Below are 270,516 nucleotides of genomic sequence, written 5' to 3' on the forward strand. Positions count from 1 at the left end.
ACCTCTCCAACCCTTCCCCCCCAAAAAAGATCTCAGTTTATATCATGGGCACATGTGTAAAATCTATCTACCAATATCCTTCCCTAGTATGTACCCCTGTTCTGGAGGGACTTCAGGAGAGGGAGTGGTTTAACAGCCCCTTCAGTATTTCCTTGGGCAGACACCAGACAGGTCTGTCAGATCTGCCTAATTGTTTCTCCCAGCTTGTGACCAGTTCGATTTCACAAGATATTGGAGGGTATTCTTTTCCCAAATGAGTAGCTTGGTGTAGGCAATAATCCCAAAATTAGGTATCCAGATTCTACAAAATCCAACTACGCTCAGGAAAGTACAAAGTTGTTTCTTAAAGGCAGGTCCAAGGAGTTAATTGAGGGCCCAAATACTTTTTTTTCCGGTGCCAAAAGGAAGTTTTTTTTTTTTTTTTAATTGTAACTTTTTATTGACAAAACATATGCCTGGATATTTTTTTACATTATCCCTTGCACTCATTTCTGTTCCAACTTTTCCCTTCCCTCCCTCCACCCCCTCCCCTAGATGGCAGGCAGTCTTATACATGTTAAATATGTTATGGTATATGCTAGATACAATATATGTGTGCAGAACCGAACAGTTCTCTTGTTGCTCAGGAAGAATTGGATTCAGAAGGTAAAAATAGCCCGGGAAGAAAAACAAAAATGCAAACAATTTAAATTCATTTCCCCATGTTCTTTCTTTGGGTGTAGCTGCTTCTGTCCATCATTGGTTAATTGGAACTGAGTTAGATCTTCTCTTTGCTGAAGAAATCCACTTATCAGAATATATCCTCATACGGTATCGTTGTTGAAGTATATAATGATCTCCTGGTTCTGCTCATTTCACTCAGCATCAATTCATGTCAGTCTCTCCAAGCCTCTCTGTATTCATCCTGCTGGTCATTTCTTACAGAACAATAATATTCCATAACATTCCTCTACCACAATTTATCCAACCATTCTCCAAATTGATGGGCATCCATTCATTCTCCAGTTTCTAGCCACTACAAACAGGATGGCCCAAATACTTAACAGACTGCCAGTATGTTGATGGCATCTTGATCTGTAGCCCAACTCAGGAGGCTTCTCTGGCTGCTGTCATAACAACCCTTAACTTTCTGGGTTCTTCTCCAGGCTATAGAGATAGCCTGGCAGTCTGTTAAGTATTTGGGCCATATCAATAATCTTTAGTCAGTGTTTATCCAAATAAGTGTGGGCTGTCTTGGAAGCCCTGAAGTAGGACTTTCCATGTTAATTGGTGGGGGGTAGGTTTCTCCAGATTTGCCCATTGAAAGGCAAAAAAGAAATCATAAGTCTTTATGCAGTGGTATAAAAAGAAGGCATCTTTAAGGTATAAAGTAGAAAGCCATTGTGGGTACCCTGGGATCTTTCAGGGAGACTGTCAGGGAACCAAAAGTTTGTGGTTAAGAAATATTTCAATGGGGTGGGGTAGGGGTTGCAATCTCTCTCTGGCCTCTGGCTTCATGGGTAGTTGCACCTATTAGGGAACACAGTGGGATCCCAGAGGCACACTAAAGCTGGGGTGGCAAGAGTAGCCTGTCCAGAGATACTTGGTCCCAGACAGAGGAATCTACTTCCTCCCATATTTCAGATGAAATATGGAAAGGCTTTGAGAGAAGCACAAAACATACACCTGGAAGTCTGAGAATTGGGTCCCCAATTTCACTATCAAGTCACACCCCAAAAAGGGGGTGGGACAGGAGGAGATGATAAGAAAAGAGTATTTGAATAACAAGTCACTAAACCAACAAGACAGAAGGAAGGTCTCAAAACAGTTCCTAAATTTTCCTTCAATTCCCATCACCCTATGGGGGTGGGGAAGAGCAGATGGTGCCAAAAAACTGGACAGGATGGAATACAAGGCTTCTATAAAGTCAGAGAGAAATTCACTGGACATATCTGCCACATTCAAAGTTAGACTGGGTTTAGCCATCAGGATGGAGTGAGGGGAAGCCTGGCCAAATCCCAGGCCCATCACTCCTGGTCCTGAGGAGCCCAAAGGACTTTGCATTGGGAAGAAGACACTGGAGCCCACTACAGGCAGTCTCTTCCATCGCCCCTCCTGTTTGCACTTTGGGCACAGGCCTGAAGGTTTCTCTCAGATTCTGGAATTGGCTAAAATTTGAGCCTATTCTCTAATGCCCTGGCTCTGCATTCTCTCTCCCCTGCTGCAGCTTGTTCCCTATTATTGAAAACCCCAAAGGTTTTTTCCAGCAGTTGTGTCTGGGAGTTTGAAGACCCAGGGCTAACTTCTGGAGCTTCCTCCTAATGTCTGGGGCAGACTGACTAAAAAAATACATTTTGACGACAGTGGTTCCCTCTGGAGAAGTGGGGCCAGATTATCATGTTTTCTTAGAGCCTCTAGAAGACACTCTGGAAAGAGAGCAGAATTTTCCTTTGCCCTCAAGTAACTTCCTTAAATTTTTCATAATTAAAGTGCTTTGTAATTTCCTTCTTCATACCTTTAATGAAGCTGATTAGAAAATGATCCCTTCTCTCTGTGCCTCTGCTTTCCTCCTGATAATCCCATCCAGAGTCTGTGACTGGGATAGCAAAAGTCCCTGGGGAATATCTACCAGAGGAGGAAGAGGACTCAGCTTTATCATCCCCAAACTCTGGGCTAGGTCCCAGATTCTTTTTCTCTCTTCTATGGTGTAGCAAGAGGGAGATAATGATGTTAACATTTCCTCAGGTAAGATCAAATTGGAGAAAGAAGCCTTTAAAGCTCTTAATATATTTAGGTGGGTCTTCAGAGTAACAGCTAAATTTTTTCTGAATCTGGGAATGGTCTGATATTGAAAAAGGCACATGTACTGCTGTTGTGCCACAGTTCCCTTTATTGTCCTGTCTCAGTTTCCCCAATTGTTCTGCCTCAGTTCCTTGAATTGTTCTGCCTTAATCCCCCAGGTTGCAACCCCCTTTTCTGCTCATTAGAACTGACATAATTAGAGCTGTGGAGATCTGGCATTCCCAAAGATAAGACTCCAGATGTCCTATCTCAGATACCTAATTGGCATTGTCTATATCTCTAAATTTTAGACTTCCTGGTTCTAGTTGGACACTTCCTAAGTCCTCCCAATTTGTAAGAATTTATGGTCTCTTCCCTCAACCTATCAGAACCTGATTGATGGTCCCTGTCTGGAGATTCCCACTCACCAGAGTTTGGACTCTACTCCCCCCTGCCTTTGTCTATCTACCATTAATCGATTGCCAGGTGCCAGGCAGGATGCTAAACATTGGGAATACAAAATACCAATGCAAAGGCCACTCCTGGCCATAGGCAGCTTGTATACTGATTGGGGAATACTCCGTTTCTTTGAGAAGGGGAGCCAAGGAGCTTTGTTTCATCCAAGAAATCACAGGAATGATCAATGGAGCTGTACTGGGATTGACTGACAATGTTGGTGTTGATTTGGTGATTGTTCCTAGAACCATAACTGAAAATTAGAATTAGGGTGAAGAATCTGGGAGCCTTGGAGCCAAGAGAGCTGAAAAAAGCAGGAAGAGCTTTGTACTAGATGAGGTGAGATCTCTCAGGACAGGTGTGAAAATCGAGTAAGGCTTCATCTACTTCAGAGTTGGAGTAGGCCTGAAGGTCTTTGGGCATTGATTCAAGGGCATACTTAAGTCTCTTTCCTGCTATACTCCCATGATATCATTTTCTCCCTATTTCAATCAAATATGGTCAACTACGTACTTGTTGGTCAAGTTCAATTTCTTGGGTAGTTCCTGCTTTTAGAATGTAAGACCCTCAGCCAATGAGGATAAGGGTCAATGGTGGGAGGAGTATTTGTGTTAGGGATTAAGTGTCAAACCTGTCCTGAAAGGTACCTCCTCCCTTCCATTGCCTGCTCCATTGGTGGGATGCCCAATTCTCTTGAGAACATACAATAAACTTTTGTTTTGCTCCTAGAGATCTCTCCAGTTTTTTGTTTTTTTTTAATGTCTTACAATCAAGGAATAATCAGAGGTGGAATTTATCTTCCCCAAAAGAAAATGAGCTCCTTGGGAGCAGAGACTGACTTTTGAAATAAGGAGTTGAAGAAGGGACCCTGAAACTCTAAAACTCCTTAAAGGAGAAAATCTCCTTCAACTCTGCCTCAGTGAGGGACCCTGCTGAGGGAAACAAGACAAAGTTTCATTCTGTTATCTAGGTGGAGTTGGTTCAGTCCTGAGCAAAAGAATTCCAATCCTATTGAATTAAAGAAACTCATTCAATTCTGTGATGACCGAGTTAGCACCCTGGATACCTTAGAATCAGGCAGAGTTAGGATAAGCAAAAGTTCTTGGTCTTAAGGGTAGGATTGAATTGGATGGACACAGAATCTCCACGACCTCTCCTCTTCATCTCCCGCTCAGAAGTGACCTTGGCTTGTCTTACTCCACCCCTTAGTCCCTCCTACAATTCTCTGCACACACCAATTATCTTTTTATTTTTAAAATTTTTTTATTATAATAACTTTTTTATTGACAGAACCCATGCCAGGGTAATTTTTTTTACAACATTATCCCTTGCACTCACTTCTGTTCCGATTTTTCCCTCCCTCCCTCCACCCCCTCCCCCAGATGGCAAGCAGTCCTATATATGTTGAATATGTTGCAGTATATCCTAGATACAGTATATGTGTGCAGAACCGAACAGTTTTCTTGTTGCACAGGGAGAATTGGATTCAGAAGGTAGAAGTAACCCGGGAAGAAAAACAAAAATGCAAACAGTTTACATTCATTTCCCAGTGTTCCTTCTCTGGGTGTAGCTGCTTCTGTCCATCATTGAGCAATTGAAACTGAGTTAGATCTTCTCTTTGTCAAAGAAATCCACTTGCATCAGAATACATCCTCATACAGTATCCTTGTTGAAGTATAGAATGATCTCCTGGTCCTGCTCATTTCTCAGCATCAGTTCCTGTAAGTCTCTCCAGGTCTTTCTGAAATCATCCTCCATGCATATCTTGTAAATAAAAAGCTATTTCAAAAAAAAAGAAAAAGAAATAAAAGTCTGAGACTTGAAGAAAATCTCTTGTCCTTTACCCTTAACCCTCCGGTTATCGATTCCCTTTTTAGAAACGTAAGCTCATCGGGAGCAGGCACTGCCTGTGTAATGAGGCGTGGAGATTCATGACGTATAACTTCCTAACATCCAATTAATGGGGAATCAGGGCGGGGACTTGGGACTTCGGGATAGGAAATAAAATGTTGCCTTTGGAGTCCCCGAGAATCGTCTATTCATCAAGGGCGGGCGCCTTCTTGCAATAATGTAAACTGAATCTTTCCCACATTCACCAGGGAGTTCTTGGGAAGATATTTTGTTTCTGAAATCAAGTCAGATCAAGAAGTGTTTTATGAAGCGCTCGGATACACTCTGCTAAGATGAGGAATCTGAGATTTATGGAATTCAAACCTTCTTCTTTTTTTATCTGAGGTTAAGTGACTTTGCCCAGGGTCACACAGTTAGGAAGTGTTCAGTGTCTGAGGCCAGATTTGAACTCGGGTCCTCCTGACTTCAGGGCTGATGCTCTACCCACTGCGCCACCCAGCTGCCCCAGCTTCTTGTTCCTCGGGCCAGTAGGATAAAACCGTAAGGTATTTCAAGGGCGCGATGTGGACAACAGCGAAGGTTCTAGGTGTGACAGGCGTGGGGCCGCTGGTCCCAGAGATTACATCACTTGTCTGCGCGGTGGGCAAGAACTACAACTCCCAGGAGCGCCACGGCATCGCGCGCCCTGACAGCAGCCAATCACCAAGCGGCGTGAGGAGGCATGACGGGGCGAGACCAATAGGTATATAAAGGGTTTCCCGAGAGGTGGTAGTTCTTTCTCTACCCCAAGCTGCGGGCTGCATCCGTGGCCATCCTCCGCTTCCCGCATCCCAGCAGAGGAGCTCCACGGCTTAATGGATCCTCGAGGGTTCTCCGGGGTGCCTGATGGAGAATTGGTGGCGAGAGGAGCGGCCTCCTTTGTTGCGGAAAGGGAGCCTGAGGCTTGTCCGAGAGGGGCGAAGCACACTGGGCATGCGCGATGAGAGCAGCCGAGCGCCCTTCGAAACGCCCTCCACAGACGCACCACGTGGCCTGAACTCTGCTGCCGGGGAGTAACGACGCCTTCGGGATCGGAAAGGTGAATGGGCCGCGGCGCCTTCCGTCCGGGCTTTGGAGGTGGGAGGGGGCTCTTGGGAGGCGGAGTGGAAAAAACCCTGATTTTGAAGTCGGGGTTTGGGTTCGAATTCTCATCGAGAGTGTGGAGAGTTTTACTAAACTGTGTGGGGGGAGGGGGCTCGGCTTCTCCGCAAAATAACCGTTGGGTCGGTTAACGGGTGGACCTTTCCAACTCTGAATCCTCGGAAAAAGGGGTTTGGGAGGGTTTTGCCCTTTTAACACATTTGTTTCTGACCGACTTAAGGCAGGTCGCTTAACTCCTGGGCCGGGGGACTCATTGTAAAAGGAGTAGAGCTCCCAGGGACTTAAGTTCAGTAGACGTTTATGAAGCGCTTACTCTGAGCCATGACGCCAGAGCTCAGGAATGGGAGCCGGAAGTAGTCCCGAGGCAGAACTCTGGGGATCTTTTCTCCAACCCCCAAATTTCCGCACTAAGGAAGTCTCTGGGCTCCACGTGCCTGGGTCGGGACGCTTCCTCTTTGCCTCCCTTAGGCTAAGTGGGGTGAGGGGAGCTCCGCAGGGGGCCGGATCCAGCCCTCCTAACAAGATGGGGGGAGGTTCGGGAGCATTTGGAAGAGATGCCAGTCGTGGCTTATTAGCACTGCGTTTTAACATCCCGGGGAGAACTGGGCTGCGGAAAGTAGCTAGTGAAAATCTGAAACCCAGATCTTGGTTGGGGTCTCCCTAGGGAATGGCCGGTGGATGGCATGGGGGTGGCCTGCCATCATGCTGTAGGATCTGTGCTTTTGAGGGGACCAGCCCGCCGACCTATTATCATCAAGGAGCTTTTGCAGCGGAGTCGGCCTTGCTACCTGGCCCTTATCGAAGCTGCCACAGTTCTTGCTATAGCTGTTGCAGTCAAAAAGGAGCCCAGAGTGACAGTTTCCCGACGGTCGTTGTTCTATTTAACACTGTAATAGGACAGCAACATTGTGGGAAAAGACACAAGCTGCTTCTGTTAGCTGAATTCTGCCGGTCCGGAGGCAATGGCCCTCAATAACAGCTTTGAGAAATTAGGTTTAACAAGGTTTTAAGGGTTGGAGGGTGTAAAACATTATATATTCTGTGAAGACAATGGCGATGAACAGCAAGGCCTATTAGCCCCATTTTCCAAACCAAGAGACCTCAGGCTGAGGGGAAGGAAGTCACGGGACTGCTGGTACTAATACAGAAGACCCTGTTTTCACTCACTTAACTTGTATTTTCACCTCTTGTCCAGGAACATTTGGTACTCGCCATGAGTTGAAAAGAGGACGATCTGATTGGCCTTTGATTATCAGGTGAGTGGATTTGGTCAGTCTGATTACTGTCTGGCATCTGATTACCAGAGCTGTCCTTAAGATGGATTTCTTGAAGCTTGAGTGGTGGGTAGGTTCAAAAACCTGACTTAGCAGGTTGTCCAGCTTCTAGGGCCTGAGTGGTAATGATCCAACTCTACTTCTTGCAAATGTCTAAGTGCCATACCACTGTACTCATAGAGCACACCGCTGAGGGGGCCACCCAAGCCAAAATGAACTTGGGTTTCCATTCTGAATAGTGCAAAACAGCAGCATGTCTCATCAAGGGCTGTGGCTTGAAGTAGCCACAGGGTCTCCAACTACATGCGAGAACATACTGGAAAGACTTTGACAGCTTAGGTCTGTATATCTGTAGCTGCCACTCAACTTTCCTATATTATAAAAACACACCCAGGATAAGTGGGGGAATGGGGGGGGAGAAGAACTTATCAGTTAGGTGCCTCCTGCAAAGTCTCCATTCACTACATGAAAGATGAGGCTTTGGGGTTTTTTCTGTCTAGCTGCTTACCTACTATTTATTGGGGCTTGAAGGACCAAGTCTGGTGTTGCATGATTAGATTTGCCAGTTGGATTTCAAGTCAGCTTTATTTTTTACTCTTAGTGCCCAAAAGCAAGTCTTGAAGCACATGCCTGACAAAGATACCTGCTTAGTTTCTATTGGATCGGGTTTTAACAGGTAAGTTTCTGGGGAAGCCAGATCTCCCCTCATCTGTGCTGAGGTCCTAAAATGGGATCCTATGGTGCATATACACGATGAGGCAGTCTTAGTGTCCTTTGTTCAGACCCCTGCCACGTAGTGCTTGAAGAGGCCTTCCACTCAGAATGGGTAGGCACTACTAGACTTTGGAGAGTTGGGAACAGCTTACTTAATAGGCCTGTTTGATTCTGCCCAACTCAGGGAGGGATCTCAATTGGATTATAAACTGACTGGTCAAGGATGAATCTCAATCTGGTGGACATAACTTGGATGACACTTGCGGATATGGGACTGAGACCAGACACCAATATAATTAACCCATGAAGTTGGGTCCATTTATAAGCTTACTGATTTGTGTTTGTGCTTTCCCTCCCCCCCACAGAAGCCATCTGCTGGACCTGTACAAGATATTTGCCGAGTTCTTTTCAGAAAAGGCTGAAGCAAATCACTGGTTTTGAATTATCTGGGTTAAGGGCGTTGCATAAGCATGGTACAGGGCAACATGTATCACTAATCTATGTATTACTAGTTTTTTGTTACATGAAGGAAAATCAATAAAAATATGTATAAATACAAATTGAATTGTTTGTGATTAACCTTTTTTCTGTGTGAAAACTCAGGTAATTTTAGGCCTGTCTTTACCCCAATACTGGAAACTTTGTTACTGGACAAGAATCCAAACTTTCATACCTAACAATGTTGCGGGGCTCCTTGGAATCTGTTGTAAAACCCTTCCCAAATAATCCCTGAACTAAATGTTACCACACAGATTATTACTTCAAAGTTAACTTGCAATTACTCAAAAAGAGCTGGATCCAGCTGGATGTTACAACATATGCTTATCCCAGAGGAAAGCTCAAGAACAAGCTTTTGAGATTAGTCCTTTTCCCACTAAGTGGCTGAGCCTTTACTGAGATGGGGTTGCAGGACACAAATCCTGTTTTGAAAGGGAGTCTCTTTCATGGAGGAAAGGCCTCATTTGCTCTCCAAACAATTGGAATAGATGCTATTTGAGGAAATATTTAATTATTAAAAACTATATAAATTACATTTCAAAAAGGTTAAAAGTTTTCAATGTTCCTCATGGCCCTCCTCTTCCCATAGTCCTTGCAGAAGGGCTGAGCTGTGGGCTCAGCCAGGTTACATCACAGGAGGGATCTCTGATGACACAGTGTCCAAAGGCTGCCAGTGACAGTTCATCATGGCATCATAGAGCTCTTCACTCTGTTCCATGAATTCCCTGTTGGCTTCATTCACGTCCAGCTGGGGTGTTGGGTCTAAACAGGCAAGAGGAAGAGCATGTGAATGGGACATTGTCTTCATGTGTAAGTGATAATTGCAAATAAAGGCAAGACCCAACATTTCCTAATCTAGTAGACAGGTTCTAGGCTTGACATGGGGGAAAGTATCAGGTACTTTGTGAGAAGCACTTGTGCTTTGGGAATGTCTCACTTGATATTTACACCATCTTGTACAATAGGAACTGTTATCATCCTCTATACAACTGAGGAAACTGAATCCAGATAAGTGTCCTGCCCTCAGAGTAACCAAGTGACTATAGTGAGGCTAGAATTGAATTCTAGTCTTCCTGGCTCCAAGACCCATGCTCTGTCCACTGCATTAACCTGTTACCTAGGTTGGGACATCATTTTTAAGTGAATAATGAAGCACATACAATAAGCAACCTTTAAAGTTTAAAAAAGAAAAAACTGCACATGAAAAAAATGAATAGGAATGATGGGATGCTGAGGGAAGGGACTGAAAATGCATCAGGACCACTACACAGAATTCCCAATACCTTTTTGTCTGCATTTTTTATTTCCTTCACAGGCTAATTGTACACTATTTCAAAGTCTTGATTCTTTTTGTACAGCAAAATAACTATGGACATGTATACATATGTTGTATTTAACTTATACTCTAACATATTTAACATGTATTGGTCAACCTGCCATCTGGGGGAGAGGTGGAGGAAGGCGGGGAAAATTGGAACAAGGTTTTGCAATTATCAATGCTGAAAAATTACCCATGCATATATCTTGTAAATAAAAAGCTATGATAAAAAAAAAAAGAAAGAAAATGCATCAGGAGTATTACAGAGAGCCAATTGGACCGGACCCATGATTTCACTGGAAGAGGGCATCCCCAAGTGACTGACTGCCAATTCAGGTCCACATCTTTATAAGACAGGAGGTGGTAGACCCTGAGCCTAACCTTCCTATGAAACCACACTAACCCCTACAGTCTTTTACCTGTTGTCACCAAGCAAGTATACTTGGGAGCTGGGCGAAACATGCAGTGATCCATCTTTTAAGTGCTAGTAGTGTAACAGAAGTTAAATGTTACCAGTGCCTGGAGTCCACTAACTCCTTACACCTCTGGGCTCCAGACCTCCCTGTCCGGCCCTGCCCTGCTCTAAACTTGCCTTGTAGATTTGGCACGTTTTGTGTGCACTTAGATGTAGACAAGCAGGCAGTTTCCCTAACAGAGTCTCTGTATCCTCACTGTCCAGTATACAGTAGGCACTTTAAACTTGATGCCAGGGAGTCAAAGGCCTCAAGTTACTGTCCAGCTCATCTCCTAAGTCATTCAGTATCACTGCAAATGACTTAAGTTCCCCAGGGACCTTCAACCTTCAAATGAGGGCCTGGGTTGGATGATTCCCAGTAGTCCCAGTAGCTATCCCAGTCTATTCACAGCAACAAAAATTCATCTACACCATGAGCATCCCGAAAGCAGGACATCTTCATGTCCCCCAAGTCTCTGCACAAAGCTGGTACTCAATACATTTCTCGGTCAATTGGGTGGTTAAACTGCCAGCTCTGGTCACTCTCAAAGCTGTGAGCTTTGCCCTACAAGCATTCACTTTTCCTCATAGCTCTTCAAGAGGGCATTACTCTGGAGTGGGAGTACATAGGGTTGTAGAGGAATTAACATAAAAAAAAATTTTTTTTCATAGACAATGGATACAATATGTACATTTTTTCTCCCCCTGAGGCAATTGGGGTTAAGTGACTTGCCCAGCATCATACAGCTAGGAAGTGTTAAGTATCTGAAGCTAGATTTGAACTCGGGGCCTCCTGACCTCAGGGCTAATGCTCTATCCACTGTGCCACCTAGCTGCCCCAATATGTACTTTCTTAATGTTCTCCTATGTAGCAGGATAGCTAGAATTCTGGGAAGTAGTGTGAGAATGAGGAAGTAAGCAAAGCAAGCTCTCACAGCTAGAAGAAACAAACTGCAGCAGAGAGAAGTGTCTTATCCAAAGGTCACTGAGCAGCCAAAGGACAGGGCCTAACCCAGAAGCCACCTCTGCTTCCAGCCAGGCTCCACATTTAGGAGACTGGACATCCAAGGACAGGCTTTACATTCCCCAAAGTACCCAAAGCCAGGGCAGCCCCTATGCAGAAGGGATGAAAGCCATTTGATGAGTGGGGAGGAAGAATAACTAGCTCCAAAGCACACAAAGTGCTTTACAAGTATTGTCTCAGGAGCAGAAGGTAATGGCGGGCAAGTCCTTGCGATTGGGAATACTTCCTGCCTCAGTCACATTCTTAAATCCCTAGATTCCTTGGGCTGCCACTTTCAGGAGGTTTCAAGAGGAAGCACTCTCGCTCCCTCTTGAAATTACTTTAAATTTACTTCTCTTTGAGGGAAAGGCCAATAATATACCTGGCACATTGTATACATTTTTGGTTTTTTGAGTGAGGTAACTGGGATTATGTAACTTGCCCAGGATCACATAGCTACTAAGTATCATGTTTGAGGATTTGAATTCAGGTCCTCCTGACTCAAAGGCCAGAGCTCTAAATCACTGTATTACTCAGTTAACCCCACACTTGCCTTCTTAAGAAAACATGTTACTGTGTGTATGTCACTCTTAAGAACTCTCAATCAACATAACTGGAGAGGACCAATGGTGAGGACAATGCCAGCCTTCTTAGGGAGAGGAGAGAAGATGCATAATGGGATCCACATTTGTAGACATGGCCAATACGAGAATTCATTTTGTCAAATTGTGCTTACTTGTAACAAAGGTTTTTGAAAAAAAAAACAAAAAAAACAAAAAAAAACAAAGGTTTTTGGTACTTTTTCCCTTTGTGTGTGTGGATGGTGGGGGTGGGAAAGTTTGATAATTGAATGAAATAAAATCTGAGACTTGTTCATGAAACTTTAAAGAAAGAACAACCAGGAGAATGACATACACACATAACCAAAATAATATTAAGTAAAAAACACTAAAAGGAAGTTCAAAACTAAATAACTATAAAGACCAATCTCACGCTTCCCCTGCTGTGATGGGTAGAAGTGGGGGGGGGGCACTTCAGAAGAATGCTGCAGACACTGTCAGACCCTGTCACTGTGTTGTTGGTCTTTGATCATGTTTGGCAGGAGCTGTCTGGGGCCCATACCTTTAGCAGGCAAGTGGGGAGAGGCCTTGAGAAGCCTGCAGAGTTTGTGAGTTTGGCTTTCTTGGGCCTCAGCTAGGAGCAGCTGTGTTAGGAGTGTGGGCCTTCTCAGCTCTCCAGCTTTATGGCCATCACCAAGAAAGGACAAACTTAAGGTTTGGGGTCCCCAGCTGTTTCATTCCTTCAGCCGAACACCAATGAAGTAAGCACAAGGAGTGGGTAGCACAGTGTAGGGTCCTGGAGTCAGGAAACCTGAGTTCAAATTCTGACTCCACTAGATGTTTAACTTGACTTCAGAGAAGAGAAAAGAAGAACAGAGTTGAGGCTGCAGAAGAGCCTCAGTCAGAAAGGAGCAAGCATCTCAGGGAAAGAAGTACCTTACCTTCTAATGCATCGTCACCGACTTCTTCGTATGTCTGTCAAAGGGAGAGGGGAGAGGCAGGTGAGGGCCCCCAGGAATCCACAACCACAGCTAATGAAATGGGACCCTTCAAGACTGGACCTCATCATCAACACTATTGTCAATTCTAACTTTATTAAAGAAACTTTGGACCACATTTATGTTGCCAGTGAAAAGTAAATTAAGACAACCACTTAAGATGCAGGAGTCACATGTGGTCACCCGGAAGAGAACAAGATGGCCTGTTCTGTCCTGAAACAGGTTTTCTTACCCCCTGCTATGTAGTCATCTGCTTCTCTGCAGAGACCTCCCCGTCCTCCCACCAGTTCCCCGCCCAGGGCTGGCTGATGGGCTCCTTCCTCCCCCCCACCCCAGCCAGAGGTACCTGCATGGTGCTCTGGGTGTAGCCGTACTGGGGATAGCTGTAGCTGTAGCTGCCTGTGTTCTGGTCATAGCCCCACTGTGCGTAGTAGTTCTGGTACTGCTGGTAATACTGGTTGAGGCTGTAGCTGTACATCTGGCTGTACTCCAGAGGCTTCACTCTGTTCCTTAGGGCACAGGGATGGACAAAGCTGACAAGCCTCTGTCATTGCGGGGCCCGGCTCTGGACCTCTTCCAGGCCAGGATGCCCCAGGGGACATTCCTTAAGAAGACCACCAGGCCAGTGTCTGAGAAAGGACCTCCGAGGTCATGGAGGCTAGCCCTTTCAATCTGAGAATGAAGCATCTAAGACCTTGAGGATGGACACCTGTGCAAGGTCATACAGTGGTCAAGGATGAATCCTGGCTAACTGCTCTTTCCTTTCCTTCAAATGTTTCAAGCCATTCCTCCAGCTGGGTCAGCTCTGGAAGTCCTTGTTTACCAAAAAGCCCTTCCTCTACCAGGCTGGAAGTCTGTTGCCCAGGCAGGTCAGAAACAAATGCCCAGGAAGGAAGGCAGCACCCCACCCCCAGCCCTATCCACCACCTGAGATGGAGAAGAATCAGCACCCTTGTGCTCTGCTGCCTAATAAGCCTGGTGAGGAGGAAAGGGAAAGGAGGGCACTGGGATCCAGGAAGGTGAGTGTCCCTCAGGCTGACCAGGCAGCCAGGACCCCTTCTCCTTCCAAAACCCAGGCTTAGGCTTCCACCACCAAATCTCGGGCTGGTTCTGAATAGTAAGAGTTTAGAGCTTCTAGTATTCCCACAGCCTTGAGTGCAGGAAGGCACTCCTCAGAGCAATGAAGACCCTTGCAGCCAGTCAGTGGGGTATAGGGTACAGCACGAGGGTCCGCTTTGGCTTTGCAGGGCCCAGGTTCAAATCTGGCCTCTGCCACTTACTTGCCTACCTGTGTGATCTCATTTTGAAAGGAGGGGGCTGTGGATCTAAATGACTTTGGAGGTCCCTCCCTAGCTGAGAGGAATGCCAGGACCCCTCCCTCAGGCTCTGGACTTACGCTTTGGGAATAGCCACGCTCAGGCGCACTGGCTTCGAGCCCAGCCCCACTGCCCCTTGGCACTCAGTCAGGGCCCGTTTCTGTTCCAGCTCATCTGTGAATTTCACGAAACCATAACCCCTGGAGAAAGAAGTGTCAGCTCAGTCCCGGGGTCACACTGGGCCATGCTGATCCTCCCAGGGAAATAAGCAGGACTGTCAAAACCACGGAGGATTCCTGAGCTGGGACCTGGAAGAACTCAGAATCTCTTTTCAGTCTTCCCTCATGCTTTGCCTCCTAGCCTGGCCTTCCCCCGTCATCTAGCCACCCTCCCTGGAAGGGCCTCTGCCCACCTATTTAGCCACATGTTTCTCAACCTTCATATCCGAGTTCAAAGCCCAGCCCCCCCAAGGAGCCCTTCTGGCTTCTGGGTACAGAACTCTGCTTCTCTGACATCACAGCACTAGCTCCCTGCCCCTCTCCCTGGGCACTGTGTCTCACACTGCCTTGTGACCTTCTTGCCCCTGATCAAGCACTTTTTAACCATTTCAAATGTCTTCTACTTTTCTGTATTCCCATAAGGCCTAACACAGAGTGAGGGGCACAAATTCTCACTGAATAAATGAATGAGGGGACACAAGATACACTTCTAAAAATGCTCACTATGGCCATCATACTAAATGTAGCCTTGGACCTGAACCTGTGGGGAACCTCTAACACACCAGAACCAACCAACCAAGAGCTGTGCTCCCAAGGAAAATGGGTTCAAGCCAGGTACAGATATCTGTATGATAGCCCAGAGTGTGGATAGACATTAAGCAGGACTCAGCTAGCTCTCAAGCTCATGCAACCCCTTCAGGGTATGGGAGCCGACCAAAAAAGGAGGACTCCGAGGATGCACAGCAAGAATGACTCTACAAAGGGAGGGCTAGGACTGCAGCTCATCTCTTTGAAGATTTCTGTCCTGAGGCTTTAGTGCATTCCTCTTGCTCTAGAGCCAGTGGCCTGCAATCCCCACTTTAATTGTGGCAAGCCAGGATAGAGATTTTCAGAATGAAGGGATGTTTCAAGTGCCCCAAAATTCCACAGCCCAACACATGTCATAAGAACAGGTTGACCTTCTCTCTCTCCAGGACTTTCTTAACATGAGTTTTTATCAGAAGGGGAAACTGAGGCCCAGAAGGGGTAAATAATAGGTTGAGGAAAAACTGAGGTGCAGAGTCCCAGGATATTGGACGTGGAAGGAAACTTAAAGAGATCACTTTTCTCATATTAAAGACAAGAGGAATGACATCTAGAGGAAGACATCATCAGCACAATCTTAGAGCAGCCTCACAATTTAGTGGGGTTAACTTTGGGATATGAAGGGAACCAGGGAAGCAATGAAAAAGGCCAACCACCATGTACTGCAAGCTAAGAAACCAAGACTCGGTTCTGCTGGCTCACTGTGTGACTTTGAGGAACTTTGATTTCCCTATTTCCCCTGTAAAATGAAGGCTCAGAATATACCACCTGGAGCCTTCCAGGTGGAGCTCCTCCCAGCTCTGACATTCTGTGAAATCCATTTGATTAAACTCAGCAAATCAAGGAGGTTACATCTATAAAAGCCCTATGGAGTCTGGTGCTTCACACGGAGCCCTGTGTATCCTTGTTACCCCTTCCTGGCTCAGAGGCTGAAAGCCCTTACTGCAGGAACCTGTGTTCAGCCCCCTGAGCCCCCTTCTGACTCTCCTATTAACTCTCTCCAAAATTCTGACAGCTCTCCCAAAGGGGAAGGACACAGGGCTGGAAGGAGGTGGGCAGCCTTACTTAGAGATTCCTGCCTGGTCCAGGACCACCTTGCCTCCTCGACACGAGGGGTAAACTTTAACAAAGAATTCGTAGAGCATGCCATCATCCACGTCTGGGCTGAGGTCCCTCACAAAGAGTGAGTACTCGGGGCTGAGGGAGAGAGAACAACACAACTCAGAGACCAAGAGCAGGAGAATTGCTCAGAAGAACCTTGTTTAGCTAATCCATTCCAGTGTTCCCTTTCTTCTGGGCCTAGAGGGAAGACTCCCCTGGTCATTGAGGACACCCATCCTCTGCTCAGAATCAGTCACAGCTGTCACTGATGTCATGGTCATCCCTGGGACGCACAGGACTGGTAACCCCACGTGGACTAGTGTGGTTATGGATAACTTGGCAGGGTTCCAAAGGGGAATGACTCAGGGATCCTGAGCCCAAAAGGAGTTCTAAAAGCTATGGCCTCTTTTAAAATTTATATTAAGAAAGAGACCATGTTATGCCCTCCTCCCATTTGCTCGGTATCTCTGTGTGTGTGTGTGTCTTTGCATGAAGGGATACAAAAAGAAAATATGGACCATGACTGGACATGGCCCAGCTGGAGATCACCTAGGGCTCAGTCACCCTGTGGCCACCAGAACAGGGGGTGTTCTGGGGTCTCTCCCAACTCACCTGTTATCGGGTTGTTTCCCATAAGTGGCGTAGTTCAGTTTAAAGCGTTTTGCCTGAAACAATAGGGCAGGGTCAGGAATGGGTCACTCTAGAGCCAAACAACATTCAGAAGAGGCATGAAATAACCATGATGTACTCACTGGTGTGCCAACTCGGTACAGCGTGGGGTGGTGCAGTGGAAAGAACCCGGGACTGGGGAGTCAGGAGACCTGGGTTCAAGTTCCAGCTCCACCACTTACAAGCTAGGTGACCTTAGGCAAGTCAGTAAACCTCTCTGAGCCTCAGTTTCATCATCTGAAAAATGGGAATAATGACACTTGCACTCCCTACCCTAGAGGGTTGCTGTGAGGAACAAAGGAGATCACAGAGAGAAAGCCCTTCCTCAGCATCCTTGCTGTCGCCACCTATGGTCAACAGCTGCCAGCAGGAGTGGGCGCCCAAGTGTGGGGTCCAGGGTTGGGATCCCTCCTCCAGCACTTACTTACTGTGTGGCCCCAGAGAAGTTGGCTAACCTCTCTGAGCCTCAGGCCCCTCTAAAGCTTATCCACTTCCTGGTGGGCCAGGTGGGTCTTCTGGAGCACCCTCACAGGGCAGTGCTAAGATGCCCGAGATGCCCTTGGGGGCACCACACATCCTGGCCTATGGGTCATGTCTATCCTGGGACCTTGAGTCTCACTCAGGCTCCTGGGACAAACTCATGGTCCTTACTGGTGTGGCTCCGGGGAGGGGTTTTCCATTTATTTTATGCAAACACTTCTCAGCAGTGGCCAGATCGGCAAACTCCACAAAGCAGTAGCCAGCAGGGATCCTGGAGAGAAAGGGAGGTGAGATCAGGGTTAGGGCAGGGTTAGTTCCTCAGCTAATGACCTTCAGGCCCTAATTGGAAGTGTCCAAGAAAAGCCTGGATGGAGGTAGCCAGATGACATATGGTCAGCTCCCAGCCTGGCAACCTGGAACCCAGTAGACCTGGAGCTTCTGGTCTGCTTCTTCACATATAACCTTTCAGCTCTGAATCTACAATTCTGTGGAAGGGAGCAGGACAGTCCAGTGAAGCTCCCGCTGGTTACCCACTGGATTTCTGCTCTTACATAATTTGATCGGTACATCAATCAATGCACCTCCCAGATGGGGGGCTGCTTCTACCAAAGGGAACCCACTAAGGGTTCAATAATTAAAAAGTGTTTGTTGGAGGGCTGCTTGGGGAGGGGGGGGGCCCTCTGGGAGGGAGAATGACTTGCCCAGAGTCACACAGTCAGGTCTGACTTGGGACTTCCTGACATTGACTAGAGTGATGTGTACATGGGAAAGATAGGAATTAGATGTGTGATTATATTGATCTCAGATGAGAAAACTCCATCTAACCAATGGAGCACAGTTTTCTAGGGACTTCCAGGCTTGGGAAGCTGTCTAGAACAATGAAACATAAGCAGATTGGCTCACAAATCAGTGTTCATCTGATATCCCTCCACTATGACATACTGTTTCTCATCTATACATAAGAATATCAGTGTTACTGTTGATGGTCATAGCAAGGGAAAGGATGGCAAAATGAAATCACAGAAATTTTCCACACAAGAATCTCCTCAATAGTCTCCCCAGTAGAGACTCTTGTTTCAATATCCAATTGATGGAATGCTCTTTATCTCCCAAGGCATCTCTAACCTATAAATCTTAATTTAAGCAATAAGCTTGGGTGAAATCATGTTTGGCAGCAGAGGATTAGAGTTAGGAAGACCTTCAAAGCTCATTTCACCCATTCCCCTACAATCACAACTTTGCTACAACGAATCCAGTCACAAGATCACGAATCTAACTTGCACCAAATATTTGCAGGGAGGAAGAATCCACTCCTTCCCAAACCAGGCTGTTCTGCTTTGGGACAGCTCTGCATTTAATATGCTGGGACCCTGTTAAGCTAAAACCTGTCTCTCTGCAACAACCCCCAATTGCCCCTTGTTCTGTCTTCTGAGTCCAAGTAGAAGTCTCATTCTTTTTTGCTGTCACTAGCCTGCTCCCCTCAGTCTTCAAGTGATCCCTATGTAGTCCTTGTGTGTGATCTCTAGTTTCTGGTCATTTCTTTGCATAAACTCTAACTGGCAAAGGTACTTTCTTCAAAAATTGAAACTATTTCTAGTCATGTGAAAAGGTGCTCCAAATCACTATTGATCAGAGAAATGCAAATTAAGACAACTCAGAGATACCACTACACACCTCTCAGATTAGCTATGATGACAGGAAAAGATAATGAAAAATGCTGGAAGGGATGTGGGAAATTAGGACACTGATACATTGTTGGTGGAACTGTGAACAGATTCTGCAATTCTGAAGAGCAATTTGAAACTATGCTCAAAAGTGTACCCTTTGACCCAGCAGTGTCTCTACTGGGGTTATATATCAAAGAAATCTTAAAGGAGGGAAAGGGACCTAAATGTGCAAAAAAGCACTTTTTTATAGTGGCAAGAAATTGGAAACTGGATGCCCATCAATGGGGGAATGGCTGAATAAATTGTGGTATATGAATATCATTGAATATTATTGTTCTGTAAGAAATGACCAGCAGGATGATTTCAGAGAGGCCTTATATGAACTGATGCTGAGTGAAATGAGCAGAACCTGGAGATCATTATACAAAGCAACAAGACTCTATGATGACCAATTCTGATGGACATGACTCTTCAACAATGAGATGATTCAAATCAGTTCAAGTTGTTCAGTAACGAAGAGAGTCAGCTACCCAGAGAGAGAACTATGAAAAATGAGTGTAGACCATAACACAGCATTTCCACTCTTTCTGTTATTGTTTGCTTGTATTTTTGTTTTCCTTCTCAGGTTTTTTTTTTTTTTTTCTTTCTAGATCTGATTTTTCTTGTACAGCAAGATAACTGTATAAATATATGTATACATATATTAGATTTAACATATATTTTAACATATTTAACATGTATTGGACTACTTGCCATCTAGAGAAGGGGGAGAAGGGGAAGAAGGGGAAAATTTGGAACAGAAGTTTTGCAAGGGTCAATGTTGAAAAATTACCCAAGCATATGTTTTGTAAATAAAAAGCTATTAAAAAAATAAATAAAATAAAATAAAAAGGTACCTTTTTCAAACAAGGCACTAAGAAAGAAAGGCTTCCAGGTATGTATCTGGCCAGCACAGATTAAAGTAGGACTATCATTTCCTTCCTCCTGAATATGAACTCTAAACAATGCAGCCTAAGATCAATGAGCATTTTTTTCTGCTTGCCACATTCGTGGTTAAGTCACATTGTACTTGCAGTCCTCTAAGAGCCTCAAATCTTTTTTACATGAATTATTGATTAGTTATACCTTCCCCACCCAACTTTGTACAGATCATTTTTTTTCCAGCTGTCATTGCACTTAAAGTTTAGGAAAACACTTTACAAATATCATCTCATCTGAACCTCAAAATAATTCTGGGAGGTAGATGCTGTTATCTACTTTTCACAGATAAGGCAACTAAGGTAATCAGTGATTAAATGATTTTATCAGGGCCACATAGCCAATAGTTAATAAATAGCAAACATTTAGGTAACACTTATTATGGGCCAGACACCATGCTAAACACTTTACAAAATATTATCTTGATTCTCACAACACTCCCAGGAGGGGTAGGTGTTTTCACTTATTCCCATTTTACATATGAAGAAACTAAGATAAACAGGATTAAGTGACTTGACTAGAGGGTCACAAAGCTATTAAGTGTCTGGGGCTGACTCTGAATTCAGGTCCTCCTGAGCTACAAAGTCTTATGCAAAGCTTTGAAAAGTATAAAGCTCTGAAGAAATTATTCAGCTTAAAATTGGAAGGGAACTCAGAAATCACTCTTGACAGCTGGAGAAACTGAGGTCCAGAAAAGAGTAGTCACTTATTCACTTATGTTTCCCTTCTCTCTGTTCTGGTTCTATCTGAGAATGCTAATGGAAATGAAAATGGCTAAAAGGCTAGAGGGACCACAGGAGGACCTGAGTTCAAATATGATGTATACTACCTTTGTGATCTTGAGGAAATCACTTAACCCACCTGTGCCTCCGTTTCCTCATTTCAAAACTGAGGGGGAAAAAATACAATGAGAGGATTGGCCTAAATATTCTGAGGTCCTATCCATCTTTAGGTCTATGGTTGTGTGAAATTGCAGACAGGCAGATTTCAGTTTAGTCTGAGGAAGAACTTCCTAAATATAGTTATTCAATCCTAATGTACTTATAGGGTAGTGAGCTTCCTGTTACTGGAGATCATAGGAAATAAATAGACAGTTTTCTAAGAAAAAACACAAGCTATCAATAGTCAGATGAAAAAATGCTCTAAATCACTAATACTTTAGAGAAATATAAATGAAAGCAACTCTGAGGGACCACTACACACCCACTAGATTGGCAAAGCTGACAGCAAAAGAGAATGACATACTGGATGAGCTGTGTGAGGAAACAAGTATATTCATAGACTATTGGTGGAGTTATGAACTGGTGGAAACCTTTTGTAGAGCGCTTTGGAACTAGGCCCCAAACAAGCCATTAAACTGCGTATCAATGGGCCTAGTAATACCATTTGAGGTCTATGCCTCAAATAAAAGAGAAAAGGACCCATAGGTCTAACAACATTTATAGTAGTTCTTTCTGTGGTGGCAACAAATTGGAAACTGAGGGGATGGTTATTAACTGGAAAATGGATGAATAAGGTATATGATTGGGATGAAATACTACCATGTTATAAGGAATGATGAAGGGGATGGTGTCAGAAAAACCTGGGAAGACTTGTACAAACTGAAGCAAAATGAAGTGAGCAGAACCAACAGAACAATTTATACAATAACAACAATGTTGCATAGACAAACTACTCTAAAAGGCTTAGAAACCCCAATCAACACAACAGTCCACTACAATTCCAGAGGATTCATGATGAAACATGTTACCCAGCTCCTGACAGAGAAGTGATAGACTCAAGAGTTGGGATTGGAGTATCTTTTTTGGACATGGCCAATTTGAACAGAATGAAAGCAAAGGGAGAACAGAATAAATAGATGGGAAATTCAGTTGGCAATAATAATTGGGAAAAGAATTTTGAAACTAGTTTCTCTGATGAGGGCCTCATTTGTCGAATGTATAGGGAACCAAGTCATATATATATATATATATGCCATTCCCCAATTGACATTAAATGATCAAAAGATATGATCTATGCCTAAAGGGCTATGAAATCATGCATACTCTTTTATCTAATAACATCACTACTAGGCATGTATCTATCCCAAAAGAGATTCTTAAAAAAAAAAAAAAAAAGGCCTAGATGTACAAAAATATAATAGCTCTTTTCTCAGAGCAAAAAATTGGAAATTGAGGGGATGCCCATCAACTGGGAAATAACTGAATAAACAGGTATGTGATTATGCTGGAATATTATTGTGCTATGGGAAATGGTGATGCTCTCAGACATGGACAGTGTGTGAGTTGGTCTCTAAGCAACAGGTCTAGGCTCTTATCTATGCAGAATTAGGCTCAAACAATAAAAGTTTTTCCACAATATGTTTCAGTGGGAGTTTTAATTTCTTTGCTTCTTCATTGGAAGTATACATGGGAGTAGGGTGGTAGTATGTTGATTTGAAAAACAGTTCATAAGAAAATAAGTGAAACAGAGATATAGCTTAGTAAAGATAAAAGGAGAGGCTTGGATTCAAGCCCCACCTCAGCTGCTTGCTGGCTGCTTTAGTGTCCTCTGACCTCTTTGAACAGTAGTGGTGGAGAAAGGAGTAAGAAGAGACACACCTTTTCAGCTTTGACCACACTGATCCATTTTGCTTGAGCCTATTCATTTGTTACAAAGGAGAGTTCTACTAGGGAAAAGGAGTGATTGGAAAGTGATATGGATGTGAGAAGAGAGCACCAAGAAACCATTGCAGAATCCTCATAACAGAAGCAGTTTGGAAAATACAATACCCAGTGAGCCGGTTGCGGATGATTTTCACACTCAGCACGGTCTCTCCCATGGTGGCAAAGGCTCTCGAGATAAAGTTCTCGTCCATGTAAGGTTCCAGCTACAAGAAAAGCAGCACTGTTGGGAAAACCAAAGGGGAAACACCCTCTATTTCTCCTAAGGCCCCTTCCCTCCCATTCTTTCCCTATTCTACTCCCATCCTCTCACCCCTTAGTAGAAGAGAGAGGCCAGGCCTGCCTTATTCAACACTGCCATGGACCCAATTTCTTGGAACATTCCTCATTTGAAACAGAAATAATACCTGAAATATCTACCTTCCAAAGCCAGACTTCAAAACAGGAAACCTGATTCTGAATCTCATTTTTAAACCTTATTAAGTATGTGGTCCCCAGCAATTTCCTCATCTGTAAAATGGGTCTAATTGCTACTTCACAGGCTTGTGCAGAGAATCCAATGAGAAAAAGTAAAGTATTTTGTGTGAGAATTAAAGGAAATAGCTAACCTATAAAATAGTTTATGAACTTTCAAACTCTGCCTCTCTTTGAGGTTCAGTCTAGTACCATCTCCTACAGGAGGTCCTCTGGGTTTCTTCAGTTATTAATGTCTCCTCTCACATTTTATATTTTCTTTGCATCTACAGACTAATAGTCATCCACCTCCCGTAGAATGTGAGCTTCTGAAAGGAGATGTTTCTCTTTCAGCTTCTAATTCAACGCTTAACAAATTCAATTAATCAATTCATCAATCTGTAAGCATTTATTAAGTGGTTAGCATGTACTAAGATAAACTCATCAAAGTAAACAGAAAGACAAACTTATCCTCCTCAGAGAGTTCACATTCCTCAAAAAATAAGTAAAATTTTTTTGGTCTTTTTTTTATCTCACCAAAATCTCTTCCAGTATTCCCTTTGCTCCCCCCTCCCAGAGAACTGGCCTGTATAACCAAAAATGTATTTAAAGACAAAAAAAAAAAATCAGCCTTCACAAGGGTAAAGGATCTAAAAATATATTCAGTGCCTGCAAAGGAGCGGGCTAAGGGTGTGTTTTCATCTCCTCTTTGGAGCCCTGTTTGTGCTTGTAATGCAACAATATTTTAACATTTTTGGTAGCGATTCTTTCCATTTCCATCGCTGTGACTCTGCGGGTTCTGCTCCATTTCTCTTGGATTTTAGCAGAGCCAGACCCGCAAGTGTTTGCTCATTGGCTAATTGCCATCAGCGTGCAGTGACTGGGCCCGGGGGGTCCGGACTCGGGCACTCTCGCACGCAGGTGCTCCTCGCCTCTTAGGGCTCTGTAATATCTCACGCTAACATCCTGATCCCAATCACAGGCCACCGTGTGCTTAGATTCTTCTCCCATCGATGAGCAACTACCTCCCCCCACAATTCTTTGCAGCGACAAAAACAGCTGCACAAATACCTGGGTGTTTGTCGGGACCTTCCTTGGGATGTAAACCTTTCAATGGAACCTCTGGGTCACACGGCCCGGACATTTTAGCCCCTTTGCATCAAATTCCAGATGGAGAAAGTAAGCCAGGAAGCTCTCCTTCCAGCAGGGGGGACCGGATGCAAATAACTAGGCACGAGCATGAAGTGACCGGGGGAGGGGCTGAGGAAGCCGAGACTCAAATCAAAGCTAAGACTCTCTCCGAGAAGGGAGACTGGGCAATGCCCGGGGGAAAAGGGCTGGAGTGTGGACGCGCAGAGAGGGTCCTCTGCGGCTGAAGGATACTCACGGATAAACGCCACAAAAGATAGGAAGGGGGCCGGGCCTTGAGAGCCATGAGGGTCCCCCAAGGAGAGAAGGCACTATTCGGTTTTCCGGTGCAAACACCAGCCCGCCCCATCTCTCAGGACATTGCCTGGTATACTGTGGGTGTTTAATAAATGCTCCATCCCGTATACAGCAAGCACTTAATAGATTCTCTGTGGACTGCTGTAACTGTCAGAATGCCCCCTCCCTCTCCTTGGGAGCGCCCTTCTCTCAGGCGCCAGGACCGGAACTCATGCCTGCTGATCCGAAAATCGTTAATGGACAAGGGCAGTACGGAAGGGCGACGTTTGCACTCAATGCCACAAGAGCCCATTTTACAGAGGAGGAAGCTGAGGCACGGAGAAGACTTAAGAAGGAAGAGCCAAGGCGGAGATTCGAACCCAAGTCGCTCCCATCCCCCAGGCGACTCTCGGCTCAAAACACCACCTACGGAGGGGGGGGCCCTGACACCCTATGCCCCCGCACCCAGCCCGCCCCCGGCTCCGCCCGCACACTCTCTGCCTGCTCATGCGTGCTCACTTACGTCCCCCATCCACAGAGAGGCCGCCATGCCCGCGCGACCCCGCGCGGCCCAGGGCTCTCGGAGGCCGCGGCGCCGCCCGCGCACGTACAGACCCGGTCTCTGCCACTGAGCATGCGCTGCCGCCGAAAGCGCATGCTCGGCCCTGACGCCCGCCGTAGCGGCCTCGAGCGGGGAGGGGGCGGGGCGAAGCCAGACTGCACCGAAGAGGAGGGGCCTGGACGTTCCAGAGGCTGACCTTTAGGGGCGGGGTCGAGTTTCCATTTCCGGGAGGGAGAGTTAGAATGTCCTAACGGGTTGCACGCATTTTGGGGGCGGGGCTTAGGGAGGATTCACTGAAGGGAGTGGCCCGTATAGGCCCCTGCAGATCGAGGATAGCCCCCGGAATGATGGATAAATTTTTTTTTTTTAATTTTGGATCTATGACAAACGCCGAATAACACGGACCTTTCCAAATACTTAGTAGAATAGAAAAAGATGATAGGAGGGTGTTCATGAAATTGCAAGTCTATTAATTTCCTCTTATAATCTACAGCTGGCTTTTTCTTCTGTCCGCCAGGGAGCGGCATAGTGCACAGTGCTAACTCCGCATCAGAAACACTCTTATTCCTGAGTTCAAATCCAGCCTCAGATACTTAGCAAGTCACTTCACCCTGTTTGCCTCAGTTTCCTCATCTGTAAATTGAGATGCAGAAGAAAATGGCAAACCACTCCTCATCTACTCTCTTTGCCTAGAAACACCCCCCCCCCCTCCATGAAGAGTCAGAGAAGACTGAAAAAAAACACTGACCTGACATTTTCTTAAGTTCCTAATAAAATCCTGCTTTTCTGTGATTCTGTTATTGGGGCTTTAGAAAAATGCTTCATTGTTAAGCGTTATCTACATGTAACAGAAAAAATAAAATATTATGAAATTGTTAAATATCTTGACCTCTTCACAAATCAGTTCAACTCTACCACATCTTCTATGCTTGAATGCTTTGTTCTCTTGTCCTGTCATTGATCACCGCTTGTCAAATCTCAGCTTTGGATTACACCCTTTTTGATCTTTGCAGCATTTGACCTTGCTCTCCCGTATACGCTTCTGTTTTTGTGATTCTACCTGACTGATTCTTTTCATTCTCTTTTGTTGGATCTTCAATAATGTCAATGTCTATTAACTTTGGGGAAATGCAAGTTTTTCCCCCAAAACTGTTCTTGTTTTGTTCTTTTAACTTAATCTCATAAGCATCTATATGTTCAATTATTCTCTCTAAACAATGATTCCCAGAGTTATGTCCATCTCTCATCTCTTCTGAGTTTGTCCCACTTCACCAAATACTTTTTGAAATATCAAATTGGATCCCTTATAGGTATCCAAAACTTGTTATATTCAAAACAATTCATTCTCTTTCCCTGCAAATCCTCTCCTATTCTTTGATATTGTTATATTAGCTATTAGTAATTATATTGTTAAGATCCTTATGACTTGAGGGCATCATCATGCTCTCAGGCACTTAAGTTCACAAACTAAGTGTGATCTTCTACTCCTTATTACTCCACATATACAATATCTTGGGAGAGTGGGGGAAACTTTCTCATCACTTCTCCTGCTCCACCATAAGAACCTTCTAACTAATCCCTTGGCATAATTTCTTCCCATTCCAATCTTCACACAAATACCAAAATAATTTTCCTAAAATACATTTGACCCTCAAGACCTACACACATCCCTTTCCCTTAGTGCTAAATAAATTTCGATGGCTCCCTATTACTATAAGTTCAAAGCCCTACTTGGCATTTAGTCTGTCATTTATTGCCCTTTACACATCATAATCTAGCTAAAATGATTGACTTGTTCTTCATATTCCATGAATTTTGCATTATCATTCCCCAAAACATGAATACCCTCACTATTGCCCTCTGCTCCTGGATGCTGTGGCTTTGAGATTCAGCTCAAACTATTCCCAGCCTGCTCAGACTTCCCCCAGTCTCCCCTGATATTTCTTTCCATCTATTATTCATATATATATATATATATATATATATATATATATATATCCATCCTCTATGTGCAGTTTGAAGTGATTCCACCCACTAAAATGTGAGCTTCTTGAGAGTAGGGAAGACCCTTTTTCCCCCCTTTCTTTGTATCCTCAGTACTTATCACAGCACCTGAGACTTAAAGTGCTTAATAAATGCCTACTGACTAGTGCACAAGTACTTGTATATGTTGTCTCCATATCTCAGGTAGACACTATCCCTATTTTGGAGATGAGAAACCTGAGCTTGCCATGGGTGATCGTGGCTCCAAATCAAACCCAACTTTTCTAAGTTGCCTCCAATGGAATAAGAATACACAAAAATAAGAACATGTGAAAAACTTTTTTTTTTTTTTTTTTAAGGAGACGCAAAAGGAATGAGACACACCAAACACAAGGTTTGTTATCATTTTATCATGTATATATTTTTTGAAAAAATAATTTGGATTCCATGGTTTTGTTGGGGATTTCATTCCTCGATGTTTGACTAGCTGTATTTTGTTAGCCACTTTATAATGGAAAATTATCTTAAGCAAAGAACACTTTCACAGCCATGGCAATCTCCCAGCCCTTCAAGAGAAGCCAGGAAGATATTGCCTGGGTTTCACAGATGAATAAACAAGAATCTGTAAATGTATAGTTATCGGTTATCAACTCTTAGAAAGCTGCTAGGTTAACCTTTTCAATAACTTACCCCAAATCAAGAAGTTATTCAAAGACAAATCCCCAGCTTCTAAGGCTCTCCACTTATCCTGCCCCACCAGCAGGCTTGGAGCTCAGCCCAAGTCTGGCCTTCGCAGCCACTTCAGACACCCCCACAGACTGCCAAGTCCAGACATCCTAGATAACTAGGAAGCCCAGAAAAGACCAGAAATTTAAAGCCAGATACTCCATGGCCTATCAGGCCAGACCAAAATGGGAGCAGAAGTTAAGTGTTTGGCATCCCAAACATGGTGGAGAGCTTTCCCTGGAGTCTTCATATGGTGGGTTCCCTAGGTTACTGATCTCACTCATCCCAGCAGGGATAGAACTAGAATTTATAATTTTCTTCCAATCGGCCAAGCTGCTTCCCAAGGAGAACTGAACAGGACCATTAGACCAGCAATTGTGCATATCCCCCTAACTTAATGAAGGATTTAAGTGGCTTAGACTAGAGATAGACTATAAGACTTGAGATCCACTAAAAATGGACTTTGGTTCTCTTGGGGAGTTTAGCATTTCTCCTGGGGTGGATTTAGCAGGAAGGCCCTTATCTCTTCTGGACACACACAGGAATGCTTATTCCTCAGCTGAGAAGTCCTCCTGGGCTTTGGACCCAGTCTGCCAGAACAGCTTGTTCCTATGGAGTATGAGAGAGGTCGGACTAGAGCTAAAATCTCTTCCAGCTATGTTGTTCATCCATGACTTGTGACATCTACCTTATTCCTGCTTAGTATTTTAAAATGAAAATTGTAACAAATGTCTCTATAGCAACACAGTATTCTATGGTCTCTAAACCATCCTCTTTTAACGTCCCCAGCAGGTGGATGGGATAATTGTGATTATCCTCATGTTGAAAGCAAGGAAAGCATAGGAAAAGAGAAAAAATAGTTCAGAATTTTAATTCAATGGACTCTGTATTAGAATCCCAGCTCTACCAATGACTAGCTGTGTCATCTTGAATGAGGCGGCAGATTTTCAAAAGCCTCAGTTCTCACCCCTATGAAATGAGGGGTTTAGAAGACACCATCCAGTTCTAAATAATAAGATTTCACAAAAATTGAGGCCCAGAAAGTAAAATTATTTGTCTAAAAACAGAAAGCCAAGTGTTAGTACCAAAACTTCTGATCTATGTTAATGTTTCCACAATAGTAGCCAGGCCCCACCTAAGCAACAAATGGGGACGGGCAAGCACAGCCACGAGGCCCGTGACACCAGTCTAGCGTGCCCCTAGATGGATTGACTTCAAGTAATATTAATTTTTAATGACTGTCAATCCAGGACTATCTGTAAAGCTCATCTGAGGCCAAGAGACTTGGAGAATTCGTCATCTTAGATGCTAAGATTCAGAAGGACAGAGACCCCTCACTTCCCCTGCCCTCACTGCAAACTTTACCCCTTTATGGAGCAAAGATAAGAACAGACCCATTCCTTAAAATTAAAAAAAAAAAAAAAAAAAAAAAAACCCTCAAAATTTATTTACTGTTAAAAGATCTTAACTCTCCCTGACCAAAATACTTTTAACCACTCTTTAAAAAAAAAAAAAAAAAGCAAAACTTTTCTGAGCTACTGTACAAATTGATGTTCCCCTCTCCTCCAAGAACCAGTCTTCTGAACCCTCTCCCCCTTATCTCTGTGCCCCTTCCCTTTTCATACTGATAAAAATTAATTTATAAAAAGATAGTTCTCTTTCCCAGGAAAACACAACTGCCATTGTGGTGTTTGGAATCTGCCTTCAAGAATCACTGGGCCGCATGGCATCAGACTGGTTTCAGGGGGATGATGAATAAAATCCGTTTAAACCGGGCTGCATTGTGGGAATCAATTCCTTTTCCTGGGTCTGCCTTGCCCTATCTCTGTGGCCTGGACACTCATCATCCTGGAGCAAACCGTAAGCCAAGGGAAGTAGCTAGGTCTGTACCCCAAGCTCTGCAGCCACCCATCAAGTGTCTCCTTTGCCCGGCCAGGTGCCTTCCTAGGGAACCTGGGCTGAGATACCTGGTTAAGGTTTTGGGAGTAAACCTTGTCCCAGTTCCCCTTCTGGTAAGTGGGCAAGCCTTGTCCTTAACTGAGAGCCCCAGATGGATGGGGAAGGGGGAGTGACAACAGTTGTAGATACAGAGACTGAGGGAGGGAAGACAAAGCCAGTTGTTCGGTGAATGTTCTGATGACTTTAAATCATAGGAACTAGACATCCCAAGAGAGAAAGCCTCAGCTTCTTGGTGGTGTGGGGAGGAGATAGGGAGACAGGAACTGTAGGGGCTCCCATCACATTCTTCCAGGGAACACTAACCCAAAGTCAGCCGGGGAGGAGGGGTCTGAAGGGGGAGGAGGATCAGACAGACAAGAGGGCAGCAGCTCTGAGGTGGGACGTGTCCATTCATTCCTTGCTTGCGTATTTTAATGCAATCCCTTCATCCTGATGTTCCCAGATAATTCCCTAAAGGAGCCAAGATTCACTTTTTGCTGCTAGAGGGGCAGGTAAAGGTTTGTAGAGGGAGGCTTTCTGGCAACAGCTGAAGGAGTCGTGTCTGTCCCATGGAGGAGGGGGCAGGGAGAGCAGACAGTTTCATTAAGGGTTTCATCAACTCTGCTCCTTGTTTCTGACCAGTAAGACCGTGTGTTGCCCCCCGCTGGACACTGACAAAACGACCCGGTTCTCCAGCTGCTTGCCCGACATCACTACTGGGCTCCAGACATCTTCATCCTCTCCTGTGCCCAGCTGGAAGTTGGTGCCCATGCCCCAAGCAAAGGCTCGGCCTGTGGGAAGGAAAAGTGAGTACCCTGTGCCCGGTCCCAAATGCCCACGCACCCCATCCTTCCCCCCTCATCAATAGTTCCGGAGCTCCAAGACCAGGGCTCACCCCGGCACAAATGCCCTTAGCGCAAGACTTCCCCAAGACACGAGCTCCCACCACTTTAAGGCTTTACTAGTCTGAATGACCTTGTGGGTCTACTTCTGACTCTGCCCCCAAGCCTTCCCCCAGCCCCCTGCTCCTGGGACACTTTCACCCCACAATCCCCACCTGGACAATCACAGACTGGCCTAAATGCATGGTTTCCCCTCTGTCTGGAAGTCCCTGAAGGTAGAGACTGGATCAGAGACCACCTCCCAGCCCGCCAAGCTCATAAGGAATCCAGGAGGGCCGGCCGAGGCACTGACTCACCATCCTTGGTGACGGCATAGCCCACAGAGGCCCCGCAGGCCACCGACGAAACGGGGGGCAGTTTGGGAATGAGGGTGGGACAGCTCTTCTCCTCGGCGCCTACCCCGAGGCCCAGTCGTCCATACTCAGCCCGGCCCAGGCTGTACACTTTACCTGGGGTCAGGAGGAATGATGGAGGGTGAGACCCTGACCCTGCTCCCCCTAACCCTTAGTGTGCCCCTTCCCGGGATCAGGGCTTGCCATCCTGTGATCCTGAGAAACGGCAGGAAGAGAGAAAGGCTGGGTCACATGCAAGAAACGATGATTCAGCACCTTTGGTGAATTCAACTGTTCCATAAGGAAATGAGCAGTACTCCCAGAGGGAGAGAGCCCAAGGAATTACTTCATAAACCTCAGGCTTGTCACTTGAGGGACTCTGGAGAAGCTGTTGGGGTAGGGGTGGGGAGCCAGGTCAGACAGAGAGGGCCCAACCTTGTACTTGTATACCCAGCAGCCAGGACAGTGTCTGCCATATAGGAAGTAGTTAATAAATATTTGGGGAGCTGGCTGGTTGGCCTTTCAAACTCCCAAACTAACAGCCTGAGGTGTGGGGAGCTCACCTTCTGAGTCCAAGCAGACTGTGTGATGCTGCCCTCCAGAGAAGCCCACCCAGGACTTGGTGGAGTTCTTGAATGATGTCAGGCTCTGGGGAGCAAAGCAAGGCTCTGTGCTGGGAGTACCTAAGGGGAGACACCAAGTCAGGTAATCGGGCAGGAGTCCTGTGGCCCCTGCCTACCTTCCCTAGGGACTTCCCTAAGGTTATGGCCCTTCCTTCCTGGTGGGCCTGTATGTGGACTGCTGGGCAGGACTCCACCTGCTGACAGAGCTCCCAGCTAAGAGAGGCAGCCCAGCACCTGACTTCGGTAGCAGGCATTCTGGACTTTTGATGCATCACAGATTCCACTGGCAATGTCTCATGAACCCCACCACCCCTTCTCAGAATAACATGCACAAGGATAAAATGCAGAGGAAACCAACCATATTGCAATGCAGTTACCAAAATAAAAGAAACCCAAGTTGATGGGCCTCAGGTTAAGAAATGCTCTGTGTAGGGACACCAGGAGAGAAGGATGGAGGCCATTTCCTACCCCTACTGGATCTCTATGACCTGACTCCTGCCAGGCTTTCTTTCCCTTAGAGCTTCTACATTTTAGAGCAACCTGAGACTTCAACCCTGCTTCCAGAAGGGACAGAAGCTCTAAAGACATCCTGACTGACATCATTAACGGAGCCCACAAAAATACAGCACTGGGTGAAGCAAGATTACCAGAATCAGTGAGCCCTCTGAAAACCATGATGGAAAAGGGAACATTCTTGGGTAGTTAAAATTCATGCTACCAAGCCTAAAACAAAGAGCCTTACTAAGACCTAAGACTATGTCTTAGGGAACCAAAAGGCAAAGATTGAATAAAGAGGGGCTGGTGAAAACAGAGGGAGATCTAAAACAGTTTCAAGGAATTTTTACAGTGAGATAGTTTTTCAATGAGGGAGACCCTAGACTTTCCAATGTAATTGCAATTTCCTTGCAACATCATGGAGTTTATCAGTTTTTCAGCAGTTCTTAAGCTGGGGTCTGTGATATGGGTCAAAAAATATTACTTTATTTTCACTAACCTTTAATTGAAATAAACAATTTTCCTTCTATAATGAACAAAGGTGACAAACCAAGGGAAGTTTAATCAACACTACAATTTTTGCCAACTGAAATCAAAAACAAAAATCTTCACATTGATATATCTTTAAAATATTGCCCATATTTGAAATGCTTTTTTTTTTTTTAAACTTAATGTACTGTTGCATATATATTTTTTTAATTGGATAAATGTATTTCATATTTATTTTCCTTATCAACCAATTTATTTTACATATTAAAATAATACATTATTCTGAGATAGGGTTGACTGGTTTCTCCAGTCTGCCAAATTAAGAGGAGGTTCCTAACATGAAATAGGCTGAAAAGCTGAAGAATCAGCTTCTTATATCCCTGGCTAATGGAAATCCCCACCCTGGCTTCCTTCCCTGGCTGGCTCAGCCCCAGCTTCGTCCCACTAATATCTAGCCCCAGAGAGCTCAGAGATAGACTATGCTGGATGCTTGCATAAGGAGCCCAACAGGCTGAGGAAGATGGACTGGCTGCATTCCCAGTGGGAGCCTGTCTCCCAAAGTCAATCCACTACAATGTCAGACAGTATAGCAGGGGTCCTCAAACTTTTTAAATAGGGGGCCAGTTCACTGTCCCTTAGACTGTTGGACGGCCAGACTATAGTAAAAACAAAACCTTTGTTTTGTGGGCCTTTAAATAAAGAAACTTTATAGCCCTGGGTGAAGGGGGATAAACGTCCTCAGCTGCCACATCTGGCCCACGGGCCGTAGTTTGAGGACCCCTAAAGTATAAAGAACTCTGAGCTGAGAAGGAAAGCTACATCCCACTATGATGGCACTAGCTATATAACACTGGGCAAGTCACATAACCTTATCAGGACGAGGCTATGACTCTACCCTTTCAACTCCCGCAGAGGGTCCCTGAGAGCCAATGGGGCTAAGTAGGACTGGAAGTAAGGAAGGAGGAGGAAAAGCTGGACTGAAAAAGAAGTCTTAGACAAGCTATCAGCAGATCAGGGCCCATAGCCCTGTCTCAGGCACCAGGGCCACAGACCCATTCCCAGGAAGGGCCCATAGACTCACCAAGCTGGTGATAGTTGGAGAGACCAAAGCCATAAACATGGCCCTCACGGCTGACGGCGAAGGTGAAATAGGCACCACAGAAGGCGTCCTGGAAGAGGACGGAGCCCCGATGGCCCCTGGACTTCAGGAGCACACACTGAGGGATCAGCAATCGATCTGGATGGGGGCAGGGAGGAAGCAAAGAATGGGGAACAGGGAGAGTACAGGGGAAAGGGAAGTTCTGGGGCAAGAGGACAATCATCCTCTTTCTTGGCCATCTCTGGGGTGACCCTGCTGGACACTCTACTCACTCTTGGATGGTAAGAGAATATAGGGACCAGAACCTTCTCTCATCCCCCTCAGTTTCAACTCTGTGAACCATAGTTTGGTCATTTCAGCCCAGAAACTTAATTATATCCCAACACATCTGGCCAGACACAACCCTCCCAAAGGCCCAATGAATGAGCCAAATGATTTTTGACTGTTAGGATTTCTACTTATTCAACCCTGTGGCTCATCCCAAAGAAGATAGAAGGGTATTGAAGGGAGGTAAGGGAATAGAGAGTTAGGAGATGTTTTCCAGAACCTAAGAGGTCCATGAAAAAAAGGTCTCAGTTGTGTCCTTAGAGCCAACTCTGCCCAAGTCACTTACCAAGTCCTTTTCGGCCCCCACGATTGGCAAAGAACTCGGGCACCCGGCCCAGCTGGCCCTGCTCCCCACAGCCAGATGTGTACAGATTGCCATCTATTGTCAGCATCACCAGGTGGTCATTGCCTGAAGGAGAGAAAGACAACTTGGGGATACCAGGTATCCTAGAATCTGGACGGAGCAATCCTCAGGTGATGGCCAAACTTTCATCTGGGGAGGCTCCTTTTCCTGGCCTGAGACATGCATTTTAGCTCAACATGTGCTGCCACTGATCTCTTATGTGACCCCTGCCAAGCCCTCTTCCATCTGTGGGTCACTTTCACCTGCAAAAGGAGCACGTTGGGCTAAATGTGAGCTCCTTCATGTCCCTCCCAGCTTTGACATCCTGGGCTCCAAGGCCCTACAAACATTCTAAGACCCTAAAAATTCTTGGTCCCAGGCCATTCTATACTTCTACAAATCTCAATCCTGCTTGGTGGGGGGAATGCGAAAGGCAGGGTTCATCCAGAGTTTTGTATTTACCTGATGCCACTTTGATCACAGGAACATCAAGCTGGACCTGTACAGGAACCATGCTTTTCTTCATGGGCTCCAAGAGGCCAATGACTCCATTATTATCCTGTGAGCAGGGTTGGGAAGATAATGTGTCCATTGCTGCTTCTTCCTCCTTCACCAGGCTCTCTCCCTGGATTTAACTTCATTCTTGCTAGCCTCCTGGTCCAGCGCCCACAATAGCCCACATAACTGGAGTACGAACCACCCTCCTCCTTTCTACTTGCCCCACGCCTCTTCCCTCCCTGGTTAAATCCCAGCTCTGGTCACCAACTACAGGAAGCCTTCTCAGACCGATTGTTCTAAAGAACAGTTTGAACAACCCTGGAAAGATCTACACTAGAAACTGTAACAAATCTTAGGTGCAGCTGCAGCACACTCCCATGGATGGGTGGAGAGTAGCTCGCTTTACCCAACACCTTCAGGTTTACAGCCCCCATCTCCTCTGATCCTTATGTCAATCTCAGGAGGTCTGAAGCAAAAGTTAATCCCACGACTTCCAGGCCAGCACACTGTACACTCTACCTCACACCCCTCAATATATCCCAAGGAGTCAAATTCAGAGGCCCACCTCCTAGGTGCAAATACTGACAGCACCAATATTTGTAGTAGCAAAAAGCCAAGCAGAAATGGGAAGTGAGAGGCTGGAGAAAGGTTACTCCCACAGTAACATATAAGTACGTGAGGATAATAGCCTGTTATTGTGCCGCTGGAAATAACTAAGAAGAATTCAGCGAGATTAAGGAAAACTTGTGATTCAAGGGGTAGAAATGTCAAACAAGAAACAGAGCAGTAAGAGCCAGATGAATACATAATTAAGAAATGTTTAACAAAATAAAAATACAATCTAGATGATATTAACTTTGGATTTTCTAAGTCCCCGTGACACTTAGAGATATCTCCTATGGCAGCTTTGATTTACAGAATGACACCTTAATTGGAATCAAAGCAGTGATCTAGCTGTTTCTTTGTTATGAGAAAGGGCACCATGGGAAGGCGATATCATTTGGAAGTGACAGCATTGTAATAAAAAAAGCATCAAAAAACTGTCTTAATATACCAAATGAAAACGATTAGAGGAAGTTTTCCTGAACTGTCCCTTCCAGCATTGCCCTTTTGGATGATGATCATTTGCCACTCATGAAGTTTCCAGCTGGTCACCCACCTGCCCGCCAGACTGTACATCGTTAAGGCCAAAGACAGCATTTCAATTACAATCTAAATCCCCATTACTGTCCTGCCTAGGTGGTCCCCTGTCCTGAGAAACAAGTACAAACAAGAGAACAGCAGCCTATACAGTCAGGAAAGCTGGCACAGGCTGTCTCAAGATGGGCACCCATCACTGTCTTCCTCTTGGGGTTCAGACTCTCACATAAACATTGTGCCTGGCGCCTTCCCTCCCCCAGACCTCGGGGTGATGGTCTTACCCGGAAGGAGCCCCAGAGGAAAACTCGGCCATCCTCAGTGAGTGCCGCGGTGTGGCTGTCTCCTGCTGAAACCTGGACCACCTTCTCCGACAGATTCACTACCCCTGGGACCGTTTCCGAGCCCTCTACGCTCGTGTCTCTTCCCAAGGCACCTTCATCATTGCAGCCGAAGGTGTAGACCTGTCCCCGGAACATAAGCCCACTTGTCAGCCCCAAGAGGAGTTTATGCCATGGGCTCAGCATCTGCTGCTCTGTGTGATGGTCAAGAAGGTCTGCGCCAGTCACCCCTCCCCCCCCCTCGAGTAGTTGGCTAAATCACAGCAGCTGTCTGTGAGCTCCCCCACTATCAGCCATCACGTGGGCCACAAAGGGCCCTCACGAGTGGCTGTGGATGCATCACTGCTAGAGACCCATCAATGCTCAATGGTGGGGAAAGGTGGAGGCTCATCTCCACCAATGTATGGGAAGTTTCCCTCAATCCCCTGCATACTCACTTGACCGCTCTTGCCTAGACACACGGTGTGCATTCCTCCGGCCTCGGCCTGCACGATGCTTTCAGGCATGGGGACCAGGGCTGGCCGCTTCCTCTCTATCACATGCTCCCCAAGGCCTAGCTGGCCCACGTCCCCCTGGCCCAGGGTCAGCACCAAGCCTGCTTCTGTTCGGTGAGACCTGTGGCCAACTGCAGCCCAGAAGAAAGGGAGGAAAGAAAAAAGGGAGGAAACGTTCAGAAGATGGGAGAGGAACAGACCTGCTTTTCTGCACCAGATAAAGAGGCCAAGCTCCTGAATGGAGTTTTTACAGAAAAGCAGTTCTCAATAGCAGGCAGCCCAATGAGTCCAAAGCTGCTTCTATTTCTGCTTGGAAGAGACAAAGCTGTAGGCAGCCAGCTCTAGATGTGGGAGCCAGCACTAGAATCCCACTTAGTAGTTTTCATTATTTTGGGTGGTTTTATTTTTCTAAGTGGTCCCATTTTAGATTAAAGGGACCAAAGTTCCCTGATAATCCAGAGACTGGGGGCATGAGAAGGGGCCAAAGTCATAAAGCAGAAAACTGATAGTCAGTTACAGTTCAGGGGAATGGAAGACTGGGTCCCACAGTCCAACGTGGTGAGTGTTGTTGGGACTTCAAGGCAGTGAGGAGAGCAGAGGCGTGGAGGTGGGAAATCACTAGGGCAGCCCTAACCCTGTGCTCAACACATGGAGCTCAGAGCTGAAACTGGGGACAGCCACATACACCTAGTGAAATGTGGCTGAAAGCTTCTGTAGGCTGGCTAGACCTGGCTTTTTCTCTCATCACCCCAAAACTATTATAGAGAAAATTCATTCAAAAAAAAAAACAAAACCAACCCCCTCTCTCTCCTTCAATTCATTCCCCATTCTGGGAGCAGATGAAGACAGCTGAAGGGACATGGCCATCTTAGGCGATCAGGGGAAGCAGAAGTGGTGGGAGTCAGGGAGGGAATATCATGAGCACTAGATGTGGGCATGAGGAGACCTCCCACAGACAGTCCTGCCTTTGTCAAGGGTGACTTTCAGCAAGTCACTGTTTCATTCACTCTCAGTCACTTGTAAAATGGGAATAATCATGCTTGTACTGGTGCCTCCTTGTGAGCCCAGAACTCTGCTAATGGTTCCAGAAAGGTCTCAAGTCCAAGTTTTACTGTCACTCCCCAACCCCACCCCTCAGTTATTGGTGATGTCTAGAACCAGGCAGGCCTGGGCATGGGACAGGATGGCAGTGGGAACCTGGGGGGAGGAAGGACAATGGCACAGCAGCAGCTGCCACCTCTCTCCCCCTAAGCCCAAAGGTCGGGATCAGCTAAGCTGTAGTTTGGAAGAACTGAGGTCAGGCGAGGAGCGGGCAAGGAAGGGATGAACATCAGAAGTTACGGCTCATACTTGTGACTGGTGGATTGGCATCTGCCCCAGCATTAGGAAGAAACAGAGTCTGAGTTTACCAGCTGTTGAGAAGCTTTCACCCCAGGGGCACCATTCCTTGTACCTCCCTGCTACCTTCCCCTAAAAACAAAGTGTCCTGTTTACAGAGCCAACCCACCGTGCTGGCCCCAGGATATCTCACTCCCTTCCCCTCATGCACCATCTTCCCTACACACCTGGGGAAAGAGAGGTTTGTATGGTGTGCATGGGAAATAGAGATGGTCCTCTCTATGCATCCTCAGTGGGGCAAAGTGAAAAGAACCTGAAATAGGGAACAAAGAGACCAGCTCTGGCTCTGCCACTGATTATCCGTGCGACACCCCGCTCTGAGGTCTTCAATTTCTTCATCAGTACAATGAGCAAATTAGACTAGGATGGTTTTTAAAGCCCCATCCTGGATTGTAAAGGCCCTCCCAGCTCTGACATCCTGGGTTGTAAGGGCCCTCCCAGCTCTGACATCCTGGGTTGTAAGGGCCCTCCCAGCTCTGACACCCTAAGTTCTAAGGGCCCTCCCAGCTCTGATATCCTGGGTTCTAAGGCATCCCAGCTCTGACTTCTCATGTTCTAAAGATCCTCCTAGCAGATATTCTGAGTTCTGGAAGTCTTCCTAGCTCTGATACTTTCTGTTTTAAGGATCTTTCTAGCTCTCACATTCTGATGCATCCATTCTGATGTATCTGGTCAGAACATATAGTAGGAGTATCAAACATTCCAAAGGGCAGCTATCGCTCTTGGGGGGCAATAAGATGGAATGATAGAGAAGTCTACTTTAAACTACCTCACTGATATCTTATCCTGATGTGTGCAGACATGGCCTCCCCACCCCATTAAAGTGGTAAGCTTCTTGAGGACAGTATCATTTTGGATCCTTGTACAGCACCTGGCATTCAGCAAGCTGTTAATAATGGCTCATTCAAATGAATTAATTACCTTTTACTTTTTTGCTTTCTATAGTGGCATTTTCTGCTGGAGGACTTCTCTTGTTCAAGCGTTTGGCTGGCATCTTGGAGAGCTGATAAAAAAAAAAATCAAAGCCTTATTAATCATCACTACTCCTAATTAATACATCTGGGCCTTGTTATAAGGCAAAAAGGATAGGAAGCACTTTTGGGAGGCAGCAAAATTAGGAATAAATAAGTAGTAGCACACACGTATTACAGAATCCTAAGAAACAAAGATTATGAAGAATCCAGTGGAATTTGTGAAGATTTAGGTGACTGATGCAGGACAAAGTAAACAAAACCAAGAGAATGTTGGACACCACATCTGAGAAAACACCCCAAAAAGAACTGCTACCAGGGCAGTAAACAATTTTGACTCTGTGGAGGGGTTTTCCTTGGAAGGCAGCCTTAGTCTCAGTTGAAATAAATAAATAATTACTCCAAAATCATAGAGCTGGTAAAAATGCAAACGTTTATTTCTCCTTCTGAATTAGCCTGGTTAGTTGAGGCCTATCTCTCTGCCTGGCCCCAAGAGATCTTGAAGCTTTGTCCTTGGCTTCTGCCTCTGCTTTCTTCAGCCTCCAGTCAGCTCCGACTCGTGGCTTCTCAATCTCCAGTCTGTGGCGAGTAGTCTTTTCTTCCAGTGTTCTGTCTCAGAGCCCTGTTGATATTCCAGAGAAATTCTTCTTTCGCTCCAAGAGCTTCCTTCATTTATGTGATCTCCCCAAGGTTAGCTCCGCCTTCTGGAGGGAGAGGGATTCTGGGTTATCTCCCAGAGTACTCTCTGGTCCTGAGAGAGGTGTGAATTCAGACTAAGCCAGCCCTGAATTCTTGTGGGAACTCCATTGAGTACTTAGCTACTTGAGCTCTCTAAAGGTGTGAACACAAGCACTGTTCAATCAGTTCCACTTAGTATCTTGTTTCAAGTTCTGGCCCAAAATAATTCTAAGATTAAATTAACTCCAATGTCTTAACACTTTGTAAAGATTCCAACAGACTCTAAAGGACTGATCCTGGCAGATGGTGGACTACAGGTTTGGTATGTGGCACACGCTGTCAGACATGATATGTCTGACAACATTTTTTTTAACTTCTAAGAAAGAAGGGAGGAGCTACTAAGAAGAAACAGCTGTGTTGAAAACCAGAATCTACTTTTCATATTTTTTAGTATTAAAGTTTGACCAGACTGGCTCTCTATCTACTATGTAGTGCTTCCTCTCTCTATCATGGTCATCATTCCTGTGTCAGTGGTTTACAACACACTTTCCTCACAACCCACACAGTATCAGCAAATATCATTTCTATCTCACAGATGAGAAAACCTTGCTTCTGAGGTGCAAGAATTTGTCCATGGCCCCAGAGCTAAAGAGTATTTGAGTTGGATTATGGTATAAGCAGACTCCAAATAGCACATACTTCCTGTCTCATGCAGCCTTCCCAGCTAGACCCTGGGGTGGTCAAGCCACCCATCTTTGGAACTCCAGCCCTGGGCTTCAGCTGTCTTGACTGGGAAGTGAGAATAAACTCATCTTGTCTATTTTGTCCAACCAATCTTATACAACGATAGCTATCCCAACCAATTCTTTACCTTGGCTACCCACCCAGCAGCTGCCATTTTCAAGCTCTCCACTTCCTGCTCTGGACAGAATCAAATCAATACCATCATCATTAATTTTGAAAAGAACAACTTACTCAGTTGTCCAGAGGAACAACTAATCTTCCAAGAACACTTGTTGCATAGCTTCCCCCATTAGAAAGGAAGGTCCTTGACAGTCTTACTTTTGAATTATTGTTCCAAGCCTTTATTAAAGTATTTTTAGAGCTTAATAAATGCTCCCCCCCCCTTTTTTCTTCTTTCCTTTCTCTTCTAGACTGCCTGTCAACCTCCTCTACTTCTTAGAAGACACTTAACCAAGGAACTATTTTCTCTTTACCTCCTAAGTCTAAAAAAGAGAGGAAGGCCAATTACATTCTGTCTCTGAATTCATCTGTTATGCATAATTAATAATGGCTAATTTTACATGGCATTTACTATGTGCCAAACATTGTGCTAAGTGCTTTACAAATATCTCCTCTGGTCCTGACAAAACCGAACAACACATTTTTCATATTGAGGAAACTGAGGCAAAGGGGGTTAAGTGATTTGTCCAGTATTGCACAGCAGACAAATATCTGAAACACAATTTAAACTCAGGTCTTCCTTATTTTAAGCCTGGGACCTTAGCCACTGCTCCACCTGTCTGCCAGTTAATGAAAATTTTGTCACAGATAGATCTGGTTCTTGTGGTTCTATGTGTTCATCAACAGCTAAGCACTATTAAGTATCAAGGATACAAAAAAAGCCAAAAGATGGCACCTGCCCTCAAGGAGCTTACATTCTAAAGGAAAAGACAACACAAGGACAAACATATAAGCATATACCCAAATATGGTAATCTCAGAAAGGTCATAGGAGTGTCTAAAGGGGAAGAAGGGGACTGAGAAAAGCCTCCTGCAGAAGGAACCAGGGACATCAGGAGTAGGGGGAAGAACATTACGGGCACGATGGACAGCCAGGGCAAAGGCAAGGCCTGGGAAATGAAGTGCTGTATTTGAGGAACACCAAGAAAGCCAGTATCTCCGGCCTGCATAAAAATACCAGAAGAGTAGAGGTTGTAAAAAGATTTAAATGGACAAACAAAATATTTTCTACTTGATTCTAGAAATAATGGGGCCACTGTAATTTCTGGACTGAGTGGGGAAAGTAACAGGAAAATCATTTTGACAGAGTGGCCAGAGAATTGGGGCAGGGAGTCTCCTTAGAAGGTTCCTGCAGTAGGAGAAAGGTGACGGGGCCTAGACCGGTTTAGCAGCAGTGTGAGTGAAGAAAATAGGACCTACAAGCCAGACCTGAAAATGACAAGATGTGGCAAGGGACTGAATACTTGAGGAGTCAAGAATGAAACTGAGGTTTCCATTCTGGGCAACTGGGAGATTGGTGCCCTTCATGGTAACATACAAGTTTGGGAGAGGGGAGGGTTTGGGGCAAAGAGACATGAGACAATGAGTCTGAAGTGTCCAAGAGGCAGCTGATGATCTAGCCTGGGGCTCAGGAGAGAGTCTGGGCTGGACACATAGAGCTGGGAATCATTCTGCATTCCCAATTCTCTTTCTCAATCTTACATTCCAGGCTCTAAGGTCTTTTTTTAATGGGCTGCAGGCAGGGTGTAAAGTACAGAGAAAATCCAAACTTTCCCTTACCCCAGGGAGTTAACCCGAAGTTCAGATAATACCAGTTCTTTTGCAAAGCAAATTTTAGGTGACCTCTGCCTTTCCTCAAACCCTAATTACACTTAAATTTAGACACACACACACAACACCTCTCTCTGGCTGAAGTGTCTCATACTCTACACACAGCTGTGTTGCAAGATTAACAGGCCGTGGCACATTAGCAGCACATCATTGTCGTCTCCTTTTTTCTCTGAACATCTTCCACAGTTTCTTGTGCTCTACTCATCACAGAAGCACACAAATCAGATGAGACTTTGGAAAAGACCCAATTATCACACCAGCACTTCTACTCCTCACGTCTTTCCTGAATATTCTCTATAGGAGCAGCTAGATGGTGCAGTGGGCAGAGGAGCACTGGCCCTTTAGTTAGGAGGACCTGATAGCCTCAGACACTTAACACTGACTAGCTGTGTGAGCCTGGCAAGATACTGTAGTCCAAATGCCTTGCCAAAAAAAAGAAAGAAAAAAGAAAAAAAGAAATAAATGTTCTCCATCACTTTCTACAGATAAGGAAACTGACATCTTGAGAAGCAAACAAGGAAGGACAAGCTTTTATCAAGTCACTAAGACTTATCTTTCAGAGTTCAAATCTGAATTCAGACACTTACTACCTGTGTGACCCCAGCTAGTCACTTCACCCTACTTGCCTCAGTGTTCTCATCTGTAAAATGAGCTGGAGAAGGAAATGGTCCTTGTAAAGAAAACCCAAATGGGGTTACAGAAAGTGGGACATAACTGAACAAGTGCTGCAAAGATCCCCAAAAACTCTTCCTCCTCCCCTAAAGTCCTTTCTAGTTATGACATTTCTCCTTGATGCAAACAAGGGATAAACCGCAGAGGGCTGTCTATGGAGGGCGTCTGGCTTCCAGCTGGACAACAGGTCCTGCTCAATCCGACGATGGTTAGACACATATTTTGGTTTGCTCCATCTGTCTGAAGGCCCTTTCTTTTCATCTGCTACAATCCCATGGGACAGACAGCACAAAACCGACAATGAGTGCCCTTGGAAGTCCCAGTCCAGTCCTGGACCAGATGGTTTCTGAAGCTTGAAAACGAGCAACTGCCAAGCGCCCTACACACTGGCTCTCATTGAGGAAGAAATTACTGTAAGCTCTGGCAGTCTTCAGCTGTTTGGCCTCAGACTGAAAACCCCTCTGGGTGAAAAGTCCTCCTGGGGAGGGTCACAGTAGAGAAAGGCCTGGGAATTCTGGCCGAAGCCCTAGAGAAGAAGAGTTAGGAGGACTCCGAAGCGGCCACCCTTCTTTACTAGCAGGGCTGACTGGAAGATCTGCAAGAAGCTTCAGAGCTGATCCCTTTGCAAGGAAGAAAACTGAGGCCCAGGGCCCAGCTCTGCGGTCTCAGTCCCAAGTGAGAGCTCTCCAACAGCGGGCGCCACGGAGCCCCCCAGCGAGGGCCCAGCGCTCCCTCCGGAGGGGACCCCAGCCGGCCGGAGAGCGCGCAGAAGCGCGGCTGGGGGGCCTCTGCGCCGCGGCGGGGCCCTCCCTCCCCCCGCTTCCCGGGGCCCTCCCTCCGCCCGCTTCCCGGGGCCCAGGCCGAGAGGTCGCAATTTGAAATTTCCCGCCCGGCGCACGCGCTCGGACGGAGGCCCACGGGAGCACGCGGTGGGAGGCACCTACGCCAGACACGGGGAGGGCCCCGGCTGAGGGTCGGCGCCTTCGCGCCCGGGAAGCTCGGCGCGGGGAGGGCAGCGTGCGCGCCCCTTCCCCGGGCACGTTCCGAACCGGGCGCACGCGCCTTCCCCGGGCACGTTCCGAACCGGGCGCACGCGCCTTCCCCGAGGCGTGCGGCGTGGGGCGCAGACCGCGCGCGCACGCGGCTCCCCCAGCTCCGAGAAGCGGCGGCCGGAGGAAGGGGGTGTGCACACGCGGACGCCGCTTCCTCCTCCGGCGGGCTTCACGTGGGGCCGCGCGGCGCTCAAGTCGCCTGCCCGTGTCGGTGCCAGTCCCCCTCCCGCTCACCGCGAAGCCGGGCCTGTAGCGGTACCCTCCCGCCTCCCGTTTCAGGCTCACAGCCTAGATCCCAGGGTGTCTTACCTCAATCCAGGTGGGCTAAACGGAACTCCCCTACTCTCCAGGCCGGGCCGCGAACTGCTCTCACGCATGCGCCCTGCAGTCTCCGCTGTTGGGGGCGGGAGAATGGGGAAAAAAGCCTAGCGACCCCTGCTGGCTACCCCGAGACGTACACCCAGCTGGTTTCGGCTGGGCGAGTTAATCCAGATGATTCAAAGGGAGGGAGTCACCGCCCTCCTCCCGAGACAGGAAGCTCAGACTCGAGACAGTGTAACCCTGGGCTAGTCACTTACCTTCTGGCGGGTTTGCTCAGCTGCAAAATGGAGCTAAGAACAGCGCCTAATGTATCCCAGGGCAACCGGGAGCACCAAACGCAGAGTTTAGCACAGCGCCTCGCACGTAGTAGGGGCTTACTAAATGAGATAGCAATTGCAAAATGTTGAGCGCAGTTCCGGGCATAGTGCAGGAGATGTTAATAAAGGCTTTCCCCTCTTTCCTCCCTCAAGACTCCTAAATCACGAGTTCAGTTGTCAAGAAGAGACAAGATGAACAAGAGTTCATCAGTTAATTTGCTAGGCTTCCTCAGACCTCCCTTCAGATTGAACTCAAGGTTCCTTCCAGGTGTGAATCTTGAGGTCTATCAAAGAGTCATAGCTTTGAAAATCCAGCCTCTATTATAGATTATGGAGTTAGACTGCTTGGCCGCAGAGGATCCTATCTCTGATGATTCCTTTCCTCCTTTCTCATGCAAAATCAGTTTGAACACCTCAAGCTTTCTCATCCCCCCCTCCTACCCCCACTAGTTTACAGAGGACATTTTGTTTTCTTCACATTTGTTTTTAATACACATTTCTTTACGTATCATATTGGGAGAGACAAATCAGAACAAATGGGGAAAACCATGGGGAGAGGGAAAAAAAAGTAAGCCTAGCATGTTGATTTACATTCAATCTCCATAGTTACTTTTCTGGATGCAAATGTTATTTTCTATCCAAAGGGGATTGTCTTGGATAGCTTTCTCATCTTTGTTCTGTACACCTGGGATCTATGTCTGAATACTGAAGACAAATCTTTCCTGAACCTCCACTGTTTAAAAATGGGATGCAAGAAATTCTCATTTTCTAACTACTTTTCTGATCCTTATCTCCAGAATAGATTCATTCTGTAAGATGAGACATTCATACCTCTGGTGGATGCATGTTGGAGAGCTTCAGTATTGAAAAGGATAGCTCTCAGGGAATTCACCCCATTTCTCATACAGCTCCTTTTCTAGGCTTTATCACCTTCAGAAACTCCATTTCTGCGAGATGAATTCAACTTTAAAAATTCCTAACTCGGTAATTTCCCCACCCTTCTTACTGTAAAATTTCAGCACACCACTGGACAAAATTTTCTTGTCCATATCTCTAAGTGCTATTGAATGTTTTGGGAATTCCACCTGTCCAGGGTAAGCTCTAAATCAATCATAGGACCCAGAGAGGTACTCACTGGGGGATAGCGTCTTCACTGTCTCTCAAAGCCCAAGTTTCCTGAACTAATTTATTTTGTGAATCTTAACATGATAGTTGACTACCTAATAGACTTGAAGTCCTTTGAATGAAGGGCTGGTCCTTTCTTTCAAAGTACATGTTAGTTGAATGCATGAAATCTAAGGCAAGGTGCAGTTCCTTTTAAAGTTGCAAGTGCAGGTATTTTGGATTCTTCCTCCCCTAAAGCCGATTGCCTTATCATTCTCACCCTTTCCCAATGGTTTCCAACTTTACATTTAAGGATGCCCAAGTAAGCTGTTCCTCGGGTAGAAAAACCTCTTCTACCTAACCTTTATCTTCCATTTGGTGCCCCGTCTTTTGGCATTGTTTTTAATTATTGTAATCGATAGATCTTTAGTTTAGCTTTCTTTGATCATTACCACTTTATACAAGTTTCCTATGTTTCTATGAATTTCTGTGAACACTTGCTTTTCCACCCAATTTCCTACAGACTACTCCTGCCACCATCAATCCACTGAGATGATCCTCTTGGACCCAACTCTTCATGACCACATGTGATTTTCTTGGCTAAGATACCTAATTTACCACTTCAACTCATTTTACAGATAAGGAAATTGAGGCAAACGGGGCAAAGTGACTTGTCCAGGATCACACTTCTGGTAAGTATCTGGGGTCATAATTGAACTTCCTGAACTTCAGATCCAATCATCTGTGCACTATGTCAGCACCTAACTGCCCAACTCAGGGAGTTAATGGGAAGAGAGCAGAGTAGGAATGAGTCAGACCTAAACACTTTTATATTAGGGAGTGGCTTCACAAAGTAGTTTTGGGTTGAAGAGAAAGAACAAGCAATTGTGAAAATTTGATGGACCAGTTATTTCAAACAGATTAAGGTCCCAATACAAAAAAGTATATTGAAAATATGCAGAAAAGTGAAGTAAACGATTTGCATCTTTTTGCTTTTTCCTTTACATCATACAAAGGTTCACAGCTTTACAGCTTCCAGGTCAGAGTTCTAGTACATAGCCTCGTATGTAGCCAGGAAAGTTGAGCAACTTTTTCCAAGTCTTGCCAAAAAACCATTTCCCACCCTTTTCTGGACATTCATAAGGATTCCTATGGTAGGGCTGTTATGGCCCAGTGGATAGAGAACTGGTCCCAGAGTTCAAATCCTACCTCTTAATACCTCCTGTGTGACCTTGGCCAAGTCACTTAACCCCAATTGACTGGAGGGAGTAGGAAGGATAAAGGCCCCATTGTGTTAAGGCAGCTTCCCCTTAGTGGAGGTTTGAGGAAAGATTTAAAAACCCTAAATCCAAAGGTAGAACAGAGGCGAGTTGGGAATGCAAAGTACCCAAGGGGCCAGTTCTACCTGCCAAGCAGGTTTGTCCCCAAAATAGAGATGCACTATATTATAGTTCCCAGCCTTTGTGAATTATTTTCAGTAGGATTAACATTAGGCTCAATGAGATTGACAAGCAGGAAGGTTTGTTTTATTAAAGATTTGCACTGGTTGGTCAGGTCAGTAACTGATTATTGGCCAACAATTGTTTAAAACATCTAAGATTAATAAAACACACCAACAAAGTCAACAGGGACAAGTAAAATTTATTGAATGTATACAAAAAAGATTTTTAGGGTTAGGGTTAACATTTAACATGCTACGTGTTTTTTTGCTGCAATTGCCTGCTTTACACGATTCAGCATGGACAAAGTTTTATAATAATGAAACCATCTTCAAAGGCACACAGCCAAGGTGAAGAGCAGTCCATTTCTGGACCAAATTCCCATCCCACAGATCTCCATAGGATTTAAATCAGGAGAGTTCCCAAAGCACGTATATCTCCATTTTTTGGATAAATTTTTTTAGGAAGAGAATGATGCAATACAATACTGCAACACTTAACTCTCCAATTGGGATTTTCTGCAATTCTGGAATTGTCCCTTTCAGTCTAGCACTCTCTTTCTAACTTTCTTCAATGGGGACAAGACTTCCAAGCTAACAGAAGTGTAAAACCCCCCAAAACATTTCCATGTGACATTTGGTTTGATTCTTATCAGTAAAAATTATTTGTAATCTTCAGCATTCAGTCTTTGTATTGTCTTGCTCATAATTAGCCATTTCTCTTCAGTTGTGATCAGCTGCTGCCTTCTTACTGGTCTGCACATCCTGCCAATTTCTAGCCTATCGCTCACTATGGAGGAAGCAAGCAACTACAGCTCCTCCAGCAGCCAAGACTTGTTTTTCCTTTTTCTACAATTTACCTTTGTGCTTTGGAGAGATACCGATTCCCTTTTGTTGCGCACTTGGAATGATCCTTGACTTACCCATATTAAGAGCTACAATACCCAACAATTTAAAAATCATCATTAAAAAAGATATCAACTGTGGGGCAACAAAATCATATGCATGACTAACTTCACTAGCCGAATGCTTCAAAATCTTACCTAAAAAAAAAGAAAAAAAATTTGTTTTACTACCCCAACAATACAATCAATTATATCAAACGTTAAACTTAAGAACTGTTTCCTGCATGGTTTGTCTCCTCAGTCATAGTCCAAAGACTCTGAGAAGGTTTAGGAATATGCAGGTGCAGACACAAGGCCCGGCTTGATCTCCAACGTTGTGGAATGGGACTGTACATCACAGGGCAAAGCCCTATGCTCCCTTACGCCACCTGAACAGTGCCTGAGGAGTGACCCTCAGGATATTCACGTTGGAATGGATGGCTTAAGACAAGTGTTTCAACTTCAAAGCTAGCCACCACAGGCTGCTAATAAGATTATCCACTGGGACTCAGGGACTCAGTTATTCACGGGGACTGAGGGGACCCAGCCTGAAAGAGAAACAGGCGGGAAGGAGAAGGGAGACAGCATACAGTCAAAGCAAGTCTCATTTATTGCTGGAAACAGCTCAGGTTATATAGGGTGGAGCTAGGCTTAATATGTGAGGACAAAAGCTGGGAGGGAAAAAGGGGGCAGGGGAGAGTGAAGCTATGTGCATTGCATGTAGTACGTGCGCTACATAAGAGAAAAGGTATGGGAGGGGGCTGACACAATACCATGGATATATGTTCTGAGGTGCGGGGGTCCTTCCGCTTTCCTGGCCATTAGGCCGCCATCTGTTGCTTGTTGCAAGGTCTGCAGTCTGGTAATTTTCCATGACTGGTCCGGTCACCAACAACTCACCTCTATTCTAGGAAAAGAAACTGCGGATGAAGAAGGTCCTAAAAACAAGAAGGATTTATTCCGGCCTTACGTAAAACATGCAAAACACTAAAAAAGTGTTTTTATTCTGGGCAAAATAGTACTATTTCCTGCATGGTTTGTCTCCTCAGTCACAGTGCAGGACTCTGAGAAGGTTTAGGAATATGCAGGTGCAGACACAAGGCCCAGCTTGATCTCCAACGTTGTGGAATGGGACTCTATGTCACAGGGCAGAGCCCTACACTCCCTTCCGCCACAAAGATACAGCCTGAAGAGATTCATCTCTACAGAGCATCTACGTTGGATATTGAAAATACACTAAAAAATGACATCATCTGACATCGGAGATTTAAGTGGGAACCAATTCCAGGACTGTTTCCCAGGACACTTAAGTCTCCAAGGGCTAGTTAACAAATTTTCCACAGGTTAAATGAAAAAACAACATTTTCTACAAGCACTGCATTAAACCACTCCCAAAGGGCAACCAGAGTGCACTGGATTAGTAGCTCCACATGTTTAAGGAACTCACCCCAAGTGTCTTCTAGACTTATTTCTGTGCATGAGAACCCTAAAGAGCAAGAGAAAATGGATTACAACATTTTTCAAAGCAGGAAACAAATTCACACTCCTCAAATGAGTGAAGCAGTAACAATATTGTTTCCTACATGGTTTGTCTCCTCAGTCATAGTCCAAAGACTCTGAGAAGGTTTAGGAATATGCAGGTGCAGACACAAGGCCCGGCTTGATCTCCAACGTTGTGGAATGGGACTGTACGTCATAGGACAAGACCATACGCTCCCTTTCGCCACTTGGACAGAGCCTGGAATTATCTAGCCAGGATATCCACGTTGAATATTCATGGTTCAACTGATGGAAATAAACCTGAAAGAGCATTTCTTGCACATGGCTTTATCAAGTAATCATTTCCTAAAGCTCATTTATCTTTAGCATGGCCATGTTGTTACATCACGCCCCCCAAACCCATGACAGAAGTATTCCAAGAAGTCAAACATTTTCTTTGTAGGCAAGATTGGTTTTCTACAAGGACTACCTATGCACCTTCCAAGAGAAAAAGCAAAAGCAATTTCTTCCAAGAGTACTGCAAATATCAAACAGTATTATGGGAGATTCAGCGGCTCCCTAATGAACTTCCTAATGAACAGCTCAGAACGCTTTGCTATGATCCCACCTCACCCCAACATACTGCATCACAGCCCACCTTGTCCATTTCCTCTAGAGGGCGCCGTACGCCCACGTGGCCGTTTCTCACAGCCGGCGGCTGTTACTTCCCACCGAAGACCTTTCCTAACCCCGTAATCAAGTGCGCCACCAAAAAGGTTCATCATTTCATCGTGGCTCGGCCTCGCCGGCCGCCAATCCCGGAGATAAGAGGTTGTGTTAATCGGGAGCCTATTATCACGCCTCACCCAAGTTGCGGCCCGATCACTGCACCCACAGCGCATCCCAACGCGGGGCGTTATTAACAATCGCTGAAGGAACGGCGCTTAAAGGCTTCCCTGGGGAAGGAGTAAACGGCCATCGAGTACCAGGCGCGCGGACTCCAGGAGTTACCATCTCCCCGCTAGAGCGCAGAGAAGCGAGGCAGAGCGGCCAACAGCCACGGCTGGAGGTCAGGTTTGTGAAAGCAAGCCACCCTCCCCAATCCCAAGCACCGCCAGGCTGAGGCTGAGGCACCGGACCCGAGGGTCACGCGCTGCAAGAAGGGAGCCAGGCTCGCCCCAGGCGTCCCCCTCGGCGCGAGGGGCCCCGTGCACGCGCTCTAGGGCCCGATCCTGCCGCACTAAGCTTCTCCCGTCAAGAAGGAAGGAGAGAAGCAGTCAGGATGTGGAAGACTACGAAGGAGGCGCAAGCATGGCAACTTACCTCTTCTACGGCGGGAGCCGACCGCACCATCACGGCGAAGAGAACTAACTGGCTTCGAGCACACCAATTTATACCCGAAGGGGAAAGCGCGGAGGAAGCGTAAGAGATTTTGCGCAGGCGCACATTTTGACGCTCGCGCTGAAGGCGCACCTTGGAGCGGAAGTGACGAAATACATGGCGACAGTCTTAGGGAATCTCGCGAGATAGCCGGAGACTTTCGGACATTCAGGGCACGGCCCGCATTAAGTACTCGCTTCGCGCCCAGCGCAGAGGAGGAGCATCCTCTTCTCCAGCGCTGGCAGCAGTGACGGCTAAGACAAGAGTGAGCCAGCCTCAAAGCTCCTAGCGAGAATGAAAGAATCGCGCCCCGCTTTTCTAGGAAGAGAAACTGCAGGTGGAGAAGGCCCTGAGCACCGCAGGGAATAGCTTGGTCTGTCTCCCAGTGCGTGGAAAGCGCTCTTCCGGGACGGGACGGTAGATAGCGCTGTTCGCTGCATGATTTGTCTCGAGCGCTGGCGTCGGTGAATGAGTAAAGGAAACGACGGGTAGCGCTGAGCCGGCCCTCGGAAGCTTGCAGAGGGCGTTAGGAGTGGCTTGTTCCATCCTCCCGAACTCTGGGGGTTTGGGGCTCTTAGAGAAAGGGAAACTCGGACATTGATTAGCTTACCCGGGGTCACACAGCTAAGTGACCGAGGCTGAATTTTCACCTACGTCTCCTAGAACTTCACGTCTGGCACTGTTACAGATGAATGTGAAAAAAGCATTTGTTTGCGGTTTCCTGTGTGTAGATGAGTGCCAGCTTCTGGGAAGGTACAGAGAAAATAGTTTCCATCTGAAAGCAGATAAAGTATATAATCAGTAAACATGTATTAAGCACCATCTGTGTGCCAGGCCTAGTGCTAAGTGCAGAAGATACAAGCCCTCACCTTGTAAAAGGGAAGCCAGCTAGCAAATGTATACAGCATAAGTAGCAGATAATTAACAAGCTGCAGACACTTACGGACTGGGGAAGACTTCCAGGAGCAGGTGCTATTTAGGGGAGACTTACAGGAGCTGAGGAAGGGGAGGGTTCCTTACAGTACAGCTAAAGATTATGTTCCTGGATCATTCTATACTTCAACAACAATACTATATGATGACCAGTTCTGATGGACCTGGCCATCCTCAGCAACGAGATCAACCAAATCATTTCCAATGGAGCAGTAATGAACTGAACTAGCTATGCCCAGAAAAAGAACTCTGGGAGATGACTAAAAACCATTACATTGAATTCCCAATCCCTATATTTATGCCCACCTGCATTTTTGATTTCCTTCACAAGCTAATTGTACAATATTTCAGAGTCTGATTCTTTTTCTACAGCAAAATAACGTTTTGGTCAGGTATACTTATTGTGTATCTAATTTATATTTTAATGTATTTAACATCTACTGGTCATCCTGCCATCTGGGGGAGGGGGTGGGGGGTAAGAGGGGAAAAATTGGAACAAGAGGTTTGGCAATTGTTAATGCTGTAAAGTTACCCATGCATATAACTTGTAAATAAAAGGCTATTAAATGAAAATTTATGTTCCTGTCAAGAGATGGAATGTCTTGTTGGAGCAATAACCTGAAAGATAGTGTCACTGGAGGAGAGAATACATGCCAGGGAATAAGGGATAAGAAGGAAAAGATAGGAGAAAGCTAGGTTACGAAAGGTTTCAAATGCCAAAGAGAATTTTTTTTATTTGATACTGGAGGCAGTAGGGGAGCCATTGTAGTTTATAGTAGGGTGTTTGTTGGGGGGGGGGTGAAATAGAGTAGACAAAGACACAAAGGACAACAGACGGGAGTACACCATTGACTGGCAGACTAAATCCATAGTAGACTTTAGAAAACTAATCACAATTAGCTATAGTAAGGAGAAAGACACCATCAAAGGGAAGACACTGAGGGAGAGAGTACCTCCTAGGGTACGTATTGCTACTAATTTCTAGACCACTCAAACCGCATCAATATCAGGATGATTACCCAGTTGGGAGCCTGAAGAACTAAGAGAATCTTGTCTTCTACAATAATAGAAAAGGTAGGAAGAAGGGACTGGGAGAAAGATCATGATCTCTGTTTTGAAGATACTGAATTTTAAGATGTCTAAGGGACATCTAGTTTGAGATTTCTAAAAGACAATTGGAGATACCAGATTGGAAGTCAGCAGAGAGATTAGAGTAGGAAAGGTAATCATCAGCATTACATCCATGGGAGCTGATGAGATCACCAAATGAATATGGTGCACAGAAGGAGAAAAGGATCTGATGTAGTGCTGGATTGCTAGGCGGGCTCAGAGAATCACTATATACAGTCTGGAAGCCTAGCTGGGAGGCAAAGTGGGAGGAGCACTGATTGGATCTTCTTTAGAATTAAGAAGGTAAGTTTCAATAGACATTCTATTACAGTTTCCACCCAGGTAGAGGTCTCTAGAAACCCTCCTTTACTTATCCAATCAGAAAGGTTAGTTTTAATGTCAAATCCCTGAGATTATATCTTCCTTATAAAGGGCCTGCTTGCACAATAGGTCTTACTAAACTATTAGAGTTGTTCCCCTTTTCCCCCCCAGTCAATGACTTGCTCCCATCTCATTGTGTCTTCCCTTTAATGGTGTCTTCTTCCTAGTTTAATTGTAAGTTCCACTAGGGAATTTACCTTTTTAAATTTCTAACTCCTCTTGGAATTTAACCCACTTTTTGCCCCTACAAATTCTTTTGGGACAACTAGAGATATCAGATTTTTTTCCCCCTATAACTGGGACACCCAGAAGCCTCTTGGAAAGCTGGTCAGGTCATCAGTCATCCCTCCAAGACATTTTTCCAAGGGAATGCTATGGGAATAGCATTTTTTCTTTGTTACTCTCTAATAGCAAGGACACCTGGAAGTCTCTATGAAGGCTCGATGAATCATTGATGAACTTCTATGCTCAGTGAACTCTGTGCTCAAGTGTACCCTTTGACTGGGGATGCCTGGTCTTGGGAACATTTGCAGTTTGGGGCATACTTCTCTTTGGGAGTACTTGTCATTTTCACCTTTCAAGCATATTTTTTCCACAACTTATTCAGCTATTCCCTAATTGATGGACATCCACTCCATTTCTAATTCCTTGCCAACATAAAATAAGCTGCTACATGTGGATCCTTTCCCTTCTTTTATGATCTCTTTGAGATATGTACCCCTTAGTGACACTGCTGGATCAAAGGGTATACACAGTCTGAAAGCCCTTTGGGCAAAGTTGCAAATTGCTCTCCACAATGGTTACAACACCAACAAGGCATTAGTGTCCCAGTTTTCCCACATCCCCTCCAATGTTTATCATTATTTTTTTCCTGCCATCTTACCCAATTTAAGTGGTACCTTAAAGTAGCTAATTTGAGGTGCCACTGTAGAGTTGTTTTAATTTGCATTTCTCTAATCCATAGTGATTTTAATTTTTAATTTAACATTTTAATTTTAATTTAATTTTAAAACTTTAATTTTTTCATCTGAAAATTGTTCATATCTTTTGACTATCAACTGGGGAGACTTGTGTTCTTATAAATTTGACTCAGTTCTCTGTACATTTGAGAAATGAGGCCTTTATCAGAAACACTCGCTGTAAAAATTTTTCCTAAGTAAACTATAGTTTTTTGAGCACCAGGTAAGAGTTGAATAAAAGTGGTCAGCAAAAGTGGATGAACAGCCCTGAAAAGACCTTGGTAAGCCCTGACAACAGAGTAGTAGGAACACTCATATACTGCACAATCAACTGTGAATGATTTAAGGATCTCAGCAATATGATGATCCAAGAAAATTCTGAAGGACTTATGATAAAAAAAAATAAATAAATTGCTATCCACCTCCAAAGGGAGAATCAGTGGAATCTGAGGGCAGATATTGAAGCACAATTTTTTCACTTTCTTTTTCTTGCATCTTTTTTCATCATAGCAAATATAGAAATGTTTTGCATTATTTCACGTGTATAAATGATATATATATATATTTCTCATTGAACTCAGAATTTTTTTTTAAAAGGAATTTTAAAAATACTTTGTAAGATAAAATGATGCATTTGAAGATAAGATTATCTTAATTCAAGTATTACTTATCTTTTCTAGCTGTGTGATGATCCTATGACAATCATAGATGGGTGTGATTTGTGACATGCACAAAAATTGTTAATGTCACAAATTTGGGACATTCCACAAATGTGGAAATATGGAAAAAATTCCCACATTGCAGATTCCCTGGGCTAAAGAAATCCCACATCCTTCTTATATTCTGTCTGTAGCATACTGTCCCAGGGTCCTTGGTAAATGGAATATTTAGATAAAACATTGTCTCTTTCCTCTTTGAGTTCACTATATTAGGAATGAGGGATATGATATCTAGACATAATTTTAAAAATAATAGCCTTTTATTTTTCAAAATATAAAGATAGTTTTTCAACATTCACCGTTGCAGAACTTTGTGTTCGAAATTTTTCTCCCTCCCTTTCCTAGACAGCAAGTAATTGAGTACAGGTTAAACGTGTTTAATTTATCATTCTGTGCAAGAAAAATCAGATCAAAAATAGAAAAAATGAGAGAAAAAAAAATCAAACTACAACAACAAAGGTGAAAATATTATGTTGTGATGTACTTTCAGTCTCCATAGTCCTCTCTCTGGATGCAGATAGCTCTACCACAAATCTATTGGAATTGCCTTGAATCACCTCTAGAGATACTGCTACTGTACAAGATTACATAATAAGTGCTATGTGAAAATACCTATGTGGTAGGTCTAAAAGGGTAGGTTATACACCTCGGGGGAAGGCTTCCTAGAATAGGGGCCATTTTAGTAGGTTTTGAAAGACTGGGTAGGAATTCAACAGAAGATAAGGTGAGGACATTGTAGACACAGCAAAAGGAAAGAGGCAAAGGAAGCTCTGGGTGTGTTCTGTTGGGGCCAAAAATGGAGTTTGTTTTGTCTGGAGCATAGCATGGGTGGAGAGGAAGGAAGTGAAATATGGCTGGAGAGAGAGAATGGCATCAGAGTTCAAAGGATCCTGGATGCCAATTTGAAGCAGGCAGGGATTCTGAAAAGATTTGAGGACAAGAGAAACAGTCTAGATAAGGAAAGCAAGGAAGGCAGCAGTCACCTTTTGTTAAGGTGCTTTTTTCCCCACTTTTGCTTTGTTACCTCCCCTCTTGATGACTTTTATCAGATTTGTCCCTACTCCTCATTAGTTTCAGTCTTCTAGGTCCTTTTCTTCCACTTTACCCCTTGGGACTCTTCCTTGGATTGTTATCACTCTAAACTTTTAATTATATTTTTTTTAATTAGCAAGAATTAATATTCTCTCTCACTCCTCCTCCCCCTTCCATTGGAAGAAAAGAAAAACCAAACCTTGTAATAAATATGACTAGTCGAGCAAAACTGCTTTAGCTATATCCAAAAATGCATATCTTATTTTGTACCAGGAGTTCTCCACCTCTCTGTCAAAAATTGGGTTTGCTTGGATTAAAGATAAATTTAAGATATTTTTATTTTAAATAAATTTAAGAATTTAAATGATTTTTCCTGCATCTAGTCTCTCTTTTTTCCCAGCAGTTTTACATAGCTGCCAAAAAAATCCTTCCAGGGCACGAGCTTGGCCAGGTCCACTCCTGGACCTTTCCTGGAAATGGAAGTATTTCTCTGTCACCTCTAGGGGAGCCATCCATTCCTTTACAGTAACTCCTTGGGCAGCCTGATTTCACATTTCTCTGCTCATTGATCCTATGAGCTAACCAAACTCAATTTCTGTTTAATCTTGATTTGCCTTTTACCTCCCTCTCACTATCCTTACCATACTTGAAGGCCCCAGAGATTAGGTACCATCTCCTCTTGGTAGTTTTCCCTAATCCCCAGCTGTTTATTCTTTATCTGGGGGTATTGGGAAGTTCAAACAAGATAATGCATGAAAAGCATTTTGCAAACTTAAAAGTGCTTTATAAAATACCAATTATTAATTGTTCATCATCATCGTTATTGTTGTCTCTAATCTGGTGATTTCATTCTCTGAGGCTTTTTACTGAGCAAACTCCAATGTTTTCAGAGCAAGACTGGGATAAATCCTTAACATTTGGTTTCTTCCTATCCTTTTCCTGTCCAACCTCTTAAGTGTGCACTAGCACTTTTATGTTTGCACTTTCGATAGTATTTTTTCCAATTACATGCAAAGATAGTTTTCAACATTCATTTCTGTAAGATTTTGACTTCCAATTTTTTTCTTCCTCCTTCCCTTTCCTCCCCAAGACAGCAAGTAATTTTGATGAGTTCCTGAATGGTGTTTTAGACAGAAAGAAACTAAAGAACTGATTCCTGAAGCAGAGAGAAGGCACTGACAGATTAGTTTAGCTCCATAGTCCTACCCTCTAGGGAGGTCTTTTTCCAAATTATATCAAACTCCTAAGACCCACATTCTGTAGCAGTCTCTCCTGAGCAGTGTCACTTTGCCATGCCCTGTCAGAAATCCCAGTCATAACCCTGAAGGTAAATTTGGTATAAAATCTACTTATGGGCCATTCCATGGCTACTGTCCTCATTTGGGTCAATCTGTGCTGGCACTCTGCCTTATGCCTCCACCCCCATGCCAACAAGCATCTCCCCTAACTTTACTAGGCTTCCAACCCCACTTTACTCTGCCAGCTAAGGGGATGCCTCAAACTCATAGGTGCTCCCTTTCTAACAGGTAATTGTGAGTCCCACTGAGGAACTTCTTTTGTAATGCTTTCCCAACTCTATTTCAAATTTAGCATTCCTGGTGTCTATTGTATTCTATCACTTTGTCTGTAAGCTATTCTAAATAAATCTGCCTTTGGTCAAAGAGAATGGCCATTGTGAATTCTTCACATGACTAAACCTCAATTTTTGGTGTCTATATGACCCACATCATGTTGGTCCTCAAACCACATCATATATATATATATTTTTTTTTTTTTTTTGCTGAGGCAATTGGGGTTAAGTGACTTACCCAAGGTCACAGCTAGGACGTGTTAAGTCTCTAAGGCCAGATTTGAACTGAGGTCCTCCTGACTTCAAGGGTGGTGCTCTATCCACTGCGCATCATAAATTTGATATAGGTTATACATACATGATAATTCATTTTTTTAAAAAGATTTTGAGTTCCAAATTTTTCTCTCTCCCTCTCTCTTCTCTCTTCTCCAAGAGGCCAAGTAATCTGATATAGCTTATACATATGCAATAATGTAAAACATATTTCCTCGTTAGTCATCACACATTTACAGTAATGATGTTATCATTTTCTTAAGTCCAATCAACATAAAAATAAATCAAGTCCAGATTTCTAGTGATTGACAATTTCCAAGGTACAAATACTCATTCTGAAAACTTGAAAACATAATACTCTTCTCTCATTTTTCAAATTACTTAGTAGTATGCTTAGCAGCCTGTATTTTGTAACTTCATCTCCTGGTCCCATCTGAATATAAAGTCCTAATGCTTAGAATCTCTTTCTATCTGCTGCCTGCTACAGTAGAGTTTACTAATTTTTTTTTTTTAATTTTGTTGAGTTTCCAGGATTACAAACTTTTAGTTGTTATAAAGTTCAACTCAACCACTTTTTTCTTTTTCTTTCTTTTTAATAAAAGAAAAATTAAAGAACAAAAATGAATTTTCTTTTCTCCCTACCTTTACATTGGGAAAAAACTGAAACAAGCAAAGAAACATAACCCAATAGTTCCAAGAAATATACATAGTCAAGCAAATGATTTCCTGCTTTGGTCCTGTCCAAATCTCTGTCTTCATCTCCTGAGTCCATCACCTCTTTATTAGGAGGTGAAGAAGCTCTATACCAAGATGTTCCATTAACCCATCTCTCCAAATAGCAGTACTGCTCTGGTGCCTATTTGCATTTGTTACATCTATAGTTATTCCATGTACACAGTAGTTACCTGCTTCAGGGAGCAGGGCTGCTTGGTTAGTCTTGAACAACTCTAAATTCTGAGAAAATTTAATATGATGTTTTATAATTTGATTTTTACCATTAATCTGTAATATCCCATTTTATATTGAAATCTTATATTTCTGGACTAGATATAAAACAATCTTATTCTAATGGAATAATGTGATCTCTCTTAGCATCCGGGGCACCAATCTAGCCAGAGACCCTTACTTTGATTTATCCAGTAAACAAAAGCCATCCTTAGCTGGTTCTCCTCCAGGGATATATTCTTTCTTTTCCCTTTATCAAGATTTAGGATAACTAGCTCCTTCCCCAAAAAAGAGACCAAGACAGTAAAAACCTGGTTGAGATGGCCAAATTTTTTAAGAGAAAAGCTGGGTTGTATAAACTAGCAAATATTCCATTTCTTGAGTGCCACAAAGCTGCTGGTCTTTCCCATTGGAAGCCATTTTCTTTAACTGTAGACTGAGCTGTCTCCTCTGCCCCACTAATAATTAAGTAATGGGAAGAAACATAGTGCTCTAAGGCCACTTCCTCATTAAAGCATCTACCCTTTGGGACTGCCAAGGGAAATCTGAATGATGTATAGTTGAGATAATTAGAAGTAGACATACCTAATAAAATGCATCTTAGGCACTCTTTTCATGCAAATGGAGAGTAGTCAGTAAAATTCCTTTGTTACCAGATTTTTTCATGCTGTTAATAAAGGATATCTTTCTTGGGATTCTGCCAGCTACAATTCCAAATCCTTCACCCACAGTAAGTGAATGAATAGTGCTCCTGGTAAAAGTAATTAAATCAGAAGGGGAAAGTTTAGGTGTTTTTGATGTATTGAGTTTGAGATGCTGGGGAGAATGTTAAGGTGGCAATGACTTGTGGATAGTCAGAGCTTATGGAGTGAAGATCAGCAGAGAAATCATAGTCAGAGTCATGGAGGTGGTAACTGAATCCATACAGTGAATGAAATTGCTTAAGAGAAGAGCACCTCAGTGAATGGGACTGACTGGATGAAGTTTTCTCAGTTTATGAGACTAGGCCCAAGTCACATGATCTCTATTCCCAGAGGCAGATCAGGTCTTGGACCCTGTGTCCAAGTTACAGGAAGCGACGTGACCCACAGGAAGCAGACAATATTGGTGACCGTTGGTCAGTGGTCAGTACTTCCTTTTAATCTATCCATTGAAAATGCTTGGGTCTTTTGCCTTTTAAATCTCCTCAGATTCCAGCACATAGTGGGAGTTAGGATTATATAAATGCTCTCTTTGTACCTGTAGATATCTCTGTTAATTTGGGAAAGAGGGTCTTGCACCCATCCCACACATCAGGAAAACTCCCCTTCATAGATAGGGAAGAGAACAATAAAAGCTACATCAAAGTCAAAATAAAGACTTAGGGAGAGGGGTGTTTCTGATGCTCATTGGACCCTAATAGCATGGGGACTGAGAAAAAACGATTTAAATAACCAGGCAATCACAGAACATTCATTTCTTATTGGTGGGATTATAATTGTAACTAATAAGATTTAGAATTGTCTTGGATCACCACTGTGCTGAGAATAGCTAAGTCAATCTTAGTTGATTATCACACAGTCTTGCTGTTCCTGTGTACAATGTTCTCCTGATTCTGGCTCACCAACTCAGCATCAGTTCTTAAAATATGCTATTCTCTGGAAATCAGTTGGGTATTTTCCTATTTTCCTTCTTTCTGCAGCTATCAAATCTCAGCCATTTTGCTTTTTCATTTTGGACTTTTTTTTTGTTGCTGCCTCCTATAATATTGCAAACCTCTGCCCATAGTTCATTAGGCACTCTAACAGATGTAATCTCTTAAATCTATTCATCATTACTTCCTATTAAGGTTAGGTTTAATCTTTCCATCTCCTTTCTTGACCACACCCAGCTTACCTTGGTTTATCAATCTTACATTTCAGGTTTCTATGCAATTTCTTCTTCACCGTATAATATTCTTGTTTCTCACCAGATGTTGGTTCATTTAGTTACTGGAGCTACTTGTAATCATCATGCCATAATTTTCCCAGTAGCACACTGGTAGATAGATACTAGAGAAGTGTGCCATTTCCTTCTCAGGCGGATCACTTTTTGTCAACTTTCCACTATGACTTGACCATTTTGAGTAAATAGCTCATAGTTTCAATTGAGCCATGCAAACCCCACTGCCATAACAAGGATGTGACTGGGAATAGGGCACTGAAACTTACCTGTCCTTTATTTCTTTCCCTCTAAACTTCTTGGAAGCAGAACCTTATGGCACAGAGATAATAATCTCAGGGTGCTAGGATTCATTCATCCAATAAATTCACAGGCGACATAGGCATTAAAATGGAAACATTTGGGAAACTAGTGTGAGTAAATGAAGCTTTGCAATCTTCTTCACATAAGAAATTAACATACGTGTGCTAGGGTAGCAAACTGTTGAGAACTCCCAGAAAGCTCAAAAGTTTGTGACTGGGATGTTCTCCTCCTCAGATTAATCAAGGCTGCATTTAAGCTTGAAATCATGAGAAAACTTAAGGTCCTGGCACATTTACTGGGGGGCATTGGGAACTTTACATAAGATTGAGTTCCTAGAAACTAACAACATACTTCAGAGTTAGATCATAAAAAAACAGAAACCAGAGTTGGTCACAGAACAATGCCTTTCAAAATAATATGGTTTTAAGATCTATAAGCAACATGATTTCTCTCAGCAAATGGCTCTGTTGAATAATTATCAGAAACTCTGTCTCCTTATTTTCAACTGCCAATAGCCCATTTGTCTTGTGCTGGTTACAACAGCAAGCCATTTCATAGGAACCTAAGCTCTTGGTGAAGTGATGTGATCCAGTCAGTCATGGTATTCCTAAGGGTCATCAAGTAATGGAATGCTGAATTTTTGCAAAGGACAGAAAAGGTTCAAAGATTCATTTTTCAGGATGAGTTTGACTCAAGGTTTTTATTGGGACAGGTGACAAGTAGTCACTTAGTCATGGCAAAATTGTTGGGAGTCGATGCTAGCTACAGAATAATTCAGGGATTGGGGCTTTTCCAAGAAGGCCTGGAGCTTATAGTCAATGACTGTAATCAATATTATAAATAGTTGTTTGCAGGTTGTCTTCTCCATCAGACTATAAGACAAGGACTGCCTGGCACATAATAAAGACTGACCGAGTGGTTTGTGTGCGTGTCCCAAGTTCCTTACAAACGTTAAGCACCCTATGAGCATTGATCCATTTTTGTATCCCCAGCACATTGTATACAACAGGCACTCAATGTATGTGGAATTCCATTATGTAAAGAGCACTGCAGCATGAAATAAAAGGACACGCTTTCCAGTACTGTTTCCTTCTACTAAGCATGTCTTTGGAAATGATGGCACTGAAGTTTTTCTTGGCTTCTAAATCCATAAATTGGGACAATTATTATCTGCACCCTTTACTACACTAGTTTGGGATGAGAGTCAAATAATATACCATATATCAAAGCACCACGAGTCACTCCTATAATTGGACCCATGTAGTAGCACATTCCAGTTAGCTTTACTCTCCACCAAGCAGCTGAAGGCTGAGAATGAAATTTTATCATTGGTCCCCTGGGATCTTTTTCCTCCATGAGAACGTAAAAACATTAATTTGCAGTAATGGTGCTGTTCTCTCTCAAACCATACAACAACACTGACTACATAAAATAAGCACATGTGTGTATATATATTTTCTCCCCCTCTACTTTATAATGTCACCCATTATGTCTAAATCATGTACACTTCTGGAGCTTATTTTGGCATACTATATGAGATACACATTTTAAAATGGAAATTTGGTTTAATTACAAAATTTCAAAGGTTCTATTTATTTATTGGGCCATATTTGAACCAATAAGTGTTGTTACAATGAAACTTAGTTTTAAATTAAGTCTTAATTTAGATAAACTCCCCATTCAACTGTTCCATAAAAGGTTAACTGCAGAAATTTTCCACACAGGCAAACAAAGGACTCAGCACAGATTTTGTATATAAAATAGGAAATTTTTTAAAAAATCTATAATACTTTAATAATTAATATTTATTGATAGGAAGACTGATATACAATGTAATTATTTCATCTACAAAGAGATTTTGTACATCAAGAAAGCATTCTGAAGTCTAAAATACCAGGTTTTTCTAGGAAGAACTTTACCTCTTCTTTACATTATATGAATTTTTGATAATTATAAGGAAAGGGAAGTCAAAATCCATTTTATAAAAAAACCCTGAAAAAGATTGGGTCCCTCCCACCCCCCAAAAAGGACATGAATGAGATGAAAGGTTAATGAGGCTCCCTGGTGGCACAGAGAAGGCAGACTGGTAACCCAGGACACCAAGCCTGGCACCAGCTTGGCACCTTTGGACCGGAAAGTAAAGGCAGTGAAAGGAAGTTGTCAAACCACAGAAAATGCTGGTGTGGGTTCATTCAGCTAGAGGTATGTTTGAACCATGCCTCTGGCAGGCAGAATGACTAGGAAAAGACAAGTGAGCAGTTAGTCACTTGAGTCCACCTGCCTTCAGCTGACAATTCACAGTCTTCGGTAGCACCATAACTTGCCTTCCTGTTGTCATCCTCAATCTTTCCATGGGCCAAGGACACAGCATCCCTCAAAAACTCCCACTGGCTCCCTGGTCCCCAAAGAAACACCGCCTTTAAAGGTCATTTGAGCCCTTAGCTAAGAATTGAAATTCAATTATTTCACAGTAGGCATCACACTGACATACTGATGTGGAAAGAGAAAAGGAGAACAGAATTGAGCCTAGGGAAGGACAAACTAGGGGGTCAAAGTAGAATATAAGGGGAAGAAATAGGAGAAAACCATCTAGGAAATTGGCACAATGGACAAAACTTAGGGGGAAAAAAACACAAAATCTCCCCCCACCAAACCAACCACAAAACCACATTCAGCAGTGAGAGCAGGACTCCCTCTCCCCCCACTCTCTCCTTCACGAATAGGAATCTAGAACAAAGAAGATTGGACAGTTCTCATCTAAGGGCATCTGAGTCCTTCCTTTGAAGACACATCAAAACTGATGAACAAGGAGGAGAACCCGGGGGGGGGGGGGGGGGGGGGGGGGGGGGCGGCAAGGGCCCAGGCCCAGGCTATGTGTGTGATGGTTTGCTAGGAGACAATGAGCTGAGCCCGAGTGTCAGGGAAGACATGACTGGATCGGCATATGGGAGCTGGAGGAAGGAGGGCAGATGGAGCTGGGAACGGCCAACCGCTCTGGGGTGAGACTGCCAAGGGAACAAAACAGGAAATGGTGCCAGATCCTGCTTTTGATGCTCCCCAAACATTTTCATGGGGGAACCCAAGGCCTCTGGGTGTGACTGCTTCTGGCTGCTGGTAGAAGAGGGCCCCTCCCCAATGCTCCAGCTCCATCCTGCAGAAGGCAGCTCTTGGTCAGCAGTGATTCAGCTGGTATGATAAAGTACAAAAGCCAATCAGACAGAGGTGATATTTGTGTCTGCTTCCTGCCCACCTGTGGGTAGTTTTTCCATTTTGTTTTTGCATCAAGAAAATATATATACACATTTCTTACTTCACCAATGGAGAATCTGGTGTTGCAGCTCAGACTAAAGAAATAAACAAAAGGCCAACAGGAAAGAGAGATGTTCCCACCACTCCCTGGAGACTATTTACAATCAAGACCCTGGCTGACTGGTGTCAAAGGGGAAGTCAGTGGATCGTGGGCGTATTTTGGGCCCAGTTGTCCGATGAAGAGTATTGCTGTGCTACGCGAGGTATAAGACAGTGACTGGCCTGAATAGTGACCTGCCCTTGGAGAAGGCCACAAGGCCTTCCCTGTCTCTCCCAGCAGCTGCCAGGCTGGGTGGAAGGCCACAGCGAGGGGGGTGGCATGTCTTGTTCCCAGGAGGCTGGTGATGGCAGCTTCCGTCTCCGCCGGCTGGGTTGGGGCTCGGGGACTCTGCCATGTTGCTGAGTGGGGTGTTACGCCTGTAGGGCAACAATTTCTTAGGGGCAGCAAAATGTACAACCTGAAAATCCTCCCAAGAACTTTGAGCTTCCCTTGAAGTGTGAGATTCAGTCCATAAAGGTGGAAAAGCACTGGTATACAGTGTTCAGTTTGGCTGCAAGGGTCCTTGCGATAATTTGTTCCAGTGAAATGCTACATTCAGAGAGATGCCATCCACCTTTGAACTATGGCGAGTCCACTTTTGGACATGCTGTGGAGAACTAAAGGATCTTCCATGTATTTAGAGATGGAAGCAGAAAAGCAGCCCTGTTTGCAGGCTTGTAAGCTTCTCCCCCAGAGTCAGCATCATGGTCGATGGAAACTAAAAACCAGACAGACAAGAGAGAGGTTATAATGAGCATGCATAATCAATACTCTGCTCTTCTCCCAGCAGGTGTATTATGTAAAGCTGAGGTGGGCAGGCTAAAACTTAGTGGGTTCTCCAGGGCCACAGAATCACATTCTTCAGAAATCTCGAAAATTCACCCAGGTAAATCTGTGAGATCCAAGCATGAGCCCTCAATCCTCTCCACACCAAGGAGTTCCCAGGGTTGTCTGGGTTATGGGTCTGGGTCTGAGTATTGAGAGAGAGAACCCCCACCATAGTATGATAGGGTATTTTTAATTCAACCAAACAACTCTCTCTATATATATAGTCTCCTATATACAATGAACTTGTTCCCAGGAAGCTGGTGATGGCAGCTTCTGTCTCTCCGTCGGCTGGGTTGGGGTTCAGGGACTCTGCCATGTTGCTGAGTAGGGTTTTACGCTAAGCATAGGGACAGAAAAGATAAAAATCCCATAGGCTCTGTTTTTTGGGAACAATTAGGTGAGGAAGTAAGAGAAAATGCACGCAAAATTCAGTTATGTGAAGAAAGAGGAAAGAAGGATAAAGAGATAAAGTAATATTGTGAATGTGAATATCAGGGGCATGATTTTGGTTTTTAGTAGCCCTAGGAAGCAGCTAAAGATTTTTAAAAAGGAGTGTGACACGGTCTGAGTTTAGGAATTCAATTTGGCAAATGGATGGAGGATGAACTGGAGAGAAGAGATGAAAAGCAGGAAGAACAATCAGAAATAAGGATAATGAAATGGGCTAGGTGAAAGATGAGGAACTAGGATAGTAGATTTATAGGTGGAAAGATGGGAATGAAAATAAAGATTGTTGTGGTAGTACAATCAGCAAGACTCAGAAAATGACTGCAAACATGGGTAATGGGGAAGAGGGATTTGTTGTGGTTTTTGAGGATCACTGGGAGAAGGCAGACTGCAAAACAAAGTGATCAGAAAGAGATAGTATCTAGGCCCATAGACAATGTAAGTCCAGATGAATTTTGGAAAATGAATTCCATTTTGGACATGTTGAGTATACGATGATTTTGGGAAACTGAGAGTGCAATATGCATCTCAAGGGGGAAAAATGTGGAAAGAGGAGATGAAAGCCCCAAGGTAAAGCCTTTGGGGATCCTGATAGTGGGCAAGTTAAAAACAGGCAGTCCAAATGAGATATTACAATGAGCACGCTCTTCTCATAACAGAATAGTAAAATGGGTCAGCATTACCTTAGAGGGGGGACAAGCAGAATGAAACCTCGTTTGAAATGTTATAGAGGCAATGAACAGCAGGGTCAAGTCTGATGAGGTCTCAGAAAGTGGCTAATTTGGCAGGTCACAGAACATTTGTAGCCTTGGAAAGAACAGTTTCAGGAGAGTTTGAAGGGACAAAAGAGGGTGAGAGCCAAGGAAATGGAACCAACACTCAGCAACCCTTCCTCCAAGGTGAAAAAGACAGGAGACAGCCCAGAACATTGGCTGGACGCAATGACAACACCAAGCAAAGTTTTTTGTAAAGAAAAACAAAGGAAGAGACTTTGTTATGCTCCCAGGAAAGGGCATGGTGAACAAGGAGTGATGAGAAGCTAAAAAGATGGGATGAGAGGGGAGGGGTCTAGAATACTAGGGAAGAGCAGTCCTGGGAAGGACCTGGAGTAAAAGGAGGCTGAGAGCGCATTATAGATGACCCCTAATTTCAGAGTGAAGCAGGAGATAAAGTCTTCTGCTTGGGGGCAGTGGAGAAAGGAAAAAGGGGTCAGTGGATATCTGAAAAGAAGAGGCACAGAATAATCAGCTAAAATCATTTGTAAGTGAATTCTGAGAAATATCGTAGAGGTCTGCCAAGATGCACAATGGCACAAGAGAGAAAAGGGTAGCTGATTAGGGTAAGGCTCAACTGATCAAAATAATAAGATGATAGGAGCTTGTCGAGGGGGAAGGGGAGAGAAATGAATTTGCGCATTCTTTCTGACTCATAGAACATTTAGGCGAAGATCCGAGCAAGGACAGGACTGCTCTTATGTGTAGTAGAGATCAACTGAAGATGGAGGTCATGAAAATTTTAAGGTGCAAGGTTGAGGGTGTAGAGGAGGATGCCAATAGATATATTGAAATCTTAGGTACATATAAGGTGTAGGGAAGACTGTGAGCCAGGTACAGAAAAAAAGGACACTGACATGGAGGGTGGGCAATGATGGCAATAAGGATCTGGAATAATAACAGAGATGGATGGATGATGGGAAAGGACTGAATGAAGAGCAAGTATAATTATTGCTCTTTCACCTGCTCAGGTACACTGGGACACAGGAGAAAAAGAACAACTATGAGCAGACAGCTGGAAAGCTGGATGTGAGAGAGCATGTACTGAAGAGAGGGAGGCTTTTGAATTTTTAAAATTAAAAAAAAATGCTTAAATTTATTTTTAATTCTTAAAATAATTTTTAAGTAATATATAATATAATAATGTGAATATCCATTAATATATCAACATTATATTTAATATCACTAATTTTTATAATTAATATTAACATAATAAATAAAAATTTGAAATTATTGTATCCTGCCTTATTATTATTTTTTTTTGCATTGTTTAAAGGGTATCTCTTACCGTGTAAAATGTTTGCTGTCTTCATGAACTTCCATCTCTGAACTTTTAAATTCATTGAGTTCCTTTCGAATGGCAGCCTGCAGAGAAGACATAAAGAGGTTTTTAGCTACTTTATTTCTAGCTACAATCCTTGTTTTAGCCAGTCACAAAAACACGCCTGTCCACTAGAAAAACAGCTATGCACTTTTGTTATTTAACAGGGCTGATAAAAGAACTGACTGGTTTTTCTTACGGTATTTCATGTTCAATTTTACAACCATCAGGTTGTAGACGTGGCATCGGGAACTCACTATCACTTGAAATACATGCTGGTGTGAAACCCTGTGCAAGTCAATCTTTCTGAGCTTCAGCTTCATTATTTATAAAATAGGGATAACAAGTGGACCCACTACACAGAGTTCAGAAACAAATGAGAAAGTGTGTCTAAAGCATTCTGTCAGTGAGGTCACTATAATCACTCATTAAGGGACTGTACTAGGTGTTGGCTGTAAAGAGATAAAAAATGAAGCCATCCCTGAACTTAGGGAGCTTGGGATATAGGAGACATAAAATCACGTGGTACACACAAATTAAATGTAATTGGGTAAAGAAGTGCCTCAGACAAAGTGCTCAAGGAAAATGTGAGGGAAGACAGAGATGGTTTCTTTGGAGTAATCAGGAATGTTTCATGAAGGTGGTGATATATGGGCTAATCCTGGAAGAGAAGATTTTCATGAAACAAAACTAAACTACACGGGGAGGAATGAATTCTGGAGTTTAGGATCTGGGAACATTGGCTACCAAGTCATCCATACTCAGTCTCTAATTTTATAAAAGAAAAAAATATCAGATTTTGTCCATAGTTAACACAGAAAAGTAAGCGCCAAATCAAATAATAAATAATTCTAAGGTGAGTACACAGCTTCTGTTCTATGGACTATTTTTTATTTCAATATCTGCCTTTCTCTAATCCCATTTGGCATTTTTGTGGCAAAGGTACCGGAGAAGCTGGCCATTTCCTTCTTCAGCTCATTTGACAGATGGGGAAACTGAGGTGGGCAAGGGAAGTAACTGTCCCACAGCCACAGGAAGTGTTTGAGTCTAGATTTCAATTCAGGGAGATGACTTCACTCCAGTCTAGGCACTATATTTACTGAGCCAGTTGGCTGCCTTAAAACAAAATAGGTTTTCCAAGCACCTTGTCAGCAGGGGTTAGCTTTGTCCATGGCTTGTCAGCTCGCCGGTCATAATCCTGAGCATCGGTTACCTCTACATATTCATTAAATCTCAGGATTTTCCTGGCTAGAAGTTCAGCAACTGTAGGTCTTTGACTAAGCTATAAGAAGAAAAGGCTGTATTAGTTTCACGAAAGCAAGAGTTATTAGGTACCAATCATGGATTAAAAGATAATTATGTATTTATGCATTTAAAAAGACTACCACAGTATACATGCTATATAAAAAGGATAGATCATCGAGAAATTGCTGTTTTCAGTGTTCATAAAGAGTAAATTTTTTACAAGCCATTTCACAACTGATAAATGAGCAATTTTCAGACAAAGGAAGCCATTTCTAGTCATATGAAAAAAATGCCCTCAATCACTATTAGAGAAATGCAAATTAAGACAACTGAGTTACCACTGCCCACCTCTCAGATTAGTTAAGATGAGAGGAAAAGATAATGATAAATGTTGGAGGGGATGGTGGAAAACTAGAACACAATACATTGTTGGTGGAGTTGTGAACTAATCCAACCACTCTGGAGAGTAATTTAGCTTTAAAACTGTGCATATCCTTTGATCCAGCAGTGTCTCTACTGCATCTGTAATCCAAAGAGATCATAAAAGTGGGAAAAGGAGCCACATGTGCAAAAATGTTTGCAACAGCCCTCTTTGTTGTGGCAAAGACCTGAAAAATGAATGGATGCTCATCAGTTGGAGAACGGTTGAAAAAGTTATGATATATGAATATAATGCAATATTATTGTTCTATAAGAAATGTTGAGCAGTTGATTTCAGAAACGCTAGGAAAGATTTACATTAACTGATGCTAAGTGAAAGGAGTACAACCAAGACAACACTGTATCAGTGACAAGAAGATTATGTGATGATAAAATTCTGAGGGATGTTGTTCTTTTTCAACAATGAGGGGATTCACGGCAATTCCAATAGACTTGGGATGGAAAACTATGGAAGACTGTTTTGTCATGTTTTTTCCCTCCCCTTTTTGATCTGACTTATCTCATGAAGCATTAAAAAATGTGGAAACATGTTTAGAAGAATTGCATATAATTAACCTATATTGGATTGCTTACTGTCTAGGGGAAAGGGTAGGGAAAAAGGGAGGAAGAAAAATTTGGAACATGAGGTTTTGCAAGGGTAAATGTTAAAAACTAACTTTGCATGTATTTTGGAAAATAAAAAGCTGTATTATTAAAAAAAAAAGAAGTACATTTTAAATAAAAGGTGATCATGTATATGAAAGCCACAAATACTGACTGAAGACCTCTACAACAGAACAACAGGTCACCAGGCCAGAAAATTAGGTGTGTCCGTTCTTTCTTCTTCTATCTAGGTTGGTTCATCTATTTCACAATTCCCTGGGGAATGAGGACAAGAGAAGGCTTTCTTTCTGCCTTCATACACAAGTACAGGAGAAGGCTCTTTCTCCCCTATGTTTCCTGGAGTATCTAGGGTCACCTAGTACAATTTCTAGCTGACTAGGACTCTGCTAACATCAGCTGAGTCCATTTGCAGCCTGGAGAATATCTATCTATGTACAAGTGGACCACAGTGTCATTCTCCAAATACTTGCTATATTCTCAGTTGCTTTAAAACTACAGCATTTTAAGATATAGAGTAGACAGTTGCTTGGCATAAGAGTCCCCCCAAAAAAGTTTCATACTTTTTCTTCTAAATTTTTGTGAATAATAAAAACAATATGGGCAAGAAACATCTATGTTATTCAGTATAAACTCTATCTAAACAGGATTCTATTCTACCACAAACCCACTTATGGAGCAATTTAGCTTTCCACTGATGGTGAACAAATGACCTCATGAAGTATTCCACTCCTTTTTTGGATTGTCCTAATCACAAAAAAATTTATTCCTTCTATTCAACCAAAATCTACGATTTTCTAATTTATAGGATGACAGATCCAGAGCTGGAAGAGCTTTTGGAGGATATGAATATTAACTAAACCCCTACATATGAGGAAGTTGGGGAAAAGAGCAGTTTAAGTGCCTTGAATGGCAGATCTAGGAAGTATCCAAAGAAGGTTTTGAAGCCAAGTCTTCCTGACTATCTAATAGACCATGCTGCCTCTCTGACCCATGATTCTTAAATTAGGCAGCCGAGCAAAATAGTTCTGACCCTTCTTATACATGACAACCCTGTAAAAACTTGAATGTGGCCCCAAATCTTGGCCAACACGGATCCTCACAGGATGTAGTTTTACATTTCCTTGACATTCTAGGATTCTAGCTATCAAAATTCTCCTTGAGACAGGTGCCCAGGAGTGATCCCAATGCTTATGCAGATGTCCAGGCATGGTATGATCTAGATGTAATCTTAGTAATTGAGCTATGCTAGTAAAATAATTAACTGAATTCACAAAAATGTTGAAAATAAAAAAATTGGGGGATCTAAACAAGAGATGAGAATGATAGTTTTTCTAATTCCATGAGTTTCCTCCTAAATCCAATAAAGAATTGTTGGCAGGCAGAACACAGACTATTTTTGTACCTTCCTGGTGAGTCGACGTTTGATTTCTCGTTTTTCTGCTTGCCGGTCAGCTTCATTTTTGGCTGCAATTAGAGGATTGGAAATAAGAAAGTGAATCATTAATTTTTGAAATTCAATTTCTAGAAAACACAGATTCCCCACTATCATATTGAAAGTTTTTCAATTGGCACCAAAAATTCACACAGGGTACTACACTTTTAAGAAATGAGTATCTGGGACTTAGAAGTCAGGTTGCATAGTTCCTTTGTTTTAAAATTTACCAAGTATATGAATGTGGTTTAAGATTACATTAAAAGTGACTTGGTCCTTCTTAAAACCAGTCACAGTTGAAAACTGTGAAGACTTCACTCTAAAAGAAATAATCCTCTACTTGGAGTTTTAAATCTGCCTATCAGTAGAAAGGTGATCCTGGCACTTGTCATTTGTCCTTTCTATACCTCAGTTTTCTCATCTGTAAAATGAGGATAACAACAGCATGAATCAGATGCAAAGTCCTTGCTTCTCCCTTCATAATAGCTCTTCCATACACACTTTTTTGCCTCTGATCTGTTCTCTAGTGTGGAGCAGGAACCTATCACCTCACACCTGGACTACTGCAGCATCCTGCAGTCACCCTGTTACATGTCTCTGTCCACTCCAGTCCATACTCCACTAACAGTAAAACTGATCTTCCCAAAGCTGAGAAGCTTGACTATGGCACATTTTACCAACCCTCTACAATTCCATAAACTCTAGAAGTTCCCTATCAATTACAGTATCAAATATAAAACCCTATTATTTGGCTTTAAAAACCCTTCATTAATTAATAGGGTCCCTCCAAGCTTTCCAGTCTCTTTACTCCTTATAGCCCTGCATACTTAGTCATTTAGTGACACTGACTTCATTAACTATTCTTCAAACAGGAGTGATACCATGCTTGGAAAGCTATTCTTCATCATCTATTCCTCCTAACTTTTCTGGATTCAAGTCTCAGCCTAATCTACCCTTCTGCAAAGAGCTTTTCTGGATGCCTCTTAATTCCAGGGCTTTTCTTCTGCTGATTCTCTTTAGTTTAGTCTGTATATAGCTTGTTTTTACATAAAACTGTATCTTGCCTCCCTCTAATACTGCTCTTTTAGGGCAGGGACTATACATAGTAACTAGTTAAAATGTTTGTTGAGGGGCAGCTAGGTGGTGCAATGGATAGAGCACCAGCCCTGAAGTCAAGAGGACCCGAGTTCAAATCTGCCCTCAGATAGTTAACACTTCCTAGCTGTGTGACTCTGGGTAAGTCTTAACCCCAATTGTTTCAGGGGGGGGGGGGGGGGAAATAATATATATGTAAAAATATGTGTATAGATGAATTTGTATATGTGCAAGCATATGTATATGTTTTTATAAATGTTAACTAGCTATTAATTTCATGAACATCTCTGTCCCTCAGGTTTTTGCATTTGTAAAATGAAGTTAACAACTATTCTAATTGCCTTTCATGATTCCCATGGGATACAAAAAGAACTAATAGATGTGAAAGCACTTTGTGAACTACAACGTGTTACACATATCGTAATACCTTCATTGAAGGGAAGTATAACCATATACCTAAAATGACAGTCTAATATAAAGAAAATATTTCAAGCAATTCTTCTAGTTCATGGAAACTGGACAGAACCCAATGTTCTGTTTCTTGAATGGAGTAGGGAGCTTTTAGAAGTCCTGGGGGAAATAAAAGGAGCAGAAACTGCCAAATAGGCAAGAGTGGCTAAGGAGAAAGCACTAGCGGAATTCAGGGACTGCTCTGAGAAAAAATATCTTGCTGATGGTTTGGGTTTTTTGCCCACAAACACCTGTGTACCAACAACCCCTATAAATCTATCCCTCAAAACAAAGACAAGTAAACAAAGCTGTCACAGAGATTACACTTTCAGTTCAAATCCTTGTTGTTACATTTCCCGAGAGAAAACACATGGGGAATTCCATAGATTCTTTCTAAAAATACAGTTTCCATGTATATGAATACAAAACATATTCTGTTTATAAAGTGTTTTGTAACTGTTAAACCATCACAGAAACATTAAGTATTATGGTGATCACCACCACCATCATTCTGTGATACCTCAAGGTGAGAACAATCAGATGAACCTAATATTCAAAGGTTACACTGTTAGAGGAAAAGATGAAAGCTTACAGAGTCTCAGTTCCTTCATTGAGTTTCTACTTCCAACACATCCAGTTTTACATGGCAAAAACTCTCGATAGGAATAGAAGGTGGCAAGTACAAATGACTCCTCCCAGTTCTAAATTTTGTTTTTGTTTAATGATATGTAAAGGTCAGAAATGTAAAACCTCCAATGTACAAAACACCCCCTACCACAACCTAATGTAGCTCTAGTGACAGCTGTTACTCACGCTGGAGTATGTTTCTTTGTTCCAGTTCTTCTGCCGTCGGTCTCTGACTCAGTCGCCTAAAAGAAGGACACAAAGCATTAAGGCTCTGATCCACACTTGCTTTGGGGGACTGGCATATTAAAGGGGGAGCAATATTATTTTTTGCTGATAGTACACAACATTGCTAGACTCAGGAGCAAAGCAGCATATTCCATCCATGAATATGGGATGTTCAGGTCAACCTTGGGCTTCTTGCATAAAGGCTCTTCATCTGTACATTAAAGAATTTTTTAATGAAGTTTTTCAGCTGTTATTGCCAATAAGGTCTTTTGATGCTAGAGGTACTTGAAGAAAACTGAAGTTCAGGAATCAAGGCCATAAAGACTAAACACACCCCTTCCCGCTAAATCTAAGAGTCACTAAGTTTAGAGCCTTCATCGTTCTTGACACAGCAGGATTAGATACTATGTACTGCTTCTCTATACTCTCCTCTCTGTGTCTCTATGACCCTGCAATGTGGCTTTCTCTCTGTAAATTCATCATCTGGATGTTCTATGCCAAGGCTTTGTGTTGGGACCTTTCCCATTCTATCTCTATACTCTTGGATAAAGATTATCAACTTCTATGGAATCAATTAGCATATTGGCAGATCTAACTCCTAAATCTACATAAATTAATCTTGCTTTTTCTACCAACCTCCATCCAGTTCCACATCGAAATGACAAATCCACATAGATGTGTTCCATAGATGGGGAAACATAGGAAAAGCATTTTTAGTTGAACAAAAAATAAGAATAAATATTTCTCAAGTCTAAAGTCTGTATCCAGATTTTTTCCTTGATAAAGTAGTCAAGAATCAAAGGTAAATAGAAAGATCTTTGGACTATGAAAATCATGGACATCCCTATTCCCAGAAGGCAATTAGGATCTTCCTAAGGGCAGTATCAATTTTCCCCACTCTGAAGGGATTAGAATACAGATTACAGAAGTCTTTTTCAATCTTTCAGGTTGAAGAATTAGATTATATGACTTTTGCTCTGTAAGATGTGGTAGATGTTAACCTAAAACCGTTTCCTTGTTTAAAGCTTTACAAACTTTACTTCAAATTCTCCTTTATTAGAGATATTCAAGAGCACAAGAAGAGGGTGGGAATGGAATATGTTCCTTTAGACACTTACCTATGTTAAAATACTTGGAATTAAGATGACAAATTAATTTTGACAAAGATAATCATATTTTTGATTGAAAACAAAAAGTAAGCTATTTTTCACACTGCCTGATAGCCCAAATACAATTTATTCCTAACAGAAAGTACTCTCTTGAATCCCATAGCAGGATGTGAAGATTTGACTTCTCTCTCTTCTTCTCTCGAATGTTTGCCTATGTCTCTCAGCAAACATAATACTCTCCCATGACTGCAGCTTCCAGTCACTCAAGCTTCTCACTGTACCCTGCTGATGGTTTGGGTTTTTTGCCCACAAACACCTGTGTACCAACAACCCCTATAAATCTATCCCTCAAAACAAAGACAAGTAAACAAAGCTGTCACAGAGATTACACTTTCAGTTCAAATCCTTGTTGTTACATTTCCCGAGAGAAAACACATGGGGAATTCCGTAGATTCTTTCTAAAAATACAGTTTCCCTGACTCATCTACTAAGTGATCTTCTATCCTTGGATACTGCAATAACTTCCTAATGGTCCTTTCTAAGTGACTGACCCCCCTCTTCATAAAGTAGCTCAAGGGACATTCTTAAAGCTCACACTGGATCACATCATTGTTCTATTTAACAAGTTTCTAGGACTGCCTATAGGATCCAAAATAAACTTTTTTGTTTGGCAATCAGTGTGCTGAATGTTTTTGAATGATTTGAAAAGAAGGAATGTTTGAGAGATGTTAGAAAGCTGCAATCGTCATGTAGACACTGGCAACAATTTAGATATTGAGGGATGAGTGAGGAGAGAGAAGAGGATGCGATATCTAGGATGACCCCAAGATTGGGAGCCTTAGGAACAGGGAAGATAGTGCTATCTTCTACAGGAAAGGGAGAAAAGATAATAAGTTCTATTTTAGATATGCTGAGTTTAAGATGCCTATGGAACATCCAATTCAATATGGATTAAGTATCAATATGTAATTCAATATAACTGAAGGGAAGTTGGAGGTGTGAGGCTGGAGGTCAGCAGAAAGGGAAAAAGTAGGACAGACATACATCCTACCTGATCAACGTATTCCCAATCTGATGTCGGATTTCATTCCACTCCTCCTTGCTCTTTCGAGGCCAAGAGTTCAGCCCCAGGTCTGAATCACTTGGTTTGTTATTCAGCTTCATGGCCAGAGTATCTTTCCTTTTCACTCTGTTAGCCAGAGCACCTGCAGGATATGGAGAAAACATGAAGTACTCAAAGAGAACTGCTACACTGCCAACTTTCTCTATAACCAAAAAGGATTAGGTTTACAAAAGCTTAATGTAAAGTGGAAACAGAAAGCTATCACATTGTTCAAAGTGGCACATGGAAACCAAAAAGAAATTTAAAAATCTCCCAAATCATTTCCCCATTCTTTCTTTTTTTTCTTTTTGAGATGAGGAGAAAGTCTTGACTTACATCCCAATTAAAATAGATAATATATTTGCTGAGAAAGCCTCTTCTGTTGGACTTCTTTTGTTACTCAATTACATACTGCCATGTGCCCACTCCAAGTACTCTGGGATGGCTAGAAATGGAGCAAATAGCAGTAGTACTGTTTAGAGATTCAATTAAATTAGGAGATAAAGGTGAAAAATCTTGACATATTCCTGCAATGGAACAAATAAATGGTTTCCAATATGAAAAGCTCTAAGGTTTAGATGCTTACAAAACAAGTAGAAACAGGGAGAGGAAGAAAAGAGTTTGATTACAATCCTTTCAAAGAGAAGTAAATGAAAGACATTAGAACTTTCCTAATTGTTTAACAAGGAAGAATGGAGATATCTCTACCCAAATAGAAAGGCCTGGAGAGTTGGGTGTAATGACTTCTTTTGCATGTCAACTCGCCCCATTCCTTTTTGTTGTAGTTGCTAAAGCTATATACTCTTAACTCTGTTCCTTTTTAGTATAATATCCAACTGTTTATGTATGCTTTTTGGCTCGTCCAAGCATGCTAATGAAATAAAAAACAAGTACCACTTGGTACAAGGATCATTGTGGGGGACAGATCAGGGCTCTGATTTTATTGATATCAGAAATTCCCTTTCTTAATGGAGGTCAGCAGCTATTCTGCAAGGTCTATTCAAATAGACCTTGGAAGTCTATCTGAAGGTATGGAGAGCCTACCTAGGATTGTATAACTAGTACATGTTTATTGGGGGGACCTGAGCAAAGGCTTTCCTGCTCTCTGTGTATGTCATGTTGCTTCATGTTTCATAGGAAGTCTATATTCTAGCTTGCCCTGCCAAAGTCCCATACAAATATTCCACAATAATAATCCATATAAATACAAACTATTAAATCCAGCTGATGTCCTGAATGTACTATTAAGGGGTGGAGATACAAGATCATGTAAGAAAAGTTCAGGCGTGATTTATGGTGGTTACTTAGACCATAATCAGTCTGACTGATGAGAAAAGCAACATGCTTCCTCTCTAACCAAATTCACCCATTTCTTACTGTGTTGGCTTTCATCTTCATCTTCTTCATCTCTATACAAAATGGGTCCCTCAGAATCAGAGTCACTCCCCTTTTCTTCTTCTTCTTCCTCCTGCACACACTGTGGTATGAGTTTAGGAACAGCTGAGGTAGATGCCATATCCCCAACATAAGTTGATGGACAGGGCTGATAATCTTCCTCCTCCTCTTCATCGTCTGGACTAACAAATTAGGACAATTATTTTTCTCCTAGTACAAGCCAAATAATTATATATGAGAAAAGTTCCAAAAATTGGGCAATAAGGCATACTAAGTGGCCAACAACATGAAACATTTATGCTAATTTCCTCACTCATCTATAACAGTTTTTTCTGAGAGACTTCTACCTAAGCTTCTCTTGGTCCTATTGTAGTGACTTATGAGACTGTTTTGGGTTCTAGGACACTGTAATAACTAAAATACTGTTTTTGTCTAAGGAAGAAGAGAGCAATGAGATGAAAGATTAACTTTTCTTTAATATTGCAGACTTAACATTATTATTCACACATTAATACCCTACTGGTGGAGATATGAACTGATCCAACCATTATAGAGAGCAATGCAGAAATAAGGGATACAAAACTGCACACTCTGACCAAGCAACATTACTACTAGGTTTGTATGCCAAAGAAATAAACAAAAAGGAAAAGAAGCTATATGTACAAAAATATTCACAAAAGTTTTTTTGTGGTGGCAAAGAATTAGACATTGAGAGGATGCCCCTTAAGTGGGGAACTGCTGAACAAATTTTGGTATATATGATTGTGATGGAATATAGTGAAATGACAAGCAGGACACTCTCAGAAAAATCTGGACTTATATGAATTTGATGCAAAATAACTAGAACTAGAACACTGTACACAGTAATAGTAATATTGTATGAGGATCAACTGTGAATAAGTTAGCTATTGCCAGTAATACTATGATTCAAGACAATTCCAAAAGATTTATGGTAAAAAAGGCTATACACCTCCAGAGAAAGAACTGATGGAGTCTGAATACAGACTGAAGTATATACTTTATTTTGCTTCAGTTTTGTTGACATGGTTATTATTTTTTGATTTGTGTTTTCTTTCACAACATGACTAATATAGAAATATGTTTTGCATGATTACACATGTAAAGAGAATTTGGGATTCAAAAAATGTCAAAAATTGTTTTCCCCCATGTAATTGGAATAAAACATTAAATTAAAAATATTATTCAGTTTATTTCAAGCTCTCAAACTGTCTTTTTATCAATTGTAGAGGTGAATACATCTTAGTACATCTGTGAGTGCAAAGGACATGGAGAAGCAAATGATTTGTTAAACAGTGGAATGACTGAAAGCCTTTGTATACTTGAATACTTGTATACTTCCTCTATAGATGGAAGCTAATTACTAAATCTTCAAGGCCACAAAATGATATGGATCCAGTCATAATTTTTCTTAATACTTCTGGAAAATGGGTAAACTGTGCAAAAACAAATATTATTCGAGTAGTCTTTTAAATGTTGATAGGTAGAATCCAGTGGCACAATTTTGCTTGGGAAGGTTGCAAACAAAAACCTTCTCTAATAAATTACTAGGCTAGTGGTCTTGGGGAAGGGGGAGGTGAGGAAGAAAAATTTGGAAGACAAAGTTTTACAAAAACAAATATTGAAAACTATCATTAAGTGTATTTGGAAAAATAAAATACTATTAAGAAAACATGAATCTACAGAGAGTCAATTCTAAAGACTGAGTGATGTAGATAAGACAGAAACATGTAATAAATACATATGTATTAGGTATCACATAAAACATAAACAATCTAGATTAGACGCACACTTGACTTTCCTCTATTCCCTAACAGTGTGCCTTAGAGGTTTAATTTAAAATAAATATTTATAAATTTTTAAAAAAGAATGCTATCTTGATGGGTAGAAGTATATATATTATGAAAGACTCAAGTGACACTCACACTTTAAGCATTTCAATAGTGATAGGGAGTGACCTGGTGCGACCCAAAGTACCGCTGTCTTCTGAAAAGCTTTTGCCATTCTCAAAAAGCAAGGAATGAGCCCTCTGAGATTCCTCCAATGGCGGGGTAATGGGCAGCGGTGAGGTCAAGGCTTGCTGGATGCGGATATGCAGTGGTAGTGGGGGAAGTCGAGAGGAGGTGTTGGGCTCTCCAAAGCTTTGTTCAGCTGTCCTCTTGGGGGGTTCTGAGGCCTGATCTTCCAGCTGAGGGACATCTGGGGGTAGTTCAAGGGAGGGGGAGTGCTCAATTTCTGGCACAATTTGAAGAGTTTTAGGAGGTAATGGAGGAGAACATGGGGGCTCAGGAGGTCTGTGAGTAGGCAAAGGGGGAGAAGGGGAGGGAGGTGGGATTATCTGGACTGAATTGGAAGCCGAGCAACTGCTCCCCTCTCTCTGACCATTTGGAGGTTTTGTTGTGGCAGCAGCAGACTCAGAGGAAGGCATGTGAGTAGACAGAATCCCCCTCTTGGGTGGTAAAAGTGGGGATGGCTTTGCCAGCAATGTACCACTGTTTATTGCTTGTGAAAGTTCAGCTGTAAAGGGAAGAGAAAAACCTTAGTTAAACTTGAATTGAGAGATGGAGATAATCAGGATAGGCAATGGATCTAATCTGCAACAAAAGGATACAAATCCTAGTCATTTAGCAAATTATCTAATTTCACTACCTTACTAGATGCTTTAGATATTTCATTCCTAAGCAAAATTCACTCCCCATAACAGAGAAAGATAAATTGTCAGATTTCTTAGAAAAGATCTTCCTACTTCCATGGCATTTTGTCGGTGATAAATTTTTACTGTTACCCAAGGTAACAGAGACAGGTAACAGTTTTTCAGGTAGAAGTAGTTGATTCAATATGAAGGGGGTCAGAAACACAAGGAGATCCTCTGGTGATCCAGTCCTCTATAATTCATTAAAACAGAAAAGGAATGACACCCAAACAGATGCTAGGAGGAAAGAGGAATTAAGCAACTTCCTCAGACAATTACTGCAGTGTGGGACTGAATGATTTAACAAGAACACCACGCATTTACATATCACTTTTCCTAGCAAAACCTCTAAGTACATTCCCCTGTCATTTGATTAATTTAAGGTATAATGATACAGAAAGGTAGAGACTATTCTAGCCATCTGATAAAGGAAGAAGCTGAGGCTCCTGAAGTTACAGAAGGTGCCCATTATCACATGACCAATCAGCGCCAAGTCAAACCAAGCAGCGAGGCCTCCAGATTTCTATTTCCTCTCCACAAGATCATACTTGTCGCTTACATTCTCCAATATCAATAGTAACTTGAGTCTAGACACTCTCTTGGGAATATATATGCATTATAACAATTGTGTCTGACTCTTAAAAATATTGGAGTAGACTGCCACCTATTTCTTCAGTTTACTTTACAGAAGAGGAAACTGAAGCAAATGGAGTGAAGTGACTTTTCCAATGTCACACAGCTAGTAAGTGTTATGGGCCAGAACTTGAAACAAGGTGCTAAGTCAGTGGAATTGATAGAGACATGGTTATTTAGAATGGTGCTTAACAGTTCTCTAGTTCAGTACATGTACTTAGTACTTACTATAGTTCTATAAGATTCACATTTTTGATAAGAGACCATACATATAAGCTCAGACAAACTCATCCAGAATCAGAACTAGGGAAGACAGAGAAATGGTGGCAGACTCTCCTTTTTTGCTTTGCCACGAAACCAAGATCCGGAAGGCCTCCAGAAAAACTAGTCAAGTCCCAAGGGAAGGAGACAAGATTTTGAAGGAGACAATAAAGGATTTGGACCTTAATCCCTGGCTGCACTTGTGATGATTACTGAACTGAAACGAAGGCTGCCTCCAGAGACCCCAAGAAAACCTTAACAGAGAATATTACACTAAGGGTCCAAGGATGGATTTGAACTTAGAAAGAAGAGTCTGGCTCAAGGTCTGGTACTCTAGGCACTGTGCCACCTACCCATGCTACAACTATTTGTATTCCCGGGTAATTCCTCAGGCTTTTTTCTGGCTCCAATCCTAACAATCACAATTTCCAAAAGATCCTTTACAGAAGATACTGTAATGACATTTAGGAAGTTCCCGGGAACACACAACTCCTTTCAGGGTTTGTCTTGATTAAAATAAAATTGTTCAAAAGATGAGGTCTGCTTGTGCCTGGCAGCCTACCTCTATTCAGTTTTCTCTTACTAGCTCCCAATTCCTCTTTAGATACCCACTCTGATTTGTAACTCATCCCCCAAAAGCATCCAATTCCCCTAAAGAGTCCCTTGGTGTCTGCCCAATTTGAGATATCTGGGAACTTCTTATCTCTTTCTCTGGCTCATTTTACAAATGAGAGGTAATTAGAGGTAAACAGAAAAATGATTCCACCAGGTCCCACATGGATTAAGTGTCTAATCTAGATTTGAAGTTGGGATTACCTGACTCCAAGTCCTGTGATATCTAGCTGTTTCAATATCCTGATGACTATAATCTATATAAACATTTTCTCAAGCCAAGTGTTTCCAAAATCACTTAATTAAAGAAACTTTCAAATGCAGGCCATCCTTGACAAGTACAGAAGAAAAAAGATTTTTATAACTCTTAGCAAGCTATCCAAAAGTTAAGGCCTGGAGGTTTTTCTTTAGATCTTTAGATAGTTGGTGCATACCAGCGCAAGAACGAAGTATGACTTTTACTAGTGGACGTAACTCCAGAAGCTATTAACATAAATCCTGAAAAATGAGGAGACCAACTCTTCCAATATTTTTGTTTTAGATTAAAAGTTCCCCATATGACAAAAGAGAATTGGTATAGAGAAGGTTTAACTTCTAGTTCACAGAATTTCATGTTACACTCCTGTTTTTACTCAGAAATTTTTACTGTTGGGCTCACAGTAATGTGGAAATAACTTCTGTTTCATTAATTATCATATTACATTGAAAAGGATTTCTATTTGAAGTCAGAGAGTAGTTCAAATCTAGGCCCTACTAATTAAGCACCTGGCTTAGGAAGCTGCAAGACATAGTTCAAATTTTATCTGTCACATATACTGACAGGGTGGGCTGAGTAAATCACTTAACTGCTCAATGCTCTAGATAAAAACAAAGAAGGGGCCGATCAGCATTAGTAGAGGGAGGAACTCCCCAGCCCATGTCAATACCATAACAAACCCAGATGGGTCCCAGTCCAGGAGTCTTGAGTTCCTTCATCTTAAATTAAATGAGGCTGCACTGGGCCCTCTCAGGTCTGCTTGTGGCAGTAAATAAGGGAACCTATGATGAACAATGAGATCATAGTCCCATAAATTATCAAAGTCAATATCTCAGTAACAATGTGTATGACTTTGTTGGGGGAGGCAAGATTAGGAAAGCAGAGGTTGGCTAATCACAAGTTCTTTGCCAGAAAACATTATAGACTCAAAGAGGCTCCGAGAGCTTGTTTAGAAGTAACTTGTTCCATGGCATGACAGAACAATATGCCAGGGTGCCAAAAATGGGCAGCCCTGAAAGTCTGATCTTTATGTCAAGGACACAAGCTGGTCTCTCAGTCTCTTCAGTGCTTATCTGTTTTCTTCCTGTAGGGGTGGTGATTGACTCTACAGCTGGCCCTTTTAGGAAGCAGCAGTAGAGATGAAAGAAATCCCCGGAATGGAAGGGAGAAGCCCTGGGTCCTAGCTCTGAGTGCGACACCACTGTGTGATTTTAGACAAAGCAGTGAAATTTTGGGACTCCAATTTTCTCATCCATGAAACAGACACAAACCCTTTTCTGTTCTATATTGACAAGAGAACTGGACTTGGGAATAAAAAATTCCAAAATTGATTTTGTAATTCCAATCTAGATTAGCTATGTGACTTTAGGCCAGCCACTACCATCTCTATTTTCTCATCTGTAAAAATGGGAAAATAGCTGTTCAGTTTTCCTATGGAATCTGTTGTAAGGAAAGCTCCACATAAATGAAGGTTTTAGAGAAAGAGTATATAAAAGTTCCTTGAATTTTAAAGAACTCTATAAGGCAGGCATAATAACAGCAATACTACTTTAACTTGTTTCTCATCCCTCTCCTTCCAGTCACCCCATTCCACTTGAAAATACTGGCAATTTAAACAAGCTCATTTTCAATTTCCTTATTATTCATAAGAACTTTTAAATAGAGGAAATTAAGGACATCCCCTGAAAGACCACCCTCAGAACTGCAGTCCTTCTCCCTAGCTCTGAGTTACTGACTGAGAAACCCTCCAACCTGCTCTGGCATGCCAGGAAATGATGATCTAAAGGAGTCTGAAATAAAAATAAAAATGTTTCCATTCTACCACTTACTTTTCTTTTAAAATTACTCACTCTTCTTGAAGGAAGTACTGTGGCAAACAACAATAATAACAATGATCCACAAGCAGTGAGACTGTGTTTCCAGGGATAACTCAGAAACAAGGTGTCAGTCAGTCTCTGACCCTTGTAGGCAGGTCCCACCTGCTAGGGAACACAGCCATTCCCAGAGCAGGTTATAAAGGCTCTCTACTTCTCAGCAGGCAGAAGAGAGCAGAAATGGAAAAAAGGAGGAAGGAAAGAGAAAGTTTGGCCTGGGGGGGTGGGGGGGGAAGGAAACAAAGAATCAGAGACCTCTAAAGGAAGATGGCACTTTAGATAGATAGATGGCATCTATCCAACCAATCAGAAGTATCTTTTCTGTTTACAACACTCCCCTCCCCACTTCTCCACACACAGCCTCTCTCAGACACCTTTCAATTAAAGGAGGCTCCCTACCTTTCAAAGCAATCTAGTCTCTTTTTGAATAGCTGCATTTATAGCTAGCAGGCAGTTTTCCCTAAAAGCTGAGTCTAAAACTTCCCTCCAAATTCTATATATCAATGGAAACATTCCAATATATCTTTATCATGAAACAGTCCTTCATGTATTTGCATCTAACAACCATTTCCTACCATCCCCATTCTTATTCTCAACCAGCCACCAGTTCCTTTTTCCTTCAAGGGGAAATAATGATATTCCTGGGTAGCTTTTCAACCATATTACTTATTTTTAAATGATTGAAATCCTTGGATAACACAGGTACTCGTGTATAGTTTCATATACATTTAAGGTAAATCTTGTTAGTTTTGTTTTCAGAATAGCCAGTAGGCTACTTGAAAGCTGGGTCCATAAGTTACAGGTTATACACAGTCCAACTTGGGTAAGAGTACAAATAGGATTGAAATGTTAGTCAATTAAACATTTTCATTAATCTGCAATGAGAACTAGCACAAACAGCAAATGCTATGGATAAAGTCACAACAAAGACAAGTACTTTAAAAGCTTCTCAAAGCTACCTCAATTAGAATCTTTAAGAGATTTCTTGGCTCATGCATATAATTAACAGAACTTTATACATTTAAGTCATCAGGGTAATGTATCTGGACCCTCAAAAACCACTATTAGCTAAAAAAAAAAAAAAAAAAAAAAAGTCATCATGGCAGAAGCTTCTGGCCCCACTATTCAGTTTTCATACTCAGAAAAGTTTTTATAAGTTCTTCCAAATTTATGCAAACTAAATATGTACATATAACAATGCTTTCTTTAAAAACAAATCCATTTTTCTCTTCTTAAGGATCAATTTAATTTCCCTAAGCTATGCTTGATGACAATCTCAAAAGTCACTTACCAATAACAGGGTTACTGTTTCTGTTAGCTGGTTTAGGGGGAGGGATGGGGGGCTGCTTGGCAGGGGCAGTGTGGGTCACATTCAAGGTAGCAATTGTGTTAGTGCTGTGTACAGGAACAACAGGCAGAGTTCTGGGAGCTGGGGTAGGGGTGCTGGAGGAACTAACTGTCTTTGTTAGGCCTGGGGCTGCAGCTGCAGTGCTGGCAGTAGGTGCTGTGGAGGAAGAAGAGGAAGAGGTGGACGATGAGGAGGAAATGGTCCTTGCAGTGTTGCCACCAGTGGTGTCATCTGCTTGTCCATCACTTTCTTCCTGAGAAGATGACAAGGGTCTTTTGGGTCGTGGCAAAAACGGCCTGGATGCTGGTTCAGGAATGGATTCCACTTCAGAACTGGGTCGGCTTCCAGATGAGCCTATGAAATAAGGTTGTTGTTTTATTAAAGAAGAGAATTGGTGGAGACATAAGGAGTCAATATGAATAGGGAGTTAATTAACTCGGACACTGATGATCCCAAGATCCTTTACAACTAGTGTCTCCATATTCTTTCCTCTCTACTTCTGTCACAATTTGGCTATTTCTCTTCTTGGTGATTCTTTCACCAGAGGATAGGCAAGAAGAATGATAAAGGTTAAAATTCCACTAATCTCTCACTTTTGCCACAAGTAAGACAAATTGAGAGTTTGCTGCCGCTGTCCCTCTGAAGTCCTGTTTCAAACCCAGAGGATCCCACAACTCAACAAATGCTCACCTGGTTGTGTCTTTGGTTCCTCTCCTGGAAAAGGCTTCTTAAACCTTGTTATCCTTCCAAGCTCCTCCTCCATCTGGCTGGGATTTGAAGGCCCGGCACTCCCAATGGGAATGGTATGGCCATTCTTTAATGTGGTATGGCTGAACTTCCCAGAATCCTCACTTGCTGTACAGAGTTTAAAAAAAAAAAAAAAAAAAGCTAAAATGAAGAAACAAACAATAGTCTATGGGGAAAAAAGCTAGTGTTGTACAGTATTTCTTATGCCACACACTCAACTGATAACTCCATTTTATTTAAACAATGAATAAAAAAACCTGCTCACTTTCACCTTGGAAGCCTGGTTAAAAAAACAGGACTAAAGTGAGGAACCACTAGAATGCTTGAGTGAGTATGAAATTTCTTAAGATGCATTCATCGTCACAGAGATTAAAGAAGGTTCTAGATGCCACTGGGAGATTCTGCCAAAAAACACCTGGGTTCTCTGAGGAGAAAACAAAACAATAAAAGAGACCCAACTCCTAGAAACCATCCAATCTGCTGGCATCTTGGGGAAGGGTCCAGTGTCTTTTGCAAAGACTATCTTATTTTAGCTTTTGTGGGAATCAGAAATGTGAGGGTCATGGACCACATGGACCCCTAGAGCAGCTCACCCTGGCCATCATATAAAAAAATGCTCCTCCTCTCCATTTGTCAACAACCACCTCACCTCAAGCAATCCAGGGATGGGTTAGAAGATGATTATGGATAGCGTAAGCAGGAAGCCAGCAGATTAAAATATACTTTATAAATTATTCTTTTTCTCACAGTTGAGGTAACCAATAGAGAAGAAGAAGCCTTGGGCTTGGCCAAGGAAAGAATCTTGGGTCAGGTGATCAGGCTTCTAGTCCCAGATCCACACTGATATGGCTGTATAATCTGGGGCATGCTGCTTTACCCTTTGGACCAAAGTATTTCTAAGAGAAGGGGAGTGGAGTTGGTAATCTCTGAATTACTATCCAGCAATTAAGTTTCTCTAATTATATTTCCAGGAGATTCCTCAACTTAAAAAAGTAACAGAAATATGACAATTCAAAGGGGAAAAAAAAGAGATACATCTCTTATTAAGGCAGTTGAGTTTTTTAAAAATGCAGGAGTACAAACACAAATCAATCATTCACATCAAAGCAGCAAATAAATAAATAATTTCCTTTTAAAGAATATTCTAAAGGCTCCATATACAAGCTATATTTCATCTAAACAATTTCAATAGGAATTGTCCATTCCAATCTCCAAATCACTGTTACTGTAGTATTTGCCAGCTTAAAAAGCTTTTCCCTGCTAATCCTGTGAGGTAAAAAGCACAATGTTGTCAATCAACTTATAGAAGGGGAAAATGAGGCTCCAAATTCCACACCCAGGAAATCCAAGAGCCAGGACTTAACCCCACATCTGGCGACACTAAATCCAGGGCATTTTTAACTAAAGACAGCGGCTTCCCCAGGGTTATAAATACGGAGAAAGGATCTGCAAGGTTGTGAAAAACCTAATGTTATGCAGACCAAATCAGGCCGAAGGTAAAGCCCAAGCTGCCCCCCTCCATGTCCCAACACATTGCCAGCTGCCCCTCCCAGGAGTTGGCCCCTCCTGGGTGGTAAAACGCAGCAAATCAAAGTCTGAGATGGCTCTCTGCACCTGCTAGGCTCCAGACAGTTGCCACCAAAAGGAGCAGAGCTGGCATGGAGGGCTGGCCCACCCAGGAAACAAGGAACTAATAAGAAAGGGATCTGTTGTGAAGGACACAGGCAGAAGCCAGAAGGAGGGTGGGACAGCACCCATAAGAAAGAAGGGACAAACATTTACTCAAACTGAGACATGGGAGGGGACTTGCTGTGAATGAAATGGTTACCTGCATTCAACTGAATGCAGACTAACTGCAATGACCATCTTAGTCTAACAAAATGGAAGGTGAAATCCAATCTCTTTCAGGCATATGCTGCTTGGTTTTGTATGATGTAAAACCTGACCAAAATGAACGCTATATTTATGAAAACACAAGACTTTTCATGATATAATAAAAAGAACTTTGAATTAAGAGTTTGACAATATAGTATGTCAACACTGAATTTATTGATTAACTTTAGAGAAGTCATTTTTTCTCTCTCTGTCTGAGTTTCTACATTTGTAAAATAAAAGAGGTCAGACTAGAAGAACTTTAAAGACCCTTCTCCCTCAAAAATTCCATAACTTCTAATTTTAATTAGAGAAAAAAACCAGAATATAGATTGGGAATTATTTTTTTTACTAACAGTGGGAAAAACAGAACCACTAGAATTTTTTTGTCACTAGTTTCTACCCATTTCTGAGCTATTTTTAAAAAATAGCTATTTTAAAAGTGTTTTAAAATCAGGTGTAAGGATTTCACTTATAATGTTCATGCTTAAAAAAAAAAATTCAATAGTCATTTCTTTCATTCCAGATAGCAACATCTTATAAAAAAATCCCATAAAGGCAGCCCTCTTTGTAGTGGCCAGAAACTGGAAACTGAGTGGATGCTCCTCAATTGGAGAATGGATTAATAAATTGTGGTACATGAATGTTTTGGAATATTACTGTTCTATAAGAAATGACCAGCAGAATGATTTCAGAAAGGCCTGGAGAGATTTACATGAAGTGATGTTGAGTGAAATGAGCAGGACCAGGAGATCATTATACACTTCAACAACAATACCATATGATGATCAACTCTGATGGATGTGGTCCTCTTCAACAATGAGATGAAACAAATCAGCTTTAATAGAACAGTAATGAATTGAACTAGCTATGCCCAGCGAAAGAACTCAGGGAAATGAATGTGAACTGTAATGGGCTGAGGTTTGAGTTGATGCACTGAGGTCCCAGCAGCCATACGACCAGCAGCTAGGAGTATGGAACCCAGGCCCAATCTCTCCCAGCTTCTCTTCCTGTCTCTCTCTGCCTCCACCCACCAAAATCGTCATTTCCTATACAACACATCAGGACTTGCACGGAGAGTGGGCAGGGACCATTCTTTATCCAATCATGTATATTAATAGAGTATAGTCCAATTACTATTTAGCCTCATGTACTTGGGACCTCAGTGCATCAACTCAAACTTCAGCCCATTACAGTGAACCACTACATAGAATTCCCAATCTCTCTATTTTTGTCCACCTGCATTTTTGATTTTCTTCACAGGTTAATTGTACACTACTTTAAAGTCTGATTCTTTCTGTGTAGAAAAACAACTATATGGACATGTATACATATATTATATTTAAAATACATTTAATATATTTAATATGTATTGGTCTATCTGCCATCTGGGGGAGGGGATGGGGGAAGGAGGCAAAAAATTGGAACAAAAGGCTTTTGCAACTGTCAATGCTGAAAAAAATTACCCTTGCATAAATCTTGTAAATAAAAAGCTATTAAAAAAAAAAAAAAAAAAAAAGAAATCCTACAAGAAGCAAAGCAACAGAAAAGTCCCATGGCTATGTCAGACTTGTAGTAATGTTTGAATCTCTGTGATAAACAAGCAAAAAAGGAAGAGGGTAGCAAAGATGGGCATAGATACAACCAGAGACAAAAGGCAGGAAGTGATATACAATAGTGGAAGCTGGCTGGGGGCAGGAGGATGGACAAGGCACCACGGAACACTTTCCTCGGGGAATTTTTGATCAGATGGGCTATGTGCCACAGATTATCATCAGAGAAGATAGGAGTTATCTGTTTTGACTTAGGAGTAGGCAGAAGTAGACTGTATTCTTCAATTAAAGAGCAAAATCCAATTGCAAAAGGAGGATTCAGCCCACACCGAGCATATATGCTGTTGGGAAGTGAACTCACCATGCACAGGGTCCTCCAACAGAAGCCCTCTTCTAACCAGCTCTTCCCTTGGTTTTCGCATGGATATTTTCCGCTCTAGAACTGATGTTAAATTGGAAACTAGAATTCAGAACCAGGCAATTACAGTTCAGCTTTATTCCCTGGGCAAAAAAATTATGTGGTTTAATGAGCAAGCAGAGGGTCACCCAGATAGCCTTAAGTTACTGTAGACACAGGGGTCTTTTTATTTCCCTTCCTTGTGGTAAAAGAGAGGGAGAAGAACTGCAGCATACATAATCTTAAGGTCTTTTCCAGTTTGGACAGTCTGTGTTCTAGCTCTGATATCCTGAGTTCTTGGGTCCCCTCTACATTTCCCACTGTGTTCCATGGCCTCCTGCAGTCCTGCAATGTTAGAGGTTTATGAAAAGAAAAGAGAAAAATACACCTTTACAATCCCCTATAGTCATGGGCAGTTAGGTGGCCCAGTGGATAGAGTACAGGTCCTGAAGTCCAGAAGACTTGTGTTCAAATCCAGCTTCAGATAGTTACTAGTCTGAAAACAGGCCCTTTAACTCTGTTTCCATCCATTTCCTTATTTATAAAATTAGCTGGACTAGGAAATGGAAAAACCATTCCAGTATTTTTGCCACGAAAATCTCAAATGGGAGCATGAAGAGTCCAACATGATTGAAAACAACTAAATAAAAACATATTTGGGAAAAGTGGTAAACGTATTCATATCTATATGGTACTTTATGAGTAAATGTAAAGAACCTTACACGTTCCTAGTTCTCCTTTCCCTTAAACCTTCCCTTTGAGACTTCCCCCCACCCATTCACACTGTATTTATAGTGTAGGTACACAGTGATGTGCACTCTATTTCCTTTATTAGAATGAAAGTTTTTTGAAGGTAGGGACTCTGTTTTGTCATTTTTTTACATTCCTAGGGCTTAGCAAATATTAAATGCTTAAATAAATGACTATCAACAGTTAGTTATTTTATCTGATTTGCATAAAAATTCTATAATGGGAGCATTCTACTTTGGAAATAAAATATAGCCTTATGAAGTTGTGGGGGTTGTTAATTTGAAATTTTGTAATATAATGTTTCTTCTAATATTTTGGGGAGTAAATTTAAGTCTTATAGCTTCTGCTTGATAAATCAGTAACTCAATCCATTTAAACTTCAATTCCATTCAAATGCCAATCTCTGGAATGTGGGGCTACCAGTACCTATGGTTGAGTGAATGCCAAAAATACTTGCCTATTTCCAGAGAGATTAAATTTCCCACCCCTACCAGGTGATTACATACAAATGGGGATAAAAGGAAGAAGTTGAGCATTCCAAAATAAAGAACACCTTAATTTGGGGCACGAAGTCTTCTAACTCACCTTCTGATGTTTCTTTGAACTTGTCACTGCTCTTTTTTTTCCGCCATTTCCAGGGTTTGAAGATTTTACCAAAGCTGGAGAACTTACTTTTCCTCTTGGTAGGAGGAGTGATTTCCCCAGATTCTACACCATCCATGACCATTCCTGTGCCCACTGGTTGATGATCTGGTTCCTCTATAAAAGAAAAAAAGGGAAAAGTGATTTTTTCCATAGTGCAAAATTTTGAATTATATATCTCTTCCACTTTTTTTTCCTATGACTTCTGGAAAGGACCGAGAAAGGCACAAGCAAAGTTGTACACTAACCTAGTCTTAGGACATTTCCCCAGCTTTTATAAATACAACCCTCATTCTACCTCCGTAACAAAGTATGGAAAAGCCCTTAGAAGCCTTCCTGGAGTTCCTAAGAGTTCTGTTCCCAGAGGCACTCTATGGATCAAAAATCCTTTCAAGTATGTTCACTATGAACAATCTTTAGAGAATCAAGACATTTGCTGCTTCTTCTTGGAGTTACATACAATATCTTGATACAGGAATAAGAAATGTTAACATTTATAACACACTTTATTATTGACAAAGAGCTTGTCATAAATGATCTCATCTGGTATTTTTCAGGATCAACCTTGTGAAGTGGGTAGGATGACGATTATCATCCATCTACACTTTAAAGATGAAAAAACAAGTCTCAGAGAAGTGGCTTTTTACTTAAGTGACTGACTAGGAATATGAAAGCAAGTGTTCTAGGACCGACTTTTAAAATGCTCTAGGCACAGCAATCCTTACAGCTGTATTTTTATGATAACAATAATAAAGTAGGATAATGCCAGTACTCTCTCTTTTAGGAAGGAGGTAACTGGCACTTGATATGATCTGAGGGGCTCCTAGCAGGGCATTTAAATTTATTCTCCTATGCTCCATCATTAACCTAATTCTTATTAGCTAATGAACTCTTTTCATCCTTCTCTATTAAAATAAAAATCTTCATACAAAGCCTAGATCCTTCCCAGACTTTTAGAACAGAAGAAGCCATAAATAGGGATAATGTATTCTAATGTGACAACTGAAAAGATGAGAAAATGGAAGCCAAGTTAAAGCAATTAAAATGACATGAATTTTAGTTTTATTGTTGATTTTGTTGATATATTTTTAAAAAGAGAAACAAGAAAATTTAAGGCTCCCAAACTTTCTAGCTATAATTTTGACCCAAAATGGATCTGATTGTATTTTAATGAAAATGGATTAACGAAAATTGGAAAGACTAAAACTAAGAATCAAAGAAACATGGATTAAATAAAGTACTGGTTCTGACACTGATTTCCTGTATAACATCTGGAAAATCAGTTCTTACTGGATCTTGGTGTCCTGATCTGTAAAGGGTGAAATAATCATCACCATTACCATTACAATAAGAATATCAGTTGACATTTTGAGTTAACCAGACTCTGTGAGGCAGGTAGTGAGCTATTCTTGCTCCTTCAACACAAGGTTCAGATTAAGTGACTTAATTTGTCTGAGATTCCAAACACAGTAAATGATAAAATGGGGCCTTAAGTTAGGTCTTTCAACTCTCAGAGCTCTCTGTGACTGCCAGAGCTTGTACAGCTCTAGCACATTTTCTTTGGGACGAGACTTGAGAAACATCAGAGCTCCAGCCCATGGGAAGAGCTGAGTGTGCTGGGCTTGGCCAGTTTGCTTCAGTGGGAGGAAGGGAAAGCAACTCCAACTGGGCCAAGAGCAACAAAAGTTCAGGAAGGGAGGCAGGAAGCCACACAATGAAACTGCACCCCACCTCCTGTCACAGCATTCTCTAGAGGAACCTTGGTTGGGTAGGGACGAGAGAGCATGGAGCAGAGAGTCAAGTTTAAAACTCAAAATAAACAACAGTTCTGAAATTTAAGCTGAATTTCTACCTTAAGGGGAAAAAAAGTAGGTATGATATATGCCAAGCCCAAGAGAAAATATAATTCTTAAAACAATTTCTTCTCTGTAAACAGCAAACTGATTTTTTGGTTAAGAGAATAAGTCTTATGTTTAAGGAAAAAAGACTTCTGCCTGCTTTTAATGACACTGATAAGATTTTTTTTTCAATAAATGAAATTCATAGATGAGAAGCACTCCTTTTTTTTTTTTTTTGCACTTAAGAGTATATATTTTTTCCAATTACATGTAAAGATAGTTTTCAAGATTCATTTTTGTAAGATTTTACATTTTCTCCTCTCCCTCCTATCCCCAAGACAGCAAGCAATCTGATACAGGTTTACATGCACAATCATGTTCATCTTATTTCCATATTACTCATGTTATGAAAGAAAAAACAGAACAAAAAGAAAGAAAACACACAAAAAAGTGAAAATAATATGCTTCAATCTGCATTCAGATTATATAACTTTTTCTCTCAATACCACTAGTTTTTTCAATAGTGAAGTGTGAACAACCTGAGAGAATCTAGCTACAATTGCAAGGTTTGCTTGGATTTCTACCACAGACAAGATAAAGCTCAAGTGCCAGCTCCTAATGAAAGTTTTTCATTATTTACCGAACAGTCAATTCCCTCCTCCCAATCACTTTGTATTTCTTTTGTTTATATTTATCTATACTTCATAATTTATACTACATATCCTACATGTCGGCTCAGCATTTAGAAAATTGCTTGGAGCGTGATCAGCAATGTGGTAGACATGAAATAGTGCTTTTTCATGGAACGATCCACAAAAGGGGAGGTACAAGTGATGAGGGTTGGAGAGGAGTTTCATCAGGATATGGTTAAAAACAGCCCCCTGGTTTTTACTTCTGGCTCACTGATAGGCAGCTTAATGGACTTAATTCTTTAATGATAATATTTCAATGTGATATAGGAATTCCTATTTGGATTTAATAATATATTAGAAGACATCAAGAACTTAGGATTTCTTGAGTGAGCAATCCTTCAATTGATGCAGAATGTAAACCCCACTGAGGCTTACAATATATTGCTATTAAAAAAAAAAAAAAAAAAAAAAAGACACCACCCTTTGTTCATCCTGATGTATTTTTTAAAACTGAAATCAACAATCATTTTTTTCCCTAAGCACTCATGTGTTAGGCAGCAAATTGTGTGTGTGTGTGTGTGTGTGTGTGTATAAAACATATAAAAGAGCCTTTACTCTCAAGAGGCCTACTTTTCTGATGTTGAGCAAAACAAGTAGAACCAGGACTACATTGTACACAGTAACAGCAAGATTGTGCGATAATCAATTACAAAGGACTTGGTTCTTCTCAGTAGTTCAGTGATCCAAGGCAATTCCAATAAACTTTAGATAGAAAATGCCAACCACATCCAAAGAAAGAACTATTGAGATTGAATGAAAATAAACACATGCTATGTTCACTTCTTTTAGCAATTTCCTCCCCTCTCTTATAGATATTTCCTCTTTATTCTGATTTTTTTTCTCTTAACATGATTCATGAAGAAATGTTTTAAAAATATTACTATACACATAAACTAGAAAGAAAATATATAAAATAAAAATTTAAAGTATCTACTCTAAGAGTTTGTTACACAAACAGGTCTAGTCCCTAATTCCCTAATATATACAAATGTCTATGCTTTTGTTTCTGAAACAATATTTAATAATCTTATATGATAACAAAATGAGACAAATTCTCTACCAAAAAAAATGGGGGGGGGGGGAAGAGAAAGGAGAAACACTACATTTAGTGAGTAAAGATAGCAAATAAAAAAGGAGTTAGCTGAGGAGGAGCATGGGAAAAGTACCTTAAAAAAAGCCTGGTAGGGAAATCCTGATAAAGTCACATATTATAACTTAAAGTCTCTGCAGTTTTGCAGAACCTGCCAGGGCTTGTGTTTGCTGGCATTGCCTCTGAGAACCCAAAGTCATCTCAACTTTCTTATGAGTCATTGGAATAGGCCTTGAGTGGAAGAAACATACCAATAGTTCAAATTTGTAGAAATCTTCACAGTTTACTGACTTTTTCTAAACACAATAATGATGAAAATGGTCACTGATAAAATATCTTCCAGTTTACAAAGTGTTTTACATATAATCTTATTTGAAGACAACTCTGTAAGTCAGTCAAGACATCATGTCGATTTTATTTAAAGGTGAGAGAAGTGGTATTGGAGAAGTGGTGAATTTTCCTCAAAGTATTAAAGTTGAGCCAAATCTAGGAGACCTAACTATTCAGTGGTCTAATATGGAATATTGGAATGATACCGGAACACACACAAAGATAGTGCAGAATTCAATGTATTAACCATACTTTGGCTAGTTTGGGACACAGTTGTTTTGAGTATTGGAAGAATGTCATTTAAAGTCAAGAATCTGGCCAGGAGTCCTTGATATGACATGGAGAGCAAAGATGGGCTGGGGCAAAGTTAATCTCTGAATTTAATTTTCCTCTTTGTAAAATATGAATTGCAGTACCAAAGCAATATAATACTTCCTCTCAAAGGGGAAATGTGCTTAAAGTGTTCTAAATTTAGAAATTAATAACAATTATTTGGTGGAATAAAGGTAAACTGGCTTTGAGATACTCCAATACTCAGGCTACATAACTATGCCCAAGTCAGGCCACCACGCCAAGCATCAGTTTACTCAAATGTGAATAATGGGACGACAATAATAAAAAGGGTTCTGGGGAGAAAATTCTAAAGAGTTATAAAAATGTAAGTTGTATGTCAGAAATCTACAAGTCAATATTTAAACTCTTCTATATCAAGCCTTTATGCCTGGGTCAGGTCAGGAGAGCACTGTTCAGTCTGAAAGATGCTTTTTTTAGCCAAAATGTTAAAGCTTAAAAGGCTGCTGCTTGTACTAAAGAAGGGAAAGGGACCTGTATGTGCCAAAATGTTTGTAGCAGCCCTGTTTGTAGTGGCTAGAAGCTGGAAACTGAGTGGCTGCCCATCAATTGGAGAATGGTTAGGTAAATTGTGGTATATGAATGTTATGGAATATTATTGTTCTGTAAGAAATGACCAGCAAGATGAATACAGAGAAGCTTGGAGAGAATTATATGAACTGATGCTAAGTGAAATGAGCAGAACCAAGAGATCATTATATACGTCAACAACGATACTGTATGAAGATGTAATTTGATGGAAGCAGATTTCTTTGACAAAGAGACCTAATTCAGTTTCAATTGATCAATGATGGACAGAAGCAGCTACACCCAAAGGAAAAAAAAAAAACACTGGGAAATGAATGTAAACTGTTTGCATTTTTGTTTTTCTTCCCGGGTTACTTCTAACCTTCTGAATCCAATTCTCCCTGTGCAACAAGAAAACTGTTTGGATCTGCACACATACATTGTATCTAGGATATACTAGGACATATTCAACATATATAAGACTGCTTGCCATCTAGGGGAGGGGGTGGAGGGTGGGAGGGAAAAATTGGAACAGAAGTGAGTGCAAGGGATAATGTTGTAAAAAAAAAAATTACCCAGGCATGGATTCTGTCAATAAAAAGTTACTATAATAATAATAATAATAAAAAAACAACAACAATAACAACAAAACAAAAAAAGGAAAAAAAAAACTTAAAAAAAAAAAAAGGTTGCTGCTTGGTATTTTATGGGAAGGGAAAGTGTTTGATTAAGTTTACCTGTAAGTTTTTAAAATTAAATTCAGTTTAGTATCGTTGGTTTTCTTTATGAATAAAAGTAATTCCCTTTGTGACTGAGCACCCACCAAATAAAGTTTGAATTCCATTTCATCCAAATAGTTTCACCAGATGATAAAAAAACCCATTCCCAAAATGTTTAGCGGTTTCATTTTCTGTGGGCCTAGATGTCTTGATGACATTGACAAAATTAACTATATGAGCAGCACTATTCTGATATTAGAGAAATTTCCAAGTAGAAAAGAGATACATTGCAACATGACCATATGATGTTACATGCCACAAAAGATCAAAAAATTTATGAAATACATACAATCATTTTCTATGGCCTAGGAACTCATTTGATTTGAACTCCATTAAAAAATGTATGGCAGGGTTTTTCATCACCTAGTGAAGAGTCAAACTATGGCATGGTGAATTTGACATACCTCTAGAGCATTCAACTTAGTGGGGTTCAGTGCTCAAGAAGGAAATTAGAGTCGGATAAGTAAATCTGGGAATATTCTACAAAACTAGAGTAGAAAGGGGAGAAATTGGGGGCATCTTTTTCAAGCAGTTTGGCTGGACACAGATGAGATCTAGGACAACAGGATCTATTGAAAGTTTTAAGGATGGGAGAGAAACCAGGAAAATAATATACACCACAAATACAACAACGTGAATGGAAAGAACAAAACATTCCCAATAGAATGACTTGAAATAACAATAATTAAGCCTGATCTCAAAGAAGAGGTATGAGAAGGCATCTCACCCTACCTTCTTTATAGAGATGGGGGACTGTGGGTATGGAAAACTAGAGAGAAAATCATTCCTATTTAATACTTGATTAGTTCTGCTGATTTTTCTTCCTTTTAAGTTCTTTATTATATGGAATGTCTATGAGGGAATGGAAGAGGAACATAGTAAGAAATGTAGGTGAAGTAAAAAGAAAATATATCAATTATCTTTAAAGAGAAACTCGCTGAATGAGTGATCTAGAGAGTATTTATTAATGGTTTTTAAGTCAGTGTAGATGGTGGTCTGTAGTAAAGTGGGCTGGGAATGGGGGAATAGGATCTATTCTAGGTTCTCTGCTGTGTAACATATTAAAGGCATGCATGTTTATCAGAAAAAGTAGATGATTCACAGCCAAAATGCCCTCCTTTCCTTATCTCTATCTCTTAGAAGCCTTACTTTCCAAAGTTCAGCTTAAATACCATTTTCTTTTTGGCAGCTTTCCTGATGCCCTACCCCAAGCTGCTTCCCTAGAAAGTTAAGAAGTTAACTTTCATTACTTTGTAAAATTTTGTAGTTAACTTCATGTGTATAAATTATTTATTCTCAAAAGCAGATAAGCTCTTAAAAGTAGAGTCTGTTGTATTTTTGTTTCTTTATGCATAGGGCCAGTTGCTCTAGCTGGATAAGAAACGGAACAGCTCTGTTCATCTTTCCTCAGTAGCAAGGATTATTGGCCTATACCTACCATGCATGACTGAAATGTTTATCTTTTCAAATTGTTATACATTTTATTGACTCCTACTAAAGAAGTCATTCGTATAAAGGAATAAAAATCAAAGGAAAAAGTATATGCAAAAATAAAACAACGCAAACCTCCAATCACTGCAGGTGGGGAGGCTGGAAGAGCCAAATCCAGAAACAATTCCACAAACAATAAAAACAGCCAGTAAGAAAGGTCTGGAAAGACTTAAATGAACTGATTCTAAGTGAAGTGAGTAGAATCAAAAGAACAATGTTCACAGCAATAAACAAGATTATGTGATAATTAGCCCTGATGGACATGGTTCTTTTCAACAATGAGGGGATTCAGGCCAATTTCAATAAACTTGTGATGGAGAGATCCATCTGCATCTAGAGAGAGACTGTGGGAACTAAATGTGGATCACAACATAGTATTTTCACCTTTGCTGTTACTGTTTTTTCCCTCTCTTTCCCTTTTTCATTTGATTTTTCTTGTGCAGCATGATAAATGTAGAAATATGTTTAGATGAATTGCACATATTTAATCTATACTGGGTTACTTGCTATCTAGGAGGAGGAAGAGATGGGTGTGTGTGAAATTTTGGAACACAAGATTTTGCAAGAGTGAATGCTGAAAACCACCTTTGCATGTATTTTGAAAAATAAAAAGATATAAAACATTTTTTTACAAGTAGGGAGAAACTCTCTCTCCACTCCAGTCCTTTCTGTTATTTATTGACTGATGAAAAGAAACCACATTATCAAACTATCACCAATATTGTCCATTGTCTTAAGAGTTTTTTGGGACCTTGATCTTTTTTCTCCTGCAGTGTGACTGATCAGATAATATTACTTTCCTGTCAATCTGAAGCTTGCCTTTTCTATTTCTAATCAATATTCTCACATCTGAAGTCTTTGTTAATGGCTGCTATTTACCCTTATTGGAATCTCCCTTCAAGCAGCCCCAATTCAAGTTGAGACAGACAGCCAGTGCTTGCTTTTGATAAGGTCTGTGGGAGAGCCTTTTAGGTGTTTCGGATGGAAACTAGCCTAGGATTGCTTTGGAGACCAAACTTTCAGTCATCAAAAGCAACACCCATGACAGACTAAAATAAAGCCCTGAGAGGCTCTTCCCACCCACTGCTTATGAAATAGGCAAAAAGATACAAAGTGTTGTTAATACAAAGATACAATCTGAAAATTGTTGATAAAAGGAGGAAGCAACTTCATTAATTATACAAGGGAAAAAGTTAAGACATTTTCTCTTTTTGAACTTACTGCATGAGAAAAGCTACAATGATACGATTCCAAATATTCTAATTAGTAATCATTTTCACCACATTTAAAAAGCGCTCTATCATTGTGTCTTATCTGAGACTTCCAATAACAGTAGGAGCAAGTATACTAAGATAGCATCTTCACTTTACAGATGAAAAAACCGAAGCTCAGAGGTGAGGTACAGAGCTTAGGCCAAATGACAGAAGCAGGAATCTAAGGTTTTTCTTCCTGCATAGAAAGTACTGTCTGAGGGAGCTCACCCACTCCCCACACAACTTAGCTCACTGAAATTTCAAGTAGGAACAGCAGGAAGGAGAGAAACTCACACTTTAGCCATCCAATTTTCAGAACCTTAAAGGATCCAGAAACAGTTCTTACCCACAAAAGATTGGCTAGTCTTCTCTAATTTGTTGGATTGGAGTGGGAAACAGCTGCAACTCCAGTATCTTCTTTTAAAAGATATCTTCTTGACAATTAAGTTTCATATCAGATTAATTCCATTATAATTAAAACCATCACATAATGTTTATGTTCAGAAAGGGACTTGAAGACTCAACTGATGATCCATTTACATCAGGGGTTCTCAAACTTTTTAAATAGGGGGCCAGTTCACTGTCCTTCAGACTGTTGGACTATAGTAAAAACAAAAACTTTGTTTTGTGGGCCTTTAAATAAAGAAACTTCATAGAGCCTGGGTGAGGGGGGAAAATGTCACATATGGCTCACTGGCTGTAGTTTGAGGACCCCTGATTTACATCTTCAAGCACCATTCTGTAACACTTCTGCCCACCAGAAGATATTATTGAAAATTTCCCTGAGTGGTTCCAAAGAGACAGAATGAAGTAGTTTTAAAAAGAGAAGTCAAAACTGGAAGAGATCTTGAGCTGAAGAAACTGAGGCCCAAGATTACTCTGTGGCTACACTCAAACCTCCCTCTTCCACATCAAGATTGAATGTTTCAGATGCTACAGCTCTCAGTGCAGCTAGATATTCACAATCTGTAGATACAAAATGAATGTTTTGATTGTGTAATATAAAACTATCTGGTTAATACATTTCCAAGTCCCATATTTGAGATGAATTCAGTTCAGCTCCATGTCACATACATTCCTTTTATTAAGAAGCCACTTAAATTTGAGTGTCACCACCACTGGAACCCTTAATACTCTGATCTGAGTCCAGGGGCAATTGCTCCCAAGGAGCCCAGAAAACAGCTCAGCCAATGGGACCTGTGGCTCATGCCATAACCTCCCTTCTTTGGGGGCACCAAAAAATATTCCTGCACAAAGAAAGAAGCTTTTCATCACACTCAATTCATATACCTATTTTAAAGTGTATGAGACACTATTTAGATCTGAAGAAATGGTGAGGTATTGAGTTGACAGTCAACTCAATTCAACAAGCATTTAAGAGTCTAGTCAATGAAGGACCCGGTGGTAGAGAGATGATTACAAAAGAAGTAAATAATCACTAGTGTCTATGAGCATGGAACTTAACTAAAATGTGACTTCTAACTTTAAGTTTAAGTGGTAAAATTCAAGTTTTATCTACTCTGCTGCTCTTTCATGACTAATGTTTATGAAGAAAGCATTCCAAATACAGCTAAATCAACTTCAAATGAGGCTGAAGTCTCTGGAGAATAACACCTCTGGAGAATAAATACTTGGTCACAAACTTAATTATTTTTCACCTAAGGCAACATTTAGGAAAAAATTATATCCCTGAAATATGAATTAATCTTCTAATAGGCAAATTGTAAACCAAGTAAGTGGCTAGAAATATAAATATTCACTTTTTGTGTATTTGTTTTTACAAACTAGTCTTGAGAATTAAATGGATTCAAGTTTAGAATGAGACATGCATTTTCTGACACAGCCAAATTGGCAATTTGTTTGCTAAGCTATGCATATGTTACCAAGGTTTTATTTTTTTTGTCAACTTAGTGTGGGTAAGAGTATCTATTGCTAAATCTATTGCTAAAGAAAAAAAAAAGAAAAAAAGAAAAATTAAAGGTCATAGAAATGCACAGAATAGAACAGAAAGCCAGAAAAAAAATCACAAACAGAACCGCTTTGAAAATCCTGTTTAAAGAACTCTGGGAGATGACTAAAAACCATTACATTGAATTCCCAATCCCTATATTTATGCACACCTGCATTTTTGATTTCCTTCACAAGCTAATTGTACAATATTTCAGAGTCTGGTTCTTTTTCTACAGCAAAATAACGTTTTGGTCAGGTATACTTATTGTGTATCTAATTTATATTTTAATATATTTAACATCTACTGGTCACCTGCCATCTAGGGGAGGGGGTGGGGGAGGGTAAGAGGTGAAAAATTGGAACAAGAGGTTTGGCAATTGTTAATGCTGTAAAGTTACCCATGTATATATCCTGTAAATAAAAGGCTATTAAATAAAAAAAAAAAAAAAAAAGAAAATCCTGTTTAATTTATATTTTTGTAATAAAGACATTATGTACGTACATGTATTAGAGATTTGCAGTTTCATATATATACACATGTACATGTTATTTTAGCTTTATTTTGTAGACTCGATTCAATATTTCATTTGGTATTTGGAAAATTAAGACATAAAGGCTTTTTAATTCAAATGAAATAACATATAAAGTGAATGTAAACTTTACAGTATCATATAAATATTAGCTATTATTACTATTAACAATAATTAGATTCAACAAACGTTTTTAAAACAATCATGTACTATACAAGATAACAAATTCTAGGAAGACCAAGATAAAAACAGAGTCCTTAAGATGCCTTCGAATTCTATATTTATGACATAACAATTATCAACTTTTCAAAAGTAGTGATTCTTGGATATGGAACTTGGGGACAATTAGCATCCCACCAACAGTTCTTGTTTCTCACATTAAATTCTAATTTGAAAACATGAACAGAGTCCACAGCAGATGAATCAATACCTAACCTAAGGAAAACACCAGCAAGTATCTAAAAATCACCAATCTCTTATTTTATCATGATGCACTGTGACTGCAGTTCTCTATGTATGGTAATTAGAGGGTGGAACAATAAAAGGAGGCCTGTTTTTAAATTGTTAGTAACCTCATTTGCTCACATCACCTTAGATGTTTTGGCTTTCCTGATAACTCATTCTCAGAAGAAATTAAGGAATTTGTAAGTCCTACTATTGACCTGCATTTATTTAGCTGACCTTTTAAAGAAGTCAGGAATATAATGTGGTCTTATGGATTGATTCCCCATTTTTTGAGAGCCAGCAAAAAGGTAGTTTCCTTTCTGCTCTCTTTTTGTTTGCCAGAAAATGGAGTCTAGGATGTGAGCTGCTGTTTTAATGATCACGTGCTCTGAGAAAAGCCCTCTTACTCTAAGTCATGCAGCTGCAGGCAACAAGAAGGATGTGTCACAGATCTGGAAGGCTTGGAGCCTTTGAAGGAAGGAGGTAAAAGATAACTAAACCAAATTACAGTTTGGGAGTTCTCTTCTCTAATACTGCTTTGGGAGCCAGAGTGTGTAAGAAACACACTTCCTCTTTTAAACTTTAATGTTTCATTTTCTATTTTATCACAGGATTTTGATTATTTCACTACAAAATCATAGGCTACCAGAACTGTAGGGGATCTCAGGAAAAGGAAATGGATAGCTGAAGATCAGATGACAGCTCAGAGGGGCATGAATTGCCGTCTATACAAGGATCTCCTGTGTCTCTTATTCTAAGAGTCATCAGATTTTCTTGGCTAACAAAGATTTGACAGCTCAAGTTCAGCACAAGTTGGCTGCTTCAATATAAATTTCTAGAAAGTGAATTTGTTTTTAACCAGGTATATACCACCAATATATAATACTTGGCACTTTTCATCTTCAAAGAATTTTGCAAGTAATAATTAACAAAAGTACAGAAGGCAGATATTATACTTGGGGATGGGGAAATAATGAGGGAGTAAGCAATCAGCCCAAGGACATAAATGATGTCTACTTACAATCAATTATCAGTTAATTCTGTCTGGTAGGGCATAGATAATCCAATTTTTTTCCCATAGCTATAAGTTTAATTTTTTTCCTGAATCAGATTACAAGAAAATAAAGAGTATTACAAATCTAAAACAAACTACTTCAAGGCATGACGACAGGTAATCACCCTCCGATTGTGACCCACTATGATCTGAGGGCCCCTAAGACCCGAGGCTGTACTTTCTTCATATATTATAACCAAAACATTATTATGTAACAGATTAAAAAAAAAAAGCAGAAATTAGACTCTAGGCATCTTTTATGAAGCTAGACTCTTTAGAGATTTACAACAATGTTTTTTAAATTTTTCTTTTTTGAAAAATATTTTTCATTAGAATGGTATGTGTCAACATATAATGAATTTATTATTTTCAATGACTTGATGAATATTTTAATAATCTGTTCAAGTTTTTAATATGATGAATTTTGATAAATATAACTGACCTAAAACCTCTTTGGGGAAGATGAATCTTAGATATTTAAGACTACAAAAGAATCATGAGACTAAATAGTTTGAGAATTGCCAGAGTTGGAGTCAAGAAGAATGAGGTTCAAATGCAGCTTTTCAAAGGCTTATAAGTTTTGTGATTTGGGCAAGTCATTTAACTATCCTTTGGATCTTGATTGCCTCATTTATAAAATCACTTCTACAAACACTATTTCTAAAAACATATTCCATGAACTAGTAGAAATTCATCAATCAACAAGCATTTATCAAGTATTCCTAGTATAGAACACTGGAGCAAAAACAGGGGGGCAGTTCCTGCTTTAAGGGTCATGTCACATAGTAGAGCTTACATCTAAGTTGTCACGGAGATGGAGATATGTGACAATTGACTCACATACTGCCCCTCTCCCCACTACCATATTAGTGGTAATGACTTGTACTCTAATAGTACGTAGTCAAAGGAGATGAAGATAAGTTCTCAAAATATGTGCCTAACAACTGGTGTCCCCTAAGGCTAACAAGAACAATTTAAAGAACTGTGGGAGAAAGAGTGAATAAAGCAGAACCAAAGTAACAAACTATACAATTTCTATGTAAGTGAAGAAACTTTTAGAATGCAGGTAGTGACTTACAAGTTGTTTTTTCTTTTAAGAAACAAAAAAGCACAAGAATGTTTTGTTGGTGCTATTGATCACACTCAAGCCGTTTGATTTACTCGTATAGACTCGTATTTATGGATATTCATGCTGTGTTAAAACAACTAATACATTGTTGGTGGAATTGTGAATACATCTAATCATTCTGGAGAGCAGTTTGGAACTATGCTCAAAAAGTTATCAAACTGTGCATACCCTTTGATCCAGCAGTGTTACTACTGGGCTCATATTCCAAAGAGATCTTAAAGAAGGGAAAGGGACTTGAATGTGCAACAGTGTTTGTGGCAGCCCTCTTTGTAGTGGCTAGAAACTGGAAACTGAGCAGATGCCCATCAGTTGGAGAAGGGCTGAATAAATTGTTGTATGAGAATATTATGGAATATTATTGTTCGGTAAGAAATGACCAAGAGGATGATTTCAGAAAGGCCTGGAGAGACTTACACAAACTGATGCTGAGTGAAACGAGCAGGACCAGGAGATCATTATATACTTCAACAACAACACTATATGATGATCAATTTTGATGGACCTGGCCATCTTCAGCAATGAGATGAACCAAATCAGTTCCAATGGAGCAGTAATGAACTGAACCAGTTACACCCAGTGAAAAAACTCTGGGAGATGACCAAGAACCATTACATAGAATTCTCAATCCCTCTATTTTTACCCACCTGCATTTTTGATTTCCTTCATGGGCTAATTGTACAATATTTCAGAGTCCGATTCTTTTTGTACGGCAAAAATAACGGTTTGGACATGTATACTTATTTTGTATTTAATTTACACTTTAACATATTTAACATGTATTGGTCATCTTGCCATCTACGGGAGGGGGTGGGGGGAAGGAGGGGAAAAATTGGAACAAAAGGTTTGGTAACTGTCAATGCTGTAAAATTGCCCATGCATATAACTTGTAAATAAAAAGCTATTAAAAAAAAAAAAAAAAACCCACAACTTTTTTCCTTTTTTTTTATTATGTACTTAAACTATCAATGTTTTATTATACAAGGAACAGAAAAGGACGACATTAAATTATGAATCTATTGTAGAGAACACAGCAAAAATACCGCCCTGCTTGTCTGTGTCATCTTTAGAACTATCATCTGAGTCTTCTATGTATTTTTCAATAGTAGGTGAAAACTTAAGCACCTACTATGCGACAAGCATTTTGCTAAGCACAGGATAGATAGAAGCTAGAATCCCTGAACGGTATTAGACAGTAGGAGAAATTGAAAGGAAGGAAGGAATTGAGTTATAAGGGCTCAGAATGCCACTGAGAAGATTTTAGATTTGATTCTAGAGGAGATAGGCAATCATGGGAATTTCAAGGTGACATGGTCACACTCAGCTTTAGGAAGCTTTAGGACAAGGTAGGTGGAAAGAGCCCTGCGGCAGACAGACCCAATAGCAACCACTACAACAGTGAGGTGATGAAGGCCTTCACAGGGCTGCTGGTGGTGGCAGGATCAGAGGAAAGAAAGGGACATATTCAACAACTCTGGCAATGATCTGGAGTTCATTGGTGAAGTGAGTAGTTTCAGAGTGAAGAATCTAAGATGATACCTTGATGGGCATCTTGGGTGAATGAGGGTACCCTGAAAACAGAAATAAGGAAGGCTGGGAAAGGAGCTGGTTTGGGGTGTGTGATAATGATCTGTTTTGGATATGCTGAGTTTATGTTTTTATTATTAAAGTAAAAAAATTTTATTTTTCAGCTCTTAATTCTCTCCTTTGTTCTGTCTCCTCCCTTCCCCACTGAGAAGGCAATAAACACTATGCTCATCATACATATGAAGCCATTAAATACATATTTCCACATTAGCCATGCTGCAGGAAGGGAAGGGGAAACAAGAAATATTTTAAAGTGAAGAAAATCTGCTTATCTTCTCATTCTGAGTATCAGTTCTCTCTCTGGAAATAGCATTTTTTCATCATGAGCCCTTTGGAATCCTTGAAGATCATTTAATTTATATAGCTAAGACTTTCCCAATAATGTTACAATGTCACAGTTGACCCAAGTTTAAGATGTCTAGGGGACATTCAATTCCAAGATATATAATAAGTGTTTCATTGTCATCCTTTTTATAAAAAAAAATGCACACACTAAATCAAATCCATGAATACACACACACATCAGACACAGAGAGATACCACCCTCCCAAAGAGATTATAAAGAAGGGAAAGGGACCTGTATGTGCACGAATGTTTGTGGCAGCCCTTTTTGTAGTGGCTAAAAACTGGAAACTGAATGGATGTCCATCAGTTGGAGAATGGTTGAATAAATTGTGGTATATGAAAATTAGGGAATATTACTGTTCTGTAAGAAATGACCAACAGGATGATTTCAGAAAGGCCTGGAGAGACTTACACGAACTGATGCTGAGTGAAATGAACAGGACCAGGAGATCATTATATACTTCAACAACAATACTAGATGATGACCAGTTCTGATGGATCAGGCCATCCTCAGCAACGAGATCAACCAAATCATTTCTAATGGAGCAGTAATGAACTGAACTAGCTATGCCCAGAAAAAGAACTCTGGGAGATGACTAAAAACCATTACATTGAATTCCCAATCCCTATATTTATGCACACCTGCATTTTTGAGGCCATCCTCAGCAACGAGATCAACCAAATCATTTCTAATGGAGCAGTAATGAACTGAACTAGCTATGCCCAGAAAAAGAACTCTGGGAGATGACTAAAAACCATTACATTGAATTCCCAATCCCTATATTTATGCACACCTGCATTTTTGATTTCCTTCACAAGCTAATTGTACAATATTTCAGAGTCTGATTCTTTTTCTACAGCAAAATAACGTTTTGGTCGGGTATACTTAGTGTATCTAATTTATATTTTAATATATTTAACATCTACTGGTCATCCTGCCATCTAGGGAAGGGGGTGAGGGGGGGGGTAAGAGGTGAAAAATTGCAACAAGAGGTTTGGCAATTGTTAATGCTGTAAAGTTACCCATGTTTATATCCTGTAAATAAAAGGCTATTAAATTTAAAAAAAAAAAAAAAAAAAAAGAGAGAGAGAGAGAGATACCACCCTCCAACCCCAAATCAAAACAATCTTTTCCCCATTTTCAATCCTCCCTTCCCTCATAACGACTTTTGTTCCCTGTCTTCCCAAGGTCTCTGGTTTTTTTCAGTAAATGGAAGGGTGGAACTAGAGGTTCTAAGACTGGCTTACTTTATTACACAGTAAAAAGTGCTCTGTCCTTTAGAGCCTATGTCAAATATCCAGCCCCAAACACTTCAGCCTGCAGCGTGAATCAAATTGAAGTGAGAAGGGTGTGATGTCTGGACCTTTTTATTGGGTTAAATGTCAGGCACTGAAAAAGCACATTCACCATGAATCTAGTCTTCGATTATTCATAGTTTCATTAATATCCAACAACTGGGCAATACCACTGTCACCTTCGCATGCTCACTCTGCAACTCTGTGTCACATGGACAGAAGTATGCGCTGTCTAAACCACACTCCCTCCCTCCCCTCTGGGACACCAGCATATTGAGGGGTACCCAGAGTAGAGTGAGGATGCTGAAGGGGGGCATTAATGACACACCCATTCACATACACACACAGAGACATTGAGAGTTTGCCACAAAATCTTAAGAGTTGGACTATCTAGTGCAATACCACCTGTGATGGTGGAGATGACCATGGCCTAGTATTAGTGTCACAGGTGGAAGTTTCCCAAGGCAACAGATTTTTTCACTACATCACACTGAACAAGAAGGAGAGTTCACATATAGAGAGTGACTATGATAAAGAAGAAAGTCCCAAAGGGCTAAATCAGGACAAAAAAGATAGAAGGATAATGTATTAATTAACAGAACAACTGAAAAGTAAAATGGCCAAGCAGAGAGCTGCTACTACTATGAACGCTAGTCCAACTGTGATGACTTGTTGAGATGCTTCAAGGAGAGGTGACACTGGATGGTTCTCTAAGGTCCTACCCAATATGGCGATACTCTATTATTCTTACTGTAATTAGATTATAGATTTATTGGGGCAGAAATGAATCTCCCCACTCTGCATAAATATTTTTATAAGGTCAGAGCTCAACAAATGGAGATGAGCTTATAGAATGTGAGAGAAGCAGATGACACTAGATGAGCAGATGACCTTTTGAAAAGATGCCTTTTCAAAGAGCCTTACAATTTGATTAGGGTGAGGAGAGAGACTAACAAAAATACAAAAGCTAAACCAACCACCAATCAGCAGCATTGTTTTGGTAAAATAGTCAATTGTCCTAAAAAACATTTCATTGAATTAATTACCTCAGGAATTAAAAAACACATATTCTCCCCCCCCCCCCCCCAATTAGCTGGTGCTAAAACAACTACAGAGGTACAGGGATCTCTTTCTTCCTATCAGTAGTACAACCAGGTCAGAACTTGAGTATCTGGAAATAATAGTTTCCTACCTAAACCTGGGACCCAGATGTGTTTTGGAACCAAAATTCTGTGTGAAAGTTTTTAAAATTTTAAAGTGTGGTTTTATTCTGGACTCAATATCAGCTGTAAAAGTCATGATGAGGGATAGAACCATAGGGTATTCAGTGACAGAAAGTTACAAAACTTTTCCAAATTTTATTCTATATAAGGAGAATATAAGATCAATAACTACTATCTGTGACCAGTTAAAGAACTTTACGTCACTGAAAGGATTTCCGCTTTAGATAGAGCCCTGGAATACAATTCTTACCCCCAAGAATTGTATTCCAGGGCTCTATCTAAAGCGGAAATCCTTTCTAGATGGTCAAAGGAGCCCACCAGAAGATCCTGAACTGCTCTTTAATGCAGGATTCTAGATTACTAAGGAAAACTATGCCTATTTCCTCTTCCTCAGAGAAACTCCTATTGTAGGCTTTTCCTGATGATTCACAGAATAATTATGTACTGTAGGCCATTTCAGGGGCAGGATTCTTTATGAGTTATTATTAATATCTGAAGCAGGATTTGAACCCAGCTCTTCTAATCTATCCACTACATTCTGCCACACATTTTTCCATGTTATATATTCCCACCATAGTTCATTTGAATGCATCTAGACAATATATGTTTGAGTATGGTAGCTGAGATCTATCTATCCTATCCTCCTTGTGCAAGTTCAGTATCATGAGGCAAACAGAATGCACAAAAGCCTCAACATTAGTGGAAAAATGAGATGAGATGTGCTTTGTTTAGCAGGGTCAATTTATGGCCTCTCTTCAGTCCTCTGGTAATGTCTCACTGTGGAACAAATCCCGAATTCCGGATCCTAGGCTAGGAGAACAAACACAAGCTTTGTCAATTCCCCTCAAACAGAAGAAAACTTTTGAGGATGGATTATCTAAAGTACTGATAAAAGGAATATTTATTCCTAGAAATTGATAAGGAATTGAAAGAGCCCTGGAGAAGTACTATGGCATAGTGAAAATAACAAAATATGTGGAGCCAGAATTGATGGGAAGCCTTCTGGCCTGTGTAACCTTGAACAATTACCTCACCTTCTCAAGACCTCGATTTTCTTAGCTATCAAATGAGGTGGCTAACCGAGGGGGACTCTAAGGTACCTTTCAATTCTGAATTCCAGGAGCCTAAAAAAAGAAAGCTCAAGCTCAGAGGATTTAGAAAGTCTGCTTCAATTTAGAAAGAAGTTGAAAAATCTGAGGAAAGATGAAGACAGAATGAAAGGGAAAGGAAAAAGAAGGATGGCGAACTATTGAAAGGTAGTAGGTGAGAAAAGATGGACTGATTGGGCAGAGCTTATAAAAAAATGCTTTGGTCTTGTGACTAATTTCAGGACATGTATTAATTAGCATACCTGCTTTGATATAGTATATAATAAAGGACTCTCTATGTACAGAGAATTTTTTATGTTGTTGAACAGGAAGTACAAAGAATTAGTCACTCCTGATTTATCTTTGCAGATCTGTAGGCACAACTGGTAGAGATCTATTTCACTTAAAAGGATAAATCTTTAACATGAAATAACACAGGCAATTTTATGTAATGAAATGAAGAGGGTATGGTTTTATTCTGGACTAAACATCTGCTGTAAAAGTCAAGATGCATCAAGTCATTCTAAATGGTGACTATTTTTTGTACTGATTGGTTACTCTGACATAACTTTTGAAGGATTTTTACACTCAATAGTATATGCTATTAATTTTGGATAAGTAAAGACTTCTCTTGGATAACAGTACATATTTCCTAGAATTGTTATTTAAACCTTTTAAAAAATTATTATTCAAGTATTAATTAATTAATGCATTACCTACTGACTGTATTTCAGTTGCAACCTATTTTCCCCTGCTTACCTCTCACTATCACTTTCAGCCTCACTAAGCTGTAGGTAGCTGCATCCTTTGCCTTTTGCAGCAATCACTTGGAACAAGACTGTACTTAGTCGATTCTTTTTCAAGGAATGCTCTGCTTGATCACTCAGTCCATCTCTGCCTCTCAAGTCTATCTTTGAAGGTCCTGCATGATAGAACAAATCTTCCAAGGAGTATGTCCCTGACATCCCTAGTCAGTAACAATCCTTTCCCTTTGGGACCTCATTTAGTTCTTCCAGTTCACCTCTTATAAATATATATGACCTTCCATTATAGTTCCCTATTTTCTTATTAGATTTTGTGATCCATATAGGCAGTTACCATGTTTTAATTTTCATATGTTCCTCAGAAGCTGGTTTAGTGTTCTGCATGTGGTTGTAGGAAATAAATGATAGTAGAAATAGAGCAGTAGTTCTACATCAGAAATTAGGACACCTGAGCAGTCATCTCTGTCATTAACTATCTATAAGTGAACTTGAACAAAAAATTTAAATACAAACTTCTTCAGGATGAGGAGGAGATGATGAAAGTAGATTAATGGTCCTTATTATTCCTGTACAGCCTCCAGAAAGGAGGGACTATAAGCAAGAGATGAAGCAATCTGTGTGGATGTCACTGGATCTGAATCCTGCAATTTTAGCTATTTTGTGGAGAATATCTGTGATTTTTTTTTTAATTTTGAAAAGGAGTGTTCCTATATGGAAAAAAAACTGGAAGTAGATGATATTTGAGGCCCTTGGCTGCTCTATCTAGCATTTTGTGCTTTAGCAATCTAAGTTCTAAAGTTTCTTCTGATTTTAACATTCTAATTTACATGTGCTGTTACCTTTCATCTCTATTTAATATTCTAGGTCTAGTAGAAAACTAATGAAAACTCTTAAATTATTCGCCTTTTGGAAGTAACTGAGATTATATCTGTTACCACTTTCAATGCCTTCTTCTATATGGAGAAAGAACTGTCTTACACACAGTGAGAAAAATTTACATACCCACTAGAACTTTCAAGTTCTTGAATTCAGGGTTTCTTTCTAATGTATGTCCTAAATTATACTTTCAACTGAACCTAAAGTATATAACAATGGCATAACTTCAATTAAAAAGTACATAGCCAACTGTCAAATACATTTGACAGGAGGGAAAAGGAATAGGAAAACTAAACTAAAAATATAAAAATTCCCTTTCACAGAATCAGAAACGACCTCAGCAGCATAAACCCTATCAGAAATCCCCAAAATTCTACATAACATAAATACCCCAGCAAGTGGTCATAGAGATTTAGGATTCAAGGGAAGGGACAGAAGACATCCCAAGGCAATTTTTTCCCCCTTGGGTAGCTATTAAAAGTCTTCAGTGACATTCAGTAGCTAATACTGATGTCATCATCTTCACTTTTCTCAGGGGTAGGATATCTCCTCATCTTTCCTTTCATATCCATTCAGATGTTATCCCTCTTATCTATTACTAGGAAACTACTTGATTCACTGGTTTGGGTAGTACAGATACACAGACACACACAGACACACACACACACACACCCCCCTTCCACTACTGTCTATCTATGCCAAAAGAGCACAGTTTCAAAGGTTCTTTCACTTTTAATTTAATGAATGATAGCTTGGTATTATATGGGGACTTTTCACAGTTCTTAACAAGCAAACTCTACTTAAAAAACTTAACTAGTTTAGCCTGTTGTTTCCATAGCAAAAGTGACTTCACTAGTTCCAAAGTCAGTTATTAGGTTAGAATAGACCCAGCCCTAGTGACTGAAAGAGAATGAGTCAAGTCCTGACTTCAGTTCAAAAAATTTTGTTTCTGACTCACAGGGGTATCTCTGTGTATGAGTTTCAGTAAAACAAGAAAAGCATTTCTGTGAAAACTCTTAAAATCTTCAGATGAAAACATTGCTTTTGGAAACACTAATACTAAAAATCTGAATGGCAACTGGGAGTGTGACCAATGATACCTCCTCATGTCCACTTTCTTTCCCTAAATTGTAGATGTCTTAAACAGAAAGTCATCCAGGACTAAGCATGTCTGTTTTCTACCACTTTAAAAAGCTTTAAAAAACAAAATTCAGAAAGAGATAATTTACTAACATTTCCTCACCTTGCTTATTACTATTACAATTTTTTGCAATCCTTTCACCATTCAGTAAAAACCAATTTCCTCAAGTTAAGTTGTTCCTCTCCATTCACCCAGTAGGATTTAAAAAACAACAACCCCAAGCATAAGGGAAACAGACTGGAGGTAAGGAAGGCATCAGATTCCACTTGTGAGATCTCAACCTCTGCAGTGACAGTTGCTGATTGTCAGAGTGGTCTAGATTTCACAGAAAGTAAGAATGTTTCAAATCTAGAATATTGAGTTTGAAAATGGAAAAATCAACAAAGACCGAAAACATGGGGTTTCGAAAGTCTTATTTACATTAAAAACAAACAAACCCACTACCCAACATTTTAAATTCTTCACCTGACTTTAAAAGTTTACTCATTTCTTAAGTGCCCCACACCTTTTTATAGAGATCACAATCAATCAGCTGTTTTAATGCCACACATAAGTTCTAAGTATTCTACTCTTGTCAAATACTGGGTTCTCCTTGTGTTGTCTACTAAACTCCTAAGGAATGGTCCCATTATCTTTCTGTCTCAAAAAAGGTCCTGTCAGCCAGCCAGACAACATGAAAACCCCTGACAAAAAAAAGTGACAAATGACAAAGAAGGTAAATAGGAGAGAAATAGCTTCCGAGTTTTCATTCATTCTTAAGAAAATCAAGCATCTCAAGAAGAATGTCACAAACTCTCACATTCCATCTACACCAGACTCAGATTCACCTGCAAATCTGCTTTGTTTGCTGTCAGGATTTCCTCCATTTCTCTGCCTTTCATTACTCACCAACTGCAGCTGGATTTACCGGTCCAGAGACAACAGCTTGCCCCATGGTTAGATTTAGTTTGATGGCACTTTCAACAACAAGCTATCCTGGCAGAAACAAACACCTTTCTGAAATGAGAAATCCACAGTGCCAGGAGACGAGCCTCCCATCTAGGCAGGTTACTGCCTCTTCTCAGGAAAAGGGCACAGATGCCAATTGATCTGCAGGAGTTTCCACTCTTCCTCTTCCCAGTCTGAACACTTTTAGGTCTTACAAATATGCCTTCATGCCAGCTCTCCTCACACAGGAATGCCTGTCATTCCACTGTGAGCAGGGTAGAGTTGAAATTCAGGAAGGGGAGGAGACTGCCTGCCAATGACATTCTAGCTGCTGAGCTGTATAACCCGAATTATTATCACCACCACCACTCCGCACCCCGTTTATTGTATTAAACTTGGTTGAAACTCACAAGGCTCAGAACTGGAATCATAAAGTAGGGAAGTTTGTAATATTTCACCAAAGAACAAAGTAATGAAGTGCAGGTGGTTAATTAGAGCAGAAGCTCATCTAAATGTGAGGTCTGGAAGATACTACAGGAGAACCAAGATTATAGGCTTACTCTTAATAAATCAAAATATTCTGACATACTATAAAACTTATTCTTGAGCAAAGACAAGGGTCTTTATCTAAATAATCACATACCCAAATCTGAATGCAATTAACAGAATTAAGAAAGGCTTCTAATATACAGAATAGAAAATAAAACTTTTTGAGTAAGTATTCCATTTGCAGAAAAGTGAACAGAATCCTGAAGATCTTAAGACACTTACTAGTTGTAAGAGTCTGGGAAAATCACTTAAACTCTCTCAATCTTAGTTTTCCACATCTACAAAATGAAGATTTTAAAAAAGCACGCACTTTGCAAAGTTATTATGAGGGTCAAAAGAGATGATAACTGTAAAGTGCTTAGCACAAGGCCTGGCACATAGTAAGAAATACTGATAGAAACTGATGTTTAATTAATGTTAAAGTTCTGCTGAAGAACAATCAAACCCTCACCTCTCATTCAGGGGAAAACAAATCAGAAATTAAAAGTGGAAAAAAACCCAACAATCCTGTAAATAGGAATTGCCTCGTACTGGTAATACCAAAACACCAGCTAAATGGATACAAATATGGTTACAAGGTCCCCCTTCAGAAGAAATGTTTCTTAAAATATGAAGTCCCCTGATAAATTGGCAAACACTATTGAACTGTACAATGCATCACAACCATGAAGCCAAATATGACACATACGTCATATCATATCTAAACTTTGAGGGAAGGGAATAAGTATTTATACAGCACCTACTATGTGCCAGAACTGTGCTAAGTGCTTTAGAAATATTATCTCATTTGATCCTCACAACAATTCTATGAAATAAGGTGCTATTATTATCCTCATTAACAGTTAAGAAAACTGGAGTAAAGAGACTTGCTTAGATTAAGACAAGGAGTACTTTTCTGGGTCCAGATTTGAACTCAAGTCTTCTTGAAACCAGACCTAGCAGTTCAGAGATTAAAATAATAAATCTCAAATACCCCAAAGAATTCCATCTTTCCTTTCTTCAAGAAAAAATAGCTATCAATTACGAAGTGTTAATCCAGAGGAAAGGAGATAATAAGTCTTGGGTATTATTACAATCCAAGCCATGAAAAGATATACACATATATTTACCTAAGAGATATTATATATGTTCCTATTAGAAAAAACATTAATAAGCATGAGAGTAAACATAGCTTCTCTCCCATCCTTATCTTGAAAAAGAAAGTGAAAGACTTCATTTTTCAATCTTCTATCAATAGTGAACAGATCTGGGACGCTCTCACTAATATTGGAGATGACTTCTAGAGAAGTCTTAGGAGGAAAATGATGTCTCTTAAACACTTAAAAGGCTGTGTCAATGAAGAAAGATTTGACCTGTGCTGCTTGGCCAGGAGTAGTACAGATATGTTGCAAGGAAGCCAATTTAGACTCAATGCTAGGAAAAGCATCCTCACCATTGACAAACGCCCAGAGTGGAACTAGCTGGTTTCCAGGATAGTGGGTTTCCTATCAAGATACAGACTTGCCAAGTAGATTACAGAGATCACTGATATTCAGCGGTAGGTAAGACTACATGGTTACCTGCTAAGAGTGTTTCCAAACTCTAAGTTCTGTAATTGTACATAGGGAGAAAAGGCATTTTAGGCAAGAAGCATAATGGACAAAGGACAAAGCTGGATACTTTTGGAATAAACTAATACTGTTGATCTCTTACCATTCTCATATGATAAGAGGAGAAGTAAGGAAACCTAGTTCAATGAATGAGGAGCTTGGACTACATACAGCTGGGTGACACAAAGGAGAGGTTGTCAGGTTTGAAGTCAGGAAGACACAATCTTGAGTTGAAATACAGCCTCAGACATTTCCTAGCTGTGTGACTCTGGGCAAGTCACTTCACTCTATTTGCCTCAGTTTCCTCATCTATAATGTGGATTAGACAAGGAAATGGCAAACACTCTAGTGTGTCTGCCAAGAAAACCCAAAATGGGGTCATGAAGAGTCAGACAAGACTAAACATACTTAATAAAAACAACTTACAGGGTTGACTAGATGCATATGGCACTAGCCCTGAAATCAGTAATATCCGAGTTCAAACCTGGCCAAAGACACTTACTACTTACTAGCTATGTGGCCCTGGGCAAGTCATTTAATCCCAATTGCCAAGGAAGGAAGAAAGGGAGAGCAGAAGGGAGGGAGGCAGAACAGAAGGAAAAAAAACCCATGATTTTAAAAGAGAAAAGATAAATTATAAAAAGTATTGCTAGTGAAAATCAACCATTCTAAGAGTTTCTTATAGAAAATCAGGAGAAATTTATTTAGAAGAATTTATGGTTCAAATGACTAGACGTTTTATAAAGGTAACATTGGTTCCAGTTGGGAACCAGCATTCTTAAACCTTAATAAATTCTAATGGCTCCCTATTACTTGTCAGATCAAATACAATTACCAAGAGGCTCTTAAGTTAGAACACTTGCAGAAAACATATATAGCAACAGATGTACAAATTCTAACCTTCTTTTGACAGATCTGGAAATCCAGGCTTAGAATATTTTCCAAGTATCACACTGAGTTAGTCCTTGTTTTTTGACTTTATTTTGATCTAGAATTTTTTCCATTGCACTAACACAGAAAGTTCTAGTCTAGTCTAATGAAAGAGAATCTGTCAATTACCAACAAGCTAGTTACTTATTACCATATTTCATTTGAATCTCACAAAACATTTGGGAGGTAGTAGAGGCTATTATTGTCCCTGGATATTATTTTACAGATAAAGAAACTGAGGATGAAAGGGGTTAAATGACTTGTCTAAAATCACACAGCTAGGCAATATCTGAGGCTGAATTTGTGGAAATGCCCGACTCCTGGATCAGGGCTCCTGTACATTATGGCTCCACCTAGCTGCCTAAGAAGAACTATTGTGTATTATTCTTTTTCACTTACAGTTCCTTTTCAGGGTGTCTTAATATCACTTTATTACGCTTCACTACTTTTAGACAATTGATTAGAGCATATTTTCATTGGTGATAACCTAGAATAAGGTTCATTAGGAAAGTGGCTTAATCCAAAAATGCGTCACGGTGAAGTTTAGTTTCTTTATATGTAAGACATGTTTTTTTTTCATAAAGTGGTTTTGAGTAAAGTGCTCAGTAAACTGTTGTATTATGAGAAATAGGAACTACTATTAAGATATGTTTTTTAATGTCCCCATTCATATTGATCCAAATCTGCTTCCCAAAAATAGATAACATGTGGCCAAATATATTAACTGAAAGTTACACTTCCTATAAGTCAATGACTTCTTTTTACTTCTTATTGAACTAATAACTCAAGTTATTAGGGACAGCCAGATGGCACAGTAGATAGAATGCTAGCCCTGAGTTCTAATTTGGCTTTAGAAATTTAATACTTACTAGCTATGTGACCCTAGGCAAGTCACTTAACCCCAATTGTCTTGCAATAAATTAAAAAAAAGAAAAGAAAATGAATTTAAAGGAAAAAAAAAAACACAACTAGATGGTACAGTGGATGGAGTATGGAGTACTGGCCCTGGAGTCAGGTGGACTTGAGTTTCAAATCCAACCTAGGACACTTGACAATTACTAGCTGTGTGATACTGCCCAAGTCACTTAAACTCAATTGCCTTAAAAGACAAAGAAACAAACAACGCCTCCCCTCCAAAAAAAAAAAAAAAAAAAAAAAAAAAAAAATTATGGAGGTTATTTTCTTCAATGGTATTAAAATCTTTTATATAGTAATACAGATTGACTCTCATTTTTGGCAACCTCTCTGTAACCTCTCTTTTGTTCCCCAAACTTCAGCCTCCGAAAAACTGAAAATGGGAAAAACAAGACTCTTGTATCAGATATCCAAAGTCAATTAAAAAATTTTTTGTTATAAGTTTGTCTCATTCTGCCCTGTGAATCCAACATCTCTCTGCTAAGAGGAAGACAGCAATATTCACTAGTCCTCTGGAATTGTGGTTGGTTATTACATTGATTAAACTTCTGTTGTCTTTACAATGTCTGCTCATTTGATCCTGTTTCAGTTCATACAAGTCTGTCTAAATAACACTAAAATTATCCCTTTCATCAATTCTTACAGTGCACCAGTATTCCATTATATTCCTATATCATACTTTGTTCAGCTATTCTCCAAATCCTTTCCTTTGCAGCTCTCTGCTACACTTCTGATAATTTTCATGCATTTACTGTGTGTCCATGTTATTAGTACCTTGCCCCCTCCCCATAAATGCAAGGTCTCAAGGGCAATGAATATTTTATTTTTGAATGCACCCCCAGTACCCAATAAAGTATCTGGGACAAGTGAATGCAACACATTTATGAAACACTATGTGTCAATTCCTATGCTAAGTGCTAGAAATAAATTTTTTTAAAGAAAGAGAAGTTCATGCTCACTAATAGTATGCTCACTAATAGCATGCTCAGCTGCAGGGTAAATGGGAAAGGCCAGAAGGCCAAAAGAATCACTTGCATGCAGATGGCAAAGCAGAGGGATCATTAATTCACGTAATAGGTCAGGTGATGATGCCAGGAGATCACACTGCAAAGAAGTAGATGACAAGGTTTTAGTGGTTCTATACCTGATGAGAAGCAAGAGAATTATTACCTTTAATTTTATTGGAGCTGTTTAAGGAGTTAAATGGTCTGCTACATGGTTGGGGCTAAAGCAATGTAGGTTAAATAGGACTGTTTTCATGTTTCCCTCTGAATTTCATTGCAGAGTTATGATCATTGTGCATATTGTATTTTTATTCTAAAGCATTATTTCATTTCTCCCCATTTCTATTATTTACATATTTACCATTTCTTAATAAGCTCCATTATGCTCAAATGTCATTTATTAAGCCATTCCACAGTTAATGAACATGTAAATTGTTTTCAGTTCTTTGCTATTATACATTACATATGTTTAATTCAGTGTTGTTATTGGATTATTAATGTAAGTTAGATAATCCCAGAAGAATAAATGCTTATTAATTTTAATTCTGCATCTTGCTTTCTTCTATTCTAAAATATCCTAAGAAGGTGGAGTTTCAATGAGAGGTGCTAAGGTTAAAATAGGGTGGCCTGAAAATAATTATAAACAAGATGCCTTGAAGTATGAATGTTATGGTATAGTAAAAAGAACTTAGGATTCAAAAGAAGATCTGGGATTCAAGTCCTATATTTAGTACTTATTACTAGTCTTGCCTATTTGAAAGAGCAATTGAAAAAATAATCATAGTTGTACTACTTTGATGGTTTGTGGAGAGGAAGTGCTTTAAAAATAAGTTTTCCAATGATTTCAATCAATATAAATCACAACAAAACTAGCACAATAAAAAAAAATTCCAGCAGAATGATTATCTTAATCTCTCTTGTTCCATTACAATCCTAGTAAAGGATAATTCTCTCATCACAAATATTCGATCTGAAATTCCCCCAATATTCAAGAGGGTTAATATCCTACAACAATTTAAAAAATCATTTCTCAAGACAGAAGTTGACAGCCTTAACTAGATACACTAGGAATGGTCATTTCGGAATTTATTATTGTCTCACCAAAGGAGCAAAAGATGCAAAGGAATAAAAGAACACACCTCCAAGTCAACAGACTGTTTAGAAAATCCTTGTACAAATAAGCATTCAAATAAGGAAAAAAAGTTAGTTAGGAGGGGCCTAAAATTAGCAGTCAAAAGACAGGTTCAAATATGAGCTCTGCTTTTCACTGTGTGACACTGGGCAAGTCACTTCATTTCTTTCACATTTAAGCTTTCTCTTCTGTAAAATAAGACTGGGCTGAACTAGATAACTCTAAGCTCTCTTTCAGTTCTAAATATATGATCCTATAATGCTCAGCTCTGAGTTTTGGATAACTTAAACATGTTGATAACATTTCCCCTTTAAAAAAAGGAATAGCTGGCAAACAGCTTTAAAACAGATGGAGCTGTCAATTTAGTTGTTATTTTGGTCACCTTAGCTTCTTCTTTTCATGTAGTATAGTTTGTGGCCCAGTGGACAGAATGCAAGGGCTAGAGTCAGAAAGGCTCATCTTCCTGAATTCAAATCTGGCTTCAGACACTTACCAGCTGTGTGAACTTGACCAAGTCCCTTCATCCTGTCTGTCTCAGTGTCCTCATTTGTAAAACTGAGCTAGAGAAGGAATTGGCCAACAAACAGCTCCAGTGTCTCTGCCAAGAAAACTTAGAATAGGGTCATAAGGAGTCGGACATCACTGAGACAATTTAATAACTTGGCATGTAAGTCATGGATATTCCTTTCTCAAATCTTCTGGGAGTTTACTTGTTGCTTTCTCCTCCTGAAACAGGCCTGTCTCCCTCATTAGACTCAACCTTTCTGCCTTTTATACTTGTTCAGATTTCTTCAGATTCTAGACTTCCTTTGATTGTCCAGGTATAATAACAATAAGACACCATTCTAACTAATATAGCCTGAAAGTCCTAGGGAACTTTTGTGACACATCTACCTACCTCCATTCTCAAGCCTATCAAATCTCACTAACGATAACATCCCTGGGCAAACAAACAATCATTTTCAAAGAAGAGAAAGTTATAATGTGAATACTTAGGTAATGAATCAAGACCTATATAGGAATGCATATTATTATGTGAATAGCTTCTACGAGTTAAGCTGACAGAGAAGGAAAAATGATGGGGGGCAAGCAGAGTTGCAAGAATTCTTGTTACATCAAAATATTCAATTAGTTTAAATAACTTCAAATACAAAATATCAAAAATATTAGAACCCCAAGCTTTCTTATGTTAAAGTTAAAGTTAATGAGGGCCACAACAATGAGATGTTGTTGCCCAGGGTTACTGAGTCAATAAGAGGAAGATCTGGGACTAGAACCCAAGTTCCCCTGATTTCCAACCCAGTATTATATCTATAACATGCAACTGTGATATATACAAACAATCATTCATCAAAATCTCTCCTTCAGTATCTTTTGCCTAGCCTAGAAAAATATTCTACCTTCTGACAAACTGACCACCACAGTTCTGGGAGAACAGTAGGGAGTGCCATACATATTTATTTGCACATAGTACTGGTTTCATATCTTATCCACCCACATTAATGACAGGTATGAAGTAATATATATGTTTTTGTAGTCACAACATAATAATTTGAGTTTTAAGAAAAAGAAGGTAAAGTTGTGTCAACAGTCCAACCAGCAACTTAATAGAACAAGGGACTTCTACCCAGAACACAAGCCTAAGGCTTGTGATATCTGTTTTCTTAAAGATGACATTTTCAGAATAAAAAGGCATGCAATAAGTTCATGAGAGCAGTGAGGATAATGCACCTGGAGCTCAGAAACAAGCACTCTATTTTAAATTCATTCAGTTAATTTATCCAGTGACCTAGGAATACACAATATTCTGGTAGTTAAATTTAATTTCTTCATTTTCATATATCTGGCTCTAGATCCCATAAATCTACAGTCTATGAATAGCTCTATTCCTGGGGCAGCTAGAGGCATAGTGGATAGAGCACCAGGCCTAAAGTCAAAAGGATTAGAGTTCAAATCTCCCTCAGAGACTTATTACTAACTATATGATACCAGGGAAGTCACTTAACCCCAACTAACTCTCCAAAAAAAAGTCTCTTGAATATTTCTATTCCTAATAACAGAATGATCTTCTGTCCTTGGGCATCCAATCAAGTTGCAGAGTCATAAAATGTTTCAAGCAGAAGGGCAATGAATTCATCCCTGTACAAATGAATCATACTCTCGGATTTCAAAGAGCCCTCCCTCAAATACCATCTAGTTCAATTCATGCTTTAAGAAAAATTTCCAAAAGAACATGCCCAATAAATGATCAACTAGCCTCTGTTGAAGACTTCAAATGAGGAATAATCCACTGTCTCCCAAGACATCCTATGCCACTTTTGTAAAGCTCTATTAATGAGATTTTTCTAAAATGAAGCTTAAATTTGCTGGTTCAATATCAGGAAAACTATCAGCATAATTGATTACAGCAATAACAAAACCAACAGAAATCATATAGGTATAGAAATACTTTTTTGACAAAATATAGGACCTATTCCTATTAAAAACACTAGAGAGCAGAGGAATAAATGGATTTTTCCTTAAAATGATACGTAACAGCTACCTAAATTGATCAGGAAAAATTTTATGTGATGAGGAAATGCTACAAGCATTCTCAGTAAGATTAAGGGTGAAACAAGGATGCCCATTATTACTAATAGAAATTAAACTATGTTTCTCTGCAGATGATATATTTAGAGAATCCTAGAGAATTAACCAAAAAACTCCTTGAAACAATTAACAACTTTAGCAAAGTTGCAGGATATAAAACAGGCCCACATAAATCATTGTCATTTCTATATGTGACCAAGAATGCCCAGTAGTAAGAAATAGAAATTCCATTTAAAATAACTGCAGACAAAATAAAATATTTTGGAGTCAACCTGCTGAGACAAATCTAGGAACTATATGAACACAATTACAAAACACTTTTTACACAAATAATGTCAGATCTAAATAATAGGAAAAATATCAATTGCTCATGGGTACGCTGAGCTGATATAATAAAAATGGCCTGGAAAGTCTTGCATGAACTGATGATGAGTGAAGTGAGCAAAATAAGGAAAACATTGTACACAGTAACAGTGAGATTGTATCAAAGAATACTATTTTCACCTTTTTTTTTCTTTGTTTCCCCCTTCCTTTCTCATGGTTTTTCCCTTTTATTTTGATTTTTCCTCTCCCAACATGCCTCACTTAGAAATATTTTAAAAATGAATGTACATGGATAATGTAAAAAATTTTTTTTAAAAATTGTCTCCTTGAAATTTCAACTTATTGATCCTCATATAAATGTCCTTTCTAAACTGTAGCATCTAGCAATAACATGGTCTGACTAATGCAGAATATAGTAAGAACTTGACTAATCAATCAATCACCAGGCATTTATAAGGACTATGGACATCTCTTAATGCAATCAATCTAAATGATCTTATTTAATGAAATCCAATCCCACTATTTCTTGGACTCAGTCTCCACATCAAAATCATGCAGGAAAACCCTCACCATTTTCAGCTTTGTGTTGAATAAAAAACAAAGGTTCAAGACTGGAGTGAGGGGAGATATTTATAAACCATCTAACACTTAAAATGAGGTTTACTTAGTTTGTAAGATGGAAAGAATATTCTGCAAGGATATAATACCTGTTCAAATAGAAGAAATATTTCCCTTTATATCCAATATTTTATACAACCAACAGCTGATCAGTGATCAGAATTAGAAGTTCTCCTTCTGTTTAATTTTTTTATTCCAAACTTAAACATCAAAGTAAAAAAGACATTTCCATATGTGCAGCACAACACAAAAAGGATTACATGTATATATAATACCATGAACCTGTTTCATACTGTTTCCTTTTTGAAAAAGTATAAAATCTACATATTACTTTCAAAATTGCCCTGCTTCTTTACTTCTTCTTGAACTTCCTTATGTTCTGTTTTAAAAATGTTTCAGTAACCCTCTTTTTTTCATCACTTGTGACTTTCTTTCCCACTGAAAAGACACAGAGAAAAAAAATCTTCATGACATGTAGTCAAACAAAAAGAATCTATAGAAACAATGTCAAAAAATATAACTGCTCACTTTATAGACCATCTTCTCTGTTAGGAAGTCGGTAATACATGTGCTCACAGCTCCATAGGAGACAATTTGTCACCGCAGTGATCAGACTTCTTAAGTTATTTAATGTTGCTTTTCTTACAACATATAAAACCCATTCCCCAATAAGTAAAACAGTCAAAGGATATGAATGTGGACTTTTATTTAATTACAAAAAAAAAAAACTTCATGCAATTTCAGTTAATGATCTTAAGCATAAAACAGATTTATATATAAAATAGACATATAATGAATTGAAATTTATATTTTATGCAAAATTTCTCAAAATGCATTATGGTGATACTGTTAATACAATTTTTAAACTACATGTCTTTGTTTAAAATAAAAAAAAAAACCTAAAGAATATTAAAGAATAGGTGTCTCACTACACCCAACCTCATATTAAGATAACTAAAAAATAAATGGATACACAATCTAGCAAAACAAATGAAACAATAAACATATTTTAAGAACTGTGTCTTTTAAGCACTGGAGATATATGTGTATGAGAAGAAAGATAGCTTTTGTTCTCAAGGAGGGAATGAGGGAAAGACAGCATACGAAACAAAACCTGAAAAGGGAGTGGAGGAAGAAAGGCACTGTGGCAGAGAGCATGAAGTCCAAAGAAGTGCTGCCACATGGAAAATGAAGAGATGACTGGCTGGGAGGCAATCTTAACAAATCTGAGCAGCCTTATCTGAAAATGTGTTTTTCTGAATTTTGCATTTTATCTTTCTATCAGAAAGAGGATAGATTTCTCTCTGAAAAATTTTTCCCTTTTAAATACCATTGTTGGATAATTAGTCCTGTTTCATTTTACTCTATTTTTCAGAAACTGTCCATTTCATCACTTCATATGACATCCTGATATTCCACTAAATTCATGACACAATTTGTTTATCCAGTCCCAAAAAGGAGATGTGCTATAACTCCAATGTTGATATAATTTTCATTTTTGTATTAGTGATTTAGAACTATTTTTTTTTTCATATGCTTGTTGATAGTTTAGATGTCTTCTTTTGAAAACTGACCAGTTCTAGTTTCTGGTTCTTCCCTTCCATCCACCTTACAATCCCTAATTAGGTGCAAAATTCCTGCACATCTCAGGTCATTTCATCAAAAATGCTTTGAAGTCTTGTATTCCATTAAAAATCGATTTTCCCCCCTTGATGAATAAAACAGCCAAAGCTCAGATATTGGTTCCCAAATAGTATATTTTTCAAAAGGTGAAAGTTTGAGGCAACCTTGCATCAAGCAAGTCTATGCTGCCATTTTTTCAAAACCACACTGAATTCACATGGCATCTCTGTGTCACACTTTAGTAATTCTTGTGATATTTCACACTTTTTCATTATTATTATTATATCTGTTATGGTGATCTGTGATAAGTGATCTTTAATATTACTATTATAATTATTTGGGGGCAACATGAATAAGACAGCACTATTGTCTTATTTTGAGAAATTATCACAGCTACCTCAACCTGAAGCTCTGAATTTTGGTTATGACATTCAAGGCACACTTAATTTTTGCACCCTTTGGTTATAACAAATCTGGGCAGTTTTCGTTTATGATTGCTTGAAATTTAGTATCCAAACCTTTTTTATAAACATGGTTTTAATAAAGTCCAGTGTTTCTTCAATTAACTTCGGATTCCCTGCTTTTCATTTCAGGCCTATTGTTTTCTCTTTCCTTGATCTTCTCAATTTGTTCTAATTTTTGCTTACATCTCATGATGTCTCTGATTTTTATTTTGTCACCACTACCACATTCTCAAGAATTTCCAATCATCCTGAGACTTTGGGTTAAGGGGATAGAAACTGGGGGGGAAAGGTCTTTGGATATTTAAAGACATGGCTCCTAAAGGCTAAATCTGTTTCAGGGGTGCCTATTATTATGCTGGAAAGCCACTGAACTGGCTTATAAATGACTACTTTGGCAATGACTTTAATGACTTTTCTATTTTCTATAGATTTCTAGCCGACTTTTTGTACAGCTTTAAGGTGGAAAAAGACATTATTGTTGCTCACTGGCTTTGTTGATCATTATATATAGTTAAGTACAAATTTCAGAGTTTTGTTGGAGTAAAGTATAGGAGAGCTGGATGGCATGCTTCTTGTTAGGCACCATTTTAGCTGAAAGTCCCTAACTAAAGTCTCTCAACTCCCAAAAGTGTTTTTTCCTCTATTGTTAAATTCCCATATCTGTTTCTAAGAAACACAAAGGAATTTTATACAAAGGTATAATAGCTGCCATGTGACACTATATGACTATTTGTGAGAATATACTATAAAATGGTAAATAAACCCTGTCAATGCAAAGTAATAGTGGCAAAAATATGGTTATAAATATTAAAAATCATATCTAAATTTGTCTCAAAAAAGGACCCTGATGGAAAATAGCTGGAAAGAGCCTGGACTTGGATTTAAGAGATCAGAGTTAGGACTACTGATCCTGACACTAAGATAGTCTTTCAGATAATCAATTTGCTTCTCTGGGGCCCAATTATAATGTGTAGTTTACACTTAATGCTCTCTAGGGTCTGTTACCTCTTGACACTGTTTAATTCTATTAAATTATAAATGCAAAATATTATTCAATACCACTGTGCTAAGATTAAAATTCATCTTGATTCATCAGTTCAGATATACAACATATAATCCAAGTGTAATATTTTGTCTGTTTTAGAAACCTTCCCTATCACAAACTACAGGCAATAAATAAGCAGATAAACTGGTTTCTTAATGACACACACTTAATAACATTCCTACTTCCTACACGTAGAACTGTAAGTTCACATTTTAGAGCTGGAAGGCATCTCAAAGTGACAATTTATATTTCTATAGGGTTTTATAATTTATGTCACAATGACCCTGTGAAATACATGGTATAGGTATTATTAAGCCCATTTTATATGCGTTTTGAATACAGTCACAATTAGAAAATGTCAAAAGTGAGAATGAAACATGGATCATTTGATTGCCAGTTCAATGGGATCTTTTCATTATAATGCGTTGTTATTCAGGACTTATCAGATCCTCAGGGTAGAAATTATGCTTTATCCTAGAGGTGATGGACAGCTTGCTGAGGAGGAGATGACCTGATCAAACCTGAACTCCAAGATCTTTTTAAAAGATGAATGGAAAATAAAAAGGAATGAAGAGACCTTGAGGCAAAGAAGCTAACTGGCAGGCTACGGCAAGAGTCCAAGTATGAAATGTTGAAAGCCTACAACAGCATTGTGGCAGTGTTAGAAGAGTGAAGAGGGTATATCTGAGAAACCAGCAGTGGAAACATACTGACTTGGGGAGGAAGGAAGGAAGGGAGGAAGGATGAGGGAAGAATAACAGTAAGGTGTTCAGGATGAGCCATGAATTGGTAGTCTGGACAACTAAAAGGATGATGGTACTCTTGACAATAATAGGGAAGCTAGGAATTGAGGCAAGTTTTTTTTTTTTTTTTGGGTGGGGGGAGAAAGTAAGTTTTAGATAATAAGTTTAGTTCAAGATAATCTAAGATGTCTAAAGGTCATGCAATTTAAGATGCCCAATAAGCAGCTGGAGACATAAGATTAGAAGTCTACAAAGATTTTGGTGCTGGATAAAAGAGATGTGGTCATCATCAGCATAGAGATGATGACTGAATCCATGAGAACTGATGAAATTACCAATAGTATACTGGAAAAAGAAAAAAAAAAGCAGAAACTAATTTATGATTCTACAAAAACTACTGATAAAACTGGAAAGCAATCTGATAGAAATTAGGTTTAGACCAATACTTAAGACTGTATACTGAAATAAGCTCCAAACAGATATATGACGTAGATGCATAACATAAGAAGCCTCATTATAAAACAAGGAAGAAAGTACTTTTTACAAATGTAAATAGGGGAAGAATTCATGATCAAACAATATATAAGAGAAGCAAAGAAGATAACATTTTAAAAGGTTCTGCTCCAACCAAATCAATGCACTGAAAATGAGAAGAGAAACTATTTGAGGGGGGAAAAAAAGCAACATTTCTCTAACAAAGTTCTTCTATCCAAGATAGTAACAAAAAAGTGATTCAAATTTATAATAACAGCCATTCCCAAAATGATAAATGATAAAAGGAATGTATGAATATTATGGAACACTACTGTTCTATAAGAAATATCACAGGGAAAGTGTCAGAGAAGGCTGGGAAAAACTGATACAGAGTTCAGTGAGCAGAACTAGAACAAATACACAATACAATATAAAACTAAAACTAGATAGATATAATACAATAAACAACTCTGGAAGAATGAAAAATTATATTCAATGTAGTGACCTGTCTTGATCCCAAAGGCCCAAGGATAAAGCATAATAGCCATCTTCTGACAGAGGTGCTGTACTCAAGTTGCATAATAAAATGAAAAGCAAACTATACATGGAGATTCACAGTTTATATGCAGTACTCTTTATCTGATATACTAAAAGCATATGAAAGTGTTCCCTTATATTCAGTTTGTTCAGGACAAAATTTAAAAAAATAAACAAAACTAGATTTACAACTGAAAGGGACTTTAGATTTGATCTAGTCTAAATCCTTCATTTTACAGATGAGGAAACAGAGGCTCAGAGAAGGAAAGCTATGTATGCAAAGCTCAGAAGTAGTAAGAAACAACTGGAATTTGAAAACAGATCCTTTGGTTCTGGGCCCAATGCAATTTTCATTACACTTTGCCACCTTTCTCAATCCTGGACTATTTTTCTGAATCATAAATCCTAATCATTTCTATGAACTAAATGAAAATTTCATGTTCAGTGGCTATGAAGGAAATTAAAGAATTTTGGCCTAAAATAATAAAAATGCTTTCCAAAACTACTAGTTTTAAAAGGATTTAATACAATTCTTTTACCTAACCAAGAAGTAATAGAAATCAGACTAATAATAGATGCACAACACTGAAATATGCTAAATATTCCTCAGTATAGTAGTTTCAATTGATTCCTTATTGCTTATATGCTTTCGATTAGTTTATACCATTTATCCTCCCTCCTTATAGTCTACACTGAATTAAAGGCACCAAACACTCATTCTTTGATTCATTCACTCCTTACTAAAGTGCCTATGTGCCACTTGGGTAGTATGCTGCACACTAGACATTTTATTAAAGGTCTACTATCTGCAGGGTTCTGTATTAAGTGGCAAGAAAGAGAAATAATCTTACTTTCATTATGAATAAATCAATAAATGAACATAGAAAATACAGTACAAAGTTCTTGAATGAGTAGGGATTGAGTAGCAAAGTAAAACGGCATTTGCTCCCAAGTCTAAATGCAGATAATACATAGAGATGGTTTATTTGCAAATCAGATGAAAAGCTCTATGATTCCTAGGTTACTATTGGTAATAGATGATCTTTAGTCTAATTTTCCCAGATAAAACCACAACCTTTTTTAAACTTGAGCCATTTGACAATTACAAGACTTTTGGTACAAATAATTTTCCTTTCTAGGTCTTAGCAGCTATGGCTATTACAGAGGTAGGGAATATGGCACCTGAAAAAATGGCTAGATTGTGTCTTTTTGAGGATTAGGAAAGAGGTCCTTGACTTATCTCCCCATGAGTGATAAATGAATCATGTTAACATTTTGATGCAAAAGGGATAGCTGGATTTCCTTAGAATCATCATCTTAAGGAAATATTTAACTGGAAAATTAGAGATGGTAGAGAGGGCATTTTCTGCAAGCCGTATATAACAGAAATTGGGAGTTGTGTATTAAAAATTCCCTTTCTGTTGTTCTATGGTGTATATATGGATTTGTTCATTTTTAATAGTCTATTAAAATCACTATTTTGTTTTAATTGGGAAGGAAAAGCTTTCTTGTTACAAAATCACAGACTCAGAGCTACAAGGGACCAAAGACATCATCTCTTCTTATATTCTTATTTCACAAATGAAGAAACTGATATGTATAGACATTAAGTTATGTGCTTCGGGTTACCCAGGAAATAAGTAGCACAAACAGAGTCAAACTAATTTAATTGCCTGAAAATCCAATATTATTTTTCACTACACTATGATGTCCTCTCCAAGACTAACAAGGGTATTGAAGCATTTTTCTATTTTGAACTCCTTTGCCAGTTTGCTGAAGCCTATCAAGCTAATGCTTTTGCATGTATAAAATAAAATACATGGGGATTACAAAGGAAACCAATTGTATTCAAATACAAGTTAACAAAATATTTATTAAAAATTAGTTCACCTGTGGCTCTCTTCAACAATGAGATGAACCAAATCAGTTCCATTTGTTCAATAACGAATAGAACCAGCTATACCCAGAGAAAGAACTCTAGGAAATGAGTATGAACCATTACACAGCATTTCTAATCCCTCTGTTTTTGTCCGCCTGCATTTTTTATTTCTTTCACAGGTTAATTGTACTTTATTTCAAAGTCCAATTCTTCTTGTGCAGCAAATGAATATGTATACATATATTATATTTAACATATACTTTAACATATCTAACATGTATTGGTCTAACTGCCATCTGGGGGAGGAGGTGGGGGGAAGAAGGGGAAAAATTGGAATAAAAGGTTTTGCAATTTTCAATGCTGAAAAATTACCCATGCATGTATCTTGTAAATAAAAAGCTATTTAAAAAAAATTAGTTCACAACTTCCTGCCCCTCCCCCCACCTCCAAGTTAAAAACCCACAACTTAGAAGGTTTTGTGGGTAGAAAGATCCCAACTCCCTTATTCACAGAAAAGGACGGTGAGCCTCAGAGGTATTAAGTGACTTTCCCCCAAGGTCTCAAAAGCCACAAGAGAGAAGGGAAACTTTCCCCAAGACTATCCTCCAATGATGTCTAGGTCACAATCTTCATTAAAGACCATCTACTGACAATGACAAAGGCTGAGCTTAGTGGCTTCCTGAAATGGAAGTTGTGAAGGGGGTGATATCATTTAAGAAACTGAGGCTCCAAATGGGGCAAGTTGCCTACTTAAACATCATATAACTAAAAAAAACCAAAGAGCTAGGATTTTATCTTACATAGTCTAATTTCAACTTCCGTTCTCTTTTCACACTCTATGCTACAGATGGCTTCTGGCCAACTCCAATTCTGGGCATATAATATATAAAGAGAACAAGACAGATGAATGACTTGTGAATGAAGCACTATGCCAGGCAGGAGAACAGCGATCACTTCTGATCAGCAGGAGGCTTATTATTCTAAGCAGTCTCAAAAGTAAGGTAATACTTTTGCAGGTAGCAACATTTTGCTAGGACAAATCCAATTTGGTTCAAGTCCATATTGGAGTAAACATAGGAAATCAGAGTCTTCAATGTTAAGCTAAGAATTTCGGATTGTGTTTAGTGGGCAACAACAGGACACCTCTAAAAAGATTTCTGAGAAGAAGTAATATGATCAGATCAGTGCACTCGGAAGAGACCTATGACAGTGGTAGGAAGGATGCACTGGAAAGAACAGTAAGTAGTAAAAGCAATATTTGTCAGCTAGCTTCACATCATTAGGTGGGGCAGTAATCAATGTCTAAAGAACATTTGCATTCCAGCACTATATATGATATGAAAAGAAGAACAATGTGCTGAGAATAAGGAGATATAGGTTCCAGTTCTAAATATGCCAACAATTATCTGTATTACCTCTGAGAAATCATTTCCCTACTCTGAGCTTCAGAGATAAAATGAAAAGACTGTACTTAATGATTTCTAATATGTCCTTATCAGTGGGAAATCATAACTCATGCAGTCCTCAAACGCATTACAATAGGAGATCAGAGGGAAACCTTGAAAAAAATAGAAAAACACAAAACATTCACCGAGTAGATATTTGAGATCAGATGATTATTAAAATAACAACATTTTCACTAGCTGCACAGAACATTATCTAATAAGATCTAAATGTCACTGATAACAACATGAGAAAAGATATAGCTAACACATATTACTTTTGAGTAATGAATACATAGTTACCAAGTGACTCAAAGGCAATGAATGTAAAGGAACCAGAAACACCCACATGTAGGTGTTTTAATCTTGTTTTGCAAATGATTCATCAATTACAATTCACTATTTATTCACAAGTGGCTTATCCATATCATACCACCGCCAAATATGAGAAAGTTCAGAGTAGAGATCTTTAGGATCAAGTACAGAGCAAATTAATTTTGAAGCCAAACCAAAATGATATTTGGATAACTCACTGAGTTAGGATTTTCCAGACCTAGGTTTCCATTTCAGTTACAAGGATAAAGCTAAACATATATTCAGAATTACACTAAGGTAATAAATTTTCCCCCCCAAAAGAGGATAATTTATTCAAATGTTTATAGATACAAAAACACACATTAAGAGAAAAAAATGCTTACAATCATCCTCTTTTTAAGTGTATCAGCACCAAACTCTCCAAATTCCAAACAAGGGGATGAAAAGTCCCACCTGACTCCATATTCACACAAGGACCTTGTGATCAATGAAGCACCCTGGGTCTGCTCACAGGTAGCTTCCAGCTTTCATTTCCACATTCTCTCACTAACTCCTAGCTGCCCTAGCCACACCGACTTCAAGACCTGTAACACTGTTGTCAACTGAATCAGTAATAGAAGGTATGAGGTGGAACAAGAAATATCAATTTCAAAGTTTCTCTCAGCAAAAACTTAAAGGCTTGCTCACTGTTAAAATGGAAAAGAACTGGAAAGATCAAGAGACAGGTCAGGAGGAGCTGAGAGGCAATTCCCATGTAAGAATACAAAGCCTCCAACACTGGATTTGGCATATTGAAAGCCCTGATCAGCTCTTTCTTTCAATGGGCTCCCCCCCTCTCAGGAAGGAAGCCTGTGATAAGCTGGGGACTTATAGGCCAAAAGGATTAGCATCCATCAACAGCACAATAACCTTCTCCATACACAGTCCATAAGTCTGACACCTGTGAAAGTTATAACTCTAATGGCATAAAAAGCATTTACAAGGCAAACTGACCCAATGATCATCCTGCCCCCTCACCCCCAGGGTCAGGTAGGTTTGACATTTGTGCTTTGATACAAATAAATGACAAAACTGTCCCTTATTCCTCACCATTTCCCATGATGATGCTTAAAGTCAACTCCTCTTCTCCACATTGATCATGTTTGGAGAGGGTAGGTGGAGAAAACGAGGGATTATTCTCTTCTTTCCAGTGAATTCACTGAATACAATTTCTGTATAATGGGAAAGGGCATTAGAAATCTCTCTGGCAGCACTGACTTATGTATGTTCCTTTGAAGTACTTTTCATTAAGGTAATAAATTTAATAGAAAAATCTAACACACTAAGATACTTCATTATTTCTTGATAGATTTCAAGAATCTTTAATTTTGTTAGTATGGGTATCCCTTCTACTGATGAACATCACAATCCCTCTACAGGTCTTTGATAGCTGCTGCAGGCCCAAAAAGTTACCATCGTATTTTGTAGCCATTCTGCAGACAAGGCTCTAGCTTGACTGATTATTAGACTACAGACATAGTCTATCACCAGGGATTGTGCTCCACTGGCATAACATAAATATCAAGATTCAGGGGTGGGGTGGGGGGAAGAAATGTGCTACTTATATCTTTTGCATGCTTGGCTTTGCTAAGATAACTTAGATCAATGTCAGTTTAACTTCTCAAGGCAATCACTCTTTAGTACAAGATGCTACTCTAGACCCAGCAAAATTATGAACAAAAAATGCCTTTAACTGGGAAAAATGCAAAGGCGGCATAAGACATCTGGGTTTTTGAGAAACACCAAAACATGACAGAACCTAGTTAAATTACATGATTGTAAATTTAGAGCTGGGACTCTAAAGGCCAGCAAACTCAACCTTCTCATTTTACAAATGAGGAACTGAGACTAGGTGACATCCCAAGGCCATCCGGGGAATGAATAGCAGAGGGTGGATTTGAGTCCAGATCCCATGAATCCACAAAATATGCTTTCTATTGTGCCCCATAGGGGTTTGTTCTGGCCCTGGGACCAGAAACAAGTTGCTTCCTGTACCCAACTTTCAGTAAATAAATACCTCACCAATACCTAATTTGTATAGACTTAATGTATTTAAATATGAGAACTTCAAGAAAAGTAGAGGTTATCTGGGACCTGCGAGGTGGCACCATAGTGCATCTAGAGTGCTGGGCCCAAGTTCAATTTAGACCTCAGATACTTCTTAGTTGTGTGACCCTGGCCAAGTTACAATCTCATTTGTAAATTGAGCTGAAGAAGGAAATGGCAAACCACCACTTCAGTAGCTTTGCCAAGAAAATCCCACATGGAGGCATGGAGAGGCAGAAATTAATGCAATTTCTCAATAAGAGGTTATGAAGTCCAACATTTTAACTTTACATAAGAAAAATAACATCCAGAGAAACAAACCCAGTCCAAAGGTCCAAGTAATTTGATCATGAGAAGGAATCTCATCTACTTTCCAATTATAGTCTTTGTTTTTCGACTTTTGAGAAAAGCATTTATAGTTCATTAACAGATTTAGTCAACCATTATCTAGAGATGATTTCCAAACCCTTCAGTCGTCCTCCCTTTCTCTTGCCTAAATTTTGAGTACAAGTTACACCAGGGAAGACAGTACAGAAAAAATGTTATGTCAAAGATTATTGTCTCAGAAAAAAAAAAAAATGGGCTTAAGTGACTTGCCCAGGGTCACACAGCTAGGAAGTGTTAAGTGTCTGAGACCACATTTGAACCCAGGTCCTCCTGACTTCAGGACTGGTGCTCTATCCACTGCACCACCTAGCTGCCCCAATATGTATATTCATTTTAATCTCTGAAGAGCTGCAATTTTAAATTCCTAATTTAATTATTTTCATGTGGGAGGGAGTTTTGTTGTACACAATTTCTCTAGCTCAGCAACAGGATCTCAAAATTAATTAACTTAATCATCTCCTCACTCCCATTCAAAAAGGGGAGAGAAAAAAGGAATGTGTTATTGTGGAATATCTTCAAACAAAACAACACAAACTCATTTACCAGAAGCATGCAAAGTGCCAACATATTTATTGCATATCCCACTTGGGCAACAATAGAAAAACAAAATTTCTTTATCAAAGGATTGTAAACATAAAAACTACTTTTTTTGACTGAGACAATTGGGTTTAAGTGACTTGCCCCGGGTTACACAGCTAGGAACTATTAAGTGTTTGAGGAGGGATTTGAACTTAGGTCCTCCTGACTTCAAGGCCAATGCTCCATCTACTGTGGCATCTAGCTGCCCCAAACATACAAATTAAAATATAATACATACATAAACTTTGACTAAAATCGTCATGCAAAGGTAGGCATTTAATAAACATTAGCTTAATTGAACTGAAGTGCATTTAATAAATGGTCTATAGCATATTATATCTATATTTTAAAAATAAAGAATTAGGGGGTAGCTAGTTGGTCCAGTAGAGCATCAGCCCTAAAGTCAAGAGGACCTGAGTTCAAATCTGACTTCAGATACTTAACACTTCCTAGCTATGTAACTTAACCCCTGGGCAGGTAACTGGGCAAGTAACTTAACCCCAATTACCTCAGGGAGAAAAAAAGAATTATTAGAAACTTTATCCATTGCAATATATTGGACTGTATCCTTTTACCTTCTTTTTCAGGATACAACAGGAATTTTAATACTCTTTTAGGTGAATGGGAGGAGAGTTAAATCTGGAAAAGGAGATTCTGATAAAACAATAGTGAATGATTAAAACAGATGAAAACTGAAAAGAATTCACATATCTGTACCACTTAAGACAAGTGAAAAACTGATATAAAAGGACTTTTAAAAGAAAGTAAACAAAAACTTCATGATAATCACACAGAGCAATGAATTTGATCCAAATATGTAAGAAATACATATTTCTCAGGTAAACCTACTTTAAACCAAAGTTAACACAATCTTTGATTAAAGTAAAAAAACCAAGGGTTAGGAACAGAAGCTTAATCAGTGATGTATAATAATTAAGACCATACACTTTAACTCCTTAAATATGTTAGCTCCTTTAATTAAGAGCTTTTAATTCCCTTATCTGCAAAACAATTCGTTAAAATGCTTTCCCTAAACTTAAAGACCACTAATCTCTGAGAAAAAGAAGTATTCTAATGAATAGAATACTAGTTTTACTGTAAAAACACAACCCTGTAAATAGAATCCTTAAATACAGTACACTTTCTAAAAACAAATGGAAAACAAGCAAATCCAACAAATAGAAGGGAAGGAAATAAGAGAATGATAAGAGTGGTCATAGAAACATGGGATACTATTCTCTTCCAAAGTGATTGAATATAAAAGATTGTAAGAGAAAAATTATACAAAACGCAAACTTCAGCTCATGTTTTTGAATAACCTGAAATAATTTTTCAATCCATGCTTTAAATGATTCTGGGCATATTTTAAAAATTTCAATTTATAAGCATTTATATGCTTTCCCTTCCTCCTCTCATCCCCAACCCAACAAAATAGAAAAATCAAACACAAGAAAAATGAAAAATGATGACTCAAGAAAAACAAATTCCAATCACGGCCATGTCAATGTATGCAACAGCCTGCATATTGAATTCATTGCTCCGTTAGGAAGGGAATAACATGCATAGCTACTTTCAAAACATAATTAATCATCACAATTTTCAAGATCTTAAGCTTCTCACAGTTGTTCCTTTTAAAATATTTTTGTTACTATAACTAGTTCAGCTGACTTTATCCAGAATCAGCTTATGCATATCTTCCAAAGTTTCTCTGAAATCATAGCTTTTGACATTCAGATGGCACAACTATATTTCATTACAATTATGTCATGATCTTGTCATTCTCCAATCAATGGACAGCCATTTAACTTGCAATTCTTTACCACCACAATAAAAGCTATTAATATTTTTGTACATATAGTCCTTCTATTATTCTGATCTCTTTTGAGTATAGATCTAGTAATTACTGTTCTTGCCTTTATAACTTCCATAACTCTCTAGCTGTTATAAATTACCACTTAGGAAAGATGGGGGGCGGGAGAACTTGGAGAGTAACAAAAGAATTAAGTTTTCAATCAAAACTCTTGGGAGTTATTTTGATTTTCTTTAGCCATCCACACTGACTTTAAATACTTAGGATTTTATGAAGCAAATAAATACAGTTCTGTTCATTTTTTTTAAACATTTACCTCACAAAAAGTTTAGCTTTAAAGTATCTGGGTCAGTTTCCTTGGCTACAATTCATTCTATTCATAGAGAAAGTGATGTCTGCCCTCTAGTGTTCCAACTAATGATTATACCATTTGACCAAATTAGGTCGATATTCCTGATGTTCCAGTAGTGCTGATGGTTTTATTAATCTTGTCCCCAATTCTGCTAAGGCACCCAATGCTTCAATGGACATTTAATTATGTTACTCATGAAATAGAGGAATTCCAGGTCTTTTTATTTCTTTACATGAATTCCAAAAATAGTTCTCTCTTTAAGGTGAGATAAAAGCTATTCGTAATGTATATCAACATCCCTAAAGAAGGGATTTATTTATTATTTAACTGTGAAAGGTAGTTGTGTTTATTTTGAGAATACTTATTATCATACTTTTTTCTTGTTTTAGGAACTACAGTAAACCCTGTTTCATTTCATCATAGTTTCTGATATTTCAGTTTCTATTGCCTGTAAAGTAACTGATAAAATAAAAATGTATATATAGTCCCTCTCCACACATCGTTTTTGTAAGAGAGACATGAGGGCTAATGAATTCATAAAATTAAGAGAAAAAAAAAAAGTAAAACCCTAGTTTTCTTCCCCTACTGTCACTAGAAAAACAGTCAATAACTTCAGTAGAAAAATCAAGAAAGAAAAGGTTAGCTTTTCTTTCTAGTTCCTTAGTAACCATATTGCTAGAGTACCTTTACTACTTTGGGTTGGGAAGTTGTCATTTTTAAAGTGATTTCCATTCCAAAACAGGAAGTACTAAACAACATCAACAGAGTCTTGGCATTCTAGGATAAACCCTACTGTCTAGAAATAAAAAATCAGGAAAACGTAGAAAGTGACATTTATTTTCACAATTGCTTAATCAGATCTAGAAGCAATAGAATTAAAATGACAACAACTAGACAATAACATAAGGAGATGCCAAAAGAATCATTCAAGGAGAAGCAACTAGATGGCACACTAGATTAAAGCACTGGCCCTGGGGTCAAGAGGACTTGAATTCAAATCCAGCCTCAAAAATTTAACACTTCCCAATTATGTGACCCAGGTAACTTAATCCCAATTTAATCCCCCCCCACACACACACCTCAAAAAAGAAAAATCACTCAAGAAACAACAAGAAGTGTTTACTCTATGCAAGAGGCTCTCTGGGGTTTTGTCTTCAAAGACAAAAAGAAAAATAGTTGTCCTTCAGGATCTTCATTATAATGGAGACAGAGGACAAGAGGCAAAATGGAAAAGCTCAAAGTAAATGTTCATTTTATGCTTGGACCACTTTTGAAGAACATTTCACCAACTGCAGTTTCTCAGCAGTCCATGGGCTGCCCTTTCCTGATAGTTCAGGACTTTCTAGGTGACTTGTCCTTTCCCTCAGTGACTCTCTGCTTGCTTGCCTCCCTCCCACCCTTCTGAGCTTCCTCTTGTGTGTCCCTTTCCTCACTGGACTGAAAGTTTCTTTAGGGCTGGGATGTCTCTCTCACTTTCCCCCTATATTTGTATCTCAGCACTTAACAGCATACTTCAGTAGTGGTTAATAAAAAACTTCAATCTGTCATCAACACAACAGCTAAAGTTAATGAAAAAGATGACAGCTGATAGTAAAATGCAGCAGGGACTTACCAAATGTATCTTCCATGCCACCACTAACCAGCTTTGATGGGAGGGAACAAGAGGGATTGCTGTAGTTCCTAAAACAAACAAGAAAAAAATATCATACTGAGTATTCTCAAAATCAAAATGTGACTACCTTTTACATTTAAATAATTTACATTTACACTGGAAAAAAATTTATTGAGGATGTTTGCTACTTAAAATGAGAAGACAAATTTTTCCAGAAGATGTGGTCTGCATATTGGATGTCCCAAAAATCTTGGTAATTTTAAGCTTTAGTACTCTTAGTAACTTAAAACTATGTCTTCTGAGATAACTTGAATAAAAAATATCTGGTCATTTACAATCCTAATCTCAAAATATATATCCCAATCAACTAGGACAGACTTAGCTCTTAGCAATACCAATGCCATCTGCATCCAGAGAGAAAACTATGGAGACTGAATGTGGATTTTTTTTTGTTTGCCTTTTTCCTCATAGATTTTTCCTTTTATTCTGATTTTTCTTTCACAACATAATTAATGAGGAACATGTTTAAAATGATTGTACATGGATAATCTACATCACATTGCATGTTATCTTAGGGAGGAAAGAGGTAAGGGAGGAAGGGAATTCAAAATCTTACAAAAACGAATGTTGAAAACTATTCTTACATTGTAATTAGAAAAATAATTCTGAGAAAAAAATTTTTTTTTAAAGTATAGTCCCAATTCTCACTTCTTCATCCCCTAGCCAGAGTAGGAGTACATTTTAGTAATCACTGGGGGGGGGGGGAAAAGAAAACCTATCACCAGTGTTGCATAATCATTTTATTCTTTCTTAAAATTATGAACTTCCAAGAAAGTCATAATTCAATTAAAGGCTTAAAAAATAAATACGTCTTCCTTATCCAGTCCCAACAGTCCAATTAATTGACCTCCAACCACTTTCTGTATCTTCAAGAACTGCCCTGCCATTCTCCATCCCTTTATTTTTTGAGTCTTGGCTACAACATCCTATCTATCAAGTCAAATCTTGCTAGTCTTTCAAACAAAACTCAAATCTCACCTTAAGGAATCCTTCTCTGACTATGCAGAATTTATTTCCAACAAAATAGTCATTATGCATTTCTGCATGTCCAAGTGATTTTTGTTCATATTTATTTGCCTTCACATTATTCCCTCTGGATTTCAAATATTTTTAAGGAACAGACTGTATTACTCCTGTATAGCATACATGTGAGATCTTGTCTTTCAATGGGTAGATTACAAGCAAAAAAGAACAATTCATAACAAATAAATGTAAAATTGTTCTTAAACTTATTGTGAAGTATAAAAGTTTGCTTACAACACCTCTATGAACTCATAGGTGTTAAAAAATACCAACAAGGTCTCCTGCTGCATCTAGGACCGTCTCCAGTTGTCTTGATATATATATCTTGCCACTAGATTCAGAAGGTTCAGAGAATGAAGATGATGTCTGCCCAGTCTTATCTCAATTAAATATAATTGACTTGCAAGTCATGACACCATCTTCCTGACATCATAGATCCTCTTTGAGAACAAAGGACAAATAAAAACAATTTATAATGAGGTAATTCAGACCAATTCCAATAGACTTGTGATGGAGAGAGCTATCTGAATCCAGAAAGAGGATTATGGAAACTGAATTTTGGAACTTAACATAGCATTTTCATTTTTGTTGTTTACTTTATTTTCTCACTTTTTTTTTTTTGAGCTGACTTTTCTTTGGCAGCATGATAAATGTGGAAATATGTTTAGAAGAATTGTACAAGTTTAACCTACATTAGATTACTTGCTGTCTAAGGGAAGGAGAGAAATTTGCAACACAAGGTTTTTCAAGGATAAATGTTGAAAATTATCTTTGCTTGTATTTGAAAAAATAAAATACAACTTTAAAAAAAAGTTGTTACATTTTCCCCTCTTCTCCCAAAGAGATACAGATCTAATAATGACATTCCTCAATTAAAGGGCAGCAGAGCTAGTTCTTAATAAATGTTGACTGAGTAAAAGATCCATCTAGGCCAGTTTTTAAACTTTGACAGAAGCATAAGAGAAATAGGACATCTTCTTCAAGGCTAACCTAAAACTTACTTTAATTCACTTTAAAAAGGTCCATTATTTTGAAATTAACATCTACAAATTGATCTATGCCCTCTTAAAATTAGAGTTTTCAGACCATACTGCCTCTTAGGGTAATGAGAACATAAGTTTGCTACTCCCTCTTCCAAAAATATCGGTTTTTTCTATTTTTCTTTTCCAAACTTTAATAATGTTCTCTACTTCTAGTATACTAGAAATGCCAGCACTAGCAAGAATATTATTAGGACAGCTGAGAGTTATCTTTCTAATTGGAATCTTCACCCAGGACTGACAAGCATAAAAGCCTTCCTTATTGCTCAGCCATTGATATCCCATCCCACTTCTCTGCCTTCTCTCTTCCTCAGACTTTGATCTATGTATTTCTAATACCACCTAATAATTCGACTAACTTTGGCTTTGCTGCTTGTTTGGTATTGCATGGGTTTAATTCTTAACTAACCCATACCTTCAGCCTGCTAGAGCAGAAAAAGAAGTCTTCAGAAAAGGGACATGATGAACTCTTGTTTCATAAATCAGCCAATTTTGGAATTATGAGATTTAGAGAACATCAAGACCAATTCTCTGATTTAATATATATGGAAACTGAGGCATGGATTAGGTTTGTACTCATCCAATTCTTAACAGAATCCAAAGAATCTTTTTCTCATTCTTTATCTTTGCAGCCTTGGAGCCATCCAATCAATCCACTCCCATCCTGAAAAAATCCTCTTAACCAAATACCCAATCAAATAATCAAGTGGTCATCTAACCTTTGCTTGGAATATTCCAATAAAGAAGAAACTGACAACTGCAGAAACATCCTATTCTATCCTTGGTTGGTCTAATTATTAGCAAACTTTTCCTGAAATCAAGTGAAAACTTTCTTTTTATTTAAATATTCACTGTTCCAAATTCAGCCCTCTGCTAGCCAGTTTGGTTGGAATAGTCTGTGAAAAGGAAGAATAAATTTCAAGCTAGAAATGGCAAATCAGATACATTCTGTGTTAATTAATTGGACCATGGAAAGAAAAGGGCCAAAAGTATTTTCAAGCTTCCAACTCTAAGGGTATAGTTTCTAAGGGTTGCTTCAAGAATCTTAAAACTAGTGCAGAGATAAAAAAATTAAAAAAAAAGTGGAGATCAGAACCAGATCACAATTTAACTGGGAGGTGTTTTAAAAAGCAAATAAAAATACAATACCAACATAGGTCATGTTAATATGTGTTTTTTGAAATCAATATGCATGAAAGGCAGGGATACTTGCCTGAAGGTATTTTTTGCTTACAACCTTTTCACCCCTGTCATTTTCTTTCTACATTTTTGCCGGTCTGATAGGTACAAAGTAGAACCTCAAAGTTGCTTTGATGTGTATTTCTCTAATTATTAGTGACTTAGGAGTCTTTTTTCATATGATTTTATCTTCTATTTCTTTGTTTAAAAACTGTGTTCCTATCTTTTGATCTTTTACAACTATTGGGAATTGGCTCTTACAATATATAAATTTTAATCAGTTCCTCAGATACAAGAAACTGATCAGAGATCCTTGGAAAGATTTTTGCCCCAATTAACTATTTGATCCCAATCTTTGTCATCTTTTAATCTCTTGCCAAGTTCCTCTCCTTCCTACAAATCTTCTCAGAGTTCATCTCTAATATTACTAAAAACATTTTTCTTTATCTGGAACTTCTCTTCACAGTATGCTGTAATGATGTAATTGTAAATAAGGTATATAAGGGCTAAGAAGGACTAGAAAAGGCACATTCTATCTTTGACCAGCCCCATGGTGGCTGTCCTGCCTTCATCAGTTTTCTACTAAGACAAAAGACTCAGGCTGATCCTGAGGTCCTCCAGAAAGCTAGTAAGAACACTACAACTGCCCCCAAAACATATTCAGTCTTTGCTTTCCAACAGTTAATGCAAAACCAACTAATTCAATTATGCCCTTGAGTTCTAATATTTTCTTCCTCAAAGCCAGTCCTGCAATTCCAAGTGGCCCATTACACATTTATACTTAGATATCCAATTGGCACCTTAAATTCAAGCATTCAAAACTGAACTCTTCTTCTTTCCTAAAACTACCCCTCCTTCTCAATTTACATTATTTGAATTTACATTAAGACACCATATTTATCATTTTTTTAAAACATAGTTTACTTTTTTTGGCATCAATTTATTTAGCTCTTTCCATAATTCCTGGTATTCATTATAGACATCATTTCTTACAGCACAGTAATATTCTATTATAGTTGTGTACCACATTTTGTTTAGCCACTACCCAAGTGATGGACATTTACTGTTTACAAGCCTTAACTATTACAAAAACTGCTGCTGAGTATTTTATAGTATATGAGGGTTTTTGTTTTTTTTTTTAAATCAATGGCTTCCATTTTTCTAGTGGCTAGAAACTGGAAAATGAATGGATCTCCATTAATTCTTGGAGAATGGCTAAATAAATTATGGTATATGAATGTTATGTTATTATTGTTCTGTAAGAAACAATCAGGAGGATGATTTTATAAAGGCCTGAAGAGACTTATAGGAATTTATGCAGAGTGAAATGAGCAGAACCAGGAGATCATTATCCAGGGCAACAACAAGACTATATCATGATTGATTCTGATGGACATGGCTATCTTCAACAATAAGATGATTTAAGCCAGTTCCAACTGTTCAGTAATGAAGAAAGCCATATACACCCTGAGAGAGGCCTATGGGAACTCAATGTGGACCCCAACACAAGCATTTTCACGTTTTTTTTTTTTCCTTCTTAGGTTTTTTTTCTTTTTAGATCTGGTTTTTCTTGTGTAGCAAGAGAACTGTATAAATATGTATACATATATTAGATTTAACACATTTTAACATATTTAACATGTATTGGACTACCTGACAACTAGGGGGGGGTGGGAGGAAGGAGGGAAAAATTTGGAACAAAAAATTGTAAACAGATCAATGTTGAAAAAGTACCCATGATATTGATGCATTGTTGGTGGAGTTGTGAACGAATCCAACCATTTTGGAGAATAGTTTGGAACTATGCTCAAAAAGTTATCAAACTGTGCATACCCTTTGATCCAGCAGCGTTACTACTGGGATTATATCCCAAAGAGATTATAAAGAAGGGAAAGGGACCTGTATGTGCACGAATGTTTGTGGCAGCCCTTTTGTAGTGGCTAAAAACTGGAAACTGAATGGATGTCCATCAGTTGGAGAATGGTTGAATAAATTGTGGTATATGAAAATTAGGGAATATTACTGTTCTGTAAGAAATGACCAACAGGATAATTTCAGAAAGGCCTGGAGAGACTTACATGAACTGATGCTGAGTGAAATGAGCAGGACCAGGAGATCATTATATACTTCAACAACAATACTATATGATGACCAGTTCTGATGGATCAGGCCATCCTCAACAGCAGATCAACCAAATCATTTCTAATGGAGCAGTAATGAACTGAACTAGCTAGCCCAGAGAAAGAACTCTGGGAGATGACTAAAAACCATTACATTGAATTCCCAATCCCTATATTTATGCACACCTGCATTTTTGATTTCCTTCACAAGCTAATTGTACAATATTTCAGAGTCTGATTCTTTTTGTACAACAAAATAACGTTTTGGTCATGTATACTTATTGTGTATCTAATTTATATTTTAATATATTTAACATCTACTGGTCATCCTGCCATCTAGGGGAGGGGGTGGGGGGGGTAAGAGGTGAAAAATTGGAACAAGAGGTTTGGCAATTGTTAATTCTGTAAAGTTACCCATGTATATATCCTGTAAATAAAAGGCTATTAAATAAAAAAAAATAAAAAAATAAAGAGCAGATACTCCACTCAAAAAAAAAAAAAAAAAAAAAGAAAGAAAGAAAAAGTACCCATGCACATGTTTTGCAAATAAATAAATAATATAATATATCAATGACTTCTTTGGGGTATAAATCCCTTAATAAGAGTTTCTAGTTCAAGAGGTAAGGTCATTTTAACCATTTTATTTGCATAAATGCAAACTGCTTTCCAAAATGGTTGTACCATTTCAAAGCTCCACCATCAAATATAGTAATGTATAATGAACTTCTCTTCCCAGATTCCCTCCAACTTCGCCTTTGCCACTTTTGGTCACTTCTGCCAATACACAATATGCAAAAAGATAAGGCAAAAATCTTAGAATTATCTTGATTTGTGTATCTCTTATTAATGATTCAGAACATTTTTCATATGATTGGGAATAATTTGGAGTTCTTTTGAGTAGTGTTTGTTCATATTATTTAATCATTTATCTGTTAGGGGGTGACTATAATTACACACACACATATAGTTCTTGCTTTATGAAAATCCAACCTTCTATAAAGAATTCTGAAAGAAATCTGCATTCTAATAATTTTTACTTCTAGAGTTTCAGATAAAGGCCTCATTTCTCAAGGATATAGAGAACTGAACCAAATTTATATGTGCATAATTCATTTCTCAATTGATAAATGAATGGATACAAACAAGCAATTTTTATCTTTCAGATTAAGAAATTAAAGCTCTCCCTAGTTCTCTCTAGTCCAATGAAAAATGCTCTTGCTGCAGATAAGAAGCACTACTTCGCACCTCTCAGATTGGTTAATATAACAGTAAAGGAAAAAAATAAATATTGGAGACAATATAAGAAGACTGGAACACAATTGTGTTTTTGGTAAAGTGGTGAATTTATCCAACCATTCTGGAGAGCAACTTGGAATTATGCCCAAAGGGCTATAAAACTGAATGATTCAACAATATCACTACTATGTCTATCACCCAAAGAGATCACAAAAAAGAGAAAGGATCCATATGTACAAAAATATACCAGCTCTTTTTATGACAACAAAGATTTGGAAATTGAGAGGATGTCTATCAACTGGTGAATGGCTGAACAAATTATGGAATATACATGTAATGGAACTCTACTGTGCTATAAGAAATGATGAGCAGATGGATTTCAGAACCTGTAAAGACTTACGTGAACTGATATTGTGTGAAGTAAACAGAACATCAGATAGAATTTAACAACAACATTGTGTGATTAACTTTGATAGGCTTCTCTCTTCTTGGTATTACAATGATCTAAGACAATTCCAATAGACTTGCATTGGAAAATGTTATCCACATCCAGATAAAGAACTATGGAGTCTGAATGCAGGTTGAAGCATATTATTTTCAATTTTTTATTGTTAGGATGTTTCTTTTTTGTGATTTTCCCCTTTTATTCTGATTCTTTTACAGCACGATTAATATGGAAATGTGCTTAATATGATTATAAATGCATAATCTCTATCAGATTTTTTTGCCATCTTATGGAGGGAAGGGGAGAAAAGGAAAAAAAGATCCACATGTGCAAAAATGTTTGTAGTAGCCAAGAATAGGAAATTCAGTGGATACCCAATTGGGGAATGGCTGAGTAAGTGATGGTATATGAATGTAATGGAATATTATTGTTCTGTAAGAAATGATGAGCAGGCTAATTTCAGAAAAGCCTGAAAAGACTTACATGAATAGATGCTGACTGAAGTGAGCAGAACCAGGAGAACTTTGTACACAGTAATGGCAAGATCGTGTAATTATCAACTACAATGAACTTTGTTCTTCTCAGCATTACAGGGGTCCAAGACAATTCCAATAGATTTGGGATAGAAAATACCATCTGAATCCAGAGAGAGAAGTAGGATCAAAGTATACACTATTTTCAACTTTTTAATTTGTTTGCGTTCTCTTTGTTTTCTGGTTTTTCTTTCATAATGAGATAAATAGGGAAACATGTTTAAAATGATTGGCAATGAATAACCTATATCAGATTGCTTGCTGTCTTGGGAAGGGGATAGCTAAAATGGAGAGAATAAAAGTTGAAACTGAAAACTTACAAAAATGAATGTTAAAACTATGTGTAATTGGAAAAATAAACTACTGAAATAGTAATAAAGTCGCTTTCTCTAGTCTGTTCCATTGACTAATTTCTGTTCTTTAACCAATCAATACCAAACGATTTTTGATGATTACTGCTTTATAATGAGCATGAAGTCTAGAAGTGCTAATTCCCCTTCATCCTCCCTTCTTTTGAGCATTTTCCTTGTTACTTTAGTTCTTGACCCTGGGCAAGTCACATAAGCTATGTGTAGATTAGTTTCCTCAGTAAAACGAAGATAAAAATAGCATCTATTTCCTACAGTTGTTATGAACATCAAATGAGACAACAGCACTCTGGAAATCTGAAAGCACTATATAAATGCTAGTTATCATTATTGTTATCATCATCTGCACTATCTCCCTGATTGCAAAGTCAGTGACCTTCCTACCTCTCCACAGCATACTTGGTCCTGATTTTTTAAATTGCTGAGGATCCAGAACTAATAGTGAGGTATGGGGAAAAATAAGGAGAAAGGCAAGGATGAAAGCATACATTGTTGTTCTGTGATATACTTTGACAATTAATAAGCCAGTCTTTGACAAAGTTATGAAACCTTTTTTGAAGGAAAGAAACAAATAATTTCTAAGGTAATATGTAAAATGCTATAGGTCAGTGAATGGTGAAGATATTTTTAAAATTTGCTTACTTTCTCCCAATGGTGGTGACCTATAGAAAAGATTACATAACTTGATGTTGAGACACTTGAATACTCTTCACAACTGATTTTATTTCTCTGGTGAGTTCAAGAATAGATGTGTGTATAGTGGACAGAAAAAAGAATAATGGGAATATTTTGCAGACTCAGATGATATACTGGTTAGTTTTGATTACATGGGTGGTTTTTTTTTTCTTTCTTCTTTCTTTATTGTAAAAGACGGTTGCTCTTAAGGAAAGGATGGTGGTACATTCACAAATGAAGGTGAAATAAAGAAAATATATTAATAAAGTTTAATTTTTAAACTCAGAAAGAACTATGATTGAGAAAACCTAAGTCTGAATCCAATTTTTAGTCCTTACTAGCTATGGGAACCCTACTTTACACTCCCACTGCATTTAGTCCTGTTCAAGATACACAGAATTTATTATCTCTTGCCAAAGTTACTATGACAAGCTCATTACTGATTTTCCTATCTCTAGTCCCTTCCTCCTCAAACCACCATTCTTACATCTACTATAAAATAAGTCTGATCAAAATCCTCCAAGAGTCTACAATGCTTTCCAAATAGACAATTTCATAACCAGATATTCAAAACCATCTGACAAAAATTCACTTTGTCAGGTTTATTTCACTTCTCCCCGAACTAAAATATTCATGTCTTCCCATATCAATCAATCAAGAAACATTTATTAAGGACCTACATGGAGAAGGACTGCACTGGGCACTATGGATTTAAGAACAAAGAATCAAACAACTTGACTTACAAGGGATAGAGGGGACCAAAAAAAAAAAGGGGGGGGGGGAGGGAGAAAACACATCATAACCAGAAGAAATAAAATATTTATCAGAACCTACTACACAGTTACTCCATTTACATGAAAACATTTAGAGCAGCACATTTTGTAATAGCAAAGAATAAGAAGGTAGATGCTTATCAAACTGAGGAATAGCTGAACAAACTGTGGTACATGAAGGTAATGAAATATTACTGTGCTATAAGAAATTATTTATATGATAAATGGAGAGAATACATGGAAAGATCTACCTCAAGTGATGCAGAATGAAATAAGCAGAGCCTAGAAAACAATATCACAACATAAAGGGAAAGAAACACACACAGACAGAAAAATCAAAAGTGACTATAACAGAATTATATGAATATATAAGAAAAGATACTCAAAAGTCATCCTTTCAAGGAAGTCCACAGATGTTACAAACTGTACATGCCTTTGGACTTCTTCAACATAATGATCCAACCATTCTGGAGAGCAATTTAAAACTCTACCCAAAGGGCAATAAAACTGTGCATACGCTTTGATCCAGCAGTTTTTATACTGGGTCTGTATCCCAAAGAGATCAAAAAAGAGGAAAAAGAACCCACATGTGCAAAAATGTTTGCAGCAGCTCTTTTAGAAGTGGCAAAGAACTGGAAATTGAGTGGATGCCCATCAGTTGGGGAATGGCTGAATAAATTATGGTATCATGAATATTATGGAATATTACTGTTCTATAGGAAAAGATCCAGCAGGCTGATTTCAGAAAAGCTGGAGAGATTAACATGAACTGATACTGAGTGAAGTGAGCAGAAACATGGGAACACTGTACACAGCAACAAGATTATGTAATGATCAATTCTGATGGACTTGATTCTCTTCAACAATGAGGATTCAAAGCAATTGGAAAACATTTGTGATCAAAAGAGCCATTCACATTCAGAGAGAGAACTATAGAGACTGAATGTGGATCAAAGCATAGAGTTTTCGCCTTTTTTGTTACTGTTGTTTGCTTGCTTCCCCACCCCACCCCCGCCCCTTTCTGGTGTTTTATATTTCCCTTTTGATCTGGTTTTTCTTGTACAGAAGAATAAAAATGGAAATATATTGAAAAAAATTGCACCTGTTTAACCTATATTGGATTGTTTGCTGTATAGGGGGGAAAGGGAAAGGAAAAACACCTTGGAACACAAGACTTTGCACAGGCGAATGTTGAAAACTATCACTGCATGTATTTGGGAAAAAAACTTATAAAAAAATAAATAAAACATATTTTCCTAAAATGTTAAAAATTGCTTGCTATCTAGGGGAGAGGGTGGGGGGAAGGAGGGGAAAATCTGAAATACAAGGCTATGCAAGGGTCTATGTTGAAAAATTATCCGTGCATATGTTTTGAAAATAAAAAGCTTTATAAAAAACAAAAACAAGACATTAAAAAAATGTTAAAAAAAAATAAAAAGGATTATTTGTTGTATGGGATGATTCTTTAAGAGGAGCAAGGGGAAGGATATTTGGGGTAGCTAGGAAAATAGAAGACAAATAAAAAAATTATTTATTTATTTTTTAAAGAAGATTTTTATTTTTTTTTATTTAATAGCCTTTTATTTTCAGGTTATATGTATGGGTAACTTTACAGCATTAACAATTGCCAAACCTCTTGTTCCAATTTTCTCACTTATCCCCACCCCTCCCCAGATGGCAGGATGACCAGTAGATGTTAAATATATTAAAATATAAATTAGATACACAATAAGTATACATGACCAAACCGTTATTTTGCTGTACAAAAAGAATCAGACTCTGAAATATTGTACAATTAGCTTGTGAAGGAAATAAAAAATGCAGGTGGGCATAAATATAGGGATTGGGAATTCAATGTAATGGTTTTTAGTCATCACCCAGAGTTCTTTCTCTGGGCGTAGCTGGTTCAGTTCATTACTGCTCCATTGGAAATGATTTGGTTGATCTCATTGCTGAGGATGGCCAGGTCCATCAGAACTGGTCATCATATAGTATTATTGTTGAAGTATATAATGATCTCCTGGCCCTGCTTGTTTCACTCAGCATCAGTTCGTGTAAGTCTCTCCAGGCCTTTCTGAAATCATCCTGTTGGTCATTTCTTACAGAACAATAATATTCCATAATATTCATATACCACAATTTATTCAGCCATTCTCCAACTGATGGGCATCCACTCAGTTTCCAGTTTCTAGCCACTACAAAGAGGGCTGCCACAAACATTCATGCACATACAGGTCCCTTTCCCTTCTTTATGATCTCTTTGGGATATAAGCCCAGTAGTAACACTGCTGGATCAAAGGGTATGCACAATTTGATAACTTTTTGAGCATAGTTCCAAACTACTCTCCAGAATGGTTGGATTCATTCACAACTCCACCAACAATGCATCAATGTCCCAGTTTTCCCACCTCCCCTCCAACAATCATCATTATTTTTTCCTGTCATCTTAGCCAATCTGACAGGTGCGTTACACAAATTTTTCACAAAACTGAGAAAAAAAGGCATTTTGCCTGATCCTTTGTATGAGACAAATGTGGCTCTGACACCTAAATCAATATCAATAAATGAATCAATAAATAATAATATCAATAAATGATCAATATCATAAATAAATACCAATTTAAAATTTTTAAATAAAATCCTGTGTCTGGCCAAATTTGAATTCACGTCTCTGTGACTCCAGGGCTAGCCCTCTATCCCCCTACACCACCCAGCTGACTTGTGCTAAAAACCTTACAGACTATAGACATAGACACAGAGGAATCTATTTTAAATTCACAAAATCTTAATCAGCAAATATACTAATTGAAACAATAGTTTCAGCAAAGTTGCTCACTACAAAACTGTTGCCATTCACTTGGGTTCAATTCCTCTCATGGACCATAGGATTTTTTTGGCAAAGATACTGGAGTGGCTTGCCATTTGCTTTTCCAATGAATTAAGGACAAGAAACCTGTTAAGGGACTTGACCAGGGTCACATAGCTGGTAAGTGCTTGGGGTTGAATTTGAACTTGGATCCTTTCTGCCTCCAGAGCTGGCACTGTAACCACTGGTGCCACCTAGCTGCCCCCACTCTGAGCATTACATTACCCCAAGTGTCACTTGTTACAATTTGTCTCTTTGAATTGCTTCCAGTAGCAATGGTGTAGTATTTTTAAAATCTTGGAATTTTTTTAGATAGGAAAAGAGAAAACATGAGGTAAGAGGAAAAAATGATATCCAATTTGATCAGTGAGATGAGTCATGAATTGCTTCCAGTAGCAATGGTGTAGTATTTTAAGAATCTTGGGATTTTTTAGATAGGAAAAGAGAAAACATGAGGTAAGAGGAAAAAATGATATCCAATTTGATCAGTGAGATCATAAGGATCCCCCAAAATCTCAAGAGGTTAAAACAATGAATACTAAATTGAGTCAGAATAAAAAGTAAAGTCTACATATTAGTTAAAAAAAATAACTTTCTACAAAATAAACCCACATAAGTCATCAGCATTCTTATATATCACTAACAAAACCCAACAGTTAGAGTTACAAAGAGAAATTCCATTTAAAGTAACTACTGATTGTATAAAATATTTAGGAATCTATCTACCAAGGGAAAATCAGAAACTTTATGAGCAAAACTACAAAACACTTTCCACACAAATTAAGTCTGATCTAACCAACTGGAAAAATATTAAATGCTCTTGGATTGGGCAAGCAAATATAATAAAGATGGCAATACTATCTAAACTAATTTATTTAGCGCTATACCAGAGTCCAAAAAAACTATTTTAGTAACCTAGGAAAAATAACAACAAAGTTCATATGGAAAAACAAAAGGTCAAGAATTTCAAGGGAATTAATGAAAAAAAAAAAAATCAAATGAAGGTGGCCTAGCTGTACCAGATTTAAAATTATATTATAAAGCAGCAGTTACCAAAACCATCTGGTATTGGCTAAGAAACAGACTAGTTGATCAATGGAATAGGTTAGGTTCAAAGGACAAAACAGCCAATAACTTTAATAATCTAGTGTTCGACAAACCCAAAGACCCCAGTTTTGGGGATCCTCATTATTTGACAAAAATTGCTGGGAAAATTGGAAATTAGTATGGCGGAAACTAGGCATTGATCCACACTTAACACCGTACACCAAGATAAGGTCAAAATGGGTTCATGACCTAGGCATAAAGAATGAGATTATAAATAAACTGGAAGAGCATAAGATAGTTTACCTCTCAGACCCGTGGAAGAGGAAGGAATTTATGACCAAAGAAGAACTAGAGATCATTATTGATTACAAAATAGAAAATTTTGATTATATCAAATTGAAAAGTTTTGTACAAACAAAACTAATGCAGACAAGATTAGAAGGGAAATAATAAACTGGGAAAACATTTTTACAGTCAACCTTCTGATAAAGGCCTCATTTCCAAAATATATAAATTGACTCTAATTTATAAGAAATCAAGCCATTCTCCAATGGATAAATGGTCAAAGGATATGAACAGACAATTCTCAGACCAAGAAATTGAAACTATTTCTAGCCATATGAAAATATGCTTCAAGTCATTATTAATCAGAGAAATGCAAATTAAGACAACTCTGAGATACCACTACACACCTGTTAGATTGGCTAGAATGACAGGGAAAGGTAATGCGCAATGTTGGAGGGGATGTGGGAAAACAAGGACACTAATACATTGTTGGTGCAATTGTGAATACATGCAATCATTCTGGAGAGCAATTTGGAACTATGCTCAAAAAGTTATCAAACTGTGCATACCAGCAGTGTTTCTACTGGGCTTATACCCCAAAGAGATCTTATAGAAGGGAAAGGGTCCTGTATGTGCCAAAATGTTTGTGGCAGCCCTGTTTGTAGTGGCTAGAAACTGGAATATGAATGGATGTCCATCAATTGGAGAATGGTTGGGTAAATTGTGGTATATGAATGTTATGGAATATTATTGTTCTGTAAGAAATGACCAGCAGGATGAATACAGAGAGACTTACATGAACTGATGCTAAGTGAAATGAGCAGAACCAGGAGATCATTATATACCTCAACAACGATACTGTATGAGGATGTATTCTGATGGAAGTAGATATCTTCAACAAAGAGAAGATCTAACTCAGTTTCAATTGATCAAGGATGGACAGAAGCAGTTAACACTCAAAGAAAGAACACTGGGAAATAAATGTAAACTGTTTGCATTTCTGTTTTTCTTCCCAGGTTATTTTTTATCTTCTGAATCCAATTCTTCTTGTGCAACAAGACAACTGTTCGGTTCTGCACACATATATTGTATCTAGGATATACGGTGACATATTCAACATGTATAGGACTGCTTGCCATCTGGGGGAGGGAGTGAAGGCAGGGAGAGGAAAAGTCGGAACAGAAGTGAGTACAAGGGATAATGTTGTAAAAAAAATTACCCAGGCATGGGCTCTGTCAATAAAAAGTTATAATAATAAAAATTTTTTTTTTAAAATAACTTTCCAAGCACCGGATTGAGGAGGTTTATATGAAAAGCCTGTCTCAGAAAATAGTTCCCTATCACTAGAAATCTTCAACCACAAATTGATGGCCATGAGTCATGAATGCTGTACAATGTTCATGATTAGGGATAAAGATTGGAGTTGAACCCCAGCCCTGAGGTCTTTTTCAGCTCTCAGTTTCTATATCCCAGGAAAAACCCACTGATCAGCAAGCAGAGTACTGCAATAACCCAAACAAGTTACATGCTAGTGGCAATGAGGGACTGCTTCAGAGAAAGGGGCCAGACCTCAATGGACCAATGGAATGGCTCCGTGATTCAAAACTGCAAAGTTACTGCCACCTAGTGGAAAACAGTGTCAACGTGAGAAAAGAAGCCAGCACACAGATCCTGAGCAAGCTCCTCAGTCCCAGAGGCCATCTACCTCCTCTTTCCAGTACAGCTACAAATTCTTTCTTCTAGTTGTGGTTTTCAGTCATTGAACTGAGTTTGGTCATTTTTCCAGTCATGTCTGACTCTTTGTGACCTCATTTGGGGTTTTTGAGGCAAAATAAAGAGTGTTTTCCATTCCTTTTTCCAACTCACTGTGCAGATATGGAAGCCAGAGCACAACAGTTAAGTGACTTGCCCAGGGTCACACAGCTAATAAATGTGAGGCCATTCTGAACACAAGAAGAATCTTCCTGACTTCAGGCCCAGCACTTTATGCACTCTGTCAATCTGATTGCCCCATTTTGCTCCATGTTACTCCATGGAGCTCCATGGAGTTACTCCAACATAAAGATACCTTACTAATTCCTCCCCACCAAGATACTACTGAGGAAAAAGAATGTTTTTTTCCCTTAAATTTAAAAATGTACTAATTACAAAACAAAAACCACCACCAAACCAAACAACAAACCAAATTAATGCCAACAAATCAATGGACTCAAGGACTGGAAGTTAAGAAATTCGTTTTATGTAAACTTTCAAAAGACCTGTGAGCAAGATGAAGCCCCTAGATAGAGAATATTTAAATCAGTAAAGTTCGTAGATAAAGGTATTTAAATTTTAGCATTGACAAAGGAGAGATATCACAAAGATTTCCCACTTCTCAATCAAAATCTACTGTCATGGGAGATTAAGCACCAGAACAACAAAAAATGTTAGAAGAGTCCATGAGCATGGAAAATTTGTCTGCTGATTGATGATTAACTGGGAATAGGTCCATGTCAGATCTTGAGCAAATATGAAGAGTTCAGTTTTTCCTAAAAGGCTTTTTTTAATTTAAAACTACAAGATTGAAAAAAGTTTATTGCTAAAACAAATAATCTGAGTGACTTAGTTCTAAGTCCTGGCATCTCTAACTCCTTACTTATGACCTAAGTAGGTCATTTAGCCTGAGTCTCAGTTTCCCTATTTGTAAGATTGAATGATTTGTACTCAGTAAACACTAAGGTCCATTCCTGCCATAATTTTTTCATCAGCTTCATCTGTATCATCTGCATTTTTCCATTTGTTCTGCCTCATTTAACAGTACTAACAGTCCCAAGTCAGGGGTTCTTAAAGTTTTTTTGTCATGAATCTCAGAATATTTTTAAATGCATAAAACAAAATACGCAAGTTTACAAAGGAAATAAATTATGCTGAAGTGCAATTATCAAAATAGTTCAAAAAAGAAATTTTTGACCCATGTTAAGAACCCTGTCTAAAAAGTTTAATGATAGGGGTAGCTAAATGACAAAGTGGATAAAACACTGGCCTTGGAGTCAGGAGCACCTGAATTCAAAATCTGCTTCAGACACTTAATCCTTCTAGCTATATGATCCTGGGCAAGTCACAACCTCAATTGACTCACAATATAAAACAAAAATATAATATAAAAGTTTAATGATGATCTCTGAGAGCTGGAGAACATATGAATAATGATAATTTATAACTCACATTTAATAGTGTGTTAAGGAGGTTCCTTATATTATTTATTAACCCCTTTTCACTGGTAATACAAATTTTATTATTCTCATTTTAAAGATTAAAATTAAATATTTCAAAGATTATATATTAAAAATAATTGTTCAAGTGACATGGCCAAGGTTCAGGTCTTAGTAATGGCAGAATTAAGACAGTAAAATCAGATCTTCTAAGCTACATATGTCTAATATTTTTCCTTCTAGCTTTCCTTATTTCTCTGAGTCTGACTTCAACAATGCCAGCCCCATTATTTCTCAAAACAATATCACTGTTATGGAAATGTCTTGCTTCAATTGCTCCCTCTCAATGAGGAAGGTAAGGATCAAGGGAGAGAATTTGGAACTCAATTTTTAAAATGAGTGTTGAAAGCTATTTTTACATGTAATTGGGGAAAAATTAAATACAAAGTCAAAAAACATCACTATTGTTGTTCAGTTGTGTCTGATTCTTCATGATCCCTTATGGACAGTCATAGAGTTTTGTGGGAAATAATAATGCAGTGGCTTATTATTTCCTTCTCCAGTGGACTAAGGTAAATGGGAGTAAGATAAAAGTGACTTGTCCAGGGTTAGATGGCTAGTATCTAAGGCTGAATTTAAACTCAAGTCTTCATGACTTTAGATACAGAGTTTCATCTACTGAATCACCTAAGCTACCTTCTCTCACTTTTCTAGTTCGATAAAAAGTTAAAAAACACATTCCTTCTTTCCATAAACAATCAGTAAACTGGGGGCTGGAAACTTACACTGTAACATGGTTTGTTTGGAAGAATCTGTTGAGTGAAAAGAAAAAGTATCAATAAATTTAAAATGTTGAATTTAAGAACTGGATTTATTATTTCAATGCAAATCAGCACCAATTACTACTTATCAATAAAGCAACAAAAAGCATTTATTAAGTAACTACTACACCCCAGATTCTGTGAGCTGGGTGCGAGGTAAAGACAAAAATGGCTAACAGTCCCTGTCCTCCCACAGCTTTCAATCTAACCAAAAAAGGCATTTAAAAAATCATTTTGGCAACTGTATGGAGAATGGATGGCAAAGGGGTTCTTACCCTTGAATCTTTTCAAGGCAAGGAATTAATCAGGAAACAAATGAAATAGTCCAAGTGAGAGAAAAGTGAAGACAACCTAAAGAAGGGATATGTGAAAACAGAAAGAAGGAGATGAATGTAAGACAAGTGAAAGAAGAAAAGAAAATCTGGCAACTTGTAGAAAAGTGAGGGCAAGAGTAGAAAGGTGAGCTCCTTAGGACACAGAGAGATTAAGTGACTTGCCTAAGGTCACACTCTAAATAGGAAAGGGGGAACTATATTTGATTGCCTCTCAAATAAAGAGGAAAATTTAAATAAAACTTCACCTTTCCTATTGGGGGGGAAAAAAAACAAGCTAAAAGAAGTTTTCACTGAGTTAAGACCCAAAGAAAGGAGCTCATCAGAAAGAGGGGAAGAGTAGAAAGAAGAAATTCAGTAAGTCACTTAAGAAAATGCTAATAAGGAAGGAGTACAAGTGAATTTTGGTATTAGTCACTCACAAGCAAACAAATTAGTCATTTTAGTTACCTTAGAAAAATCCTGAATAGAATCAATTGAGAGATGAGAAATTTATATCTTCCTAATCCCAATCTCAGGGCAAATTGATAGTTGTTGAAAATAATGTGCTTCAGCTACAATTATGATAGTTATAAAAATACTATACTCTTCTTAAATTCCACCCATTTAGGGCAGCTAGGTGGCTGATAGAGCACCAGGTCTGAAGTCAGGAGTAACGGAGTTCAAATCTGGTCTCAGACACTTAACACTTCCTAGCTGTGTGACCCTGGGCAAGTCATTTAACCCCAACTGCCTCAGCAAAAAGCAAAAAAAAAAAAAAAAATTCATTGATAAAATTTTTAAAAATCATATGAGAATTTATTTAAAGTACTTTGAAATTATAGATATTATGAAAAAATTAGTAAAAATTCTTTTTTATCACATGACATTTTATCACTTGCCTGTATGACTTTTATGCAGATGAGTCACCAAATCTGGAATGCACACTTTCCTTGCTACCATCTTTGAGGATCCCTTGTTTCTTTCTTTCTTTTTTTTATAATAGCTTTTTATTTTCCAAAATACATGCAAAGATAGTTTTCAATATTCACCCTTGCAAAATCTTATGTTCCATATTCTTCTCTCTACCTCCCCCCTTCCCTAAATAGTAAGTAACCCAATATAGGTTAAATATGTGCAATTCTTCTAAACATATTTCCACATTTATCATGCTGTAGAAGAAAAAAGTCAGATGAAAAAGAAAAAAAAAAAAAAAAAACAAGCAACGCAAACAACAACAAAAGTGAAAATACTATGCTGTGATTCGCATTCAGTTCCCACAGTTCTCTTTCTGGATGCAAATAGTTCTCTCCCCACCACAATTTTTTGGAATTAGTCTGAATCATTGTCCAGAAGAGCCAAATCCATCACAGTTGATCATCCCATAATTTTGTTGTTGCCTTGTGCAATGATTTCCTGGTTCTGCTCACTTCACTTATCATTAGTTCATATAAGTCTCTCCAGGTCTCTCTGAAATCATCCTGCTGATCCTTTTCTATAGAACAATAATATTCCATTACATTCATATATACAATGATGATTTTTTGAAATTATAATGCATCTAATGGCTTACAAATACTCTACACCTGTTATTTTATTTGATCACAATAATCTTGTAAGGTAGATGGTATAAATATTATCCCCATTTTATGAATAAGTAAAAGATGGCTTTAAAAAGGGCAAGTAGATTTTCCAAACTCAAGTATCTAATGCAGCAGAGCTGCCAGATGCCTGATATGTGATTATAAAATACTTTTCAGAGGCAACTCTGAACTTCAGGGTCCTGAGTTTACAATCCAACAGGTATCATCAGCCTGTAGACAATTTCTAGAGGGCTAATGCTCCCTCCAGATAAACAGGCTGGATTACAGTCTCAACACTAACACATTTAAGCCTAAAACAGAAACAAACAGGATCACTATCTTTTCACTAAGAAACAGCTAGAGATTTGAACAATTCAATTCAATAAATACTTATTAAGCAAGTCCAGTATTGATCTTTATACCTGCCTGCATAGTTCAAATGTATTTAATATTCCTTAATCATTAGTATCAAGCAAAACACAAAACAGGGGAGACAAACTCCCCTAAAGTATTCTCCTGTCATGGAGGAACTCTAGTACCAAATAAGGAAAGTGAGATGGCTAAATGCTCCATAAGTCCCTGTTTTCACGAAACACCGAGCTGACTATATCATGCCCCAAAACACTGAGGATTCTTCTAGACAAGATTCACATCACTTGCCAGTTTAGCTTAGTTAGATAATTAATCTTTGTAGATACACAGGAAAAAAGCAAGGGAAAAATTCCTATTGTCCAGTGATACAGGATTAGATATACTGATCAAGAAGCTCTATAATTTGTTTGTTTATTTGTTTTGGAGAGGGTACAAATGGATGAAGAGTTGGAAAACTGAGTGTCATCCAAAAGGCACTAGAGCGAATTGATGACAGAGGAGTAGGAGTAATGTAACGTAAGTAGTTACAAAGGAGAATCCATTAAGAAATGATCAAACATAATACAATGTGTCCCAAAAGTTGTGGTTTTCTTGATTAAGCTATTATTGACACTTGCCCTAGGTGCTGGAGATAGTCATAGATTAAATACTCTACCTGCAAGGACCTTTTACATATCACAAATTCTTTCCAGGCTTCTCTGAAACTGTCACCCTTCATCATCTCTTACAGTACAAGAATTTTTTTCCTATGACTTTCATTTAATATACTTTGTCTAATCATTCTCCAAATTATGGCCACCAACCCCTTCAGTTTCCATTTCTTAGTTAACAAAATGTCTTAAATAATTACTTCTCCATGGCAGACACTGTGTAAACCAGAATAGATTCCCCATTTATCCAGCAGCTGTACCACATTCTGAAGTAAACCTGACTGGATAAATACTTTGTAGAAATATAAGTTTTAAGTCCACTCTCCCCACAGACAGAAAGGTAGAGGACTGATCAGCTGCCCTGCAGTAATATCTGTACCTTCAACTATTCCAGTATTTCTCAAACCCCTCTTCTGCTTTAGTCACCTTTAGTGCCTGTTGATACCTGTCCCTCTGAGATTAACAACCACCTTCTGGATACAAATCTCCCATGTACCTTGTTGGTTTATTGTCTTTCCCTTGCTCTTCAAGAGCAAGGCCATTTTTCCTTTCTTTATATACTAGCAATTAGTAAACAGGCAACAAATATGTGTTACAGATTTGACTGAATCATCTGACTTATATTGGCCACTATACCATCAATACAAAGATGGCAAAAAAAAAAAGAAACTATACGTTAGAAGAATTTATCTTGGTTTATCATAATGAATGAGAAGAATCTTTTCCCCCACTTAATAGTATTTTTTTCAATTACAAGTAAAAATTAGTTTTCAACATTCACTTTTATAAGTTTTTGATTGCCAAATTCTTTTCTTCTCCAAAATAGTAAGCAATCTGATATAGATTATACGTATACAATCATTTTAAATATATTTTCACATTAGTCATGTTCTGAAAGAATCAGAACAAAAGGGAAAAACCATCAGAAAAGAAAAAGTAAAAACAGTATGCTTCAATCCATGGCATTTTCCATCATGAGTTTTTTGGGATTGTCTTAGATCATTGTATTGCTGAGAAGAGCTACTTTAGCAATGAGAAATGGAATGAATAAGAATAAGCAGCAGAGAAACAAAAATTATCATTCTTTGCAGATGACAAAAAATTCTAGAGAATTAGCTAAAAAACTACTTGATATAACAACCTTAGCAAAACTGCAGAATATAAAATAAACCCACATAAATCATGGCATTTCTCTCCATTTCTAACAAAGCCTAGCAGCAAGAAATAAAAAGATTTAAATATTGTAGACAATATTTGGGAGTCTAGCTGCCAAGACAAACCTAAGAAATACATAAATACAATTATAAAAATATTTTCACACAAATAAAGTCAGATCTAAACAATTAGAAAAATAAAGAACTTCTTCACAAGTCAGATTTGAAATTCCTAAGCGACAAATTCATATTCCCTAAAAAAGAAAGTCTTCTCGCTATCGATAAAATCAGAAGCTTTAGTTATTTAAGTCTTAAAAAGTCAACTTGACCAATTAAAATGACAAGAGGGGGCAGCTAGATAGCAGGCCTCGAAGTCAGGAGTCAGTTCAAATCCAGCCTCAGATACTTAACACTTATTAGCTATGTGATCCTGGGCAAGTCACTTAACCCAAATGAAGAGAGAGAGAGAGAGAGAGAGAGAGAGAGAGAGAGAGAGAGAGAGAGAGAGAAAAGAGAAAGAAAGAATAGATACTTATCTTTATACACGGATTTTTACTATTGGAACAAACACAAGAAGTGAAGAAAGCCAATGTTGACATGGGAGCCATGAGGCTACAACAGTAGAATTCTCCATAACAATTCCAACTCTGACTCTTGAGGACTTCAAAAAGACATGTCAAATCTTATTCCAACACCCTACCCCAAAGGGTTGGTTGATATAAGGAAATCCTTTGCAAACTATAAAACACTAAACCTGAGCTTCAGAATGAATTATATTATAGCCTACTATGTACAAAGCATTGTGCTCAATGCTGGTGATAGAAAATAAACCAATTTGCTCTCAAGTAGCTAACATACTAGGGAGAGGGAGGTTTCAGCTACAAGTAAGAGTTTCGGGTCACAGAGTAAGTTTGGAGCAGATTACTACTTTGTTAAAATTATGTACATAAGGGACAGCTAAGCTGTGCAGTGGATAGAGCACCAGCTCTGAAGTCAGGAGGACCTGAGTTCAAATTTGGTCTCAGACACTTAATACCTCCTAGCTGTGTGACCCTGGGCAAGTTACTTATACCCAATTGCCTCAGGAAGAAAAAAAAAAAGAATGTACATAAAGAGTTGAGATGGTAAAAGAGTCTGTTATAAAAGAAATACTCAAATATTAACGTGATAAGGCCTTTACTTTTAAATAAAGTAGCTTAACTTCATAATTTAAGAGTTAAAAAATTCAGGAAAGTTATACTTAGAAACTTCAAAAAACCTTTAACTATAACTGTTCAAAGTTTAGCATTCTACAGGAAAGTTAACATAAAAAGTGTTGATTTTCTCCTCCAAGAAAGTTCAGCTCCTCCCTTTAGTTAAACATTGCACAACTTATGACCACTGTGTTAAACATTGAGTGTTATTATGAATAGCTATCTGAAGAGGTGTGGTTCAATGATTAAAAAATAGAAACAGCTCATGCTTGTCCAGTTTCTCTCAGAAAACATAGCTGAATTCTAGGAGTATCATTTTTTAAAAAATTAGTTTACTCTTTTAAATCCAAGAGTAAAAAATATTTGATAGAGCTAGGAAACCAACCTGGCCATTTTAACCCTCCATGTAACTGGAGATAAAAATCTTTCATGAGACAGTAGAATCTTGTAATTCAAAAATATTACTCTACCTATGGTTTCATCTTTAAACTTTTAGAAAAACCTCAGATCTAAGTATTCTGAGTATTTCTTATAGACCTTGTTTCCCACATCCCTAGAGTATTTCTTACAGACCTTGTTTCCCACATCCCTAAAAAAAAAAAAAAAAAAAAAGCATTGTTTAATTCAAGAGTTCCTATATAGAAAAATTTCAGCATCTCTAGTGCCTAATAGGCACATAGCGTTTGCTTAATAAAAATACTCGTTAATTGGTTGGAAAAGTCGTCCAATAGATTCAACTGACAGATAAGAAAATCAATGCCCAGAGAGGTGAAATGATTTACTCAGGGTTGCAAGGATCTCCAAAAAACTACAAATCTAGGGACTCATAGTAGATGACTTAGAGACCTATTTAGAAATACTGATCACAAGAGTTAAACCAAAGCCTTTCAAATGCAAAACAGAAACCTAAACAGAACTCCTTCCTGGCACTACAGGCCTAGAATACTGAAAAGACTTATTAACCATTAATTATGTTCTAATCTGGACACAAACTGCAGAATTTAGAGATTCAAAAATAACCAATATACCAAACTTGTCTCTTATTTACAAAATGTCAAATAATAGTATTTTTCCTAAAAATTTGTAAGAATAAATTTTATGCTTTCCCTGAATTTCTTCTACATCACCTACCCTGGAGCTGTGGTACACCTTGTTTTCCCTATGCCTCCTTACTCCTCAGCATTACATAGCAATGAAACTGAGCAATGGCCAAGGAAAAGCTACTATCACTAGGAAGTTATTAAATTGCAAACAGCTCAGCAAAATTTTAAAATTGGTTCCTGTCATTTTTAAAGGTTTTTTTCTGGGCATATCCCAAAAATATAAAGGAGGGAAAAGGGACCCACATGTGCAAAATTTTGTAGCCTTTTTTTAGAACTAGAAACTGGAAACTGAAGAATTCCATCATTGGAGAAATTGAATAAATTATGGTTTAGAATTTATGGGAATATTATTATTCTTGAAATAAAAAGTTTCCAGTTTTTACCACTACAAAAGGGCTGCCACAAACATTGGTCACATACAGGTCCCTTTCCCTTTTTATAATCTCTTTGGTATAATCCCAGTAGTAACATTTGGGATCAAAAAGGGTATCAAATTTATTAACCCAGGCATATTCAAACTCTCTCCAAAATGGTTGGATTGTTTCACAACTCCACCAACAATGCATCAATGTCCCATTTTCCCGCATCCCCTCCAACAATCATCATTATTTTTTCCTTCATCTTAGCCAATCTGACAGGTGTTATGTATCTTAGATTTGTCTTAATTTGCATTTCTTGATTAATAGCAGTGTTACTACTGGGATTATTCCCAAAAGAATTATAAAGAAGGGAAAGGGACCTGTATGTCCGAATTTTGTGGCGCCCTTTTTGTAGTGGCTAGAAACTGGAAACTAATGGATGTCCATCAGTTGGAGAATGGCTGAAAAATTGTGGTATATGAAAATTATGGAATATTACTGTTCTTAAGAAAACCCAACAGGATGATTTCAGAAAGGCCTGGAGAGACTTAAAAACTGATGCTGGGGAAATGAGCAGGACCAGGAGATCATTTATCTTAACACAATTAGATGATGACCAGTTCTGATGGATCAGGCCATCCTCACAAACAGATCCAACCAAATCATTTCTAATGGGAAATGAACTGAACTATATCAGAAAAAGAACTTGGGAGATGACTAAAAACCAACATTGAATTCCCAATCCCTATATTTATCACACATGCATTTTGATTTCCTTCACAAGCTAATTGTACAATAATTCAAGTCATTTTTTTGTACACAAAATAATTTTTGTCCATACTTATTTGTATCTAAGTTATATTTAATATATTTAACCTCTACGTCATCCCCATTTTGGGGAGGGGGTGGGGGTAAGGTGAAAAATTGAACAAGAGGTTTGGCAATTTTAAGCTTAAATTACCCATGTTTATATCCTGTAAATAAAAGGCTATTAAATAAAAAAAAAAAAACAAAAAAAAACAAAAAAAATGATCAATTCTGATGGACATAGCTCTCTTCAACAATGAGATGAATCAGACCAGTTCCAATTGTTTAGTGATGAAGAAAGCCATAATAAACCCAGAAAGGTTTGTGGGAACTGAGTGTGGACCAAATATAGCATTTTCACGTTTTCTGTTGACGTTTGCTTGCATTTTGTTTTCCTTCTCAGATTTTTTTTCTTTCTAGATCCCATTTTTCTTGTGCAGCAAGATAACTGTATAAATATGCATATATTGGATTTAACATATATTTTAGCATATTTAATATGTATTGGACTACCTACTGTCTAGGGGAGAGGATGGGGGAGGAGAGGGATAATTTGGAACAGAAAGTTGCACAAGGGCGAATGTTGAAAAATTACCCATGCATATGTTTTGTAAATAAAAAGCTTTAATTTAAAAAAAAAAAAGTTTGCTTCACACCTCAATCATGAGAAAAACAACTTTGACTTCACAAATTATAAATGAGGGTAACCAGGATCTTCACCACAGTATTTTAATATCTTTTGGTTAAGAGAGAACAGTTGCCTAGCACAACCGCCCTTGCACATATTCCCAGCTCTGATAGCCTTGAGAGGCCCAGACAAGTTAAAAAGTATTTATTTTAGATCCTGTTAAGAATTATTCCAAACAGAATTTTGGAAGGTGGGGCCATTTAGTCACTGAATTCAAACAATTCAAGTCTACTAAAAGGCACCACACGATTTAGGAAAACCATTATACTGTTCTATGTAGTTGTCTGAATGATGTGTACAAAAAGATGCTCTCATTCTAAGAGATAACAGTATATAGAAAAAAGCAATATATTTACAGTCAGAAAATGGGCTCATATCACAACTGTTCCCAGAAGCACATGTGGGATCTTGGCTGTCCCTACACTGAGCTACCTAAACCTCAGTAAGGGGTGGTTCAGGCCTAAATTCTGTCTAAAATCTCTCCCAACTCTAATCTGATCTCACTCATCCCCCTTCCAACTTGGTCCAGCAGACTGCCCTTCCTCTCACCCCCTCTCCTTTCTCTTATCTCCAGTCTTTCCTTATTTACAATTCCTTCTAAGCAGCTACAAACATGTAGATCATCCTTAAAAACTCTCATAGTCCCTGCTGAAACAGCTCTTCTCCCATTCTCAGAAAAACTGAAAAACTTACCCTGCTCTGTCTCTGCAATCTGAATTCAGATTCCATCATTCAAGTGGAATGGCTCTCTCCAAAGTGACCAGGGATCTCTTTAATTCCCAAATTTGATAACCTTTTCTCAGTCCTCATTCTGAAATCTCTCTGCAGCATCTGTCACTACTAATCACCTTCTGGCTGCTTTCTTCTGTTTTTATGGCAGTATTCCTTCTTGGCTCTCCCTACCTTTCTGACCATCCTTTCTCAGTCTTGTTTGTTCAATCTTCATCCCTGTCTAATCACAGATAGACCTCTCATGAACCTCTCTTTTCTTCCTACATCAGGGGCTTATAACCTGGAACAAGTGGACAGAATAGATTCCAGAGAATCTGTGAACTAGGAAGTGAAAAAATTTACATCTTTACATTACACTAATTTGTCATTTCTTTTGAAATCCTATTATTTCAGTTTATGTATTTAGAATCATTTAAAAAACATTCTGAAAAGGAGATCCTAGGTTTGCTATAACTGCGAAAGGGACACCAAAAAAGGTTAAGTCTCCCTGATCCACAGAATGAGAGCAATTTATACAATAAGGATAATAATGTAAGATAAAACAAATTTGAGACGTGGGGTCTCACATCAAGCCACAATGATCAATCACAATTTCAGAGGGCTCATAATGCAATACACCTACAAAGAGAAAAACAATGGAACTGAAGAGAACAGACCTGAGACCTAATTTTTGTACATTCAGCCCCTATAAAACCTCTTATTGAACTAAGCATGTTTATAGGTTTAATAAATACAGACTGGCTTCACTCACATTTATATGTTGATTCCTAGCCAATGTATGTTGTAGAATACAAAATTGTAGAAATAAAATATTGTACTAACATAACAATGTGCTTTAGTCAAACCATGCATGCATGGTACCGAAATCTAAGATTCAAGATTAGTTTTATTTTCTGTAAACGCCCAAATGAAGTATCAAGGAACATTTTAACCTCAAAATAGATTAGCTAACTCAACATAAATTCAATAGCCACACTCTAAACAGCCACACTTATCACTGAATATTCAGCCATAGAAGGACTTACTTTCAGTAGGTATCCTATTTTATACTGTCTTATCATTTTTATTCATTAGCTAAATATAATAAGTAGATGTTAAATTAAAAAGTCAAAACTCTCATGTAGGCACAATCCATATTTGATACTTTACATATCATGGAGAAGTTTTGTTGCAAAGTCTGCATGTAAAGGCTCTCCTAATCCAACCATCTCCTTCCTTGTTTGCCTCCACAAAACACCACAATTTCACTTCCTCTCTAAATACCTCAGAAGTTTTTTGGTTATAAATCCGTCTTTCTCTTTTCTTCAACTTCTTTTATTTGTGGCTCATTTTTTTCTGGCAGTCTTGTTAACTAAAATGACAATCACACAAGACAATCAATTTTGTATTCTAAGACCTGAATGAATGATAGTCACTCTTGTTGAAGGGTGAATGATTAAGATTAATATGTAAGAGATCTAACAAAGCAATCTTACTGATGTTTGTGGATCATGAATATTCTTAAATTTAACTTAAATTTATGGAAAATATGAATAATAAAAGTTGGTGTTTACTAAATAAAAATTTTAAAGAAATAATTCTTTCCCCCCCTTCTTTATTGTTTTTTTTTCTGGTTATACACATACATTTTTTCTTAAATACATATTTCTTTATGAATCATGTTGGGAGAGAAAAATCAGAACAAAAGGGAAAAACCACAAGAGAAAAAAAAAAGAAAAAGAAAAAGGTAAACATAACGTGTTGATTTACATTCAGTCAAGTAATAATTCTTAATCAGTTTCTCTCCAAAACAAAACAAAGCAACAACAACAACAACAACAACAACAAAACAATAAATCCCTGCTATGGGAATAAAGATCGTTTTTCAGTTTTATTGGTTGGATGCTGCCTTCTGCCTATGTCACATATTAAACAGCAGGAGCCAGTCCAAGTCCAGCTCTGATACATATTCACTATATGGATGATGACCATTCTGAGCCCCAGCTTCTTCCACTGTAAAAAGGAAATGCTCAAATGAGCTAATATATACACAGAGTGCTTTATAAAGAAATGTACACTTGGACTGAAAGCCATGAGAAAATGCCAACTATATGCTTATAGCAAAATTTTTTGTGGTGCTTTTCTAGTTGGCAAAACTAGGAATCATCAAATCTGAAAAGGTAAAAGGGACCAACCCAAATGAATCCCTACCACGAAATGTGACTCATGTAGACTCTTGCTTGAATACTCTCAGGAAGGGCAATTCACTAGCTTAAAAAAAAAGACCCAGACCATTTGCTCTCATTTTTAGGAAGCTCTTCCTTATGTTGGACTGATATGCTCCAAAAAATCATGACTTTCAGTCTGTAATGTCAAATGATAGCTCAATATTTTATCATGTAGTGGTGGAAATACTACCCTTGACGTCAGAAGACCAGGTTTCTAAGAAGTCACTCTGATCCCACCTGTACAACCTTGGGTAAGAAACTTAATCCTTCTGAATGTTGTTTCTCTCATTTGAAAAAGCAACCAAAAGAGGCCAAACCAGCTGGAGGTCCCTGGAATCCTTTCCAGTTCTTGACTGACCTAAGAAATGAACGCCAAGTGATTTCATCAGGCATGGCTCCTTCCTCTTCCAACAAAACTATCTATCCTTGACAACTTATCTCTAGGAATTGCTGAAATTAAAAAATTCATTGTGATATCCAACCTCATGATGGGCCTGTCCAAACTTAACTAATGGTGATTTCAATCAATACACATCGAGTCAGTCTATCACCAAAGTAAGTCTTTCCAGATGTAGGATCTAAGCCAGAATTCAAGATCCTTTTACCACATAATGAAGCAACCGGAGGACTGAAATGGAAGACTAAGTACTGCAAAAGAGTGAAGATATGTAATTTCTAATCGAAATTCTACTACTCTATGACCTTCATTTTAGTCATTCCAAAATGAATCAATTTGATATAAAAGGAAGCCAACCAACAAACAGAATATCACCAGATCAGTCCTTTTCTATGTAGGACTCAAAGTGTTTCACCTTAGTACCAGTGAAGATACTGCCCCTGACCTACTATTCAGAGTTTATTTGCTTTGAATACTTGTCCTAGAAATGGGGAGAGCCTTTCCTTTCATGGTTGCCAAAGACTTTGTTACCTAGTGACCAACTTCGTGTTGATGAGCTTCTCCCTATTTATTTATCTAGCCTGGCCTAACTTATGCCCAATTTAGTAGAGCTTGCCAGAACTCTCTACTGTCCTAACTTTCACCATAATGAACTATCAGAGTACAGATTTGAATTGTTTTTATTTATATAGCATTTTGTAAACCATAAGATGCTAAATAAAGCATCTTATTATGTGTGCTTTTATTTTATGATCAGAGCATCCCAGTCACCTGTCTCCTAGAAGCATCCTTTTGGTCATACATGGGACCATCAGAAGATTAAGAATATCATTCTCATTATAAATGAGGAAACTGAGGCTCAGGGAGGTCAAGTAAACTGGGATAATAACAAAGTTAATTAGTATAAATGTTTAACAAATTAAATTCAATAAACATATGCTAACCACTGTCAAAGAAGAGATTATTTCTGCTCATACTCAAGAGAGTTATAAAGGAATAAACCATAACACAAGAGACAAAAGCAAAAAAATAGGGAAAAAAAATCTGAGGAAACAACAGCCACTTACTCCTGGGAGATCAAAAAAGGAGATCACAAAGAGTTGGCATAAGACCTGAGCCTATAAGGAATACCATTATGATAAGCTAATGGAAAGGGAAATTATTTGTGGACTAAGCAAACATAAAGGTGGGAGAGGGCAAACTGAGTTCAATGAATAGCTAAGAGTCCAATTATGTTAGAACAAAGGGAAAAATAAAGGGAAATCAATGACACCTGGTAGGGTTTAATCATTATCAACACCATCATCAAATCAAAATGTAAAGCATTACATACCTTAAAGTGCTATCTCATGAGAGGAATTCCTTGCTAGTTGACCAAGTTAAACAAGTAAGACTTCACTAACAGCATAATCTTACCAACTACATTCATTTATCACTACTCCAAACTACTCACAGACCATGTCAATGTGTACCTCTTTCTCCCTCTTAAATTCCATTTCCCATGATATTTACTTGGTTGGTATCACAGAGCCCCTACTTAATAAATAAGTGCTATGAAGGCAGAGATAAAGCTTATTTATATCTCGCCCCCAAACTAAAAGAATGTCCCTGAACACACTTCAATTCAGTCATTTCAGTCCTATGGGACTCTCCGATTCCACTTGGAATTTTCTTGACAGTGGTTTGCCATTTCCTTCTCCAGCTCATTTGACAGATGAGGAAACTGAAGCAGAGTTAAGTGACTTTCCCAGAGTAACCCAGCTAGTATCTGAGGCTGCCTTTGAACTCGGATCTTCCTAACTTCCAGGCACTGCACCCTAGCCACTCCTGAACATAGTAGAAGCTTAAAATAAACCACTCAGTTGAAAAGAATGACCATAAAAAACTGAAAATCTAAACAAGTCATTTGATGATAGAATTGAGTGCTGGAAAGAGGTAGGGATCATGAATACCACCCTCATTTTACAAAGGAGGCAAATGACTTTTGTCTTTAATCAATAAACTGGCTACCTGTCCATACCTGGATCAGCCTCCATACAAGTCTATACTTTTATTATTCAATTAACTTATAAGAATGTATTGCAATGAGTTGCAGCTAAAGTGCAAAATAGCTCAACTGCTATGGAAACAATAGTTATGAACTTTAAAAAGAAATCCCATCATATGAGCATAATAAAGTTTTAAAAAACAACTTCCACAGGTTAAAAAACTCAATGTGAATTTTACTAACATAAGCACATCACACATTTTATCAAGGAAAATTTTCGTCCATATATGTTTTGGGGTTTGTTTGGGTTTTTTGGCTGAGGCAATTGGTGATAAGTAACTTGCCCAGGGTCACACAGCTAGGAAGTGTTAAGTGTCTGTGGTCACATTTGAACTCAGTCCTCCTGACTTCAGGGCTGGTGTTCTATCCATTGCACCACCTAGCTGCCTCCCTATCAAGGAAAATTTTAAATTAAGAAGGATAAAAGTTATTCTGGGTGATCATATCATGGCTGCACTGACATAAATCTAGGTCTTAATTGCCAGTTTGGAATTGATTTCATATACTCAGAAAAAGAACTTTAAAGGAAGCAGGTTCTTCCCAATTCTCTTAACTACTCTGAACCTCCTCTCCTTTGTATTTATCACATTTTTCCCCTGACAGTAACATATGTTATTATGTATCATGAATTTGTGTACCTTACTTCCCTCGCCCTCCATTTGACTGTAAGCTCCCAGAGGGTAAGGAAAATCATTTCATCTCAGTACAGCACACAACAGGGAACCAAAAACAGAGGACAGTGAATAAATGGGCTAAATAAAGATATAGGCAGTTCTTTTCTGTAGTATTTCAAGGTTGAGAGCTTTTCAAATATATTCATTAACACATCTTTAATAAATACCTATTTAATAAAGTAATATTCATCAAAACTACCAGGCTGAACAACTACCTACCTGCAGGGCTTCTGAAATCCACAGCATTTACAATAAGAATGGCTGTCCCTTTGCCCAAGTCCAATGGAATCACAATACAATTCCAGGAACATCTATTAAGTGTCTACCTAGTGACACTAGAAATTTGAGGTAGTAGAAAATCACTTCCAGATAAGGAAGAAGTAGGGAATTAGGGAAAACTTCATGGAGATGTGGCACCTGAGTAAATTCTTAAAGGAAAGGGGATTTCAACAAGCAGAGACAAAGCAGGAGGAAAGCTGAGGGGCTATGACTTCATTACAGGAAGGCAGGGTATTAGGAGCAAAGGCTCAAAGAAATGAGAATGGGGGGCAGTAAGACTGACTTGAAACTAAATTATATAGTGGTCGGAAATGGGTGATAAAGCTGGAGAGATATTTGGGAATGAGATTAAGCTGGAAATGCTAAAATAAAGAGTTTTCTATTTAATTCCTCAGCCAAAAGGGAGCGACTAAATGCATTTGAACAAAAGAGCAGAGCCTCACGATTTGCAAAAGAAATGTAGATTAAGAGAAACAATGGTGGAGGACACAGTCATTAAAACCAGACCAGACCTCTAAGGCCCAAGTAAGTAAAGATAGTTTGGATAAGTTTTCAAGCATCTGAGGCAACATTTGAACCCAGATCTTCTGACTCGAGTCAACCAGTGCTCTTCCCATTGTACCACACTGCCTTGTACTAATATTTTTTCCATTGCTGTTCCCCAAAATTGGGTCTCTTATGGCTTTGCAGCCACAAAATTTTAATTTTTACCCAACCTTTCTTCATCTTCTGAGCAATTTTCCCTCTTACATTAGATGTTTCCTCATCAAATGTTCTGGTTCAAGATGAGTAGGGTGACTGCCATACCAATATCCCTATTTCTGACAGTTGGGTTACAATGATTTGTTCGTTCATCAGCATCCTCTTCATGGTATGCCTTCAAAAACTTCCAAAATCTCAAATGATTCTGGGGCAACTCACTCAAGAAAGATGGGTGGGGGGCAGAAAGGATTTTCTACCTATGTGTATTGAGATAGGTCAAACAGTTAAAGGCAGGCAAATGGGAGACTTAAGGTGGTAGGGATTGGGAAAGGAAATGAACTAAATTTCTGTTCTTCCCTATCCTATGGGGCAAGTAGGTATCAAAGTGATATAGTGCCTGGTTTAAGTCACAAAGATTCATCTTCCAGAGTTCCAATATAACCTTTGAGATTTATTAGGTGTATGACCCCGGGCAAGTCATTTAACCCTGCTTTCCTCAGTTTCCTTATCTGTAAAATGAGCTGGAAAAGGAAATAGCAAACCACTAGTATCTCGGCCAAGAAAACCACAAATGGGATGGGGTCACAGAATATTCCAACACGACTGAATACAATTATCTTATCCTATACAATTCAAGTGCAAGGTAGTCTACTGATCTCAAAATACACAACTCCCTTTTCCAAGAAATAGTTCCCAGCAAGTGCATCCAAGCCATAAGACTTATTTGCCTTCTCATAAGTTTTCCCAACATAAGCTGAAAACATATAGAAACTTATAGTTGCCATCTAAAGGACACTAGACTTCTCCAGACTTGGGAAAAGAAATACTAAATAAATGATAAAAATTAAACGCTCTAGAGTGCCTCCCATTAAGTTGAATTCGGTAATATTCAATATTAAGATGCTGAGTAAAATACTGATCGAGCATTTTTTAAAGAATGTCTTAAAGGTAACCCAATTTCTTTTGGACAAATGGCATTCGCCAGTTTCTGGTAAGAATTCACATTTCTCTTCCTTCGAAACAACTTCGGACTTCCTAACTAAGTTGTGTACTGGGCCCTTTTTGTTGGTTTTCTTAAGTCACTGAGTTTTTGATTTCTCTCTAAATGAGGCTTCAATTCATTCTTTCAACTTTTTTTGTTGTTATTTTGTTTTGTTTTACACGAGATCGGGAAAGGAAAATGGTTGGGGTGGGAGGAGGCAGGGCCAAAGGCCAAGTGGAAGGCTGTCCTCAATGAATAGGAAACTGCCTTAGCTGCCCTAGAAATCACTAAAAGTGGCTACAAGTATCTTACTCTGTTCCTCCAGCTTAGACTTTCAGCACGTCCATGCTCCCAGGCTCCCAAGGGTCAAATCTTCCTGGGGCCCTAGCCCTGACCCCTCCTCAAAAATCCTCCCCGAGTAAGAGCAGTCTCGGGGATGCATGGGTCTAAGGTGTCAGTCAACAAGCTTGGATTAGGCGCTAATCGCTAGGATGAAAAACAGGGGGAGGGGGCAACAGACAGTCCCCAGCCTCTAGGAGCTGCCAGTCCAGCAGGAAGGGCCTACTCCAACAACGCCCCCCACCACGGGGCAGGAGCTCAGACAACTTGCTCGAGGTCCCTTGGGCCGAGAGGACGAGCCCTGGGCCACCCGAGGAAAGGAGCCCCCCCGACAATTACGAACTCCGCCACGGCCCCGGGCAGCCCTAACGGGCGTCGCAGGAAAAGAAGCAGGATGCAGCGGGTGGCTGGTTGGGTTTTCTGACTGGACTTTGATCCGCTCCAGTTACGGTAACAGGATCCGTCGCCGTCCGTCCCTTCGGGGCCCGGGGCTCCCGCGCGGCCACCCCGGGGTGGATCCGAACAAAAGCACCCACGAGATGGGGGCGTGGAGGGGTGGAGCGGCCCTCGGCCCCGACCCGGCCCCGACCCGGCCCCGCGGGGCAGCGCCCGGGAGCCGTTACCCCGGCCCCCAACCCCGAGGGCCCCCGTTCCGGTCCCCGCCTCACTCACCTCCTCGACCCTTCGGCCAGGCGGCAGCCGTCGCCGCGGCCGTTTCCTCCGGAAGTCACGCTCACCTGCCCAGCGGCCCCCTCCGCCGCCGCCGCCTCCACTGCCGCCGCCGCCGCTTGTGCAGTCAGCCCCGAGCGGGGCGGGGGAACGGCACGGGACGGTTAGGAGGGGGAGGAGACAGGAGTCCGCCGCGGGGCACGCTGGGATTTGTAGTCCACGGCGAGAGCAGGAACATGGCGGGGACGGAGGTGCTAGAAGTAGCGAGAGTACGGAGAAAGAAAGAGGAGGAGAGGGAAGAAGGGGAGGAGAAAGAAAAAGGAGGAGGAAAAAAAGGTGGGAAAAAAGGAGGGGAAGAGGAAGAGGAGGGAAGCAAAAAATGGTGGGATGGGCCGCCAGTTCTCTGGCTGTACAAGGTCCTGAGGTAGGCAGGTGGCGAGTATGCGCGCGCCCCCGCCCCTCCCCGCTTCGCCCCGCCCCTCAAGGCCCCGCCCCTCCGGGGGGGAGACTTGGTCCGTTCAGACGCTGGACGCTTGAGAGGCATTGGGAGGAGGGAGTCGTGTTGTTCCGGACTGGGGGGAGGTTTACAGCTGCCTCCGAGTCTAGACCACTTTCTACAAGTGTTGCTCAACTTAATTCCAATGTCTTCCTTCTGTTCATTATTTTGCCCTTTATAGGGCTTGCTTTGTATGTATTTCTTTGCTTATTGTGTCCCCCAATACATGGTAAGGTAGAAAGCAGCCTTAGAACAGTGCCTAACACATAGTAGGCGCTTAATTTTAAATTTTTTCATCTTTTTATCTTGCATATAATTTGCTTTGTATGCATTTGTTTCCATGTCGCTCCCCTTTAAATTGTAAACTCCTTGAGGGCAGGGACTGTCTCTTGCCTATTTTTGCATCCCCCTGTTGCTCAACATTGTATCAGCCACATCCTAAACCCTTCGTAAGTGTTTATTGAGTGAGTAATTGTTTCCTATTTTATCCCACATATAATTTGTTTTGTAAATACATGTGTTTTCCCCTGTAAGCTCCTTGAGGGTAGGGACCATCTTTGGCTTTTTTTTGTGCCACCCCCATAATACTTAGCATAGTGTCTAATAGGCTATTGATTGTTTATTGATTGTTTCATAGATTTTCTACAGAAGATGAAGCAGGCCTTTCTGGCCAATCTAGAGAGGAAGAAGGAAAGCATTTTAGTGGGTAGAGAGCTAGAACAGAATTCTTGGAGACTAATCTTGCATTGTATAGAGGAAGAAACTGGTTATCTCCTGCCTAAAGAGTCAGTCCTGGAGCTGAAAGGGAGGAGTGATGAGACCAGACACTGGATAGTTCTCTCCCAGAGCTAGACTGAAGAACACTGGGGTAACAGAATCTTGGAAAGCTATGGCTAGAAGGAATCAAGAATCATAGCTTTAGAGCTGAAAGGAAATGAAGAGGTCATTTAGTCCAAGCCTCTCATTTGCCCATATTTGTCATTGTTCAATCATGTCTAACTCTTTGTTACCCTGTGATCTTTAGCCTACTAAGTCCTCCTAACCTCTCCTATCTCCCAGAGACTGTCCAAGCTCATGCTCATCATTTCCATGACACTATCTTATACATCTTGTTCTCTGCCAAACCCTTTTCTTTCTGCCTTTAATCTTTCCCAAAATCAGGGTCTTTTCCAATGAGTTCTGTCTTCTCATTGCATGGCCAAAGTATTTAAGCTTCAGTTTCAATAGTTGACTGCATAGTCTGAATTAATTTCTTTAAATATTGACTGATTCGATCTCCTTGCTGTCCAAGGGATTCTTGAAAGTCTACTCCAACACCACAACTCAAAAGCATAGATTCTGCAGAATTTCAACTCTTACAACCATACATTACTACTGGAAAAGCAATACTTTGGACTATTTGAACCTTTGTCATCAAGAGGATAGCTTTAACGAGATCAACCAAATCATTTCCAGTGGAGCAGTAATGAACTGAACCAGCTATGCCCAGAGAAAGAACTCTGGGAGATGACTAAAAACCATTACATTGAATTCCCAATCCCTATATTTATGCACACCTGCATTTTTGATTTCCTTCACAAGCTAATTGTACAATATTTCAGAGTCTGATTCTTTTTGTACAGCAAAATACCGTTTTGGTCATGTATACTTATTGTGTATCTAATTTATATTTTAATGTACTTAACATCTACTGGTCATCCTGCCATCTAGGGGAGGTGGTGGGGGGTAAGAGGTGAAAAATTGGAACAAGAGGTTTGGCAATTGTTAATGCTGTAAAGTTACCCATGCATATATCCTGTAAATAAAAGGCTATTAAATAAAAAAAAGAAAGAAAGAAAGAAAAATTAGAAAAAAAAAAAAAAAAAGAGGATAGCTTTGCTTTTTTGCATGCTATCCAGATTTGCTATACCTTTGCTTTCAAGGAACAAGTGACTTTTAATTTCATGTCTGCAGTTGTTTGTCATTGCTTCCTTTTCTTCTTCTATTTGCCAGAAAGTGGTGAGATCAGTTGCCAAGATCTTAGGTTTTTTGGATGTTAAGCTTCAAGCCAGCTTTTATTCTCTCCTTTTTCACCCTCATCAAGAGGCTTCTTAATTCTTCTTCACTTTCTGTTATTAGAAAGGTATCACCTGCATATCTGAATGTTGATATTTCTCCTAGCAATCTTAATTCTGGCTTTTGATTCATCCAGCCTGGCATTTCATGTAATGTATTCTGCATATAAGTTAAATAAAATTACAATATACAGCCTTTTCCAATATTGACAATACTTCATACTGATTTTAAGGGCAGTTAGGTGAAGAATAAAACACTGGGCTCCGAATCAGAAAAATCTAGTCTCATTTACTAGCAATTTGATCTTGTCAAGTTACTTAATCTTACTTGCCACATCTGTAAAGTGGGCTAGAGAAGGAAATGGCAAACCATTACATTACTTTTGGTAAGAAAACTCCAAAAAGGAGTCACAAAGAGTTGGACAAGATTAGAATGACTCAACAACTTCTGATTTAAAATGTCTGGTTCTTTCCCACTCAATATGCTAACTTGCTCAAATTTTTTCAAAGATTAGAGCGCTCAACTCCTTCTTTGAGGGCTTTTCAAGATCATGGTATCTGGGACTATCAGAGGCTGGGAGGGAATTCAAAGATTATCTACTTCGATTCTACTCTATAAAATTCCCACCATCCCCCCTCCTAGTTACTCAAGAACTGACTAGAAGCTAAAGGCAGAATTTGGTATGGAAATAAAGGCTCTCAGGCTTGGAATCCACAGCGCGCCTCCCACTACAAGGACTAGAAAGAAGATAAAGACTTTGAAGGGAGGTACTCAGTCTGCCTTTTCAAAAGTTTGCAAAGTCCTTGACCCCTACCCTCATGGCAAAGATCCTAGAAGGCATTTGGAGGGGGTAGATAGGATAGAGCACTGGCTCTAGAATCAAGAGCACCTGAGTTCAAATCCAACCTCAAACACATTTGTTGGACTCTGGGCAAGTCATTTAACCCTGCTTAAATTTCCCTGTCTGTAAAATGAGCTGGAGAAGGAAATGACAAAGCACTCTAGTATCTTTGCCGAGAAAACCCAAAATGGGATCATAAAAAGTCTGAACAATGATAACCACCTTTTTCATAAAACAATACAATTTTATTAGTTCATATTTTTAGTAAAAATCAAAGATTTATTGCCATTTTTATAATTATACAAAACATCTCAAACATACAATACATAAAACAATCACATATTTGCTAAAAACCCTTTACATTTGTCATACTTATGTAAAAACCATAACAGCAATGTGATGAATATTTGTTTTCTAGTGAAATTTTTCAAAGGATCGCTGATAATTTATGTTTATCAAATATTTCTCCAACAGTTATAACAGAAAATCTAATTTCACAGATGTTGTGACTAATAGAAAAGTTGGATCCCTTTGTTTAATAAACCAGAGAACTCTTTATTCTCTCATCCAAATAAGATTAATAAATGATACATAAGCAACTCTTTATCTTCTTTGTTTTTTTTTTCTTCTTTCATTTAAAGGATGTTTTTAAAATTGGGGAACATAAAATTATTGACCAGTAAACATATCAACAGCACTAATTTTTCATAAATATTGTGGCTTTATGTTTCTGGATTATAGTATGAATTTGAAGACTTTTCATTGATTTACTTAGCTAATTTTTTTTAGTTTATTTTTAATACACATTGTTTTATGCATTGTTAGGAGAGAAAAATCAGAGCAAAATGGAAAAACCTGGGGAGAGATAAAAAAAAAATAGACAAAAGAAATAGAAAAAAACATAGCATGTGTTGATTTACATTCAGTCTCCTTAGTTCTTTTTCTAGTTGCAGATGGCATTTCCTAAGAAAGCCAGTTTTTTCAAAGTTATCCACCAAGTTGGGAGATGATCCCATCATTTTAGACAGCAATTTGGAATTATGCCCAAAGAGCTATAAAACTGCATACCCTCTGATCCAGCAATGTTTCTACTGGGTATTTATCCCAAAGGAATCATAAGGGAGGAGAAAGGATCCACATGTACAAAAATATTTGTAGCAGTCCTGTTTATAGTGCCAAAGAACTAGAAATTTAGTGGGTGCCCATCAGTTGGAGGATGGCTGAATAAGTGATGGTATATGAATGTAATAGAATATTATTGTTCTGTACGAAATGATGAGCAGGCTGATTTCAGAAAAGCCCAGACTTAGATGAACTGATCCTAAATAAAATGAGCAGAACCAAGAGAACACAGTACACAGTAGCAACAAGATTATGTGATGATCAACTAATGGAGTTGGCTGTTGTTAAGAGGTGATTCAATGCAATTCCAATAGACTTGTGAAGGAAAGTGCCATTGGCATCTAGAGAGAAAATTATGGAGACTGAATGTGAATCAAAATCATAGTATTTTTCACCTTTTTGTTATTGTTGTTTATTTGCTTGTTTTTTTCTCATGGTTTTTTTCCTTTTGATTTTTCTTGCCCAGCATAATGAATATGGAAATATGTTTAGAAGAATTATACATATTTGTATTGCTTGCTATCTTGGGGTGGGGAAGAGAGGGATAAAAATTTGGAACCCAAGGTTTTGCAAAGGTGAATATTAACAACTATTTCTCCATATATTTGGAAAAATAAAATACTCCTGGGGAAAAAAATCCCTCACTCAGTGATAACCAGCAACACTGGTAGGCTACTTTGGACATTCCTTCTTTATTTGTTCCCCAAGCTATAAATTGTGAGAGTAGAATGGTTCACAATCTCAGATTAAACAAAAATGGAATAAGAAATTGCTTCTCTTGTCATTGACAATGACGCTAGCATGTGCAAAGCTGGCTTTGCTAGGTATGATGCTCATCGAGTTGTGTTCCTCTCCATTGTTGGATGTCCAAAACAGCAGGGTGCATTGTTGGAATGGGGCAGAAGGACAATTGTGTTAGTGATAAAGCCCAGAGCAAGAGAGTATCCTGACTCTGAAATATCCCATTGAACATGGCATTGTTACCAACTGGCATGACATGGAGGAAATCTGGCATCAGACATTCATAATGAGCTCCATGTAGCTCCTGAGGAACACCCTGTTTTGCTTACAGAAGCTCCCTGGAACCATAAGCCAAGAGAGAGAAGATGACACAAATCATGTTTGAAGACCTTCAGTACCCTAACCATGTTGCTATTCAGGCTGTGTTGTCTCTCTAGACCTCTGATCATCCCATGGTATTGTTATAGGGTGATGGTATCACCCACACGGTGCCCATCTAAGAGGCTCATGCCCTTCCCCATGCCATCCTTCATCTAGATTTGGCTGGCTGTGACCTGATAGACTACCTCATGAAGATGATGACTCAGAGAGGGTACAGCTTCCCTAACACAGCTGAAAGGGAAATAGTTTGTGACCTTAAAGAGAAACTGTTACCAAGCAGGAGATGGCCACTGCTGCTGCATTCACTAACCTGAAGAAGAGCTATGAACTTCCTGGTGGCCAGGTGATCAATGAGAGCTCTGTTCAGGTGTCCGATGGTCATCTTCCAACCATCCTTCCTAGTTATGGAATCCTGGGACATTCATGAGACCACTTTCAGTTCTATCATGAAGTGTGATGGTGATATCTGAAAGGATTCTCAACCTTTCAAATACCAACACAGTATTGTCTGATGGAACTAAAGGTACCCTGGTATTGCTGACAGAATGCAGAAAGAAATCATAACCTAGCACAATGAAAATTAAGATCATTACTCCCCCTAAACATAAATAAGTATTCTACAGGATTGGTCTATTCTAGCTTCTCTCTCCATCTTCCAGCAGACATGGATCAGCAAGCAGGAATAGGAGGAATCTGGCCCATTGCAAATGCTTCTAAATGGACTGATAGCAAATGTATATAGCATTTGCTGCATGAATACTCACAAAGTAAAAATTTGCCCTGGCAAATATAAGCCTTCTTTGAAAAGAAAACTGTTACAAACTAACAAAAATGATATGATTATCTCAATAGATGCAGAAAAAAAAAATTTGATAAAATCCAACATCCTTTCCTATTAAAAAACACTAAAGAGTATAGGAATAGAAGGAATTTTCCTTTAAATCATCAGTAGCATCTATTTAAAACCATCATTAAGCATCATATGTAATCAGGACAAACTAGAACCATTCTCAGTAAGATCAGAGTGAGACAAAGTTGACCACTATCTACAATTACTATTCAATACTGTATTAGAAATGCTAGCTTTGGCAATAAGAAAAGAAAAAAAGATTAATGGAATTAGAAAAGGTAATGAGGAAACCAAATTATCTTTGCAGATGATGTAATGGTATCCTTAGAGAGACCTAGAGAATCAATTCACAAGTTTAGTAAAGTTGCAGGATACAAAATAAATCCACATAAATCATCAAGCATTTTTATATATTACCAACAAAGTCCGGCAGCAAGAGATATAAAGAGAAATTTAAAATATCTGTCAATAATACAAAATATTTGGGAGTCTACTAGGTAAGGCAAAGTCAGGAATTATATGAACACAATTATAAAACACTCTCCACACAAATATATCAAGTGCTCATAGGTAGGCCAAACTAATATAATAAAAATGACAATACTACCTAAATTAATCTACTTATTTAAGGCCATACCAATCAAACTCTCAAGAAATTATTTTATAGATCTAGAAAAAATGATAAAGTTCATCTAGAAGAACAAAAAGTCAAAAATTTCAAGGGAATTAATGAAAAAAATGCAAATGAAGGTGGCCTAGTTGTGCCAGATCTTAAAACTATATTTACAAAGCAGCAGTTATCAAAACTATTTGGTATTGGCTAAGAAATAGAGTAATCAATCAATGGAATAAGTTAGGTTCATAGGACAAAATAGTGAATGACTACAGTAATCTAGTGTTTGACAAATCCCAAAACCCCAGCTTTTGGGATAAAAATTCACTATTTGACAAAAACTACAGGGAAAATTGGAAACTATATGGCAGAAACTAGGCATTGACGCACACCTAACACCCTATATATACCAAGATAAGGTCTAAATAGGTTCATGATTTAGACATGAAGAGTGATATTATAAACAAATTAGAAGAGCAAAGTATAGTTTACCTCTCAGTTCTGTGGAGAAGGAAGGAATTTGTGGCCGAAAAAAAACCAAACTGGAAATCATTATTGATTTTGTTTTTGTCCAAACAAAACTAATGCAGACAAGATTAGAAGGGAAGCAATAAACTGGGAAAACATTTTTACATTCAAAGGTTCTGATAAAGACCTCATTTCTAACATAGAGAATAAATTTATAAGAATTCAAGCCATTCTCCAGTTAATAAATGATCAAAGGATATGAATAGACAATTTTCAGATGAAAAAATTGAAATAATTTCTAGTTGTATGAAAAGGTGCTCTAAATCACTATTGATCAGAGAAATATAAATTAAGACAACTATGAGATACCACTACACATCTCTCAGATTGGCTAAGGACAGGAAAAGTCAATGATAAATGTTGGAGGGGATGTGGAAAAAATGGGACACTAATACATTGTTGATGGAACTATAAATGAATCCAGCCATTCAGGAGAGCAATTTGAAACTATGCTCAAAAAATAATCAAACTGTATATACTCATTGATCCAGCAGTGTATCTACTGGGCTTATATCCCAAAGAAATCTTAAAGGAGGGAAAGGGACCCACATGTGCAAAAATGTTTGTGGCAGCTCTTTTTAAAAAAAGAAAAAGAAAAAGTTTGTTCTAATTAAAAAGTGTCTGATTTTTTTCCCTAAAAGTTCTCTTGCCCAAGTTTTCTAGTTACATTTTTAAAATGTCATTTCAACTTGTGAGTTTTCATGATCTCTGCAGGCAGAGTATATATACAAAGAAAACACAACAGCCTTTCTTTTCCAATGAATTACACTCTTTGAATCTGAAAGATAAATATACTAGCTCCTATTCAGGATTTTGGTTTTGGTTGGTTTGTTTGTTTATTCTGGTATTTTTCATCTTAGACTGTCTCTATTATCTTTGCTTATATAACAGCTTCAACTGTTCCAATATATTTCTATTTCAAACCAAAACAATTCTGACTACCACTTTATAAAAATTGTTTTTATTGGAATCAGAGGGGTCAGTTTGTTAACAAAAATTTAACAACAACAAAAAAAAAGGATTTATTATGTTCTAGATACCTTACCAAGAACTGGGGATACAAAAAAAGGAAAAACATAGGCTCTGTCCTTAAAGAGATCACATTATTTTAATTATATATATATAGTTCCCCCTCACCCCAATCTCATGTAAAGACAATTTTTAACTTTTTTTTTTTGACTTTCCTTCCTCTTCCCATTTCCCCTTCCTGAGATGTAAGTATTTGATATAGGGAATACATGTGTACAATGGAAAATGTTAGTCATGTTTTGAAAGAAGACATAGATTTAAAAAAAAAACAAATAAATAAAGTGAAAAATTGGGTTTTTCCATCTATATTCAGCCTCCTTTATTTCTTTCTCTTGAGGTAGAGAGCATTTTTCATAAGTCCTTTGCAATTGTGGTTAGTCACTAAGTTAATCTTGAATTCTTAAATCATTCAGAATCAATTATCCTTAACCATATCATTATAACAATTGTCCTGATTCTACTAATTTCTTTTTTTACCCTGAGGCAATTGGGCTTAAGTGACTTGCCCAGGGTCACACAGCCAGGAAGTATTAAGTAGCTGAGGTCACATTTGAACTCAGGTCCTCTAGCCACTGTGCCATCTAGCTGCCCCTTGATTCTAGTCATTTCACAAAAGATCAGGTTTTGCTAAAATCATTTCCATCATTTCTTAAAACACAATCATATTCTATCACATGCGTATGCTATAACTTATTTAGCTATTCCCCAGTTGACCAGTATCTCTTTAACTTACAATTCTTTGCTACTAAAAATTTATTAAAAAAAATATAAATATTTTTGTCCATATATATTCTTTTCTTCTTTCTTTGATCTCTTTAGGAGTATAGACATAGTCATGGGATTGATGGGATGGTCAAAGGGTAAACAAGGTTTCATTGTTTTGGGGGTATAGTTCCAAATTCCTTGACAGAATGGTTGCACCAGTTCACAATTCCACCAACAGTATATTAGTGTCCCTGTCAGCCCACTCCAGTCCCTCCAACATTTGTCCTTTTCCTTTTTTGTAAATATAGCCAATTTTACATGAAGTAATAGCTTAGAATTATTTTAATTTTTATTTCTCTATTAATTAATTAATTCTGTTTTAAAGAGTTACCTAAAAGTAGTGAAAGGTTAAAAAATTTGCTTTCAGACACCCAGATAATAGGCAACAAAAGTCAGATATTTTTTATTACAAGGTCTGCCACTGGCATTTAATCCACCTGGCTCATCATATAAATAATGAAAGCAACAAAATTTAGGAAAAAATTAAGAAAAAGGTACAATCTTTTTTTTTTTTTTTTTTTTTTTTTTTTTTGCTGAGGCAATTGGGGTTGTGACTTGCCCAGAATCACATTGCTAGAAGGTAATTAAGTGTCTGAGGTCCTGAGATTTGGTCCTCCTGACTTCAGGGCTGGTGCTCTATCCACTATCCATCTAGATGGTCCCTTAAACTTTTTTTAAAAATGAAATTGTAAGTAATGAAAGTTTACTTTTTCCATTTTGTTATGGAATGTAACTGGACCTATGATGTCACTGCTATAGGAAATTCCCAGTTAAGGAAATTCTCTCTATCAATGTAGTTCAGCACCTTCTTTACAACTTGTGGTTTTGCCCTAGTTGCCTAAAATAGTTCAAGTTTAACTTTGTTGCCCAGAGTCACACAGTTGGAATTAGTCAGTGGCAGACACTGAATCTAGAGCTTCCTGAGTTGTAGGGCACCTCCCTAGCTACAATACCCATCTCAGTTTTTAAAGAGAAGAAAAAATACTGTAAGATATTAGCACTAAAAAAGACCTTAGTGAAGAGCTGAGATTCCATACCACTCACTCATTTACAGATGAATAAAACAGGAATTCTCAAGAAACAAAGAGGTTTGCCAAAAGTCATATAAAAGAAGGTCAGAAATTCTGCTCTGGTGTCCTTAACTCTACTTAGGGTCTTTTCTACATGACTGACCTAATTGATCATAATTCCTCACATTTATGGAGCATTTTAGGATTTTTCAATTTGGTCACAACCCCTGAGAGGAAGGCATTGCCAGAATTATCATGTGGGGTGGGAGGGAATTAGTTTGGATCATTTGATTCTTCTTCCCTTTTGTTACCCCAAACCAAGAGATAAAATCACAGAAGGAGGCCAGTTAACAGAAATGAGCTGTGTTTCAAAATGAAATTTAAAGATATATCTATAAATAAATGTTTATGTTTTATTACCACTTTATGAAGTTTTAAAAAGTTCCCTTTACTGTACTGTAAGGTCAGCTGCTTATTGGATGGCCAGAGAGTGATCACTCTATCGATGGTCATTATAAAGCCAAGCCTGCGAGCCCCAATTTTGGAAGCAAGAAGCCTATTTCAGGCAGGAAACAGCTTGATGGAATGTAACCCCTGCACTTTTATCAGAGTTGTAGGGGAAAGGGGGATTCCCCCCTCCCCCACTGCACTCCTCCCTTCCCCCCCAAAGAATTCATGTTGTCATGCAGGCCTATTGTTAAAACGATAGAGGGAGCCTGACATAGAGGTGAGGGGAGGTGGGAAAAGCAGCAATTTTTAGGCAATATGGCTATGAAGAGATAGAGAATAGCTAATACTTACATAGTGCTTTAAAGTTTGCAAATCTCTTTACATGTGTTATCTCATATTTATCTTTGAAATAGCCCTGTAAAATTAAATGCTATGGTGATCTTTTTATCCCCATCTTACAGATGGGGAAATGGAGGCACGCAGCTATTTAAAAGACTTGCCCAGGATAACACAGCTTGAATAGAAGTCTTTCTGATTCCAAGTCTGGCAATCTGCCTACTGTATCTGAAATGCAGGTGGGATGGGGGTAAAGGGGTGGAGATACAGGGATGAGGAAGGGAAAGAGAGAAAGGGAGAGAGATGGACAGAAGGATATATAGACAAAGGCAGACAAAGAGACAGAGGCAAAAGAAAGAGATAGAGAGGAAAAGGAGAGAGAAATAGAGAACAGAAATGAAGACAAGACAAACAGACAGATGAGAGATAGACAGACATATAAATAGACACAGAGATAGACAAGACACATAGAGAGATTGAGATAGAGACAGACAGATCAGTGGATAAACATAAGACAGACAAACAGATTGATGGACAAACAGATAAAAAGACAGACAGATACACAGACAGACACAGATACAGGTAGACAGACATAGAGACAGAAATAGACAAACAGGCATAGATAAAGACATAGACAGATAGATGGACAGATACAGACAGACTGACCAGCAGACAGATAGGCAGACATTGATAGACCGACGGATAGACCAACAGGCACAAACAGATAGACAGACAGACAGACATAAATTTAGAGAGACAGACAGACAGACAAATAGATGGATGGATGAGTAGATGTTTGGCAAAGTAGACAGAACACCTGGTATGGAGTCCATAAGACTTGAGTTTAAGTCCTACACTTAGAACCTTTACAATCCCGAGCAAGTGCCATAGCCACTGTCTTGGTTTCTTTGCTTATAAAACCAGGAGAATAATAGCATTGACCTTCCAGAGTTGTTGGAGGAGCACAGGAGATAATACATGAACAGTACTTAGCACAGTGTCTAGCACATAGTAAGCATTATATAAATATTAACTATTATTATAGAAAGGAAGAAAAGAAGGAAGACTTGTGTTCGGGTAGAAGTTGATCCATTTGACTTTTTGGAACCCTTCCAATTCTGAGATACTATGCTTCTGTGACCCTTCTTACACATGAAAGTTCTTGTAGTAAAAATACCATCAGGGCAATTAGGTAGCTCAGTGGATAGAGCACTGGCCCTGGAGTCAGTCAGAAGGACTGAGTTCAAATTTGGCTTCGGACACAACACTTACCAGCTGTGTGACTCTGAGCAAATCACTTAATCCCAATTGTTTTGCTCTGATTTCCAAAAGGTACAGAGACAAAGCCTTTGGATTTGGATCAGAAGACATGAATTCCAAATTCTGGCTCTGCCATGTTAGATAACAAGTCTAAATCTTTCAGCGCCTTAGCTCCTTATGTATAAAATACAGAGTTTGGACTGAATAACATCTTAGCTTCCTTCCAGCTACAAATCCTATATAGCACCTGTATGTTATTTGCTATTCAGTTTCTTCATAATCTGCCCTCACCTCCTCACTTCACATAATCCTCCTCCTGCCCTTCTTTCTCCTCCCTTTTCCCCTTTTCTCCCTTCTGCCCCTCCTTTCCCAACTTCCCATCCTTCCACTCCTCTTCCTCCTTCTTCCTCTCCTTCAGGGTCTCCATTGACTTGTTCTCATTTTCTCTACTTAACCACAACTATAGCTGCTGGAATCTCAGCTCCTTTAGTTCAGTGGTGTCCATCTCAAACACAAAGATAAGCATCCCTGCAGGTGCATATTGACTTAGAAAATGATATATTAATATTATCTATGTTTTGTCCTATTTTTATTTATTTTGTTAAATCCCAAATACATTTTAATCTGGTTCAAGGCACTTGGGAATGTTGTCTGCAGGGCTGGGTATTCGGTCTCTCTACTATGGTTCAGAGTCCCAGGGATATCTAAATTCTTTTAGGTGGAAAAATGGAGAAAGCACCAATCTTCAAGTTGGGAGACTCTGAGTTCATATTTGACCTTCAGACACTTATTAGCTATGTGATCCTGGGAAGTCATTTATTTATTTATTTATTTATTTTATTTAATAGCCTTTTATTTACAGGATATATACATGGGTAACTTTACAGCGTTAACAATTGCCAAACCTCTTGTTCCAATTTTTCACCTCTTACCCCCCCCACCCCCTCCCCTAGATGGCAGGATGACCAGTAGATGTTAAATATATTAAAATATAAATTAGATACACAATAAGTATACCTGACCAAAACGTTATTTTGCTGTAGAAAAAGAATCAGACTCTGAAATATTGTACAATTAGCTTGTGAAGGAAATCAAAAATGCAGGTGTCCATAAATATAGGGATTGGGAATTCAATGTAATGGGTTTTAGTCATCTCCCAGAGTTCTTTTTCTGGGCATAGCTAGTTCAGTTCATTACTGCTCCATTAGAAATGATTTGGTTGATCTCGTTGCTGAGGATGGCCTGATCCATCAGAACTGGTCATCATATAGTATTGTTGTTGAAGTATATAATGATCTCCTGGTCCTGCTCATTTCACTCAGCATCAGTTCGTGTAAGTCTCTCCAGGCCTTTCTGAAATCATCCTGTTGGTCATTTCTTACAGAACAGTAATATTCCATAATATTCATATACCACAATTTATTCAGCCATTCTCCAACTGATGGACATCCATTCAGTTTCCAGTTTTTAGCCACTACAAAAAGGGCTGCCACAAACATTCGTGCACATACAGGTCCCTTTCCCTTCCCTGGGAAGTCATTTAACACTGTTGCCTGAATTTCTTCATCTGTAAAATGATCTGGAGAAATAAATGGCAAACTATTTTAATACCTTTGCCAAGAAAATCCTAAATGGATTCATGGGGAGTTGGATATGACCAAAATGATTTAGTGAGAACAAAACAACAAGCCCAATTAATTGCACATAGCCAGCTAACTAGCTAGAGGATCCTTAGACATTTAATTCTCTCTTTTGAATTGAACTGCTCTGCTGCCACTTAGTTATTCTCAGTCTAAAATCTTATTTGAGTTGGTCAGAAAATTCCTTTTAATCCTTAGCTCTTTCCTGGTTGGCTCTCTGGGTCCCTGAAAATCATCACTCCATTTAACTAAACTATAAAGGAACTGAGTGGAATTGTGTGCAGGAGATTTTTTTCAACCCCATAATGTCACTTGGATAGCCCAATCCATGTAAGTCACCTGGAAAGAAAGCTTGAAAAGAGTTGGATATACAAGCCATCTCCAATTGATAAATAGTCAAAGGATATGAACAGACAATTCTCAGATGAAGAAATTGAAACTATTTCTAGCCATATGAAAAGATGCTCCAAGTCATTATTAATCAGAGAAATGCAAATTAAGACAACTCTGAGATACCACTACACACCTATCAGATTGGCTAGAATGACAGGGAAAGATAATGAGGAATGTTGGAGGGGATGTGAGAAAACTGGGACACTGATACATTGTTGGTGGAGTTGTGAATAAATGCAATCATTCTGGAGAGTGATTTGGAACTATGCTCAAAAGTTATCAAACTGTGCATACCCTTTGATCCAGCAGTGTTACTACTGACTGGGCTTATATCCCAAAGAGATACTAAAGAAGAGAAAGGGACCTGTATGTGCACATTCTATGTGCAAGAATGTTTGTGGCAGGTCTTTTTGTAGTGGCCAGAAACTGGAAACTGAGTGCATGCCCATCAATTGGGGAATGGCTGAATAAATTGTGGTTTATGAATATTATGGAATATTATTGTTCTGTAAGAAATGACCAGCAGGATGATTTCAGAAAGGCCTGGAGAGACTTACGTGAACTGATGCTGAGTGAGCAGGACCAGGAGATCATTATATACTTCAACAACAATACTATATGATGATCAATTCTTTTTTTTTTTTTTTTCTATTTTATTTATTTATTTATTTTTTAAAATTTAATAGCCTTTTATTTACAGGATATATACATGGGTAACTTTACAGCATTAACAATTGCCAAACCTCTTGTTCCAATTTTTCACCTCTTACCCCCCCACCCCCTCCCCTAGATGGTAGGATGACCAGTAGATGTTAAATATATTAAAATATAAATTAGATACACAATAAGTATACCTGACCAAAACGTTATTTTGCTGTACAAAAAGAATCAGACTCTGAAATATTGTATAATTAGCTTGTGAAGGAAATCAAAAATGCAGGTGTGCATAAATATAGGGATTGGGAATTCAATGTAATGGTTTTTAGTCATATGATGATCAATTCTAATGGACGGGGCCATTTCCAGCAATGAGATGAACCAAATGAGTTCCAATAAAACAGTAATGAATTGAACCAGCTATACCCAATGAAAGAACTCTGGGAAATGACTATGAACCACTATATAGAATTCCCAGTCCCTCTATTTTTGCCTACCTGCATTTTTGATTTACTTCACAGGTTAATTGTACACTATTTCAAAGTCCAATTCTTTTTGTACAGCAAAATAACTGTTTGGACATATATACATATATTGTTTTTAACTTATACTCCAACACATTTAGCATGTATTGGTCAACCTGCTGTCTGGGGGAAGGGGTGGGGGAAAGTAGGAGAAAAGTTGGAACAAAAGGTTTTGCAATTGTCAATGCTGAAAAAATACCCATGCATATATCTTGTAAATATAAAGCTATAATATAATTTAAAAAAAAAAGAGTTGGATATAGCTTCCCATCTACCCAATAACCAAATCACTGCAAATATAAATGCTGCATAGATGTGGGATATGGGATTTCAATAAATCAGTTCATAGAATTCCCATAGTATGGGAATTAGAAAAGGACCTGAGAGATTGTATAATCCTTTTCTTTCTTTTTTCATAGCATAAGAAGCCCAAGACCCAGAGACCAGCCTAGAGCATTATTTCTGTCTCTTGTGATTTACACATGCTGAACATCAAATAGGATGAATATAAACTTATGGTCAGAAGTCCTGGGTTTAAGGCCCAGCTGTGGCACTGACTGACTTTGTGACCCTAAACTTTAGTGCAAGGAATGGGGGATGAGAAGACAACTGATCCATGTGGAGGCTGGGCTCTGTGGAAGTAGAGGCCTGTGTGCTAGGAGTCCCCCAGGGCAGCAAGAGCATGTTCCAGCAGCAGTGCCAGGAGGAGGCTCATGGACAAATTGCACCAGGCCCAGCTCCTTTCTACTTCCAGGCTCATCTCCTTGTTAAATTTCTCTCTGGGATCATAAGCAGTCTAGGGGCCACGAATCTGCTCAGGTACACCCTAAATTGCAGACATTCTTTAATTGTTTATTATCACTCTAGTCTGTAGTGGAGAAATTTTCTTCTCCCTTTGGAGTTTCATCTCAATCCCAAACTGTTTTTGTTGACTTGGACAGAAGTTATAATTAACGGACATGTACTTTGATACCAATATCAGCAAAAAATAAAGACCAAGGAATAGCAAGCTACAAAATGATAGTGTCTTCTCCTCCCTAGTAGTTACAGGAAGAAACATGGTTAGGTGGGTAAAAGGGAGTGAAGTTTCCCTGGGCTCTCTCCAAGGAAGAAGGGGAAGTGAAGAGTCTGGACATCAGTCATCTCACTAGCTAGAGGCTACACATGTGCTACTTTCTGTTCCTCTGCCCGGTCCCACTTTATCTGCAGGTATCTGCTCCTGGTACCCTGGTCTGGTTAGTACCTGCCTTCCCCTCTCAGACTGCTCTCTCCTGCTGCTTCCTGCCTGAGGTAGTGGAGGGACAGCAAGCTCTCCTACGTGTCCCTTCCTTCTCTTTCTCTCCTCCATGCTTTTCCTCATATCTTGTCCCAGAAGGACGAAACCCTTCTTGGGGAAACTCTGAATATTGTCTGCCCACAAGCAGCATCCAGGCCCACCCCAGCTTAACAACCAACTTTCTAAGCCACATTTTTGTGGGAGGGGCATTTTCCCCAACGTTAAATCCATGTTTTCATCTGTAAAATAGGGATGATAATAGTCTTTTTTTTCTTTTAAATATTTTTATTTTCCCCAGTTACATGTGAAACATTTTTTTGCATTTTTAAAATTTTAAGTTCCAATGTGTTTAGAAGAATTGCACATTTAACTTATATAGGATTATTAGCTGTCTTGGGGAAGAAGATGAGAGGGAGAAAATTTGGAACACAAGGTTTTGCAAAAGTGAATGTTGAAAATTATCTTTGCATATATTTAAATAGTATTAAATTTTTTTTTGAATGCCTGATTCTCTCTCTTTCTCCTCATACCGCCCACACTGAGAAGGTCCATGTAAACTTGTACAAAACATGTCCATAAGAGTCATACTGCAACAGAAAACATAGATCTTCCCCCCCCCAAAAAAAAAAAAACTTTAAGAAAAAAGAAATCAAAAACCAAAATATGCTTCAGTCTGTATTCAGACATAATCAGTTCTTTTTCTACAGATGGAGACCATTTTTCTTTTCTTTTTTAAAAATATTTTTTATTGAAGCTTTTTATTTTTAAAACATATGCAAGGATAATTTTTCACCATTGACCCTTGCAAAACCTTGTGTTCCAATTTCCTCCCTTCCATCTCCCCATTCCCTTCTCTAGATGGCAAGTAATCCAATATATATTAAAGATGGTAAAATATATATATAAATCCAATATAGGCATACCTATTTATACAATTATCTTGCTGCATAAGAAAAATCAGATCAAAAAGGGAAAAAAATGAGAAAGAAAATAAAATTCACGCTAACAACAAAAGAAGTGAAAATGCTGTGTTGTGATCTATACTCAGTTCCCACAGTCCTCTCTCTGGGTGTAGATGGCGTTCTTCATCAAGACCATTGGAACTGGCCTAAATCACCTCATTGTTGACTAGACCCATGTTCATCAGAACTGATCACCATAATATGCTTGTTGTTGCTGTGTACAATGATCTCCCAGTTCACTTCACTTCACTTATCATTAGTTCATGTAAGTCTCTCCAGGCCTCTCTGAAATCTTCCTGCTGGTCATTTCTTATAGAACCATAATATTCCATAACATTTATATACCATAATTTACTCAGCCATTCTTCAACTGATGGGCATCCACTCAATTTCCCAGTTTCTTGCCATTACAAAAAGGGCTGCTACAAACATTTTTGCACTTGTGAGATAGAGACCATTTTTCGTAAGTTCTTCAGTAGTCTTAGATCATTGTATTGTTGAGAATAGCAAAGTCAAGGTGATAATAATTTAAAATTGCCTGTTCCACAGAGTTGTAAAATAAAGCACTTTGTAAATCCTAAAATGCATAAGTCAATATGAATGGTTATCATATGCAAAAGCACTTGCCCTAGCAACTTAAATGTCTATGTGAGTCAGGAATAGTCTAGAAAATTTTTATGTAAAAATTAAGTGTATAGGGCAGCTAGGTGGTGCAGTGGATAGAGCATCAGCCTTGAAAGTCAGGAGGATCTGAGTTCAAATTTGCTCTCAAGACACTTAATACTTCCTAGTGACCCTGAGCCAGTCACAACCCCAATTGCTTCAGAAAAAAAAAAAAAGTAAGTGTATACTAAACTGATCCTTGAAAGAAATAAGAGATAATATCTGATTATTTCTGACTCTTGATGAACCCCATTTGGGGTTTTCTTGGCAAAGATACTGGAGTGGTTTACTATTTCCTTCTGTAGCTCATTTTACAGATAAGAAAACTGATGTATTTACAGGGTAAACAGGTAAACAGGGTGAAGTCACTTGCCTAGGATCATACAGCTAATAAGTGTCAGAACTGAGATTTGAACTCAGTAAGATGAGTCTTACTGACTTCAGATCTGGACTTCTAAACACTATGTCACTCCCTAGTGACACTATGTCATGACCCTAGAATTAGGATGGATAGGACATTTAAGGATTTTCTGGGAGGGATAAATACCTTTATAGAAGGAGAAAAGAAACAAGGTAAGGAAAAAACGTTGCTCTAAATATGATGTGGGAAGAAAACTGCCTTAAGAAGGTTTGAGCCAAGATTGGAACTTAGAATGTAGAGAGGAATGTTTTGTACGTGAGGTCAGGTAGAGGTATGATGGTAGATTGTGAGTTTGAAACTGATCCCAGAAGCAGAGATTCTTGTAGGTCTTAGCTGGCAACAGCCACCCTTCCAGAGTAAAGCCCCAGGACATATTAGCATCCTGCTCTTGGCTACAGCCTCCTGCCATTGTTCTAGCTGGGTTCCCCTCTTCCCTGGGCACCCTGCCAAGGGAGTGGCACTTAAATTTCCCCCCTCTCCCACAAGCAAGCTCACAATTCTCTGAGGGTTTTTACCTCTTGAAACTACAAGGAAGTAGACAGTCAAAATAACAAATAATGGAGATGTTATAAAGTTACAGGAAACCTTAAAAGTCTGGTCACAGTTATCCCTAGTCTTCCCAAGAATCTAAATGAAAGTAGGACTGGTCTTTCTTAGTGTCTCACCCTGATTCAACTTGGTTCATTCTTTTTGTTGTTTTTTGGTTTGATTTTTGGTATCTGGCTGCAATTTCATCAGAGTAGGGAGCGCTGGGTAAGGAAAAAGAAAACTCTGAGAGTAGCCTGAGGCACTGAGAAATAGAGTGACTTATCTAGGGTCAAGCTGCCAGCATCTGAGGTCAGTGTCACCCCAGATCTTTCTTCTGCCTAGCACATTGTCATCTCTTTTGTCTCATGGACCCCTTTGGCTGCTTGGTGCTTGCTCAGAATAATGTTTTTACTTATTTATTTAATTTTTTTTTTCTTTTCAAAGTAATGTTTGTAAATACATCAAATAACGTAAATGGAATTATAAAGAAAGTCAATTCTATTGAAATAGTTATCAAAATTTAAAAAAAAAAAATCAAAGATCCCTTCCTGTGATTGTCCCTGCCTCAATTCACTCATTTTGGAGTTCAACAAGGCGTTATTCCTCTTTCTTTTTATTTTTATAGATCACATTGAGGAATTCCTTTTTCTTAGGTTCCATCCCTCCTCTATTCTTTCTCTCAGTTTCTCACTGTCTCCCTCCTCTCTTCTCTCTCTCTCTCACTCTTTTTTCCCTCTCTCTCTCTTTCTCTATATCTGTCTTCCCTCCTCTCTATTCTCCATCTGTCTCTCTCCCTCCCTCCTTCTTTCTGTCTGTATTCCTCCTCTCTCTCTCTCTTTTCTCTCTCTTTCTCTATGTCTATCTTCCTCTCTCTCTCCCTTCCCCCTCAATCCCAACTCTCCCTCCTTCTTTGAATATCTGTCTTCCCCTCTGTCTTCCTTTTTTTTTCTCTCTCTCTCTGGGCATGTGTGTGTGTGTGTGTGTGTGTGTGTGTCTATGTCTGTCTGACTCTCAGTCTGTCTCTATCTGGAGACTTTATAACTATTTCCCATTCCCCACCCACCAATTCCAAATCTTCCTTCTTTCTTCCTTAGAAAAAAATGTTACTGGCATCCAAATGAATTGAATACCAGAAGATCAAGGGAAATTTACATTATATTACATTATTAACGATACTAATAATTCTTAATTCAGAGCTACAAGGTTGACAAAATGTTTGCTCCATTGGAATGGAAATGGAACTGAAAACAAGAGACATTCTCAGCATCCATTCCTCAAATGAATGACCTACTTATAGGACTTGAATTCTGGCACTGACTTTACTAATTGCATGAACTTGGGTAAGTGCAACCTCTCTGAACCTCAATATGTTCTTCTGTACAATGGGAATTAAAATTATCTACTTTGTTGATGTGAAACTGAAGTAGTTAATGATTTTTTACTAACCACCTTGATTTGCTCAAGTTCCCCTATTATCCAGAGGGAACCCAGATTGATCTGGGAATCAAATGCAGAAAACAAATAAGCATTCCTTAATCTGGCCATATCACAAATTCCTGGCAGTTTTTTCATGCTGAAGCTGGAACTCCCCCTGCCATGCCACAGAAACAACTTAGAATGGCTCATGTTGACCCCCAACCCAGTGATCAAATGTGATATAACCATGATATGCCTTCTGAAAACAGGCCAGCCCAGGGATAATCTGATAAGACCACTATGAGATGGCCCTCCACCCTTCTGAACTGATATTTGTCTTGATAACCTACTCAGACCACTATGTGATTACACCCCCCCACCTTAACCAAGAGATTTTTGTCTTTATGATCCTGTTGCCTATGCCCACCCTAAACTCAGTTCTAATTGTGCTCTCATATATACAAATCTGCCTTCTTAGGAGGAAAAAACCCATGGATATAACCTACCTCTGTATTTCTTAGACCAAACTCTGAAGAAAGCTGCCATAGTCATGTCTAACTCTTCAGGCCCCATTTGGAATTTTTTTGGCAATGATAATACTGAAATGGTCTGTCATTTCCTTTTCAGTTTACAGGTGAGAAACTGAGGTAAACAGGGTCTTGTCCAGGGCCACTCAGCTAAGAAGTGACTTTAGCCACATTTGAAGTCAGCTCTTTCTGGCTCCAGTTCCAGCCCTCTATCCACTGTGCCCCTAATTCTGAAGGAGCTCACCATCTAATGGGGGAGACAAGCAAACTAAGTATAAACAAAATAGAGATGGGATCAGTTGAGGAAAATCTCAAAAAAAAAAAAAAAGTATACGTAAGGTGAAGGAAGATGAGAAAAGACTTTTTTGCAGAAGGTGAAACTTAATTTGAGATTCCAAAGTAGACAAGGAAGAAAGGATGAGGAAAGGAAGGGAAGCAGAGATGAGGAGGGAGAGAGTATTTATAATTTTTCATATAGCATAATTCATATATAGACACATACACATACACATAGAAGAGAGTCACTTGGGAGGGGAAAAGACTAAGGCTATAATTTCATTGTTGAAGGGAATGTCTAAGGAGGAAACCCATTATATTTATACAAATTGGTCACTGCTTGAACCCAAGTCTTCTTGGTTCTGAAACCAGCTCTGTAACCACTAAGCCTGCCTTCTTATAAGTTTAATAAGCACTTTCCTCACAACAATCTTATGAAATGTCACCAGCATCATTGCTAGCTGTTCAACTCCCGATAAGTCATTTAAATTTTGTCTGCCTCAGTTTCTTCAACAGTAAAATGGGGACAATAAATAATAGCATCTCCTAGGATTGTTACGAAGATCAAATGAGATTATACATGTGAAATGCTTAGTGGCTGATACACAGTTGGCTTAATAAATGTTTATTGTTTTGTTTTTTAATAAATGCTAATTAGAAGGATACTTTCCCTCATCTAATATTTCTTTTACAGATAAGGAAATTTGGGTTACGGGCATTTCTGTTATTTGACCAAGGAGTCACAAGTTAAAAATTTTTAGCCCCTAGATTTGGTTCATGACTTTTCTAATTCAGCTGAACTGCTCAGGTCTCAATATTCTTGGAAGATAGCTCTCCTTATGTGGACCGTGTAAGAAGTTTTGGTGATTTTTGGCAGACTGAAGGTCTAGGAAGTTTTATGGCCATTTGGTGGACACTGATCAAAATCTTCAAAGGGGGTGGGTCAAGGAAGAATGGAAGGGAGTCTGAGGATGCAAAAAAGAACTTGATTCCTCTGCAACCAATGTGATGTTTCCAGGGTCTCTGGGAGGAGAGCACTACACTACTATACTCACAAACTATTCTGGCCAAGCTGTGTATGTAAGGAGCCTAGGCTCCTTAAGAAGAAATTATTGAACTGGGAAAAAATTTTTACAGTTAAAGGTTCTGATAAAGGCCTCATTTCCAAAATATATAGAGAATTCACTCTAATTTATAAGAAATCAAGCCATTCTCCAATTGATAAATGGTCAAAGGATATGAAGAGACAATTCTCAGATGAAGAAATTGAAACTATTTCTAGCCATATGAAAAGATGCTCCTAGTCATTATTAATCAGAGAAATGCAAATTAAGACAACTCTGAGATACCACTACATACCTGTCAGATTGGCTAGAACGACAGGGAAAAATAATGCGGAATGTTGGAGGGGATGTGGGAAAACTGGGACACTGATACATTGTTGGTGGAATTGTGAACACATCCAGCCATTCTGGAGAGCAATTTGGAACTATGCTCAAAAAGTCATCAAACTGTGCATACCCTTTGATCTATCAGTGTTACTACTGGGCTTATACCCCAAAGAGATACTAAAGAAGGGAAAGGGACCTGTATGTGCCAAAATGTTTGTGGCAGCCCTGTTTGTAGTGGCTAGAAACTGGAAAATGAATGGATGCCCATCAATTGGAGAATGGTTGAGTAAACTGTGGTATATGAATATTATGGAATATTATTGTTCTATAAGAAATGACCAGCAGGATGAATACAGAGAGGCTTGGAGAGACTTACATAAACTGATGCTAAGTGAAATGAGCAGGACCAGGAGATCATTATATACCTCAACAGCAATACTGTATGAGGATATATTCTGATGGAAGTGGATTTCTTCAACAAAGAGAAGATCTAACTCAATTTCAATTGATCAAGGATGGACAGAAGCAGCTACACCCAAAGAAAGAACACTGGGAAATGAATATAAACTGCTTGCATTTTTGTTTTTCTTCCCAGGTTATTTTTACCTTCTGAATCCAATTCTTCCTGTGCAACAAGAGAACTATTCAGTTCTGCACACATATATTGTATCTAGGATACACTGTGACATATTTAACTTGTATAGGACGGCTTGCCATCTGGGGGAGGGGGTGAAGGGAGGGAGGGGAAAAGTCGGAACAGAAGTGAGTGCAAGGGATAATGTTGTAAAAAAATTACCCAGGCATGGGTTCTGTCAATAAAAAGTTATAATAAAAAAAAATTTTAAAAAAGAAGAAATTATTGAAATATAATCTTTTCATTTTATTCTTCTTGGGGTTTTTTGTTTACCACATGACTAATGAAGAAATATATTTTGCAAGATTTCACATATATAACTGATATATTGTTTACCTTCTCAATCAGTGCTGGTGGGGGGAGGCAGGAAGGAAGGAGAGAGTTTGAACCTCAAATTTTGAAAAAACTTGAATGTTAAAATAAACATATCTAAATTTAAAAATTCATAAAAGTTGGCCAAAAGGAAAAAGAAAAGAATCCAAAGAAGAAATTCTCTTGGCTACATCTTGGCATCATAGGTTTAAAGTAGGAAGGCTATCTTTAGTCCAGTCTTCCTTCTAACAGGAGAATTGAGGTTCCCAAAGGGTCAGTAGATTATTTTTGCTCTCAGAATTGTGCAGTTAACAATGAGGGATTAGAGTTTCTAGTGCTTTAGTTCATAAACCCCCAACTATCAGTCAGATTGAATGAGCTTTTAGAAAAGATATTTACCAAGCAGAAAAAGTAATAGAAGGTGATACAAAATACTGTTCCCAAATTGTGAACCCTATGACCCTGGAGAATGTGGGCTCAGACTTAAAGTACAAAGACTGTGAGACATAAACTCATATAAATGAAGGCACATATAACAAAGAAATATGTCTTAATTCTTTCTATCTTTGTAGGGTTCTTACAAAATTCCCTTCAAAAGTCAGGGCCTCTGGCCTGAACCTTTTTGGCATAAAGGGTCATGACCCTTCTTTTTCTCTCAAGTTGACCATCTGTATCCATGTTTGTTCTTGTGGCAGATCAGGATATTGGTAGGACTGGGGAATTATAAATTAACCTACCAAAGTTTCTGTAGTCAAGAGTATCCTGAGTAAGGAAAATTGTGGTAAAGATTCCAGGCAGTTTGGGTTAACTTTGTCTCCAGGAATATTGATTTGAGAGTCAGTTGTGGGCCCTTTGAGCAAAGACTATAAAAACAGTGTTTGGGCCTTTTTTTTGGTTTTTAAATAGACTTTAGTGAATTGTTCCTGAGATGAGGTAATCTCTGAATTAATTGTTTTTAATCACTTCACTTACATTTTTTAAAATATTTTTTTTATTTTCCTGAACTTTTTAGTTGCTATAGGAACTACCTTTTCCTAAAAGTATTAGAATGTTAAGTCATTATTAATCAGAGAAATACAAATTAAGACGACTCTGAGATACCACTACATACCTGTCAGATTGGCTAGAATGACAGAGAAAGATAATGCGGAATGTTGGAGGGGATGTGGGAAAACAGGGACACTAATACATTGTTGGTGGAACTGTGAATACATCCAACCATTCTGGAGAGCAATTTGGAACTATGCTCAAAAAGTTATCAAACTGTGCATACCCTTTGACCCAGCAGTGTTACTACTGGGCTTATATCCCAAAGAGATCATAAAGAAGGGAAAGGGACCTGTATGTGCAAGAATGTTTGTGGCAGTCCTCTTTATAGTGGCTAGAAACTGGAAACTGGGTGAATGCCCATCAATTGGAGAATGGCTGAATAAATTGTGGCATATTGATGTTATGGAATATTACTGTTCTGTAAGAAACGACCAGCAGGATGATTTCAGGAAGGCCTGGAGAGATTTACATGAACTGATGCTGAGTGAAATGAGCAGGACCAGGAGATCATTATATACTTCAACAACAATACTAAATGATGATCAATTCTAATGGACGGGGCCATTTCCAGCAATGAGATGAACCAAATGAGTTCCAATAGAACAGTAATGAATTGAACCAGCTATACCCAATGAAAGAACTCTGGGAAATGACTATGAACCACTACATAGAATTCCCAGTCCTTCTATTTTTGCCTACCTGCATTTTTGATTTACTTCACAGGTTAATTGTACACTATTTCAAAGTCCAATTCTTTTTGTGCAGCAAAATAACTATATGGACATATATACATATATTGTATTTAACATATACTTTAACACATTTAACATGTATTGGTCAAACTGCCATCTGGGGAAGGGGGTGCAGGGAAGGAGGGGAAAATTGGAACAAAATTTTTTTTTAATTTTTAAAAAATTTTTTTATTATAGCTTTTTATTTACAAGATATATGCATGGGTAATTTTACAGCACTGACAATTGCCAAACCTTTTGTTCCCTGATGGCAGGCTGACCAATACATGTTAAGTAGGTTAAAGCATATATGTCCTAACAGTTATTTAATTTTAATTTTATTATTTAATTTTAATTGTATTATTTAATTTTAATTAAATTATTAAATTTTAAAATGCAGGCGGACAAAAATAGAGGGATTGGGAATTCTATGTAGTGGTTCATAGTCACCTCCCAGAGTTCTTTCCCTGGGTGTAGCTGGTTCAGTTCATTACTGCTCTATTGGAACTGATTTGGTTGATCTCATTACTGATGATGGCCCCGTCCATCAGAACTGATCATCATATAGTGTTGTTGTTGAAGTATATAATGATCTCCTGGTCCTGCTCATTTCACTCAGTATCAGTTCATGTAAGTCTCTCCAGGCCTTTCTGAAATCCTCCTGCTGGTCATTGCTTACCAAACAATAATATTCCATAATATTAATATACCACAATTTATCCAGCCATTCTCCAATTGATGGGCATCCACTCAGTTTTCAGTTTCTGGCCACTACAAAGAGACCTGCCACAAACATTCGCCCATGCATATACCTTGTAAATAAAAAGTTATTAGAAAAAATAACAGCAATGGTAAAAAAAAATTTTTTTTCTATTTAACAAACATTTTTTGACTTTAAAAACATTTTTATTTAAAGTTTTGAGTTCCAAATTCTATTTATACCTCTAGTGCCCCCTTCCTGAGATGGTAAGCAATCAAATAGAGGCTACACATGTGCAGTTATGTAAAATATTTCCATTTTTGTACAAGGTGTCTCAAATAAAAGAAAGAAAATGAAAAAAAATGTATTAGAATGTTTTTTAGTCAAAAGTTGTTTGTTTGAATGCTCTAACTCTGAGTAGCCTATTACACCAGATAAAGAAGAATGACCCCAACATGGATAGTACTTACTGGGACTTTTACTGTTCTTGGAAAAATGCTGCTTGTCCAGGCCACCTAATAACATGGTCAAGAATGAGAGCAGGGAGGAGGGGAGAGTAACATTCTTTCTACCCTCTGGGATTCCAGTCCAAGAAATATACTGCCAAAGCCAAATTCAAAAAAGTCTCAGGTCACATGAAAATTCCAGTTACTTGGGTCCACTTCATAACCAAGGCCAGAGGAAGGCATAGATTCTAAATTTTTACCTATTTCTAACCTGACAATAATTTGGGATACCAACATCAGACAGCAAGCTGAGTGGGAAATTTTAGGTTGTCCAGTTTTGCGTCAGGGATTTGCCGAAGCTCCTTACTTTTGATCTTCAGATCAAGTCTGGGTTTATTAGAATTTCATTGTTGCTTCAAAGAAAAGGCATCCATCTAAGGGAAGCTTACTCTCTCCTTTGGTATGCTCTTCTTGATCTGAATCTACTGATATGCACAATTCATCGGGGTAATCCAAATTGTGCCAAGTCTTTTGGATAAACAGGTGCAATTTGAGATTCTCTTGAGAAAGAGATCACTTCCAGGAGAGGCTTAGGTCATATGTCTTCAGGGAGAGTAAATCATGTGGAAATTTCCTGAGGAATTTAGCATGTGGCTCGGGAGTATTAGACTAGAGGAAGAGCAAAATCAATCTGGTCTCATTGTGTTTGGGACCAGGGATTTTCTGCTCCTTGCAGCTGCTGAAAGAGGGACTCAAATCTAAAAAGACCACCCCCAAGAGGTTTAACTAGAACTGGACTAGTTTTCGGCATAGAGTTGTTTAGTTTACTGAAGGAAGTTTTTCTATGATACTTCTTCTCAACAGAATGTAAGCTCTTAGAGGGACTTATTTTTGTCCTTAAATCCAAAAGCCAAAACACAGTCCTTTGTAAGTGCTTAATAAATGCCTTATAGACTGGTTGATTGATTTACATTTTCCTGAATCTGTTTGTTTTCTTGTCATCCTAATCCTGCTCCTTTCCGTCAAAGACAATAAGTAGAATTACTGAATCCCCCAATTGGAAGAATCTGGAGCTTATCTATCTCAACTTCATTCTGAATAGAAATCCTTTCTTCAACAGCCCAACAATTAGCTAGCCATTTGGTGTTGACACTACTAAAAAGTCAACCATAAGTCTCTTCTAATTATCATCTAATATTTAGTCTTAAGTTTTACATCATTTCCTGGATTTTTATCTGTGGTAGCATCAGAAACCTGCCCATGTGTACAGAACATACAGTTCTTAGTTCCTCATAGGGTTGTTGTGAAGATCAAATGAGATAACAGTTTAAAAACCCTATAGCATAGTACATGGCATATAGTAGGTACTAAATAAATATTACATTTGGACCAAGTAGGCAGGGACATCCTTATGATAGGATCTTCCTGTCAGAATTCTTCTATCTCTGCTTAGAGCCTGCAGTCAGGTATTATTCCAGTAGCACATAAACCTTGCTGATGCTGCCATCTGTTGACTGAATCCCTCAATGACAGGGTCCTTACAGAGTTCTATAATCCTTTGCAGCATTATTACATGGTATCACATACTGAGAACCAAATGTGAACCTTGATACAACTAAGTTACTAACTGTCCTACTCCCCAAGCTTGTTGCAAATAAAGATGGTGGTCCTGATTTCTACCATAAGTTAACTTCATATCTACCAACAGAAAAAAAAAAATTGGCCAGGTTGGAGACAGCTCTGCCATAGTTTGGATGTTCTTAAAATTATTTAATGTCTCTGAATATTGGTTTCTTCACTTATAAAAGGGGGCTGATTTTTACCTCGTTTCACAGGGTTACTGTGAAGATCAAATAAGATTACACAAGATAATGATGTATCTAGATAGTGCAGTGGATAGAGTGCTGGTCCTAGAGTCTGGAAGACAAGTTGAAATATGTCCTTAGATATTTACTTGCTGTGTGAATCTGGGCAAGATGCTGAACATTAGTTCAAATGATAGTTTGCCTTAGTTTCCTCATCTGTAAAAGGAGGATAGTAATAGCTCCTATCTCCCACATTTGTTTTGAGGATTAAATCATTCTAACCCACTTAGCACAGTGCCTAGCTAGATGGTTGGTTGGTTGTTGTCCTTTGTTCTTGAAGAAAACCAAAATGACATTGTATGTTAGAGTCGAGTTATAGTATGTCCAGCTGTGGCTGATCAGACCAATACGAGGTCAAATGCTCTGCCACAGATCAGACATAAATAATCCTTATGAACATTTGGGGTGGATTCTCTAACTTTGCCCATCTTGAGTTCCTTCTGAGCTGTTCAATTTTGTTTTGCCCATAGAGGACAGCATCCTTTTCTGATGAGGGCAGGCCATGCTAGTTGGTCTTGTACCAGTGTCTCCCATGTCATACCATCAATTCTAAAGTACTTAATAGAGAGCCAAGCACATAATAAGTACTTATATTTATATATATTCTAGCTATTAATATCAATTATAATTATAAAGTACTACACAAATATGAATTTATTTTTTAGCTTTTTATTTTCAAAATATATGCATAGTTTTCAACATTCACCCTTGTAAAACCTTGTGTTCCAAATTTTTTCTCCCTCCCTTCCCCCCTTCCTTAGATAGCAAGTAATTTAATAAATGTTAAACATGTGTAATTCTTCTACACGTAGTTCCACAATTATTATGTTGGACAAGAAAAATCAGATCAAAAAGGAAAAAAGATGAGAAAGAAAATAAAAAGCAAGCAAAAAACAAAAAAGGCAAAAATGCTTTGTTATGAATCCCCACAGGTGTCTTTCTGAATGCAGATGGCTCTCTCCATCCCAAGTCTATTGGAATTGGCCTGAATCACCTCATTGTTGAAAAGAAAAATGTTCATCAGAATTGATCATCTCATAATCTTGCTGTTGCCATATAAAATGTTCTTTTGATTCTACTCACTTCATTTAGCATCAGTTCATGTAAGAGTCTCCAGGCCTTCCTGAAATCATCTTGCTGACTGTTTCTTATAGAACAATAATATTCCATTCATATACCATAACTTATTCAGCCATTCTCCAAGTGATGGGTATCTATTCACTCAGTTTCCAATTCCTTCATGCTACAAACATATTTGCACATGTGGGTCCTTTTCCCTTTTTTATGATTACTTTGAGGTACAAATCCAGTAGAGACATTGCTGGATCAAAGGGGATGCACAGTTTAATTGCTTTCTAGAATAATTGGATCACAAATTGATTATTATTAAAGAAGTAAGGTTATATAGCATAAGCATAGGGTTTATATTCAGAAGATGTAGGTTAGTTAGGGTTCTGGGTCTATCATTTACTCAAACAGAGTATAAGTTTTTTTATGGGTAAAACAGAACAAGTAGGTAAAAGCAAGTGAGAACAAATACTGCAAAAAGTTAAATTAAATATGCAATCCAAAAAAGCTAGACCTATTGAACGAGATGAGATGAGATCTTTCAAGACAGTTGTGAAAATCGAGTAAGGCTTCATCTACTTCAGTTTGTGTAGACGTGAAGGACTTTGAAGATTGAGTCAAGGGCATACCTAAATCCCCTTCCTGCTATCCTCCTATGACATCAGTTTCTCCCTATTTCAGTCAAATATGGGCAACTATGTACTTATTGGTCAAGTTCAATTTCTTGGGTAGTTCCCACGTTTAGAATGTAAGATCCTCAGCCAATGGATAAGGGTCAGTGGTGGGAGGGGTTATTTGCGTTAGGGATTAAAAGTGTTAACCCTGTTCCAGAAGTTGCTTCCTCCCACTGTCTGCTGGATGAGTGGGACGCCTTTCTCACGAGAATGTATAATAAACTTTGCTTTGCTTCTAGAGATCTCTCCAGCTTTTTTATTAAATGGTGACCCCTCACCATTTCTGAACCACACACTATGTACATTATGATTTCAGATAAAATTGTAGCAAATATAAATACTGTCAAGAGAAACAAAAAGGAAAACCGCATTGTTATTTAAAAGACTTCAAATAATGAAACAATATCAGAATCAAATATGGAAGGACAGAATCAAGATGGAAGAATGAGAAGAAGCATTTCTGCCTAGCTCCCCAAATATATTTCCTCCACAACAACCTAGAGTGCATACTGGTCTGAATTCTGATTAGAAAAGCCAAGAAAAATTCATATTGAGTCATTTTTTTTCTGGTCCAGAGCAGTTTAAGGAAACAGAGAGATTTTTAGACACTAGGGAAAGGAGCTGTGGTGGGGAGCATTTCAGTATCTAAGGATGAAAAGAAAACTGACACATAATAGTAGGTGGGGAAACACTGGAGCATAAATATCTCAGGAAATGCCTGACCTAATTAGTGCTGGTGCTGGAAGAGATGTTATTTAGTAACTCATGAATTCCAGATCATAGATCCAGAATGGAGAGGAGTGATTACAAGTATGGGGCAGAGTTTTATACTGAACAAGGAACAAGTTCTAAAGAAGTAGCTCTGTGGTCCTGATTTCAGAAGCAAAACAGATATTTAGTTCTAGCCTTTAGCCCAGTAAAAGCCCATAATGGAATTATCAGGGTAAGAGTCTCAGACCAAAGGGGAGTCAGCAGAATCTGCAATCTCCCAGTAGGGTAATAGTGGCTAAATCCAGCACTAGACTACTGAAGATCTCAAAAACAAGCTGACAGAGCCAAAAATAAGTCAGGAACTTTCAGAGTTCAGACAAGGACGGTAGTGGATAGACCTCCTCTCAGACAACTTGGGGAGCAATGAAAACCCAGACGTATAGACTGAGATAAGACATTAAAGAAAAGAAGCTTAGGTCATACTGCTCCTGTCCCTCCCCCTTTCTAACTTAAAGTAAGAGTCAAGAAGTGGACTGGAAAAATAAGCTACAACAACAAAAGAACCTGATCATAAAGAGCAACTGTGGTCATATGGAAGCTCAAGCCACAAACACAAAAGAGATTTCAAAATATCTATAAGCAAAGCTTACAAATGCAAGTTGTATACAAGGCCAGAAAAAATTCCTAGAAGAGTTAAAAAGCAGAATCAGGTGTGGATTTTTTTTAACAGAAAAAAAAAACTTTTTTTTAACTAAATAAGGTATATACTTCAACAACAATACTATATGATGATCAATTCTAATGGACGGGGCCCTCTTCAACAATGAGATGAACCAAATCAGTTCCAATAGAGCAGTAATGAATGAACTGAACCAGCTACACCCAGCAAAAGAACTCTGGGAGATGACTATGAACCACTACATAGAATTCCCAATCCCTCTATTTTTGTTCACCTGCATTTTTGATTTCCTTCATAGGCTAATTATACACTATTTCAAAGTCTGATTCTTTTTGTACAGCAAAATAACTGTTCGGACATGTATATATATATATATATATATATATATATATATTATTTAGTATAGTATAAAGTAATTAATAGTAAAGTAAAGTAAAGTAGTAAAGTATAAAGTAATTTATACTTTAACATATTTAACATGTGTTGGTCAACCTGCCATCTGGGGGAAGGGGGTGGGGGGAAGGAGGGGAAAAGTTGGAACAAAAGGTTTTTTAATTGTCAATGCTGAAAAATAATTAAAAATAAATAAATAATATAATTAATTTAATTAATTAAAAATAAATAAAATTAAGTATTAAAAAAACTAAATGAGGGCTGATTCTCCAATTGATAAATGATCAAAGGATATGAACAGACAATTTTCAGATGATGAAATTGAAACTATTTGTAGTCATATGAAAAGGTGTTCTAAATCACTATTGATCAGAGAAATACAAATTAAGACAACTCTGAGAAACCACTACATACCTGTCAGATTGGCTAAGCTGACAGGAAAAAATAATGACGAATATTTTCAGGAATGTGGGACAACTGGGACACTGATACATTGTTGGTGGAACTGTGAACGGATTCAACCATTCTGGAGGGCAATTTGGAACTAGCTCAAAAAGTTATCAAACTGTGCATACCCTTTGATCCAGCAGTGTTACTACTGGGCTTATATCCCAAAGAGATATTAAAGAAGGGAAAGGGACCTGTATGTGCAAAAATGTTTGTGGCAGCCATTTTTGTGGTGGCAAAAAACTGGAAATGGAATGGATGCTCCTCAGTTGGAGAATCACTGAATAAATTATGATATATGAATGTTATGGAATATTATTGTTCTGTAAGAAATGACCAGCAGGACGATTTCAGAAAGGCTTGGAGAGACATATATGACCTGATGCGAAGTGAAATGAGCAGAACAACAATACTATATGAGGAGCAATTCTGATGAAGTGGCTATCTTTGGCAATGAGAGGATCCAATTCAGTTCCAATTGATCAGTGATGAACAGAACCAGCTACACCCAGCAAAAGAACATTGGGAAATGAATGTGGACTGCTTGCATTTTTGTTTTTCTTCCCAGGTTATTTTTACCTTTCTAAATCCGATTTTTCTTGAGCAATAAGAGAACTGTATAAATACGTATCATATATTGTATTTAAGACATACCTTAACATGTTTAACATGTATGAAACTGCCTGCCATCTAGGGGATGGGGTGCAGGGAAGGAAGGGAAAAGTTGGAACAGAAGTGTTTGCAAGGGTCAATGTTGAAAAATTACCCATGCATATGTTCTTTCAATAAAAAGTTATTTAAAAAAAAACTAAATGAGGGCTGTGGAAGAAAGATATGAAAAGAGAATTAATAGCTTAAAAATTTAAGTACAAAACTTTACTGAAGAAAATTAGGCTGCATTATCATGGCCAAGTCACAATATTCTCATGACAGGAATACTGTTTTTACGGTCTACTTACCTATCTACCTACCTACCTACTTTATTAGGGTGTCATGGTAAAAGTGCTTTGCAAAATTTAAAGTGCTTTATTAATATATTTTTTTCTCCTTCTCCTTTTCTTGCTCTTTCTTCTCCTTCTCCTTCTTCTTCCTTCTTCTTCTCAACTTCCTCCTTTTCCTCCTTCAATAGTATTTTATTTTTCCAATTACATGTAAAGATAGTTTTCAACATTAATTTTTGTAAAATTTTGTAGTTTCCAAATTTTCTTTTCTCCCTCCCTTTCTTACCTCCCCCCTCCCCAAGAGAGTAAGGGCTTCTTAAACTTTTTCCATTTTCAACCCATTTTTGTCAGAAGAATTTTTATGTGACCTCAGGTATATAGGTATATAAAATGGGTAAGTAAACAAAACATTTACTAATAATAAATGAATGATAATAAAAATCATTTCATGGCGTCCACATTCAGTTACAATATACCATTTGTAGTCATGAACCACAGTTTAAGAAAAACGGGTTTATATAATAAAGAGATTGGGCTAGATGGCCTCTAAGGTCTTTCCCAGAATCTAAATCTTCAATCCTATAATTCTCACTAAGAACAATATCCTTAAGACCTGGAGAGACTTAAATGAACTGATGCTGAGTGAAATGAGCAGAACCAGGAGATCATTATATACTTCAACAACAACATTATATGATGATCAGTTCAGCTCTCTTCAACAATGAGATGAACCAAATCAGTTCCATTTGTTCAATAATGAATAGAACCAGCTACACCCAGTGAAAGAACTCTGGGAAATGAGTGTGAACCACTACATAGCATTTCCAATCCCTCTGTTTTTGTCGGCCTGCATTTTTTATATCCTTCACAGGTTAATTGTACATTATTTCGAAGTCTGATTCTCGTGCAGCAAAATAACTGTATGGATATGTATACATATATTGTATTTAACATATACTTTAACATATTTAACATGTATTGGTCTACCTGTCATCTGGGGAAGGGGGTGGGAGAAAGGAGTGGGAAAATTGGAACAAAAGGTTTTGCAGTTGTCAATGCTGAAAAATTACTCATGCATATATCTTGTAAATAAAAAGCTATTAAAAAAAAAAAACCATATCCTTTCTGCTACAAAATTCTACCATGGCACAGAGAAAGAAAGAAAACAAGCATTTATTAAGCACCAACTATGTGCCAAGCACTGTGCTAAGTACTTTACAAATATTATCTCATTTATTCTCACAACAATTGGGGGAAGTGAGTGCTTTTTATATTCCAGTGTTATAGTTGAGAAAACTGAAAGAATAGGTCATTTACCTAGGGTCATACAACTAGAAAGTAACTTAGGGTAGATTTGAACTCCAGTATTCCTGGCTCCAGGCCCAGCTCTATTCACTATTTTCCTTGCTGCCTGTGAAATAAAGATTTGCCCAGAGCTATATAAATGGAATGTTTAAAGTGAGAATTTCAGTCTTCTGATTTTCCTTTAACTGTTTCTTCTACTTTCCATGTTGAAAGTATTTATTTAGCTGCACTAATATCTCCATCCTTGCCTTTCCAAGATTAGTTTTATTCAAGTCACTTGAGTAGAATGCAATATTTGAGATAAAAAGTGTCCCAAAAGTCTTAGTGCAATCTAAAGTTTTAACACCTTCAGTACTGATTTCTGCCACCTATTAGCTGCATGATGTTGGCCAAATCACAATCCTTACTATCTCATTGTGAAATAGAGATGATCATACTTCTGTTACCTCTCTACTTTTCTAATTCCTAGTGGTGATGTGAGGAAAATTACTTAACCTTTGTCTCGATTTCCTCAATTGGAAAATTGGGGATAGTAATAGCAACTACCTCCCATGTTGGATTTAGGTTTCAATTTAGGTTTTAATAACTTAAAACTATACTAAGAGCTTTGGAATACCTTTTATATATAAGTAATTCAACAGGGAGCCCTCTTGGATTTTAGACTAATGCTAACTCTAAAGACAATCCTACTGCTAATATTGAGATGTACATAAGGCTTATATAGACTGTTTATGAAAGATATATGACACAACATGTATAAACCATAGAGAATGTAGTGCTGGAGTCTGAGTCAAGATGAAGGACTCTGACACATGGGAGCTGAATGATGGTTGACAAGTCATTTAATCTTTTCATGACCCAGGAAACTTGTCATGTAAATTGGAGAGCATGGTATGACAAGCAATAGTAAAGGGAATCTTCTTACTGGAAGTTCCTACATCAATGAAAACACAGGTTGAACCTCTTCCTTACATCTTTTTTTCACACTCCCCCCCAAGAAAAAGAGCATATGATGAATTGGGAAGCTTGAGAGTAAATGTCTTGAGCCCACTTGTTTTTCAGGGGCTTTGGTCATGTCCAATCCTTTGTGAATCCACATGGGGTTTCTTGGCAATGATACCAGAGTAGTCTGTCATTTCCTTCTTCAGGTAGATCCATTTTGTCAGGCAAATCAGATTAAGTGATTTGCCCAGAATCATAGACAGGAAGTATCTGAAGCTGACCTTGAACTTAGTTCTTCCTGATTCTAGGTCCAGTGCTCTATCCACTGAGCCACCAAGCTGCCTCCTATAACCCACAAATACAACCAACTCCATTTAATTTAATATTTTCCCTAGTTACATGTAAAACAATTTTTAATATATATTTTTTAAATTTTGAGTTCCAAATTATTTTTCTTCCTTCCTCCATTCCTATTCTCTCCCCTCTCATTGAGAGAGCACATATGAAGTTATGTAAAACATTTCCATGAAAGTCATGTTGCTAAAGGAAGCATATATTCTACTCTCCACCCCCCCAAAAAAAAAATCTCAAGAAAAATAAAATTTAAAAAACCCATGCTTCAATCTGTATTCAGGTACAGTCAGTTTTTTCTTTGGGTATGGGATACTTTTCATCAAAAGTCCTTCAGACTTACTGCTAACTCATTAAAAAAAAAAAAAAGACAAAATAATGTGTAAAAATATAGATAATAATGAAAGAATAGATTTGGGTGCCTTGAAAACAACAATGATAAAAAGAGCAAAGGTTACTAGGGAGGGTTCTGTTGTCTTCAGGGACCTGGAAGAAACAATACATCAATCAGTGTTATCTCACATATTCTATTCCTGTGAATAATTACAGATGTGTACCTAATTGGTTGTCATAGATACTCAGATATAGCAGAAAGGTGAAATCCTCCTATGAGGAAGAAGTGTCTGGTATTTGCAACATGCTGCTTATTTCTTTGAGATTCCTGTTAAGATTCATGCCACAGATGAGAGAATTTCCATCTGTTTGGCTCTTCTTTGACCAGTTACCTGCATATTTCATTAGTTAGATAGTCAATACGCATTTATTTTATTTATTTATTTATATTATTTAAGCAAATAAGTACCTACTATGGATCAAGTGCCATGGTAAGCAATGGGGATACAAAGAAAGGCAAAAACAAAAACAAAAACAAAACTCAGTTCCCACCTTTAAGAAGCTCATAATTGAATGGGGTAGACAAGATGCAAACAACTGTGCACTAACAAGCTAAAGAGAGGATCAATGGAAGATAAATTGATAGAAGGCACTAAAATTAAAAAGGATTGGGGAAGCTTTTGATAGAAAGTTGGATTTTATATGGGATTTGAGGGAAACCAGGGAATGAAATGTCTATTTGGTCACTTTCCTAACAGAGAAGAGATTTCCAAAGGAGGACTACACAAACTTTGGGCACAAGTATATTTCTTTCCTAAAAACCTTTGGGGAAGGAGGTTTGCCCGCCTTCCCAAGCACTCTGTTCTAAAGCTTCTTAAATTTTTTCTATCATGACCCTTTTTCATCTGAGAAATTTTTACATGACCCCAGGTATATAGGTATCTAAAATAGATATACAAAGTCAACATTTACTAATAATAAATCATAATTTTGTGGACCACCACTTTCACATAGTGTTTGATTTCTGTTCTCAGGAATTTATAGAATTGAACATAAATCTACTTAAGATCCTATAATTCTTCAAGGTCCTGTTCAAATTTCACCTATTACAAATATTTTTCCTCAACCAATGACTCTGCACTGACTCAAATCTTGTTTTTAAAATAAAAGACCTGCTTTAGAATTGATTTCAAAGTTGATGGCACATTCTTTTGAGGGCCCTTAAAAAACAGAGGACAAAAGAGGAGACAAATTTTTACTCTCTATGACAGTGGATTTGATTCTTGACAAGTCAACTAGATGAATCATACTGAAGATTATTTAGGTGTGACTGTAAGTGAACAGGTTTTATGATCTTGGCAGCTGGGAGGGGGCAATCAACTAAGGGGGCAACATAACTAAGTTATGATACACAGTCTACTCCTGTAGGGTTCTCTTCTAAAATACATTGTTCTCTGGGAGCAGGTTTCTTGGGGGGCTTCTGGGAGCAGTCTTAAGTTTCAGTTCAGAGTGATCACCCCAAATGCAGTCAGGAGTTAAAGTCCAAATCCTTTATTGTATCTTTCAAGTATTGTCTCCTTCCTTGGCCCCGTTAGCTTTCTTAGAGGCCTATTTCTCCCCTTGGTTCCTGTTCCTAGTCCTTTTGTCTCTGCCAACTTCTGTCTCTAGCTCCCTCCGAATGTCTCCAGCCAGCACAAAGGTGGAAGAAGGAATGACTTCTGAATGTCCCGGACTGAATCCTGGTTGAGGCTCCTAGCTTATATATATTCTCTTAAAGGTGTGAATCTTGTAGAACTCTAATAAGTACCAAGTACATTAGTGAACTAGAGAACTGTTAAGTACCATGCTAAATTAGATAATTATTGTCTCTATCAATTCCAGTGTCTTAGCACCTTGTAAATCCTAACATATTCCATCTCCCATCTCCACGTTTTTGTATTCCAAGCAGAGAAGGTACTCCCTCCTGAGCATCTAGGCCATCTGTCCTGTTCTTGGATCCTTTTTACCCTGGAATATCCCTCCTTCACACTGATCCTCTTTTTCCACTGGCATGTTCCTTCCAGGACCTACATTTTGGGGAGGGTCCAAGTCCACCAGCTTTCAACTCTTCCTAGCTCAGCTTTTGAATTTCTGAACTTTGATACCATGCCTCCAAGCTGCTAGTGCCCCCCTCCTCAAAAAAAATTACCTTGTGCTTACCTTGAATATATTTGTCTATGTGTGCTTATTGTCTCTCCATTAGAATGGAAGTTCCATACACAAGCCTCCCTGGAAATCTTTTCTAGCATTGGTAGTACTTTCCATTCATTTCACCCAACTTATTAATTGAGGTGAATTTATTGGAATACTTGGCCATCTCCAAGCTCATTGGATAAAATACTGGGCCTGGGAGGCAAGACCTGAATTCAAAACTAGCCTCACATATTTACAGTGTGACTTTGGGCAATTCAATTAACTCCTGTTTCTCTCAGCATTCTTAACTATAAAATGGGGATAATAATAGAAACTACCTCCCAGAATTAAAGTGAGGTAATAATTGTAAAGCACTTAACATAGTACCTGGCACATAATAGATACTTAATAAATGCTTATTTCTTTCCTTTCTAGAATCAGATACGCCAAAAATGGTCTTCTTATGAAGAAATTATCTTGCTATCATCATTAAATGTATTACTTCCCTGTTTGTGAACTCAGAAATTCTCTTATCTGGTCAGTCTGTTATCTTGCCACTTCTCATTTAGCTTTACTATGCCCTGTTCTTCATTCCTACTGTGACCTTCAATCCCTTAGCAGTCCCTCAGGCCATCATTTCTCCACTAGTTCTCCTCTCTTCCCTTCTCCATCTGGACCCTAGGTGAACCAGTTCAAGTCTATACTATCTTGTTTTCTTGAGTTCCTCCCTTCTTTCTCCAGTGGATGATTCTGCCCTGCTTCTACTTGGATGACTCCTATTGTCCACTATCTTTGGCCCTTTGTACACACTGCTATATGAAACTGTAGAAAATAACAAAAACATTCTGACTAAAAAATTATGCTACAAGAGCTCAAATGGGCCTTCAATATGGTAAGACAATAATTGACTCATTTACCACAGAGCTTTTCTGAACTTTTTCATCCTTTTTCAGACTTACCATGGCTCCTCCCATCCTCTTAGTTGTCAACCTCTCATATTTCACTGAAAAAAAAAAATGAGGACATTTGCCAAAAGCTAGCTCTTTTCCCTTCCTCTTCATTTCATATTACTTGAATGTCTTCTACTATCTCTTCCTTCATCCTTTACAAGGTGGTCCTAAGTCAAACCCCTCTCCATGCACAAGGGATTCCATTCTGTCTCATTTTCTCCTGCAGATTGCCCCTTTATCATTCTCTTCATTTTTTTTTATTCACTCATTTTCAATTGCTCCTATCTACTAGCTGCTTCCCCACTGCCAATAAACAGGCCCACGTCTCCCTCATTATCAAAGGACATCTTGTGTGATCCATCTCTGCCAGCTATAATTTCTTCTCTCTCCCTTTTGCAGTTTGTTCCTTGAGAATGCCATTTATAAATACAGCCTCCATTTATCTGTCTGAAGCCTGCCTTCTCTCTTCATCTTTAAAACCAAAGTTACCAATAGTCTCTTAAGGGCCCAAAGTAATGACTTTTTTTTTTCAGTACTCATCCTTCTTGGTCTCTGCAACTTTTTTGTGACACTGATATATCCAGGTTCTCCTCCTATCTATGACCTTCTAAATCTCATTGGTTGGTTTTTTCATGCAGGTCAGCTCCCCTAATTAAAGATGTTCTCTGGGACTGGGTCCCAGGTCCTCTTCTTCTTCTGTACTGTTTCAATGGTGATTTATCAGCTTCCATGGATTGAATTATCATCTTTATGCTGACAATTTTCAGATCTATTTTTTATAATAGTAACTTTTTATTTTTCAACATTCACCCTTGCAAAACCAAATTTTTTTCCCTCCCCTTGACAGCAAGTAATCCTATAGAGATTAAACATGTTCAGAGGTTTGGCAATTGTTAACGCTGTAAAGTTACCCATGCATATAACCTGTAAATAAAAGGCTATTAAATAAAAAAAAAAATTTAAAAAAAAGAGATTAAACATGTTCAATTCTTCTAAATGTATCTCCATATTTATCATGCTGTATAAGAAAAATCAGATCAAAAAGTGGAAGAAAATGAGAAAGAAAAAAACAAACAATAATAAAGAACGTGAAAATACTATGTTGTGATCCACATTTAGTTCCCACAGTCCTCTCCCTGGATGCAGATGGTTTTTCTATCATAAGACCATTGGATTTGACCTGAATCACCTCATTGCTGAAAAAAGCCAAGTCCCTCACAGATGATCATCACATAATCTTTTTGTTGTCGTGTACAATGTTCTCTTGGTTCTACTCATTTCATTTAGCATTCAGATCTTTTTATCTAACACTAGCTACTTCTATTCTGACCTCCAGTCTCACAACCTCAACTACTTATTAGATATCTTGAATTAAATGAATTGTAGACCTCTTAAACTAATCGAATCTAAAACTGAAATCATTATCTTTTCTCCAAAATATTCACTTCTTCCAATTTTTCTGTAACAGTCAAGAGTACTAATATCCTCTCACCCAGGCTCATCCTTGACTTTCGGCATAGTTGTCAAGTCCTACTATTTCTACTTTCTAACATCTCTTTTCTCACATATTCTCTTCTCTCACATTTCATCAGCTGTTCCTGCCACAAGTATTTCCCTGCTCCACTGTATCCTTCACTCAGGTTACAAATCTTCCTAAACCATGTCAAACCCCTTACACAAACTCCAATGACTCCTCTTACCTCCAGGATCAAATATAAAATTAAGTTTAGCATTCAAAGTCCTTCATAACCTACAGTCCCATCCTCTTCTCATCTAATTTTCTTATATTTTACTCAGTCCCATTTACTCTGTTACCCAATTTCAAAGACCTCCACATTCTTCCTTCACATGTGCCACTCTATTGCCTAACTCCAGGTATTTTCATTGGTTGTCCCCCATGCTTGGAATTCTCTGCCTCTTGACTTCCTTCAAGATCCAATTAACATCCCATCTTCTACCAGAAGTGTTTTCCCATGCCTCTCAATCCCACTACTTTCCCTCTGCTGATTATTTTCAGTTTATCCTATTTATATCATTTGTATATAGTTGGTTACATATTTTGTCTCTACTCATTACAATGTGAGTTCTTTGAGAGCAGAGACTTTTTTGCCTTTCTGTGCTTAGCACAGTGTAGCACTTAAAACACAGTAGAATGTTGCTAATTGCCTATTGACTTCATGGTCACTAATGTAACAAGTCAAAAAACCCAAACACCCCAATTACAATCTATTCTAACCAAACACTAGGGAGATGAATCATATCCTGTCTATCTCAATTCACTACTTGTCCTAAATTACTAAGTAACATTTGCTGTCACTGCATTTTACCTCTGGGCATTTTGGAGGACAGGTGGATGGATATTTGTTTCCCTGAGTTGTTGACAACATAACAAAATTTCGACCAGTTAAACTACCTCTCCTGAACTTGACTATCCTCCAATATGAAGGGAGAGATGAGTTTCCTACAAGGTCACCAATCCAGAAAGGGGGTGTGACTAGGGTGGGGTAACCAATTTGGTCCCACAGTTCCTTATAACCATTTTATTGCTTGTTTGAAACTTTTAACTAATTTCAGTTATAACGGGAGAGATGATTATGATTGGCTCACTCAGTAGATAAGGAAACCAGAATACCAAAGTATAAGCAGTTTGTCCTAGGTCAAAGAGAAAAATCAATGGTAGGGATGGCAAGAGAACTTAATTTTTCCAAAATCAGTTGCATGTTCTGTTAAGCCACACAGCTTCTAATATGACTCATGAGAGAACCTTGGTGGAACCAGTTCAGACAGGAAAGCTTATTTTTGAACCTATAGCTCAGCATTCATTCAACAGAGATCAGCATCCCTACTACCTGAATAGTAAGTATACTACTAGCTAAGTGGTCTGTGAAAAAGATAAGAGTATAAAATATTTCCTGTACCTGAGAAACTGACCAATGAGTTGGGAAGACAAACTATAAGAGAATTTTAAAGTTTAATCTATAAGGCATTATAGGGTAAAGGACCAAAAAAGGGGAACAAATTAAGTGCAATGCACATTACAAGAAGGGAAAGATCATTGTTATTGTGGGCCACTTAAATTTATCAGTTGATCATTATAAAATGCCTTCTATGTGCTAAGCACTAAGGAAACACAAAGACAAAAGCTAATCAGTTGTCCTTTTGAAGGTTCCCCTCCAAATAACAAGAGACTAGTGATTGAGTGCAGATCAAGAACTTTTCAGAACATCAAACTCTCAGGATTGTGGGATTAGAAAGCTATGGGCCCAAGCACAAATTTTGAGGCAGAAGATCTGGCACACTGCCACAATTATTAGCAAACTACTCTCCACTTAAGCTTTTTTTTTCTTTTTTTCAAATAAGCATCCCTTGTCTCCACCCTGGTCTGAAATGTGGGCTTGGATCAAAAGAGCATGGTGGTTGGTCTTTTTTGTAGGACTTAAATTAGGTTTTGAAGTAGGATGTAAATTAGACAAAAAAATAGGCATAGATTAAATGAAAAGGCACATCAGGAGCAAAGACACAGTGATGAGAATAACCAAACTATATTTAAATCCTACAATATTTTTTCCAATGGGCAATACGTGCAATTTCTTTCTTTCTTTCTTTTTTTTTTAATAGCCTTTTATTTACAGGATATATGCATGGGTAACTTTACAGCATTAACAATTGCCAAACCTCTTGTTCCAATTTTTCACCTCTTACCCCTCCACCCCCTCCCCTAGATGGCAGGATGATCAGTAGATGTTAAATATATTAAAATATAAATTAGATACACAATAAGTATACATGACCAAAACGTTATTTTGCTGTACAAAAAGAATCAGACTCTGAAATATTGTACAATTAGCTTGTGAAGGAAATCAAAAATGCAGGTGTGCATAAATATAGGGATTGGGAATTCAATGTAATGGTTTTTAGTCATCTCCCAGAGTTCTTTTTCTGGGCATAGCTGGTTCAGTTCATTACTGCTCCTTTGGAAATGATTTGGTTGATCTCGTGTGCAATTTCTTTAGAGCAAAAAAGTGATATGATGAAAAGTGTGTTTTAAGATTAATGTCACAATATTATATGAGTGAGTTAGATTGGGTGCTTAGACATTGAAGGTAGGGAACTATCCGTTAAGGTAATATTCAGTAATAAAACTGATATTTAATGAAGGTCTTAACTAGGATTGTAACAGTGGGAATAAAATGAGAGATTCAAGAAGCATTATTATTTTTTAAATTTTAAATAGATTTTTATTTTCCCAAACATGTGCAGATAGTTTTCAAAATTTATCTTTACACAACCAAATTTTTCTCTCTCTCTTCTTACTCCCTCTCATAGACAGCAAACAATCCAATATAAATTAAATATATGCAATTCTTTCAAGAAGCATTATGAAGGAAAGAATGACCAGAACTAGGTGAATGATTAGATATGGAAGATAACAAAAAGCAAAGTTCAGCTATCATTGAGGGTTGGAACTGGATGACTGTGAAAATTAATAGACTGCTGATAGAAATTATAAAGTTATAGCTCTTTTCAACAAAGAGGTGATTCAAGGCAATTCCAGTAGATTTGGGATGAAAAGTTCATGTATATCCAGAGAGAAAACTATAAAGACTGAATATAGATCAAAGCATAGCATTTTCACCTTTTTGTTTATTCAGTTTTTTCTTCCTCACGTTTTTTACTCTGTTTGATCTGATTTTGCTTGTGTAGCATGAATATGGAAATATGTTTAGAAAAATTCCACATGTTTAATCAATATCGAACTACTTGCTGTCTTGGGAAGGGAGGAAAATAAAGGAAGGAAGGAGAAAAATTTGGAACATACAAGTCTTATAAAAAGGAATGTGCATTTATTTGGAAAAATAAAATACTATTTAAAAAATAAATTCCTTGCCAAAAAAAGAAATTGTAAAGTCAGAAGAGTGCGTTTTTCAGGATTAAAAAAATGCCATTAAGACATTTTGAGAAAGTAAACTATTTATCTTTGTAACCATTTGAATCCCAAAACCAGAAAGTTCAATACTAGCAAATTACCAAAAAGAAGTAAAATTTTAGTAAAGACATCTAAGATCCCCAATTTTTTACCATGTAATTTGCAACCCCATACAGGTCATGTAACTGAATGTGGGATCTCAAAAGTATAATTTACTATCAGTAAATGTTTGATTTGTGTAACTATTTTATATACTTATGTACCTGGGATCACGTAAAACTTTCTCAGGTAAAAGGGGTCAAGTGGAAAAGTTTAAGAAATCTTGCTCTAGTCCATACTTCCTGTGTTCTCTCTCATGAGGCTACACAGCCTGTATACTAGAAAGAATAATTTTAATTTTAAAAAACAACAAATAATTCTTAGGGTACATTTGTATAAACTGATATAGAATGAAGTAAGCAGAAGCAAAAGAATAGACACACTGTCAATAAAACAATCATTTAAAGGAATTATTTAATTACTCTGAGTAAACAAAAACCAATAATGAACTAGGGAGAACAGATAAGGAAATAAACATTCTGCCTCTCAAAGGTGAGGCACTGCAATGTAATATGCAGTCACTTGGAGAGGATGTTTTTTGTTTAAATGATTTTACAAGGGAAGATTTAATTTGGGAAATGGGGGAGATGAGAGGAATATCCAGGTAACTGACTTGAAAAAAAGGAGTATTCACAAAATATTAAAAATAATTATTCTTTATCACATCATGAATTACCATTGCTTTTGGCTTCACAGAATATGTAGATTACAGCATGCTTCTTTGGTTGATAACAAACCTGTTAATAGTTAGGGCGGAAAAAGTCTGTTCTTTAATGAGAAACTATGGAACCAATGCTTTACACATTTCTTTACCAAACGAGATATTTTAACTGTGTTTGGTCTTAGATACTCTCACTCAAAATTTTAATGAGGAAAAACTGAGTTAATAAAATTCCCTTGCCTGCAAAAAACTGTTTTTGCTCATCTTTTTCCTTTGCTAACAGAAAAGGATTAACAGAATGAAATCTGATCAAATTTAAGGTCAGATCTCAGACCATCAAAATGGCACTGCTTGTAATTTATTTCAAGGATTTTGTTTTTTTTTTTTTTACATTGCAGAAGAGGACAAAAAAAAATAAAGGTTTGATAACTGAAAAAAATGCAATAAAAAAAGGTACAGCTAATATACCCCAACAAATAAGCTAATTATATGGTACCGACCATGTTGAAATCTCCAGAAAAGGAGATTTGAGGTCCAGATCTCAGGTAAGCTCCTGGGACCCTTATTCTTGAAGCAAAGAAGTCTAAAGAAGTCCAAGGATATTTATTTAGAGTCTTGGTTTCTGTAATGCAACAACAGGCCCCAATGTCAGGCAGTCCTGTTCTGTCACATTAGTCTTTTGGGATCTATCTTCTCCAAGTGAACCAAAGGCTTTAGTTGTTCAGCAAAATTTCTCATGTCGTCAGAAACCATGTCTTGTCCTGCTGGTGCCACAACACTTAGTTCTACAAGATAGGAGAGGGACAAGGCCTCGGTGCTATCTGTGTTTCCTGGCATTAGAATGCGGAAAATCTTATATACCATGATTTTCATGATGCCTTTTCGAAACAAGTGGCCCTTGGCAACAAATTCATGGTCCATTCGGAAGCCCATCTCCATCAAGAAATCAGTCAGGTTTTCTGATGTGGCAATATCTACACAGTTACGTACTAGGGCATGACGATTCTTGTCCCCCATCTCAGGTTGTCCCAGGTAGCGCAGATGCCAGGGTGCCCCTGTCTTGTCCATCGATCTCCGGGCCCTTAAAACAAAAGGACTAGCTTGTTGCCCCTTTAAGAGGAACACCATTTCATGGTCCAGAAAAGTTTCAGGCTCCATGTTGTCACATAGACCCCGAAGTCGGTGTATAAGGCTCTCCAGACTGTGATCCAAAACACTTCCTAAGGGGAAGGAAAACAACATGGAACCTCACTTTTTATTTTTATCAGGAAAAAAAGACTAAGGAGCATGACCAAAGACCAGAATTTTTAGGAAGCTCCATTAAACCCTAAACATCATTTTAGCTTTCTACATTTCAGATAATCATCTATAAAACAGAAATACAAAACTTGCTCTTAGAGATTACCTCCTCTAATCACCCTTTTTTACGCAAGAGGTCACTGAGCTCCAGAAGCTATTCAACCTTTCTCAGTCTGAGTTTCCTTATCTGGAAATTTGGGTCTCATCTTGGGTCACAACCACTTAGAGACAAAGCTTGAGCCAGATTCTCATTTCCCATTACCGACTCCAGAACCACACATACCATGACTGCCTTATTTCCTGGCATATTATGATAACTAATTATAAAGAAGGACAAAGTGGGCGATATAACCAATTCTTACATTAACTTACCCTGCAGTAAATACTCCATCATATTGATAGTGCCACCTGTCACAGGCATCATGGTGACTGGAGGTGCCTCCATATTGTCGGCTTTCCTGGGTAATAAGAAACAAAAGAAAATCTGATTGAGAGGGATGATCAAAGACTTATAAGGTATACCTCTCAAAGGTTGATTGGGGGATGGTCTGGGCAGGGCCACCAAATAGTATTTAGGGGCTCTTCTGACCCCAAGCTCACTGGATTATAGAAGTGATAGAACCTTACAGATTATTTTGCCCAACTCCCTGATTTTATTTTTTAAATTTCAAAGTAAAAACATTAAAATAAATTTAAACCGAGGCAGCTAGGTGGTGCAGTGGATAGAGTACCAGTTCTGAAGTCAGGAGGACCTGAGTTAAAATCTGACTTCAGACACTTAACACTTCCTAGCTGTGTAACCCTGGGCAGGTCACTTTACCCCAATTGCCTCAGCAAAAAAATAATAACAATAATAACAATAAAATTAAATTAAAGCACATTTAATCATAAATTTCACTTTGAGAAAAACATCATTTTTAACAAAATAACTAAAATATTCTGTTTGCATCCCCCCTTTTTTTTTAAAACTTTTTCTTATTTTTATGTGTACAAAGTTTCTGATTTCTTTTTATTTTCTTCTTAATAGGCTAGGAATGGGTCTCTTCTGCTCCCACAACTTGTATTATAATCTCTACCTACATGTTATTTCTACTCTAATAAGAACTATGTTATTTTTAAATAGTGGTATATATATTGTTCTGATTCTGCTTTTTTTCTGGATAGCACTTTATAAAAGTTCTCCAACATTTTTTCATATGTGTATTTTCTGTGACATAATAGAGCACACTTCATTTAGAATTGGGAGAACCTGTGTTTGAACAGTGGCTCTGATACTTTCTAGCTACTAAAACCATGGGTCATATACCTAATCTCTTTGGGTCTCAGTCCTCTTGTCTATGAAAAGGGGATGACACACTTGCTAACTACCTTAGTGGGCTATCACATGGGAACTGCTTTGTAAACATTAAAAAGTTAAAGTCAGTTATTATTACTATCTGCTATTACCTTAATAAAATAGTAGTGATACAAGCTAATTGTACAATAATTCAGAGTCTGATTCTTTTTGTACAGCAAAATAATGTTTTGGTCATGTATACTTATTGTGTATCTAAGTTATATTTTAATATATTTAACATCTACTGGTCATCCTGCCATTTAGGGGAGGGGGTGGGGGGGGTAAGAGGTGAAAAATTGGAACAAGAGGTTTGGCAATTGTTAATGCTGTAAAGTTACCCATGTATATATCCTGTAAATAAAGGGCTATTAAATAAAAAAATAAATAAATAAAAAATAAAAATAAAATAGTAGTGATAATAACAGTACTTATGCTCTTCATAACACATTTGATCTTCACAGCAACTATGGGAGACAGCTTCTATTATTATCCTCATTTTTCAGTTTTGGAAACTGAGCTAGGCAGGAGTTCAGTGACTTGCCCAGTGTCACACAGTTAGTTCAATAAGACAGAATTTGACTTCAGGTCTTCTGAGTGCAGGTCTGAAACTACCTTTCCTCATTTCTTTTATTATAGCTTTTTTGATATCTCCATAGTGGGGTAGGTCTGAGTCTTTCTTCTGGCTCCCATGACATCCCACATTGTATTGTAATGTCTGCTGACCTGTCATTTCCCCTCTAATTAGAACTGTGATGTTTTTTTCATCTCTAGCTGCAGAACTTAGAAGCGCCTCTTGCACCCCCGCCCCCAGCTCGATAAAAGTCTGCGTCTGAATTGGGATCACCAATCTTAGATACACCATTCTAACATAAATGATGCTCCATCTGGGAATTATCACAGACATGGGGTTCCACTTCTTCTTCTGACCTCTTACCACTGTGCTACCCTCGGCTGATCACTTAAACCCTTCTGAGCCTCAATGACCTTATTTGGAAGAAGACTTTTATTATTATTATTATTATTTTTTTTTTTTGCGGAAGCAACTGGGGTTAAGTGACTTGCCCAGAGTCACACAGCTAGGGTGCGTTAAGTGTCTGAGGCCACACTAGAACTCAGGTCCTCCTGACTTCAGGGCTGGTGCTCTCTCCACTGCGCCCCCTAGCGGCCCCAGTGACCTTACTTGGGAAAGGGGGAAGGGAAGGGAAATAAGGCAGTTGCGAGATTTGAATGAGAATAATCGTAGGGCAAAAACACAACCACCTCCACTTAGGAGCAGCAGGGTGGCGTAGTGGATGGAGCCCTAGGCTTGGAATTGCAAAGACTCGTTTTTATGAGTTCAAATCTGGGTTCGGGCACTTCCTAGACGGGCAAGTCACTTCACCTAGTCTGCCTCAGTTTCCCTATCTGTCAAATTGGCTGGAGAAGAAAAGGGCTAACCGCTCCCCAAACAGGGTCATAAAGCGTCGGACACGACTAAAATAGTCTAGTCCTAAAGCCTGGGCGCTCTTTCTAGCCCGCTTATTTAGCAGAGAACCTTCTTACTTACAGACCCTCCCCCCGCCGCCCGCTCCAGAGCGCAGAGGGCCGAGCTTCAAACACCACGCATGCGCCGTAGGAAGCGCGAGGCTCGGCGCATCCCAGAGCCTGAGCGCGGAAGAGGCTGCGGTTCCCAGGCCAGGCCAGCCCAGGACGAGCTCGGCTCGGCTCCGCTGCCCACAGCCCCGGGGCCGCGCTCCCCCCCTCTCCTCGCCCCTTTCTCAGAAACCTGGACGCACCGAGGCCCCAAAGCCCGCCGTCCTCGCTCGCAATCCTTCTACTCAAGCCCCAGCCGGCTGGACGTCCAGGTGACGGGACGAGCATGCGCCCAAGTCGGCTTTGTGTTCCCCGGAAGACGAAGAGCATGCGCAATGCCTGGTTCTTCTGTACGGAAGATGGCGGCCTCCAATGAGAGGCGCCATTGAATTTATACCTCCCAGGGTCAGGGTCACAATTTGTAAGGCACAAAACTCACTGGACATCTTATATGACGGAAGAGGAAACTGAGGCGCATGGAGAAGAAGCTCTAATCAGAACTTTTTCCTTTACAAAATTCGACACAAAGTGCAGCCTGTGTGCAAACTAGGACAGCAGTCCAAGTGTTCAGCTGGACTTGGAGTCAATGAGACCTGGATTCAAAAATCCTGCCTTGGATACTTACTCATTTTGATCTTAGACAAGTTTTTTTTCATAGTGTTTTATTTTCCAAATATGTATTTTTTTCTTTTTCTTTTTAATTTTAATTTTTAATTTTTTATTTTTTTTATTATAATAACTTTTTATTGACAGAACCTTTGCCAGGGTAATTTTTATCCCTTGCACTCACTTCTGTTCCGATTTTTCCCTCCCACCCCCCACCCCTTCCCCCAGATGGCAGGATGACCAGTAGATGTCAAATATATTAAAATATAACTTAGATACACAGTAAGTATACATGACCAAACCGTTATTTTGCTGTACAAAAAGAATCAGACTCTGAAATATTGTACAATTAGCTTGTGAAGGAAATCAAAAATGCAGGTGGGCAAAAATATAGGGATTGGGAATTCTATGTAATGGTTTTCTTTTTTCTTTTTTTTTTTTCTCCATTTAATAGCCGTTTATTTACAGGATATATGCATGGGTAACTTTACAGCATTAACAATTGCCAAACCTCTTGTTCCAATTTTTCACCTTTTGCCCCGCCACCCCCTCCCCCAGATGGCAGGATGACCAGTAGATGTTAAATATATTAAAATATAAATTAGATACCCAATAAGTATACATGACCAAAACATTATTTTGCTGTACAAAAAGAATTAGATTCTGAAATATTGTACAATTAGCTTGTGAAGGAAATCAAAAATGCAGGTGTGCATAAATATAGGGATTGGGAATTCAATGTAATGGTTTTTAGTCATCACCCAGAGTTCTTTCTTTGGGCATAGTTGGTTCAGTTCATTACTGTTCCATTGGAAATGATTTGGTTGATCTCATTGCTGAGGATGGCCTGATCCATCAGAACTGGTCATCATATAATATTGTTGTTGAAGTATATAATGATCTCCTGGTCCTGCTCATTTCACTCAGCATCAGTTCATGTAAGTCTCTCCAGGCCTTTCTGAAATCATCCTGTTGGTCATTTCTTACAGAACAGTAATATTCCATAATATTCATATACCACAATTTATTCAGCCATTCTCCAACTGATGGACATCCATTCAGTTTCCAGTTTCTAGCCACTACAAAAAGGGCTGCCACAAACATTCGTGCACATACAGGTCCCTTTCCCTTCTTTATGATCTCTTTGGGATATAATCCCAGTAGTAACACTGCTGGATCAAAGGGTATGCACAGTTTGATAACTTTTTGAGCATAGTTCCAAACTACTCTCCAAAATGGTTGGATTCGTTCACAACTCCACCAACAATGCATCAATGTCCCAGTTTTCCCGCATCCCCTCCAACAATCATCATTATTTTTTCCTGTCATCTTAGCCAATCTGACAGGTGTGTAGTGGTATCTTAGAGTTGTCTTAATTTGCATTTCTCTGATTAATAATGATTTGGAAAACTCTTTCATATGAGTGGTAATAGTTTCAATTTCATCGTCTGAAAATTGTCTGTTCATATCCTTTGACCATTTGTCAATTGGAGAATGGCTTGGTTTCTTATAAATTAGAGTCAGTTGTCTATATATTTCCAAATATGTATGTTGCATGTAATATGTATGTAAGTGTATTTTCCAAATACGTGCAAAGTTAGTTTTCAACATTAACCTTTGCAAAACCTTTGTTCCAAATTCTTCTCCTCTCCTCACCCCTTCCCCAAGACAGAAAGCAATTTATAGATTTGTTCTGTAGATTAAAGGTGTGTGATTCTTCTAAACATATTTCCTTATCTTGCTGTGCAAGAAAAATCAGGCCAAAAGAGGAAAAAACCAAACACAAGAAAGAAATAAACAAACAAAAGGTGAAAATACTATGCCTCTATCCGTATCCAGTCTCCTAAATTCTCACTTTGGAGTGGATGGCACTTTTCATTCCAAGTCTATTGAAATTGCCTTGAGTCACCTCATTATTGGAAAGAGCCAAGTCTATCATAGTTGATCATTACATAATCTTGTTGCTGTGTACAATGTTATCTTACTTCTACTCACTTCACTCAGCATCAGTTCATTTAAGTTGCTCCAGGCTTTTCTGAAATCAGCCTGCTCATCATTTCTTTCTTTCTTTTTCTTTTTCTTTGTTTCTTTCTCTTTCTTTTTTTTCAATTAAAGATTTTCATTTTTCAAAACATATTCGTGGACAATTCTTCAACCTTGTGTTCCAATTTTCCCTCCCTTCCCCCACGCCCTCCCATAGACTTCTAATCATTTCTTATAGAACAATGATGTCGTGCAGCCCTTAGAAAGTACATAACAACAATCCTAAAGTCACCTAGACTTGGGAGTGATGTAATTAGAAATGATACATTTCTTTCCCTAGGCTATCCTGACCCAATTTACTCTATATGACCAGGGTGCTAAGACCACATTAGTTGTCAGATAACAGCCTACTGGTCAGTTTTAACAGTTTCTGAAACTAAAGAGCAACAATAATGAGGTATTTAAAGTGAAGGCAGGTGCATAACAAAATTGGGTGTCCAACTTTTAACCTAACATATTTCAGGCCTAAAAACATACCTATGGAAGGAAGGCTACCTTCTCTTCCTCCCCTGCCCCCTCTCTCACATGAGCTCTGTCTAGAAAACTACATCTGCCCACAAAGTCAGAACTAGACCACTCCTCAACTCCACCTCTAAGCCATAAAATTAGCATATCAGGGACATGAAGCACCTGGTTTCTCTAACTTTTCCCTATAAATTTATCTTCCTGCTCCTGGTTCTTTGCTAACTTCTTTGGGAATTTAACCTGCTCTACTTGGCATTTCAATTACATGGGTAAGAGCCTGCAAATCCTTTTGAGACACCTCACACCACTGTCTGGAACCTAATATTTTTCTTGAACCTCAACAATAATATAGCATTTATGTTCATATACCATATCTTATTTAGCCGTTCTCCAACTGATGGGCATCCACTCAATTTTCCAGTTCCTTACCACTACAAAAAAAGGCTACAACATTTTTGCAAATGTTGGCCCCTGCTTCCCCTTTTATGATCTCTTTGGGATACAGACCCAGTATTGAGAGTGCAGGATCAAAGGGTATGCCGTTTTATAGCCTTTTGGGCATAATTCCAAATTGCTCTCCAGAAGGGTTAGATCATTTCACAATGTCCCCATTTTCCCACATCCCCTACAACATTTATCTTTTTTTTTTCCTGGACCTAGACAAGTCTTAATGAGCCTTTGCCAACTTTAAAGTATAGCCAAGTTACCTTGTACAAAGGCTCAGTCATCTGGAATGGGGAGTTCCTACATAAAAAAGAAATCAGAGATCCTTGTACGGATGCCTGCTGAGTCCTAAGTGGGTGAACCTCTGCTCCTCTTAGGGGAAATAAAATGCAACCACAGCAACCTCCTCTGTCATAGTGAGGTCACATCTGTTGTTTCTGAATTCCATCAAGTATATCCCCCTGAAACAAAGCTACTTCAGAGTTCAATTGTCTATTATTATACATACCACTTTCCCTTTTTATAAGGATTGATGGTACCATTGTTGTTATATTTGACCTAAGTTTTATCTTTTAATTTTGTCTTAATTTTCATTGGTGTCATGTGTATCCTGCTTTTATTTTGTTTACTCTGCCTCACTTTACTCATCTTTCCAATATTTCTCTAAATTTGTCAGACTTGTGCTCCTCTATAACACAGCCACATCTCATTACAATCATATGTTAGTTTAACCATTCTGTAATGGGCACATGTTTTGCTTCCAGGTTTTTGTTACTACAAATAAGACATTGCTATATATTTTTGTAGTTAAGGGTCTTTTCATGCTGTCTATAATACTCTCAGGAAAAAAGTGTCTAACATTTAAGCCAATTTAAGCCTTCTTGAATATTCCCTGGATCATCCTACTAGCTTTTTAAATAGCCTCCTTACCTCTAGTCATTCAATCAACAAGCATTTATTAAGTACTTATTATGTGCCAGGCACTGGACTAAAGCCTTTAACGAACTATATTCCAATGTGGGAGACAATATGCAAACAAGTGTGTACATAAAAAATATACAGGGAAAATAGGAGATAATCTCAGAGAGAAGGCAAACTGGGAAAACTGGGAAAAACCTCTTGGTGAAGGTAAAATTTGAGCTGTCTTATTAAAAAATAAGTTAGTCAGGAAGTAATGGTAAGAAGGAAGAACATTCTAAACAGCCAGTAATAAAATAACAACAACAAATCAATCCAGTCTGGATATGAAATATTATGTGAAAGAAACAGTATGTGAAAGAAACAGGCTAATATTTCTAGATGATAGAATATGTAGGGGAGGACAATTGAGTTGGAAAGGCAGATTGGGGCCAGCTTGTGAAAGATTTTAAAAGCCAAATAGAGAATTTTATATTTGATCCTGGAAGCCATGGAACCTTTGAGCCTTGCTGAGCAGGGTCTGACAACCTAAGTTTTAAAAAGATCACGTTTGAAGATTATATGGTGATCTACAGTGATGGACTTGGTTCTTTTCAACACTGAAGTGATTCAGGTCAATTCCAATATATGTAATGAAGAAAGCCATCTGTATCCAACTATGTGGATTGAATATGAATATAATATTTTCATCTTTTTTGTTGTTGTTGGTTGGTTGGTTTTTTTCTCTCACTTTTTTCCTCTTTTGATCTGATTTTTCTTGTGCAGTATACTAAAGGTGGAAATATGCTTAGAATAATTGCACATATTTAATCTATATTGGATTGCTTTCTGTCTGAGGGAGGGGGGGAGATAAGGAAGGAGGGGAAAAAATTTGGAACACAAGGTTTTGCAGGGGTAAATGTTGATAACTATCTTTTCATGTGTTTTGAAAAATAAAAAGCTAGTCTAGAGAAGGGGAGGGAAAGGGAGAAAAATGTGGAACACAAAGTTTTGCAAGGGTGAATGTTGAAAATTATCTTTGCATGTATTTTGAAAAATAAAAAGCTATTATTATAAAAAAATTTAAAATATAAAAAAGAAAGATCACATTTGGAGTTTACTAGAGGATAAAGTGGAAGGGGGAAAGATCACCCACAGGACTTTTCTTTTTTTTTTTTAATTTAATAGCCTTTTATTTACAGGATATATGCATGGGTAACTTTACAGCATTAACAATTGCCAAACCTCTTGTTCCAATTTTTCACCTCTTACCCCCCCACCCCCTCCCCTAGATGGCAGGATGACCAGTAGATGTTAAATATATTAAAATATAAATTAGATACACAATAAGTATACATGACCAAAACGTTATTTTGCTGTACAAAAAGAATCAGACTCTGAAATATTGTACAATTAGCTTGTGAAGGAAATCAAAAATGCAGGTGTGCATAAATATAGGGATTGGGAATTCAATGTAATGGTTTTTAGTCATCTCCCAACCCACAGGACTTTTCTAATAGTTCAAGTAACAGGTGATAAGGGTATACACTAAGGTGAATGCAAGGGAGAGATATAGAAATGACAAGACAGCCACAAAATGAGTATGTGAGGTTAGTACAAGTAAGGGATACAGGATAACACAGAGATTGGAAACCTGGGTGACTGGGAGAATAGTAATACCCTTGATAATAATAGAGAAATTTGAAAGAAGGAATATAATTGAGAGAGACACACTGAAAATACTAATTGAGATAAGTATGGGACATTGTTTGGGATGTTTAAGAGGCACTATGGAGGCCAGATGTGGGGGACATGTCTGTAATCTCTCATATTGGGGAGGCTGAGGCAAATGAATCACTTGAGCTTCAGAGTTCTGAGTTGTAGAGCTAAAGCTGATCCAGTATCCCCATTTAAGTTTGGCCTCCAGGAGTGAAGGGCCACCAAGCTGTCGAAAGAGGAGTGAACTAACTAAATTCAGAAACAGAGTAGGTCAAACTTCTGTTGCCAACAAGTGGTAGGATCAGGAAGAGATAGGGTGACTTTTACCTAGATGATGTAGTTATTCAATCTAAAAAAGAAAAAAGGAAAGAAAAAAGAGCCTTCGGTGATACAAGATTGGAGGTCAAGAAAGAGATTAGAGTTAAATAGATAGATTTGAGAATAATGAGCCTCGGAGTTGATCATTGAACCCTTGGAGCTGATGAAATCACCAAGTAAGAAAGTATAGAGGGAAAAGAAGAGAACTTATGAAACCCTAATTGCAGGATACCCACAATTAGTGAGAATTATCCAGAGGAAGATCCAGGAAAGTAGAAGCAATCAGATAGAAGGAGAACCAGGTCATAAAAATCCAGAGAGGAGAGAGTTGACTAATTCATGAAGAGCTGGTGATTAGCAGTGTCAAAAGCTGCTGTTGTTTGTACTTCATTCTCCAAGATGACCACAACATCAGGGAAATGATGCCATGAAATGCAAGTGAATTGGACTGAAGTGAGAGAGGGCTGTGCAAGGTCACCTGCCTTTCTTTCCCCTCTAGAGCCCTCTAGATCCAGTGGCCAGATACAGATTACGATGACTTGACATGTCGCTGGATGCAATAGGAGACCTTGGGCTTTTTAAGCTAAGGTCTTCAACAGATCTCAAGAAGGCTGAGGATTGGAAAAGCCATTAAATCAGACAATTAATATATTGTTGGAAATGTTTATGGAAATATTTTGCATAACTTCACATGTGCCTTCTTGATAGGGGTAGGGTAAAGGAAGGGAGAGAATCTGGACAGTAAGTTTTAAAAACAAATGCAATAAACTATTTTACATATAACTGGGGAAACCCCAAATACTAAATTAAAAAAAAAGATATCAGTAACTTTGGGGAGAACAATTTCAGTGAAAAGTTGAGGGTGAAAGCCATATTTCAGAGAGTTTAGAAAAAGTGAAAGGAGAGAAAATGGACATATCTATTATAGATAGCTTTCAACTATCTCCATACTATGCCAAGATAATCTTCCTAAGGAACAGTTTTGCTCATGTTCCTCCCCTGCTCAAAAATTTGCCAGAGCACCTAAGTGACACAATGGATAAAGCACAAGCCCTGGAGTCAGGAGATCTTGAGTTCTGACCACACTTGCTTGACATTTATTGGCTGTGTGACTCTAGGCAAGTCATTTAACTCCAATTGCCTCAAGAAAAAACAGATTTCAGACTCCCTGTTGCCTTATTAGGTAAAAGATAAACTCCTTAATTTATCAAAACTCTCCACCTTTCTCACCTGATTTTTTTTTTTAAATTTTTTTTATTTAATAGCCTTTTATTTACAGGATATATACATGGGTAACTTTACAGCATTAACAATTGCCAAACCTCTTGTTCCAATTTTTTACCTCTTACCCCCCCACCCCCTCCCCTAGATGGCAGGATGATCAGTAGATATTAAATATATTAAAATATAAATTAGATACACAATAAGTATACATGACCAAAACGTTATTTTGCTGTACAAAAAGAATCAGACTCTGAAATATTGTACAATTAGCTTGTGAAGGAAATCAAAAATGCAGGTGTGCATAAATATAGGGATTGGGAATTCAATGTAATGGTTTTTTGTCATCTCCCAGAGTTCTTTTTCTGGGCATAGCTGGTTCAGTTCATTACTGCTCCATTGGAAATGATTTGGTTGATCTCGTTGCTGAGGATGGCCTGGTCCATCACCTGATTTTTTTTTGAAGGTAACATTGAATTTCTTATTAGTTAAATGTTTAGTTTACATATACCAGAAATCAATGGTTTATTTTTATTTCTTTTTTTTTTTAATTAAGTATAGTATAAAAATAATTTAGAAAGAAAAAACTCCTAACAGCTTTCAGATCTGCCAAGGAAGAAGATATGAGTAATTCAGAACTCCTGAAAGGAGGTTGAGCTGTCAAAATGTTGATTACTGAAATCTAATAAATATGAGTGTTTCATGGGAGACACAGGGGTTTAGATCTTCTGCTTAGTAGTTAGTAAATATCTGATTGTGGAATATTCAGAATGTGGTTGTCAAGCTTCATTAAATCAGTTGACAGCTTAAGGTTCCCAGGGGACTGTATTTCTTCCACTTGGTTCTTATCAATAACATCTTTAAGTGAACAAGCTTCAATAGAAACATGGTCTTACGTTTTTCATGACTTAAGTGAATAAGGTCACTGAAACATGTGATATAGGAAAAGTGCCTCTGGACTGATGCTTTAGGGCTGGTTTAAGCTCATCCCTCTGGCTAGAGACTTACAGAGGTCATCTTCTTAGTTAGACTATCATAATAGAGATAAACCCATTGGAACCCGATAACATTCAGTGGTAATCCAAATGAATAAAAGAACAGAAAGACCAGGTTCAAAATCTGAAAAAAGCTATATTTCCCAACTTTCATGTTGTCAATCATCTCTTGGTAACAATCATAAAACTGTTGTTTCTCTGACCCATGGGGTTGGGCTGAGTTGGTGGCACAGTTGTAGCAGTCACCCGGTGTTTGGGGCTTGGAGAAGAGACTGTTTTGATCCTGGTGGATCATACCTGGTGGTATGATCAGACCCTGGTCTGTAGGAGCCCAGGTCCTGAAATGGTAGTCCTAATTGCATATTTTCAATTCTTTGTTTTTAGCCCAGATGAGGGATATTGGTTTTATACTGATTTTGAATAAAGGTTCAGGAAAGGTGATGGCACAATTGTGGGTATTTTGGGAAATTTGAAACTAAACTATTTGGCATCATCCCATTGAACTTATGCTTGGGTATAATTGCACTTTCTTTCTGAATAAGGCTTTCAGATATAATTGCAGCAACATGTCAACACATGGGTGAGAGCTCAGTCTGGTAGTCCCTAGGTAGATAGTAATGGTGCTGCAAAATCTTCCATAGGTGCCCATCTAATAGAGGATCTCTGTGGTGCTCATGGTCAAGGCAACTTATTTTTTTTTAAATTTTATTATTTTTATAGCTTTTTATTGACAAAACATATGCATGGGTAATTTTTCAACATTGACCCTTGAAAAACCTGTTCCAATTTTTCCCCTCCTTCCCACCACCCTCTCCTCCAGATGGTAGGTAAACCAATATATGTTAAATATGTTAAAGTATATGTTAAGTACAATATATGTATACATATTTATATAGTTTTCTTATTGCACAGGAAATATTGGATTTAGAAAGAAGATAAAAATAACCTGAGAAAAAAAAAACAAAAATGCAAGCAAACAGTAACAGAAAGAGTAGAAATGTTATGTGTGGTCAAGGCCACTTATTAAAGGCAAGCCTATAATTAGATTTTACTTAATGAAGCATCTGCAGAGTCTTATTTTTCCAAATATATGCAAGGATAGTATTCAACATTCTCCCTTTTTTTAATCATATTTTTTATTAAAGCTTTTTATTTTCAAAACATATGCATGGATAATTTTTCAACATTGACCCTTGAAAAACCTTGTATTCCAAATTCCCTCCCCTTACCTCCATTCCCTCCCCTAGATGGCAAGTAATACAATATATGTTAAACATGGTAAAAAAATTATGTAAATTCAATATAGACATACATATTTATACAATTATCTTGCTGCACAAGAAAAATCAGATCAAAAAGGAAAAAAATGAGAAAGAAAACAAAGTGCAAGCAAACAACAACAAAAAGAGTAAGAATGCTGTGTTGTAATCCACATAGTTTCCACAGTCTTCTCTCTGAGTATAAACGGCTCTCTTCATCACAAGATCATTGGAACTGGCCTCCATCGTCTCATTGTTCAGCATTATCCTTTGCAAAACCTTGTGCTTCCCACATTTTTCTCCCCCTTTCTTCCCCTTCTCCCTCCCAAGACAGCAAACAATCTGATAGAGGTTAAATATGTGCAGTTCTTCTTAACATATTTTTACATTCATAATCCTACACAAGAAATCAGATCAAAAGGGGAAAAGACATGTTTCTCACTTGATTTCATACTACTCTTCCTCATATGCCCTATCCAACTAAATTGGACTGCTGGTTAGTTGGGACCTTTTATTCTCAAAGAGGCTCAAAATGACATCATTGTGTTACAGTCTGTCCAAATATGGCTGACCAGACCAATCCGAGCTCCACCACAGTTTGGGCACAAATGGTCCATGTGAACATTTGAGGTGATTTCTCTAAATCTGTGCATCTTGCTTTTCTTTTGAACTACTTCAGTTCTGCTTTGCTCATAGGACATAGGACCACCCAGCATAGTGTGCCCTCACCAGACAGCACCTTTTTTTTTTTTATGAGGGCATGTCATGCTGGGTGGTCCTGTGCCAGTGCCTCCTATGTTGCACAATCTCAGTCTCCAAGCATTCCTATGGGCTATACCCTGCACCTGGTAAGCATACTTTCTCCATCTTATTCTATTAAAATCATTCTTTTCCTGCAAGGCTCCTTTCAGCTGTCACCTCCTCTGTGATTAAGAGAAGCTTTTCCCTTATTCCTTCAAATGGAAATGTTCTGTTCCTCCTTAAATTTTCCTAGAATACCTTTTCTGGATTTGTTCTTTCCATTTTGTTTTTCATTTGTATTCTATCGTGCTCCTTTTTTCTGCACCAAGGCAGTTAGGGTTAAGTGACTTGTCCAGGATCACATAGCTAGGAAGTATTAGGTTTCTGAGGTCAAATTTGAACTCGATTCTCCAGACTTCAGGGCCGGTGCTATATCCATTGCGCCATCTAGCTGCCCCACCTGTATTCTCTCTTTTACTATACTTATTTGAACACTTAGAATATCCCTCTAGAAGATGGTTAGCTTTCTGAGAGCATGGACTGTGTTTTTCTTTTCTTTTTTTAAAATTAAAAATTTAAAAAATTTAAAAATAAAATTAAAAAATTTTAAAAATAAGCAGAAGAATGTAAATGATATATGTTGGATTTAAAATTCATAAGACATGAATTGAAATCCCAATACCTGCTGTCAAGTCAGTGGAAGAAGTCACTAAACTTTTCTGACTCTACTAATAATAGTTTTTATTAATTAATATTGATTGATGTATGGTAGCAAAAGATGTTTCCATTCAATGCATTTATTAAGAGATTACATGCAAAGCACTGGATTAACCACAAGCAGAAAAGGGAAAAAAATAACAAAATCCCTGACCTTGAAGAGTTTACATTCTTTTAGGGAAGGGACATATAACATGATATCATTAGCAAAGTCCATGAAAACCGATCTAACTATGAGAGATAGTAAAATGAACAGAAAAATAAAAATTTGATAAGAGACAGACATGTAATAAGTCTGATGAGGAGGGGAAGGGGAAGGCAGATAAGATTCCATGAAAAAGGCAGCTTTGTAATTGAAGGGTTTTGTTTTTTCCTGAGGCAGTTGGGGTTAAGTGATTTGCCCAGGGTCACATAGCTAGGAGGTGTGTCTGAGGTCAAAATTGAACTCAGATCCTCCTGACTTCAGGGCTGATACTCTATCCATTATACCACCTAGCTACCCCTCATAATTGAAGTTTAAAGGAAAGTTAGGAGTCATCTAGACCCAGAGAGAAGACTATAGAGACTGAGTATGGATCACAACATAGTATTTTTGCTTTTTGTTGTTTGCTTGCATTTTTTTTCCTTTTTTTTCACTTTTTGATTTGATTTTTCTTGTGCAGCATGATAATTGTGGGAATATGTATAGAAGATTTGCACATGTTTAACATGTATTTGGATAATTTGTCATCTAGGGGAGGGGATGGGGGGAAGGGAGGGAGAAAAAAAATTGGAACACAAGGGTGAAAGTTGAAAACTATCTGTGCATGTATTCTGAAAACGAAAAGCTTAAAAAAAAAAAAAAGGAAAGTTACATCTAGAGAATTTAGACAGTAGCCAAAGTAATTGGGATTTGCCTCAGGTTTTGAAAAGGAGAGGGTTTTTTTAGGGTGGGGAAACAGCAAAGACTTGGAGACCAAAAGCTAGAGAATGTAAGGTGTGTTCTGGGGACAGTAAATAATGAAATCTGCCTGGTTCAGAATATTTATATGACTGCAGTGAGAGATAAGATTGGAACTTATAGGTTAAGACCAGTTGCACAGGTCTTAAAGATAAACCAATTTAATCTGAACTTTATTTTGCAGTTAGTCCTTGAAAGTTTGGTAGGTTTTTTTAAACAAAGGAGTGATGTAATATAAGTTGTATTTTATGAAGCTGAATCTGGCAGCTTGTGGTCTAAAGGGAAGAGAAATTAGAGAGGAGGGAGAGCAGTCAATCATTTATTAAATTTTATTAAATCATTAATTAAAATGACTACTATGCGCCAGACAAATGACAATCCCTGCTCTCAAGAAACTCACAGATCAGTGGGGGAAACAACATGTGAACAACTATGTATAAACAAGCTATGGACAGGAAATTTTTAGGAAATAATTAAGAAAGGGAAGTGACTAGAAGAAAGACAAACTGAACACAACATAACATTCTCACTCTTTTTGTTGTTGTTTACTTGAATTTTGTTTTCTTACTTTCTTTCCTTTTTGATCTGATTTTTCTTATGCAGCAAGCTCTCACACCTCCTCCTAACTATCCAACACAATCTAGATCAATTTAAGTCATTGTATTAATATGGAGCATCCATTGATAGTATCCCTATCTTCAAGGTATTTATAATCCCTTGGTTATAACTATCTTTATATTATTAAAATATATTAAATAGATTAAATTAAAATATATTAAATAGATTAAAACTATCTTTATATAGAATTGGAAAAATAAAATATTATTAAAATAAATTTTTAAAAAGCAATGAAAATAGAACAGAAAAAAAATAAAATAGAAAAGTAGTAGATATTGACAGAATAAAAATAGGACTTGACTAGAAAAGCATAAATAATGGAGTAGAAAAAAATAATAATAGAAAATAGAAAATATTAATTGTAATATAATGTTAATTATTATTAATTATATGTCATATATTTTATATATTATATATAATGTAATATTAATTATAATATAATATATAAAATATGTAGAAAATTAGGAAAATAGAAAAATAGAAAAGAAATAGAAAAAAAGAATAGAAACAATACAATTGAAAAAAGTATATATCAAAAAAAATTGTTAAATTATATACTTCTTAGTATAAGTACTAACTTAGAGGTTAAGAACCTCTAAATCAAATGATGGTCTTTCCTATTCCTTCCAGTAATAACATTCTATGATCAAGGGTCACAGAACCTCAGAGCTAAAAAAGACCTGTGAAGTCATTGTGGTATACCTGTACAGAATTCAAAATCCTTCCACACATAATGTTATCATTCTGATAGCACTTCAGATGTGAAAGAACTGATTAGTTCTAGAGGCAACCCAGTTCCTTATGAAAACCCATTTTTAAAGGAAGTTTTTCAGGCCTAAATTTGCCTCAATACAATTTCCATCCACTGGTTCTACCCTCTGAAGTTAAACAGAACAGGTCTAATTGTTCTTTTTCATTAAACACAGAAACAGAGATTTGAAGAAAGCTATGATGACATTAACTCTACTCTTTAGATTTTACTAGGTGAGATTGTTCTGTGAGCTCCCCAGGAGACCTTTGGCTGCCAAGGGATGACCACCACCATGGTGTCAGTTTTAGTGGGGACACCTGATGTAAGCTCAAGCAATCTACCAGTCTTAGTCTCCCCAGTACCAGAGATTACAAGTACAATAAAACTAGTCAGTGGATCAGCCGAACAGTGTCTGTAGTATTCCATGGGCCGCCAGGTGGTGCCACAGTGCACAGAGTGTCAGATTTGGAGTCAGGAAATCTCATCTTCCAGAGTTCAAATCCAGCCTCACACACTTACTAGCCGTGTGACCTTGCCAATCAATTAACCCGCCTCAATTTCCTCATGTATAACATGAATTGGAAAAGTAAATAGCAAACTACTTAGGAAAACCCCAAATGTGATCATGAAGAGTAGGATATGATGAAAAAAGCCTGAACATATAACTCTATATCCACCATCTCCCATCTCTACAAGGAAGAAAATAAAGTACATTTTTTCCAATCTTTTTTTTTTTTTTGGGGGGGGGTGTCACCCTTGGTCATTATAACTATATAATCAATTCTGCTCTGTTTACTTCACTTGGTATTTGAAGCCATTTTCAAGCAATAATGAGTAACTGCCATACAATTTTGGTGGTTTTTGAAAATTATATAGTGGAAAGACTGTGGACTCTGAAGTCAGAGGCCCTAGGTTCAAATCCTGCCTGTGATGTTTATAGCCTAAGTGTCCTCTAGGAAATTACTTTGCTTTTCACTTTTCTCAGCTGTAAAAGGGGCCTCTGAATTTCTTTCTGTTTCTAGATCTGTGATCCTGTAAATATTAAGCCTGAATAGTCTCTGGGTTCTAGGTATATTTTCTTATTTGTCCAGATAAATTCGTGAGATTGGGATGAAGACCCAGAATCATTGCCAGAGTTGTCAGGGTTGGCCACACCCATTTGGGTCTGGAGAAGGACTGCTTCATGACTACAACCAAAATGATGATGATCAATAATATTAATATAGCACTGACCGTGTGCCAGGTGCCACTGGACTGATGTGAACTCAGATGTTCCTGACTCCAGGCCTGGCATTCCATCCACTGTACCACCAGCTGCCAAGGTGTATGAATTCCTTGTTCTAAATCTTGTCATCTGGAATCCATTGCTAAGTGTCTTGGAATCTCAGGCTTTTCTGCTCATCATCTTCAAGTTGTCTTTTATATAGCTAATTCATACATAATAGTTTACATGTTGTCTTCTCTATTAGCTTGTGAGCTTCTTGAGAAGAGAACTCTTTTAATAATAAAAGTTAATGTTTATATGGCACTTACTATCAGGTACTTTGCTAAGTGCTTTACTATCATTATCTTATTTATTCCCTGGGAAGTAGCTGCTATTATGATCTCTTTTACAGATGTAGAAACAGGCTCAGGGTTGCACTATTAATAAGTATCTTTGGCTAGCTTTGAACTCAGGTGTTCCTGACACTAGGCCCTGTGCTCTTATCATTGTCACCTAGCTGTCCTTTTTCCCTTTCCTCATATCCCCAGTGAATAACACAGTGCCTTGAATATAGTACATGCTAATAAATATTTACTGCCTGAATGAGTGACTGATTTTAAATAAGGAGAGTAAGACTAGATAATCCTATTAAATTCCATAAATATTTAGTAAGTTCCTATTATGAGCCACTGGAGATACAAAGTCCCTGGCCTCAAGTTTACCTTGTGTCAAGGAAGATGCAAATAAACAACTATATAAATATAAAATAAATTCAACATAAATACAAAGTAATTTAAGGGAGGAAATACTAACAAATGATATGATCAGGAAAAGCTCCTTGTGCCTAAAAGGTGGTACTTGAATCTTTCATACTCTAAAGCCCTCCCAGATCTGACATCCTGTGTTCTAAGAGTTCTCCCAGCTTTGACATTATAAGATTGGTTGGATGAGGTATTTTCTTTTTCTAATAAGTCTGGTACTTATTCTTTCCCCTAGGTACTACTGTCTATAGGACTCTTGGGATAGTCATCATGTTTAAAAACAAATAAAAAAAAAAAAAAAAAACAAGCTAAGGGGGTAGTGGAGGAATGGGCTTCCAATAAGCTTTGATATTAGTAATAATAGTAGTAACAACAGCTAGCATTCACCTACTGATATATTTGATTCTCACAATAATCTAAATGAAGTAGGTACTATTAATATAGATGAGGAAATGGCATTTGAGGAAAATTAAATGACTTTTCTGGTGTCACAAATTAAGTGTCTGGGTTAGGAATTGAACTCTAATCTTCCAGTTTCAAGTATGCTGGTGTGCCCTCTGTACAAATCCTTTCAAGATAACCTTATCCAAAGACTTAGCTCTTCAACAATGAGGTTATTCAGGCCAATTCTAATAGACTTGTGATGGAGAGAGCCATATGCATCCGGAGAGAAGACTACGGGTACTGAATATAGATCACAATATAGTGTTTTCACCTTTTTGTTGTTATTTGTTTGCTTTTTTTTTCTCATTTTTTTCCATTTTGATCTGATTTTTCTTGTGCAGAATGATAAATGTGGAAATATGTTTAGAAGAATTGCATATGTTTAACCTATATTAGATTACTTGCTGTTTAGGAAATGGGAAGGTGGGGGAAGGGAGGGAAGAAATTTGGAATACAAGGTTTTGCAAGGGTGAATGTTGAAAACTGTCTTTGCATGTATTTTGAAAAATAAAAAGCTGTTATTAAAAAAAAAAAAAAAAAGATATCTTATCCAGGGTGTAGTCTGGCTAAAAGCTCTGGCAAAACTTTTTTTTTTTTTAAAGGATCAAATAATTTTTGATTTCATGTTGTTTCCTAGGAGAATGTAAACTTTCTAAGGGCAGGGATTGTTTCATATTTCTCTTTATATTGCAGTAGCCAGTCCATTGCCTGGTGTAGTGTTTAATAAATGCTTGTTGATTGACTGGGTTAATGTTGAAAATTCCCTTCTACCAAGGGAAATTAGCAACCATCTTATTGCCTCAGAGGGTTTCCAGGGGCACTGAAAGATGAGGTCCCTTGCTCTTCTCTTTCCTTTCCCCCAAGAGCCTGGGTTCTAGTTATGGAAGCATTAGGATGATGAAAAACAGAACCTAATAATGAAAAATAAAATGAATTAAAGGTGATAAAGTGGGGTAGTTCCCATTTCCAGTAGCAGGGGGGAGCACCTGCAAAATCACTGGGAGATCCTGTTGATACAGTGACCATCTGGCATTGATAGCTTGTTCATGTAAAGATTTCCTACATAACTAGAGAAGTCCCTTTGTTTTCAAGCTAGAGAACAAATGTTAACATGTCCAAGGTAGTATAACAGAGAGATCCCTGGATATGAAGTCAAAAGGAACTGAGTTGGAATCCTATTACCAACTGGGCAAGTCACTTAACTAATGTTCATCTCAGTAGAATGGGGACAATAATAACCTCTATCTCATAGGGTTACTTGTTAATAATTAGTAACTAGGTGGTGCAGAGAATCATTGAATTTAATCAGGAAGATTGGAATTGAAATTCTGGCTCAGTTGCTTGACCTTTGGCAAGTCACTTACCTGCTATCTGTCTCAGTTTCCTCAATTGTAAAAAGAGGATAATAATAGCATTTTATCTCTCAGAGTTGTCGTAAGCCTCAAATGAGACAATATTTATGAAGCGCTTTGTAAACTTTAAAGCAAGATATAAATGTTAGCTCTTGTTACCTAGCTAATAAACTAGCTTTTGTTACCTAGCTAATTGTCTTCATCCAAAGTTCATTTGTCTATAAGGTTAACACCTATCTCTGAAACAATCAGATTGTCAGAACTGAACAGGACCTTAGAGGAGGAAAGGAATAAGTATTGATATAGTAACTATCATGTGTCAGGTATTGTGCTAAACATTTTTTACAAATATTAATTCATTTGTTCCTCATATTAACCAGGGAAAGTAGGTACTATTGATATCCTCATTTTTACATAAACTGAGACTATAGATGGCTTGCGTAAGAGATCACGCCATCCAAGTGTCTGAGTTTTTTTTTTCCCTCGGTAGTATTTTATTTTTCCAAATATACATGAAGATAGTTTCCAACATTCATTTTTGTAAGATTTTGAATTCCAAATTTTCTTCCCCCCTACACTACCATTTCCCCAAGATAGCTAGCAATCTGAGATAAGTTAAATATGAGCAATCCTTTTAAACATATTTCTATATTTGTCATAGTGTGCAAGAAAAATTAGGGAAAAAATACAAGAAAAAGTAAGCAAGCAAAAAGATGAAAATAATATGCTCCAATCTACATTGTCTTCATAGTTCTCTCTTTGGATACAGTTGGCATTTTCCATCCAAAGTTAACTGGAATTGCCTTGGATCACTGTATTGCTGAGAAAGAGCCAAGTTCATCGTAGTTGATAATCACATATTCTTCTTATTACTGTGTACAATATTCTCCTGGTTCTGCTCACTTTACTCAGGGTCAATTCATGTAAATTTTACTAGGTTTTTCTGAAATCAGCCTGCTCATCATTTCCTATAGAACAATAATATTCGATTGTATTCATATTACATAACTTATTCAGCCATTTCTTCATTGGATATCCAAGTGGCTTATTTTTGAGTTGGAGAAACCAAGTCCCAGAACAGAAGAGACTTGTTCAACATCACATACCAAATAAGTAGCAAAACTGGAACTGAACCAAGCAGGCTTTCTAAAGCTTAGTCTAGACTCTCTCTGTCAAGATGAACTCTCTCTCAGATTTCCTATTGCAAAAGTTACTCAATAAATCCAAGAACCATTTCCTAAGCATCTACTATGTGCCAGGCAGTGGGACTAACAAGAAAAACTAGCATTTCTATAGTATTTTAAGGTTTATAAAGTGATTTACAAAAAGTATTTCATTTAATCCTCACAGCAATCATGGGAGGTGAGAGCTTTTATTGTTCCCATTTAAGGTTGAGGAAACTGAGGAAGGTTAAGTGACTTGCTTAGGTCTGAGGAAGGATTGAAACTAAGGTTTTCTTGACCTAGCTGCCCTCAAAGAGAATCCACTGGACGAGCTTTTGTCTGTATGACACACTTTGCATCTCACCTTTATCTTACATACTGTATACTCCCTTCTCCCTCATCATCATCAAGAACTTATTAAGCACCTACTATGTGTCAGGTATTGTACTAAGGACTGAGGATTCAAATAAAGGCAAACACATGATCCTCAAAGGAGTTCACAGTCTAAAAGGAGAGAGAACAAAAGTGGAAACAACTATACAGGATGCCTATATAGCTGAACAATGGCATGGAGGCACCAGCAGTAAGCTGAGAGAATAAGGAACACTGGAAAAGGCAGTGGAAGAGGAGGGATTTGAACTGAGCTTTACAGGAAGCCAGGGAAACCCGGATGCAGAGAAGAGAAATGAGATCATTTTCCAGGGATCCAGCTATGGGGGGCAGCCAGAAAAAATGCACAAGCAGGAAATTGAGTGCCTGGTGCAAGGAATAGCCAGGAGGCCAAAGTTACTGGATCACAGATTCTAGGGATGGGGTGGGCAGTAGAATAAGGTTTAAAAGCATTAGAATGGTAAGAAGAGGCCAGATTATGAAACAATTCTAAAAACCAAACTGGGTTTTAGATTTAATTCTGTAGTTAATAAGAAGCCACTGGAGTTTATTGAATTGCGTGTATGACAAGTTCAAATCCATGCTTAGCCTCTTGTTAGATTATAAGATCCAGGGACTGTCATTTTTTTCCATCGTGGTAGCTCCAAATCAAGACCTTGTCAAATTGTCAAATTCGGACCAACTCTATGGAAATTCCATGAAGGTAGATTTCAGCTCAAAATAAGGCAGCACTATTTAAGAATTAAAATCATTCTCTAATGCAGTTGCCTAGTATTGTGAGCAGAGACACAAATAGCCCAAAGCGTGCCCATGGCTAATTTATTTGGGACCCAAAGGAGATGCGGCACTTCAAAGGATAATCAAAGTGGGTGTAGTTGAACTAAAAGGTTGGCCCATCCCATAACAAGTCCTTATGAGGTCAGTTGTGCACTGAGTCTCCAGAAGTTCAGCTGAAGCTGGGGAAGAACAGCACTCTGGATTAATTGATTCCTTTTGTGAAGGAGTGAATCAGAGAGATCTTAGAGGGTGGGAGGTTAGAGCAGTTGACTTCTGGGGCCCCTTCTGCTTCTGACAGTCTAATATTCTCTGTGCCTTAGTAAGGCTGTTGCTTTGTTTTTTTTTTTTTTTCCTATTATAATAATTACAGCAGTCTTATTATTAATAGCAACAATAACATGTCCTAAGCAGTAAATGAGAGAGTTCCTGTCCTCAGGGAGTTTTCTGACTAAAAAGCTAGACAGAAAAACATCTACTTGTATTTCTGCTGTCTCTAGTTCAGTGCTGACTAAGGGTTCAGCTACCAACTGATGACAGAGACTTAATCTTATTTAATCCTTTTAATCTTAAGGCGGTGACCTAAGAAAGTCTGATGCAAAATATTAATTGGCTCTTTTAATTGCTCCTTTCTACTTACTAAAGCCAACACAAGCCAGTCTCTGCTTGACCTAGTGTCAAGGTGCCTCTGGGGAATGGTCGTTAATAGTTAATGTATTACCTATCTCCCTAAAAGATTAAAGATTAGCCCTAGTTAGCTGAACTGTAACTGTCTGTTTGGGTTTCTCCCCTCCCAGGGCTGTCTGGGGAAGCCAAGCATTTGGTTTGATTTGTTGTTGTTGTTTTTGATGGGGATATTTTACTCCACTGGTTCTTGGCCTTTCTGGGTGTTTGGGATTTCAATGTACTTAGTACCTTTAGAAGGTCCCTTGTAATCCACTTCAATCCCTATTTAGGTTTGAATTTTGTAACATTTAACAATAACAATACGGATAACAGTTGTTATTACTATAGCACTTTAAAGTTTGCAAGTAACTTTTTATGCATTATTTTGGTAGAGCCATATCACAATTCTAGAAGATTGTGGTTATTATTATCTTCATATATGCAAGGAAACTGAGGCACATAGGAGTTATGGGACTTGCCTGAGATCACACAGTTAATTATTTTTATAGGTGGGATTGAAACTTAGGTTTTTCTGACTTCAAATCAAGTATTCTAACCAGGGCCGCGAGAGTATGGAGTATAGAAGACAGATTGCTGGCCAGGGGATCAGGAGACAAGTTCAAATCCTCTCAGATATTTACTAGTTCTGTAATACTGGCAAGTCACTTAACCTTTCTCTACCTCAGTTTTCTCATTTGTAAATAATGTAATACTCTAATGTAGGGTTCATTGCCTAATGTAGGGTCGGTTATCTTAAATTTTTTTTGATAACTATTTTTTTACCATATGAATTGTTTATTGAATGAATACATGTACTGTCATCTAAATTATTTAAGTAACAATAACCTGTAATTTTAAAAAAATTCTCTCTTCACTGATTTCCAGTTTTGCAGATTCTGCAACTCTGAAATAGAAGGAATCATAACAAAAAGAACAACTTTGATCCAAATTACAAGTGTATCACACTGCATCACGTTTGGCGTACGATGTTTTTAAAATTTTATTTTATAGAACCCTTCTCACCAAAGCAAGAGAACTTTTGTGTACATTTTCTGCAATCCACATCCAGAGAGACAACTGTGGAGACTGAATACAGATTGAAACATACTATTTTTAACTTTTTGGGTTTTTTGCTTTTTCTTTCTTGTGGTTTTCCCCTTTTGTTCTGATTTTTCTTTTACAACATGACTAATATGGAAATATATTTAAAATAATTGAACAAGTATAATCTCTATCAGATTACTTACTGTATTTAGGGAGGGGGAAGGTAAAGGAGAGAGGGGAAAAAATTGGAACTCAAAATTTTACAAAATGAATGTTGAAAACTATTTTACATGTAATTGGAAAAATAAAATAATATTGAGAAAAAGATAAATAAAATATATTTCAGAGAAAACTTATTAAATTTAATAGGTGGTAGTAAACAAAAATCTAAAATAAATAATTTAGGTAATATAAAATTTTTTAAAAGGAGTGTACTTAAAAAAATCCATGTAATTAGAATATGAAGTGAAACTTTATGATGATAGGGGGAAATCTTTTCACATAATATAAAATTTTTCATATTTTTATCTTGGTGGAAAATATCTGTTATCAAATATAAATAAGCAATTAATGCAAATATATAAAAACAAAATGATGGCACAAAGGAGAGAGTGCTAGACCTGGAGTCAGGAAGAAAAATAAAATCATTCCCCTGATACTAAAAAAAAGAAAAAAAAAAAAGAAAAGAAAAGAAAGAAATTTTCATAGCATAAAGTGGACAAGTATTATTTCAGTACTTGAAATATTGATTTCCTTTGTAATTCTGTCTTATGTGTATTTAAAAGTATTCTTCTGAAAAGGGATTAATATGTTTCATCAGGCTACCAAAGGGGCTCAAGGCACAAAAAAAGGTTAAGAATCACTGCTGTAATAATTATTTGCAAGCTGTTTCGCCCAAGAACCTGTGATCTCATCAGTTTTGTTCCTCTTTTTATGCAGATCACAATCAGTCCTGTCTAGCCACTTGTTACTTTTGTCTTTGTTATTCTATAAATTTGCTTCACACAGTCTATCCAACTTGCTGGAAGCTTCCTTCCTCCCTCCCTCCCTCTCTTCCTTCCTTTTTCCCTCTTCCTCTCCCTAGACATTAATAAATCTTTCCTAACGCTAGAAGAAGCAAGGAAGAAGTGGGGCATGTGCCAAATAAACAAGTTAAACTACCATCACCTCTTCCACCACCTCCCCCTAGACTTAGAAACAGCTCAGGACCCTGACCAAGAGCAGTGTCACCCCTTGCACCTCTAGCCATCATCTAGGATATCAGCCTTGTAAAAATGTAATTTGTCAATTGTTTCTGAAGGTGTTAGAGCTCTTTGCTTCCTCAGAAGCTACAGCTACTGAAAACCCTGAAAAGAAAGTTCTCATCATCAAATCTCTTCACCAATGGAGGTGGTTAGGTGCCATAGTGGATAGTGTGTTGGAGACCCATTGGAGTCAGGAAGACCTAAGTTTCAAATCTGGATTCAGACATTTACTAGCTGTGTGGACTTAATAAATCACTGAGCCTCTCTTCTCCTAAGTTTCCTCAACTATCAAATGGGATCAATAGTAGCACCTGCCTCACAGAGTTGTTATATGAGGATCAGATAAAATAATATTTATAAAGTTCTTAGTATAATATGTAGTATATATTAGAACCTTAATAAATATTCATTCTCTTATTCCCAGGCATTCTGTAAAACTCTTAGTATTCTACCTCTGCAAAGGAGGGAGGTAAATACATTGTCTTATTTCTTCTCTGGGGCCAACTTTGGTTATTATAATTACATTGTATTCAATTTTGTTTTTATTCTTTCAATTTTCATTATTGCAATCCTTGTAGATATTGTTTTTCTGATCTGCTTACTTCACTTTGCACCAGTGCATCATTTTATATGTCTTTCATGCTTTTTTGAATTCTTCATATTCTTCACTTCTTAACTCACAGTATTTCATTACATTAATGTTCCATAATTTGTTTGGTTATATTCCAATTGATGAGTATCTATTTTGTTTCCCAGTTCTTTGCTACTACAAAAAGTGCTGCTATTCAGGAGAAACCAGGTGTAGACTGACATCTCACACCATACACTTACAAGCTCCAAATGAGTATATGATTCAGACACAAAGGGTGATGTCATAAACAGATTAGAGCAATAAGGAAGAAATTACCTATTAGATCTATGGCTGGGAAAGAGTTCATAACCAAACAAGGGATAGTGAGCATTATTACAAAATGTAAAATAAGTAATTTTAATTACATATTTGTAGTACTCTTTTTCTTTCTTTTTTAATGATGAAGGAATTGAGAGGAAGAGAATTCAGAGCCTGTTCCCAAATTGCTTTCTTTAGAAATCTAAATCCTTCATTTTACAAAAAAAGAAACTGAGGCCCAGAAAAAAGAAGTGAGTTTAAGATCATATAGTTGGTAGGTGGCAGGGTTGATATTCTACCTTTGTTTTCTTTTTTGTTTTTCCTTTAGTAGTATTTTATTTTTTCCAATTACATGTAAAGATAATTTTCAACATTCACTTTTGTAAGGTTTTAAGTTTCAAATTATTTTTCCCCTTCCTTCATTCTCCCTATCAAGCAATACATATGCAAGCATTTCCAACTTATTTCCACATTAGTCATATTGTCAAAGAAAAAAACCAAAACAACAGGGAAAAAACATGAGAAAGAAAAACCAGCCCTCCCCAAAGAGAAAAAAATAGTGAAAATAATATGCTTCAGTCTACATTCAATCTCTGGTTCTTCCTCTAAATGCGGATAAAATTTTCCATCCCAAATTTATTGGAATTGTCTTAGATCACTGTATTGCTAAGAAGAACTACATGTATTATAGTTGATCATAAAGTGATTTTTCTACAAGGCAGATCTGATCATGTCACTTCTTTCCCTTGCCCCCACTTATTCCCAACAAATTCTAGTGACTTTCTATCGTCTTGTTTGATCAAACATAAAATCCTCTGCCTGGCATTTAATGGCATTACTTTCATAGCCTATCTTTGCAGTCTCTTTACACTTGACTTCTCCTCCATGTACACTACAATTCAGCAGCAATAGCCTACTTGGTACTCCTTGACCATTATCTTCTATTTCTACTCTCTGTACCTTTGAACTGACTGTCATCTAAACTTGGGAAGCTCTTTCTTCTCCCTTCTGTCTCTTGGCTTTCCTTCAAGACTCAGCTGAAGAGCTACCTTCTACAGGAGGCTTTTCCTTTCTGCAATGCCTTCCCTTTGAGATTATTTTATATTTTCACTCCAGATCACATATGAACATAGTTCATTGTACATTCCTTCCCTCCCTCTCCACCCTACCCCCACCCCCCCAGGGATTGTTTTTGGCTTTTTGTGTATTATCAGCACTTATCAGAACGCTTGGCAAATAGTAGGTGCTAAATAAATGCTTGTTGATGGACTTGGTGAAGACTTTCTATTCTGATTCACAGAATCAGAAATAGTGCAGAGCTGGGAGTGGCTTTAGAACATGAAATAACAGAATTCAAAGAGCTTTTAGAAGAGCTGGGAGGAGTCTTAGAACATAGAATGCCAGAACTGGAAGGAGCCTTAGAACACTGTAAGTCAGAGCTGGGAGGGAATTTAGAACACAGGATGTCAGAGCTGAGAAGGCCTTAAAATTTATCTTTTCTAGCCCTTTTCTTTTACATAGGAAGAAACAGCTTCAGACAGGGGAAATACCTTGCTTAAATGACATGATATAGGAATGATTGACCCGGCAAATATTTGTCGCTGCACTTCTGCAAATTCTTTGCAATTAATACTTCCCATTTTATAGAAGAGGAACTGGGACATATATTTTTTGTATCAGGCTTTTGCTCAGACCAGTGAGGAGTCTACTATAAGCTCCCCAGGGTCCTCCCAAGTTGCCTAGTTGTCAGGGAACTCCACCTCCTGGCTCGTTTCCCTTTTTTACCTGGCTCTGACAACATTCCATCACTTGTTCCCGGGGAGAGAGGAGCCACACTTAGTAACCCACAGTGACCCCATCAGCCTTCTTGACACACAAATGAATTGTGAAATAGACTGGGTGGTGACTCAGCCCCAAGGCTTATTTCTCTGGTCGGCTTGGGCTAAAAGTGTTTTGCTCTTGGATTGAGCCCCAAAAGGACATTTTGTTTAACAAACAGCATGCTCGTCAAGCCCTCTTTGATGATGTCCAAAGTAGAAGGTGAACTCTGGTCTTGCAGATGTCATGGATGATTGGAGCTGGGTGTGTGGCCTCCAGCACGTTTTCAGGATGTCAGATGTCAGGAAAGAGGAGGCTGGCTTGGGAAAGGGGTAGGCCTCCCATTTCTTTGTGTCTTGTACTTGTTTTTTTGCACAGGTTCACTGGGGCCAATCAGTATTTTTCCTATTGATGGAAGCCTTCAGGCCTGACTCTAGGGGCTTAGAGTTCTAGGGGCCCATCTAGTCTCCCCTGTTCTTCACTGAGAATTCTGTCTCCAATTTCCCAGACAAATGGTCCTGTAGGCTTTATTTGAAGACCTCCAACTAAAGGAAAGTCACTACCCCACCCCCTCAGCATAGTCTCTTCCATTTCTAGATAGCTCTAAATAATTAGGAAGTTTATCTTTCTTATCCATAGTATTACACTCTAATTCTGTTTCCCAGGTGTCATCAGATCAAGAATTAATACTTAGGAATAGTTGGACAAATTATGGTAAATGGATGTGATGGAACACTATTGTGCTATAAGAAATAATGAAGATTATGGCTTCTGAGAAATTTGGGAAGACGTTTATAGTAACTGATTCAGAGTAAACCAGGAAAGAACAATTTGTACAATAGCAACAACATTGTAATGACTTAAGAATTCTGATCCACACAGTGATCCAGTCACAGTTCCAGAAGACTCATGTTGAAACCTGCAACATTCTTCCTGATAAAGAGATGATGGATTCAGGGTACAGATTGACATGTTTTTTGAACATAGGCAATATGGGAATTTGTTTTGGTTGACTACACATGCCTATAACAAGGGTTTGTTGTTTTTTTTTTTTTTTTCTTTCTCAATGGGAGTAGTAGGGAGGAGGTGAGAGAGAAAGAAGGTAGATTTTCATTCATTAAAAAATTAAATTAAAATTTTAAAAAGAATTAATAGCTGGAAGATGTGGTGTTCTCTTCTTTTGTATAATATAATGGTTCTCTGGGAGCAGATTTCTTGGGCAGATTTTTCTGGAGGCAGCCTTAGTTTCAGTTCAGAATAATAATCACCTCAAATATAGGTAGGAATTAAAATCCAATCTTTTATTATCTCTTCCAAAATAGCCCAGTTAGTTTTCTTAGAGGCTTATCTTTTTCCTTGGTTCCAAAAGCTCTTGCAGCTTGTCTGCTAGCTTCTGTCTCCAGCTCTCTCTGAATCTTCTCAATTGAACTCTCCTGACTGAACTCAGTTCTTTTTATGCTTTTTTAGAGGTGTAAACGCAAAGGTTGACTCCTCCTCTGAGAGTGGGATTATGGGAGGTGTGAATTCACAAAGTTACAAAGTTAATTTTGTGAATCTCCCATACTTGTGAACTCCAATGTATGACCTCTAATGTGTAAACTCTTTTTTTTTTTTCAAGAAGTTTTATTTTATTTTTTTTTTTTATTTAATAGCCTTTTATTTACAGGATATATACATGGGTAACTTTACAGCATTAACAATTGCCAAACCTCTTGTTCCAATTTTTTACCTCTTACCCCCCCCCCCACCCCCTCCCCTAGATGGCAGGATGACCAGTAGATGTTAAATATATTAAAATATAAATTAGATAATGTGTAAACTCTTAAAGGTGTAAACACAAGCATTGTTTCCATCAACTCTAATGAGTTAACACTAGGATTCTAACAGGAAGAAACCTGTGTCCATTTATTCTAATCCATAACATTAAGAAGAGTCATAGTATGATAGGTCTAGAAAGAATTGTAGTGGCAATGTAGTTTAAATCCCTCATTTGCAGATGAAGAAACTGAGGCTCACCTCAAAGAGAAGTGATTTACTTTGAGTTTTACTGGTAGTATGTGTAAGAGACAGAATTTGAACTCAAGTCCTTTGACTCAAAAATCACTAGTCTTTCCACTATGTTCTGTCTACTTCATTTCTTAGAACTGGCCACCTAATTTCTTCTCAAAGACTTCCATGGAGAGGGAACTTGCCACTTCCCAAGGCAGCCCATTCCATTTTTGAGTAGCTTAGTTTGTCTACAATTTTCTTCTGATGATCATCCAAAATTTTCCTATCTATGATTTCAGTTCTTTACTACTTTGCTGCCCTTTATGCCCTCCCCTTCACATGTATTCAATAGTATTTTGAAGAGTTAGTTTGACTTCAGATGGAAAATGCCATCTGCATCCAGAGAGATAATTATCGAGACTGAAGATAGATCAACACTTAATTTTTTAACCTTTTTTTCTTCTGATTTTTTTCCTCAGTTTTCCCCCTTTTCTCTGTTTTTTCTCTCCCAACATAAATCATATGGAAATACATAAAAATAAATGTACACATATAATCTAAATTTTTTTTTAATTTTAAAGAGTTAATTTGAAGGACAAATCACATTGACAAGCTAGTTCAGGTTTCCTAAGGGAATAATTAGTGCTGGTTACAATAATGTTGACTGAGTCTATGACAATTCACTTGGCTATGGGACTAGAAAGTCACTTAGAAGCTGGAGGCCAAATTTCCTATATTTCTTTTCCTTATTCTTATCTTTCTTCCTGCCCTTTTTCTATTTCTTTTTTTTCCTCAACTCCAGTTTTGACTCCTTCCCTAGAACTATAGTATGAATCAAGAGCTTCCTTTTTCTCCTTTCAATTCATTCCACAGAATGGGAAAGTTTTGAGGATCTGTCAAAGGGTTGGGTGACTTTTAGACTGAAGAAGAAAAGACTTAGTGGGTGGAGGTATGATAGCTGCCTTCAACTATTGAAGAGCTGTCATGGGGGAAGAGAAATTAACCTGTTCCATTTGGTTCCAGAGGAAAGAAGTGGGAGAAATGAGTGAAAATTGCAGGGAGATAAATTTTGATTTGATAACAGAAAAGAAATTCTAAGCATCAAGAATTATTTAAAAAAAAACATGAAATAAGAGGTGCGGAGAAAATAGGTTCTCCCTTGTTGAAAGTTTTCAAGTAAAGGTTAGATCATCACTTGTCTGGCATGTTGCAGAGGGAGTTTGTGTATAAATCTGGTCTGAACCAAATGGTTTCTAAGGTCCATTTAAATTCTGGGATTCTATGAATCACTAGTAATTCAGCCTGGCCACTTTTTTTGGTGTTTTGGTGTTCAGAAGCAGAGGGTTGACCAGTAGGAAGTTTGCCACCTTGGACAGTGCTTCCTAAGCTTTTTGAAGCTGTGTTGAATTTGGAATTGGTGTAAGAACTAGGTCTTAGTTCTGGCTCTGCCTGTTACCAACAATATGACTTTTGACCTTCCTTTCACTGTACTTATTTGGATTCTTTTTTTCATATTAAAAAGTTATACTCAATTTTTAGGGGGAGAGGAGTAGTCTAGACCTGCCATTTAATTATCACTGGGCTTCAACACAGGAAATTCCTAATATGGAAACTCTGTCCACCGATGCATATCGGTAACTTGCTGCCAAGTTATAGCCTTGGAAAGATGCCGAGGGCAATGAAGTGTCCTGTCCATTAACCTATAACCAGGATGTATCGGAGGACTTGAACTTGGGGTTTTCTGATCCCAAGGCCAACCTTCTGTTTACTATATTGCATTGATTAATACAAACACTCAAATACTTAGATAAGAACAAAAGGGGAAAAATTATGAATTATTTTGATTTATTGATGATACTGTAATTTGCTGGTATGTACAATTCCTTTAAAAAAGTATTTCTAAACTTATACCAGAAAGTCACAAAATTACTTCATTTGTTTTCAAGTCTCCTTCTGGTCTTTTTTGTATTTACAGATGCTTCCACATCTGTTAACTGGTGATATTTGTTTATTTTTAGCTTTTTATTTTCAAAATATATGTATAGTTTTCAACATTTAACCTTGCAAAATCTTGTGTTCCAAATTTTTCCCCCCTCCCTTCTCCCTACTCCCTCCCTTAGACAGCAAGTAATCCGATATATGTTAAATATATTCAATTCTTCTATACAGATTTCCACAATTATCATGCTACACAAGAAAAATCAGATCAAAAAGGAAAAAAAATGAGAAACAAAACAAAATGCAAGCAAATAACAACAAAAAGAGTGAAAATGCTATGTTGTGATCCACACTAAATTCCCACAGTCTTCTCTCTGGGTGTAGACTCTCTTCATCACAAGACCATTGAAACTGCTCTCAATCATCTCATTGTTGAAAAGGGCCATGGTCATCAAAATTGATCATTACATAATTTTGGCTCTGCTCATTTCACTTAGCAAGTCTCTGCAGGCCTCTCTGAAATCATCCTGCTGATTGTGTCTTATAGAAAAATAATATTTTGTAACATTCAAATACCATCACTTTATATTCCAGTTTCTTGCCACTACAAAAAGGGCTACCACAAACATTTCTGTACATGGGGGCCCCTTTCCCTCCTTTATCATGAACCAATTTCAACCTTATCTTGGTACAGGGTGTTAGGTGTTGGTCAGTGCCTAGTTTCTCCCACGCTATTTTCCAATTTTCCCAGCAATTTTTGTCGAAAGTGAGTTTTTATCCCAGAGGCTGGGGGTTTGGGGTTTATTAAACACTAGATTACTACAGCTATTCTATTCATTATTGTATCTTGTGAACCTAACCTATTCTACTGATTGATTACTCTAATTTCTTAGCCAAACTGGTTATATTTATGCTTTCACTTAATGCCTCACAGATGGGAAGATCAAATGAGGTCAAGGAAGCAATCACAAAGCATTCTATAGGTGTCATTTAAAAGTCTGTTATATACTTGGGGATGCTGAGTACCCAGCCCCAGACTTGTCTATGTGTATCAACTGGTAGCTCCAAAGAGAAGGGAGCTACCCTTGGAGCTGTCAGAGAATGACTCCCTTAGTTATGGGATCATAAACACTCTAACCTCTTAGCTCTCCCATGCATTTATCACGTTCTATTTTGTGTTGTAGTTATGTGAGCACAGAATTGTAGTCCAGGCCTTCCATTTTATTAGTGGGGAAAATTGAGACCCTGAGAAATTATGATTTGCCCAGCGTCAACTAGGCAAGCAGTGGGTAGCAGAGCATGTTTCGTACCTAAGCTCTTTTGCCTTTAAATTCAGAGCTCTTTCTATCATTCCACAATGGCCACACAAGTTGTGTTTAGGTCTGATCATCCTTCCTCAACTGTAAGCTCTATGAGGGCAATGAGGGTGTCTTGTTTCATCTCCTTGCTGTTAGCACCTATAACACTAAGAAGAAATAGCTAACATTTACATAAAGCCTATTTTGTGACAGGCATTGTGCTAAGTGCTTTACAAATATTATCTCATATGGTTCTCAAAACAAGGTAAGTGCTGTTACCACCCCCATTTTACAAATGAAGAAACTGAGGCAAACAGAAATTAAGTGGCTTGCCCAGGATTGTATAGCTAAGACTGGTTTTGAACTCAGGTCTTCAGGCCCAATAGTCTATCCATTCTATTATCTGGATGAATTTAGCACAGGAGCTAGTACATAGTTGAGTGTATTCTCCCCTCTCCCCTTCCCTGTTCTCCCTCCCCCTCCTTTGCCCTCCATTCCCCTCTCCTTTTCTCCCTTTCCCTTCCCTGTCCTCCTCTCCTCTTCTCTTCTCTCCTCTTCCTCCCCTTTGCTTCCTTGTCCTCCCCTCCTTTCCTCTCTCCTTTTTTCTTCTCTCTCTCTCTCTCTCTTTTCTGTCTCTCCTCTCTCCCCCCCATCCCTTTCCCCTTTTCTCTCCTTCTGTCTCTCATTCTCACTTTTGTTCTCTCACTCTCTGTCATCCCTAATATCTCCCTGAAAACTACCAACTTTTCCCTCTTGTCTACAAATATGAACATCTCTCCTATTCTTAAAAAATCTTAAGCTGACCCTGCAATTTTTCTCTTAATTCTTCTATATCTTTCCTAGATAAACTAGAAAAAATCCTCTCCTTTTGCTGTTTCCTTTTATCACCATGTGTGACCCTTAGTAATGTAGGGCTAGAACTTCTCTGCTAAACAGAAGATAAGGGAAGATCCTTTTCCCTACCTTTTTAAAATGATCTGGAGCTTGATCAGAGACAGTCCTATTTCAGGGACATTTATGGCATCTATTTTGAACTTTGTCCATCATTTCCTGCATCACCATCTGCTCCACCATTTCATCATGTCTCCTGGTTCCCTTTCCTAACTCAGGTCCAGAATGTTTTGTCATGTTCTCCAATCCTCAGCTCCATGTGTGACATAATGAATTTAGACATTTTCCCACAGATCTGAGAGTTGGAAGGAACACAGTGATCATCTGCTCCAACCCCTACCTGAACTAGAAATGTCTCTATGATAACATCTGACAATTGGCTATCCAACCTTTATTTGTGGAATTTCAGTATATCCATCAAACAAGCATGTTCATGTTGTTATTATCCCCAGTATATGCTATGCAGAAGTATGATATATTTCATGGAGAGCTGAACTTAGAGCCAGAAAGACCTTGATTCCAATCCTATCTCTGATAAAGGCTGTAAGATCCCTAGACAAGTCATTTACCCTCTGACACCATAAGCTGCAGAGAAGAAGTCTATCTAAATTGGTGAGGGAATTTTTTTTTTCTTCAGAAATTCTCTGCTAAAGCACTGAGAATATAAAAATAAAAATAAAAAATAGTTTCTGCCCTCAAGATGCTTTCATGTACTTTCTCTAGTGAGGGAGAATCCACCACAGCAACCCATTCCATTTTAGGACAGCTCTAATGGTTAGAGACTTTTTTCATTAATTATACCCAACTAGACACTTGTTTCAGGGATATTTTTCCATAGGTAGTACAATAGATAGAGCTTGGGCCTGAAGCCAGGAAGACCCAAATTCATTTACTAGCTGTGTGACACCAGAGCAGAGGATCTCAATTCTTCTTTAACTAAGCAAATCAAGGTCACCCTCTGTCATGAGATCCCTCTTCTTACCCACTCTGTAACTCAAAAGCCTGTTCTCTACTCCTTTACTCTAGTTTCCAAGAAAGAAGTAGCCATTTTCTTTACCAAGCCCACTTCTTTTACTTATTTCTTTTATTCCATTCCTTCTTGCTTTTTCTTGGGGAATTTTCCCCTTTGTTTATCTCTCCCTTCTCTGTCTCTCTTTGTCTCTTTCTGTGATAGCCTTAATCTGTTATCTTTCTTTGTCTCTGTCTTTCTGTCTCTGTCCCTGCTATCTCTGCCTTTCTGTTTTCTTATTGTCTCTCTGCCTCTGTCTCTTCCCATGTCATTATCTGTTTCTCTCTTTGGGTCTCCTCTGTCTCTTTCTTTGTCTCTGACTGACTCATTTTTCTCTCTGCCTCTATTCCCCCCCCCCCTTCTTTTTTTCAGTCTCTCTGTTTCTGTACTATTTCTCTCTTTCTTTCTTTCTTTCTTTCTTGTCCTATCATCCCTTATATTTCTTAAGGAACACTACATCCTTCTGATTATCTACAGATATACTCAACTCTTCCCCCATTAAAAAAAACAAAAACAAAAACAAAAAACCTTAACTGGACCCTGTTGTTTACCTTAATCTCTCCTCCTATATCTCAATTCCCTTTCTTAAACAAATTCATAGAAAAAATCCTCCACTTTTGTGAACTCTGGCTTTTGTTCCCACTCTCTCCAAGGTTATCAAGTCTTAGTGACTCACTTCATTGGCTTTTCCTCAGGCTCCAGCCTCCTTAACCTCTCTGTAACTTTTAATCCTGTCAACCAGTGAGGGCCTGAACTAAAATGCTGGCCATTATGCTGGAGAGGAAGGGACATATGTGAAAGATATGGTGGGTAGAGCATAAATTGGACTTGGCAGAATGGTATAGTAGAAGGTGCACTGGATGTGGAATAAGGAGAGAACTGAGTTCAAATCCTGCCTCTGACATTTAAAATTATTCGACCATGGTATATCAATTAACCTCTTTGTGCTTCAGTTTCCTAATCAGGAAAGTGGAGATAATTCCCATTGTTGAAGAATTGATTTAGTACTCTGAGTTCTTTATCTTTATCTCTTGTACTTATAGAGAAAGTATCACCTCATGCCTATGCCAAAAGATGTAACAGCCAAGATATTCTCCAGTTTAAAAAGAGGTGCTCAATTTATAGTCTTATATTTATAAGACTGAGATTGATCGAGATTGAGAAAACAAAGGATAAAAGAAGATCCTATAAAAATAACAGATAAATAGATGCAATAAAAGAAATTCTAGTATCATATAATATATTGAAGGGAAAAGTGATTACAATCACTGGGCAGGCACTTTCTGTTGCTCTGTTTAGAAGCAACAAGGTTTCCTATGGGAAATTTTCCAAAGTTCTTTAAGAGAAAGGAACAAGCATTTATTAAGCACCGGCTATGTGCCAGACATAATGATAAATGCTTTATAAGTATTACCTAAGTTGATTCCCACAACAATTCTTGGAGACAGGTTCTATTATTATGCCCATTTTGTAACTGAGGAAACAGGGAGGGAAAGGTTGAGTAACATCCCTAGAGAAATATCTGAAGCTGGATTTAAACTCAGGTTTAAACTCCAGATGCCCAACTCTCTTTACTGTGTCACCTAACTGCTAGTTCTCCAGTTACCTAGATAGCAATATCTAATTGACCCATATTCCTTTTCAGTAATGTCAAATGCTAAAATCTAAAAGAAAATGATAAATCTAAATTCATATTTCCTCACTGTAGTATTGCTGGGTATTACACTGAGAAAGTAATTCATTAGCTTTCCTCATTGAGAAGAATTGCAAGGATCAAATGAGACAATGTAGGTAAAGCATTTTGCAAACCTGAAAACTTCATTGTTACCATTATTATTGGCCACTGAATGGCTGTGGTTGGTGAGGATGGAGTTGGGTTTTGGATTACCCTGGGATTTGCCTTCTGGGAAGTGGGAGGTTGACTTTACTCTTTATAGAGGGAATTTGGGACTAGGGAATAAAACAGTTAAGATGAGTAACCTGGTGCCATGGAAAGATGCTGGCTTTCCATCCAGAGTGCCTTGGTTCTAATCCATGGATTCTGCTCCTTCTTATGGCCAGTGTGTTACTTCCCTTTTCTAGGCCTCTACCTTCTCACATGCAAAATAGAGAATTTGGATGGCCTTTGGGCTCCCTTTCAGCTCTTAGGATGTGCTTGATGATCCTACAATCCCATGATAAACTTAGAATCAGGACTTGTTGAATTGGAGGGACCGGGCAGGTTCATTGGTTAAATGGTCTATCAATACTAGAAAGAGGGGTTTCATATACCCCATGAGAGAAGCTGCAACTGCAGTCTCCCAGTTCTCTTCATTCTCCCTAATTCCAAACTCAGATCAAGTGCAACCTATTACAGGAATCTTTTCCTGACTTCTTCAGATTGTTATTGCTCACTGTGTATCTCAACCCAAATTGCTCTATATTTATTTATTTGGGGAAGTAACTAGATGGCTCAGTGGATAGAGAGCTGGGCCTAGAGTCAGGAAGATCAAATTCAAATCGAATTTCAGATACTTACTAGCTGGGTGACTTTGGTCTAGTCTTTTCCCCTTAATCCACTGGAGGAGGAAATGGCAAACCATTCCTATATATTTGCCAAGAAAACTTCATGGACAGTGTATTCCCCAGGGTCACATTTCAGACACTGCTGAAAAACAATTTATTTTGTAACAATTCACCTGAATATCTATTTTCATTCCCCATCTCTAGCCACCCCCTCAGTAAGTTACATGAAGGTAAGGATTGTTTTGTTTTTGTCTATATTCCCAGGGAGGGAAGAGAGATGTTTGTTGGTTTGATTTGAATTGAACTGAAACACAGTGAGAGAAGATGATTTTCCCCCGTAGGTTTTCATTCGGAAGGCATGTTCCCTTCCTGCTTCATGTTCCCTCCTGCTTCACTACCATATTGGATCATGTAATATTCTCAGAAGACTAGCCTTAAACCATCACAGCCTGACTTTCTCAAACTGACAGGGAGCTGGAAAAAGTCCATCAGGTGTAAAAACCTGTTGCTTGCATAGTACAAAGGTCTCCTTTTCTTCTGTGCAGACCCAGCATAGCTGAGACTTTGGCCCAGGAATGGTAATTACGAGGGAGTGAGGAATCCAAGTCTTCTCATTCTCAGACCACTGGTGGTAGAAGATGTCTACGTCTTTCTTCATTTCTGGTATGAGGATTTAGCTGTGGATGGTACTGCCAAAGTTCTTCTTGGTAACTGTCCTCAAGCAATCAGAAGGCTCATTAAAAGCCACTGGATGGGGTGCCCAGCTTTCAGCTAGCGGTTGAGGAGACTGGATAGGATGGCAATGCACCAACTCCCCCTTCCCCCCCAACCCAGAAACACTCCAGACACTCTGGCCTAATTTGGGTCAGGTCTGATTCAGAGCCCTCCAGTGGGACTGGAACACAATGAACATCTAACTAACAAAAGGAGGTTTGTTGAGTAATAACGTAGAAAGGATATCCAGGAAGGATGTAGCATTGGGAATTTAAGGCCAAGATTCAAAATGAAATCCTATGACTCTCAAGTTCAGGGCTCCATCCATGTTTATTACTCTTCCCCCTGAATCTAACTAGCAGAATCATGAGCTGGGACAGGTCACTTCTGAACTGGAAGAGCTTCTAGGACAACTCAGTAACAGAATTTGTGTAGTTATCTCTTCCACATTAGAGAGATTAGGGAAGAGGTGCTCGCTCCCAGGATCTAGAAAATCTTCATAAAAGTTATTAATCTTCCCTTTGGATCAGAGAAGAAATCTGAATTTTTTTCTTTTTCTTTTGTGGGGTATTGATATATTTTGTGTATTTCTGGGTTGCTAATTTTTTTTTTTTTTATGCCATCAGCTTGACTGTGTGTGATCTATAGCTTCTACAACACTTACCCCTATCCCCCAATTCGCATTTAATTTCTTGTGCCAACCTGCAATCTATTGAAATTGCAATAGGGAAAGTCATGATGTAGAAGAGATAACTGAAGAAATGAGGTACATCAGCAGAAAGTTTTCTGCTACTAGGGAATGGATCTTTTTGGCCATAGCAGCTCCTAAAAAATCTCCTGTTTAGATGTAATGCCTTTGATCTGTGTCAATGAGAAGAATGACCATAAAAAAATAAAGGGTGGTCAAGGGTCTTTGGAAGTATTTGAAATATGAATGATGCCCAGATGTTTGTACCTCATGTATGTTTGGGCAAGGCAGAGGTGGGGAATTCTGGGAAGGGAGGAGTAACTCTGGTTGTACCCAGCCTCAGGCAAAGGATAGGGCCTGATATCCATTCCCTTCCAAGTCTTTTGATCAGGCTTGACCAATAGGCGTAAAGGTTACTAAAACATCTCCTATAGTGAGTTCCTCTTGATGCTATCTAAATTATCTTCCCATTAGTCAGCCTGCTGCCCTCTCTTTCCTGTCTAGGTCTGGAACTGATCAAACTGATATGGCTACTATGGTTCTACTCATAATCTCTGTAATTTTCTAAACTTCAATATGTTCCTTCTATATGCTGTTTCTGTTAGGATGGAAGCTTCTTGTGAGCCAAGATGATCTTTATGTATTCTGTATTCCCATGGCTTAGCACAATGCTTGGCAAAGAGCAAATACTGAATGATTGATTTTCATTCTTTTATTCATTATTCTCTGTTTTGAAATAATGGCTTATCATCATCATCATAATAATGAAATAATTCATTATAATAATAATTTACATTTGCCAATGAATAGCTTTAACATGCTTCCATTTTCTTCTTTTAAAAAAAAAAATTCATGCACTATTTTTCTCCTTATGCCTTTAGGAATTATGTAGTGAAAATATGACTATACCCATTTTATAGATAAGGAAATTGAAGAGGCTTCTCTGGAACTTTTCTAAAATCATCTGGCTAGTAGTCCATATAGCCACAAAATAAGGCAAAAGAAAAAGGCAAAAAGCACATTTTTGTCTTTCTCTATTAGGAGCAGGGGTATATTTAGGATTTCATCAGTGCCATATAGTACAAAGAGCATTGCATTCAGACTCAAAGGATCCAAATTTGAATCTTGACAATCTTGACTGGGCCTCAGTTTTGTAAAATAAAGAAGTTAGAATCTGGATCAACAATCCTGTGTAGGAAGCACTTTCTTTGGTATGGAAACTCTCTCTGCTTATGACCACTACTACCTCCTTGGTAAAATACAGCCTTTGAGAGATGCTTAAGATCTCTGAGCAGCAAAGGGCTTTCTTTCCCTAAAGTTACCTGGCCTCTATGTGTCACAGCCCACATCTTCCCAACTCCTATCCATTGTTTCAGTTTAGTCTAACTCATTTGGGATTTTCTTGGCAAAGATACTGCAGTGATTTGCCATGTGCTTCTCCAGTTCATTTTACAGATGAAGAAACTGAGGCAAACAGGGTTAAGTGACTTACCTAGAGTCAAATGATAGTTACTAAATGTCTGAGGCCAAGTTTGAACTCAGGTTTTCTTGATTCTAGGCCCAGGCCCCCTGAGCTACCTAGCTGCCCTTTATCCAGTAAAACTCTTTTTTAATTTTCATTTATATTTTTAAATTAAAGCTTTTTATTTTCAAAACATATGCAAGGATAATTTTTCTTCTTTTTCTGTTTATCAATGTTTAGACAACTAGTTGCCTGATGTATGGTTCCTCTCGGAACTAGGGAATCTGCTGTTTTGGACACAAATAACATCCAATTAAGGGGTACCTATCTCTTAATGTTCTCCAACTCATGATGTAATCTTTTGTAACTAAAACCTATAAAAACTGTATACCTTATCCCCTTCTTTAGCCCTTCTACCGTGAGGTCTCTCTCTTTCCCTCCTCACAGTGGAATTGCTCATTCTCATGAGAATCAATTAAATAAACAACTTTTCTGCTTTTTACTTTGAGAGGTCTCTGAGTAGTCATTTTTTAGATAGGATTTTCTATCCCTCACAAGGAGAATGAATATGGATCAAGGTATAGTATTTACACCTTCTTGTTGTTGCTTGCTTGTTTTTTTTTTTTTTTTTTTGATCTGATTTTTCTTGCACAACATAATGAAAATGGAAATATATTTAGAAAAATTGCACATGTTTAACCTATATCAGATTGCTTGCTGTCTTGGGGAGGGGGAAAGAGAGGAAGGAGGAGAAAAAATGTGGAACACAAGATTTTTCAGGGGTGAATGCTGAAAACTATCTTTGCAGGTATTTGGAAAACTAAAATATGATTGAAAAAAACAAATAAATATATCATAAGTTTATTGGAACTGCCTTGAATCACCACATTGTTGAGAAGAGCCAAGTCCATCAGAGTTGATCATCACAATGTTCTCCTGGTTCTGTTCACTTCATTCAGCATCAGTTCATGGAAATCTTTCCAGACTTGAGAAATATTTAGTTTGATTTAGTACAACAAACCCTTGGAAGGGGGCAGAGAAAACATGAGTACAGCAATCCTAGGATTAAAACATCTAAAGCCAAAAGAAACCTCATTAAGTTCCACTCACCTCCTTTTACAGATGAGGAGACTGAGCACAGGAACTTGAAGTGAATTGTCCAAGGTCACCTAGGCCTGATCATTCACACTCATGTCAGACAGTCAGTAAACATATTAAACGCCCCACCATGTGCCAGCTACAGCGCCAAGCACTAGGGATACAAAAAGAGACAAGATCAGTTCCTGCCCTCAGGAGGTAACCATCTAAATGGGCAAATAACAAGCAAACAACTATGCAGCAAACAATATATTAAGAATAAATTGGAGATTATCAATAGAGTGAAGGCAATAGAATTTTTAAAAATGACACTGTGCCTGGAGTTTATGATTTAATGGGAAGTATAAGGTATATTTGATATTGGGAAAAGATGTGATATTAAGAGAGCCAAAAAATTACCTGCTGGAAGAGGGGGGTGGCTAGTCTCTCCAATAGATTATAAGGTCCTTGAAGGTAGAGTATTTTTGCGACAGTGGGGAGCTAAAGATGAGGTGGGTGCTCCTTGTTATGTACAACTTCTTTTTGCATGTCTTTTAGTAGTTCGAACCTATTAAATTCTTTATGACACAATTTGGGGTTTTTTAAAACAAAGATAGTGAGTAGTTCACCATTTCCTTCTTCAGCTCATTTTACAGATGAGGAAACTGAGGCAAACAGCGTTAAGTGACATGCCCAGGAACACACAGCTGGATTTGAATTCAGAAATATGAGTCTTCCTGACTCCAGACCGGGAGACTTATATACTATGGCCCCGCCCATCTGCACACATAATAGATGCTAATTAATTAACAACTTAATGGAATTTAACACCCATTTTAGAGTTGAGAAAATTAAGGCATAAGAAGGGAAAGGGACTTTCTAAAGATCACAAAGGGGAAGAACCAAACCAAATCCATTGTTCTTTCCATTACAATGAAATGTGGGGACATTTCCCAAGGGAGAGCAGATTTTTAGTAAGGGTAGGAAAGTGGAGGAAGGGGGAATCAGAGAAAGGTAAATAAATTAGATTGATTCCTTTTGAATTATGCATATTCAGATGAAGAAGATTTGCAAATGAATCAATGTTATCTTATCTGATTTAGCTTATCCACAAAACCAAGGCCCAGCTTGTACAAAAACCTAACAAGTATTGGGCTCCAGCTTCCTTTTCTTCCTAGTGGACTCACTCTCTTTCAGAGTTATCACTGTCCTGTGGCCATTGAAACAAATTGTTCTCCTCTGGGAGATGACTAAAAACCATTACATTGAATTCCCAATCCCTATATTTATGCACACCTGCATTTTTGATTTCCTTCACAAGCTAATTGTACAATATTTCAGAGTCTGATTCTTTTTTGTACAGCAAAATAACGTTTTGGTCATGTATACTTATTGTGTATCTAATTTATATTTTAATATATTTAATATCTACTGGTCATCCTGCCATCTAGGGGAGGGGGTGGGGGGTGGTAAGAGGTAAAAAATTGGAACAAGAGGTTTGGCAATTGTTAATGCTGTAAAGTTACCCATGCATATATCCTGTAAATAAAAGGCTATTAAATAAAAAAAATTAAAAAAAAAAAAAAAAGAAAGAAACAAATTGTTCTCATCTACCCATTCCACCAGAGGAAGTCTTCACATGCTTGGGATGTACAACCCCCTAACTCACCATAGGATTTGAGACCCTTTCGTTACCTTCAATCTGGTTCACCAGTCTGCCAAAATGGTTTACCAGAGTGTGACCACTGTGAATCTTTGGAGCCATAGGTGAGTTAGATGGATTAGATGAGCATGAAAGGTGGGAAAGCAGCCTTGTAAAGGGCTCAGCAGCTTTCACCCAAAGGTATTATTCTTCCCTGAATACACCCTCCACCTCAGAAGGGGCTGGAGAACAGTTGATATGGTATTTGCTGCCCAATGACTCCAGGAAAAATGCCAGGAGCAGAACAGAGGTCCATATACATTTGTAGATTTGACCAAGGCCTTTATTACTTCCTGTCTTGAGGATTTATGGGAAATTATATCAAAATTTGGTTGCTCAGAGAAGTTCATCAGTATACTACATCAGTTTCATGATGGCATGCTTGCCCAGGTCCCGGATAATGGTCAATGCTTTTGAGCTTTCCCAGTCACCAATGGAGTGAAACAAGGCTGTGTGTTTGTTCCCACACTTTTTAGCATGATGTTTTCAGCCATGTTGTCAAATGTCCCCCATGAGGACAAACATAGCATCAAAGTCACCTACTGCACTTGATGGCAAATTCTTCAACTTGAAAAAGCTACGGGCCAAAACATGATTTTTTTGTTTGTGGATGCAGCCTCCAAAGCTGAGATACAACAAAGTATGGATCAATTCTCTGCTTCTTGTACTAATTTTGGCCTAATAATTAATAGCAAGAAAACACAACTCAATCAGCTAGATCCATTCACATAGTGAACCATCAGTTACAGCAAATGGTAAAGTTTTTTAATGTTGTGGATAAGTTTATTTGCCTTGGCAGTATAATTTCCAAGGATATACACATTGATAACAAGGTTGACACACACATTGCCAGAGCTAGCTCAGTGTTTGCGAGACTTTGAAGAAAATATGGGGAGAGTTATTAGTTGACTACCAAACTGAAGGTTTACGAGCCATTGTGCTGACCTCATTATTGTATGTCTGTGAAACTTGGACAAGGTACCAATGCCATGCAGTAAACTGAGTTGTACAGAGGAACAACAAGATTATGTAATGATCAGCTACAATAGACTTAGCTTTTCTCAGTAATAGAATGATCCAGGATAATTCCAATAGATGTGGGATGGAAAATTACATCCACATTCAGAGAAAGAACTATGGGAACTGAATGAGGATCAAAGCATACTATTTTCACCTTTTTGGGTTTTTTTTGTTCTTTTATTTCTTGTGCTTTTGGCCTTTTGTATTGGTTTTTCTTTCCTAATAGCACAATTGATATGGAAATATGTTTAAATGGTTGTTTAACCTACGTTTAATCTATGGCAGATTTTTGCTATCTTGGGGAAGGGGGAGCTAAGGGAAGGGAAAACATTTTGGAACTCAAAATCTTATGAAAATGAAAGTTGATCCCCAATTGATAAATGATCAAAGAATATGAACAAACAATTTTCAGATGAAGAAATTAAATGCCATTTCTAGTCATATGAAAAAATTCTCTAAATCACTATTGATTAGAGAAATGAAAATTAAGACAACTCTAAAGTACGTCCTCATGACTTTTAGATTGACTAAAATGACAGGAAAAGGTAACAATAAATTTTGGTGAGGATGTGGGAAAACTGGGACACTAATGCATTGTTGATGGAATTGTGAACTGATCCAACCATTTCGGAGAGCAATTTGGAACTCTTTTGAAAGAGTTATAAAACTGTCCATACTCCTTGATCCCAGCAGGGTCTCTACTAGGTCTGTATCCCAAGAGATCATAAAAAAGAGGAAAGGACTCACATGTACAAAAATGTTTGTAGCAGCCCATTTTGTGGTGGCAAGGAATTGGAAATTGAGATATCATATCATCTGCAAAAAGCAATAATTTTGTTTTTCTTTGCTTATGCTTATTTTCCTCAATTTCTTTTTTTTGTTGTTGTTTTAGTTATATAGGTAGCATTTCTAGCTCTATATCAAATAGTAATGGTGATAATAGACATTCTTGCTTTACCCCAATCTAATTGTTAGGACTGATTTATCCTAATTACATATAATGCAGCCTCTTGGTTTTAAATATATACTACTTACTATATTAAGAAAAGATCTATTTTATTCCTATGCTTTCTAATATATTTAACAGGAATCTTCAAAAGCTTTTTCGTCATGTTGATATAATCATGATTTTAATTGTTCTTGTTATTATTGTTATCAGTTATATTGATTGCTTTCCTAATCCTGAACCAGCTCTGTATTTTTATCATATTGATCTATGGTTTTCTTTCTCTGTTTCAGCTCTCCCTAATTTAAGTATGAATGTCACATTTGTATCATTGAAAGAATTTGGTGAGATCCTTTCTTTTCATATTTTTAAAGTAGCTTTTGCAATATTGGAATTATTGTTCTGTAAATGTTTGATAGAATTTACCTGTAAATGTATCTGGTCCTTGGATTGTTTTGGTAGTTTATTTATTGCTTGTCTTGTTCAATTTCTTTTTCTGAGCTTCTTGTTCTTTTCCACTTCCCTCCCTCCTCCCAATCAAATTAGTTAATGGTTTGAGATTCAAAGAAGAAATACAGTTCCTGCTCTAGAGCCCACAGTTCAGTAGGGCAGATGGTACGCAAGCAACTTATCTACATACAAGATACATACATATATATATATATATACACATACATATAAACGGGAGGTAATTGCTGATTGGCTGAAAAAACTTTGGACTTCTTAAATATGTATGCCATATTAGTCAATACTCTTAGATTTCTTAGGAATTTCCCACTTGGTTAAAATTACTTTGCCATTTAATCCTCTTCTGGGGAATGTGGGGTAGTGGAATTTGCTTAAATAATTAGTTAGCATCAAACACTTATTGTGCAAAAGTCCTAGCTAGAACCAGGGCCTGAGTTAGGCACTCAAGAGGTTTACATTCTATCAAGGAAAATAACATCCACACAAAGAATTATATGCAGAATCTATCTATCTATCTATCTATCTATCCACAGAGTAAATATGGTAATTTGAAGGAAGGAGAAGGCAGTGCAACTTGGGTTATGGGGATGGAATCCAGAAACAGACTGATATATAATTAGTTTTCTTGTTTTTTGGAGGGATAGTGTACCTTTATTCCCCCTCCTATTTCCAGCACTTAGGACAGTGCCTGGCTAATAGTTGTTGCTGTTTTTGTTGTTTGTCCTTGAAGAGAGCCATGATATCAGGGGGGTAATGTCATGACATGCAAGTGAATTAGATGCAAGTGCAGGAGGACTATGCAAGGTCACCTGCCTCACTTTCTCCTCCAGAGTCATCTGGGTCCAGTGGCCAGATAGGCATTTAATAAATGCTTATTGTTATGACTGAGGTTCAAGTAGAGCCCACCCTTGAGTAGATAGAAAACCTGGACAGTGTTCTTGTACGAGGAAGAGAGGATAGGTGAAGTGATTTTCCCAGAATCACTATTTAGTAGAATCATTACTTATCCCTCTTCCCCTTCTGCACCCCTTCACCCCCAGGGAGAACTTGAAATGGTCTCTCTGATTCCAAAAACAAGCCTTACTAGTACAGCCTTTACTTATCTCATTTAAGCTTCACATGAATCCTATGATTTTAGTGTATATATATGTAAAACATCCTCTGATGGAATTAAATTTCCAGGACTCTATTTGTTTTATGCCCCAAGCATTTAACACAAAATGCTTGCTAATCGATGTAAATTCTTTTAGTTGTGCTTATTTCATTCTGCCTTCCTTCACATATCTCTTTCTAGGTTTTTCTGAATTTTTTATGCTCATCATTTTCTACTATGAAATAATAGTCCATTCTATTTACATTCTACAATTTGGCCATTCTTCAGTCAATGAACACTGTTGGTTCTCTTTGCTATCATGAAAAGTGCTTTTATGACTATTTTGCAATACATTGAACAATTTCTTTGTCTTTGATATCCTTGGGAATTGTTGGATCAAAGTATAAACAATTCACTTATCTTGATAATTATAAATTGATTTCCAAGAATGACTGGGCCTTTCCATTTCCTCCAACACTGTTTCTTTTTCTGAGACAGGTCTGAGATTGAGGAAAATTAACGTGTTACTGTGTGACCTTGCACATGTCTTAACACCAGTTTCCTCATCTGTAAAACGGGTCTTAATTACAGCATCAGCATCTATTTCATAATAGGTGAAGTTTCCACCATAATATGAATACAGACCTCAAAGGATCCTGGTGAACTCAACCAACCAACTGTACTGAACCTGGAGCACAATCACACACAATTGCCAATATAACATTATGGGAAACAAATAAGATAACATATGTAAAACTTTAAAGAGTTTACATATAAATGCTGGTTATTTAAAAAAAAAATCTGTCTTTAATAGGTGTAAGGTGAAACTTCACAGCTGGAAACTCAACTTTTTATTCTTCCAATGATGCTAGAGGGATGGGGATACTAAAATGTAAAAAGGCCTTTTAATGGGCAACCAATAATATGTTGACAGAGAGATATTCAACAAATGGCTGAGTCATGTGAACTTGTTTGTAGAAATGGGGTTATCAGGATAATAAGGATCAGGTCATTGTCACTAGAAAGGTTATTCTTAAGGAGTTTGGACTTAGAAACCTGTATAGCAACAGATCCCTGCAGAATGTAAATATTTAGTATCTACCATAAACCTAGCAACACATGATGACCCAGTGGCTAGAATTATGCGTGGGAAGCTCACTACCTGTCATAAACTGAGAGAAAGCTGTCTATATATATGAACAGGGAACTTTATAAAAATTCTGCCTCCCACTTCTGCAAAGGAGGGATGTTTCCATTAGTGGTTATGAAATATTCCTAACATTGATTTGCACAAGAAATGATGCAAATTATTCAGGGGAATGGGTGATCAAAAGTGGGCAGATGAATTTTTTATTTCCTTCACAGGCTAATTGTACACTATTTCAAAGTCCGATTCTTTTTTATGCAGCAAAATAATGGACATGTATACATATATTGTATTTAACTTATACTTTAACATATTTAACATGTACTGATCTACCTGCCATCTGGGGGAGGGGGTGGGGGGGAAGGAAGGGAAAAGTTGGAACAAAAGGTTTTGCAATTGTCAATGCTGAAAAATTACCCATGCATATATCTTGTAAATAAAAAGCTATAAAAAAAAGAAAGAAAAAAAAAAGTGGGCAGGTAAGAATGAGGAATGACAGATGGTCAGCCCATTACAACAACCCAAGTAATGTCAAAATACATCCCCAAATGTCCCTTAGGGAGGGTGACACAAGTCACTCTGGATGAAGGGTGGGCAGCTTGTAATCTTGCACCACTGGGAAGTCTTTATCTACTCCCTCTTGAGCTTCAGGTCTGTCTCTACTCCCTTTTGAACATTGTTTTTTCAGTTCTGACTCATGACTCCATTTGAGATTTTGGGGCAAAAATATTACTTTGCCATTAACTTCTGTCTCATTTTGTAGATGAGAAACTAAGGCATTCAGGATTAAGTGACTCGCCCAGGTCACACAGCTTGTAAGTGGCTGAGGCAAATTTGAACTAAGGAAGAGGTTTTCCTGGTTTGAAGTCCACCGGGCCACCCATCAATGGACAAGCACCATCCGACAAGCATAGTACTAGGTGCTAGGATTATTGTTATTGTTCAGTTGTTTAAATGTTGATTAGATAGATCTCTGTGTTTTCTGGACATTAACTTTGATCCTCAGAATAACCCTACAGGGATGAAGCTATTGTAACTACCTGGTTTTATAGGTGAGGGGCAAGGATATAGAGCGAGTAATGCTGGAGGTCATATCCCACACCAGGGATCTCCTGTTCCATAAATCTGTTTTGTCTCCCAAGAGTCCCATAGGAGATGGAGGACAATAGATGAGTAAGGATTTCAGATAGCATCATTTCTGGCATGAAGAAAACAAGAATGAGCAGAAGATGGTCCCAGAGAACCATGAGATCCCAGAGAAGGGATTGGATTGGTTTAGGAGAGGACACCAATTCTCTGAAAACGTCACATGGCTGATGATCTCCCCATAACTTCCCTTAGTTGCAGCCTGGAGTTGTTTGCCCGATCC

General features: G+C 38.5%; 4 protein-coding genes, 1 long non-coding RNA gene, 6 other non-coding genes and 1 pseudogene across 18 annotated transcripts; 4 read left to right on the plus strand and 8 right to left on the minus strand.

Annotated features, from left to right (window-relative positions):
* The first annotated feature begins 6,994 nt into the window (after positions 1–6,994).
* Positions 6,995–7,131, plus strand: LOC111719898. The gene has a single exon (XR_002769835.1). It is a non-coding gene; the product is annotated as a small nucleolar RNA SNORA16B/SNORA16A family (small nucleolar RNA).
* A 599-nt stretch (positions 7,132–7,730) lies between these two features.
* LOC111719899 lies at positions 7,731–7,860 on the plus strand. Its single transcript, XR_002769836.1, has one exon. It is a non-coding gene; the product is annotated as a small nucleolar RNA SNORA44 (small nucleolar RNA).
* Positions 7,861–8,407: 547 nt separating this feature from the next.
* Positions 8,408–8,481, plus strand: LOC111719895. Its single transcript, XR_002769832.1, has one exon. It is a non-coding gene; the product is annotated as a small nucleolar RNA SNORD99 (small nucleolar RNA).
* A 701-nt stretch (positions 8,482–9,182) lies between these two features.
* On the minus strand, positions 9,183–25,223 carry TRNAU1AP (tRNA selenocysteine 1 associated protein 1). Of its 3 annotated transcripts, none has more exons than XM_012545585.3 (9): positions 25,105–25,223; positions 22,812–22,909; positions 17,567–17,666; positions 16,859–16,911; positions 16,211–16,342; positions 14,423–14,542; positions 13,373–13,529; positions 12,970–13,003; positions 9,183–9,455 (listed from the first exon to the last, which is right to left on the minus strand). In XM_012545585.3, exons 1-9 carry the CDS (start codon positions 25,129–25,131, stop codon positions 9,319–9,321), a joined length of 858 nt encoding a protein of 285 aa, XP_012401039.1. In that variant the 5' UTR covers positions 25,132–25,223; the 3' UTR covers positions 9,183–9,318. The 3 variants fall into 3 exon arrangements, with proteins under 3 accessions (XP_012401039.1, XP_003765068.1, XP_031818318.1); XM_003765020.4 differs by having other exon boundaries at positions 13,373–13,535; XM_031962458.1 differs by lacking the exon at positions 25,105–25,223 and adding an exon at positions 24,228–25,019 and having other exon boundaries at positions 13,373–13,535.
* A 2,293-nt stretch (positions 25,224–27,516) lies between these two features.
* Positions 27,517–44,641, minus strand: RCC1 (regulator of chromosome condensation 1). Its single transcript, XM_012545589.3, has 10 exons — positions 44,524–44,641; positions 39,190–39,271; positions 36,814–37,001; positions 36,320–36,499; positions 34,863–34,959; positions 34,344–34,466; positions 33,713–33,868; positions 31,588–31,707; positions 30,989–31,141; positions 27,517–30,581 (listed from the first exon to the last, which is right to left on the minus strand). The coding sequence occupies exons 2-10, from the start codon at positions 39,260–39,262 to the stop codon at positions 30,406–30,408; spliced, it is 1,266 nt and encodes a 421-aa protein (XP_012401043.1). The 5' UTR covers positions 39,263–39,271; positions 44,524–44,641; the 3' UTR covers positions 27,517–30,405.
* Positions 44,642–47,577: 2,936 nt separating this feature from the next.
* Positions 47,578–51,213, minus strand: LOC100915153. Of its 4 annotated transcripts, none has more exons than XR_001120790.3 (4): positions 51,081–51,208; positions 49,726–49,764; positions 49,052–49,185; positions 47,578–48,437 (listed from the first exon to the last, which is right to left on the minus strand). It is a non-coding gene; the product is annotated as an uncharacterized LOC100915153 (long non-coding RNA). The 4 variants fall into 4 exon arrangements; XR_001120789.3 differs by having other exon boundaries at positions 49,052–49,180; positions 51,081–51,207; XR_004233343.1 differs by having other exon boundaries at positions 49,052–49,764; positions 51,081–51,213.
* Positions 48,511–48,710, minus strand: LOC111719893. Its single transcript, XR_002769830.1, has one exon. It is a non-coding gene; the product is annotated as a small nucleolar RNA SNORA73 family (small nucleolar RNA).
* Positions 49,298–49,500, minus strand: LOC111719897. Its single transcript, XR_002769834.1, has one exon. It is a non-coding gene; the product is annotated as a small nucleolar RNA SNORA73 family (small nucleolar RNA).
* Positions 49,849–50,048, minus strand: LOC111719896. The gene has a single exon (XR_002769833.1). It is a non-coding gene; the product is annotated as a small nucleolar RNA SNORA73 family (small nucleolar RNA).
* Positions 51,214–64,596: 13,383 nt separating the features above from the next.
* On the minus strand, positions 64,597–174,066 carry PHACTR4 (phosphatase and actin regulator 4). 3 transcript variants are annotated; one of them, XM_012545582.3, is made up of 14 exons: positions 173,972–174,066; positions 139,059–139,126; positions 91,323–91,496; positions 89,952–90,032; positions 86,109–86,273; positions 85,362–85,772; positions 79,668–80,259; positions 77,707–77,906; positions 76,279–76,432; positions 74,080–74,135; positions 71,692–71,753; positions 69,145–69,282; positions 67,968–68,044; positions 64,597–65,349 (listed from the first exon to the last, which is right to left on the minus strand). In XM_012545582.3, the coding sequence occupies exons 2-14, from the start codon at positions 139,072–139,074 to the stop codon at positions 65,334–65,336; spliced, it is 2,142 nt and encodes a 713-aa protein (XP_012401036.1). In that variant the 5' UTR covers positions 139,075–139,126; positions 173,972–174,066; the 3' UTR covers positions 64,597–65,333. The 3 variants fall into 3 exon arrangements, with proteins under 3 accessions (XP_012401036.1, XP_012401035.1, XP_023355665.1); XM_012545581.3 differs by lacking the exons at positions 139,059–139,126; positions 173,972–174,066 and adding an exon at positions 114,023–114,830; XM_023499897.2 differs by lacking the exons at positions 139,059–139,126; positions 173,972–174,066 and adding an exon at positions 113,962–114,003.
* LOC100934603 lies at positions 173,839–212,448 on the plus strand (annotated as a pseudogene).
* Positions 212,449–219,238: 6,790 nt separating this feature from the next.
* On the minus strand, positions 219,239–224,005 carry MED18 (mediator complex subunit 18). Its single transcript, XM_003765018.4, has 3 exons — positions 223,921–224,005; positions 221,182–221,267; positions 219,239–220,730 (listed from the first exon to the last, which is right to left on the minus strand). The coding sequence occupies exons 2-3, from the start codon at positions 221,252–221,254 to the stop codon at positions 220,177–220,179; spliced, it is 627 nt and encodes a 208-aa protein (XP_003765066.1). The 5' UTR covers positions 221,255–221,267; positions 223,921–224,005; the 3' UTR covers positions 219,239–220,176.
* Positions 224,006–270,516: the final 46,511 nt, after the last annotated feature.

The sequence above is a fragment of the Sarcophilus harrisii genome, chromosome 3, assembly GCF_902635505.1.
Source record: "Sarcophilus harrisii chromosome 3, mSarHar1.11, whole genome shotgun sequence".
NCBI classification, from domain to species: domain Eukaryota; kingdom Metazoa; phylum Chordata; class Mammalia; order Dasyuromorphia; family Dasyuridae; genus Sarcophilus; species Sarcophilus harrisii.

Coding starts and splice junctions, on each gene's coding strand:
- TRNAU1AP (XM_003765020.4), bottom strand. CDS start 25,131: ATGGCGGCCTCTCTGTGGATGGGGGAC. Junction 16,912..17,566: donor CCCTCCCCGGAGCCACACCA/GTAAGGACCATG, acceptor CTATTGTTTCAG/GCAAAACGCTTTAAACTGAA. Junction 14,543..16,210: donor GACCAGGCAGGAATCTCTAA/GTAAGGCTGCCC, acceptor TTCTTTCTCCAG/GGGTTATGGTTTCGTGAAAT.
- RCC1 (XM_012545589.3), bottom strand. CDS start 39,262: ATGCCAGCCAAACGCTTGAACAAGAGAAGTCCTCCAGCAGAAAATGCC. Junction 36,500..36,813: donor GTCTAGGCAAGAGCGGTCAA/GTGAGTATGCAG, acceptor TTCCGGGGACAG/GTCTACACCTTCGGCTGCAA. Junction 30,582..30,988: donor CTATGCCGTCACCAAGGATG/GTGAGTCAGTGC, acceptor TCCTTCCCACAG/GCCGAGCCTTTGCTTGGGGC.
- PHACTR4 (XM_012545581.3), bottom strand. CDS start 114,068: ATGGGGCAAGCTGTTGTCTCTGGACCGGTAAATCCAGCTGCAGTTG. Junction 85,773..86,108: donor GGAACCAAAGACACAACCAG/GTGAGCATTTGT, acceptor CTTATTTCATAG/GCTCATCTGGAAGCCGACCC. Junction 77,907..79,667: donor ACTATTGAAATGCTTAAAGT/GTGAGTGTCACT, acceptor CTAATTTGTTAG/TCCAGACGATGAAGAGGAGG.
- MED18 (XM_003765018.4), bottom strand. CDS start 221,254: ATGGAGGCACCTCCAGTCACCATGATGCCTGTGACAGGTGGCACTATC. Junction 220,731..221,181: donor GATGGAGTATTTACTGCAGG/GTAAGTTAATGT, acceptor CCTTCCCCTTAG/GAAGTGTTTTGGATCACAGT.